This window comes from Saccopteryx leptura, chromosome X (assembly GCF_036850995.1).
Source record: "Saccopteryx leptura isolate mSacLep1 chromosome X, mSacLep1_pri_phased_curated, whole genome shotgun sequence".
NCBI classification, from domain to species: Eukaryota; Metazoa; Chordata; class Mammalia; order Chiroptera; family Emballonuridae; genus Saccopteryx; species Saccopteryx leptura.
In genome coordinates, this window is record NC_089516.1 from 16839418 (window position 1) to 17127775 (window position 288358).

A 288358-nucleotide genomic window follows, 5' to 3' on the forward strand; every position below is an offset into this window, starting at 1 on the left:
TCAGCCTGTAGACTGGTTTCCCTTACATTAGATGCTCTGTGCCCTGGTTCTCCAGCTGGCTGTGGTCTGCAGGGCAAGAGAGGGTCCAGTACTTAACATTTTAAAAACCTGGTGGTTCCCACTTGGGATGGGTTTTGGGTAGAAGAATGATGATGGATACAGCTCATTAGAATTGCTTTGTGACTTAAAAAGGTCACTGAAAAGCAGCACCTCTTTGACTTTGCAGTGCTTTGCGGTCATTTCCATTACCCTGTCCTGGCAGTGGCTTCTTAGACTTAAGCTTCACGGTTTTATGTATCCTGTTAGACCCCAGGTAGGGGACCTTGACACCTTCATGTTTGTTTTTCCAGCACTCACTCAAATTCATCCTTGTCCAGCCTCCTGTAAGATATTTTTAAATGACCAATTATGTGTATTCACCATAGAGGCCAATTTTGATAGCAGAGTTTTATGGTGAATTTGGAAGAGGAAAATTTCTAATAAAAATTAGTAAAATAATCTCTATAATATATTAGATTTTCCTGTGTGCTTTTTCTTAAATTAATTCCTGGATAGGTTGGATCTGTTTGGCTAGTTGCTTGGTGAACCTTTGCCCTATTCTTTATGAACTTGGCTTTTTTTTTTTTTTTTTTTGTATTTTCTGAAGTTAGAAATGGGGAGGCAGTCAGACAGACTCCTGCATGCACCCGACCGGGATCCACCTGGTATGCCCACCAGGGGGCGATGCTCTGCCCATCTGGGACGTTGCTCTGTTGCAACCAGAGCCATTCTAGCGCCTGAGGCAGAGGCCATGGAGCCATCCTCAGCACATGGGCCAACTTTGCTCCAATGGAGCCTTGACTGCGGGAGGGGAAGAGAGAGACAGAGAAGAAAAAGGGGGGGTGGAGAAGCAGATGGGTGCTTCTCCTGTGTGCCCTGGCCGGGAATTGAACCCGGGACTCCTGCACACCAGGCCGACGCTTTACCACTGAGCCAACCAGCCAGGGCCAATGAACTTGGCCTTTTAAAGAAATAGTCTTAGATGTTCACATATTGAGTATTTAGCCTGGGGAAGTACACATGTGCCACACCTACAGTTTTGTTAGTTAATTTATAATCAATATCTTATTGTCCTTGAAAACAGATCCTTAAAACTACAGCATTTATGTTCAGTGGAAGTAATAATCATTTCCTAACATTTCCTTTTATTTTATTTAAGTGAGAGGAGGGGAGATAGAGAGACAGACTCTGGCATGCACCCTGACCGGGATCCACCTGGCAACCCTCATCTAGGGCCCATGCTTGCAACTGAGCTATTTTTAGCACCTGAGACAGAGGCTCTATACTCAGTGCCCAGGGCTGATGCACTCAAATTAATTGAGCTATGACTATGGGAGGGGGAGAGGGAGAGGGAGAGGGAGAGGGTGAGAAGAGGAGAAGCAGATGGTTACTTCTCCTGTGTGCCCTCACCGGGAATTGAACCCAGGACTTCCACATTCTGGGTCGATGTTCTACCATTGAGCCAACTGGCCAAGGCCTCCTAATATTTCCTTTTAAAGATTGGTGGTAAATATTGACTCAGATACATTGCAGATAAAAGTAATTTGGTAAATTATCATATTTATAACTTTTGTTTTCTAATTAAAAATAGAATAGTCTTCCCTAACCAGGTGGTGGCACAGTGGATAGAGCATTGGCCTGGGATTCTGAGGACCCAGGTTCCAAACTTCGAGGTCTCCAGCTTGAGTGCAGGGTTACCAGCTTGAGCATGGAATCACAGACATGACCCCAAGGTTGCTGGCTTGAGCCCAGGGTCACTGGCTTGAGCAAGATGTCACTCACTGGCTTGGCTAGAATCCCTTGGTCAAGGCATGTATGAGAAAGCAATCAGTGACGAACTAAGGTGCCACCACAGAGAATTGGTGCTTCTCTCTCCCTTGCTGTCTTCCTGTTCCTGTCTGTCTCTTGCTAAAAAATAAAATAAAAATAAAGTCTTATTTGAAAGCTTGTGGTAAGCAGAACTTACATTTTACTCTAGAATAAAAGAAATGAAATTATAAGCCAATAGTTGAATTTTGTGATATTTTAAAGCTTTTTAATTTTGATGTTAGCTCACTTAAACAGAAGTGAAGTAGAAGTTTGAGTGTATCTGTGCTGTTCCACACCCTAAGACCCCAGGATTGTCCATGTCCTGGGAGAGACAGTGACAGAATCAGCCTCAACTCTCTGGGCAGGTGCTCTCTAAATCCAGCTTCTCTTCAGAATTACTTAGTTTTTAAAAATGTAGATTCCCAGGCCTCCACACAGACCTACTGTATCAGAATCTCCAGAGGTTCTTTTTGTAATCTGTATTTTTGAAAAAAACCTGGTAGTCGATTCCATATACATCCAGGCTTGGGAACCACACAAGCCCTCTACTTCCCAGTCTGACGAAAAAGAACATCTCTCATCAGTATAATTGATTGCACCTTGAGAACTTTCTCATGGGCAAGAGGATTGTCCTGTTTATCAACTGCTTGCTAGCTGTGTGCCGCATCCGGGGTAATGTGATGTCTTCTGGGAATTAAGAAAAATGCATGTGAATGTAGATTTTACTATTACTGCCCCCAAAATACTTCACTGGCTGATGTGTGTGAGTCTTATGTGGTGTTTTGAGGTTTTCAGGGATCATAATGCATTTCTTTTTTATTTTAGAGAGAGAAGTAAGGAGAGAGAAAGAGAGAGAGAAAGATATATTTGTTCCGTTTGATTATGCACTCATTGGTTGATTCTGTATGTGCCCTGGCCAGGGATGGAACCCACAACCCTGGCATATCTAGATGACACTCTAACCGACTGAGCTACCTGGCCAGGGCCCATAACACAATGTTTAACTACAGCTGATACACCATAATTTGTTATGATGCTTTAAAAATTCTTATTCATGTGTGGTTTTAAGAACTACACTGGGTGTTGAGTCCTGCTGCTTCTACCTGGCTCTACCATCTCTTCCACATGTTACATTTGTGTAATACTTTTTTCTAACAATGCCATTATAATCTCATGCCACTGGGCCAAGCAAATGCCACAAGGAGCTAGCACATTTAGCGGTTTCTTTTCCTTTTATAGTGAATGGAAGAATGATGTCAAAACACCATTAATGGTGTTACATACTTGGAGGAGTTGTTTTGCGGAAATGTATTGACTTTGTATGTAGCTAACAAACGGAGTGTCGTTTTCAGATACCAGGATGTGTTGGTTTAAGTGAAGTGGCCCTGGAAGCTCTTGGCCAGTTTTGCTATTGTGTCACTAGGTGGAGATGTAGCATTGTTTGATGGTGTAGCCAACGCAGGAAGAGTACGCCTTGATCTCTTTTTACAAAAGTTCTTTACAGATATTTGATGAGGTTTATGATACCCTAGGAAAACCCCTGCAAATGTAATAGAATTCTAAATTTTAATTTTCTAGGGTTTAAATTAAGTTCAACTTTAGTGTCGATTTCATACCGATCAACTCGTTTTTTTTCTCTTATTCACATTTCCTCATTATTTCATTTTGTCAGTTATTCTAATGTCTCTGATTTTCTAATAGTGGTTTAATTCTAAAACTTTAATAGGATAATTAGAATTTTTATTCTGAGGTCAAATAGTTATATAAAATTTAAATTTTGTAGCAATATGAGGTCAGTGAACCAAAACTTACAGTCTGAACATATCCAAATCTTATCTTTGTATTATTTTAAGTCGATATGTCAAATTTTAACATATTTAAATTTTATGGGCTTATTTTTTACCTTTTCTTTTTTAAAAAATGTTTATTTTATTGATTTCAGAGAAGAGAGGAAGGGGGAGAGAGAGACAGGACGTTGATCTGTTCCTGTATGTGCCCTGACTGGGGATCAAACTGGCAACCTCTACATTTTAGGACGATGCTCTTAACCGAGCTATCCAGTTAGGGCATTTAAAAAAATTTTTTATTCCTTCTCTCATTCTCTTATATCCGGAGTCTTAAGCATCTGCACAGTACTGTTGTCGGTAACGTGAAAGAAATATGAGCCTGTCTCCGAAGAGATGATATTTGGTTGAGGGCATTGCAAACACGCCATGAATTGTTTGAAAGTCATTTAAGTATCTGACCTTTATAAATTGTAAAGGTGAAACTAAAAAAAAAATAAAAACCTTCTCACTTTGGAAAACAGTCTGGCTTTTTCGCAAATGTCCACATGATCAAGCAGTTTTCCTCTGCTAAGTATATACCCAAGAAAAATGAAAACGTATATTCATAAAAAAAAGTGAATATGGATGTTCATAGCATCATTATTCGTAATAGCCAAAAAGAGGAAACCATCCGAATGTCCATCAGTGGGCGAATGGATAAACAAGATGTGGTGTACTTGTGCAATGGAATGTTATTCAGCAATACAGAAGGGTGCAGTTCTGACATGTGGTACAACATGGATGACCCTTGAAAACGTTGAGTGAAAGAAGCCAGTCTCCAAAGATCACATACCAGGTTCCATTTATACGAACTACCAAGAATAACAAATCTAACGACACAGAGGAACTCCGTGGTTGCTTAGGGCCGGGTGGGGGGGAGTGGCTGTTGGTTGTGGCGTTTCTTTCTGGGACGATGAAAATGGAAGGTTGATCTCAGCGAGGACTGCACAGCTCTGTGAGCACAGAAAAGCCATTGAGTTGTACGTGCACTTAAATGGACGATTTGTGTAGTACTTTCAGAAAGCCATTTTTAAAGAAGTAAATTATCAAAAGGCCTCAATTTTTTCAAACTAAGGAATATTGACCATCTAACAGGCACATACTAAGTTCTATGTGAGTAACAAAACAAGTGTAAGACAAACGCTGACCTCAAATTGTTTATAGTTCAGGAGTAAAGGCATGCGTGCAGTATATGATTATGCATTATTGCTTTCTGAAATTGTTCCCCATCTTTGAGGTGTGACTTTGTGAATTCTCCCTCCCAGCGATCTCTGTAATGGCTCTGATTGTCTTACTGTATGTCTTTCTCTCTCCTTTCAAAAGCAAACTGTTGCTCCTCAGACTTTGATGGAAATCAACCCCAACCTGGTTACCTTTGAGTAACTTAAAGGACTTTTTTTTTTTAACACTGGTTTTAATCTAGTGAAGGCAGAAACCTGCAGGAAGTCTTTTTTTAATGTTTATTTTATTGATCTTAGAGAGAGTGGGAGGTGGGGAGAGAGAGAGAGAGACAGGAGCCTCGATCTGTTCCTATATGTGCCCTGACTGGGGATCGAACTGTCAACCTTTGTATTTCAGGACGATGCTCTAACCAACTGAGCCATCTGGCCAGGACAACTTAAAGGACATTTTATTACTTTTATGTTTTAATTTTTTTGTATTTTTCCGAAGTGAAAAGGTGGGGGGGGGGGCGGCAGACAGATAGACTCCCGCATGCACCCGACTGGGATCCAACCGGCATGCCCACCAGGGGGCGATGCTCAGCCCCTCTGGGGCGTTGCTCTGCTACAGTCGGAACCATTCTAGTGCCTGAGTCAGAGGCCATGAAGCCATTCTCATCACCCAGGCCAACTTTGCTCCAATGGAGCCTTGGCTGCGGGAGGGTAAGAGAGAGATAAAGAGAAAGGAGAGGGGGAAAGGTGGAGAAGCAGATGGGCGCTTCTCCTGTGTGTCCTGGCCAGGAATTGAACCTGGGACTTCCGGATGCCAGACCAGTGCTCTACCGCTGAGCCAACCGGCCAGGGCTTAAAGGACATTTTAAAGCTATGGTAGTACCTTCAATAGTTTAGAGTGTGTGGTTCACAGAAACTCATTCATTCAGCAAACACTTTTTGATGTTTCATTTACAAATAATTGACAGATCTTAAGACTGTTGGCATTAATATCTTTCAATTTACAATAAATATCATTTTGCTATAATTTAGTCAGGCTGCATGGTGTTCAGAAGTCTAGTCTTGAGTTTATAGATTTTCATGAAAAATGCCTTCTAGGAATATTTAAAAGTTAAACAAATAAATGTGTGTTTAGTATAGAGCAAGCCATATTGTCATTAGTGTAGTATTTTGATGTTATTGTGGTCATTAAAACTTTAAAGAAGGAGAAATTTTGGTTCAGTCATAGTATTTCTATGAAAGCCAAAAAGGCTATTTTCTTTAAGTGAGAGATGGGGAAATAGTGAAACAGACTCCCACATGTGCCCTGACTGGGATCCACCTGGCAGCCCCCGTCTGGGGCTGATGCTTGAATCAACCGAGCTGTCCTCAGTGCTTGAGGCCATGCTCAAACTAAAGCCACTGGCTGCGGAGGGGAAAAGAGAGAGAAGGGGGAGAAAAACAAATGTTTATTTCTCATGTGTACCCTGACCGGGGATTGAACCCGGGACGTCTGTACACCAGGTCGATGCTCTATCCAGTGATCCAACCGGCCAGGGCCACTTTTTTTTAAAGGCAGTAGTTGAATTCTAAATCCATCAGTTTATCAGTTGTCCTTGTTTGCTTATATATTATGTCTGTCTTTCTCTGTGCCTGTGTCATTAGTGTAGCAGCTAACCGTTTTTTTCTTTCTTTGCAGATGCATATGAAACCGCCAAGTTGCTCTGTGAACAGTATTATATGGTAGCTCCAGAACTGGAAATTGAAGAATTCAATGGTAAAAGAATAATTTTAAACTTAAATACAAAGATGTTGACTAAAAACTGATTATACCTGAGCTATATTTCTGTGAGATCCCAAAATTGGGCTGATTTAAAAAATCTTTTATGTATTTTTTAAAACCTTCTTTATATCTGTGGTCAACTAGGTATATTGTTATGAGTTTTTATATAGGAATGTGTAATCTATTAGAACTTAAAGTTCTTGGAACAAAAGTAATCCAGTAGAAAATGCACAACGGTATAAAATAGGCTATTCAAAATAGCAAATGCAAACCTATGGAAAATTGTTTAATTTTATTAATCGAAGAAGTACAAACAAAAAGAGAAATGCCATTTTTGTCTTTAAAATGGGAATGAGTAAAACATTTTATTGCTTTGAATTGGTGCGCAGAAATACTTTCTTACAAACACTTAACAGATTTCTAGTATAAGTTTAAATTGGTACAGCCTGTCTCAAAAATTGTTTCCAATATTTTTTTCTTTGACCCAGTAAGTTAATTAGTAATAGTCATATTGTTTGATTCAGGAATTTAAACTCCAGGTAATTTATTATAAGAAATTAGAGATATGCATAATTGTATGTACAAGAATGATGATCTGGTTTTCTTAAGGAGAAAAATTAGAAAATCCAAGTTTTCTACAACAGAGGACATTTAAGTGAATTGTGGTACACTCATAAGGTAGAACACTATGCAGCTCTTTGAAATAACATTTTAAAGCCTTGGCTAGGTAGCTCAGTTGATTAGAGCATCGTCCCAATACACCAAGGTTGTGGGCTTGATCCCTAGTCAGGGCACATACAAGAATCAATCAATGCCTGACCAAGGTGGTGGTGCAGTGGATAGAGCACCAGCCTGGGACACTGAGAACCAGGTTTGAAACCCCAAGGTCGCCGGCTTGAGTGCGGGGTTGCTGGCTTGAGCGTGGGATCATAGACATGACCCCAAGGCTGCCGGCTTGAGCCCAAGGTCGCTGGCTTGAGCTGGCGCTCCCTGGTCAAGGCACGTATAAGCAAGCAATCAATGAACAACTGAGGTGCCACAACAAAGAATTGATGCTTCTCATCTCTTTCCCTTCCTGTCTATCCTCTCTCTCTCTAAAAAAAATGAATCAACGAATGCATAGATAAATGCAAATCAATGTTTCTCTCTTTCTCTCTCTCTAAAATCAATTGATAAAAACCATAAATAAAATCATGCTTTAAAATATAGGCTATAAAAGTGAATTTCTAGCACCTAGATAGAAACAACAGCTGTGTGGATAGCACAGTTATAGCTGACCTTTATATGAATTGTATGAGTCTGTATTTCCATGTTACTTTTTTTATTGTAAGTTACCCCACAAATGACACAGTTGTTGTAAAAATACAAACAATACAGAATTGTAGAGTAAAAAGCGAAAGTCTCCACTGCTGTCTCAGTCCCATAGAGAGCTTTGTTTTTTATGTAAATGGGGTGGAAACTATTCATGTTCTACAATGTATTTTTTACTTTGCTTTGAAGATCTTTTCCTATATTGTCATTTAGAGATTATCCATTAATGTAGATTGCCATAATTTATTTAATCATTTCCCAGTGAAGATGTGTGTGTGTGTGTGTGTGTGTGTGTGTGTGTGTGTGTGTGTGTGTGTGTGTGTTTGGAGGGTGGGAAAATTTGTGAACATGTAAAAGTAGTTCTGTACGTTCGATTCCTAGAAGTAGAATGCCTGAGTCTTAGGGTATGGGCATTTACAATTAAAGATAAACCAAATTCCCTCTCAAAATGTATCAAAACTGTATTCCTCTTATAAAGAGTTCAAAATGCGAAAAAGACTTCAGGCTGTGGTTATAAGACATTTGCCCCTGCGTTCTGCCAGAAGGTATGGGATCAAAGCTGCTTTCAAAGTCTGTTGGGCTCTCTAAGAGTGGTGGCCCTGCTCTGAATCCGGACTTGGCTTGAGTGTCCCTGAGCAGAAGCATCTTATTAATATTCTCTCTTTCTTCCTCTTGGCTAGTAGGGCCTGACCTCACTGTCCAGCCTTCCGTCCTCCCTCTCTGAAGGCCAGAGCAGCGAGCCTGTTCTTGCTGATTCCCAGGTGCCAGCTGTGCCTGCGGGTTCCCTCTTAGCGGGCTGTCCCGCTGGGCACTGCGCCCGGCCTGGGAGGAGAGCTTTATGACCATTTTTGGCACTGTCTTATGCATGATTTTCGAAGCCTTTTTTTCCATCGCTAACATCAGTGAATGCTGGTGGTGACAGGCAGCCTGTAGTTTCCTGTTGCTTTGGGTAATGTATTTATGATTTATATTTTTGATTTCTTGAATGTCAAAGCTCTTTGTGAGCTCAGTGAATGAGTCTTTTCTCTCTGGTGCGCTCCGTTAGAGATGCAGGTCGGAGGTTGGTCTTGAACATCTTAAGTAGCTACTATCGCCTCCTAATGAGAGAAAGTGCACGTGAGTCTTCCCAGCATGACGCTGAGTGTTTTAGGGGAGGGTCGCCAGCCCCAGGCACTTAGGGATTTCTGCGCTGAGATTGCTGCCCTCTGCTCCGCACTCACAAGAGGAAGGCTGCCATTAACCGAAACGAACAATTTGTGCTACCCGAGAATTTAGGTTCTGTTAGTTTGAAATACCACCTTTTTTCTCTGAAAATTTTTTTCTTTTCCATTGTAGACCCCTGAGAAAATGGTAGACAGGGTGACGGAGAGCCTACTGTGAGAACAGCCCAGTGATTTCCAGTCCTCACTAGGGTTCTGAACACTGGGGACCAGTGAGAGTAAACGTGCTTTGTTATCCTCTCCGCAACACATTTAACAGGAGCCTTCAAAATAAGAGAAGTTGCCTTCCTCTCTCTGTCTCTCTCTAAAAAAAAAAAAAAAAAAATTATGAAAGTTAAGCCCTGGCCGAGTAGCTGTTGGTCAAGCGTCAGCCTGGAATGCGGGGTTGCCGGTCTGATCCCCGGTCAGGGCACAGACGGGAGCGGCTCCATGTTCCTGTCTCTCTCTCTCCCCCTGCCTCTGTCTCTCTCAACCCACGTGGGTTCTTCCGAAGACAGGGAGCCATTTCATCCCACCTGCCCTCATTTCTCTTGAGAAATCAGTTGTCAAGACAGTAAGTAAATAAACATTTCTAATTGACCCTTTCTGCATCCGTAAGGCGCGGCAGCGTGGCTTAGGGCAAACGTGAACTGTGTAGCTAGCCAGGCTGCAGGAGTCTGGATTCTGCCCCTTACCCGTGGCTCAGATTCCTCTGCACCTGTCCCGGCTTCCTCAGCCATAGCTCACCCTGTGGGGCAATGAAAGTCATGTTTCTGGGGCCTCAAATGCAGCACCGGACGATACTGGAGAGTTTACAAAGGGTGGCCACCAGAAGTCAGGGCTGACCCGGGAAAGATAAGGCTGTTGGCTACTGCTTGTATCTTATGTCATTTCTAGATTAGGCTTCCTGTGAAGGGGTTGGTTTATAGCTTTAGGTTTGGTGGGAAACCAAAATTTCAATTCATACCGTGTATATTTTGTTAGAAGAGGTTACATAGATAAAGATACGTGTCTCTCCTGGGATCGCTGACCTCTGGCTTCCCAATATTGGATACCTTTATGGATAGTTTCAGAGAAGTGGTTCTATATAAAAATGGAAAAGCCATTACTGTTAGCTCCATTAATACTGTAGAAATTAACTTTTCAGTCATGGTAACAGACTGCATTTACTGACTGCTTACAGTGTGGTAGGCTTGTGTAAACGAATTTATCACTATGATCTTATTTAATCCTTATGTTAACCCAGTGAGGTATGTTCTGTGCCGTTTCAGAAATGGAATGCCGAGCTGCAGATGGGTTAAGTACCTGCTAATATATCTATTAAATGCCTAAGTCAGGACTTGGTCCCAGTGTGACTTTGAACCACACTACATATTATCTCCCATAGCCTTCCTTATACATTGACTTTGGGAATCGATTAACCATCTCTAAGTGTCTAGCTACCTGTTCTCTCTCTTTCCTTTTTTCATCTCCTGTTACAGCTGGTCCTTTTCCCCCTTAGAAATGTTTTTAATTTTTTATTTTCAATTACAGTTTACATTTGGTATTACTTTGTATTGGTTTCAGGTGTTCGTCCTAGTGGTCAGTCATAGACTCTACACAGTGTCCCCCTGGTATTTCCAGTACCCACCTGGCACCGTACAGAGTTATGACAATATTATTGTCTATATTCCCTGCGCTGTGCTCACTTCCCTGTGACTGTTCTGTAACTGCCTACTGTACTTCTCAGTCCCTTCCCCTTTGTGCCCGATCTCCTGAACTCCGCTCCCCTCTGGCAGCCACCAGCCTGCTCTCTGTATCTATGAGTCTGTTTCTGTTTTGTGTGTCTATTTGTATTCTTTATATCCCATATATAAGTGAAATCATATGGTATTTGTCTTTCTTTACTGACTTATTTCACTTATAATAACACTCTCCAGGTCGATTCATGCTGTCACAAATGGTAAGATTTTATTCTTTTTTATGGCCACAGTTGACATACAATATTGTATTAGTTTCAGGTGTACAACCCAGTGATTCGACATTACATAACTTACAAAGTGATCATCTTGATAAATCTTGTACACATATGACACCATACATAGTTATTAGAATATTATTTACTAGGCCCTGGCTGGTGGGTCTGGTTAGAGTGTCAGCCTGGCGTATAAATATCCTGGGTTCAATTCCCAGTCAGGGCACACATGAGAAATGACCATCTGCTTCTTTCCCCTCCCTCTTCCCCTTCTCTCCCTCTTCCCCTCACGCAGCCAGTGTCTCAGTTGGTTCCAGCATGGCCCCAGGCGCTGAGGGTAGCTCCTTCGAGCACGTCAGTGTCAGGTGCTAAAAATAGCTCAGTACTTGAGCATTGGTCCCAGACAGGGTTGCCAGGTGGATCCCGGTCAGGGTGCATGGGGGAGTCTGCCTCACTATCTCCCCTGCTCTCACCTGAAAAGAAAAAGTATTATTTACTATATTCCTTATACTGTAGTTTAGATCCCTGTCACTATTCTGTAACAACCAGTCTGTACTTCTTAATCCTTTCACCTTTTCCACCCAGCTCCCCACGCCCTCTCCCCTCTGGCAACTGTCAAAATGTTCTCTGGATCTGTGAGTCTGTTTCTGTTCTGCTTGTTCACTTATTTTGTTTTATAGATTCAGTCGTTGATTGATATGTACTTATTGCCATTTTACTATTCATATTTTTTATCTTCTTAAAGAAAGCCTTTAACATTTTATGTAATACTGGTTTGGTGGTGATAAACTCCTTTAACTCTTTCTTGTCTGGGAAGCTCTTTATATGACCTTTGATTCTAAATGATAGCTTTGCTAGGTGGAGTGATTTTGGTTGTAGGTTCTTACTTTACATCACTGGTGAATGTTTCTTGACAATTTCTTCTGGCCTGCAAAGTTTCTGCTGAGAAATTAGCTGACAGTCTTATGAGAGCTCTCTTCTTGGTAACTAACTGCTTTTAAGATTCTTTCTTTGTCTTGAACCTTTTGTATTTTAATTATGCTGGGTCTTGGTGTGGGCCTCTTTGGGTTCATCTTGTTTGGGACTCTCTGTGCTTCCTGGACTTGTGTGTCTATTTTTGTTGTTGTTGTTGTATTTTTCTGAAGCTGGAAGTGGGGAGGCAGTCAGACAGACTCCCGCATGCACCCGACCGCGATCCACCCGGCATGCCCACCAGGGGGCGATGCTCTGCCCATCCGGGGCGTCGCTCTGTCGCAACCAGAGCCACTCTAGTGCCTGGGGCAGAGGCCACAGAGCATCCCCAGCGCCCGGGCCATTTTTTGCTCCAATGGAGCCTTGGCTGTGGGAAGGGAAGAGAGAGACAGAGAGGAAGGAGAGGGGGAGGGGTGGAGAAGCAGATGGGCACCTCTCTTGTGTGCCCTGGCCGGGAATTGAACCCGGGACTCCTGCACGCCAGGCCGACGCTCTACCATTGAGCCAACCAGCCAGGGCTGTGTGTCTATTTTTTTCAACAGGTTAGGGAAGTTTTCCTTCATAATTTTTTCACATAAGTTTTCAATTTCTTGCTCTCTCTCTTCTCCTTCTGGCACCCCCATGATGCGAATGTTGGTACATTTGAAGTTGTCTCGGGTTTTTAACCATCCTCATTATCTTGGATTCTTTTTTCTTTTTGCTGTTCTGATTGAGTGTTTTCTGCTTCCTTATCTTCTAAATCTCTGGTTTGATCCTCTGCTTTATCTACTCTACTGTCAATTCCCTGTAATGTATTCTTCATTTCTAACTGGTTCTTTTTTTATGTTTTCTAGTTCTGTTTTTTATGTTTCCTATCTTTTTGCTGAAGTTCTCACTAATTTTATCTACTCTTCCCCTAAGTTCGCTAAGCATATTTATAACCAGTGTCTTTTTAACTCGGCATCTAGTAGATTGCTTGTCTCCATTTTGTTTAGTTCTTTTAATGAAGTTTTGTTTTGTTCTTTCATTTAGGACATGTTTTTTTTCATCTCTTCATTTTGGCAACATCCTGTGTTTGTTTCTATGTATTAGATAGAGCTGCTCCATCTCCTGGGCTTGGTAGGATGTCCTTATGTAGTAGGTGTCCTGTAGGGTCCAGTGGCACAGCCTCCCCCAATCACCTGAGCTGGGCACTCTTTGTGAGCCCCTCATTATGGGCAGTGTACACCCTCCGGTTGTAGTTGAGCCTGGATTATGGCTGGTACTTCAATGGGACGGATTTACCCCCAGGCTGTTTGGCAATAAGGACTGGCTGTGACCACTGTGGAAGACCAGCTGTGCACCCCACAGAGCAGGATTTGCATCAGTGGGGCTTTTGTGCCTGTTGAGTCTGCCCCTTGAGTGTGTCCCTTGTTGAGAAGGTTGAGTGGTGCTTTGACGTGGTCTGAAGCTCTCCACTGGTTGCGCTGGTTCTGGGGCCTGCCAGAGGTGCAGGCCAAAGTCGGCCATTGCATTGTGTTCTTCCCGGGGACCCCCAGCATGAGCTACAAAGTGGTCTGCATATGGTTGCTTCTTGTATTGGGCTTGCAGGTGCCCGGGAGAGGCCAAGCTGCACACCAAGGCCGGCTGCCGTTAGTGTCGGGCCTGGGGCCACCAGTGAGACGTACAGGGTGTGTCTAAGCAGATGCTGCCAGTTTGAGAGATTTTTAAAAGTCTGAAGAATAAACCAAGACGGGCCATTTATACGGAAAGGCCACTGGAAACAGCTTGGGTGGGCCCACAAGTTAGATGGGGCAGGGCCTCGGGGAATCACCAGGGTGGGGGAGCTGGGGGAGCCAGGCTGATGGAGACTCGGGTATGGTGCCCACCTGGCAGCTCTGTTGAAGTAGGGGAGGGTCTCAGATAAGGAACAAGGCCTTCTGTCTGGGAGAAAGCTGCCCTCCAGCTCTCATCTTGCCGTCAGACAATTCACTTCTTCTCTATATATCCCTGGTGACTTTAGAGCTGCTGCCCCAGTGCTGGAGTTCAGAGGGAGTGAGTCTGAGCAAGTCTGTGTGTGGGCCCTTTAAGAGGAACGCCTAGGACTCCAGCAGCCTCTGTCTTACTCAGCCACAGCCCCTACTGGCTTCCACAGCCAGAAGTCATGGGGACTTCTCTTCCTGGCACTGGAGCCCTGGGCTGGGGTGCCTGGTGTGGGGCTGGGACCCCTTGCTCCTCAGGGCAGAACCTCCACAGCTGAGAGACCCCTCCCAGCTTTTATCTGTCACATGTGGTTGTGGGACCAGTCCCTTCTGTGTCTGCTTCTCTGCCCCTCACCAGTCTCAATGTGGCTTCTTTACATTCTCAGTTGTGGGAATTCTGTTCAGCTAGATTTCAGGCAGTCTGAATGAGAGTTGTTCTGTAGTTTAGTTGTAATTTTGATGTGGTTGTGGGAGGATATGAGTACCATGTTTACCAATGCTGCCATCTTGACCAGAAGCCCTGTACCACAGTTTTTTACACACTCATCTACTGATGAGCACTTGGGCTGTTTCCAGATCTTGGCTATTGTAAATACTGCAGTGAACATGGCGGGGGGAGTATATATTCTTTCAAATTAGTGTTTTGGGTTTCTTCAGATCAATTCTCAGAAGTGGAATTGCTGGCTCATAGTTTCATTTTTATTTTTTGAGGAATCTCCATATATCATAGTTCCCCACAGAGGCTGTACAGTCTGCACTCCCACGAGCAGTGCATGAGGGTTCCCTTTTCTCCACATCCTCGCCAGCACTGTGTGTTCATTTATTGATGAGCGCCATTCCGACAGGTGTGAGGCGGTATCTCATTGTGGTTTTAATTTGCATTTCTCTGATGATTAGGGACGTTGAGCATCTTTATATATGTCTATTGACAATCTGTTTGTCCTCTGTGGAGAAGTGTATATTTGGGTCCTCTGCCCTTTTTTTTTTTTTTTTTTGTATTTTTCTGAAGCTGGAAACGGGGAGAGACAGTCAGACAGACTCCCGCATGCGCCCGACCAGGATCCACCCGGCACGCCCACCAGAGGCGACGCTCTGCCCCTCTGGGGCGTCGCTCTGCCACGACCAGAGCCACTCTAGCGCCTGGGGCAGAGGCCAAGGAGCCATCCCCAGTGCCCGGGCCATCTTTGCTCCAGTGGAGCCTCGGCTGCGGGAGGGGAAGAGAGAGACAGAGAGGAAGGAGGGGGGGTGGAGAAGCAAATGGGCGCTTCTCCTATGTGCCCTGGCCGGGAATCGAACCCGGGTCCCCCGCACGCCAGGCCGATGCTCTACCGCTGAGCCAACCGGCCAGGGCCTTCTGCCCATTTTTTTAATTGTTTTTTTTGTTTTGTGTTGTGTTGAGTTTTGTGAGTTGTTAATCAATTTTGGATATTAATCCTTTATCCTTTATTTTTTTTCTCCTAAATGCATTTTTTTCTGCAAAGCCTCCATTTTTTTTATTCTTAGAATTATCTGAAAGTAAAAACTTTTGTATTCTATGTAGAGTTCTGTTGGTACTTACTAGATTTTTTTTTGACAAATGGTATTTGGAGCAATAACTGTTAAAAATGAAGAGTTGAATTTTGAGCATGAAAGACCTGTGACATTTTTTCCATTGACTTTTTAAAATGCACCCTTAGATGGAAATTTTGTATTCCATTTGCGTCTTATTTTAGAAAGTCAACGTCTATTAACAGTACACTACATAAAAGCCACTGGACCGAGGTTTAGGGAAGAGTTATGAATGAAAACATTTCATATGTGTTTAAAAGAAAGGAAAGATGTGTAAACTATAATGTTCCCAAAGAAAAGTGCAAGTAATTGAGCAAGTCTTCAGAAGGCTCCTAGAGAGTTTGATTGAACTGAAGAAAGAAAGAAAAAAAAAACCCAATACACTAAAACTACCAAAGGTACTTTAATTTTCCTGAGATTTAGAGCAAAAAGGTTCAATTCAGAAGGTTGTTTATAAAACTAATCATGCCTTTCGGTACAAGATCGGCTAAAATTTAGTGTACTCCTGGAGCCCCATTAAAATGACAATAATGGAATTCAAAGAAAAACAGCAAAGAAGCCAGGAGGTTCATCAGTGCACCACGGATCTCACCTCCTGCCAGAGGGTAACCAAATGGAAGTGTGCCAATGAAGTGAGCAGAGCAGAAGCCACGGAAGAGGCAGCAGCAGAGATGGCCCCTGTTGCCACGAGGTATCCGGGAGGGACTCTGGGAGCAGAGGCAGGAGGTACGGAGGACTGAAGCGGGAAGCAAGAAGGCAGGGGCTAGCTGTAAGCTGGTGCAGGATAGAGCTGAGGGATGATGGCAGCGTTTAACTCTGCCTGTGCTTCACCAGCAGTCAGTCACAGGCGTTTTTCCCTGGGCAAAAACGAGAACCAGAGTACTTTCTTCAAGAACAACCTCGGGCCTGACCAGGTGGTGGCGCAGTGGATAGAGGTCGGACTGGGATGTGGAGGACCCAGGTTCGAGACCCCGAGGTCACCAGCTTGAGAGCGGGCCTCATCTGGTCTGAGCAAAAAGCTCACCAACTTGGACCCGAGGTCACAGGCTTGAGCAAGGAGTCACTCTGTCTGCTGTAGCCCCATGGTCAAGGCACATATGAGAAAGTAATTGATGAACAACTAAAGAGCCACAATGAAAAAAAAAATATGCTTCTCATCTCTCTCCCTTCCTGTCTTTCTATCCCTAGCTACCCCTCTTTCTGACTCTCTCTCTCTGAAAAAAATAAAGAAAAGGAAAGAAAAAACCTCGGGGGAAAAAACTGGGCTGTTCACATGAGTGTTGTCAGCCCAAAGTAAAACCTTTTCCATTCGGGCATTTGGAGGACCTCCAGTCAGAGGCCAGCTTACTGTCTGCTCCTTCTAAAGCCAGTTGAAAAGTCTTGACCAGGTACACAGAGACCCAGGGAAGCCTTCCCATTTAGAGAAGGGTCCTGGGGCGAAGGGGCCGTGAACACCAGCTACCTTAAATGATTACTCCAGTCCCTCATTCTTCAATGAGAATTTTGTGATCAAGGTGTATCAACCTTGGGTGGAAACCAGCAGCATGAACAAAAATGTGACTGGCATTGAACTTATCAGCTGCATGGTCGTGGCCAGAGGCCACCGCTCCTTCCAGATTCTGAGAGAAAATGATTTGAATCAAGGATTCTGAACCTAAGCAAACCTTCAGTCAAGTGACTCAGGAGTGAGGATTGAGAAATGTAGCTCCCATGTATACCTTTCTGAGGTCGATGATCTGATGAAGTTGATGGTGTGTTTAATAGGGATCGAAGAAATAGCTACACCATTCTAGAACTTCCATCAGAAACGATCTGAGGGTGATGGCTACACCGCTTGTTTGGAAAGCAATTGATTTTCACTTGAAAAGTTTTGAAGAATGGAGTGAGTCCCGTGCAATAGAATAAGAAGCTGGAAGGTCTTAGTGACATGGGGAGAAAAGTCTATGTTTCTTATCCAGTTATCCCAGAGGAAGGTTAAAAACTCCAGGAAATAGATAAAATGATCAGAAAGACATGGTCCAAATATTTGGCGACTTAAAAACAGTAGCCTGGGCCCTGGCCGGTTGGCTCAGCGGTGGAGCGTCGGCCTGGCGAGCAGGGGACCTGGGTTCGATTCCTGGCCAGGGCACATAGGAGAAGCGCCCATTTGCTTCTCCACCCCCCCTTCCTCTCCGTCTCTCTCTTCCCTTCCCGCAGCCGAGGCTCCATTGGAGCGGGGATGGCCTGGGCGCTGGGGATGGCTCCTTGGCCTCTGCCCCAGGCGCTAGAGTGGCTCTGGTCGCGGCAGAGCGACGCCCGGAGGGGCAGAGCGTCGCCCCTGGTTGGCGTGCCGGGTGGATCCCGGTTGGGCACATGCAGGAGTCTGTCTGACTGTCTCTCCCTGTTTCCAGCTTCAGAAAAAAAAACAAAAAAAAAAACAGTAGCCTGATTTTGAGCATTTGGAAGGATGATAAAAAGACTCCATTTCACCTTAAGACAGAACATTCTCCTTCAAGTCAGTGGTCCCCAACCTTTTTTGGGCCACAGACCGGTTTAATGTCAAAAAATATTTTCACAGACCGGCCTTTAGGGTGGGACGGATAAATGTATCACGTGACTGAGAGAAGCGTTAAGAGTGAGTCTTAGACGGATGTAACAGAGGGAATCTGGTTAGTTTTTAAAAATAAAACATCATTCAGACTTAAATATAAATAAAACGGAAATAATGTAAGTTATTTATTCTTTCTCTGCGGACCGGTACCGGTCTGCAGCCCAGGGATTGGGGACCACTGCGTCAGGTGACACATGAGTCATGTCATTGGATCCGTAGGGAAGGAAATGTTGTCCTGGTGTACTGTTGTGGCTGCTCTTGATTGATCAGTGTTTAGTTATGATGTCACCGACACTATCGATTTTCAGCTTTGTAAAAGAGAACCTGTAGGTAAAGTACAGAAGAGTTGATCAGGGTCACAAAATAGAATGTAAATATCATCAACCAAAGGACTAACGCAAAAATATCAATAGTAATGAGTGGTGGCCTCGGGGTGCAGTCTGGGGGTTGAGGTGGGAAAGGGAGGAGGAACTTGTTCTTTCCCTTTTTTTTAAACAAATTTTAAAATCATTTGTATATATTAACTTAATTTAAGAAGCAACTGATCATCAGGGATTCCAGGATTTAGAATCAAACGCTCTTAGTTCATGTGTCCAATTTCAACGCCCTTTCTGTTCCTGTGAGAAAGTCACATAGCCGCTGCAGAGACTGTGTGCTCACCCCTAATAATGCCACCCGCCCTGTGAGCCCCACAGTATTGTCGCGAAGATTCAGTTGGATGGCGTATGTTCAAGCTCTTTGTAAATTGCTAAGAACCAAATGAACCTTCTCTCCGTGCTGTTGAATCTGTACTTTATTAGAGGAAGGATTTGAGTTGAAATTATATGTCTGTGTTCTACTTGAGAAAGTTCACATAGCTGCAGTTGCTTAAGTGATTTCGGGTCATGAAGACTTAAGTTTTCTAGCATCTACTCTATAGCCTGTGCTAGCACGCTTCTTAGTGCTTGATGTGGAATGTGGTACTTCTCAGATTTCCGCCAGAAAACCCCTGATGCAGGAGAAAGGACTGTGGGCCTCAGCGGGCTGTCCGCAGCTGCTAGTAGAAAGAAGTTATGTGAACTTTACCTCTACCCCATAATATGCCTTGTTTGTCATAATTTAACATCGCCATTTAGTCCAGTTCACCAAAAAAAGATGTGCCCCTTTTCCTTTGTGGTTTCACATTCCCCCACTGGCCACTGGGGTCAGTGGTAGAAGTCGGTGTCTCCCAATTTCAAAAACAATGAGCGACACTTGGATGACCTTATGTAATGCTCAGAACATCATGACGTAGGTGGTAATATTCCACTTTTGCTCAGCCGAGTTCCAAAGCAATTGAATCATTTGCCCAGGGTCACATAGCTGGTAAGTAAAGGGAACAGGGTTTGACCCCACATTTGTTGGACTTCAAAAGCATTTGCTCAGTCCTGCCCTAAAGATGGAAACTGTACTCCGAAAATAGAATGCAAACATTCTTGACTTCTTTCTAGTTTGGGTCCTTATTCATTGACAGTTCTGCCTCCATTTTCAGCTAAAGCGCCGGACAAACCTATTCAGGTGGTTTATGTGCCCTCACATCTGTTTCACATGCTGTTTGAGTTGTTCAAGGTAAGTGGAATTTAACGACATAGGAAGAAGTCTTCGCTTTAAATTACTTTGATTCAGGGCATAATGGATTCATTAGATTAGCATAAGAAAAAGGTTTTGCATAACCGTTTTAAAAATTCTATTTCTGATATCCTGTGGGTTTTATAATTTGTACACTGCGCGAGGAAAAATTGCTGTGTACAATATAGTTTTCATGAATATTAGTACATACTGATTCGGAAGCTTAATTGGACTTTAGTGATTTTCTGTAAAATCCATACTGTTTTCCTTCAGTTATGAGGTTAGAGATGCTTTTTAGTTTCCAAACCTGGCAAAGGTTTTATTGATGGTAGCCGGATCAAAATAAAACATGTTTATGCATATTTATGCCTTGAACGTTTACTGTGCTGGTGCATTAGTCGTTTTTCTAGTTCTGAGAGCTACCGTAACACTTTTACAGATTCGGATCCATTCAGAGGCTCTGACAGGCAAAGGAGAAAGATATGGAGAGGCCAGACCAGACAACCTCTCCCACCAAAAAAAGTCTTTAGACTCTTCAGCTTAAACTGTTGCCCTTGTTAACCAGTAGCTAATGGCATTTACAGTAGCAGTATTACAGGCACGACATTTGAACCAACATTTCATTTCTTCCAATATGTGTGAAACCCTAAATAGAACACCTGAAAATCAGATACGCTGATTTGCTTCCCCAAATTACTGTTACTGATGTGACACTCAAAAGTTGAGATGGGCATTCCATTGTAAAATTTCTTCTCAACAGCTGGGGCTTTTTCAGAACTTCTTTTTAGCTGACATTTCTTCCACTTTTATTTATTTATTTTTTTGAGCCAAATGACTAATTTTCATGGGAAGCAGGTTTTCCACCGTCAGAGAGAGGTGCTCTGAACCTGGGGACCTGACAAGCGGGATTTCAGGTGCATCTGAGCCCTGCAGCCTCGCCGCAGACCGTAAAGACAGTCCTCTCCATTGAAAGCGGATAATTTGAATACCCTAAAGCAAAACAAAAAGAACTAAGGAAGGAAAGAAAAATAATTGTGTAGTATGGTAGAGAGAACTCAAGCTAGATCAAAAGCAAAGCATTAGGAAATGTTTCCTTGATCTGAACACATGTTGAGCTTAAGTCCTTTAGAGGGGGGAAAATGCCATATAAATACCGCTGTTTCCCCCACAAAAGAATTGTGTGTAAGTAAACTCGTGTGAGTTACTTTTTAAAAATTGTGGTTTGTGAGTCAGTGGTGTGCTTAAGAAAGGTCTTGTTATTTCAGAACTCAATGAGAGCGACAGTCGAACTCTATGAAGATAAAAAAGAGGCCTACCCTGCTGTTAAAACCCTTGTTACTCTGGGTAAAGAAGACTTGTCCATTAAGGTAACTGCTTGATTTGCACATATACCTTTTTTTTTAAGAGATAGGCAGGGAGAAGGAGACAAAGAAACAGGAAACATTGAGCTGCTCCTCTTTGTTCCCTGACCGGGGATCGTACCAGCAACCTCTGTGCTTTGGATCAACGAACGCTCCAACCAACTGTGCTGTCTGACCAGGGCTTAATCTTTTTCTTTATTGATTTATTTTTAGAGAGACAGAAAGAAGAAGGGAGAGAGAGGGGAGGGGGAAGGGAAGCACTCTTTTGTTGTTCCACTTAGTTATTCATTCATTGGTTGCATCCCGTGTGTGCCCTGACCAGGGATCGAACCCTCAACCTTGTCGTTTCGGGGCAATTTCTAACCGACTGAGCTAACTGGCCAGAAAACTTATTTGCACATGTACTCTAATTATCAGTTCATTTAATAGTATCTAGACATTGAGGAATCGGAGGGAAGGGAAGAAAGCTGACAGTTACTGGATGTCATGTTTGTAAGTAATCTATTGGATCTTTGGCTTGAGTTACCTCATTGCAACTTAGTGCCCTGTTTTTCAGGGAGCCCAACATGGTCTCAAACCCAAGCCTGTGGGATCCCACAGCACTTCCCTGCCTCCTTTGTTTTATACTGTTCACAAAGGAACCGTATTTCATTGGGGGTTCAAAGCCCTTGTACGTTTTAGAGTAATCTCGTATGGACTTTATTTAATAAACTTGTTGCCTCCTTCTAAGTATAGAATGACTTCTCCTCCTCTTATTCCTCCTTCTCCTCCTCCCTGCCTCCTCCCCCCTTCCCCTCCGCCTCCTCCCTCCTCCCTCTCTCCTCCCTCTCTCCTCCCTCCTCCCTCCTCCCTCCTCCCTCCTCCCTCCTCCATCTTCTCCATTACAGATCACTGACCTAGGTGGTGGCGTGCCCCTTCGAAAAATAGATCGCCTTTTTAACTACATGTATTCCACTGCTCCTAGACCAAGCCTGGAGCCATCAAGAGCTGCCCCTCTGGTAAGCATCTCCAACTGCGGCTTAAGTAAAGACCGTTAACATGAGCAGGACTCCAGCAGGGCTGTGCGTGAGCCTCACTGAACTGGGATGTTGCCTGAGTGGTTTGGAGCAGGGTGAATTTTTGCCACTGCTACTTTCTTTGTGAATCCTTTGGACTTGGATTTCTTCTCTAATTTGTGTCTGAGACATATGAAGAGCTCAGGGCCTCCCTTCCAAATGCAGAGAAAAGGCCTCTCCCTGTGGTTAGGAATGCTACGGAAGCATCATTTACCGCCTGGCACTACCCTTGGAAAGGGTGGAAGTTGAATTGCGAGTGAGCAAAGGGACAGCGCAGCAGGCGTGGCTGCATGCGGCATGGTCCTGGCACTCGGGCGCCGTGGGCTGCGGAGGGCCAAGTCACCACCAGCCTTTGAACTTCCCCGCCAAATCTGTTCACACAATTAAGATGTGAAATGATGAACATATTAAACTTTTTATATTAAATAACATAAACAAGAAACATACAGGGTGCATTTGCATTCTCAAAGCCCCTTTCTGTCTCACTCTGCCCTGTTAAGGCATTGAGACAAGTCTGGTTACCATGGCACCATTTAGATCCTGGTAGGGTCACACTTTCTTCCCCTGCTGAGTGTTTCTAATTGACAAACAACAATTGAACCCTTTGTCATTAAACACAGCAACATCTATCAGTCTGCAAAATGACTTGGGGTATAAATTAAGCTTCACTCTCAGCTCCTACCTGACTGGTAAGAACATAAGGTTATATTTTATGCTTGTGAATAAAAGCTAACATTTTGCATTATTTATTAACTCAGCATGTAGAAAACAGAGAAGAAGTCACTTATTCCAGACTAAAGAAAATTCAGAAAAGATAAATTTTGAAAGGTCTTGCCTTGACCAGGCTCTGATATCTACTTATATAAAAGAAAATACCACATGCAAATCTAGAGCCTTCCCCAGTTATTTAAAAGGAATATGTATTGTCTATTCAAAATAGCATCTTGGGGATAGCTGTTATTGTCATACAGTAGTTATTTGTTAATGAAACTGAAGTAAGAGACCTTAAAAAAGTATGTGTGTCCAGCCTGACTAGTGGTGGCACAGTGGATAGTGTGTCAACCTGGGACGCAGAGGATCCAGGTTCAAAACCCCAATGTTGCTGGCTTGAGCGTGGGTTCACCAGCTTGAACACAGGGTCACCTGCTTGAGTGTGGGATCATAGACAGGACCCCATGGGTGCTGGCTTGAGCCCAAGGTCACTGGCTTGAAGCCCAAGGTCGCTGGCTTGGCTGGAGCCCCCCAGTTAAGGCATATATGAGAAAGCAATCTATGAACAACTAAAGTGACGCAACTACAAGTTGATGCTTTTCATCTCTCTCCTTTCCTGCCTGTCTGTCTTTGTCTCTTACTCTGTCTCTCTCACTTAAAAAAAAAAGTATGTCCAACCTTGCATTTCATAGATGAGAAAATAAGCTTAGTGCCTTGCCCAAGGTCAGTGAGCTCATTATGGCACTGGCTACGTCTGCATTCTTTCTAGTGTACCATGTGGCCTCTGCTTTTGAAGAAATGGCTTCCGCTACCATCTCTCCTAGTCAGTAAGCCATCCTCAGCTTTAAACTGGCCTGTAGGTGTGCATTACTAGAAAACGCAATTTCCTCACCAAATACCTTACTGTGTTACAGCTCCCCTGACATATACATTTCATTTTCAGGAATGCCCTCCTAGACAACTCCTATCCATCTTTGACACCCTGAGAAAACTTGCCCGAACCTCACCACATCCCAGTTAGAGGCCCCTTATTCTGCAGCACTCTGGGCTGACCTGTGTCCTTACGTTTGGGACTCTACTGGCCCCAGGCGTTCTCACCTGTCCTCTGGTAGACCTGAGGGTAGAGTCTGGGCCCCGCTGGAAGGGAGGACACTGGTTTCCTTGGTCTCTTCCTGAAAGACACTGATTTCTTTACTGTGGTGATCTCAGTCATCATTTTGGGTATTTCGTCTTTATTACTGTCCATATTTTGCCAGTCTTTTGTTTTTTAATTTTTAAAATCTTTTCTATTGGTTTGAGTCAGGGTGGGGAGAGAAAGCACCAGCCAAGGTTATATTCTGCCAGTCTTTTTTTTTTTCTTTATTGAGAAGAGGGGAGGCAGAGACAGACTCCCACATGCACCCTGACCAGGATCCACCCAGCAAGCCCACGAGGGGGCAATGCTCTGCCCATCTGGGGCCTTTGCTCTTTTGCAACCAGTGCCACTTTTTAGCACATTAGGTGAAACCATGGAGCCATCCTTAGCACTGGAGGCCAACTTGCTCAAGCCAATAGAGCCATAGCTGCAGGAGGAGAAGAGATAGAGATAAGGGGGAAAGGTGGAGAAGCAGATGGTCGCTTCTCTTGTGTGGCCTGACCAGGAATCGAACCTGGGACTTCCGCATACCAGGCTGATGCTCTACCACTGAGCAAAACAGCCAGGGCCTCTGCCAGTCTTAATGTCCTTAAATGATAGGGTGTACTTCTCTGTCACACCCAGCCCTTAGACTTAGAAATCAAGGAAAGATGGTAGCAATCCATGTAACTTGGTAGAATTCCTATTCTGTAGTAGCCATAATAGCAAACTCCATCTACAGTATTTACTTATGTCTTATGAGGTAAGTTTTTTTTCATTACATTTTCCAATGAGAAAACAGTCTCATTGAGTAAATTGCTCAGATTTCCAAAATGTGGGTTTCAGCTTAGGTGTATCTGAGCCTAAAGCCCGTGCGCCTGCCACTGTATGGTGCATGACCCTGCCCCTTCCTTTGTTAGCCTTGGCAGTGGATTTCATCAGAGGGACTGAAGCTTGTGGGTACAGAATCTTCTCCTCTACCCTAGCATTACTGAAGTCAGTCTCAATTATTCTTATTCTTGTCAATGACTGAGACCTTTGTTTTCTTTTTTTTTTTTAAAGAGAGAAACAAAGAGATAGGCAGGAAGGGAGAGAGATGAGAAACATCAATTCTTCATTGTGGCACCTTAGTTGTTCATTGATTGCTTTCTCGTTCATGCCTTGACCGGGGGGCTTCAGACATGCCAGTGACTCCTTGGTTAAGCCAGTGACCTTGGTCACATGCCAGCGACCTTGGGTTCAAGTCAGCAACCGTGGGGTCATGTCTATGATTCAATGCTCAAGACAGCAACCCCGCATTCAAGCTGGTAAGCCTGCGCTCTAGCTGGATGAGCCAGCACTCAAGCTGGTGACCTCAGGGTTTTGAACCTGGGTCCTCTGTGTCCACTGTGCCACTGCCTAGTCAGGCAAGACCTTTCTTTTTTTCAACAACCTGTTACTGACAGGGTTCTATGATGTAGAGATATAGATGGGTACTAACATTTTTTGTGTGTGGCTCAAAATATACAGACTACCACATATCCAAATCTTTTTTTTTTTTTTAAGTGAGAGAAGGGGAGATAGTGAAAGAGACTCTTGCATACTCCCTGACTGGGATCCACCCTGCAATCCCTGTCTGGGGCTGATGCTTGAATCACCCAAGCTATCCTCAGCACCTGAGGCCAACACTTTGACCAACATAGCTATCCTCAGTGCCAGGGCCAACACTTGAACCAATTGAGCCACTGACTGTGGGAGGGGAAGAGGGAGAGAAGGGGGAGAGGGAGGAGGAGAGAAGCAGATGGTTGCTTCCCTGTGTGCTCTTACCGGGAATCAAACCCAGGATATCCACATGCTGGGCTGACACTCTCTATCCATTGAGCCAGGGCCCATATATCCAAATCTTAAAGCATTCCCAGAACCTCAGGAAGCAGCTGCTCAGGAAATTGTTTTCTTTTCAATGTATTAGCCTTTGTACTGGTAGATTTGCCCTCCTCTGCTATTCAATTTAATTTTCGCTTCAAAGAGCAAGGGAATCTGATAATGAAACTTTGGAATGATGCTGTTTAGTTTTGTTGCCCGTTCAAATTCCATTTGATTTGGGATTTGCTTTAAAAGTGCTAAAAAATGTGCTTTCAAGTGCTAAGAAAGCGTCGGTCAAAAATTGCAGTATTTCCATTATTTTCCAAACCTATGAGAAGTGTTTTTGTAGAGTGAAAATAGGTTGTTTGCCATAGATGAGCATATACATCATTGTAAAGGTTGACTCAATCGTTTATTTTCTTTAAATCTGAATCAAGAATTCATTTTAATCCTCTGAATGATCCTCATACCACATGTGTCAGCACGTGTGCCGTCTCACTCTGTTCGTTTTCTTGTCTCCGTAGGCTGGATTTGGTTACGGCTTGCCAATTTCTCGTCTGTATGCTAGATACTTTCAGGGAGATCTAAAACTGTATTCTATGGAAGGAGTGGGCACAGATGCTGTAATTTATTTGAAGGTACTGCATTTGATTTCTGTTTAGTATGAAGGCATCTACGCTTTAAAACTGTGAGTTCCACTAACTAACAGTTAATAGATCGTAGCATCTGTCATCTCATATTCAGCTCAGATTGACTTCACTTTTAAGTGAAAACCATGTTATGTCCCATCGTTGATTTTACACTCAAATAAAACAAAAAATGAAATATGGAGATAAAATAAAAAAGTAAAATACTGATTTTTAAAACCATAATTTAAAGCTTTCAAAAAAAAATTACATATCCATTGAAAGGATTAAGCTAGAAGGAGACAGGTGATCATAAACTGGAGCCTTTTAGTCATTTGCTTTAAAAACCTGCTGGCTTTCCCAAAGTTACAGGAATTCAATAATCATAATATGTTATAGAAGAGGCTGATCTAATAACATACTTCTTTGTACACAGGCTTTCTCATCCATTAGTGCTGTCGGACTCTTATTTATTTCTAAACTCTAGAATATTTGAAGTATTTTTGAGTAGGTAATATAGGCACAACACTATAAAATTTTAATGCTACAAAAGGGAAAACCAAGTCTCCCCCACCACTGGCCCTGTCACCACGTTCCTGCTTCCCAGAGGTGACCACAGGTGCCAATTCCTTGTGGATCCTCCTAGAAAAATTAATTTTTTTTCACACAAAAGGGTATTTCAGCACTCTGCTTTTTTTTTAACTTCCCAGTATATCTTGGAGGTCTTCCCATATCTGTTTACATAGAGCTGGCTCCTTTTTAACAGACGCATAGTGTGTTACATGTTATAACAGATAACATACATCCAATATGTTATATCATAACTTACCCAGTTATTTGGAGTGTTTACCTTAGATGTCAATGCATTTAAATGGCATGATATTTGATAACACTGTGGGTTTATGCTCATCAATCTAGTATGTATGAAGCTTGCTTTCTTTCTGGGCCCTTTGGGGGAGCGATTGCCCAGTGAACGGTAGTATTGGTCTAAGACCATATAGTCAAAAGTATCTCAAAGTGGTATGAACTGGGTGGAAATGCTTTTTGTTCTGGTCACGTGTGTGTCAGCACTGGCTTGGAATGAGCGAATGTTTTAGCTTTCATTTCATCCTGTCAGTCTAAGTAATCTGCTAAAATACTATACTGTACATTTACTATAATTTAAAAATGTATGGTAAGATTTCTAACTTTTTAAATAGTAAAATTTGGGTTAATATTTCAATGTGAGACAAATGACACTGTGGCCCTTTGGTGTATATATTTCCATTAGGCTCTTTCAAGTGAATCGTTCGAGAGGCTTCCGGTATTCAATAAGTCAGCGTGGCGCCATTACAAGACCACGCCTGAAGCCGATGACTGGAGCAACCCAAGCAGTGAGCCCAGAGACGCTTCCAAATACAAGGCAAGACAGTAATATAGTTCTTGGCTTTCTAATCTGTAGTCACCGATTCTGGCCCAGAGTGTACCAGCCAGACAACGGGTGCTCTCAGCCAGATCTTCTTTGTGGTTTTATCACTGGAAAGGCAAAGTGATCCCTAAAGAAATAGTGAAGCAGCTTTCTCAGCCCAGACGGGAAAGAGAGCAACAATTGGGTAGCCAGGGCGAGCCATTCAGACAGACGCGCTGCTGGCCTAGTAGCCCTGCGCTGGGGAGGTCTAAACGGCAGTGGGCGGGGCTTATCCTGCTATGGATTACATTTAAACAGTAATGAGTTGCCAGTTTATCATCATCCATAGAGCTTGACAGAAAAAAAAGCAGAGAAATTCCATGGGCTGAAACTGAAAAAATAAGTGAAAATGATCAGTCAAGATAAACGAGATGGTGTGTAACCATACAATGGGATATTATCCACCCTGTAAAAGGAATGAAGTTCTGACCTAGGCCTCAGCATGGATGAACCCGGAGTCTTATGCTAAATGAAATAAGCCAGACCCAAAAGGGCAAATAGTATGTGATTCCGCTTATATGAGGTACCCAGTGTAGTCAAAGTCGTAGAGATGGGGATTAGAACAGTGGTTGCCAGGAGCTGGGGGAATGGAGAGTCGTTTAATGGGGAGGGAACTTTAGTTGGGGAAGATGAGAAAGTTCTAGAGATAAGTTGCACAACAATGTGAATGCACTTAGCATGACTGAAGTATACACTTAAAAAGAACCAATCATACTCAACTGTTTGATTCAAATTTAACATTAGTGTTTCTCCTTAACATATTTTAGTTGTATATATTTCTTCTTACCCTGAGGACCTCATCTTAACAAAATGCAACAAAATTATTTGCAAATATAGTTTCTATAGCTTTGTAATTTTGTGCCATTATCATAGCATCGGTCTTTGTGATGACTGATATGTAACATAAAGGGTATCTAGACTGATATATTGGTTTTTCCCTATGGAAGTGTTGTGCTAGACTGTGAGCAATATTGCAGCACTGATCACTTCTCTCAGATGATGACGTGTAGGGGAGTTTGGTTTGTGCACCTGAGTGCAAGCATACATGGGGGTATGCATGTGTGCACGCATGCACACACCCTTCATCCCTGGCCAAGATTAAGCTAAATCACCTTGAAACACCTGGATCGAGTTCCCTGTATTGTATTTCCAGTCTGTATGTAAGTCAAGTAGCATGTTGGACATCAGTGTGACCAATTAATTCAACTATTGCTCTGATCGGGGAGTTGTTTGGATAGTACAGAAGCAGTCTTTATAAATAATAAGGTCCATTTGAATTGTAAAAAGATGACTTTGAATATTGTTTTAAATGCATTTTTTAAACTCTAGTTTAGCAGGTTGTATACTAATTAGGTATGAGTCTTACTTTCTAATGTAGTATTAGACAAACATATTTTAGCAGAACACAATTTTTAAAATTCAAAACTAGTTAGCCGGACAATTAAAATTGTGAAGTAATACAAATAGGATAATTGGTGCTAATCTTGGGAAAGTATTTAGTGGGTATGGTGAATTCTCTAGATGAATGAGAAATTCTGAGAAAATTCTCTAATCAGATTTTTAACAACAGTTTTAGTGAAATATATAATTCATATACCATAAAATTCACCCATTTAAACACCACAGTTCAGTGGTGTTTAGCATATTCACAGAGTTGTGTGATCCTCACCACTATCTAATTTTAGAAACTTTCTTCACCCCATAAGGAATTCCTACCTGTTAGCAGTCATTCTTCGTTTCTAGTCAGATTTTTACCTGAGAGTACGAAGCTGTTTTAAAGTATATATTTATATAAGCCACTAAATGGTAATTCTTTTTCTGTAGTAACCATAGAAGATAGTTCTGAGATAAGGCAAGGGTTTTTGACTGATCGCTGTTACAAATGCTTTGAGTGAGTCTTGGTTAAAATAGAGAAGCTCGTACTCACAGACTCACTGTGGATATCCCGGTTATTTTCTTTGTAGAGACAAGATCAAGACTAATAGAACTGTTTAGAGAACTGAGTGCTTTGGGCCTCTCTGTGAAGAAAGCTCATCTTCTGCAAGTCAACCTCTGAGCAACTTTCCTCTACCGACTCTGAGCGTGACAGCACCGTCATTCCAGTGCCGGACCTGCCCAGAGCTCCTCAGTTCCGCCACTAGAGTCATGCCTTGAGAAATGTTCGCAGTATGTCGTTATTTGGTTGGTGCCTGTCCTAAGAGAGCATAGGGCCTTCCTTGTGAGTGCTCTCGTGTCCTCATACCTCTCTCCGCATTGTCAGAGTCGAGTGTCTGCCGTGTCCCCAGTGTTCTAAGCTCCCTCCCCTTTCCAGATACAGCAGAGCTCTACTGTTGCACTTTGTGACCAAATACCATGTTTGTCCCAAACCACCGACTAAGGCCTGGGGAACCTGGAATTGAAGACATCAGCTGAGAGTGGCTGATAGTTCAGTCCCAGGGCCCCTTCCTCTCCCATCTGTGCCCCCCTCACTCTGACTAAGAGTTTTGCCTTCTGCCACCTGATTGTATTCTCATTGTGAGGCGGGTGTACTTCCGCATTAGGACTCATTCTCCAATGCATTGGTTTTATTTTTAAGTTATTTTGTATACTTTCTTCCATTAAAGCATTCCAAAAATGGTCTTGGAATTTTTCACATAACTGCTTGCTTTCAAAGATCTTAAGTGAAGAACTACCTTCTCGTCACTATCAAGTTTGTAAAGAGTGGGAAGTGGAGCTTTTACGCTTATATAAACTTTTTACTAATCTAATACTGTACCTTTGTCATATTATATTCATTTGTACTTTTCTAAGGTATGGGAAGTCCTCGTGTGATGTGTTCCCTGGTTGTAAAATAGACTATCGAAGGGAAAAGTTCTTTCCAGTTTATTTTGGAAACTTCCCTATGCCTTTACAATTTTCCTTTTTGTGCATTTTAGCCGGTTTTAGAATTGACGATCTGATTTGCACAGTCCTTTGCTCTTTTTTTTTTCTAATTGTATAAACTTTTCACTTATTTAACTTGTGGCTGAAAGTTGGGATTGGCAGAGGGCTCGGGGTAAGCAAAGGAGCCGTTTCCCCCAGAGAAACAGAAGCCGTGCAAGTCCTGAGTACAGCCTGCCGCCTACGGAGCTCCGCGGGTGTGCTCCTCGTTTCAGCACGTGGGCCTTCCCGTCATCTTCAGGATCTCGTCTCCGCCATCCTTAGGAGGATCTCATTAGAGAACTCATCGTCAGCCAGGTAAAAGAAAGGCCGCTGTGCTTCCAAGGCAGCGGTGACGAGATGGTCCTTCTGGAGGCCGAGTCCGTGTCTTGGGGACGGGGCTGTTCCCTGGGCCTCTTTGCTTGTGTACAAAATGTAAAAATAGGGGTTCTTTCTATTAAAAACCTGGCTTCCTTATTAACACTGGCTAGGATGTACAGAAGGCCCTTACAGCAAGCTCTGTGTACAGGTGGAAGGTGGGAAATACGGTGTGGGAAAATCCTACCACATTCCTCCCTTTGCGGGTCTTTCTCCAGAGTAAAGCTTTCAAGGTTTCAGTGACTTAGTTGGTAGTCCTTCACGAATGTACGGCCAGGTTTACTTATGTCCATCTGACCCTGGTACAGTCTTGCCTCTTTGTTTTCTGCATTAAGAATTGAACTTGGCTCCCAAAGTGACTGGCAGGAGAGTTCCAGGCGCACCTGGCATTCCCACAGCAAGTGGCCCTGCGCACTCGCTCCTCCCTCTTCTTGCCTGCACATGGTTCGTTGAACTTAGGTGTCTCCCTCTGGCTGTTTGATGGGCTTGTCTCTGAGCAGATGGCCCAGTGTCTACATATAAGTTGTGACATAGACATTGACCCCTTTTCCATGAAATTAATTTAATTCTCTCAGTTCCTCTGCTTGCCTTTAATCGACTTGATTTGAAGTATTTGGAGACCGTGCCTACTATTTGGGACAGTGGTTGGCCCACAGTAGGTGCTTCATAAATATTAGTTAAATGAAGGAATGAAAATTGAGAGACATTTATCTTGGGTGGGGGGCAACATCTTTCTTAAACTATCTTTGTTTCCTAATTCCAAACTTCTCCAGCCAGGAGCTGTGGAAGTACTGACTTCCCTTTCTGTAGTGCTAAGCAGGGACTTTCAGATGGAGAGAAATGAGAGGCAAGATGTAGGCGCGGACCCGCAAGGAGGCTTCTCATCCTTCCTTTGTCTTGAATATTCCTTCTGACCCCTTAGTACAGGGGATTCTTTCCATCCAGCCGAGCGGCATGGTTTCAGAGCCTTGCTTGTAGATTCCAAAGAACTTTCACATACAGCGTCCTTGGATCCTTAGCACGCCATCGGTGGACCGTGCGGGCATTGTCTCCGTTTTTATGAGTCCAAAGCAGTGCCGTGTTTGCCAAGGCGGCATGGTAAGGACATGGAGGAACCAAAGGGAGTAGCTGGGCCTTCGTATTCCTAGGCCTGTGCTCACAACAGTGCACCTGGTGATTAGCATTATCTATTTAAAGGAATTTATGGGTTGTACCAACCTTCAAGGGTAAGATATAAAACACAGTTTTTCTCTAGTGCAAGAGAATTCCTTTCCGGAGAGATTTTCTTTGGTGTGCTTTCATTTTGGCATGGTTAGTTAGAGGAGGTAATCAAATGGACTTGGCAACTTATTATACCTGGGAAGACGGGCAGCTTCGAGTGCATAGCGGTAGGTAATTACTAGAGTTATTTAGATTTAATTCTATGTTTAAATGAACTCAGTGCTCACGGCCAGCCCTTCATGCAAAGACTCCTCACTGGAGAATTGATGCTTTTATTTTTTGAGTGGACTGGTTGCAACTTCAGTTGGATTTTTTTGCATATTTACAAATGTAACCCTATTGCTGCTCCTTATGCTTTGTCACTTGGGTGGCTCTCAGATTCTTGGCTCACATACGTAGTCCCTCGATTCTTTGGACACCTCATTTTATTGTCTTGCTGTGTCTGGTGGTGCTGAGAGGGCGGGTCCGGACAGATCTTTCTTCCCCTTTGGTAGATGACCTGCTTGTTTGCCCTGCGAGCTTATGATTTCTGAGTTATCCCTGAACTCAGTAACTTGATTCGAGCCTATCTCAGAGTTGATGGTTATCTCTTGGCGTTTTCTGCTTCTCGGTGAGCAGCAGATATTGGTATCTGGGCCTTACTGGTCTGTTTGTTCTCTTCTTCAGCAATGTGTCCAAGTTAAGAAGAAATGATTGAGAGAGTGCTTTGGCACACTGCTGTGAACAACCCAGCAACTGTAGCTTGCTTGGCAAGTTCGGGACTCTTCCTTTGATGAGTCATTATATCTGTCAGACGCTCCCCTGGAGTCTTTGGTATGCGGTGGTAGCTGTTTTTAGCTTCCTTGTGGACAGCTTTTTCAGTTTTCGGTCGGCCGTGTATGTGGAAGGCAGGCGCACTTAGATAAACACGCGTTCCTCTGCCATCTTTCCCAGTGGCCCAGGTGTGTAAACGTGAACTTTGAAGACAATGCCCTTTGTAAGCATAACCTGTGTTAGTAAACGGGAGGACTCAATGCCGCTAGCAGGAAAGAACTGGTAGTCACTGAATCAATACAGGATTTTTGTTTATTCTTAGTGGAAGGGTAACTTTTAACTCAGGTTCCTGCTTCATCAAGTAGGGATCTCAGAACCTTCTGGTCTGAAAGGGACATGTGACATTTTAATGAACCTGAAGCATTATCAGCCATTGTATTAGTTGTGCTCACATCCAAAATGAAGAAAATAAAATGACGACAATATTGTGGTCATAAAGTCCTTGAGAAACCTTTGTTTCTGCCTTTCCGTCTGTCTCTAAAACAGGGACATGGATTGTCAATGATCCCAACGACAGGGTCAGTGTGGCCGGGACATGGGCTGCCACTTGTGTTGCGACATGATGGCTCTCCGTGGCGGTCTCGCCCTCTGAGAGGAAACAGCAAAGCCATAGGGGACACTTCCAGTTCTGACACCTGCCTGGCTGGTCGCCCATGGAGGACAGAGCTAAGTGATGGAGAAAGAAATACTAGATGCTAGGATGCCTTTAATTCCCATAAGTAGGGCCAGTGTGTCGTCTTTAAATTGGCTTATTTGTATATAAATAAAAGCACCTTAGGGCATCACTATTGAAAGTCTCCAGACAAATGTCTGATACAGTTTAGTGCCTGCTTAAAAGAAAGCCCGCCCCTTTCTTGAATGAGTATCTTTGCAGTGTTAACAAACCCCTAACAGTATTGGACATCCCAACTGTGCCTCCTTTGTCATCCCGTGCTGGTGACTCCGCAGCGACAGCACACTCACCAGTGTGAAGGGGTGACTTCAGTCTTGTGTGGCGGCTGCATAGCTCTTGAAAATGATAAATGGCAGAGATTGATGTCCAGAATCCTATGACAGCACACTCACCAGTGTGAAGGGGTGACTTCAGTCTTGTGTGGCGGCTGCATAGCTCTTGAAAATGATAAATGGCAGAGATCGATGTCCAGAATCCTATGGTCCACCCAGTTTGGACTATGGGCAATATTTTTTCCATGTGATTTCTAAGAAACGTTAAACATCTGAGTAGTAGATTCAAGGTAATACTAGATCTAGGAATCTTACAGTGAAAAAAGTATGAACGTACCCTGAAAAATATTCCTCTGTTCCACAAATCTCTCAGTGACATTTGGATTAATCAAGCATAATTAAATGTGGTTAGATTTTTGTCAGATTGTAGTTCAAAATAATATTCATCCATGGAGAGGCTAATATATTCTGTAGAAATTTTATTAAGCACATTGGTTAAGCAAACAGTAAGAAGAACAAAATCAGCCTCAGGAAGGTTAATTACTAAAAAAGCACAAAGTATAGTAGAGTATATAAATCATTTAAATTTTGAATAGAATGTCTTGAGCTTTAATTTACATAGAGAGGTGGCTTGGATTTTGTTCACATTATATTTTCCAAAAGTAGAGTTGCCATTGCTTTCTTTAAAAGTTCTAATCATTTTAGGATTTCATCAAGTTTGGTGAACTTATTAATGTTATGCATTCCGAAAGTGAAGACTTACAGTTGTATTCTTTAAGTTCAACTAATCATTTTAGGATTCGTTTCCATTGTAAGAACCGTATCTTTTTTTTTTTTATTTCTGTACCTTTAAGGAAGTAATCTTTTAAGAGAAGTATTAGGAGAGAGAATGTATATAAAAGAGAGAGAATGTGTGTGAAAGCAACCCTCTGTGCCTGGCCTTTCAATAAATGAAGTGAAATTTTTAAATAGAGGCAAAACATAAGAGTTTAGACTATAATCATAAATCTTTTTATTTTTTAACAGTTTCTTTAAAGGGAGAAGTAATGAGATCAAGTTGGTTTTATATGTTATATTTTTTGTATTCCAACAATTACATTTTCACTACCCTTGCATGTCTCAGGGAATAAATAGCCTTTGGTAAGAAAGCCCGTGGAAATTTCTGAAACTCTGTTGTGATGTGTTCAGATTTGATAGTTCTTGTCTACATTTCTAGACATAGAGTTTCAAAAGGATTGTCATCTCAGGAACACGAGATTACCCAAGAAACTTGAGCCTCGCCTTTATCACCACTCAGATTCTATGGGCTTTAGGCTCTTTTCATGATAAATGACACCTAATGTCCTTTGTTCAGTAGATAGAAGTGATCTCTTTCTCATGCGGATCTGAGATTTTCATAGACAGAAAAGACCCTGCAATTTGATTTTTCTTTGGTAATTTTGCTTCTTGGCTTTTCAGTGAGGATTCTGTTTTCCATTGGAGTTGAATCCTTTTGGGATAGTAGCATTTCACTTGAAAGAAGATGCTATTATATAATTCTAACTTTGCCAACCTAAAAGTGGCCTGCTAATTTGAATTCCATACGTAACTTTTGCAAGTGGGCTAAATGGCACGGATGTTGAAAATAATATATACTCTAAGCAATATGTTAGCAAAATAAAGAATGTTTGACTCTGGCATCTTGGGTTCCCAGCTTTTCAATTCATCTTTGCCTTCCAGATTAGTTGACAATGGCCACCTCAGGTTGACATGCATATTAATAGCCACGACTTTGTGTTTTAAAATATTCTATTTCCTTTTTGGCATTTGAACGTTTCTAATCTTGGGAAACATCAATCTGTGTTTATCTAAAAAACTGAGGTTACTATTCTACATGTTTAATTAGGACAAATGTTGCAGACGAATTACAGCGAAAGCCTTGTACCTATAGGAATGTGAAAGTGCTAGAGATTGCCCCCAGCGAGGAGGGCGCAGGCCGAGCCGCAGGCTTGGAAGCCTCCCTTGCCGGGTGGATGCACGTTTTGCCAGGCTGTCTAACCGGCATAAAGGCGCATAGAAAGGGCTTGCTGAGATCCCGTCCCGCCCCCTTTGTCTCTCGCTGCCTGTGCGACTCTTCCTGGGGAAGGCATCACAGAAAACCCTTTCGTTTCTCGCTTCTCGCTTTGCAAAGTTCCTGTTAGAGCTGGTATGTGAATTTGGCCAATAAATTATACATATGCTTAAAATTCTCTTTTTAGACTAGACCAAACTAAATGTATCTTGACTGAGTAGACAGCCAAGGCAGGGTGTACCTAGAAAATGTCAAGTAGGGAGCAGTGAAAAAAATTTAAGTGGATTTGATTCAGTGTGGGAGGGATGGGGCTACAGCGCCTCCGCCCTTGTTGCTGTTCTGGTCCTTGTTACAACGCATGCGCTCTCTGCTCCTGCCGGCCGCCCTAGACCTGAAGGCTGCACGGTGGTTAAAAACCAGAGCTGTGCTCAAGTCCGTTCTGCACAACAGGACCCGGGTTTCAGAAGAATGGAACATACCACTTGAGCACTCTGGCTAAACGCGATCTCTGCAGAGTCCTCAGTGGTAGAGTCATTTGAGGTTGTGATCAGCGCTTCAGGTTTATGTACACATCACACCATCTGTTGCTCTCAGTTCACATCCTCTCAAAAGCACACAAGTGCTGGCAACTTAAATATTTCCCAGATTTAGAATACAAGGTATGAATCCTTAAGAAATGCTTGAACCAAATAAGAAAAGTCAATGTGGAGTAAAATGTACCATTGTGAATATATCTAACACTGCGTTTAAATGTAAAATTACTTGCTTAGACGATTTTTCATCATAGCTCCTTAAATCATAAAAGCAGAGTCTAAACTGGGAACGAAAACAGATTTGACAAGAGAAGAATATTAACTTATATACAGAATACAAGTTCATTACGGTGTTTGTACCCAGAAGTCCAAATCTGACCTGGTTCAGTTTGTGTATCTGTCAGCTCAGTTACAGTGATGAATGTACGCGCGTGTCCAGTGTTCGTTGCCTGTCTTTGTGGTTCATAGAATGAAGCCTGGCCCCTTGCTTTGTGCTGTGTCATGGCTTGGCTGGTCCACACTGTCCTGGATGAAGGATGACTTTGATTGGAGCTCATTGATCACTCCACATTCTGTGGAGAAATGTGTTTTGTTGCTGTGATCATTGGGAAAACATTTCCAGAGAAGTGTGCAGCTCAGATAATGTTCCCCGTAAGTTGCACGACTATCTGTTGTGTGTGTCATAGCCAAACCAGCCCTGGAGCACCTGGACAATTCTGTATCACAGTCATCAAACAATAAAATGGTAGTTGTGATTCACTGTGCTTCAGTGTGGTCTTTTCCCAAGCTCTGGTTTGTAGTCTCACCGCACTCACCTGTAATTTTCGCCTTCTACTCACTTGGCTTCTGAATTCAGTAGGTGAACAACAAGCAACTTTGTAGGTTGCTGGAATGGACAAAGGATACTTATATCCTTATGGTCAGTCGAGGAAAAATAGGTTATTTGGATTCTCTGTGGCAGGAAACATTGAACTGACCTTTTTGGGGAATGTCTTATTGGCAGAATAAATGAGCTGCTTAACAGAAAACTGTTAGTGTTTTGTTGTTGTTGTTCTTTACAAAATATGGCCCATGGTTCAGAGAAAGGGGACCCTATAATATATTGTCCAAGCCAGGACACCTTTGACAGTGAGAAAGAGCACTTTATGATGTAAACAGATGTAATCCCGACTGGCCGGGGCAATATGGGTGACCGCATAGACCAGAATTACCTGAAATGCTGGTTACATGCACATTCCTGGGCTCTGCCTCGGGTCTACTGATTCCGATTCTCTGGGGCAGAGGCCTGGCAATCTACATTTTGACAAATGCCCCAGGGGAATTCTTTTAAAAAGCGTTAAGTTGCGAACTGCTGCCATATGGAATATGAAGAAGATAAACAACTTGAATTTTTTAATTAAAGGGCTGTTGAGTCCATGGTCTCTTCTGAGGAACTGGTGCCGCACTGACACCAGAACCCAGTGTCTCCAAAGACCCTCGGCTGCAGCGATGTGCTTCCTGATTAAGAGATGTAGCCTTCCTGTTATCTTCTGATGCATTATTCTTTTACTAAGCATTCAGTGGTGAATGAGTGTCATCTTTTAGAGCCACATAATCACTGTCTTGTGTACTTTTCACTAAAAAAAACCCCCACCAAAATTTGAGCAAATCTGAGGCAACAAACATGGGTGTATAAGATTCCTGGGGGCTGTTGATGTCAGGAAACTAGCACGTTTGCTTTGGTTCTGCTACCAGCTAAGCGTTAACTGTGTTCGTTTCCCCATTGATAAGATGAGGGAACGGACTGCATGGTTCCGAGACTCTTTGCAGGTCTGGTGTCTTACAGGGCTCTTCAGGCACGCTTTCTCCGGGACGTGCCCACGCCTTTTCCTAGCCCTGGTCCCTCCACGTTACCTTTGTCTTTTTGTCTCTCCTAAGCTCCAAGGGTCCTTCTTTTGCCTCTATAACTTATTTCCTGGGCCCACGCAGCCCACCTGGCTCACCTTTTCAACCTCTGTCACTTTCCAAATAAACTTCCTCTTATAATTGGGGGAAAAACCCTAAAATGGAAAGCAATTACTAATCAACTGCTTTCATGTTGTGATATATTTTGCCCAAAGAATACAAAACCAGTGACTCTTGAAAGAGACAGTGGTTTTAGTTAGAATTTGAAAATTATCCATCTGTATTTTACCGAAAGTCAGCACTGTGCTAACGCAGCATTCACAACTGGGGGCTAGCTTTCTTGTAGCAGCCACTCCTGCCCTGTTTTGAAATTCATAAAATACGATTTAGACTCACAAAGAGACCCTCCGACTCAAGGGTCTGTGGTTCCGAGAAGCTGCCACGGGGCACTGCACTTCAGTGTGTTTTTTACTTCCACGTCCTTTATTTCTTATTCTTTCTAATGACTTAACAAATGCATGTTTATAAGCAATTATCTGCTGATGGTGTCAGCTGTTCGCCTCATAATTATACATAGGTATGCTCTTTGATCATGAGAGTGGATCGTAAGGCATCGTGCAGGAGGCGTTGCCTCTAGGCAGGGTTTCTTAGACCATTGTCCTCCACTAGGACTGACGAGGATGTTCTCTATCTGTGCTGTACCATATGCTTGCCAGTAGCCACCTGAAAACTTAAAATGGGGATAGTTTAACTGAGGGATCAAGTTTTAATATGATTTGTATTCATTTAAATTTAAATAGCCACCGTGGTTAGCGGCTGCCTTATTGGACAGCACAGCTGTATACAGCCATTGCATGCTGGTGAAGCTTTTTAAAATTAACACTGAGCACCCATTTTCACCTGTCACTGGGCTGGGTGCTTAATGGTACCCTTGTCATTTCTATTTTGTTTACTTAGTTAATTATTACACTGAATTTATTGGGGTGACATCGGATGATATAGTTATACAGGTTGCTGGTGCCCAATTCTACAACGTATTTCTGTTCACAGACAGTATTGTGGGTTCACTCCCCCAGTCAAGTCTTCGTCCGTCACCGTTTGCACCCCTGTACCCTCCTTCCCGGCCCCTCCCACTGGCAGTCACCACACTAGTATCTGTGCCCATGAGTTTTCTTTTCCTTTTTTTTCTTCCTTGTCATTTCGAGATGTTGGTCTTAAATCAATTCTTTGCCCTCTGCCTGTTGATGACTATCATCAACAATAAACATAATAATCTCTCTTGGGATAAGAAAATAACAAAATGAACTTTTTCTGTCATAGCTGCATGGCAGACCAGTTCTTACCTTTGCCTTTTTATAAAAGGCATCACTCGTCAACTGTTGTTTTTTTTTAATGTTTATTTATTAATTTTAGCAAGAGAGGAAGGGAGAAAGAGAGATATAGGAACATCAGTCGTTCCTGTCTGTGCCCTGACTGGGGATCGAACTGGCAACCTCTGCGCTTCAGCACAGCGCTCTAACCCACTCAGCTATCCAGCCAGGGCGCTCGTCAGCCTCTTAATGCGGTTCTCGCAGAATCCCACTGTTCCATGAGTTGAAGTACACAGTATACTGCTCACAAAAATTAGGAGATATTTCAAAATGAATATGAAACGTTAAAAAAAGAAGCATTTGATTTTTTTTATTAAACAAGAGACTCAGAAAGCAAACAAGTCAAAGAAAGTTGTTTGATTATGCAAATGACGCAAACCCAACTTTCCTCTCACTGGTGAAAGTGCACTAGACAAAAGGCTGCAAGTACTGGAGTGTCTGCCCCTTCCCTGATCCCCTAAGTTTTGTGAGCAGCATATTAACTATAGCCCAGAGGGTCTTAATCTGGCCACGCTGGCCCCTCTGAGTCCTAGGCTCCATTTCAGATCTGTTCCATCACACTGTCTCTGGGAATTTATTTTTAAGAGTTCCCCAGGCGCTTCTAACATGTGACAGGGTTGAAAACCACTGATAAAAGTCCAAACCACAGACCAGCCTTTGCGAATGCCGTCTTCCTGGCACAGGGAAGGCGCCGGATCCTTGCCGCTTTATTATTGTTCTGTTGAACAGCTCATGGAAAATACTTAAAAGAGAGAAACGGCCTTGTCGATCTGGACTTGAGGTAAGTACACAGCCGTGCTATTTTCTTCTATGCAGGAAGCTCTAGGGCAGGCCAAGCTAATGCTACTCGTACTGTTTGCTGGCATCCCTGTCCAAACAGAATTTGCCAGTCTTCAAACAAAGTAAACATGTTAATGATTTCAACAACAGTGATGGATGCAGACGCTTTTCACGGTTCCTTAGTAACCACTTAATCTAATAGATGTTAAAGATGATTGTTGTCACTTTAGCACAATAATCGGGACAGAACTTTCTATGTGAAAACTGCTCTTTTCCTATTACCGGGCCTTTAACTGGCAACAAAACAACAGTTTATGAAGGCAAATAATGCCCTATTTTTCAGGTATAGAGGCCCGCCAGACACCTTGCAGTCAAAGAATCTCGGGGGAGACCTTGGATGGCCATCTTGCCCATAAAACAGCAGTGCTCAAATGGGAGCGTTTCCGCTATTAGAGGCAAGGCCCCACGCCTGGTGAAGGCCTTCAAAGACAGTGTGTGCCCATGCCGTATGACTTTAGTAGCACCCCCGAGCCTTATTGTTCCTGGGCCTAGCTAAGGGGTGACATCGACAGTCTCCTTCATTCAGCATTCGCAATGGTTTCTAATAGAAAATCTACTTTTAAAAATCGACTTTGCTTCTTTTCCCCCCACTCTGGGTAAGAGTGGGCAATCTTTGTACTTTGGGAAAAGTCAGAGTACGTCACCCCAAAGTGAATAAAATAATGTGAAAGAATTAAGTTACTAAACTCATCACAGAATTCTATTTGGCAGAATCAGAAACATGAACTGTTCATCAATATCTTGGTCAAAGCCCTGGCTGGTTGCCTCTGGATAGAGCATCAGCCTGGTGTGTGGACGTCCCAGGTTCGATCCCCGGTCAGGGCACACAGAAGAAGCAGCCATCTGCTTCTCTTCCCCTCCTTCTCCCCCTTCTCTCTCTCTCCCCCTCTCATGGCCAGAGGCTTGATTGGTCCAAGCGTCATCTGGGCGCTGAGGATAGCTCAGTTGATTCAAAAATTGGCCCCAGATGGGAATTGCCAGGTGGATCCCTGTTGGGGCACATACGGGAGTCTCTCTGTCTCCCCTCCTCTCACTTAAAAAAAAAAAAAAAGGAAAGCAAGAAAAAAAAAATCTCGGTCAAGTCAAAGGTCAGGAGAGGCAGAGTTGAGAGTCAGGCTGCTGTACTGAACTCAAATGTTTAGTGATTGCTTAAGACAGAAATGTGTGCTAGACCTTAAGTTAAAGTGCAGCTCGAAGGCCACAGTGCGAAGTCACTCTAGAAAGGAGCGTGGGGCACCTTGATACTGGCTGGCTGGAGGTGGATCCCAGCTTAAACTGGCTGCAGTCGGCATCCAAGGACCAAGGCAAAGACAAAACCAACCGAACAACAGGGAGAATGGGCAGGAGCCAGATTCTGCCTGCTAGCCAGAAACTGTCTGCCAGAGCTTGTTTCAGCAGGAACATGCCCAGTAATCAGACTTGGTTAGCTACCTGCTCACTGGCTGTGTTCTTGGAGCAACCAGATAGGAATTGGAGGCTATATGCAGAGAACAGGCAGGGGGGAACTCTAAAACTTCCTTGGTTTCATTTCATGAGTTGAAGACACAACACTTCCTCTCCTCATGGACCGATTCTCATGTTCATTTGGGTCAGACGTCTCCCATTACAACTATTCTGTGCTTCTCTTGTTAAGACTGAGAGAAACATTTAAGCAGATTCATCACAAGTAAATGTAGGAATGTTTAAATGAAAAACATGAATCTCTTTATCTGCGTGAGGGTTACTGTTCTTCAAGTCTGTCAGGACCTGGAAAAAGGCTCAAGAGTTTATGACCACTGTGTTCAGTCATCTCATGGTACACAGAGTAATGGCACGCTCCCCACGAATGTCCACACCCCAATCCTCAGAACCTGGGAAAATGTTGTGTTACATGGCAAGAAGGAACTGATGTTGCTGATGCAATTAAACCAGGTATTTTCCTGAATTATCCAGCTGGGCCCAATGTAACTGCAAGGGTCCTTACAAGCAGTGGAGAGACACAGAAGTGTCGAGTATTATGATGTGAGAAACATTGGACTAGCCATTGCTGGTTCTGAAAATGGAACGGGGCCACGAGCCAAGGAATGCAGGCAGCTGCTAGAAGCTAGAAAATGTAAGAAAACGAATTCTCTTCTAGAAATTCCAGACGACAACGCAGCCCTGCCAACCCCTTCATTTCAGCCCAGTGAGGTCTATTTTGGCCTTCTGACCTCCAGAACTGTAAAATAATAAGTCTGTGTTCTTTTAAGATACTAAATTTGCTCCAGCCATAGAAAACTATTATAATACTCACCTATTGAACTTCTTTCATCTATCCTTAACCCCCCCTGGGTATCTGATACGGAAACAAGTAGGGAAAGACTCAGTTGTGTTAATGCTGATTTGTGGTCAGGCTAATAAATGCTATCTTGTGCACATCTGTCCAGTGGAACTTGATTCCAGACAAGAAAGACTGGTTATCTCAAGCTATGGAATGCCTTAGTCCTGCCACGTGCATGCAGAAGATGACGGGTTTACTTTGAACTTGGAAATTTTAGAGTAACAAGTTCATAAATTGAAAAGTTCCCTGTGGAAAGGGTCAAGTATCCCAGTTCTTTCAGGTATGGACTCATTAACCCTTTGAAAATTGAAGGTTCTATATCAAATATTTTAGTTATGTCTAAACTCTGTTTTAATTAATATAGTATCATGACTGCACAAATCAATTCTTTTTCCTGCCCCCCCCCACCAAGAAATATAATGAAGGTAAGGAGAATAAAATTGCTTATAGGAGACAATACAGGCCAGCTCTAATCTGAATATTTCTCCTCGCGTTTCCCAAATCTGGTCAATTACAGCTGAGATTCAGCTAATACAGTGGGTTTTCTGGAATATAAATTATGGCAGTTCAGGAGGGCCTAAAATAAAGATCAATTAGCACCCACAGATATTTATGCTCCAAATGATATTTTCAAACTTTACTGGTTATTGGTTTTTACTTGATGGTTTCTTAAAGAATTTGATCACAGGGTATACTTTGGTGCTTATGAACTGGCACATTTTGTTTGAAAAGCATATCTGTGGGAGATTTATATATATATATATATATATATATAATAACTCCTGCTGGATACCTAGAGAGGTAGCTTAAACATTCAACTTCAATCGCCAATGAAAACTCCAATATGAGAGGACTCTGTGTGTAAACATTTCTGATAGCGTATCTTTGTATCTCAAGTGTTGTATTTATTAACAAAGGCGATTTCTCTTTGGGGCAAATGTCAGAGTTCTTAAACATGAGTTTTGTTATGTCTTACAACTGATTGGTTTGCCCTTGAAAACACTGCTGAGGTCTCATGGAGGTCAAGAAAAAGCCTGTAACTGCTACTCGAAATACAACATGTCAAGACTGTCTTTGATCTGTGTGGCAAAGCCAAGTACTATGGTCCATGAATAACAGGTGTTTTGTTTTTAAATGATTCTTTTGCTGACTACAGGCCTGCCTTTATTTCTTCTAGAGTCTGGGTTAATGTTACAACTGTTGTTATTTCAAAGAGCTAGACCTCACCAGATGGAGTTAATATGATAGAAGGCCCTAGATCTGACATGAACGCAATTGTCAGAACGTGGACAGGGTGTGTGTGGGGGGAGGGCTGCTTTCACTGTTGACATTTGGGATCCTGATTTAGGGCCTCCACTCCCATCTATCAGCTTCCAGCTGTTCAAAGGAGCTTTTCCCCAAAGATGGAAAAGTGGTTGAAATGGCCACGCCCCCACGTTACAGTACAGGTGGAAAACATTCCGCTAGGTAGAGCGGAAATGCTATATCTGTAGCAAAGATAGGTGGAGCCCGCAGTCCTGTAGCGTCTGAGGAGCGAAAGCTACCGCTGGTGTTGGCTGGTGAGGGAAGGCGACCTCTCCAGCTTCCCACTCAGTGAGAGGTAAGCACTTTCTCAGTCATTCAGTGACAGCATCCTAGCTGGAGAAGCTTAGGGACAATGCAGGCTGCCTCATGAATTTAGAGTCCTTTACAGGCAAAGGAGACCTCAAACTATTCCTTCCAACCCCTCATTCTACAGAAGCAGACACTGAGGTCAGAGAAGTGAAGTGGTTTGGCCACGGTCACAAAGCAAGCTAAGTGGGGGAGCCTACAAGCCAGGGTCCGAACTGAATTCCCGCACGCACCCCTCCCCCCCACGCCAGGCCGGTCTGTTCCGAACCAGCTTTTTTTTTTTGTATTTTTCTGAAGCTGGAAACGGGAAGAGACAGTCAGACAGACTCCCGCATGCGCCCGACCGGGATCCACCCAGCATGCCCACCAGGGGGTGTCGCTCTGCCGCGACCAGAGCCACTCTAGCGCCTGGGGAAGAGGCCAAGGAGCCATCCCCAGCACCCGGGCCATCTTTGCTCCAATGGAGCCTTGGCTGCGGGAGGGGAAGAGAGAGAGAGGAAGGAGAGGGGGAGGGGTGGAGAAGCAAATGGGCGCTTCTCTTATGTGCCCTGGCCGGGAATTGAACCCGGGTCCCCCGCACGCCAGGCCGACGCTCTACCGCTGAGCCAACCGCCCAGGGCCGAACCAGCTTTTAGGTCTGGTGTGGGCCCCGTGCTGCACAGCGCAATGTCCCCTCCCTTCTCGAGTGCTGGGGACACAGCTGGGCAGCGCAGGGATGGCTGCTACACCTGTATTTTCGTACTTTTGAGAAACGCAACCAGCAAAAGTGCAATTCGGCATCCTTTATTAATAAAGAGGTTGGAAATGCTGTGTTCCGTTTGGGAGCGGGAGGGGTTTAGAGCAGAGGGCTGCGCTAGGACTGAGGGCTGATTCCAGTAGTTCGCATTATTCAGCACCAGAACCAATGCTTGGACGCGAGATCGTACTTGAACCCAGGTAAGTCATCGTCATCTTGTGTTATATATATACAGACTGCATAGTCCTAAGAATGTATGCTCTGCTTATGGCTTTGTCCGGAACACACTGCAGCGACACAACAGAAAGCTAAAGTCTAAAGAGGAAAGTTGCGAATGCCTTAAGAATTCTGTCTTTTTTTTATCTGGTGGCCACAACTAGTGCTGATCGATTGCCCAAGGCACAGGGCCATCTCCGCTCCCTTCGGGCCCCTCTGATTCAGCTGAGGCTGTGGCGTCATCCTGCTTCTTGACCTGGGGTGCGGCTTTGCAATTAAAGAAGGCCTGAAGGTGGAGAGAAAACAAATCCGCTCTTCCTGTCCCTCCCTCCAGGTGGCCTCACGGTAACTACAGCCTAAGGCGTGGAGCAACAGTGCAGGGCCACAGCCAAGTCTTCCCCACAGGGCGGGTCACAAGGTAGACTTCAGTCTTGGGGTCACTCTTCTTGAGGCTGGTTCCCTTGACCTTTGTAAGGTCCTGGCACACGAGAGCTGGCTTCCCACAAACGGGCCATTCAGTGTGGCCATGACATTACAAGTCCCCCGTGTGTTTAGCTGGTGCAAGGGTGAACATTTGATTTGGGGGTCCCCGGGAGGAAAGAGTGGCAGCTAATGGAGAGAAGTGCTGAAATGGGCAAGCCAGGGGGCAGGGGACCCACATCCCACAGGGTGCCCACTAACTTTGGGTGTCCTTGAAAGGAAGCCTTTTTCACCTGTTAGGGGGCGTGTGGTGCTTGAAAGGACATGGAGACTAACTGCTCCCCACCCCACCCTCCTTCAGCCCTGTTGTCGCCCATCTTCATTTAACCTGCCCCCTTCCAGGACCCTAAATAGTATACTCTCCTCCTCAGTCCGAAGCTTCTTCCCTTCGTGGGGCAAAAGAACCCTTCCTTGCTCTTTGTCATCCCTGCTGACCTCCCCAAGCTCGCCTCATGCTTGTGCGTCGCTCACTACAGCCTCCTCTCCCTCCTGGCCACTCCTGTTGGCCGGCCGGCCGGCCCACAGCGAGAACCCTGTCCCTCATGGGAAGGGGGCCGTGGCCCAGAGAAGCTGCTGGCCACAAAGCATCAGGCTGGTTGGCAGAATCCCCTCCATCCCTTCTCAGTAGTCTCGTGGCCTTAGGAGGTATTTGGTAGAGGTCAGGAGGGGGGGCTGGAGATGAGATTTAGAACCAGCTTATGGGTTGTTTTGGCCCATCTCTGAACAGTTCCAGACATTGGTCATTTGTCATACTTGGCAGCTATGACGGCACTGAATCTGAGTCCCTTAAGCGGCAGTATGTAGTATGAGGCCTGCAAACACACAAGCCTGATACATCAACCCCACACTGTTCACTCCAGAGTAGGATTCGGGTCAAAGTGGACCTGCCTGCCCTGGGCCTCTCTCCAAGCACCTGTTCTCACCGCCTCGCCCCGCCCAGCTGGTCTCCTCATCCTTTCACTGCGATAAGTGTCACCTGACTGCAGAGGTAGGCATACATGCCCAGTTTGCCCTGAGTGCGTGACCGAAGAGAGAGACCAGATGGGCCTTGCTCTCTGCAGAGCAATGCTCTAGGCCTTGACTACAAAAAGCAATTTTCTTCTCACATACTACGTTCCTGCCAGCTCTCTGTCCCACATGAGTGCTGGGCAGAGTCCTGGAGGACGTGCCAGGAACAAGGGGCTTCCAGGCCAGCTGAGCCTCCTGGTGCCGCTTTCCAATAAACACCACTCATCTCTAGGTGGGCAGGGAGGCAGTTCAACCTCAACACAACGGAGAGAGACATGCCACCGTCCTTCACTCGTTGCCACACTTGTCACCCAGAAGGCTGGTTCCCAAGGCCTCTGAAAATGGGTGTTTCTGTCACAAGAGATACTGGGCTCTGCCTACAAGTTGCTGGTTTGGGCCTCTGCCCCTGGCTTTGCAGGGACAGCCAGGCCATGCTAGCTACGCTGTCCCAGTCGAGCTGTGGTTCTACAGCTTGACTACTTCCTTCCTGTGATGAGAGCGCAGTAACTTCAAACAGCTCAGCAGGAATGCTCAGTCGGCATCCCGTTTGGCAAACCCAGGGCCAGGGATAACTAGAAAACTCCCTAGCCTGGACCATTCAGATGTGGAGCTCAGAACTGCAGCTCCCATGGTGCTCTGTGAAGTGCTTCAGAGCCCCCTTCACTCAAAACTATGGTGGGAGGCCGTGAGAACAACACACTAATCTCCTGGTCGGTCTAAGATATTTCTGCAGGAATCCAGGGTGGGCTTTTGACAAAGTGCCCAAGTCATAAGACAACCAGATGGTCCTGGAGACCAAAGATTTTGGCGGGGTTATTAGCAAGAGGGGAGTATGTTGTAAAATATCGCCATTATGTTCTTGGGTTGCACAGGCCTGCACCCTGGATGGCATGTTACGGAACAGACACGTGCAGGTAACACCCCCTATTGGTGTAGTATGTAATTAGGGACCTCACACTGTTACTTGAGGTCTGTGAGACTGTTAACTTGGTGGAAATGGGGAAAGCCATTCCATAATAGCATCCTGGGAATGCTATTACATGGAGAAGCTTCAGGGGATATTTGCCATCTGCTAAACTTGGAGTCAAAGCAAAGAAGCTCCCCTTTCCTTCCGTGTATAGGATGTTTCTCTTCGTTGTTTCCCACAGATTAAAGTAATTTGGGGAAAACAATGGAGGCAAATCGATGATGAGAAAGTACAAGCAGGAGCACATTAGGCCTTACACAGTGCTCTCCTTGACAAAACTATCCTTTGAATGAGAAATCAAGGGTCCTGGTAGACCTTTCGTATATCTGGTCTAAAGCAAGGCTTCGTCTATGGGTCACATTTCTGGAACTAGAAAGAACTGATGCATTACGTCAGCTCTTGGTGGCTAAACTGAGGATGTTGGCGTTTGCCTTTGACTTAATTGTTTCTACTGGGGACAGGTTTTATTCTGACAGAGCTTGGGTGGCAGGAGGCAACGTGCAGGGCCCTTAGGAGCCGGAAGTAGCAGGTTGAGGGGACAGCCACCTCCACTGGTGGTGTGCTTGGTGGCGGTAGGTATCAGGACCAGGGCAGAAGGCATCCCACTTGGTGCAAGTCTCCCGGGGCGCCCGCGTCTTCCCTTAGCAAGGTGAAAGATCTAAATGATGCTGAGAAGGTTTGATAGGTTGTCCGGCTGGAAACCTCCATGCAGAGCCCAGGTGTTGAGCTGAGTGGAGACTGCGGGAGAGCTGGTCCCCAGGCCTTCCTAAGCAGAGCTCAGGGGCTCCCTGCTGAGCCGCAGGTCCTGCGACTGTCACCCTTCAGAACCCCCCAGGCCCCCCAGTGTCCCTGCCCGCCTCCCCAGCCTGTGTGGTGCAGCTCTGATCGGCCGCCAGCAGCCTCTACTTCTCATCCTCATCGCCCTCACTCAGGCTGCTGATGGAGGCCGAGGCCGCTTTGGGGGAGGAAGGGGGTGACGTTTTGATCGGGAGCCATGAGAAGGTGGGCGACGGGGAGCGGGAAGGGGACCGGCTCCTGGTGGGGCTGCTCACAGGGCTCTGCTTCGGGGACAGGGCCTGCAGCATGCGGCTGCTCCGCTCCTGGAACATCTGCTTCTGGAGAGAAAAGTGAGAGAAGGCATCGGTTAGTCAGCCCGCTGAGACGGCCATCCCCGTGTGTCTGCGCCCCCACACGGACTTGTCCTGCAGCCCACGCCGCCGGCCTCTGGGGGGCGCTGCTGCTCCTGGCGCGCGCTCCTGCGGGCCTCCTCGACCTCCATCTACAGAACCTGAGTCAGTTCGCCAGGCAGATAGCAGTGCCCTAGGTAGGGGAGGGTGGCAGGAAAGAAAACAAATCCCCGTCCTCCTGGACAAAAGGAGGAATCACACAAAAAAAATCAACAAAATATGTAGTGTGTCAGATGGCGCTACAGGCTGTGAGCAAAAGAAAAACGAGGGAGGAGAGAAGTAAAAACTGAGGGAGGGGCCCTGGCCGGCTGGCTCAGCGGTAGAGCGTCGGCCTAGCGTGCAGAGGACCCGGGTTCGATTCCTGGCCAGGGCACACAGGAGAAGCGCCCATTTGCTTCTCCACCCCTCCACCGCACTTTCCTCTCTGTCTCTCTCTTCCCCTCCCGCAGCCAAGGCTCCATTGGAGCAAAGATGGCCCGGGCGCAGGGGATGGCTCTGTGGCCTCTGCCTCAGGCGCTAGAGTGGCTCTGGTCGCAACATGGCGACGCCCAAGATGGGCAGAGCATCGCCCCCTGGTGGGCAGAGCATCGCCCCCTGGTGGGCAGAGCGTAGCCCCTGGTGGGCGTGCTGGGTGGATCCCAGTCGGGCGCATGCGGGAGTCTGTCTGACTGTCTCTCCCTGTTTCCAGCTTCAGAAAAAAAAAACAACAAAAACTGAGGGAGGGATGTACCGCATTCCCCCATGTATAAGACGCACCTGATCTGGGGGTCTGAAATTTGAAAAGAATTACATAAAGTTACTGAACTCAATTTTTATTCATCCTAAAATTCATATAACTCATCACTGTCAAAACTCCCATCCATTCGCTTATCCTCATCTGTGTCTGATGACAAATCACTGTCTTCAATAGTGAGCACAAAAACAAGCGCGAAAAAGCGGGAAATGCCAGTAAAAGAACTACAACCACTGCATAAGACGCACCCAGTTTTTAGACCCCAAATTGTTTGGAAAAGAGTGCGTCTTATACATGGAGGAATACGGTAAGTCTTGGGCAAATGGGACAAGGGACCGCAAATGTCGATAGGGTGCTGGGGGGGCTCACGGATAGGTGCTGTTTGAGCAAGGGCCCGGAAGAGATGAGGGACAAGGCCACGGGCAGGAAAGTTAGGGGGGAGCACTCTGCAGACAGAGAACCCCAAGAAGGGAGCATGTAGTTCGGGCCCAAGGAGGGGCAAGGAGGCCATGCTGGCTGGAGTGGAGCCACCTGGGGGGAGGGGCGTGGGGGAGGGGTCACCAGAACCAGCACAGAGAAATGTGTCTGTCATGTAGGGGCTTGGTGGTCATGTGAGAATTTTGGCTTTTATTCTGAGGAGACAAGAAACTTCTGGGGAGTTCCTTTACCAGTGGAGTTCTGAGCAAAAGAGTCACAAACTGACTTTTGGTTTCAAGGGACCACTCGGGCTGCTGTGCTGGGAGCAGACCACAGCGGGCAGGGGCTGGGGAGGGAGGGCAGCTGGGGACCCTCTGCAGTGAAACCCTGTGGTGGTGCCTCGGACCAGGACCAGGTGCTGTGCTGGGAGCAGACCACAGCGGGCAGGGGCTGGGGAGGGAGGGCAGCTGGGGACCCTCTGCAGTGAAACCCTGTGGTGGTGCCTCGGACCAGGACCAGGTGCTGTGCTGGGAGCAGACCACAGCGGGCAGGGGCTGGGGAGGGAGGGCAGCTGGGGACCCTCTGCAGTGAAACCCTGTGATGGTGCCTCGGACCAGGACCAGGTGCTGTGCTGGGAGCAGACCACAGCGGGCAGGGGCTGGGGAGGGAGGGCAGCTGGGGACCCTCTGCAGTGAAACCCTGTGATGGTGCCTCGGACCAGGTGCTGTGCTGGGAGCAGACCACAGCGGGGCAGGGGCAGGGGCTGGGGAGGGAGGGCAGCTGGGGACCCTCTGCAGTGAAACCCTGTGATGGTGCCTCGGACCAGGACCAGGTGCTGTGCTGGGAGCAGGCCACAGCGGGGCAGGGGCAGGGGAGGGAGGGCAGCTGGGGACCCTCTGCAGTGAAACCCTGTGCCTCAGGCCAGGTGCTGTGCTGGGAGCAGACCACAGCGGGGCAGGAGAGGGAGGGCAGCTGGGGACCCTCTGCAGTGAAACCCTGTGATGGTGCCTCGGACCAGGAGACGGCCCTGAGGACGAGGAGAAGTGGTTGGGAGCCTGGGATGTTCTTCTCCATAGTTTTATTAAGGTATTACTTAAGGTACAACTTTTTAGCGTACAGGTCTATGAGTTTATTTATTTTTTATTTTTGTATTTTTCTGAAGCTGGAAACAGGGAGAGACAGTCAGACAGACTCCTGCATGCGCCCGACCAGGATCCACCCGGCACGCCCACCAGGGGCGATGCTCTGCCCACCAGGGGGCGATGCTCTGCCCCTCCGGGGAGTTGCTCTGCCACGACCAGAGCCACTCCAGCGCCTGGGGCAGAGGCCAAGGAGCCATCCCCAGCGCCCGGGCCATCTTTGCTCCAATGGAGCCTTGGCTGCGGGAGGGGAAGAGAGAGACAGAGAGGAAGGAGGGTGGGGTGGAGAAGCAAATGGGCGCCTCTCTTATGTGCCCTGGCCAGGAATCGAACCCGGGTCCCCCGCACGCCAGGCCAACGTTCCACCGCTGAGCCAACCGGCCAGGGCCAGGTCTGTGAGTTTTAATAAATGACTGCAGTTGTGTGATTACCACCACAAACAAATTCCAGGAACGTCCCATCCGCACCCAGCCCCCTTGGGACCCTTCCTACTTGCCCCTCCCTCTGCCTTTGGCAACAGATCTGGTGTCTGTCCTCCAGTTGTGAAGCCTCCTCTAAACGGCATCATCCAGTATGCGGTCAGGCTACACAGTGAGGGCAGAGCGAACAGGACACGTGGACAGATGGGATGCAGGGGGTGGGGGGAGGGGCAGTCCAGTGCCGCCAGTTTCTAGCTTGTGAAACTGGAAAGCTGGTGATGCCCTGGGCTGGTGCAGGAGGTTTGAGTGGTAAGACGGATTTTCCAGGCTCGGACCTCAGGTGACCGTTGCCTGGTGCTTCTGGGACCGAGCCCTTCCCTACACTGCCCTCCTGGGAAGCCGGTCCTGGCCCTGGGCGCATGCGTGCCAGGCCTCCCCAAGCTGCCGGTTCATTGAACCTTCTGCTCTTTGCCTGCAACACGGCCCCACCACACACTCTGTGTTCTGCCCACTCCTGAGCACACCGCCCGTGCTCTCGCCCCTCGTTTCTCCCACTTTGCTCATCACGGAGACCCAGCCCCCAGCCGCTCTGTCCAATCTTTTGGTCCTAAACTCACTCTGAGGACCAATTCTCTTATTACTTGTTTCAGATTCAGCTCGTTGTTTGAGTTACTGGTTTTACAAACCACTGCTGAATGCTGGGGACGAGGTGCTGTACAGGAGGTGACCGTGTCTGAGCTGGGGCTTGGGAGACGGACGGGAAGAGAGGGTAGGCAGGAGGGAGCCGGTGGGCCGGGGAGGCTCGCTGTCCGAGCAGAGGGAGCTTGGACAGAGCTCAGCACGATGGCTTGGCGTGACCGGAAGCCTGAGTGCCTGCCGGGTGGCGTTGCCTGGGACTGGGGCATCAGGAAGAGGTTGGATTCTACCCCCGAAAGTCCCTGGGAGATTTTAGTCAAGGGAGGCGTAAGTAAATATTTATTGTGTACATGGATATTCGGCGCAGTGCCATCACATACAAAGCTGCAAATCCCTAGATAGGTGAGAAATATCTTGCACAATTGAGAAGATATACTAAGCAGCTGATGAAAATCAAGTCCTTAAAGAATATTTAACAACATGACAAAATGTTCATGAGCTATTATAAAGTAAAAATGATTTAGAACAGTATGTTCTGCATGATCCCAATTTTTTTTTTTTTTTTTTTTTGTATTTTTCCGAAGCTGGAAACGGGGAGGCAGTCAGACAGACTCCCGCATGCGCCCGACTGGGATCCACCCGGCACACCCACCAGGGGGCGACGCTCTGCCCACCAGGGGGCGATGCTCTGCCCATCCGGGGCGTCGCTCTGTCGCGACCAGAGCCACTCTAGCGCCTGGGGCAGAGGCCAAGGAGCCATCCCCAGCGCCCGGGCCATCTTTTGCTCCAATGGAGCCTCAGCTGCGGGAGGGGAAGAGAGAGACAGAGAGGAAGGAGAAAGGGAAGGGTGGAGAAGCAGATGGGCGTCTCTCCTGTGTGCCCTGGCCGGGAATCAAACCCGGGACTTCCACACGCCAGGCCGACGCTCCACCACTGAGCCAACTGGCCAGGGCCGATCCCAATTTTTTCAAAGGAAATATATCCATCATGGGCAAAAGGAGGTTTACAGTTGTTTGTATGGAAAATAACACAATAGTTAATAAATAATACAAGAATAAACTCTGTTTCATGTATTCACAACTGTAAACTTTTGCCCAGCCCTGTACATGTAGATGGGCAAAAGATGGGGGCAGTGCCCTCAAATATTGACAACTCTGGGTGATGAGACTGCAGGTGGCTCTTAGTCTCTTTTTACTCTTTATTTTCTAATAGTTCTGTTATAAACGTATATTACATTTAGCATCATAGAAAAGCAATAGTGGGCCAAAGCCGGTTGGCTCATGCATTGGCCTGGCGTGTGGATGTCCCAGGTTTGATTTGTGGTCAGGGCACACAAGAGAAGCGCCATATGTTTCTCTCCTCTTCTCTCTCTCTCTTCCTCTCTCTCTTCCCCTCCTCAGCCATGGCTCAGTTGGAGCAAATTGGCCCCAGGTGCTGAGGATGGCTCCATGGCCTTCACCTCAGGCGCTAAGAAGAGCTCGGTTGCTGAGCAATGGAGCAACGCCCCAGATGGACAGAGCATCACCCCCTAGTGGGCTTGCTGGGTGGATCCCATCAGGGTGCATGCGGGAGTCTGTCTCTCTGCTTCCCCTCCTTTCACTAAAAAATAAAAATAAAATAAAAAAGCAATAGTGGTGCCTGACCTGTGGTGGCACATTGGATAAAACATCAACTCAGAACATGGAGGTCACCAGTTCAAAACCCCAAGCTTGTCCAGTCAAGGCACATATGACAAGCAACCAATGAACGGCTAGGGTGAAACAACTACTTCTCATTCCCACCTCCCTCTCTGTAAAATCAATAAATAAAATCTTTTTTTTTAACAAAAAGCAATAGTGGTAGGGAGAAAGAGAGAAGACCAAGGCAAGGTTGGGCTGGAGGGCATTGCTATGATGTAAGAATGCCGAGGCCCCGGTATGCCATCACCCCCCCCCCCCAGCACTCATTTTCCTTCATACGCTCTGGCCCATTACTCTTAGAACTTCAAGTCTCCTCTAGCAGATCTAATAGAGATGCCTTACTGATTACTAAGATCCTTTCCAGATTTAAAATTTCACAGTTCTACAAACACACCAATTATTCACCTTCCATTAGAGGAATTGATAACCCCGCCAACCCAAAATCAAAATCAAACAAAAACCTGCTCCTGCTGTAAATTAGGCCCATTTATGAGGCAAAGTGCAATGCTGCCTGGCCAGGTAGCTTGGCTGGTTAGAACGGTCTCCGTTCCGAGACATCAAGGCTGCGTTCGACCCCAGTAAGGTCGCACACAAGAATCAACCAGGGAATGCATAAATAAATGAAGCAACAAATCCATGTCCCCCCTCCTCAAATCAATCAAATTTAAAAATTAAAGAAAAATCAAGTGCCAAAAGGATAGGTGGCGCTTTTTTTTTAAACAGAAACACTAAAAAAAAATCCTTCTAGCCTGAAGTTTAAAATATGGATTTTTATCACTGAGATATTTAAGTATATTTTAAGTGGCAGCCATTAGTCCTCCTACTGTTTATAGACTGTCAGCATTTCCATTAGAAGCCCCCTTTCTGAAGAGTCTACAACTGTCTACTGTAGTTGAACTCACACCTGAGAATATTCCGCCTAAGAGGATGAAAACAATGGTATCACACTTCAAAACGCATTTGTGCAAAACAACTCTGGGTCTCAATTTGCAAGCTTTCGGCCTGTTCAAGGGGCATTTTGAGGGGCAGTTCCCCAGCCACGAGGCCGAGTTGAATCAGGTTAAGAGACAGTTGGTAATGAGCTTCCCAGGAAGAAAAGCACTTTAAAAATAGAACAAATAATGAGGGCCCTGGCGTGGCATTTTCCATGAGAAAAGGTATTTAAACTTGGTCTTTTACTGTACTAAGAGGTTTCCATTAAGTTTACTCCCAATAAAATCATCCCATTTATATAGTCCTGTTCATTTGAAAGTATTTTTCTCCACTTATAAGGTTTTCCTTTTAAGAACTACTTAACATCTACTGATGCAGTAAATGTTATGATAAAGAATCTCTCTAAAAGTTCCAGCATTTCAGATATACAGGCCCATAATTAGTTTCATAGTAAGAAGTTTTCCACGTTTATTCCTGTTGTGCTCATTCATTTGTTAGAAGACAAATTGTTGAAAGCACTGTCAAAAAGACTCAAGTGGGACATCAAATTCAAATCCACAAACTGAATTTTATATTTCTTTTCTCAAAATGAAAACAGTCTGAAAAATTAGCAGTGCTATTAGGATGTCTATTATTAAATGTGTGTGCTTATAAGACAAGTACTAGAGAGGATATAGAGAAATCAGAACCTTTGTGCATTACAGTGAGAATATAAACTGGTATAGGCAATATAAACAACAGTATGGCAGTTCCTCAAAAAAAAAAAAAAAAAAGCAAGCCTGACCAGATGGTGGCGCAGTGGATAAAGCGTTGGACTGGGATGCTGAGTACCTAGGTTCGAGACCCCGAGGTTGCCAGCTTGAGTGCGGGCTTATCTGGTTTGAGCAAAGTTCACCAGCTTGGACCCAAGGTTGCTGGCTCGAGCAAGGGGTTACTCGGTTTGCTGAAGGCCCACGGTCAAGGCACATATGACAGAGCAGTCAATGAACAACTAAGGTGTTGCAACAAAAACTGATAATTGATGCTTCTCCTCTCTCTGTCCCTGTCTATCCCTCTCTCTGACTCTATCTCTGTCTCTGTAAAAAACAAACAAAAATAACAAAAATTAAAAAAAAATTTAAAAAGGCCGTGGACATTAAAAAAAAAAAGTACCTGACCAGGCGGTGACGCAGTGAATAGAGCATCGGACTGGGATGCGGAGGACCCAGGTTTGAGACCCCGTGGTCGCCACCTTGAGCACGGGCTCATCTGGTTTGAGCAAAGCTCACCAGCTTGAGCCCAAGGTCGCTGGCCCGAGCAAGGGGTCACTTGCTCTGCTGTAACACCCGGTCAAGGCACATATGAGAAAGCAATCAATGAACAACTAAAGTGCCACAACGAAAAATTGATGATTCTCATCTCTCTCTCTTCCTGTCTGTCTGTCCCTATCTATCCCTCTCTCTGTCTCTCTGTCTCTGTTAAAAAAAATAAAAGCAAAAACTAGAATTCCCATGTGATTTAGCAATTTCACTTTTGGTATATACCCAAAAGAACTGGAAGCAGGGACTTAAACACGTATTTGTATATACATGCTTGTATCGGCACTATTCACTATTTATACAGCCAGAAGGCAGAAACAATCCCAAATCCACCAGTGGGTGAGTGGATAAACAAAATGTGTTAGATAGAAATAATATCCTATTACAGATGTGTGTGTACACACACACACACACACACATATTCAAAAATGGAGTGTGTGTGTGTATATATATATATATATATTTTTTTTTTCTAGCATGGAGTATTTCCATGATAGAAATTGAAAATAGCCCTGGCCAGTTGGCTCAGTGGTAGAGCGTTGGCCTGGTGTGCGGAAGTCCTGGGTTCGATTCCCGGCCAGGGCACACAGGAGAGGCGCCCATCTGCTTCTCCACCCCTCCCCCTCTCCTTCCTCTCTGTTTCTCTCTTCCCCTCCTGCAGCCAAAGCTCTATTGGAGCAAAAGATGGTCCGGGCGCTGGGGATGGCTCCATGGCCTCTGCCCCAGGCGCTAGAGTGGCTCTGGTCACAACACAGCGATGCCCCGATGGGCAGAGCATAGCCCCCTGGTGGGCGTGCCAGGTGGATCCCGGTCGGGCGCATGCAGGAGTCTGTCTGACTGCCTCCCTGTTTCTAGCTTCAGAAAAATACCCCCCCAAAAAACCAAAAAACAAACAAAAAAACCCCCCAAAAAACAAAAAGAAATTGAAAATAAAAACACTTTGTTTATTACAAAGCATTACGGAGGGTTTTCCTGGCATGAAGAGTCTGAAAATTGGCCAGAGTCGATCTTTTCACAAATATTTACTGATAGCACACGATGTATGGTTCAGGCATTAATCTAACCCTTAAGGATACAGGAGTAAACGGTAGAAAAAGAAGCCTATGCTCACATTTCTTTTTTTAATTGGGATATAATTGACATTAGTTTCAGGTATATAACATAATTCACTATTTGTATATATTACAAAATGATCACCATAATAAGGCTAGTTAACATTCATCATGACACATAGTTACAAAATTTCCTGTGATGAGAACTTTTAAGATCTACTCTCAGCAACTTTCAAATGTGTAATCCAGTATTAAATATAGTCACCATAGCTTATTTATTTTATAACTGGAAGTTTGTATCTTTGGACTCTTTTCGCTCATTTTACCTACCCCTCTGCCCCTTTTACCTGGCAACCACCAGGGGACCTCACATCATGTAAATCAGTCAATTCCGGAAAAACAAACACACCATCAAAGTTTTTTTGTTTGGGCCCTGGCCGGTTGGCTCAGCGGTAGAGCCTCGGCCTGGCGTGCAGGGGACCCAGGTTCGATTCCCGGCCAGGGCACATAGGAGAAGTGCCCATTTGCTTCTCCACACCCCCCCCTCCTTCCTCTCTGTCTCTCTCTTCCCCTCCCGCAGCCAAGGCTCCATTGGAGCAAAGATGGCCCGGGCGCTGGGGATGGCTCCTTGGCCTCTGCCCCAGGCGCTAGAGTGGCTCTGGTCACGGCAGAGCGACGCCCCGGAGGGGCAGAGCATCGCCCCCTGGTGGGCGTGCCGGGTGGATCCTGGTGGGGCGCATGCGGGAGTCTGTCTGACTGTCTCTCCCCGTTTCCAGCTTCAGAAAAATACAAAAAAGTTTTTTTGTTTGTTTTAAAAAAGGGTAATCCTGTGACCAAGTGGTGGCACAGTGAATAGGCCATCAGCCTGGGATGCTGATGACCCAGGTTCAAAGCCCCGAGGTTGCCAGCTTGAGCAAGGGGTCATTGGCTCAGCTGTGGCCCCCTGGTCAAGGCACATATGAGAAAGCAATCAATGAACAACTAAAGTGCCACAATGAGGAATTGGTGCTTCTCATCTCTCTCCCTTCCTGTCTGTCTGTCCCTATCTCTCTCTCGCTCGCTAAAAAAGAAAAAAAAAAGAAATGTTTGTTGTTTCTAAGCCACTGAGTTTGAGGCTAGTTTGTTGCACACCTGTAGATAGTAAATACAGCCATGGACTGCACGAGCTTCACTTGCTCAGGCAGAAGGCCCACAGGACAGCCCCTGAATCTAGATGGTCAGGCCTAAAGTACCATTTTGGCAACTGGCTTTGTTACAAAGCCTTAGAGAGGTTTTGGCAAATCCCAGTTTCTCCACAATGCCACACCCTGTGGCATCCCTATCACGAAGGGCACAGTGCTGGCTGAGAGAAAGAGCCTTGCCCCGGGCTCCATCCCAGTAGCTCCAAACTCATGTGAGACCACAGGAGAGTTTCACAATTTTTCTAGGCCTGTGTTTCTTTATAACAGGGGTCGGGAACCTATGACTCGCAAGCCAGATGTGGCTCTTTTGATGGCTACACCTGGCTCGCAGACAAATCTTTAATAAAAAAAATAATAACGTTAAAAATATAAAACATTCTCATGTATTACAATCCATTCATTTCCTACCGCTCATGTTCATGGTTGTGGGTGGCTGGAGCCAATCACAGCTGTCCTCTGGGACAACACCAAATTTTTATTGGATAATGCATAACGTACACGGGTTGTTGTATGGCTCTCACAGAATTACATTTTAAAATATGTGGCGTTCATGGCTCTCTCAGCCAATAAGGTTCCCGACCCCTGCTTTATAACATAGCTGTAATACTACCTGCTTGCATGGTTAAAATGGGTGTAGTGTGCCTGACCAGGTGATAGCGCAGTGGATAGAGCGTCAGACTGGGATGCAGAGGACCCAGGTTCGAGACCCCGAGGTCGCCAGCTTGAGCGTGGGCTCATCTGGTTTGAGCAAAAGTTCACCAGCTTGGACCCAAGGTCGCTGGCTCCAGCAAGGGGTTCCTCGGTCTGCTGAAGGCCCGCGGTCAAGGCACATATGAGAAAGCAATCAATGAACAATTAAGGTGTTGCAACGCGCAATGAAAAACTAATGATTGATGCTTCTCATCTCTCTTCGTTCCTGTCTGTCTGTCCCTGTCTATCCCTCTCTCTGACTCTCTCTCGGTCTCTGTAAAAAAAAAAATAAATAAAAATAAATAAAATGGGTGTAGTGTATATAAAGGACTTTGGAAAAAAAGAGTTTAGCCTGCTATACAACTTCTAGATAGTAACCACATCCACATCATCATCATCATCACCACCACCACCACTTACACCACTTGTACTTTATATTGTGATTTTGAGACCAAACATAAGGCCACCTGGGGAGATGTAAAGACTCTACACCATGAGGAACACACACAAATATTCCCTGAAGACAGGTGAGCAGCATAAATGTGAGTCAGGTTAGAGGAGGTAGCATGGAGGAACAGGGGCAGTGATGTGGACGCTGCACCTTAAGAGTTTGTGCCCTACCGAAAAGAAAATTGAAAATACTGTTGAGGGTCAAGCAAACAAGTCTGCCTGCTGAATTTGATCCTCCGAACACCAAGTTGGAACCAAGCTTTGTATTAGCACCATATTGATTGTATCTATCATCTATCTGTCATCTATCTATCTATCAATCATTATAGAGAGCTATAGATATGAAAGATTCAGGCCTCATCATATCCTTTGCAGATGCTGGAAGGTTCTATGAATAGGTCTTCATTACACATCCATCCATCCATTCAATCCAGAAACATTTATGGAGTACCCCCTATAACAGGCATCCCCAAACTACGGCCCGCGGGCTGCATGTGGCCCCCTGAAACCATTTATACAGCTCCCGCCACACTTCCGGAAAGGGGCACCTCTTTCACTGGTGGTCAGTGAGAGGAGCACTGTATGTGGCGGCCCCCCAACGGTCTGAGGGACAGTGAACTGGCCCCCTGTGTAAAAAGTTTGGGGACCCCTGCTATTGACTATGACTCCTACCAATCCTGTTATACCAAATTTTGTACCTTAAATCCTTCTATTTTCTGCCTTTTCAAGTTTGGGTTATTTGTATCAGTACTATATTTTCAGATAATGCAGATCCTCTATTTTAAGAAATGAGTTCTAGTCCCAAATCCACAAATAAAGAATTATTATAATAATAGCATATTCATGAAAAGCAAATTACTTATCTTGGCGTTTAACATCCTTGTAACTATTTCTGTACTTTTAATGTCAACAGAAAAAAAAAGTAATATCTAAGCCTGGCTGATACGGTAAATTAATGTTAATAACAGTTTTGCCACTAATAGCAAGTTTTAAAAAGAAAAACCTCCAGCCTCTAAGCTGGGTTTAATTTCTTAAAAATCACCTCAGCTCACTGTGACCAGACACCCCCTAGAACAATTCCAGCTACTGTTTCGCCTTCACTGGGAGCCTGAAACGACGAGGGTCTACACGAACTTTCTATGAAATTACATTCCTTGTCTGTCTGCTCTCTCCAGATGAAGAAAACTCCCAGGCCCTCGAGTCACAATTAGCAGAGCTGCTCAGCAGAGACACATTTCTGAGTCCCTATATACAAGTGAATGCCTGCATGGTTTCATTAGAAAACCACTAGCTGGCCCTGGCCGGTTGGCTCAGTGGTAGAGCATTGGCCTGGCGTGCGGGAGTCCTGGGTTCGATTCCCGGCCAGGGCACACAGGAGAAGCGCCCATCTGCTTCCCCACCCCTCCCCCTCTCCTTCCTCTCTGTCTCTCTCTTCCCCTCCCGCAGCCAAGGCTCCATTGGAGCAGCGTTTGCCTGGGCGCTGAGGATGGCTCTGTGGCCTCTGCCTCAGGCGCTAGAATGGCTCTGATTGCGGCAGAGCGATGCCCCAAGATGGGCAGAGCATCGCCCCCTGGTGGGTGTGCCGGGTGGATCCCGGTCAGGCGCATGCGGGAGTCTGTCTGACTGCCTCCCCGTTTCCAACTTCAGAGAAATACAAAAAAGAAAAAAAAAACAACAAAAGCCACTAGCTGTTTCTTCAGAGACTGAAAATTAGTTGTGAAAGTGAGAACTATAAAATTACACACTAGATTGATGGGAAACTTCACGCTGTATGTTATAGAGACCATGGAATACCAGAGAACAGGATATACACGTTACCTTCCTGTTCTTCCCTAGTACTATGCATACACAAAGCCATTAATAATGTCCCATGAATTTAACTGACCTGAGCGAAATTTTTAACATGCCCAGGGACAATGAAAAGGAATCTAGCCCTTGGCTCCTCCACCCTTCCATCTCCTTCTAGAAGTCAACAAGAGTTCAAGCAGCCCCTTACAGACTCAGCCAATAGGACATGGTTGGCCTACAATATCCACTTCTATGATTGCTTAAGAGACCACTAGGCTTTACACAAAGCATCTCTTCCAACTTCTTAAACATTGTTCTTTTTCTATTACTAATTGAGTGTTTTACTTTTAGCTAATCCTATAATGAACCAGCTGAAATGAGCCGAGAGGCAAGAGTGACAACCCATCAATAAAATAATTAAGCCAAAGTGGATTTTGTTAGAAACTTCTCATGTCATAATAGGAAATCTAGGCTACTTAAAATCAGGGAAATCAAATGAAATCATTCTATTTTATTTTAAAAGGAAAGTCGGCTGTCAAAGTATCTCTTTCATAGGACCCTCATTAACTCTGCTGACAATACTGGTTATTTACTCTGGAAGGGCATACACAATGGAAAACACCAATGGAGTACAAGGCGGTTTCCAGAATTTTCTTTCCCCTGCTCATAGTTTTCATGCAAAGTTTTTTGTAAAATTTAGGCCAGAGACCCTCAACATTTTCTCTCTCAGTTGTAAGGTTCAGAATGTGGACTCAGTGTCCCAGACTTCTGTGCCAATGTATACATGCCATGGGGAAATGGGAGACGGTCAGGGCACAGAGGGCAGAGACGAGGGCAAAATCTTCCGTCCTTTCTCTCCCAACCAATGAACGAAGGGAGTTCCTGGCAACCAAAGCTAACCAAGGCAGCTACATTTCTCCTACATCCTCCTCCCCTGGTTGACCCAAGAGCAGGCTAGCCTTGTCTTACAACCCAAGTTCCATGATGCCACTAACCCTGACCACCAAGCTCTGCATCAGCTCCAGCTGGGAGCCCAGGATGAACTGCAGAGCCAACCTCTGCAGTAATAACGGTGAATGGTTACCAAACGGCTTTAAGCTCTGGACAAGAAATCGAAACAGGGACCAGAGCTGGCTTTGAGTACTATTGGGTACCACATTGAGGGGTAAAGCGGAAACTAAATAAGAAAGTAATGTGACCTTGAAGTCACTCAGGCTGATCGATGCCCAGAGTGAAGGCCATATACTGGACTGAGATAAGAGACACCCTTGAGTGGTTATATGAAAAGGAGGATACAATGAAATTGTGTCATTGTGGGGCCAAGTGAAATAATTACATACCCATGCTCCATCTGGCCCAAACAGTTCCAAGAAGTTGCCAATGAATTCTCTTGATTTCTCTTCCCACTTTTGAATTAAATCATGACTCTTTTCTTCCACTCTATTGACAAATTCCTTTGATCTTTCTTCCACAGTCTTGACCTTTTCCTTCATCCGGTCTACCTGGTTTTGAAAGCGGTATTTCTTCTCCTGGTCAAAAATTAAAGGAGGAAAAAATAGGTTTATCTGTGACAGTATGAGTGAGATCAATCATTCACACTAATGGTTATATTTTATTTCAAATTGTGTTCTTAACTTGAAAAGTCAGGATGTTACTATTTCCCATGAGCTGGATTGATGGGAAGGCACATCTCTTACAAGAAAAGTCACTTGTCATTAGTCTTGTTGGTTGTGTAAAGTACAAGTGGTTTTACTATTCCCTCTCTTATAAATGTCTTTGTTTAATTCACTTATATAAGACAAGAATGAAACATACATATGCTTTTTATTATGGGTACATATTGGGCAAATACATCCCCTCAGTTCTGCTGAGACTTATACAAAAATATAAATTGAACATAGAACGGCCACTCAGAGGCTGCGTGAGTCTTCCGTTTTACTGGGACATTGTTAAGACCAGTATCGGTTGAAAAAGTGAGCCACTGGCTGAGCCTTAGAGTCCATATGTTATAATAAAATTTCATTGTAATATTTCCCATTAAGCTAATTGAACTGCATCTATTTCCTTGGTGATGAAGAAAGTTTTTATCCTGATAGCTTCTCCTGACTAGGACTTTGTTTTCTTATAGCCTCTATGCAGCAGTGCTAATATCTATGAGCTGAGAAGGCATCGTATGCTAGGCAAGTGACATGTCACCTCTGAACCTCAGTTTCCTCATCTGTAAAATGGGATGATTATCATCCCTACCCTATAGGGTCACTGCAACAATTAGATAGCATAACACAGGGAATATGCTTTGGCACAGCCTGGCCTTTAGTAAAAGCTCAGTGTGCATTGTCCGTCTCATTACTAATGATACATTTTCTCCTAAATAAGTAATAAGGGTTATCATTTTTCTTCACTACAGGGGACTGAAGTTCATTTCATATTCAAAAATTTTTAATGCACCTGGAATATTGTAAAACTGGGTCAGGATTCCCTGATTTAGACTTTCCAAACTTTATTGCAGCCTCAGGGTACGGTGTGAGCTATATGTGCTGCCATTCAGCTATTTTTTATTATTTTTTTATTTTATTGACTTAATTGGGGTGACATTGGTTCACAAAACCATACAGGTTTCAAGTGCACAGCTCAACAAACTACCATCTTCCCACCACACTGTGTGCCCTCTGCCCCAGTAATATCTGTTTCTGTCCCCGTGGTCCCCACCTCTGCCTGCCTCCACCTAGTCCCCACCCCCTTTTCCCTCTGGCCAGCACCTCACTGTCACCTATGTCTATGCCTTATGTATATGTTTCTTTGGCTAATCCTTTCACCTTTTATCCAACCCTCAGTCACCTCCCCTGTGAGAGCTGTCCATCTGTCCATGTATCCATGCCTCTATTTATATTTTGTTCATCAATTTATTTTGTTCATTAGTGTCCACATATAAGTGAGATCATACAGTATTTGTCTTGCTCTGCCTGGCTTATTTCACTTAGCATAATAATCTCCAGGTGTATCCATGCTGTTGCAAAAGGTAAGATTTCTTTCTTTTTTATGGCTGCATAGTATTCCATTGTGTAAATGTGCCACTGCTTTTTTTTATCCACTCATCTACTGATGGGCACTTGGGCTGGTTCCAGATCTTGGCTATTGTAAATAATGCTGAAATGGACATAGGTGTGCATATATGTTTTCAAATTAATGTTTTGGAATTCTTAGGATATATTCCCAGGAGTGGAATTGCTGGGTCAAAGTGCAGTTCCATTTTTAATTTTTTGAGGAAACTCCACACTGTTTTCTATAGTAGCTGCACCAGTCTGCATCTGTAGTGTCTTTACTGCTTTTGGAATTAGTATAATGCTGGCCTCCTAAAATGAGCTTGGGAGTCTTCACTTCCTTGTTTTTCTCAAATTATCTTTTCTTTCAGAAGTTCTGCTTGAGTGCTTACTGTTTTCTTGTCCTCTAAATTGCTGATTTGATCAAACCTGTTGTTGATTTCTTCTAGAGTATTCTTCATTTCAGATACTGTATTTGTCACTTCTGACTGGTTCTTTTTAATGGTTTCTATGTCCTTTTTAATGCTTACTATCTCTTTAAGTTCTCATTGAGCTTATCCATTCTTCCCCTAAGGGACCTGAGCATCCTTATAACCAGGATTTTAAACTCTGCATCTGGTGTTTTGGTTGCTTCCATTATATTTAATTCTTTTTCTGAAGATTTCTCTTGTTCTTTCATTTGGGGCATATTTCTTTGTCTCCCCATTTTGTCTCTGGGTATCAGGTAAATCTATTATAACTCCCAAACTTGTTATGGTGTCTTTCTGTTGAAGTTTTCTTGTTGGGCTCAGTGACACAATCTTCCAGATCGCCTGAGCTCGGTGCTCCAGGAATGATTTTGTGGTTATACGCACGCTCGTGTTGTAGTCGAGCCTTGAATAGTGTTGGCCCCTCTGTGGGCAGTTAACCCTTCAGGCTGGGTGATTTAAGGGTAAACCTCGATCACAGTGTATGAGACGCTGTGCAGGGGCGGCCGCTGTGGTGGAGTTGTTGCCAGCAGGGTGTGCTGACTGCTGGTATTCCCCTTTGGGTGTGCCACTGGGATGGCTAGTTGGGTTGATCACTGGATTGGTCGGAAGTGCTCCACTGGTTGTGTTGGTTCTGGGTCCACTTGGATGGTGTTTGGATATGGGTCAAAGTCAGACATCATGTGCAACTGGCCTTGGGCTACATGTCTAGCGCTATCATGCTGTTCGCTTTTTGTGGCTGCGTCCACTGGACCTAGATGGACATGGGAGGGGTCACTTTGTGTACAAGGCCGCTTCCTCCAGCCTAGCCCTGGGGGAAGACCTATAAAAGGACTGAGCTGCTGTGAACTCGAGCTGGGGAAGATCGGCCCTCTTGCCAACAACACAGGAGGTCCTGGCTCTGCGCCTCACTCCGATCTCCGTGCACACAGCGAGCCTAGCCGCCCAGGCCAGGCCACGGGACCTACCAGGCAGCAGGGAGGGGACCTTGTTGTGCCCTTAAGCTGGGGGAGCCTGACCCTCTTTTCTAACCCACAGAAGTCCCAGCTCTGTTGCCACTCAGCTATTTTTTATTCTTTTTTTTTTTTTTTTTTGTAGTTTTCCAAAGCTGGAAATGGGGAGAGACAGTCAGACAGACTCCCGCATGCGCCCGACCGGGATCCACCCAGCACGCCCATCAGGGGCGACGCTCTGCCCACCAGGGGGCGATGCTCTGCCCCTCCGGGGCGTCGCTCTGCCGTGACCAGAGCCACTCTAGCGCCTGGGGCAGAGGCCAAGGAGCCATCCCCAGCGCCCGGGCCATCTTTGCTCCAATGGAGCCTTGGCTGCGGGAGGGGAAGAGAGAGACAGTGAGGAAGGAGGAGGGGTGGAGAAGCAAATGGGCGCTTCTCCTGTGTGCCCTGGCCAGGAATCGAACCCGGGTCCCCCGCACGCCAGGCCGACGCTCTACCGCTGAGCCAACCAGCCAGGGCTCTCAGCTATTCTTAATCTATGGTTATTATGTACAGCTCTCACGGGCAGCAGGGGGCAGTCGAATGAGCACTGGATAGGGAGTCACAAGGCTGGACCTCTGCTTTGCTGAAGGGACCCTGGTCAGGACCTCTCTGAGCTCCCCTTTCCTCATTCCTAAATGGAGGGACCTGGACTGGGTGACTGACCATCAATCAGCAGGTTGTTGCCGCCTCTGAGGTTCCGTGATTTCTCTACATATCTATCCGGCACATTTGACTTCCTGTCCGGGTTGCGGCCAGGTTCTTGTCACAGAAAGGCCACGAATGCATCCAACCTGACCACACGGTTCCCTGACCTAAGTGGCTTAGCCAAAGGCCACTCAAAGGGAAAGAGCAAGAACTTTTGCAAGTGGCTCAACATGCTTGGATGGTTGGCTGAATTCAGTTTAAAACAAAACAGTGTAATTTATTGAAATAACCAGGGCTTTATTCTCTATGAGATACCAAATAATATTTTGAATTCTTTTCAGCTACTTGTTCTGGTGCCGCTTGAACCCGACATTTCCCATTTTGTTGCCTGGCTTGCATGAAGCCACAAAGCCTGGACTCTAAGACCCTTAATAACCTCCGATTTACAATTAATGAGGTCCTAATTGTGGAGGTCCCAGTGATCGATTTATGTAAGCTGTTGGATAATTATGACTGCACATAATTATAAGCATCTAGTTTGGTAGAAAAATCCCTCTTTGAAAATATAGTATCTAGCTCCCCATGGGTGGGTTGAAATTCTATATAGATGGAGAGTTATTTTAATCAACTACCTGGGATCTTTAGAGTCTAGGTAAATAGTTGTCCAGACTCGCTAATATCACCTCCAGCAACTGGGCTGCCCTCTTTGCTTTTTAACAGCTTGTTTTGCTTATTTTAAAGATGTTTTAACAGTTGCTCTATTATTAAACTAACAGCAGCTCGGTGGGAACAACACAGCAGAAATACCCAAGGAAACCAAGGCCTTTAGTCTTTATTTAAGCAGCTATAATTCCCCTGGACAATAACAAAACCGGTTGTTAACATGCCTGGGGTGCATCTGTAAGGCCTTAATAAAATGAAAAATTAAAAACATTAGAATAAGAAATGTTCTCTGGTTTTAGCTTGCCATCGCCTCTGTCCTTCTTCCTTCCTTTTGAGCAAAAGAGAACGCTTGCCTTTCGTGAGGGCAGATCTCCCAGAAACCCTTGGCCTGAGCCTGAGCGCTCTGAAGAGGGAGGGTGGGGTGGGGAGACTGGGGGCGGGGAGTCAAGCAGCTCCTTTCTGAAATGTGAAGCTCACTACCTGTGCGCCTTGGTTGACTTATGTTACCCCTTTGGACATTGCTTTCTCCATCTGTAAAATGGGGATAATAATACATCGTTGGGTTGTTATATGGATTGGATAAGATCATAAATGTAAAACATCAAGAATACTGCTTGGCATGTAGTGAGTGTGTAATAAATGGTGGGAGTGCAGTGACGGGGTCCTCAGAGGGTAGAGTTGGCTCACTTACATTTATAAAGCTGACATTCAGTTCCTTCGCTGTGTATCCTCTCTGGAGGTTGCGACGGGCATAAACATCATAGTCCCGGACAATTCTGGTGATGATATCTGATGTTGAGATGCCTTCTGTTCTCTGCGTTGGAACAAACATTCCTGTTCAAATAGGAAAGAGGAAGTAAAGAGAGCAAGTTAAGATGGATTTGATTGACCCATCCTCTTTAATCCTTCCCAGGGCAAAGTTGCAGCTCTTGGGTGTGTCCGTGAGGTTTTCAAGCCTGGCCCCAGCTGACTCTTCTAGGCTCAGTTCTGTATGCTGCTTTTCTGCCATAAACGCTGAAGTTCATCACCCTGGACCTGTTCCCTGGGCACACCACGCACTCACCCAGATCCTGGCGCTGGCTCAAAGCCTTTCTTTCCGCCTTGAATTCTCCTTCCCTGCTCGCACCAGCTGCAGCTTTCTTCCTCACCCTGCAGCACTGGGAAGTCTTTCCTGACACCACCGGACAGAACCCACAACATTTAGGACATACAATGAGATGGATGCCCCTACAGCTATGTAGCACATCTTCCGTTAACGAAAGTATTCTAAATGCCTGTCTCCTCGTAGAAAGAGAACATCTGGAAGCACAGATCATGCCCTGGCTGTTTTTGCATCCCCAGCACCAAGCGCAGTGTCCCTGTCTAGCACGTGGAAGGTGCTCAGTGAATGCAAATGAAATGAATAAGTGAATGGGGAATAACAATTGAGTCAATGAATTAGATCTCCCGCAAGGGCAACTCCTCTCCTTCCCAAGGAAGTGTGTGTCACGTTATTCTGAAGGGAAAGAAGAAAAAGTGTGCTATTTTTGTTGTCTCTGATCTAAAGATATGCTTATGGAGTGCTAGGTGATTTTATCTCCCTAAGACTGTTCTACTCTGGATGGTGGTTTTACCACTCAAGGGCCCTTTTATCTAGAATACAGGGACTGAGTTAAAAGAAAAAGCAGACGGAGCCAAATTCTAATAGAATTACCTTAAAGTCCTCAGATATACTTGGCCATGCCAATACAGGGCTAAAGAAAGGTCACATGTTATCAAAGCCAAGAATCTGCTTTGTGCTTACAGTTGTCAACTGAAACGCTGTGTTGGCAATTGAGGCCTTTCTCCCCAGTGTGATCATGGCTGCTCAGTCAGGGACATCGGGCACGGGTGGCATGGCGGACAGAGCCTGGAGACGAGGGTGCTGGGCTCTTGGTCTGGAGACCTGGGCGAGTTTGTCGAGCCTCAGAAGACAAGTTATTGAACCTGTCTCCAAAGCTGAGAAGTGAGGTGCTAACAAGACGACCTTGGGCTCATGCATACCACTTCCCTCTCCGTCACTCCTTACACCCAGTTCCCTTCCAGTCGCCAGTCCCCTTTGCAAATGTCTCCCCAGTTGACCCACTTTTCTCTGATCTCCATCTAAACCGATCTAACACCATCTTTTTCGAAGATTACAGTGAGAGCCTCACCACCAGGCTCCAATGATGCTGTTTAGTTTTTGGTTTTGGTTTTCTGTCCCCTCAGTTCGCTCCACACAGCAAGTTCACAGAGCAGTCTTTCAAACTGCAAGCCGTTTTGTGGCCCGACATCCTTCTTTGACTTTCTGCTGTCCTCTGTTTTTAGATTCAAGTCCTTAACCTCGATAGCATCATCTCTTCCCTGGGTTTCTCCAGTCTCGTCTCAGACCCTCTTCACCCTCCTTCACTCCCTGAGCCAAGTCCCTGCGCTACACAGCTGCCGGGGCCACCACTGTCATTGTCCCGAAGGGGCTGGCCCCCTCTCCTTCCTCCACCACAAACACCCTCTACCTGGTTCACTCTTGGTCATCGCTGGGTTTCCCCTTTCGTGTCACTTCCTCAAGAAAACCTTTCAACCCCCACCTGGGTCTTCCTGCTTATTATTTCCCTACGGAGGATCAACTGCTCTTTTCCTTCACCGGGTCCAAGGTGTTTGGACAATAACTTGTGCAGTAACTGCCTCTCTGATTGAATATAAGTTACACGAGGGAAGGAACTGCTCGCGTCTCACTCTCTTCTACATTCTCAGCGCAGGGTGACAAGCAGGCACTGTAGGAACGTGTTGAATGAATGCCCAGATGGATATCACTCTCTTAGTGCCTTTCCAAGTCCAGTTTTCTCTGCATCTATCAACATGGGTGACTCTTTAAGTCTCTGGCCCCTCCGAGAGTCTCCCTTAGGCGCTCTCTTTTGATGTTATCTGCACATCCACAGTCTCAGCGGCAGGGTGGCACTGTTGATGTTAGAGACAAAGCATCTAATTTGGAAGATTCTGTGGTTCAGAGGACAGGGCTGGGGTTGCCACTAGACCGAAAACTTCTTTTATCATCTTCTAAAAAGGTGGACTCCAGAAAACCAAGTGGAAAGTGGAAAATGCAAAGATCTAAATGCCTGGCTAGAAATAGCACCCAAGTGACCCAGCTGCAGAGCTGGGGAACTGAGTGGGCCCAAGCTAGGGGGGCCTGAAGTAACAGCCTTCCCCTGGTGGGGGCAGGAGAGAGCTTTCTGGTGAGAAGTATGTCCCATCTTTCAGCAGAGATATTGCCCCCACCCCTGCCTGCTGAAATATTACGGTTCTCTAGCTGTTAATGGACTTTAACAACTCACTTAGACACTGGTGACATGAGCTCACCCTTTCTTTGAAGCCACAGGGTTAAGTCCTGTGGCCGAGGAACTGAAAGTTGGCGAGGGAGCGATCTGCTTTGGCTGGGTAGGAGGTAGGTCTCTGGAAGAAGCCAAGCCCTCTGCTGATATAATGAGGCACCCGGCTTCCTCCACATCCTAATTATTGCTCTGCTAAAAATATTCAGTAATGAGCATGATCAGAGAACCTTCTTTATCATGCTTTTCGGAATTGCAGCGTTTGGTTATGGAGCTATTTTAAGCAGCAGCAAAGCCCATGTTAATGAAGGAAAGTTTCAGCAGTAGTAGGCAGTATTAGAATGATGATGGGTAGTGTGGACCTTCCAGTCTACTTCATCGAAACTCCATCGCTCCATCCAGCTTTGCTGCAGGATTCTGACATTGGCTCTGACAAGCAAAGCAGAGTGCTGTAAGCTTTAATTCATGCCCTTGATATCTCTGGCTTCGGTTAGAGGAATTTCTGACTTTCAAAATACACCTAAAGCCAAATATGGATGCTTAAACCATTTCTGAGCATCTCTCTCCCACAGTGAGTACTCTGGCCTCCTCTCCCTGGTCCCCAAACAGAGCTCTGCTGTGGCTCTTCCTTGGAGGACTTAGCAGAGCAGATCAATGGACCACAGGAAAGGCTCCCTGCGCATGTGAAGTCACACCTAGTCTTATGCCTGTGCTCCCACAGGAAGTCAAATACCACCTGACTGTTCAATTCGGAGATGGGAATTGCAGTGAATTAAACGTGGGCACAATTCCCATCCCCTAGAACAGCAGTTCTCAACCTGTGGGTCGCGACTCTGGCGGGGGTCGAACGACCAAAACACAGGGGTTGCCTAAAGCCATCGGAAATACATATTTTTAAAGTGTTTTTCTTTTTAATTTAATTTATTTATTTTGTGACACAGAGAGTCAGAGAGAGGGACAGGCAGGAAGGGAGAGAGATGAGAAGCATCTATTCCTTGTTGCGGCACCTTAGTTGTTCATTGATTGCCCTCCCACATGTGCCCTGACCAGAGGGCTACAACAGACTGAGTGACCCTTTGCTCGAGTCAGTGACCCTGGGCTCAAGCTGGCGAGCTTTTGCTCAAACCAGATGAACCCGCACTCAAGCTGGTGACCTCGGGGTCTCAAACCTGGGTCCTCCGCACCCCAGTCCAATGCTCTCTCCACTGCGCCACCACCTGGTCAGGCGGAAATACATATTTTATTTAAAAATGTATAATAATTATGTATTGTATAATAAATATGGATTGTATAATAAATATGGATTGTATAATAAATATATATTTTCTGATGGCTTTAGGCAACCCCTGTGTTTTGGTCGTTCAACCCCTGCCAGAGTCGCGACCCACAGGTTGAGAACCACTGCCCTAGAATCTCAGCTGGCCCTAGTGACTTGCTTGTAACAAATCAAATGTGGTATGTGACACCAGGTGACTTTCAAGGCTAGGTCAGAAGTTTGTGGCATCTGTTCAGATAGCCAGCCCCCAGCTGCCTCCTCCTAGAAGCCAGCCATCATGCTGTAAGAAGTGCACGCGCCACGGAGGGGCCATGTGAAGGTGCTCTAGCGTCAAGCCCAGCTGGTCTCCCTGTGGCCAGCCAGCAGGGTCGGCGGCCACAGAACTGCCCCATCCGGGACCTCCAGCCCAGGTGGGCCTTCAGGTAAACTGCAGCCCCAGCCAACGTCTGACAACAACCATTTGGGAGATCCCAAGCAAGTACCACCCAGCCAAGCCCTTGGTGAAATCCCACCCCCCAAAATCATGAGCAAAATAAAGTGGCTCTTTTAAGCTACTAACTGTGGGAGTAATTTCTTATGCAACAACAGGGTGCTGGGTTGCTTAGAGGGAGTTAGAAAACTGTTGGAACTGTTCCTACATGTAGGCAACTGGACTTGAGGTTTGACACCCTAAAATCAGGAAAGTAACTTTTTCTTTTTTTTTTTTATTTATTCATTTTAGAGAGGAAAGGGAGAGACAGAGAGAGAGAGGAGAGACAGAGAAGGGGGGAGGAGCTGGAAGCATCAACTCCCATATGTGCCTTGACCAGGCAAGCCCAGGGTTTTGAACCGGTGACCTCAGCATTTCCAGGTCGACGCTTTATCCACTGCGCCACCACAGGTCAGGCGCAACTTTTTCTTAGCTCACTAATGACCACTCACCCAGAAAGAAAAACACCACTGAATGACTGTATCTACTCCTCCGGGTGGCTAAGGATCTGTCACCCCAGGAAACACTGATTCAGTTAACCCTGGGGGGGTAGCCCTGGGTGAACCAGAAGCCCTGGTCTAGATTCTTGCTACTCTAGGGCAGTGGTCCCCAACCTTTTTTGGGCCATGGTCCGGTTTAATGTCAGAAAATATTTTCACGGACCGGCCTTTAGGGTGGGAAGGATAAATGTATCACGTGACTGAGACAAGCGTCAAGAGTTAGTCTTAGATGGATGTAACAGAGGGAATCTGGTTATTTTTAAAAAAATAAAAGATCATTCAGACTTAAATATATATAAATAAAATGGAAATAATTTAAGTTATTTATTCTTTCTCTGCGGACCGGTACCGGTCCATGGCCCGGGGGTTGGGGACCACTGCTCTAGGTGACTTCTACAGACTCACAGTTTCTAACAACCTGGGAGCTCACCGGAAATGAGGACTTTGGGTCCCACCAGGCCCACTCGATCCAAATCTGCATATTTCCATCTGACAAGCACTGGTGTCTACCAGGCCCTGCTGGCAGTTTTAGAGAAGGGGCAGCCGCTCACAGCTCAGGTCTTCACAGACCTGAACTGATGTAACTGATGCATGAGCTGGTCCCCCGCCCCCAGACCTGTTCCTCAGCGGCTGCAGGCTGAAGTGGGTGGGGCTTCCACTCGGAACTCCTTACAAACAGGACTGGGATTTGGGAATGGCAGGCCTCTTGACCACCAAGGGAGCCCGGAGAGCACAGGACAGAAGGGACCACCAGCCCTGCTGGGGGTGGCATGGAGCCCTCCCACCTCAAGGGAAGGTAGACGGAGCTAAGAATCCAGCAGGCTGCGTTCAGGTTTTGAGTTCCAACACGGACTCTTGTAAAGGCTCATATAATTATGAAACATTAAGGCCTTCACCTGAAAGAGCCAGCGTTTTGAGGAGTAAAAGGGGTTCTCTAAATCCTAGAAGTGTCCCTTTAATTGTTAAGGATCCAAGGCCGAGTGGACTCAGGGCACAGAATGTTTTACTGTCAGCCCTGGAGTGGGAAAGGCAGGAGATGGAAAGGGGGCACTTCCCTGCCTCCAGGGAGAAGAAAGCCCCTCCTGGGGTTGAGGGACAGAGCCCAGACAGGGGCCAGGAGGCAAGCAGTGGAGCCAGAGAACAGGAACAAAGCCTGCCCCCGGGCCAGGGGAGAGCCCCCCCGGGAAGCACAGAGCAGAGGGGCCGACACCCTGTTTGCCCCCAGGAGCGTGGAGAGGGGATGGCCTCACAGACGCGGCTTGACCCTGGAGGACGTTTGTAAGGTTCCTGGTGACTAAGAACACTGAAGGTAGCTGAGATTTTAGATCAGCATGACTGCTGGGTGGCACAGCTGCAGCGCAGGGAAGGGAACCCTACAGGTCAAGGTGGAAAGCTGCTAAGCGTCAGGGGGCTGTGATGGGGTTTCGCTGGCCACTGGCGATGGCTGAGCAGGACTTGGTACCCAAATGCAAGGTCAGCAACAATCAGATCCCTACGCCATGACAGGCCAACACAAAGGCCCCCAAATCACTGATCGCCCCAGGAGGAAAGAAGCCCAAAGTTAACTCCACAAGCTAAGTGCAAACCTAGCCTGACTGGTGGTGGCGCAGTGGATAGAGCGTTTACCTGGGACACTGAGGCCCCAGGTTTGAAACCCTGAGGTCGCCGGCTTGAGTGCGGGCTCATCAACGTGATCCCAAGGTCGCTGGCTTGGCTTGAGTCCCCAGGTCAAGGCACATATGAGAAGCAATCAGTGAACAAGTAAAATGTCACAACTACAAGTTGATGCTTCTCATCTCTCTCCCTTCCTGTCTGTCTGTCTCTCTCTCTCTCTGCCTCAAGAAAAAAGAAACAAATGCAACCCTTGAAAAGTCTGACTTCAAATGTCAAGCATATTTTTTCCTGGAAATGAGGGCTTCTAAGTAAGTTCAGTTAAAAAAATTACCTTTATACCCCATTCGATCCCTCCCCTATAAGAGACCTGCTCATGGTACCCTCTGTGTCAGACTGGCAGCTGGCTCCATATGACATATAGAATTAAGACTAAGCCACCTGTCCCACCAGTTTCCATCTCTGCTGTCCCCGCTACACACCCTATACTACAGAAACATTGTTGATTTTCTCCAATTATGCTGCATTTCTTCATACACTCCCACCATTGGACAGGCCTCCCTGGCCTGCTATATATTAGGCTTATAATATGTTGGTATAATAAACTATTTATGTCTGTTTCTACTCTCTCTCAAAGGTTAGGGGATGTCTTATTCATATTTGCATTCCATTTTCCCTCCAACAATTCGTGGCTTGGGGATGCATTCAGGGGACTCATGGGGTAACCAGTAAAAGTCAAAACCATCCAAGGCAAAAGAGGCCGCAGAGGCAGGGAGCTCCTCATCGCAGGAGACGGACGGTCGTGCCAAGGAAGGGTTAGAAGATCAGGTTCGTGACTCCCAGGAGCCCATCCCAGCTCAAGAGTCTGAAGGTCCACCCGGACCAGGAAAAGACTGGAGTGGCAACAGGCCTGGGGGAGGGATGGTAGGACCAGCATGGGTTCCGGTCCAGTGGCCTCCAGGAACAGGGAAGACGGCTCTGATGGCAAATGTCAGCCATGGGGGCAGATCAAGTATAAATGTGGGGTCTGCTAGACTTCTTGAACTCCTGAAGTAAAGCATATGCTAATTCACTAGAGTATCATGCCAGATAATGGCTCAACGTATGTAGGAAGGTATCTGTGGATGTACCCACAGCGCCTATATCTATAGATGAGAAGTCTGATGGCAAGTGAAATAGAAAGCAAACCCAGACATTAAACATCTACTTCTGCACCTACCTTTAGCTAAAATACCCACCCCCTCCCACCTCTGCCTTACTCTTCCCTGCTCCGAGATCCTCACGGCAGGGGTCTGAGGGGGGGAAGAGGGATGGAGACGCTGAGTGACTGAGGTTAATGTGCTGCCCCTCCATCTCCGGCACCTCCATTTTCAGGGGCAGAAAAGCCATCTGACCCTATGAGAGGATAGAAGTGATTACCTTTTCCCCATCTGTCTTTTTAAGTAATCCAAATGAATATACAGTAATCCAGGGAGGCCAGGTATTTCAGAAATCCCAGCAATGACTATTTTAATTCTTAGGCGATTATTTTAAATTCAGTGACACTGACTAAAAACCTCAGCTCAGAAAAATGACAAATATTGGATAGTGAGTGTACAGCAGAGACTATTTTCCCATTATACATTTGCCAAAAAAAGCACCTATAATTTTTGATTTATGTTCTCTTGCCTGTTATAATTAGAGCAAGAGAAATGCAAATTCCTAGATCCAGTTTCAAAGATCTTTCATTCAGATCACAGTCATTTGTGAAACACGTCAAATGTCAAGCCCTTACCTCTCTCCCGAGACCCTGTGGGGCTGACACCGCGGTTTGGTACTGTACTTGCTGTACTGTGGGGGTCTGGGACCAAACCTGAAATACCCCTGAGGTCTGCCTGTCATGTTTGTGGTCAACATCGCCTTCAATAGAGGGCTGTATGAGGGACTCAGAGCCAAGATACCAGTAAAAAGCAAATAAATTGGATGCAAAAGTCCATATAATTCCAACCAGATTAGCATCCCTATAAATAATATGTACGATCCCACATGAAAGGAGGGTGCCAAATGATGTAAGTGGCTCCATTCCCCATGTGCTAAGAGCTTTGCAGACAGAGGGTTTCTGTCTCAGGCTGACGCACCATCACACTTCACAAAGGCACGCTTGTTCCGCCAGCACAAATGTCACCATAAATGTACAGGCACTGGGCTGGGGATGCAAACATGGATGAGATATGGCCGCGGCCTGCGGCACTCCATTCTAGCCAGGGACACACACCCAGAAAGCATCAGGATGACATGAGAAGGGAGCAGAAAGGGAGGTCCCTGTGCAGTGAGCATCGGGGAGGGCTGGGGGAAGGGCGTGTCGATGCTGGCTCCTCGGCTGGGCCTGCAGCACACAGAAGCACAGAGGAAGGGTGCCCGCAGCCCAGAGACCAGAGGAACAAAGGAGCTGAACAGGGTGTGCTGGGCTGCAGGGCTGCGGAAGGCGGTACAGAGCCCAGGCTGGTGACATGGAGACGCTGGCCAGGGCCGCAGGACAGGAACTGATAACAAAACCCAGGAGGGTTTTTTTTGGTCTCAGAGAGACCGAAGGGAAGTGCGATGTTCCCAGAAGTGGTGGACAAGAGCCTCTGAGAGAGGAGAACGGGCAGCATGGTCCGTTGGCCCAGAGGACTGAGATGAGGCTGCCGGATTCAGTGGGTTGAAAGGCAGCGCAGAGCTGAGGAAGGGTAGACAGGAGTCCGAGTGCAAGCGGGCCGAGGCATGACCCGGCCGAGGCATGACCCGGCCGAGGCATGACCCGGACGAGCGCCAGCAACTTGCCTGGAAGGGGAGAGGGCTGGGCACCCAGGCAGCTAGAGGAGCAGGAAAGAGGGACAGCAGGGGAAGGCTTTGGGTTACTCTGCTTTTGTAGATTTCACCTGATGGCAAGCTAAGACTAAACTCCTGGAGAGTGAGAGCCATGGAGAGCAGAGAGGAAGAAGGAGAGGAAACCGGGTCCGGGGAAGGGAGAGGGTAGGTGCAGATAAAGAGGTCAGCCTGGAACAGAAAACAACCCTTCCTCCTCACGATGCAGGACAGGAGGCAAGAATGCATGAGTTGCGGGTAAATCAGTGGGGGAGGGGAGAAGAGGGGGTAAATGTCACCAGGGAGCCCCGACCGCCCCACTGAGGCTGGAGACGGCAGATCTGGTCGGAAGCCCCAGGAGTAGGGACAGAGACCTCGAAGAAAGAGTTCACTCCAGGGAGTCTGCAGGAGAAGGAGCCCACCTCTCCGTCCCCCTTCCCAACAACTCCGTCACACTGACCAGAGTCTCTGACTAACAGAAATGCTTAGTGACAAATGGGACAACTTCCAAAGCTTGGGCACCATGTCTGTCCTCTATGACGACACTTAACAGTTTCGGGAAGAAAATATTTTACCAGAATCTACAAATCCTTATCCATTCTTTCTTGGCTTCTGCATGTGGTACCTGAGGATATTATTATCATGTGACAAGATGACATATAGCAGGGCTGACTTTGCAGACAAAGAGTCCAGGTCACTCCTTAGACAGCTGTCTGTCTTCTGGAAGGAACTTTCTTGGGTGCATAAAATAATTTCATTGTGATGACTTCATTGTGAACGAGGAAAATGCCTTTTGAACCATAGGGTCCTGTGATTTTAGTCTGAGGGACTCTAACAAGCCTCAAACTGGAAGTTGAGTCCTTTGGGGCTCAGGTTAATTCCTATATAAATACCTAAGTGGTGTCTGCCCCATTCAGCACATGTGAACAGAGGCTTGTAAAGGCTACTTGCGAGACCTCTGAAATGCCAATCTCCTGTATGTCTGCGCTGCAGGTCGAGGGCCGGTGTCTCACTGTGCCCAATCACTGTGCCGCAGTAGACAGGGAAACCCAGAGCTCTCACCTGCTTCTTTTATGTGCTTGTAAACATCATCAGAACCAGCAGAGGAGTAAGGAATATCATCATGGGCCACGAAGTCAATCTGTTGGAGAGAAAGAAGAGTGACGTCGCCACTGAGGTGGATGAACATGTCTGCAATTTGAAAATCACCTTTTTGAAATAAAGCAGTTGTAATACAGCCATTGAAATAAGCAGTTTATAATGTGGACTGAAATCCTGGACTGCAAGACATCTCCGACTGTGTCCATTTCCAGGAGATAATGGGAACTAGATTGGTTTCTCTCCTGTGCTGCCCCCTTCCTCCTCCCTCTGACAGCAGCTTTTCCTGGCCTCTAAACTTTGTCCTTAGAGAATTCATTCATTTTTCAGATTTCAGTCACCCTGCTATGATGAGGAGCCCAAGTCTCCATTTCCTGTCCCGCTGATGGCAACAGGCCCTCACACTTACGTCACAGCTTATATTATGGGAATGCATTTAATTTCTTTTCTCATTTAATTTTCATAGCTACCTTGTAAGGTAGGTAGGCTGCATATTGCTATTTCATTTGGCACATAAGGCGGCTGAAGCAAGAAAACTTGTCACATTGGCCCAGCCACCCTTTTCTCCTTTGCTGCCACTTTAAAATCCACCTGCCTGAAATTTAATTCGTCCATAACACTGATGCCCCTGCCAACGGCATCTCCGTTCTTCCCCTGCTCACCTGGGCCCTAACAGTCTGGAACGGGCTTGGCTTCTCCACTGCTACCCCACTAACACAGGGGCCTGTCACCTGGATGAGTGATGCCACTTTGTACCTGACCTTCCTCACTGCAGGCTCCTCTCCAAGCCATTCCTCTGTCATACGGGGGATCCTCCTTCAACAGAATTTTCTCTTTGTCATCCTTGTGTCTGCTGATCTTCACTAGTTCCCTGTTTGCTACTACATCAAGCAAAATCTCCCTGCCTCGCTTTCAAAGCCCTTTGTAACACAGCTACACTCCACCTTGAGAAGTAGTTCGGAGTAGCAGTTAAATCTGCCCGGGGGGGATTACTGCCCCTCCATCCACTACTTGCTGTGTAATTTCTAAACTGCTGGGAAAGATGAAATCAGGACTTTTCAACCTCAGTACTAGTGATATTTTGACCTGATATTTTCTTTGGGCATGGGAGGGGGTCTGTGTGCATTATATTTTAAATTCATTTTAGAGAGTGAGAGAGAGAGAGAGAAAGAGAGAGAGAGGAGGAGCAGGAAGCATCAACTCCCATATGTGCTTTGACCAGACAGGGTTTCGAACCGGTGACCTCAGCGTTCCAGGCTGACGCTTTATCCACTGCGCCACCACAAGTCAGGCCTAGGATGCTTAGTAGCACTCCTAGCATTTACCCATAAGATGCACGTAGCACCCCTCTAGTTGTGACAGCCAAAACTTTCCATACAATGCCAATTGTCCCTTGGGGGCAAACTTGCCCCCACTTGAGAATCACTGGATTCAGTGACGTAATTATGTGAAGTGTTTAAAAATAATGACTGGTACACAGTGAGTACTCGATAAATGTTAGTTATTATTTTACTCTTAATACTCAAACTCTGTTCCTCATCCTGGCCAATATATAACAATAACAACAACTTCTCAGGGTAGCCATGAGATTGAAGATGATTTGGGTCAGGGCAAAGCACTTGGCACGCGGCTGGGCACATGCTGAATACTCAGAAAGGGGCTGCCGCCATCACCATCGTGAGTAGCCCCATAATGCCTGGCACGGGCTGAATATACAATAGCTGCTTAGTAAAAATGTGTTAGTGATTGCTGGAAGTAAATCATATTGTAGTTCTTCCTTTTCCTTTTTATTCTTGCTGGGAAATTGTCTCTTCTGCTATTACCGATGCACATTTATCAGAGTTCTCTATTCTCTTCTGCATCGTGAATTTAAAAATAGACAAGAAAACTCTTAGAACAGCTTAATCTTATTTTTTTTTTTGTGCTGCTTATAAAAGGGAAGAATAGCTCCTAATGTGGGGCTGGTAGCGAGATACAAAGCACATAATTTGATGCAAATCAAAAGAATTTCTCATGTTTCCAACTAATACAACTCTTATATCAGTAGGAGTCTCAGGGTCACAAAATCACAGATATGAAGTTCTTTCCTTAAAAGCTGACCCCTGCCCTTCTGGGTGCGTGTTTATTCGTTCTGTGAAAAATGATGCCTGTGAATCTATAACACAGATAATGATGGTGGCGGCGATGATGATGATGGCATTTTTGGAGCTCTTGCTATGAGCCAGCCAGTGTTCCAAGCGTTTCACTTAGATGAACTCGTTAGACCCTCAAAACAGTCCCACGGAGAGCACCAATATCACCCCATTTTACAGTTTAGGTAAGTGAGCTCATGTTGCTCAAGGTTATGGAGGGATAGAGACTACACTTGGACTTGGGGGGGTGGCTAGCTCCAGAGCCCACACTGAAAAAGTCAGAGGGTATCAGTCCCCAGGACTGGGCAGGAGAGAGGTGACACCAAATGACAGTTCCTTAAGTTACCTCTCTTAGAAGTTGGAAGTCTTTGGGCTTTATGGGTATTGGTTCCAGAGCCAGACTCCCTCATCCTGCTACTCAGAGAACAGAGAAGAATCAAGTACCTTGTGTTTTTCCAAAAACTCAGGTGTGAGTGTCCATGGAGCATCTCTGATGACTTCGTCTACGTAACGGCAATGTCTGAGAGCCTCGTATCGCTCTGCCTCGTTCATGACGGTGAAACCTTTGAATTTGTGGGTCAGGTCGTCACTGCAGACTGAAACAGGAAAGTGCATTAAATGCTGTTAGCTGGCCCAGGCCCTGCACACAGCCATCCAACTGCAGACATGGGTCTTTAGCAAGACAAAAGGAGCTCAGTCTCCCGAGGTGCTTTGCATAATCGAACTTGGGGCGGGTTTTTTTTTTTTTTTTTTTTTTTTTTTTACAGGAACAAAGGATCAGGAAAGCTAAGCAACCTGAAATCCACCAGCAATCAGAATTTCCTTTTAGTGCTAATTACAACTGCATTCTGCACTGTGGCTTTTATTAAAATTATTCTCCGCGCTACTAATGTGACTTTCATTTTCTTTTTATTTCTCTATCCCACCCTTCAGTGCAAATTACTATTTAGAAATAAAATGATCAAATGATGAGACAGAAGGGAGAAAGAAAAGGAGAGGAACCAAGAGGCCTGAATTACAGAAGATTTGAACAATCAGTTCCAATTCCTTTACTAGATCATTGTACTTAGTAACCCAAGTGTGACTCACGTGCATGCACACGTGCACACATGCACAAGCAGACTTCTGTTCCCTGGATTGAGAACCAGTCACTGCACATCCGGCCACACAATCAAGAGGAGAAAGTTATGAAATACAAAGTCTGCTCTAGCAGAGTTCATCATTCTCATATCTCTTGTCCTGTCTCACATCTGTTTCCTTCTGGACCCTTAAATGGGGATTGTAATAACCTCCACTATCAGCCTTAGAACAGATTTTTAAAAGACTTTATTCATTCATTTTAGAGAGGAGAGAGAGAGAGAAAGAGAAGGGGAGAGGAGCAGGAAGCATCAACTCCCATATGTGCCTTGACCGGGCAAGCCCAGGGTTTCAAACCAGCGACCTCAGCATCCAGGTTGACGCTTTATCCACTACGCCACCACAGGTCAGGCTAGAACAGATGTTCTGAGGATTTACATAAAAGTGCTTTGAAACAAATGCAGCAATAAATATTATTCATTATCCTATCCAGGATATATTTTTGGCTGCATCTTTTATTTTGTCCCACCCCTGGCTTCCTTGCTGTTTCCTGAAGCCACTGGGAAGACCCTTCCATAGCTCAGGGCTTCGCATTTTCTGTTCCCCAAACCTGGAGCAGCTGTGTTCCAGGTATCCATGGGACTCACTCCCCGTCTTCCCTCAAGTCCTCCCCGACCACCCTATTCTAAGTTGCTATCCCACTGCCACCAGTGACAGCCCCCATCCCCTCCCCCAACTTACTTCTTGCCATGGCACTTACCATAAATTGTCTTTAATTTTGTTTATGGCTGGTGTTCCTCTACTAAAATATAAACTCCCTGAGGACAGGGACATTTGTTTCATTTTCTGATGGCCCATAGTAAGCTCTTAACCAATATTTGTTAGATGAATTAACAGTGCCTGATACATATAGATACTCAATAAATGTTTACTCTAACTTAAAATAATAGATGTATATTTATCTGCAGGCACATTTCAACACCATACATGCAAATAAGAGGGTAGTGTATCTATGGAGACATGTGTATGCCTATATATCTCCTATCCATACTTCCTGAGATGCCATGTAAACTTGTATAGAATACAATACAATGGAGAAAACAGTGTAGTGCTGGTCATTACTGCAATACCATCAGTCACATGGTTAGCTTGAAAACTTTGATGAGTATCAGAACCACCTAAGGGGCTTATAAAATATAAAGACGAATGGGTCCCATTCCCCAAGATTTTGACTTGATGCTATAGTCTGAATGTGTTCCCCCAAAATTCGTATGTTGAAATCTTTTTTTTTTTTTTTTTTTTTTTGTATTTTTCTGAAGCTGGAAACGGGGAGAGACAGTCAGACAGACTCCCGCATGCGCCCGACCGGGATCCACCCGGCACGCCCACCAGGGGCGACGCTCTGCCCACCAGGGGGCGATGCTCTGCCCCTCCGAGGTGTCGCTTTGCCGCGACCAGAGCCACTCTAGCGCCTGGGGCAGAGGCCAAGGAGCCATCCCCAGCGCCCGGGCCATCTTTGCTCCAATGGAGCCTTGGCTGTGGGAGGGGAAGAGAGAGACAGAGAGGAAGGAGGGGGTCGGGGGTGGAGAAGCAAATGGGTGCTTCTCCTATGTGCCCTGGCCGGGAATCGAACCCGGGTCCCCCACATGCCAGGCCGACGCTCTGCCGCTGAGCCAACCGGCCAGGGCCTTGTATGTTGAAATCTTAACTCCCAAAGGTAATGATATCAGAGGTGTGCCCTTTGGAGGTATATAGGTCATGAGGGTGAATTAGTGCCTTCTAAAAGACGCTACAGAGGCCCTAGCCAGGTTGGCTCAGTGGATAGAGCATCGGCCCAGCATATGGATGTACCAGGTTCAATTCCTAGTCAGGGCACACAGGAGAAGTGACCATCTGCTTCTCCCCCTCCTCTTCCTCTCCCCCTCCTCTTCCTCTCGCCCTCCTCTCCCTCCTCCCCTCCCACAGCCAATGGCTCAGTTGGTCCGAGCATTGGACCCTGGTGCTGAGGATAGCTAAGCTGGTCCAAGCACATCAACCTCAGGTGCTAAAAATAGCTTGGTTGATTTGAGCATTGGCCACAGATGGGGGTTGCCAGGTGGATCCTAGTCAGAGCATATGCAGGAGTCTGCCTCACTATCTCCCCTCCTCTCACTATAAACACATACATACATACGTACGTACATAAATAAAAAGAGGCTCCAGAGAGCTCTCTAGAACGTTCCACCATGTAAGAAAACAGCAAGGCCTGACCAGGCGGTGGTGCAGTGGATAGAGCATCGGACTGGGAGGCGGAAGGACCCAGGTTCGAGACCCCGAGGTCGCCAGTTTGAGCTCAAAAAGCTCACTAGCTTGGACCCAAGGTCACTGGCTCTAGCAAGGGGTTCCTCGGTCTGCTGAAGGCCCATGGTCAAGGCACATATGAGAAAGCAATCAATGAACTAAGGTGTCGCCACAAAAAACTGATGATTGATGCTTCTCATCTCTCTCCATTCCTGTCTATCTGTCCCTGTCTATCCCTCTCTCTGACTCTGTCTCTGTTAAAAAAAAAAGAAAGAAAAAAAAAAAAGAAAACAGCAAGATGGGGCCTAACCTGTGGTGGCACAGTGGATAAAGCGTCGACCTGGAAATGCTGAGGTCGCCGGTTCAAAACCCTGGGCTTGCCTGGTCAAGGCACATATGGGAGTTGATGCTTCCAGCTCCTCCCCCCTTCTCTCTCTCTGTCTCTCCTCTCTCTCTCTTCCTCTCTCTCTCCCTCTCCTCTCTAAAATGAATAAATAAATAAATAAATAAATAAATAAATAAAAAAGAAAACAGCAAGATGTGTTTGCTATGAGTCAGAATGAAGGCCTCACCTCAAGGAGGCTATGTCAGCGCTTTGATCTTGGGCTTCCCAGACTCCAGAACCATGAGAAATAAACTTCTGTTGTTTTTAAGTTGCCCAGTCCGTGGTATGTTGTTATCGCCCAAATGGACTAAGACAGTGGGGTTTGCAGGAGGGCCTGGACAGCTCTATGTTTGATAAGCTTCAGGGAAGATTCCAGTGTAGAAACCATTTGAAAGCCCCTGAAGCATATTATGAACATCTTTTTTTTTTTTTTTTTGAGAAAGAGAGAGAGTCAGAGAGAAGGATAGACAGGGAGAGACAGACAGGAACGGAGGGATGAGAAGCATCAATAATTAGTTTTTCGTTGCGCGTTGCAACACCTTAGTTGTTCATTGATTGCTTTCTCATATGTGCCTTGACCGCGGGCCTTCGGCAGTCCAAGTAACCCCTTGCTCAAGCCAGTGACCTTGGGTCCAAGCTGGTGAGCTTTGCTCAAACCAGATGAGCCCGTGCTCAAGCTGGCGACCTCGGGGTCTCGAACCTGGGTCCTCTGCATCCCAGTCCAACGGTCTACCACTGCACCACCGCCTGGTCAGGCATGAACATCTTGAGTAAAGAGCCTAGCCTGTTTTTGACTCACCCATCAGGCCCAGCTGTCACAGGGAGGCCGGGAGTAGGCCAATAATGACTATGGTATATATTGATTCACTGACTCTGTAAGATTTTAACTCCATAAATAGGAATAATTTATGGGCTAAGGTATACAATTTTTAAATTGATCTAAGACTTTAAATGTTCTTTGAGGACTTTGCTAAAATACGACCTCAAGAATCATATGGAGCAGAACTGGATTTCTGATCCAACAAATTTATGTTTTAAATAACACAAAACTAGGCCAGGTTATATTCTACCCTCCCCATTTGAAACTGCACCTGAGCAATTTGGTATGACTTCTAGCTGACTGAGATAATGGCTTCCTAACCGAGCAGAGAGAAAACAAACATCCCGGTTCTGCCAATCCAGGGTCCTAGTTTCATATCCTAGCAGTGACCTCAAGAAGCAGCTGAACATGCTGACCAGTTATTGTCTAAACAGTAATTATACCCAGAGCAGCACTGTTGTTCTTGAGTCTTGGCAAAGGCGCTCTGACAACCGGCTGGAGAACTGCGAGCAGTAGTGTTCCATGGGTGAGTTCACTGAGCTATCTGGGAGCTCATGCCCCAGCTAACCTACCCTGGCAGCTCACTGCTCAAAATAAACTATTACCAGTACCCCTAGACTTATCAGGGTGGCCACTTCATAAGTTATGTAGATGTCTAATCACTATGTTGTACCCCTGAAACAAATATAATATGTATGTAATTGAACTGTAATTGAAAACTTTTTTTTTTCTTTGAAAAAAATTTTAAGTAAAATAAATTGGTCCTGGCCAGTTGGCTCAGTGGTAGAGCATCGGCCCAGGGTGTGGATGTCCCAGGGTCGATTCCTGGTCAGGGCACACAGGAGAAACTCTGACCTGCTTCTCCACCCTTCCCCCTCTTCTCTCTCTCTCTCTCTCTCTCTCTCTCTCTCTCTCTCTCTCTCTCTCTTCTTTTCCCCTCCTGCAGCCATGGGTCAATTAGGGCAAGTTGGCCCCAGGCACTGAGGATGGCTCCATGGCCTCTGCCTCAGACACTAAAAAATGACTGTAGTTGCAACAGAGCAAGAGCCCCAGACGGGCAGAGTATCACCCTCTAGTGGGCTTGCTAGGTGGATCCCAGTCAGGGCACATGTGAGAGTCTGTCTCTCTGCCTCCCCTCCTCTCACTAAATTAAAAAAAAAAAATTACCAGTACCCCACAGGAGAAAAAATATAACATGGGGGTTGAACTTTGGATTTGGTTTGGGTTCTAATCCCAGCTTTGCTACTTATACTGGGCAAATTACTCAAACTCTCCAAGCTTCAGTTGTCTTTACAACATGGCAAAGTTTTGAGAATTAAATTTGATCATCCGTATGAGCAGAGAGCAATGCTCAGTAACGTCTGTCCTTTATTAATACAGTAGTAGAAATACAGGACCATTTGCGGCTATATTCATCGGTGGTTTGGGCTCTGTCTTTTCCCGGCCCCACTTCAAGCAGGTACCCAGCCTCTTGGTACAAACTCCCCCACAGAAGCTGTGAAGTTCTGGTTGCTGGCAGACAGCCTGCCCTTCTGGCTGCTGTTTCCCAAAGCTAGAGAGCCTTTGGTGGGGGGGGGGGGGATTCTGTAAGGAAGAAGTCAGAGAGAATATTCCTCCAAATGAGAAAGAGCCTGAAGGTCTGAGGAGCCCGCAAGCAGCAAGCACCAGCAGCGGAGCCTTTGGGGGCGAGGGACACGCAGCCTTGCGCACTGGGGCTGCACCCGGGCACAGACCACAGGTGCCTCACCCTGCACAGTGCGCCTGCTCCCTTCTAGTACTTCTGTGGGCTCCGGTGATGAGGGCAGTGCAAAGTAGCGCGGGGCTGAAGACTGGAAGCTCCTGTCCTGTTTCTATAAACATTCGAAATTCTGTTTGACTCTGGGGAGATGAAGAGAGCCCAACAAGGACTGACATTGAATTCCCTACCAGTCAGGTAAAATGGAGTCTTAGAGGGATAATTTCAATTAAAATACAATAGAACATAAACCCACATTTATGGAGTAATATTTATGTCTACTACAGTAGAAGTAGTATTAGGTTTATTTTTATTTTTTATTTTATTTTATTTTTTTGTATTTTTCTGAAGCTGGAAATGGGGAGAGACAGTCAAACAGACTCCCGCATGCGCCCGACCGGGATCCACCCGGCACGCCCACCAGGGGCAACGCTCTGCCCACCAGGGGGCGATGCTCTGCCCCTCCGGGGCATCGCTCTGTCGCGACCAGAGCCATTCTAGCGCCTGGGGCAGAGGCCAAGGAGCCATCCCCAGCGCCCGGGCCATCTTTGCTCCAATGGAGCCTTGGCTGCGGGAGGGGAAGAGAGAGACAGAGAGGAAGGAGAGGGGGAGGGGTGGAGAAGCAGATGGGCGCTTCTCCTGTGTGCCCTGGCCAGGAATCGAACCCGGGACTTCTGCACGCCAGGCCGACGCTCTACCACTGAGCCATCCGGCCAGGGCCGTATTAGGTTTATTATTGTTGTTGTTTTTTAATTTCCTTCCCGTGAGGCAGAAATGGGATTTGGTGACTCAAATCCTTTATTTTTTAAGGAAAAACAACTCTCTAAAGCAGGGGTCTCAAACTCGCGGCCCACGGGCCGCATGCGGCCCGCCGAACAATTTTGTGCAGCCCGCAGACTAATCCACGAAGTGATTGAGACCCCTGCTCTAAAGCATCAACCTGGGATGCTGAGGTAACCAGTTCAAAACCCTGGGCTTGCCCTGTCAAGGCACATGTGGGAGTTGATGCTTCCTGATGCTTCCTGACCCTCCCCCTTCCCTTCTCTCTCTCTCTCTCTCTCCCTCCCTCTCTCTCCCTCCCTCCCGCTCCCCTATCTAAAATGAATCTTTTTTAAAAAAACTCTCTGACATAAATTTTAATTTTTTTAACAGGGACAGAGAGTCAGAGAGAGGGACAGATAGGGACAGACAGACAGGAACGGAGAGAAGGGAGAAGCATCAATGATCAGTTTTCGTTGCAACACCTTAGTTGCTCATTGATTGCTTTCTCATATGTGTCTTGACCACGGGCCTTCAACAGACCGAGTAACCCCTTGCTCGAGCCAGCGACCTTGGGTCCAAACTGGTGAGCTTTTTCTTGCTTAAGCCAAAAGAGCCAGCGCTCAAGCTGGCGACTTCGGGGTCTTGAACCTGGGTCCTCTGCATCCCAGTCCGATGCTCTATCCACTGCGCCACCACCTGGTCAGGCTGTTTTTTGTTTTTTAAGCGATAGAGACAAGGAGAAAGAGAGGGAGGGACAGACAGGAAGGCAGAGAAATAAGAAGCATCAATTCTTCATTGCGGCACCTTAGTTGTTCATTGATTGCTTTGACCAGGGGACTCCAGCCAAGACAGTGATCCTTTGCTCAAGCCAGCGACCTTTGGGCTCAAGCCAGTGACCAAGGAATCATGTCTATGATCCCATGCTCAAGCTGGATGAGCCCGCATTCAAGTCAGTGACCTCGGAGTTTTGAACCTGGGTCCTCAAAGTCCCAAACCAATGCTCTATTCACTGCATCACCGCCTGATCAGGCTCTTGAGTTGTTTTTAAATGACTTAACGTTTAAACTAAAATGGAGGAAAAAAGAGCTTTACTACTGGATTGTCGTCACTAAAATAATATCAAAAAGGTTTGCTCCCGTAAAAGCATTTTCAAATCATTACTACATGCTTAAAAATTAGAGATGCAGGTATTATAATCATAGTGCAAAATCACAGCAGTCTGTGGGGTCTGTTATCACCTAAGGTTGAGAAGTAGACTGTAGTACTTCCAGTTTCTGATCTTTGAGTCAGTTATTTCTGCCAAATACCAAGCGTTTCAAGCAAGTGTTTGCTCATGCACTTGCCCAGATCAGAGTGGTTCTATTGGCTAAGTCCTTGCTCCACCTAGGAAAATTCCTACAACAAACCTACCTGCAGATGTAAGGGGTCCACAATTAATAGAGCGAGTTCTTTCAACTCACCATAAGTGGATTTTTGGTTTGTTTTGTTTGTTGTTGTTTTAGTGAGAGAGAGACAGGGACAGACAGACAGGAAGGGAGAGATGAGAAGAATCAACTCATAGTTGCGGCACTTAAGTTGTTTATGATTGCTTTCTTTTATGTGCCTTGACTAGGAGGCTCCAACGAGCAAGTGACCCCTTGCTCAAGCCAGTGACCTTGGGCTTCAAGCCAGTGACCATGGGGTCATGTCTGTGATCCCATGCTCAAGCTGGCAACCCCACACGAAGCCAGATGAGTCTGCACTCAAGCCAGTGAGCTCAGGGTTTTGAACCTGAGTCCACAGCATCCCAGGCTGATGTTCTATCCACTGCACCACTGCCTGGTCAGGCCCACCTTAAGTGTTTTATTTGTTAAGTACACACATATTATCAAGAGCCAGCCTTTCAACCAACAACACAATATCTATTCGTAAAGGGCTCCCTACCTGCCCTCACTATAGAATCGTGTACCATTAAGTTGGTTTGTGATACTCAGGAAAGATAGTCTGTCTAAGGCAGTAAATGGTCTTCAAACTAGGGCACACATACCCCTGGGGATACACAAAGATTTTTCAAGAGGTATCCAAGTACAGGTAGCTTTAAAGTAATGAATTTCCAGATCACTTTTATCTACAATCATGAGTCTCTGTTTTATATCTCTCCTATGTGTGAAATCATGTAGTTCTTAGCTTTTTAAAGTTAAGTGATTACCAGGGAGAGGGGAGTAAAGAGGGACAAATATATACCCCACAGAGGTGGGATATAAAACTGAGACTCATGGACACAGATAAAAGTGAAGTGGTTAGGGCCCTGGCTGGTTGGCTCAGCGGTAGAGCGTTGGCCTGGCGTGCAGGGGACCCGGGTTCGATTCCTGGCCAGGGCACATAGGAGAAGCGCCCATTTGCTTCTCCACCCCCCCTCCTTCCTCTCTGTCTCTCTCTTCCCCTCCCGCAGCCGAGGCTCCAGTGGAGCAAAGATGGCCCGGGTGCTGGGGATGGCTCCTTGGCCTCTGCCCCAGGCGCTAGAGTGGCTCTGGTCGCGGCAGAGTGACGCCCCGGAGGGGCAGAGCATCGCCCCCTGGTGGGCAGAGTGAAGCCCCGGAGGGGCAGAGCATCGCCCCCTGGTGGGCAGAGTGTAGCCCCTGGTACACTCAGGGGCAACGTTGGCCCGGGCGCTGAGGATGGCTCTATGGCCTCTGTCTCAGGCGCTTGAATGGCTCTGGTTGCAACAGAGCATCGCCCTGCCGGGTGGATCCCAATCGGGTGCATGCAGGAGTCTGTCTGACTGTCTCTCCCCGTTTCCAGCTTCAGAAAAATACAAAAAAAAAAAAAAAAAGGGAAGTGGTTAGTGGGGGGAGGGGAGTAAAGAGGGACAAATATACGGTGACAGAAAATGATTGGACTTTGGGTGATGGCACACAATACAACGGTTAAAATATTAGAGATGTTCACCTAAAAACCTATGCACTCTCATTGATCAATGTCATTCCATTACATTTATAAATAAAAATAATTCCAGATCAACTTCCAAGGGTATGCTTTCCTAAGATTAATGAGCCCCTAAAAGCCTCAATGTTCCAAACTACCTTTATTCCACTTTACAGAAGAAAGGCACCATCCAAACCTTACTAAGTTGCGTTGCAAGGGAGGGGAATTAAGACTGCGGGCCAAACCAAATGGAAACCTTTAATGATTATTTAAAGCACCATAAACCTATAAAAACGTCCTCTCCTGAACACATTTCTGTTAGAAACAAAATTTGCTAGCGTGAAGAAGAGGGCAAATTTTTGCCTAATAATTTTGCCTCTTCCTTCTCTGAACTATTGTCAAAGGATAAGGATCTTGAGGAATACGACCCAGGAACTTAAAGCAAAAGGAGCATTAGAAAGAAATATTGAATGCTAAAAATGACTTTCTTTTTTTTTTCTTTTTTGTATTTTTCTGAAGTTGGAAACGGGGAGGCAGTCAGACAGACTCCCGCATGCGCCCGACCGGGATCCACTCGGCACGCCCACCAGGGGGCGATGCTCTGTTGCAACCAGAGCCATTCTAGCGCCTGAGACAGAGGCCATAGAGCCATCCTCAGCGCCTGGGCCAACTTTGCTCCAGTGGAGCCTTGGCTGCAGGAGGGGAAGAGAGAGACAGAGAGGAAGGAGAGGGGGAGGGGTGGAGAAGCAGATGGGCACCTCTCCTGTGTGCCCTGGCCGGGAATTGAACCCAGGACTCCTGCACGCCAGGCCGATGCTCTACCGCTGAGCAAACTGGCCAGGGCCTAAAAATGACTTTCTAATGTAGTTAAGGGTAAGCATTTTTCCAGCTCATCTCAATCCTCATATTGAATCTTTTTTAAATCAAATTAATTGGGGTGACATTGGTTAATAAAATTATGTAGGTTTGAGGCATACAGTGCTATAACATATCATCTTTATATATTGTATTGTGTTCACCACCCCAAGTAAAGTCTCCTTCCATCACCCTTGACTTTCCCTCTACCCTCTTCTGCCTTCTGCTACCCCCTTTTCCCTCTGGCTATCACCATACTGTTGTCTTGTCTATGAGATCTTTTCCCCCTTAATCCCTTCACCTTTTTACTCAGCCCCACAACCTCCCTCCTCTCTGACAGGTTGTTCATTAGGTTCCTTTTTTTTTTTTTTAAGTGAGAGGCAAGGAGAAAGAGAGAGACTCCTACATGAGCCCCGACCAGGATTCATCTGGCATTCCCCTATTGGGCGATGCTCTGCACATCTGGGGCCGCTGCTCTGCTGCTTGGCAACTGAGCTATTCCAGCGCCTGAGGAGAGGCCATTGAGCCATCCACAGAGCCCAGGCCAATTTGCTCAAACAGTTTGAGCCATGGATGCAGGAGAGAAAGAGAGAGAGAGAAGGGGAAGCGGTGGAGAAGCAGATGATTGCCTCTCCTGTGGGGCCTGACCAGGAATCAAATCTGGGAATCCTACACACCAGGCCAATGCTCTACTGCTGAGCCAACCGCCTACGGCCCATTAGATTCCAAACATAAGTGAAATCATATGGTACTTGTCTCCTTTGGCTTATTTCAGTTAGTATAATGTTCTCCAGGTCTATCCCTACTATTGTAAAAGTTAAGAGTTCCTTCTTTTTTACTGCCAAGTAGTATTCCACTGTGTAAATGTACCACAGCTTTTTTATCTACTCATCTACTGATGGGCACTTGGGCTGTGGGCTGTTTCCAAATCTTGGCTAATGTAAATAATGATGCAATGAACTAGAATGCACATATTCTTTCAAATTAGTGTTTCAAATTTCTTTGAATTTATTCCCAGAAGTGGAATTGCTGGGTCATAAGGCAGTTCCATTTTTAACTTTTTCAGCTAACTCCATACTGCTTTCCACAGTGGCTACACCAGTCTGCATTCCCACCGACAGGGCACAAGGGTTCCCTTTTCTCCACACCTTTGCCAGCGTTTGTTTGTTGATTTATTGATGATAGCCCTCTGACAGCTGTGAGGTGATATCTGATTGTGGTTTTAATTTGCATTTCTCTGATGATTAGTGACACAGAGCCTCTTTTCATATCTATTGGCCATCTGTATGTCCTCTTTGGAGAAGTGTCTATTCAGGTCCTTTGCCCATTTTTCAATTGGATTGTTTAATTGACCATAAAGGCTTGGGTTTACTTCTGGGCTCTCTATTCTGTTCCATTGAGCTATATGCCTGTTCTTATGCCAGTACCATGCTGTTTTGAGTACAATGGCCTTACAGTGATATCAGGTAGCATAACACCTCCAAGTCTGTTGTTCTTGCTCAAGATCTCTGTGGATATTCGGGGTCTTTTGTGGTTCCATATAAATTACCGAAATATTTGATTTGGTTCTGTGAAATATATACTATTGATATCTTGATAGGAATTATATTGAATCTATAGATTGCTTTGGGTAGTATGGGCATTTTAAGATGTTAATTAATTTTTCCTATCCATAGGTTCAAACTCAGTGCCAGTGCTGGGTCTGAGGCCACTTAGCCAGAGTGTACCAAGTCTCACTGCCTCCCACTGAGCGCTCGCACACCTTTGTGATAGGGCAGTCTCAGGGAGTCACCAGGGTGAGGCCAGCAGAGTTTATCAGATCCAAACGGACCAAGATTTGACCATGTGAAGGGAGAGCTCTGCAGTGCTTGAGTGTGCAAGAGTAAAATGGCCCCCCCATCACAGCCACACAGTCAGCCTGTCCCAGGTTTTGCCTAGCCCTCAGTAGGGCAGAGCCACCATAGTTAGGTAAGTGGGTCCGCTGGGAGCCCCAAGAGTGGGGTTAGCAGATCTCCCATGAGGGGGAAGAGCCAGTCAGGTTCACAGGAAAGTGGGGGGAATGGACCATACTCCAACGTCACACAATTCAGTCACTGATACCCCCAGAATCGGCCCATACCTCTACAGACTGGCCCAGGCAGCTGACTCCTTAGCAGGGCACAAGCTCTACAGGGTGGAGGAGACAGAGTCCAGAGGATGGGGCGATTGCTTTCCTCCAGGCTGATGCCACATGGAGGGAAGTGCTCTAACCAAGAAAAATAGCATCTGAGGTATGGGAGAATGACTCAGCACAGAGATCCTGGCAGCCGTCCCTTCCATCCTGTCCCCAGAGCCACAAACCCCAGACTCTCCTCATATGACTCTAGTTCTCCCTGCCCACCCTCTGCCAGAGCCCAGGGTGAGCAGCTGTGAACAAGATTTTGTGTGTTGGTCCTTTAAGAAGGCCCCTGTGCCTCTAGTGGACTCTTGTCTCACCCTGGCAGCAGAATCCCCACTGATCTTCACAGCCAGATGTTATGTGGGTGCCTCTTTCCGGCTCTAGTGCTCTAGTCTGGGAGCCAGCTTGGGGCTGAGACCCCAGCTGCTCACGGGGAACCTTTGCAACTGAGATATCACTCCAGAATCTGAGCTGCTGTCTGTCAGGGACAGAAAGACCAGCCCTTTTTCTGTCACCGCCCTTCCTACCAGTCTTGATGTGGCTTCTTCTATAAATCTTTGGTTGTAAGACTTCTTCTGCTAGTCTTCAGCTGGTTATTTAGGTTGATTGCTCTATGTTTTAGTTCTAATTCCAGTTTGGTCCCGGGAGGAGGTGAGTGTACTTTCCACCTACTCCTTCGTCTCTTCTCTCATATTGAATCTTTTAAAAAAATATTTTATTGATTGATTTTTAGAGAGGGAAGAAGGGAAAGAAACAGATAGAGAAAGAGAGAAATAAAGATCAATTTGTTGTTCCACTTATTCATGCCGTTATTGGTTGATTCTTGTATGTGCCCTGACCAGCAATCAAACCTGCAACCTCAGCATGTCAGGATGACAGTCTAATCAATTAAACAACCTGGCCAGGGCCTCTGGTATTGAATCTTAAAATACGCCTTTACCCTTTTATTTACAAATAAGCATTTTCCCCAGCTATTTATTCACTTCAAAATCACTTCAATAAGCCAAAGTTGTCTAGAAATAGAACTGGAATATTTTCTGGAATTATCAGATTTTTCCAAATATATTGAAATAAACTTATCTACAGATCCTGCTTATCCCTATTATTTTCTAAAATGTTTATTTTCTACCTCCTCATAACAAAAAAATAAAATACCTACTGCCAGACAAATTATCTTTTAGTAGTATATCTCTTTTTTTTTTTTTTCTGAAGCTGGAAACGGGGAGGCAGTCAGACAGACTCCCACATGCGCCCAACCGGGATCCACCCGGCACGCCCACCAGGGGGCGATGCTCTGCCTATCCAGGCGTCGCTCTGTCGCGACCAGAGCCACTCTAGCGCCTGGGGCAGAGGCCAAGGAGCCATCCCCAGTACCTGGGCCATCTTTTTGCTCCAATGGAGCCTCGGCTGCGGGAGGGGAAGAGAGAGACAGAGAGGAAGGAGGCGGGGGTGGAGAAGCAGATGGGCGCTTCTCCTGTGTGCCCTGGCTGGGAATCGAACCCGGGACTCCTGCACGCCAGGCCGACGCTCTACCACTGAGCCAACCGGCCAGGGCTAGTATATCCCTTTTTTATCCTTAAATATATAGGAAGAGTATGACCATGGTGTCTAATAAAAATAATTATTTCTTGGGTTTTTTATATTTGATTTCATTATTTCCCAAAGCCAAAGACCAGGGTTTCACACACACTTACACACACACACACACCCACACACACACACCAACATTTATTTATTTTTATTCATTTTAGAGAAGAGAGAGAGAAGGGGGGAGGAGCAGGAAGCATCAACTCCCATATGTGCCTTGACCGGGCAAGCCCAGGGTTTCAAACCAGCAACCTCAGCATTCCAGGTTGACGCTTTATCCGCTGCGCCGCCACAGGTCAGGCACACATGAATATTTATAAAAGAAATGACAAGCCTCTTATTTTAATTATACTCCTCTTCTTATATATATCATAATTTTATCTATAAATTACATTGCATTATTATAAATTAAGCATATTGACTTGTTGGATTTATTGTCTTATTTGAAACTTACCGTATATTATTAGCTCTATTTCATTTTAATCTTGACTGACTTTATTTTATACAATACATTCAATAACTTATTTCTCAGTGTATTTTATAAAGTTTCTTGAAATACATTAATATATATATTTGAACCAAAAGGCTTTTTCTTGCTTTCTGGGTTCTGAATTAGACTTGACAATGAGAAGTGGCTTGACCAATTAGTTTAGCACATTTAGCAAGCTAAAACTGCAGCCCCAAGGTTTTGATTTTTTTTTTTTTTTGTATTTTTCTGAAGCTGGAAACGGGGAGAGACAGTCAGACAGACTCCCGCATGCTCCCGACCGGGATCCACCCGGCACGCCCACCAGGGGTGACGCTCTGCCCACCAGGGGGCGATGCTCTGCCCCTCTGGGGCGTCGCTCTGCCGCAAACAGAGCCACTCTAGCGCCTGGGGCAGAGGCTAAGGAGCCATCCCCAGCGCCCGGGCCATCTTTGCTCCAATGGAGCCTTGGCTGTGGGAGGGGAAGAGAGAGACAGAGAGGAAGGAGGGGAGGGGGGTGGAGAAGCAAATGGGCGCTTCTCCTATGTGCCCCGGCCGGGAATCGAACCCGGGTCCCCTGCACGCCAGGCCGACGCTCTACCGCTGAGCCAACCAGCCAGGGCCAGGTTTTGATTTTTTTTAAGTTTTAAACAAATAATAAAAGCATTTATCAAAAATCGTTAGATTGGCAACAGTGTAATAAAATTACCAATATTTCCATTTCCCCAATACTTTCTGAGTGTATCTGGTTGAATAAGTTGCTTCCAAGTAAAGGAGTAAGGGTTATAATTAAGAGTCATTAGCCTGACCAGGCAGTGGCGCAGTGGATAGAGCGTGGGACTGGGATGCCGAGGACCAAGGTTTGAGACCTCGAGGTCACCAGCTTGAGCACAGGCTCATCTGGTTTGAGAAAAAGCTCACCAGCTTGGACCCAAGGTCGCTGGCTCGAGCAAGGAGTTACTTGGTCTGCTGTAGCCCCACGGTCAAGGCACATATGAGAAAGCAATCAATGAACAACTAAGGTGTCGCAACGAAAAACTGATGATTGATACTTCTCATCTCTCTCTGTTCCTGTCTGTCTGTCCCTATCTATCCCTCTCTCTGTCTCTGTAAAAAAAAAAAAAAAGTCATTAAACAAGTCTAGGTAAAGCGTTTTTGTCATGGTTTCCCAGAAAGGGAGAAAGCAAATAATTCTAATAGCTTGGTAATAAATCTTTCCATAGGTCAGGTCATTTCTAATCCATTGCTGTGGGCAAGTTGAAAGGAGATCTCAGTAAACTGGCCCTTGATAGATCACTAAAATTAGTTTCATGACATCTGGAAAATAACTCAGGACTTCAAAGATTGAGTGGTATCACTATAAAAAAAATCCTCCATTCCCATCTAAATAGTTGTGTGAACAAAACTTCTCAGGACTTACATCAATAGCAAGAAAAAACAGGAATAAAATCAATGTTACACTGTCTCATTCTAACAATAATATGTTCATCCACAAACAGTGAGATCCCATTCATCTCATTTAACATCAAAGAGGATAAATGCCAAAGAAAACATCTCAGAAGATGTCCGAGGGAGAAAAACACCTTACCTATGGAAGAGCAAGGTGAGAAGGTACACTGGGCTTCTCCACAGAAACAGCACAAGCCAGAAGAGAACGGAGTGGAATACTTACAGCTTTGAGAGAAAACAATCCACCTACCCACCTAGAATTCTGTACCCCACAAAACTGCCCTTTGTTTATTTTTTAATTTTTTATTTATAGAGAGAGGGATAGACAGGGACAGACAGGAACAGAGAGAGATGAGAAGCATCAATCATCAGTTTTTCGCTGCAACACCTTAGCTGTTCATTGATTGCTTTCTCATATGTGCCTTGACCGCGGGCCTTCAGCAGACCAAGTAACCCCTTGCTCGAGCCAGTGACCTTGGGTCCAAGCTGGTGAGCTTTTTGCTCAAGCCAGATGAGCCCAAGCTCAAGCTGGCGACCTCGGGGTCTCGAACCTGAGTCCTTCCGCATTCCAGTCCGACGCTCCATCCACTACGCCACTGCTTGGTCAGGCCAAAACTGCCTTTTAAAGGAACAGGAGACATAAAGACTTCCTCAGATAAACAAAAAAATTGAGGAAATCTGTTTCCAGTAGACCTGCCTTGCAAAACATGTTTTTAAAAGTTCTTCAGAGGAAAAAAGAACGTCCTTCAAAGAAAAGGAAATGAGAAGTTTGAATTTACATAAAGGAAGAACATTAGAATATATATATATAATTTTAGAGAGAGTGAGAGAGACAGAAAGGGAGAGAGGTGAGAAGCATCAACTCATACTTGCAGCACCTTAGTTGTTTATTGATTGCTTCTCACATGTGCCTTGACTGGGGGGCTCCAGCTGAGTCAGTGACCCCTTGCTCAAGCCAGTGACCTCAGGGCTCAAGCCAGCAACCATGGGCTTCAAGCCAGCAACCTCTGGGTGCAAGCCAGTGACCATAGGGTCATGTCTATTATCCCATGCTCAAGCCAGCAACCCCATGCTCAAGCCAGCAACCCCATGCTCAAGCCGGCAACCCTGCACTAAAGCCATATGAGCCCAGGCTCAAGCTGGTGACCTCAGAGTTTCGAACCTGGGACCTCAGCACCCCAGGTCAACACTCTACCTACTGCAGCACCACCTGTCAGGTTCCCCTGCAGTTTTTAAACATCATTTTAAATTTCAGGCAGTAAACATGTGAGCCAATATAGGCTAAGTAGGGAGTGTTAATAATTTGAGATTTTAACATTGAAACTCTGAAAGGGTCCTTTCAGGAAGTACATTATAAAGGAGTTTTCTGGACAAAGAGAAAATGAATTTCTTACCTCCTACCAACAAGTAGGTGTTAGGAAATAGGGTTTTTGCTTGCATAAGTGCCCTTGCGTGGCCTGAGTGAAAGAGATCAAATATTCCATCTGCGTATATTCTGACAGGTCTGTCAGCTGTGGGAGAAAGAAAACATCATCAACAGAACTGCAGACCAAAGCCCAGTTACCTGGTTCTTCTATCAGGATAGCATTTTAGGAAAGTTTACCTGGATAAGATACAGGTCTACATACCATCGATTTCATATTTGTGCAGGAAATTAACTTTACAAAGATAGTCTCTTGAGGACATCAAAGCAGAGTAAAAACATAACAAAATTAAGACTGACCCAGAATACACATTTTTAGCTAATAGGAAAGACAGACACAAAGCACTGGGGAGTTGTCCTGACCCAGAGTGGAGTCTCAGGTGTCTGAGCTGGCACATCCAGACAGGCCAGGAATTACCAAAGGCTTGGCAGAGTCGGTCCTGTGGGAATATCACGGCAGAAGTAAAGGAGGGGCTCAATGAAAGGGACAAATGACTTGATCCTTGAATCTGCCAGTCCTGAATGAAGACCCCTGTGCTGTTTGCAAAGGCAGTGTTGTGCAGGAGTCGCTCACACTGCTCAAAGAGACAGTTGTGCACTTTTATTCCTAACTCCAAGTTACACTGGTAGCCTGAAATCAGCCTTGGTTGGAATATTTACACCACAGAAATTGGCAAGTGCTACAAATCAGGACTTATGTCGCCCCACTCCTGGAGTGCCAATTGTTAAACATTTGACAGCATACCACAATGTAAGGGTCACTCCTTAACCTCTTGGTATCATGAGAGATGGGGGAGGGGAACCCATGCCCCAAAGAGAGGAGAATCAGGGTACAAAAGTTACATGTGGGGGTGGTACTTAGGGTTGGAGGCAAGCGACCAACACAGGTCAAGAATGAAGTAGCCACAGATGGTGTGCGCGCGTGCGCACGCACACACACACACACACATCTCCTCTTCCTCCCAAACACCACAAGAATTACAAAGAAAGAATTAAAAAAGCATAATACCTCAGGGGCAGAGGAAATAAGAAAGGCAACAAGAGTGGAAGAGAGATGTCTACATTTCAGAAAGCTGATTGCCAAGTGCTGAGTGTGTACTGGGAGCAAGCCTGGGGTGGGGCCGGGAGGGAAAGGGGATGCTGGTTTGTTTGTTTGTTTGTTTGTTTGTTTTTTATAAGGCTAAGAGTCTTACTGACTTTTTAAACTGCACACATGTATTATGTTGATGATATAAAAATAAATTTAGAAAAAGAAATCAATGTGAACCTCAGCTGAGTGATGTTGGAAGACTTAAGACTTAAAATTGTGCTTATTTCTTGATGTAATACAACCTCATTAATTTGGAACATGAATTGAAAGAAATGTTACATTAATAGATTCAGATGGCAAAATGTTTCTAATAAATTAATTTTCTCTAATAAAAAGAAACTTGAGGCTCTATGTCAGGGAATTGCAATGATTTCCAATTACACACCATTTTGAACAAACCGAATTGCCTTCGCAGGATGATCTTGTATTCTAAATAAGGCACCGTAAATAGAAAGTGCTTTGAAATAACAAACTGCCTAATGAGAGATCCTTGGTTTCAATGCTCTTATTCATTTGAATTCAATTGAAGAAAATTTGTTTTAAGTTATAAATCCCAGAGGAGAGCAGATGGCAGTTCTGCAGAACTTTTTTCTTATTGACTCAGAGGTGATCAAGATAAATGGATTCAGGAAGCAGGGAGGAAAGCAACGTAAAGGAAGATGACATAATTACTGAGAAAAGCGACACTTAGTAAATCTTTTAAGAGTATTTGTGGAGTTGATTTTGCAATAAGCTCACTTTTACAACTGTAATGTGTCAGCAAGTTCCAGACTGGGAAAATTTACAGGACTGGAAAAAAAAAAAAAAAAAGGAACCCTCTCACTTTAACAAATAAACTTTAAGAAAAAAAAGAGAGAGATGAAATGTGGGGAGGAACATGAAGATTAAAAGATATATCAGCCTGACCAGGCGGTGGCGCAGTGGATAGAGCGTCGGACTGGGATGCAGAGGACCCAGGTTCGAGACCTCGAGGTCGCCAGCTTGAGCGTGGGCTCATCTGGTTTGAGCAAAAGTCTACCAGCTTGAACCCAAGGTCGCTGGGTCCAACAAGGGGTTACTTGGTCTGCTGAGGGCCCGCGGTCAAGGCACATATGAGAAAGCAATCAATGAACAACTAAGGTGTTGCAAGCGCAATGAAAAACTAATGATTGATGCTTCTCATCTCTCTCCGTTCCTGTCTGTCTGTCCCTGTCTATCCCTCGCTCTGACTCACTCTCTGTCTCTGTAATAAATAAATAAATAAATAAATAAATAAATAAATAAATAAATAAATAAATAAATAAATAATAAAGACTTAAAAATACTTTAATAAAAGATATATCAACATACTGTATAGATCTGGGATCAAACAAACTAAATAATGACATAAGATGATTGAGAATTGTAACACAATATTGGATGATATTAAAGAATTACTGGTAATTTTTCAGGTGAGATAATGGTATAGTGATAATGCTTTAAAAAAATTTTTTTTATTCATTTTAGGGGAGAGTAGGAGCAGGAAGCATCAACTCCCATATGTGCCTTGACCAGGCAAGCCCAGGGTTTTGAACTGGTGACCTCAGTGTTCCAGGTCAATGCTTTATCCATTGCGCCACCACAGGTCAGGCTGATAATGCTTTTAAAAAGTCATTTTACATACACACACAAACAAATATTTATAGGTGAAATGACAGGAAGCCATAGCACTGAAAGAATTCAAGAGGGAAGACCAGATGGGGGCGTGCAGGGGGCAAGGCCCAGTTGCCAAAAAATAAATTCTTCCAACAACCTGAGTGAGCTCAAAAGTAGACCGATCACCAGTTCATCCTCCAGATAAGAACTAGGCCCTGGGTGACACCGTGAGTGCCTTGTGAGACCTTAGCAGGGGCCTCAGCTAAGCCAGGCTCGGACCCGGGGCCATGAAAATGATGGCATAGCAAGTGTGCGTAGTTTTAAGCCACTAGGACTGTGGCAGTGTGTTATGCAGCACAGAAAATGATGGCATTACACACTTTCTGCCCACAGATTATAAAATTTCTTAAGCATTTCAAGTAAATTCCTGTGTATCCTGAAGTTAGAGTAAGTATATTAGATAAATGTGGTGTTCTGGTAAAATGCATGTCTGTACACCACACAGTACTAACCATGCTTTAAATAACTTATACATAACGAACTATGTAGAACGCAAAAATGATGCTGAATACTTGTTTGAGGACTGTGGATACAACTAATGACCAAGGTACAGTACTCTGGGGAAAACGATTGTTTTAACTTTCTGGATCTTACATTCCAAAATTTTATAAATTATTTAACACTTTGAAGTAAATGAAATGATGAAGGGGGCTATGCTTAACTCATATCTGACACCATATACTATAACTATAAAACCTCTAAGCCGTGGTTGGTTGGCTATGTGGTAGAGTGTTGACACAGCATGTGGAAGTCCTGGTTCAATTTCCACTCAGGGCACACAGGAGAAGCAACCATCTGCTTCCCCACCCACCCACTCCCACCCCCACCTCCTCTCTCTCTCTCTCTCTCTCTCTCTTCCTTTCTCATAGCCATGGCTCTATTGATTCAAGCGTGTTGGCCCCAGGCACTGAGGATGGCTCTGTGGAGCCTCTGCCTCAGGCGCTAAAAATAGCTCGGTTGTGAGCTTGGGCCCCAAATCAGCAGAGCATCAGCCCCAGACGGGGGTTACCAGGTGGATCCTGGTAGGGGATAGAGTCTGTCTATCTCCCTCCTCTCACTTAAATAAAAACAAAACAAAAAACGTCTAGAAGAAAACAGGAGAAAATCTCAGTGACTTTGGCAAAAATTTCATAATTGGACCCAAAAGGGTATATTATAAAACCTAAAAAATGATAAATTGGACCTTAGTTAAAACTTATGCTCTTCAAAAGATATTTTTACAAAAATGAAAAGGCAAGTTAGGGAGAAAATATTTGCAAAAAATATATATATCTGATATAGGACTTGTATCTAGACTATATAAAGAACTCCCAAACCTCCATAAGACAACTCATTTTTGAAAGGACAAAAAAAAAATTAACAGATACTTCACCAAAGAAAATAAATATGTGGATAGCAAATAAGCTCATGGAAAGATGCTCAATATGATTAGTCATCATGGAGATGCAAACTAAAGCCAGAATGATATACCACTTCACACCCCTAGAATGGCTAAATTAAAAATATATATATTGACCATATGCCCTGGCCAGATGGCTCGGGTAGTTAGAGCCCTGTCCCAAGGTGCAGAGGTTGCTGGTTCAATCCCCAGTCAGGGCACATACAGGAACACATGTTCCTGTCTCTCTCCTGCTCTCTCTCCCTCTCTCTAAAATCAATAAACACATTTAAAAAAAATAAAAATATTGACAATAGCTATCAAGTATTGGTGAGGATAAGAGACATGGACAGGAGTGGGGTGGTTACAGGGGGTGGGGGGAGAGAAGGAGGGAGAGGGGGAGGGAGAGGGGGAGGGGTACAAGGAAAACTGGATAGAGGGTGACGGAGGACAATCTCTCTTTGGGTGATGGGTATGCAACAGAACTAAATGACAAGATAACCTGGAAATGTTTTCTTTGAATATATGTACCCTGATTTATTGATGTCACCCCCCCATTAAAATAAAAATTTATTTATAAAAAAAAAAAGTATTGGTGAGGATATAGAGCAACTGAAATTCTTACACATTGCTAGTGGGAATGTAAAGCGGTACAATTATTTTGAAAAGCAGTTAAGCCGTTGCTTAAAAAGTTAAACGTATACCTACCATACAGCCAGAAAGGAGGCAATCACCAACTGCATTATACCTGAGTTCACAATTTTGTGTGTTATGATGTTTCTTCATATTGCTTCAGATTCAGGCACTAGCAAAAGCGTGATCTTTCATTTTTTATTATGGCTATTAGCAACCTACACTTAAATAATGCCTTGAAAGTATGTATGATTTACAAAGCCCATATATTTCACTGGATCATCGCATCAACTCTGTGAGGTAGGCAAGGGAGAGAGGACTTCCTATCCTCCTCGCACAGAGGGGCAAAGTGGAAGCTCAGCGAAGTTCAGCTTACCCGACGTCATACAACTAAACACCAGTGACTAGGGCAACTGTATAACTGATGTACAAAAGAAGGTGGCACAAAAATGAACCCTTTAAAATCTAATAGTTATATATTTTATAAAGTATATATAGTTATATATACACTTTATAATTTCCCTCTACTTATAGCCAGTAATACTATTTTTTTTTTTTTTGGTATTTTTCTTTAGTTGGAAACGGGGAGGCTGTCAGACAGACTCCCACATGCGCCCGACCGGGATCCACCCGGCATGCCCACCAGGGGCGATGCTCTGCCCATCTGGGGCGTTACTCTGTTGTAACCAGAGCCATTCTAGCACTTGAGGCAGAGGCCATAGAGCCATCCCCAGCGCCCGGGCCATCTTTGCTGCAGTGGAGCCTCGGCTGCGGGAGGGGAAGAGAGAGACAGAGAGGAAGGAGAGGGGGAGGGGTGCAGAAGCAGATGGGCGCTTCTCCTGTGTGCCCTGGCCAGGGATCAAACCCGGGACTCCCGCACGCCAGGCCAACGCTCTACCACTGAGCCAACCAGCCAGGGCCTATTTTTTATTTTATCTTTTATTTATTGATTTTAGCCAGAGACAAAGGGAGAGAGAGAGAGAGAGAGGAACATCAATCCATTCCTGTATGTGCCCTGACCAGAGATCGAACCAGCAACCTCTACACTTTGGGCCAATGCTCCAACCAACAGAGCTATCTGGTCAGGGCCAGTAATACTATTTTAATAAATGATGATTGATGTTTGCTTTTTAAGTACATTAACATTAAAAAAAGAGCACATTAAAGAAAAATTATAGTACAGGTGGCAATATATATATATATATATATATATATATATATATATATAAATTCATTAGGGTAGCTTTGGAAAATGAATTTGAAAACTACATACAGTGGAAACAGAATAACATATATCCCCTTTCTGAGCAGGAAAATGGGAAATCGGAACTGTTTCTCTCTGAGAAGAAAGTCAGCTTTAATGAAAAGAAACCTAAGATAGAGTCACTTGGACTTTCCCTTTACTGTAAGACACAGGCATGATTCCTTCTGGCTCAGGACACACACCAAACCCTGTAGACCCAAAGCTCCAAAGCCGGACTAGTTGAGTTAAGGTCAAAGGTACTGATTCCGACTGCCCTACCACTTTTCTTGATGTTTCATCATCCTTGTGACCTCATTAATGAGGTCCAGGAGCTAGGAACTATGACCAGCGTTTGGCATTACCTCCTTCAGAAATTATGCGCTAGCCCCTGTTTGGGCAGACTAAGGCTGTGAAACATTGTAGGCAATTGTATTGTCATAAAATAGGGCTAGTTAAGGAAATAGTGAAAGATTTCAGTTATAACTGTAATCTTGAAGCACATTATAAACCCTAAGTGGTAGGTCTGTTTTGTCTTTTTTATGGAATGTTCAAGACAGTGCCACAAAAAGGTAATTGCTTAGCACTCTTGAAAATTACAAAACACTTCAAAAAAAAAAAGTAATGTTTTTCTTATTTTCTTTAAAAAGTAGTCCATTTTGCTTGTTTATTGTGCTCATTAGATTCCACATAGGAGTGGAATCACATGGTACTTGTGTTTCTCTGACTGGCTTATTTCACGTAGCATAATGCTCTCCAGGCCCAAGCTGCAAAAGGTAAGATTTCCTTTTTTTAATGGCCGCATAGTATTCTGTTGAGTAAATAAATGCACTGCTACTTTTTTATCCATTCATCTACTCATGGGCACTTGGGTTGCTTCTAGATCTTGGCTATTGTAAATAATGCTGCAGTGAACATAGGGCTGCATACATTCTCTTGAATTAGTATTTCAGGATTCTTAGGATATATTCCCAGAAGTGGGATGGCTGGGTCATAAAGCAGTTCCATTTTTAACTTTCTGAAATAACTCCATACTGCTCTCCACAGTGGCTGCACCGGTCTGCACTCCCTCATGGACTCGGACACAGTGTGGTGATCGCTGGGAAGTGGGAGGGGGAGGAGGGTGGGAGGGGTAAATGGTGGTGGATGAAGACTTGACTTGGGGGCAGAAACACACAATAGGGTGTGCAGAGATATGTTGTAGAATGGGCTCCTGAAACCTGTATGCTTATGTTAACTAGTATCACCCTAGTAAATCCAATTTAAAAAGTAGTCCAGCAGCAAGTTTTTAAAAAATGCCCGAGCTTTTCTAATAATCGTACAATGCTCCAACAATTAATTAGTATAATCTCCCCATCACTTCCTCCAACCTCTATCAGCACTTACTCTTATTTTTTATTATTAATTTTAGAGAGAAACATTGATTTGCTGTTCCACTTACGCATTCATTGGATGATTTTTGTCTGTGCCCTGACCGGGGATCGTACCCGCAACCTTGGGGTATCGGGACAGGACAATGCTCTGACCAGCTGAGCCACCCTCCAGGGCCCCGACAGTTACTCTTAAGCAGCAGTTCTTGCAATGCAGTCCCACAACAGGCAGCATCAACATCAGCCGGGAACTTGTTAGAAATGTCAATTCTTGAGCATTTCGGCCTCAGACCTACCTCATCAGAAACTCTGAGGCTTCAGCCCAGCACTCTAGTTTAACAAGCCCTCCAAGGGATTCTTAGCACGCTGAAATGTGAGGACCACTGCTCTAATAAACCTATGGTTATTAGAGTGAGGTCTAAGGCTAATATGTGCATTCCGGGTAATCAAATAACTAACGATGTGTCACATCTTAACACTGATGTTAAAAGTTCTTTTTTTTTTTTTTTTGTATTTTTCCGAAGCTGGAAACGGGGAGAGACAGTCAGACAGACTCCCGCATGCGCCCGACCGGGATCCACCCGGCACACCCACCAGGGGGCGACGCTCTGCCCACCAGAGGGCGATGCTCTGCCCCTCTAGGGCATTGCTTTGTTGCGACCAGAGCCACTCTAGCGCCTGGGGCAGAAGCCAAGGAGCCATCCCCAGCGCCCGGGCCATCTTTGCTCCAATGGAGCCTCGGCTGCGGGAGGGGAAGAGAGAGACAGAGAGGAAGGGGAGGGGGAGGGGTGGAGAAGCAGATGGGCGCCTCTCCTGTGTGCCCTGGCCAGGAATCGAACCCGGGACTTCTGCACGCCAGGCCAATGCTCTACCACTGAGCCAACCGGCCAGGGGATGTTAATGAAGTTCCTCAGCCAGGTGTCCCTCAACATCACAAATTCCCTTGCATAACTTCCCAGGGTCATCACCGAAGATAAGAGGGGAGAATTTCTCTTCTAAGACTAGGAGTTCACCTTTCCTCCATCTCACTCCTCCTGTGGTGACCCGTGTTCCACAGAGCCCAGTGCACAGCTAATTAAAAATGTACCACCATCTTATTCCGCTTGGCTCTCTGGGTTTAAACTGCTTGGTGGTTAGAAAAGGTGAGGGTGCCCAATCTCACCCAGTTTGGTTGATGCTGGCTCAAAGCATCAGAGCAGCTCTCTCTCATTCTATTTTGAGAGGACAAGCTCCTTCTCTTGTCCCAAAGTTCCATTCATTCATTCACTCACTCAGGAAACATTTGCTGAGCACACAGTGCTTGACAAGCACACCTGCAGGCGCTGGTGAGACAGCGTTGAGCACGCTGCAGAAGATCAGAGCTACTGTCTCCCTGTCTTGTTAACACACCTTCCACCTCCCGTTCAACATCTGATCATATTTCACTGAGCTCCGTGGTCCGCTGTGGCCCGTGCTACAGGGGAGCCCGATGTGGAGGACAAAGCAGGAGCTTCAGGTAAAAGGGACTTGGGGTCAAACCCTCACTATAACCCATTAAGCAAGGACATTTGACAAGTAACTTTTCAGTTCTCCAAGTCTCATTTACCTCATCTGTACAAAAGACACAATCACACCCATCACACACAATTTTTGCAAGGACTGAATGAGACGGAGCACAAGGAAGAGCACTTGGCAGAGGGCCTTTTCCCTTCCCTAGAAAACAGGGTCCTTTTCTGCTCGGGCCCAAAGCTCATCCTTTCACTGTAGGCCAGATCTGTTCTCTTCATAACTACCTGGACTTTCAGCACATCTTTTGGATTTACCTGAGCTGTTGGTTAAAAATGTGGATGCTGGGGCCTTGTGCCAGATTTAGGGGTGGGAGAGAGAGAGCAGGAAATCTGCTTCTTTAACAAATTTACCAGCTTGTTCCTTGCACCCTGAAGACTGCAAACAACTGGCCTGGCTGCTCTGAACTGCTGCCCCACGCCACTTCTAGCCTCCCTCAAAAGTAACAAAAAGCTCACTCATTCAGCCGCTCTCCGCCTCACTTCACTCTCTCTAAGCTCCAGTAAGTCCTCACTTAGCAATAGGTTCAGTGACTTTAGTGAAACGAGGTATAACAAAACCAATTTTATCATAGGCTAACTGATCTAAACAAGGGTTAGGTTCCTGTGGCACTCATCCACGTTATGACGAAACCACATCGAGCAAAACAACGTTATTCAAGGAGCCACTGAGCTCAGAAAGAGCAGGCAGCGTGTCATAGTTGAGAGATCAAGCTTGAACACAAAGAGTTTGGAGATCAAACACCAGCGTCACTACTTACCAATGGTTCTCACAGTGTGGTCCCTCAGTGACAGCATCACCTGGGAACTTGTTAGGCAGGCAAGTTCTTAGGCCACACCAAGTGGCCTGACTCAGAGACACTGGAGTGAAGCCCAGCTATCTGTGTTTTAACAAGCCCTCCACATGACTTTCTTGCACGCTCAAGTGTGAGAACCGCAGCCACTTACTAGCTGAACAACCCTGTGTAGATTCACAGCTTCTCTAAAGCCTCCATTTCCTCCCCTGAGAAAGACTTGAAGTACTAACCCCATAGAGTTGTGACGGTGAAATGACATGATACATATAAAGAACTTAACAATAGTTAACAGAATATATAGCTATGGTTTTTATTATTAAGAAAACTGTCCTTTGTCCTATGGATTCTATTAAACTTGGGACGTCTGTTTTTGAGTCACCTTGCATGGTTCATAGCTTACCTGTTAACCAGTCTGATTCTCCGTTCCATCCCAACCCCGTGGAACGCCGTTCGTTTACTGCTACCTGGCTCTCCAGCTCTGCGCCTTCACTCCCTGTCCCACTTGCCCAGAACACCTTTGCATTTTCTGCCCACACTGTCCCCACCTTCCTTCTCCCAAAAGGATCAGCTGAGGTCGGCTCCCAGGTCCTGCCTGACCGCTCCAGGCCAAATGAATCCGCCTTTCTTAAAACTGCCCGTTTTCACCTGTGTTGCACACGCACGGACACTACTGGTGGGTTTGACTTCAGATCTAGTTGTCTTGTCTCTTTGATTATAATGCAGCACTTGGGAAACGGAGGCAGTCCCGTGTGGTTCTTTGTAAATCGCTCCCCTAGCCAGCTCTGGTATGCACTGAAGGAGTGAATGAATGAAAAACTCCTAGAACGGAGCCCAGGCTCTTTCATTTAAGGCACACTTGGAGAAACCTTTTTTTTTAAACAGACTTAAGAAAGGTAATAATTATTGTAGCTTAAGTTTGTATAAGCCTTCAGAGTTTAAAAAATGCTTTGGAATTTTTAACTGACCCTACTTATCACAAACACCTTGTGAAGCAGGTGTCATTGTCCCTGTTCACACATGAGGAAACAGACTCAGATCATTTTTTGTGACTTGTCCAAGGCTGTCGAACGTGTAAGTGGCGGAAGCGCAGCTCCGACACAGACATCTCGCTGTATCTTTTCCCTGGCTACTTTGGCTTGTTGAGTTTATTACTGGTGGTGCCATCCTCGCGCTGTGCTATCGTCTCTAAATTCAACTCTCTGACTGAAAGCGAGAGCTGCTCGCATCATGACGGGCCTTTCGGCACTTTGGGTGTCAAGACAGGGCCCGTTGGGAGAAGGACAGTCCGGCCTCACCTGGTGTTCCTAGGCGGGCCTGAGCAATGGTCAGTTTTTCATGGGGTGCTTGGCACTGGCAGCTGATTTCATCTGCAAACTGGGCAGGTGCAGTCAGAGTCTAGAAGGGAAAAAGAGAAAGGGAATAGAGTCTGACAAACTTGCCTTTGGCACTAACTTCTCCTGAAGTTTTACTTCTGTTGGCTACGCCGGTATGATCAAGAATGTGTCGGCTGAGTCTTTCAGAGAAATACTGTACTGTTAGAAATAAAAGCAGGGTCATTGTCACTGAAACCTTCTTCTGACTGCCGCTTCTGAAATAATAAGAGCGCTTTAGTGTCTACTCTAGGCCAGGGACCGGATGAGGTACTCTGAATATGTTAATTCTTTGAGGCCCCACTGCACCCTGGGATGGCTACATCTGCTATCCTTGTACAGAAGAGGGTCAGACCATCTCCATTTCACAGAAAAGAAAACTGAGGCTCAAGAGGATTAAGAGATATGCTAAGTCCTGCCCTTGGAAAGGCACAATGCTCAGTTTTGAACATTTCACACCCAGCAAGGGCAGGCTTCAAGCATTGAGACTTACCCACGCCCTGGGGTACTCAGCTGGAAGGAATGTCATACTCAGCAGTGTGGCCGATATCTGTATTTCACACACACGAGCCTGGCCAGTCACAGATTCTGACGTCTCCTCAGTACAAAGGCCGGAGATGCTATCTGGTCCCAGGCAGGGCCTAAAAGCACAGCATTTCTGGCCGGCTGCAGATAACTGCTCCCATGGTAGCTCCAACAGCCAGCGACGGCTGGATGCCCCGCCCCAGGCAGCTGGGGCTCTGGGAGGCGCTGTGAGGGAGATGTAGTCACTTGGAAGCCTGCCCGGGAAGTGGCTCTGCATTTTTTAGTCAGCCTCTTAAAATGAAAACCTCACTCTCTCCAGACAGAGGAAGACAAAGCAAGCGGTGCTTTCGTAAACAGGGCAGAGTTGTCCGTTTGTAGTCTTTGAAGTGTGCCATTACCATGATCATCACTACATCGACTTTGGTATTTTTAAAGCTGAGGTCATTGTAACTATTACTCATACTGCTGCCTAGATTGTTTCTTAGAGATAGACACAGGTGTTCCTCAACCTCGTATGACTCTACTGAAGAATGATCCATACATTTGCAGAGGGGCTGTGACCCATTTCTGCCATTCATTTATTCGATCGTTTGTGCATTCACCTACTCGCACGCTCATTCACATATACAGTGTGTCCGTAAAGGCATGGTGCACTTTGGACCGGTCACAGGAAAGCAACAAAAGACAATAGAAATGTGAAATCTGCACCAAATAAAAAGAAAACCCTCCCAGTTTCTGTAGGATGATGTGGCAGCATGTGCGCATGCGCAGATGATGACGTAACACCGTGTATACAGCGGAGCAGCCCACGGCCATGCCAATAGAGATGTGGACGGTACAGAGGAAAATTCAGTGTGTTCTGTGGCTCGCTAAATTAGAATCCGTGACCAAAGTGCAATGTGAATATTGGTGCGTTTATAATGAAGCGCCACCACATAGGAATAACATTACTGGGTGGGATAAGCAGTTGAAGGAAACCGGCAATTTGGTGGAGAAACTCCGTTCTGGTAGGCCATCAGTCAGTGACGAGTCTGTAGAGGCTATACGGATAGCTACCTAAGGAGCCCTAAAAAATCTGTGTGTGAGCCCACATCGAACTGCACTGAATAGATATGAAACTGGGAGTTTCCCTTTTATTTGGTGCAGATTTCACATTTCTATCGTCTTTTGTTGCTTTCCTGTGACCGGTCAAAAGTGCACCATGACTTTATGGATACACTGTATGTCAGGCACTATCTCAGAACTGGGGACACAAGTAGGGATAAGATCAGTCTCCGTCCTTCAGGAGTCCCCGTTCTCTTTGGTACTGCCAAGAACCGCCCCAGTCCCATTCCCACGCCCCTCCCCATTGTAGCCCTTCCGCCCTGGAAGCTGGAGTCCTGCCTCCGAGTTGTTTGGAGACCTCCCAGTTGCCTGAGATGCTTAACCCTTGCCATCCCGTTCAGCGTTCTGAGAGCAGACCAACACTTGGGGTGGGGATTCAGGAAACTGGAGTCCTTTATTGGGTCTTTTTCAGATACATTAAGGTGACCTTGTGGGCCACGGAGGGCCAGGCCAGCATGTCTAATGTGCTAAAGGAGCACAGTGACAAGAGCAGAGCTGCATAGCCACAGAACTGGGTTTGAATCCTCTTCCAGCACGTACAGGCTGTGTGTTCTAATTTGGCTCTCCTGCTGGAAAGGACCCAGCACCCACCCGAGTTAGTGCGAGAGATGAAGGGTTGTTTTAGGGCTACCCTGGCACAGAAACTGGGGGTGGCGTGGGGGAAGGGGCAGCGCCTGGCCCCGGAGAGCTCTGCCCCGACCTGGCTGCTCTCTGCGTGTGATTTTCTGTCCCACACCCATTTACCCGACATCTTTCCACCATGTTCAAGTCTCTGCTTGCCTTTCCCCTTATAAACTTCAGTTTGAATGGGGCCCATCTTGGCTTCCTCGGCCTCCCTTTCCAACATTATTCACTCATCAGCTTCTTACTGAATCTTTCACCCCCAGCTCTCGCCCCTAACAACTTACTGCTTCTTCCATGTTTCCCAGTTCAAATGCCTAAGGGGGAAGCGGATTGGCCACACTCATGTGTTCAAACCAGGCCACATTGGCAGCTGTGGCTGGTAAGGGGAGGAGGAGTGATGAGGGAGGTCACAGGCGACCTGTCACTGCACTTGTTTTTTAATTTTTATTTTATTTATTCATTTTAGAGAGGAGAGAGAGAGAGAGGGAGAGAGAGAGAGACAGAGAGAGGGGGGGGGGAGGAGCTGGAAGCATCAACTCCCATATGTGCCTTGCCCAGGCAAGCCCAGGGTTTCGGACCGGCGACCTCAGCATTTCCAGGTCAACGCTTTATCTACTGCACCACCACAGGTCAGGCTCACTGCGCTTTTAACAGGCGCTGACGTCGGGGCAAGAAATGTATTTGACTTTCTGTGCTCTTAAAAGGAAGTTCCTTAACCTAGTTGAGTCTCACTTTCACTTATCAAACGGACATCAATCTGGCAGGGTTGATGTGAAAAATAGAGATAATTATGTCAAGTACCTGGTACTCAATAAATTGTGGCAATTATTATTAATGCTATCAGTATTCATTATTATACTTCATAATATATAATGATTTATATTATGATAATAATAGATAATGCAGTTCCCCATAAAAACAAGCACATTGACTCTGAATGAACTTCTAGAACACAGCCCAAATAGCTGAATGGATTAGCAAATGGCGTTCTTATAGTAATGATTCATTAAGCTTTAAAACGTGTGGACAGTGAATCTTTTCCACATGATCTAAAATTAACTACTTGGGGATGTTTTATGTGCTAGTCACAAAGCTTATTAAAGAGATAAGGTGTTGTCATTTTTCCAAGAAAGGTGTATTCTAGACTAGAGTGTGAAGTCTGGTAATTAAAGCAGAGATAGAGAAAGTTGTAAAGCAACAATAGTTAGTCAAAGGTGAAGAAAAGGTTTCTATGCACTGTGTATGTTGTTCTTAATTATTGTGGCCTAGAAGTTGGAAAAAGGGGGAAGCAAAGAGATGGGAGGCAGAGTCCACGGCGTGCTTGTATGTGCATGTGTGCACATGAGCGTGTGTGCCTAGGAGCGCCTGAGCGTCTGTCCCAGTGGCTAGCATGGAGAAGAAGGGGTATTTCTCGTTGTGTATGAGGTACCGTACTTGGAATGGGAGAATGCAAAAATAGGTGAGCTCCAGCCTTGCTCTCCAGAAGACTGCCTTCCCAAATGAGCCAGAAAACTGCTTGGGTTGAAAGTCCAGCTCTGCCTTCAGTAGGACCTTGGATAAGGGCCCGCCACCACCAACCAGCCCTGGGAGCTGAGGCAGTATTTTGTTTTAGTCTGAGCACCCTAGAACGACTCCTCGGAGACGGAACAAATCATTTGATTTACAAGGAATTCTAAACTACTCAGGGTCTGTATCCTCCAGGTACAAGGGGAGGACCAACCTCAGCACCATGGGATTAAGAGGCTCCAGAGGGGCAGGGACTGGTCCCCTCTGGCCTCCAGGCTCTATACCCGCCTGCAGGGACCCACGCACCATCTGTTCCTCACTGTTTGTCAGAGCTGGAATGGTTCCAGAGAACCTCTGGGCAGGCATAAAACTGAGGCCTAGGAACATAACAGCTAAATCTTTGAGTACTTACTTAGTGCCATGTATATCTATCTATATATATGCTAAGCACTTGAACCATACTAGTTATTTAATTTGTACCACAGCAGGGTGAGGCAAGTACTGTCTCCACTGAATTGTACAGCGACACCAAGCGGCAGAACGAAGCAACAGCCGTGTTTGGTCCCTCAGACTCAGTTACCTTTTTGGCTCCCTTTGAACTGAGGAAACTCTCAGGATTCTTAGACAATTAGGATGGAGGGGCCACAAAAAGGAAATACTGGACTTCTTGATAATTAGATAAGAGGGGGCAAGCAATTAGTTGGAAAAAACAAAAGCACGTGACCATATTTTTACCCAGACTTAGTGAAATAGGTTAGATGACTTGCATATAGTTATTGGCAGGCCTCAGCTTAGAGCCCAAATCACCCATGTCACATTGTCAAGTGTTTATTAGCACATGCTCTGTGTTTCACATGATCTAGATACTTGGAGGGTGAATAAACAGAGGAGATAAATAAGAAAGGAAGGAACAGAATTGGTTCTGGGGCAGCAATCCTCAAAGGTAAAGGGTGGCCGTTTTAGAATGGGAGGGGGTATTAGTTTGAAAAGGCATATATATTTTCAATAATTTTATATTCAGGGGAAAAAGCCCTACCATATTCAACATACAAGTCATAGAAAGTAAGCCTCTGGACAGGTAGAGATCATCAGAGGAGAGACTATGCCCCCCTAGGAGGCCATATTCCAAACTTGGGGTTGGGGAAGCACATAAAATTTTTATGTCTCGCCTGACCTGTGGTGGCACAGTGGATAAAGCGTCGACCTGGAAATGCTGAGGTCGCCGGTTCGAAACCCTGGGCTCGCCTGGTCAAGGCACATATGGGAGTTGATGCTTCCAGCTCTTCCCCCCTTCTCTCTCTCTGTCTCTCTCCTCTCTCTCTCTCTCTCTCCCTCTCCTCTCTAAAATGAATAAATAAAAAAAAATTAATTTTTTTTTTTTTAATTTTTATGTCTGACAGAATAGAGCAAGGATTTTAAAGGGTTAAGAAACCCTAGCCCAGCGCCCTGGACCTCACATGTTCAGGGGCCTTGCCAGACCACGGATGTGAAGCTAGACTACAATAAAACGTCCCTCTACCTAACTGAAAACACTCAGTCATTGCATGTGATATGTTGCCTATTTATCATGCAAGTTCTGCTTATGTAAACTGCACCATAGTAACATATTAACATATTTAAAAAGCCATATTCCCATCAGGCTTTTTAAAGGGGAAGACGTTAGATATTGGGCATTTCATTGGCAGGATGTGTTTAACTGGACATTGTCAAATATTAAAACAAAAGCTATTAGGCACTATATAAAATGTACAGTGCCAATATTACTTGAGTACAAAAAATAGTCAATGGAACCTATACTTAATGCAATCTGCATCACTGACAACTGGACCAATCAGACAGCAAACTAATCATCCAATCAGAACTTAGCATCGTACTGCTGATGGTGCCAGCCAACCACAGAATTGCTTGTTTAAGCTAAGCTGTTCTTAATTACAGTGAGGCAGTCCAGTCAGATAGGCCTGAGTTCAAATCCTAGCTTCACTATTTAATATCCAGTTTCAAAAAATTGAATTTTTAGAAAATTGCTGGTTCTTAACCCCTGTAATCTTCAGTATCCCCATTTTTAATAAATAGTAAAACGATCTACCTCATAAAGCAGTTGTGAGGAGTAAATAAAATGATAGGTGTGTGATTAGTGTCTTCCTTTTGCCTCCCTAGAATCCACTCTTTCCCTACCCTTCTCTGCTCTTCCCCATGGGGCTTCCCATACAGACCGCGCCAATGGGCCCCGCTGCCTTCCTGCTGCCAGTCTGGTTGGGCCCCTGGGAAGCATGCAAAACACCGAAGGGCAGGACAGGGTATTTGTCTCCCTGACTTCCGACCTGTTAGGAGGCAATATATTGGTTGTCTTCTTTTACTGAAACCCACAGCCTTCTGTGAGAGGGGCCCTCTTTCTAGAGCATTCTGCAAAGTACTGGTTATCACAGTCTCCCCTTGTTCCTTCACACTTAAGGATGGCAACTCTCTCCCCCCAGTGTTTCCAGGGCAAGGGTACATACTATCCAATGAAGTTTCTTTAAGCCCTGCCCATGCCTTTGTAAATAGTCCCTTTATTAGACTTCCTTCAAATTTCCTCTTTAGAGTGAGTCATCTTTGTCTTGACAGGGCCTTGACTGAATATGCAACAGCATGATGCCAAATTCAATAAATGTTAACTGGCAAATGTTGAGGAGGCCTGTTAGAAGTGCAAAAGTCAATTGAAAAGTGAATTACCCATAGTTAAGAGTCATAACCATCTAAAGCAGGGGTCCCCAAACTTTTTACACAGGGGGCCAGTTCACTGTCCCTCAGACCGTTGGAGAGCCGGACTATAAAAAAAACTATGAACAAATCCCTATGCACACTGCACATATCTTATTTTAAATTAAAAAATCAAAACGGGAACAAATACAATATTTAAAATAAAGAACAAGTAAATTTAAATCAACAAACTGACCAGTATTTCAATGGGAACTACGGGTTTGCTTTTGGCTAGTGAGATGGTCAATGTGCTCCTCTCACTGACCACCAATGAAAGAGGTGCTTCTTCCAGAAGTGCGGTGGGGGCCGGATAAATGGCCTCAGGGGGCCGCATGCGGCCCACGGGCCGTAGTTTGGGGACCCCTGATCTAAAGAATGCCTTCCAGTAGGACAGGAGTTTACGATGGCAGAACATTCTAATCAAGAGACTTAAGAGAGGCATGAGCAGGACCTCAGAAAGACTACTTCTCCCAGTTGCGCCTTTTGCCGCAGGACTCACCAGCTTCAGAACCCCAAATTCAGAAATTATAAAAAGACATTACAAAGTCTCGTCCCTGAGCCTCACGCTGCTAGGTTTGTATTTACCCGTCTCGGAACATTGAGATTTTATTTGGGATCAGGATATTTTAGTCTTTCAAAGGGAGAGGAAAGAACAAGCAGATCTTATAGTTGACCACCAGCTCAACAGTGAATCACTGGATTCTTAGACATTGTAATATTTATAGCCAGTCTTCCCCAACAACTATAGAAGCACTAAAGAAATGGAGACTTGGTCTGTCCTATTCATTGCTGAATCCCTACTTCCTAGGGCAGTACCTGGTAGATGGACAGTCCTCAATAAGCATTTGTTGAATGGGTGAGGGCAGATTTAAAGTCACTGGAGAGTGAATGATTATTGACAAAGAATGATTATTGATAAAGATTAAACTCAAATGAATACACTGATCAATTTTTCTTATCATAATAATATGTTATAAAAACTCGGAAAAATAGAGACGATAACAGAATTCCTCAAGAATTCTACTTCCCGCCCTGGCCGGTTGGCTCAGCGGTAGAGCGTCGGCCTGGTGTGCAGGAGTCCCAGGTTTGATTCCCGGCCAGGGCACACAGGAGAAGCACCCATCTGCTTCTCCACCCCTACCCCTCTCCTTCCTCTCTGTCTCTCTCTTCCCCTCCCGCAGCCGGGGCTCCATTGGAGCAAAGATGGCCCGGGCGCTGAGGATGGCTCTGTGGCCTCTGCCTCAGGTGCTAGAATGGCTCTGGATGCAACAGAGCGACACCCCAGAGGGGCAGAACATCACCCCCTGGTGGGCATGCCAGGTGGATCCCGGTCGGGCGCATGCGGGAGTCTGTCTGACTGCCTCCCCGTTTCCAGCTTCGGAAAAATGAAAAAAAAAAAAAAAAAAAAAAAAGAATTCTACTTCCCAAATACAACCATCGTGAACACTTTCTATATTTCTGCAGAGGCAGTTTTCTTCACTCAATATGTCATGATCGTTTTATCATGTCAATCAAATAGTCCTCAGCCTCACTACTGTCCCTAATGAACAGGCATTTTCTTGGAGCAGGTTTAGATTCATAGCAAAGAGAACAGAAGGCACAGATATTTCCCTACAACTCTCACTAATTTTGATAGTTATAAAACAGTCCACTGAGTAGAAAAACCATAATGTGTTTAAATATTTCTCTGCTGTTGAATATTAAGTCGTTTATGTTTTACTAATATGAACACCATGCTAAACATGCTAAACATAATTCTAAAGCTCTGATTATTTCCTTAGGGTAGATGCCTAGGAGCTGAATTACTTAGCTCAGGGGTGTGAACATTTTAAATACAAATATTTGAAGAACATTTTAATATATATTGGTAAATCACCTTCTACAAGAGCTGCATAATTTATATCACATTGCAACATATGGAAGCACCTTTCCGGCTGCCAGCTCACTGGTTTTGAGTATTGTCAATTTTATAGACCAAAAAATGGTATTACGCTGTTTTGATCTATATTATTTTGATTAAAAGAAAGATCAAACATATTCCTAATATTTATTGCTCATTTGTTTTCTTCTGAGACTAAGCTGTTCTTTGCTCATTTTTTTATGTTGAGAACATGTATTCTGAAGTTTGTTAAAATCAAAACAATAGCACAGCTAAAAAAAAATCTTCAATCGTTTTTTAAAAGTATGCAACATAATCAAATGTCAAAATAATCTGGAGATGTTTTCTCTGAACATATGTACCCTGATTTATCAATGTCACCGCATTAAAATTAATAAATTAATTTTTTTTTAAAAAAGTGCATTGTTTTGGACCAAACTAAGAGGACTCTTCAACCAAGGAACACTGAAGAAGCCACACCGAGACTGCTTAGTGTATCCCAAGGTTCTCTTTACCAAGCCACAGTCGCAGAGCTCCAGGGAAAAGCAACCTGGTCTCATCTCTCCAGGCAGAGGAGAACAGAAGCTCCATATCCACACATGCTGCAGATGGCTTTTCCAGTCTACCTGAATCATTACCAGCTAGAAGCAGTGGTCATTGGAACTTGGACATGAGCTGCAAAGTATAGAATGGTGACAACAATTCCAGTGCCATGCGGACTTTTCCTGGATGTGGATTTTTCCTGGACTCCTGCTCCCTGTGACAGCTCCTATCAGACTGAACTGTGGTTGGGTTGCATTTTTCAGGGATTTGGCATGGTGATGGGGCCAACTTGGACTTGGTGAACATGTTAAGGACACTACTCTTTTATAGATTCTTGCTGTATTGGCCAAGAGTTTGCTTAAAGGCTTTTAATCACTGTAAAACAAAAAACAAACAAACAAAAAAAACCAAAAAAAAACCAAAAAACAAAAAAACCCAGAAGACTGGATAAAGAAGATGGGGCACATATACACCATGGTATACTATTCAGCTAGAAGAAATGATGACATCAGATCACTTACAGCAGAATGGTGGAATCTTGATAACATTATGTGGAGTGAAATAAGTGAGAGAGAAAAATCAAGAACTGCAGGATTCCATACATTGGTGGGACATAAAAGCTAGACTAAGAGACATGGACAGGAGTGTGGTGGTTACAGGGGGTGGGGGGAGGGAAGGAGGGAGAGGGAGAGGGGGAGGGGGAGGGGTACAAAGAAAACTGGATAGAGGGTGACGGAGGATGATCTCTCTTTGGATGATGGGTATGCAACAGAACTAAATGGCAAGATAACCTGGAAATGTTTTCTCTGAATATATATACCCTGATTTATTGATGTCACCCCATTAAAATAAAAATTTATTCATAAAAAAGTGCATTTTTCCAATTTTACCTAGAGTCTCTCCATAAGTTCATTTTTTAAAACCAATGTGTGAACACCTGCATGTAGGTCAGGCTAGTAATTACTGCCCTTCTAGCGATCAGGGATCAGAATTTTTATTAGGTCTTAGGGATACAGGCCTTCTTAAAACAATGACCACCCACAAGGCTTAACTGTCCCCCTTCCAATGTGGCCATGTTTCAAATCCCACAGCAGACTTCAAGTAGCTAGAAGAGTCTCAGTATTATAAATAATACCACCTTTCATTGATTCTTAAAGGTTCATCTACCCCACACTTTAACAGATGAGATTAGAATGGGGTCTTACAAGAAATGTCTTAAAATCAGTGCTTGCAATTTTCTGACATAAAACACCTCTAAAATGGAAGTTCATCTTGGTCCTGGCCGGTTGGCTCAGTGGAAGAGCATCAGCCTAGCATGTGGATATCCTGGGTTTGATTCCCGGTCAGGGCACACAGGAGAAGCGACCATCTTCTCCACCCCTACCCCTTCTCTCCCCTTTTCCCCTGCAGCCGTGGCTCAATTTGTTCAAGCACATCAGTCCCGGGCCTGAGGATGGCTCCCTGGAGCCTCTGCCTTGGGCACTAAAAATAGCTTGGTTGAGAGCATGGGCCCAGATGGGCAGAGCATCAGCCCCAGATAGGGGTTGCTGGGTGGCTCCCTGTTGGAGTGCATGCAGGAGCCTTTCAACCCTCCTATCACTTGGGAAAGAAAAAAAATAAAAAGGAAAGTCATCTTATAATTAATAGCATCTTAGATTCATGAAATTCATAGATGCTATTAACAACGGAAAATAACCATCCTTACCTAAAGATAAAAAATTCCATATCATAAAATCATTTTTTTTCTTTAGCAATTGAGCACAGGAGTTTAGAATGCATATCAGTAGCAATGTTATATCTTACTCATAGCCCATCTCCTTTCTTGAAGTACTTGAGGTGACTTTAAAATAATAAAATTTGAAAGTTTAAAATAATAGTTGCAAGATATGGGAATCAGGAATGAAATGAGCACTCAGGGAGGCCTGTCACAGTTCTCTACATTCCAGAAAGGTAGCCCACAGGATGACTTTAGGCTCTCAGCAGTCAAAACAAAGAGGAAGACGAAGTTAACATTGTCCTTAAATTGCCTGACCAGGCGGTAGCACAGTGGATTGAGCACTGGCCTAGGCCTAGGACACTGAGAACCCAGGTTCAAAACCCCGAGGTTGCCAGCTTGAACATGAGATCATAGACGTGACCCCATGATTGCTGGCTTGGGCAAGGGGTCACTGGCTCGGCTGAACCCCCAGTCAGGGCACATATGAGAAAGCAACCAATGAACAACTAAGGTGCTGTAACTATGAGCTAATGCTTCTCACCTATCTTCCTTCCTGTCCCTGTCTATCCTACTCTCCTTCTCTCTCTCTCTCATTCTTGACAATATACAATATGTATATTGTCCTTAAGCAAGAAAGAAAACAGCTATTAAGAAGTGCAGCATTTCATTTCCTGATGCCAAATTTTATAGACATTCCTCCCGTGGCGCCTCCATAAGGGGCAGGCCCAGTGATGTGTAGTACCACAACATTTTCAACAACAGCCCCAGATATAGACCATCCCGTTTTTTATGTTTGTCTCAGTAGCGCCCTCCGTGCAAGGCTGAGCCCCAGAACCAAAAAGCAGTGAAGTAAAGCATTTCCACAAAGGGCGCAGACATGCAGGCCGAAAATACAGTTCCTTCTCAGCGCTACATCCAAGGGCAGGATTTAGAATACAGAAAGCAGGGTTATGCAGGGTAGGCAAGGCAGTCCGTTAGAAAGCAATGCTTCAATGTATTTTTCATGTGAAAAAATGAGAAAGAAAGCATTACTAGTATCTAATTTTTTAATTTTTATAGATTTTAGAGAGAGAGTAAGGGAAGACAAAGAGAGAAAGAAGTAAACATCGATTTGTTGTTCCACTTATTTATGCATTCATTGGTTGATTCTTGTATGTGTCCTGACCAAGGAACCAAACCCTCAACCTTGGTATATTGGGACGATGCTCTAACCAATAGCTACCCAGCCAGAGTGCTACTATCTAATTCTAACATATGCACTCACACTAGCACCAGATCTCTGTCAATATAGTCTACAGGTGTCCTCAAGGAAGAAGGCCAGCTGTCCAACAGAAAAGTAGGGACTGGGTCCCCTGACATATCCATTTACTTTCAGTGCACTGCAATATAATGCAGCTCACCTGGCCTGAATAAGTACATTTGTAGATGATGTTACCTACTTATACTATGTACTAAACCAGTACTCACAAGATCAGCAGGTGACTTAAAACATTTCCTGAAATGAAATAGGAAAAGAAAGAACACAAGAACAGGCAAACAGCAGGAAAGTGGCAAGGCTGACCCTTCAACACCCTGCACGAGTTCTGTGTCTGCCACATTACCAGGTGTGAACACTGACAACCTGATCAGAGCCGACAAGAAGACAGCTGAATCGAAAATGATCACAAAGAAAACTATTTGAAATGTGTGCCACTATTAACATTCAACCTCACCTGTAGCAGGTATTGGACCTTGAGATATTAACTAATGATGGCATGAAGCTATTGTCATTACCATGATACTTAAAAAGAAAGCAGGCAGGCCCTGGCTGGTTGGCTCAGTGGTAGAGCGTCAGCCTGGTGTGCAGGAGTCCCAGGTTTGATTCCCAGCCAGGGCACACAGGAGAAGCACCCATCTGCTTCTCCACCCCTCCTCCTCTCCTTCCTCTCTGTCTCTCTCTTCCCCTCCCGCAGCCAAGGCTCCATTGGAACAAAGTTGGCCCAGGTGCTGAGGATGGCTCTATGGCCTCTGCCTCAGGCGCTGGAATGGCTCTGGTTGCAACAGAGCGACGCTCCGGATGGGCAGAGCATCGCCCCCTGGTGGGCATACCGGGTGGATCCTGGTCAGGCACATGTGGGAGTCTGTCTGACTGCCTCCCCGTTTCCAACTTCAGAAAAAATACAAAAAAAGAAAAAAGAAAGAAAAAAAGAAAGCAGGCAAAACATGAAGACAAGCCTCTATGACTTTTACAGCAAGGTTTTAAGACATGTGATACTCAATCCCATAGTTCGCAAAATACTGTACATGTAATGATAAATGTTTGCAAGCCTTTTCCAAGTTTCCATGATTCAATAGAGAAAAACCCACTCTTCACACTACAGTAAAAACTGGCTGTTCTAAGGTATAGGAAAAAAATTGATGTCAAACTAAAATGCATTCCTTTGTCAGCAAATATACTTAGAAGACATAGAAAACATTGTTGAAGATGGGAAGAAACAGCATTAGAATAAATTATGCAGTGTGGGAGGTTTGTTATACAGGTGAATAGAAGTAAAGATATTTATAACATGTCTCAGCTTGAGGTATTTACTAGATGCTATTTCAAGAATAATATTTCTTTCTCAGCCACCAGAGATATTCCAAAGAAGAAAGATTTTCCAAAGAAAGATGGTCCAAAGAAGATTGATTCTGCAAAATGAATGACATTTTAAAAAAGATTTTATTTACTCATTTTTAGAGAGGAGAGAGAAAGAGAAGGGGGGGGGGGAGGAGCAGGAAGCATCAACTTCCTTATGTGCCTTGACCAGGCAAGCCCAGGGTTTCAAATGGTGACCTCAGAGTTCCAGGTTGACACTTTTATCCACTGTGCCACGACAGGTCAGGCATGAATGACTTCTTTAAAAAATATATTTTACAGAAACACTTTGTAAGCCTACTTAAGTAACTGCTCTGCTCTTGGACTCGGCTCTCCCAGCTATCTGAGAAATCCCCATCTTCTTTTCATGACCTTTCCTCCATTGGCTCTCTAAGTGTAGTTCCTTGGGGTTCCATCCTGGAGACTGTAAATGAATTTAACCAGATCTCATAGGCAGACTGGTCCCATAGACGGGTTCTAATACATAGCTTTAAAAACCTGTTAGGACGGCTTGAGGCCAGCTGTTTTTCTAGAATTTGCACTACAGCAGGATTATCCTGAGGCACTCTCGCTAGCTAACCAACTCAATCCACTTCCTTCTGAATCTTGAAAGGGACTTACAGACCAGGCAATTGTGAGAGAAAGCATATAGACAGGGCACCATTAATTCACAGATAACCTGACTAGCACCTGACTGACCCTAGATATAAGGGAAGTTTAGCTCAAGGGCTTCCATATGCTCTCTTTGGGGCTGGATATACTGATTCCTGGAAGGCGTGAGCATGTTGAAGTTCTGTTAATGGCCAAAAGCTGTAATTTTATGTAGGATCTGTCACTATTCCTCAGAGTATTACCTATTAGCTCACCAGAATTATTTGGAAATTAGAAATCTGTTGTAGCGTGCACTCTCTCTCCATTACTATGGTCAGAATATCTTTAAAGTTTGTACTAAAGCATAATATACATACAGAAACGTGCACATAATCAGACTTGTGGTGGCGCAGTGGATGAAGCATTGACCTGGAACGCTGAGGTCACTGGTTCAAAGCCCCGGGCTTGCCCGGTCGAGGCATATGCAAGAAGCAACTATGAGTTGATGCTTCCTAATCCTCCCCCCCCGCCCCGCCTTTCTTTCTCTCTCTCCTCTCTCTAAAATCAATAAATAAAAAAATTTTTTTAAAGAAACGTGCACATATTCTAAGTGTGTGGCTGGATGAACTTTCACAAGCTAAAGACATACAGCAGCCACATCAGTTAACCAACCACTGCCAGCCTCCATCCTGTGCTCCTTCCACTACACTGACTCCTACCATCATAGATTAGCTTGCCCACTTTAAAAATATGTTATTGAAATGGAACCATGTAGTGTCTAGTTTATTGTATCTGGCTTCTTTCATTCAATATTATGATTGTGAGTCATCCATAATTTTGGCAGGTGGTTGTAGATTCTTTATTCCCATTGCTGTGTAACATTACATTGGGTGAATGTACCATGATTTATTTACGCATTCTACTTATGCTAGGCATTTGGGTAGTTTCCAATTTGGGGTTATGATTAATACTGCTAAGAACATCCTAATATTATTTTCTGTTGGCCATATGTACAAATTGCCTAGGAGTGGAAGTGCTGGATCAAAAATATTTACTTTGAATATCTAAATTCACTACAAAAGGCATAGACATCTGATATGTTTACACTCCTCCCCCTGAAAGCAAAGAATGTGACATGGGAGAGCTCAAGACAACATTTCTCAAAGTGCATCCAAGCGCGTCTGGCTCCTGAACCACCTGGGAGCTTGAGCAGGTGGTTCTTGGCTCACTGATGTTGGAGAACTGTGTGTAGGGGAAACAGGGAGCTTTAGCAGTCAGACAAACCTAATTTTAAATCCTGGCTTTGTCAGTTTGTATTCGATCTTCGGGGAATTAGTTAATTGTTGGCTTCCTCACTTATAACAGAGGGAATAGCAATTCCTGTTTCACAGGTTTGCAGCTCGGTTTAATGGGATAACACACATAATGTATTCTGCACAGTGCCCAACACAGTTTGCCCTATAAATAGATGTTCCAGTCCTCTGCTTGCCCACAAAAAAAATAAAGAAAGAAAGGACTGAGACTTCTAGTCCTACACCCAGTATAGAACAATTAACCTGATAACTCAACAGTTTGGACATGAACTAGATTTCAGTGTTACGTGACTATGCGTCCAGTCAATATTGGGCACACTAGAAATGAAGCACAGAAGCCTATGTGTACCAGGAACAGGCTTTCATCATCATTTGGTTGGCAATACGCTGTACCCAACATCCATGATGCTTCTGTTAACCTATTATTGTTGTTGTTACTTTTCTTAAATGCCAGTTTAAATAACCCTCAGCATCTCTTTCCATTGATGTCAGGTTCAATTGGCATGAATTACTGAGTGGAAAACAAAAACACAAGTCAAAGACTTTGGCGGGAGGGAGGAGGTTGTATGAAAATGAATCCTGCTCAATGGGCTGGCCCCATACAGCCCTGCGCATTATCACACTGGCTCACGCTACCAGGGCTCGCTACTTTATTTTCTAATCACTGTGTTTTCAAGTGTGCCTTCAAGATCATTGAAAGCTAAACTGTCTCTTTATCCCCAAGCAGGGTCAGCTTCCCTAGCCTCCCATACAACGTGGTTCATGCTGGGATAGAGAGGAAGCTAGGAATGTTAAAACAATAACGCTATGGTCTGAGGCCAGCAATGGGTAATCAGATCCTAGCAAGGTAGAGGCTGTTACCTGGGAGATTATTGGAAGAAAATAGGCCTAGCTTGCAATGACTTAGTTTGTTCCTATCTTCCTTGCTTTCTCCTTTTCATCCTGCCCCCGGAGATCAGACAGAATAAATCCTTTTCTACATTTATTTCACTAAGGGACACCGAGAAGCTTTGCGTGAGCACCAGTGGAAGATGCCAGGGTCTCAGGACCCTGGCCCCGATTCACTGTTGGACTTAATCCCAAGCTCAGATGGAGAACATCAGTTAGAGAAGCCCCTACAGTTCAATGCTATACTGCCACGTCTCAAAGAAAACCCAGGCATACCTCGTTTTATTGTGCTCCACTTTCCTGCACTCCATAGAGGTTGTATTTTTTACAAATTGAAGGCAAGACCCTCCACCAGCGAAAAGATTACAACTCACTCTATTGCAGTGGTCTGGAACCAAATCTGCCATATCTCCAAGGTATGCCTCCATTTTGAACTTTAGTATTATGAAATAGATAAATTAGGAGGCTATTGTTCATATTAAAGAGAGATTCGACCTAGGGTTTTTTGGACAGTAACTAGAACATTCAATAAATGATTCAGAATACACTCAACCATTTTGAAGAAACATCTGAAGACTAAAGCAGAAGATACCACAAGTGGTTTATACAATAGTAATGTCAAGTTCCAAGGGATTTTGTGATCATTTGTTATTCATATTGAGCCAATGTGTCTTGCCATAAGACCATTCAATCTGTTTATCCCGAATGGATAAATCCAAAAGGATGTGAGGAATGGGGTAGCCCTGCTTTTTGATAGAAACATCAAGTCAGGGTACACTGTGGTAGACAATGTTCCCTGGCTATGGATACTAGATTCAGTCTTGGAACTGGAAAAGTTCATCTATCCAGCCCATTGTAGGTGATAGAATTGAGATCCAAAGAGAAGTGAGTTCCTTAAGCCCATACAATAATTCAATGGCAAAACTCAGGTTGAAATGAGACTGTGGGCTCCAGCGATCAGAGACCAAACCACAGCACAGTTGTCTTGCCAGGCCCCAACGCTTTTGCTGTGGGCCAGTCCAGTTCCCCCTAGAGCTCCAGATCGGGATTTGCCTTGACCTTGGGGTGGAGCCCCAGATGTCAGAACAGATCCATTTCCTCTCATCACTACCGCCTCTCATCAAGAACCACTCAGCCTTTCCACCTTTCCCTACCTTCCAGCCCCCAGCTCCACCCAGCCTGGAGGCCTCTAGAGAGGAAATACCCTGGGGCAGAACCCAACTTCACACGCTGTCCCTACCCCGTAATTCCACTTCGGCACCTGCTGGAAGCAAGCCACCATGACTTTCCCTGCACTTCACAGAGACCAGCTCTTAGGGTCATTCCCTTCACCAGTCTTCCCCATCACTTCATCCTCTCCCACTAGCCCTTTCCCATTTATATTTAAGTACAAGTTGCTACCATCTTAAAAGAATGAGCCAACCAATAGCTTTGGATGAATGGAAAGAAAGAAGTTAGAAAGGAGAAAAGTTAGCCTCTCAACCGCAAACCCTATACACTCTATTTGCTTCCTTGCTCAGTCAGCTTCTACTTTCCTACCTTCTAAAGGCTCCTTAACCTATTGCCATCTGGCCTCTGCTCCCACTACTTCACTGAAACATCACTATTGACATTTTTTGTGTATGTGCGTGACAGAGACAGAGAAAAGGACAGAGAGAGGGACAGATAGGAACAGACAGACAGGAAGGGAGAGAGATGAGAAGCATCAAGTCTTCATTGTGGCAACTTAGTTGTTCATTGATTGCTTTCTCATATGTGCCTTAAACGGGGAGGGGGGGACCAGCAGAGCGAGTAACCCCTTACACAAGCCAGAGACCTTGAGCTCAAGCCAGCAACCTTAAGCTCAAGCCAGTGACCATGACCCCACGCTCAAGCCAGTGAGTGACCCTGCACTCAAGCCAAGGACCTCAGGGTTTCAAACCTAGGTCCTCTGTGTCCCAGTCTGATGCTTTATCCATTGCGCCACTGCCTGGTCAGGCCTATTGACCTCTTTCTAAATCCAAAGAAGACTGTTTCTTATTACCTCATTTGATCTGTCTGCTGCATTTGGTTCTTTAAAAATTTTTTAAATTGAATTTATTAGGGTGACATTGGTTAAGAAAATTATAGAGGTTTCATGTGTACAATTCCATAATACATCATCTGTATATTGTACTGTGTTCACCACCCCAAGTCAAGTCTTCTTCCATCACCATTTAAAACCCTCTGGTAATCCCCATACTGTCGTCTGTCTATGAGTTTTTTTCCTTTGCTTAACCCTTTCATCTTTTCACCCAGCCCTATAACCCGTTTCCTCTGACAGCTGTCAGTCTGTTTTCTGTAACTGTGAAACTGTTTCTATTTTGTTTGTCTATTTTGTTCATTAAATTCTACTGGACAGTCCCTCCATGGAACTTTACCCTGTCCTTAGCCCCCCAATCTCTCAAATATTTGAGAAATAACTCTCTGTCTTCTTTTCATAATCCTTTCTCTATTGACCCTTTAAATGGTGTTCCTCAGGGTTCCATCCTAGGAAGATTCTGGGATAAAATAGGTTAATTTAACCATATTTCATGTACAGATAGGCAGATATAAGGAGACTTCTAATAGCTTTAATTACAGCTCTTCTATTTTCCCTGATAGGATGGCTCAGGTCAGTTATTTTCTGAGGATTATCCTGAGGCACTCTTGCTAACCATTTCTAGTCACTTCCTCTAACTCCAGAAACTGTGTGACTCAATTTCACTCCCATCAATTTCACTCCTTCAATTTCCTTACCCTTTCCTGTGGTGATGCCTCCCAGATCTATATCTCCAGCTCAGAATCCTCTCCCGAGTTCAAAACCAAACGTTAACTAGACACTTCCAAAGGGAAGTCCCCCATGGTATCCCTAACATAACTGTCACATACTGCTGTCACCCGATGCTCCCGTCTCAGTGATGGCACCCATTCCCTGGAGCCAGAAAACTGATTCTTCCTTGATACTGCCCCACCCTCAGACTCAGTTATCAAATCCTGGGTACTTCCCTCCTAATGTCTCCCATATCCATCCAGTTCTCTCCTCCACTGTCCCATCCGTAACTCCAAATAATCCCATCTAGATTACTGCAACAGCCTCCTAACTAAAACAGAAAAGTATAGCATAGAAAATATGAGTACAAAATATGAAGCAAAGTTTTTATTTAGCTAATGGGAAAATACATGCATGTCCTGTGCAACATGAGACATATTTATCATTGTGGCTTCTCAGAGCTCATCCTCCATAGGCCTGGGCAGGTGTCTGAGCTCCGTCTAAAGCCACATGGGGCTACTGCACACCTGAAATTGGCTAGCCTGAATTGAGAAGTGTTGCAAGTGTACTGTATACACCACATTTCAGACTTAGTATAAAGAATATAAAGTACTTTTATATTAAATAAAAAGTAATCATTTTTATATTGATCACATGTGGAAATAATATTTTGGCTATATCAGGTTAAATAAAGTCAAATTTACAAAACAAAACAAAAAAAACCCCGCTCTCTTTAGGGACATCAGCATCCTGGCACGTTTCCACATGCCAAACTACTACCTTCTGTTAAACAGAAACGACCTTCAAGGGCAGGGGCTGTGAGTTACTTCTTTCACTTCTCTCCATAGCACCTGGAGCATTGCTATACATGGAGGTTGATAACCAGCTGGCTAAGTATAGATCCTGTTAGTAAGGGACGGAGTTTTCACTCAGTTATCTTTTAAAGCCATGCATCACTGAGTACTTTAAGTCCCTTTCACTGCCTGAATGAGAACACATGCACCCTGTTCATTTCTATATGCTCAGACACCAAAATAAAACAAAGAAACTACTGGCCCTGGCCAGTTGGCTCAGCGGTAGAGCGTCGGCCTGGCGTGCGGGGGACCCGGGTTCGATTCCCGGCCAGGGCACATAGGAGAAGCGCCCATTTGCTTCTCCACCCCCCCTCCTTCCTCTCTGTCTCTCTCTTCCCCTCCCGCAGCCAAGGCTCCATTGGAGCAAAGATGGCCTGGGCGCTGGGGATGGCTCCTTGGCCTCTGCCCCAGGCACTAGAGTGGCTCTGGTCGCGGCAGAGCGACGCCCCGGAGGGGCAGAGCATCACCCCCTGGTGGGCAGAGCATCGCCCCTGGTAGGCGTGCCGGGTGGATCCCAGTCTGGCGCATGCGGGAGTCTGTCTGACTGTCTCTCCCCGTTTCCAGCTTCAGGAAAATACAAAAAAAAAAAACAAACCCAAAAAAACAAAAAAAAAACAAAGAAACTACCTATCCTCTTATATTTGATTTAGATTTCTTTCCTCCATAAGGAGTTTAGCATTAAGCAAATGGTGGGTTGGTGGAATACTGAAAGAACAAATTTAAAAGAATACAAGAAACAAATTCATTGATTCCATGCTCAATATGCCCGAGCAAGATCAATCTGTAAGAAACGAATGTTGCATTTGGACCAAGACCAGCAGGAAGATGTCTAATAATAACCTTGGGCAAAATTCCAGTTGACCACAGTAAATGCCCAAGGAAGCCCATGCTTGTTTACTTTCAGTAACACGGCACATTAAGTGTCTCGCTTTAAAATATATGCTGCTCTCTGAGTGGCTAAATACATGGTGATACTAGTAAAGGAAGCCTCTGATGTCTCTGGAAATCTGTCAAGTTTTGGAGCACCAGCCCGTGAGCACCCTACCTCCCAGCTGCCATAATGCACCTTCTGCAAGACAGCAGTCTCTTGGCACTGCTCCCCTTTGAAGTAAAGCCCAGAATGAACTCCTGCTAAAGTGGCATGTCGAAGCAGCCTGTTTTTATTTCCACGGCCTTCTCAGTCGATCCGTGGCACATCCATCTTCCTGGAAGTGACTATTGTAGGCTAGAATTACAACTTCCTCTGACAGCAGAAGGCACTCCTAGAAGAACTTCACCAAGGTTGTTAACCAAATCCTTAAACTGACAGCTTTCAGGGTGGCCGGGCCTTGTTTGAAAGGGTTTATGGAACGTCTGCTGAGCTCACAGGATGTGTCTAGCCAAAATCTGAGGGCTGGGGAGATAAGAGGACACAGTCCTTGCCCACAAGGAGTCCTCATCCCTACGAAGTTGGGTCTCCAGGGAGGGCTGTTACATCATGTTGCCTAAGGCTACTCAGTGTGTCTTCTTGTAGTCAAGCTTATGAGTCACCTTGCATCATGTTCAAACAAAACAAAACAAAACAAATACTAAGAACAGGAAACAAACCAAGAAACAAGAATAATCAAAGGAAAAAAAGAAACATCTCAAACCCATGCAGCATGGTTAAGTAGCAACAGTGTTATTTAATTCTACTTACTCCTTTCCTTTCTCACATTTTCTTCCAACAAAATATAAGGCAGGTGGAAACACAGTAGGTATACCTTTCAGAAGAAATTTCCCCTTGAACATGATTCCATTGTATCCTCAATATCCCTATCAATTTGCTACTTACAAGGATCTAAACTATAGATTGCTTTAAAGTCCTCTTTATTCAGGTATGCCAGCTTCCTGCTTCATTTACCTAAAGAACTATGCCAGGCTCTGTAGTGGAGACCAGAGATACGTTGATGACAACACAGGTTTCTATTCAACATCCGGCAGCAAACTTTGACTAACCCTCGAGGGCTCAGAGCTCACAGCACGTAGTAGGTACTCAATCAACCAGGACCGAGTTAAACTGGATCACAATAGATAAGCTTCAGGGTCAATATAGAGACAAACACACGTAGACACAGGAACACTGTACACACCTTCTCGAGTGCCACGCTAAATAGAGAGCCTGGTTCACTACAAAAAGGGCGTTTTACACAATTGCTGAGATTTAAATAAAATTTGTATTTACAGACAACCATTCAGTGACAAAAGTTCACATTCTGGGACTTGCTGTAAAGCTTTATAGCCCTTATATACTCAGAAATGTCCTTTTCCATTATCCCTCAGTAAAGTTAGAGTGAGTTTGAGGAGCCAGTGTGAGCCTCAGCTAACACAAGGAGAACATTTTAGTAATTGTTACTTTTTTTAAACAAGGTGTTCTATTATTAAGCCCTGTTTTCTCTAAACTGTATGAATTCAAGTTTGGTGACAAGTGGGAGAAGGAGCCTGTCCCCTGCAAGGGACTCTCTCAAGTCTTTCATGAACTTTCCAAAGTTAATAAGCAACTCAGCAGCTACATCCTGCTGACAGTTGTGTCGCCAGATACCCACGCCAGTGACCCACATGTAAATTTGGGTGATACGTTTGGGTGCTGGGAGAAACACAGAATTTATATAATTTGAAATATGAAGATACTATTAGCAAAGCTAAAGATCAACAGCAACTACTAACAAACCTTAAAAAGAAATGCGAATTTAGCATTTTCACTTGCCACTGAATCCCTCCATGAACAAACTGTTATTAAGTAATTAACATGTCCCTTAATTATTAACGTAAAATCATTAGCAAAGGAAAGTTGGCCTCCTAAAGTTAAGTGAATATTCAGAATATACCCTTACAGCGATCACAGTTTGCTGGTAAGAGCCCAAGCGTGGAAGCTAAGTGGGCTGGAGCACTGTCCGCTAAGGTCGCAGATTCAATCCCCAGTCAGGGCACATGCAGGAATCAACCAATGAATAAATAAATGAGCGAAACAATAAGAGGATGTTTCTCCCTCCCTCTCGCTCATCAATAAATCATTTTAAGTTTGCTGATAAAAGATGCTTTAAAAATTTAGTCTAGTGATTTAAAATTGGTTGCAGCCCCTGTTTAAATAGAGCCAATTTTCAGTAGACCATAATAATGACGAAGAACATGGAACATTTTTATGAAAAGTAGATCAAAGCAATCACTTTAACAGGGGAACTTCTCTGCACAATCTACACACACACACACACACACACACACACACACACACACACACATTAAGCCAGAACTGCGAAAAGATGGAAAGGGAATGTGAGACACCTCACTTAAGACTGTGCTGTAGGAACAAGATCTCCCACTTTGCAGGCATAGAGCTCTGGGTTCGAATCCCAGATCTACGCCTTTGAAGCAATGGAACTTTGGGAAAGTCGCTTACCCTCTCTGAACCTCAGTTTCCTCATTTCTAAAGCGGCGGGGAGATGGAAGAATAACATTGCCAGCTTTGCATGGTTCTTGTGAGGTAACTCCGGGACGAGCTGTCACAAGTGAAAGTGAAAAGTACTTGAACTTTCTTCCTTCCCTTGATTTCCTCTGCCCACCCTCTCAGGCAGAAGCAAGCAAGGAGCAGAATAGCTAGAAGGCAAAGAGGGAAGGCAAAGCAATTGGCACAAGAGACCAAACAGATAGATAACCCTGGGGGATGCTGCCTGTCTCTCCCCCAGCCTCACCTACCTGTCAGGAAGAAGTGTGATGCAAATGTGAACATGGGGTTTAACTTTTTAAAGTATTTTGGGGTGATCTTATAACAAGTTTTTAGTGGTCAATTTTTTTTTTTCTGTACTGAATCATGGCGTATTTAATGGCTCAAAGGAACCCCTTGGTAACAAACTTATCCGATTGTTTGTATCCCATGAGAACATAGGTACATTGTGTACGCTGTTCAGTAACTGACTTAAAGAGCCGGGGAGCAGTTTATATCAAATTGCCCTATTTTAAAAAACAGAAGCACAGCAAACAAAAGTCCAAAGCGCTCTACTGTCACTTCTTTTGTTTTTATGTATCAGGAAGTTGTTCTAAGCCAGCCTTTGAATCCTTATTAACCCTCAAGAAGAAATAACAGTTCCATGATGGGCTGGCTTCGAATTCTGTGAGCCCTCATTTTGGGAGTTTACAGACAATGCCATGTCACAAAATCCTCAAAAAATAAATAAACAAAAGCCCAACCTCTTCCCAGGTCAAACTCCATAGCCAATCAAAAACATTGCACCTTTTAACTGGAGGGAAATTGCTAGGGCGATGACAGTTCCAGTGAATCGCTGGGATCTGAGGGTTCAGAGAGGTCTCGACAAGTTCCGTGAGACTTCAGACCACGGACAACCCACCACCTATCTGGTGGTTTTGATTCCTTAAAGATCCACGCTGAGGTGCTGAGAACAAGTTACTGAGAAGGAAGGAGGTTGCGAGCGCCCCGTCGGCACGCTTATCTAAGGCAGGCAGCCCCTTATTAAGTGAAATGTACCTTCCCCAGCTCCCCACCTGAAGAGAAACCTTCGCGGCACACCCGGAAATGCTTGCAATTCATTCAAGATACACGTTGTTTAGAAATACATCACCGAAGGACACTTTCACTTAGTTATTTTGAAATTTTCAAACGAATGCGGAAGTTTTGCTTCTATGTCGTTTCCATTTTTCCAAAACTGGCATTAGGCACCAAAATTAGTTGCGGAACGAATCATTCCTTAGCTAATAGAATTGAGAACTTAACGGACTCGTCCGAAGCTTTGGGAAGAGAATACCATTTTTTAAATTGCACTGTAGGGCGTCATTTTTCTTTCTTTTCTTTTTTCTTAATTCTCAGACGAGAACACATTTAAAAGGAAAAAGGCTATCCTGCCCCCCAGCCCCCCCCCCCCCCCAGGCACAAAAACACAGCAGAGCCCAAGCCACCCGTTTCCTACCCAGCCCATACAATAATGCTTTGTAAGCTGAGCGCAGCGTCGGGCAGAGAAGCTAAATATAAACATCTGAGAAGGATTAGGCGGTAGCTCCATTCTCATTTACATGAAAATCCTCTAAGCATCTTTTCCTCGCTGGCTGAGGGCACATAAGGAACTCTTTTATGCCACAGCCACGCATACATTTGCATCCTTTGTCTTTACTTACCAGTCGAGGTTGTGGGCATGTGTGCTCTATTTCCTCCATGGTTTCTGAGGGAGGCTCATTGGAAAGGGATTTTGGGATACCTGTTTCTGACTCAGCATCAGTGGTAAGTACTGGCATGGCCAGCGAATGCTCCCTCCAGCTCTACACCCTCTGTCAGTCTCCTCCCCGGCAGAGAATGTTTTCTTTGTCACGTACTTTTCTCGTCCTTCCCCATCCCCTTTCTCCGTCCCTTCTTTCTGTCTGGTCTGGGGGAAGTAGAGAGGTTGCCCGCACCCCCGCCCCCGCCCCCGCCCCCTGCGTTCTGGGAGAAGCCGAGAAGCAGGGCCTCAGTTTATCACTAGAACAAGCAGACTGCACTGGAGCAGCGGTGCGGGATACAGTACCTTATTTGCATGGAGCGCGCTGGTTGGCTACTGTCATCATAGTACCACTCCGCCAGGGAGCGGCCGGGCCCCATTGGCGGCCAGCCGTGCCCACGGGGCCCGAACTTGCTGCTTTTGTTTCTTTTCATTAATTCTGTTGCAAAGGTCTCTGTCCACTTGGGGCAAGGGACCCGGGCTGTACTACCCAGATAATATAAAACCGCTTCCGGAGGCGGGGACGGGACGCCTCGAGAAAGAACGTTGCAGACCTCCGCTAAAAAAGAACTCTGTCCCTTCCCTGAGCGTTTGATGTGTCCTAGTCAGAATTTTGCCAAGCAGGAGTCACTCTGAAGACAAAGTCACTTTTGAGCCCAAACTCCCCGTGCCCACAATTGTCAGCTGATCTCGGAGGGCCTCGCAGGGTATTTATTGTGCGCACCTGAGCGTGCACCCCCTTGGCTGCAACAAGAGCAGGGCAGATCCCTGCGGCCTGGAGCCTAGCCCTGGGCTGGCTGCCCTCGGACTGCCCTTGGGAGGAACTTGGAAGGCGGTAGGTTGTTTTTGATGACCAGCCTCTCACCTCTGACTGCCCTCTCCCATTGCTTCCTCCCTGAACCCCAGTCCCCCTGGTCCCCTTTCTGTTCCCTCAGTCAAGTCGCTGTTGTTTGCCCTTCCATTGTTCCCCACCCTGGTTTCCTCTGCTCCATTTCCTCAGCACCAGCTCTCAGCAAATGCTCTTGGCAATCACAGAGGCATCCCAGATGGAGCGTTAAAGAGGAAGTGACTTCATGTCTAAAGCCGCCAGAAATATCCCCCACTTTAAGAGACCCACAATCCAGCCCTGGTGGTGTAGCTTAATTGATTAAAGCGTTTTCCCAATATGGTAAGGTTGCGGGTTCAATTCTCAGCTCAGGGCACATGCAAGAATCAACCAATGAATGCATAAATACATGGAACAACAAATAGAAGTTTCTCTCTCTTTCTCCCCCCTCTCTCCCTTCTCTCTCTAAAAATCAATAAATAAAAATTTTTAAAAGAGAGACACACTCAAAAGAACTTATGAAGTTATTCATTCTAGTGAAATATTACACTTAATTGTTTTTTTAATTTGAAAGAGCGAGAAAAGCATAAATTTGTTGTTCCACTTACCCATGCATTCATTGGTTGATTCTTGTATGTGCCCTGACCAGGGATCGAACCCACAACCTTGGCATATTGGGAGGATGCTCTAACCAACTGAGCTACCCTGCCAGGGCCTAAAATATCACACTTTAAATAACATTAATGAAAATCATGGTAATTGCTAGCATTTATTAAGCTCAGGCACAGTGCTAAGTAGTTTACCTAGATCACTGGTAGTCAACCTGGTCCCTACCGCCCACTAGTGGGCATTCCAGCTTTCATGGTGGGCAGTAGCGGAGCAACCGAAGTATAAATTAAAAGATAGATTTAACTATAGTAAGTTTTATAAAGATTTATTCTGCTAAATTTAGCGAAAATCCGACATAAAGTATTTGGTAAGTAATTATTATTATATGTTTGAACTTGCTGTAACTCTGCTTTATAAATTTTATAAAGTAAAGTTATTTCCCTACTTTATAAATCACCATTACTGTGGAACCACTGGGTGGTTAGAAACTTTTACTACTAACAGAGATACAAAAGTGGGTGGTAGGTATAAAAAGGTTGACTACCCCTGACCTAGATCTTGTTTAATCTGACTAAGAACCCAAAGAAGTTGATTCTATTATCCCCATTTTATAGGTGAATAAATTGCAGTTTAGAGTAATTGCTCAGGGCATCAAACTCATAAGCAATACAGCTGGGACTGGAAAAATGAGATGCAGCAGGTGTAGAAAAAGCACCGAGGTCCTCTTAAGACAAGTCCCTGGGCTTCTAGATCTTTCTTTTAATCTATAGCAGTGACTTTCATCCAAATGGGGTCCAGGACCAGCAGCACCAACATCAGCACCACCTGGAAACTTGTTAGAAATGCAAATGATCCTCCCCCCCCCCAAGACTTGATTCAGTAGATCTGGGGAGGGTCCACGATTTACATTTCTAGCAAGTTCCAAGGTGACACTGATACTGCAGGTCCAGGGACGATACTTTGAGAACCAGTAGGACAAAGGATGGGATAAAATACCTGCCCTGCCTTCCTTACAGAATTTGGGAGATCAAATAAAATATCATGTGAAAGCACTTTGTGAATTAGAATGTACTATACTAATAACGCAAGGGAGCGTTATTTTTATTACTCCTCAAATAAGCAAAGAGAGTTAGCCCTAAAAGAAGAAAATGGATTCTGCAGCAGAAATCGAAAGTTATAGATCCTGCCACTTTAAATCAGAATGACGTCACTTGACATATCTTATTACCAATGCTCAAGACAACTCCAGTGATGCAAGAATTCCAGTGAAATTTGAGTCATCTGAAAAGGGGTCTTCCTACCTGTTTCCTACACTTTCCTTTCTCTCCCATCTGCCTTCCTGGAAGCACAAGACACACTGAGATGCAAGTTTAGCCGTACCAAGCCCTTCAATACATTTAGGAGCCCCTTTCCCACCTGTGCCGAGTGATAAAGAAATGAGATTGTTCATCTAATCTCAATATTTTCCTTGCTTTACAGCAGTGGTTCAGTGTGTAGTCCCCAAAGAAGTAGCAGCAGCACCCCTGGGAACTTGTCAGAAATTCTCACTCCCCACCCCAGACCGACTGAATCAGAAACAGGCAGTGAGACCAGGAATTCGTATTTTCATGAAACCTCCGGGTTAGGGAGGCATTTTGCCACATACTAAAATTTGAGAGCCACTGCCTAGAGCCACACGAACTCACTGGAAAGTATCTAACCCCCTACTATGTTCTGGGCCACTGAGCTGCCAGCTTGATTCCTAATTGGTCTTCTAATTCCCTCTCTAGAATGGAGGGCTCACCTGTCCACCTGCCTATTTAGCAGAGTCCTGATATCTAGCAGTGTCCTTGTGAACCCCTCCTGTCCAAGAACCTAGACCATGTCCTTATAAAACCCCACCAGCCCTTTCTGTCTCAAAGTGGGCAGATGTCCGCTTCCTCCCTCCTCATCCTCCCTAGTCCCATCAAACCAAGATGCTGCCTCTGCCTAGAATGAATATCTTTGTTGTGTCACCCAAGTCAGACCCTTAGCTATCAGTGCCACTATGTTAAGTCCAAGTCACATTTGACATATATTCAGCCCAAGTCTTTGAACCTTGTAATTTAGACTTCTGTTTTATTCAGGGGGGTTTTTGTGTGTTTTTTTATACAGACAGAGAGAGAGTCAGAGAGAGGGACAGATGGGGACAGACAGACAGGAACGGAGAAAGATGAGAAGCACCAATCATCAGTTTTTAGTTGCGACACCTTAGTTGTTTACCGATTGCCCTCTCATATGTGCCTTGACTGTGGGCCTTCAGCAGACCGAGTAACCCCTTGCTCAAGCTAGCGACCTTGGGTCCAAGCTGGTGAGCTTTGCTTAAGCCAGATGAGCCCACACTCAAGCTGGTGACCTCAGGGTCTCGAACCTGGGTCCTCCGCATCCCAGTCCAACGCTCCATCCACTGCGCCACTGCCTGGTCAGGCTAGACTTCTGTTTTGAGGGTCAACTCTATAACTACTAGCAATTCCACTCCCACTAATCCTATTCCAGCCTTGTATTCGCTTCCTCATGACCCTTGCCCCCAGCTCAAAGGTTGAATCTCAGTGTGTCTCAGTCCTGATGCATAGAAACAGACTCTTTCAGGCACTACTCTTAGAGGGTCCTTACCGGATCCACTCACTCCGAGGACAGAATCTTGGCTGCTATTGCAATCTGATTCAGGAACTTCTCAATAATAACTGAATGAGTTATTTTAACTTGGGGGCTTCATAATGCAATTAACATGATTAGCTGAGACTGGCCAGTTAATGTCACATTATAGAATTAAATATTCCATAATCCTCTGAGGGTTATGTGGAAGAAAGGGGATGACTACAAAGGGACAGCAGTAGGGAGGTTACTGGGGTGATGGGATTGTTCATATCCTGATGATGGTAATAGCTACACAAATCTATACATGTATTAACATTGTTAAAAACTTCAAGGGGACATTTGTCCGTACCCACTAACAGTCTTTGAAATGCTCATACCCTATGCCTAACCAGGTGGTGGCGCAGTGTACAGAGAGTCAGCCTGGGACACTGAGGACCCAGCTTTGGAACCCCTAGGTCATCAGCTTGAGCTTGGAATCATCTGGTTTGAGCACAGGCTCATCAACTTGAGCATGGGGTTGCCAGTGTGAGCATGGGATCACAGACACGACCCTATGGTCGCTGGTTTGAGCCCAAAGGTCACTGGCTTGAGTCCAAGGTTGCTGGCTTGAGCAAGGGGTCGCTTACTCAGCTGAAGTGCCTGGTCAAGGCACATATGAGAAAGCAATCATTGAACAACTAAGGTGCTGCAACGATGAGTTGATGCTTCTCATCTGTGTCCCTTCCTGTCTGTCCGTCTGTCCTTGTTTTTTTGTATATCACAAAAAAAAAAGAAAAGAAAAGCACATAAATAATCTTGTACAAAGATGCTTAATTCAGAATTACTTATGAAAGGCAAGAAAGATACAATTTGCAACAATTAGAGGAATACTTAAAATATATTCATGTAACATTAAGAGTCAGGCTTTTGAAGAAATTCTAATGCTCTGGGAACATGTTAACATTATGTCAGGTGAGAAAAGCGGACCCCACAATATGATCCCCCAAAATGATCCCAATTATGGTTACATACATGCCTAGAAAAAATACTGTAGGGAAATACACCAAGATGCTAACAGTAGCATCTTGAAATTGTGGAATTAGGGGGGATTTGTTTTCTTCTTTTTATTTTTATGTCTATAACAAGTATTTTAAAAATAAGAGCATATATTGCTTTTATAGTCAGAAAAAAGAACATTACCCCCCCAAAGGTTTGGGGGCTGGGTCTGGGGCAGGGGTGAGGCAGGCAGAGGTAGGTAGTGCGCAAAGGGAACAGTGCGAAGACACAGTGAGAGGAAACAAGAAAGCTGAAGCTGAGGAACGAAGCTATGGGTATGGGGTCCTCTATCCAGTTAACCCAGGGGTCCCCAAACTACGGCCTGCGGGCCGCATGCGGCCCCCTGAGGCCATTTATCCGGCCCTCGCCGCACTTCCAGAAGGGGCACCTCTTTCATTGGTGGTCAGTGAGAGGAGCATAGTTCCCATTGAAATACTGGTTAGCCCTGGCCGGTTGGCTCAGCGGTAGAGCGTCGGCCTGATGTGCGGGGGACCCGGGTTCAATTCCCGGCCAGGGCACACAGGAGAAGCGCCCATCTGCTTCTCCACCCCTCCCCCTCTCCTTCCTCTCTGTCTCTCTCTTCCCCTCCCACAGCCAAGGCTCCATTGGAGCAAAGATGGCCCGGGCTCTGGGGATGGCTCCTTGGCCTCTGCCCCAGGCGTGAGTGGCTCTGGTCGTGGCAGAGCATCGCCCCCTGGTGGGCAGAGCGTTTGCCCCTGGTGGGCGTGCCGGGTGGATCCCGGTCGGGCCCATGCGGGAGTCTGACTGTCTCTCCCCGTTTCCAGCTTCAGAAAAATACAAAAAAAAGAAAAAAAAGAAATACTGGTCAGTTTGTTGATTTAAATTTACTTGTTCTTTAAGTTAAATATTGCATTTGTTCCCATTTTGTTTTTTTTACTTTAAAATAAGATATGTGCAGTGTGCATAGGGATTTGTTCATAGTTTTTTTTATAGTCTGGCCCTCCAACGGTCTGAGGGACAGTGACCTGGCCCCGTGCAAAAAGTTTGGGGACCCCTGAGTTAACCAAAGCAGAGGAAACCCATTGGAGGGGGGCTGTTCAGAAAACCCCCAGGGACTCCTTGGGGACAGGGCTCCTGAGTCTTTGAACCTCTGCAAGCAGGGCATGGCTAGGGTGAGAACTTGTTTGCTCTGCTGCCCTCACAGGGGCTACCATCTTTTTCTCCATCTTTTCCCCAGTACCTCTTATGTTTTGTTTTAGAGAGAGATAGGGAGAGAGATCCAGAGAATCAGGTGCATCTAGCTGTTCCCGTACACCTCCTGACCCCGGATTGAACCCGGCAACCTTTGCGCTTGCAGATGACGGTCCAACCAACCGAGCTATCCGGCCAGGGCTCCTCTTACGCTTTTAGCACCACACAAGGTACTTACCACCATACTGTTAATCCCCACGACACCTAGTCAGATAGTGAGAGTTGCCCCACTTTGCAGACAAGGAAACTAAGCCATAGAGCCCTTTACCTCAGCTTTGAACAGATCTGGAAATGACATCATTCTTCCAACAAGCAGTATTCAGTTCAGCAACATCAAATTGTTGAAAATACCATTCCTACAGAGAAGAACTAAAAGAATCTCTTTGGAGAAGAGGCTGTCTGAGCCCTGCCCGATGCCCGCCCGGCCCCACCTGACACCGCCCGACACTCCCGGCCCCACCTGACACCGCCCGACGCTGCCCGGCCCCACCCGACACCGCCCGACGCCCGCCCGGCCCCACCCGACACCGCCCGACACTCCCGGCCCCACCCGACACCGCCCGACACTCCCGGCCCCACCCGACACCGCCCGATGCCCGCCCGGCCCCACCCGACACCGCCGGATGCCCTCCCGGCCCCACCCGACACCGCCCGACGCCCTCCCGGCCCCACCCGACACCGCCCGACGCCCGCCCGGCCCCACCCGACACCGCCCGACACTCCCGGCCCCACCCGACACCGCCGGATGCCCGCCCGGCCCCACCCGACACCGCCCGACGCCCGCCCGGCCCCACCCGACACCGCCCGATGCCGCCGGAGCCCACCTGATTCCCGCCTGAGCCCATCCAATCCTGACTGATCCCACCCGATTCCCATCCGATGCTACCCGACCCCACCCATCCCTCCCGACGCTGTCCAATCCTGCCCAACGCTGCCGACTACACCCGATCCCGCCCAACACCAACCGAGCCCAACCAATTCCCGCCTAACGCCGCCCGAGGCCACCGGATCCCACCTGACGCCGCTCGACCACGCTCGATTAACATCTGACGCCGCCGGACCCTGCCCGATGCCACCCGACCCCACCCGATCCTGCCCGACGCCGCCCGAACCCACCCGATCCCGCTCGATGCCGGCCGGACTCCACCCGATGCCGCCCGACCCCGCCCGATCCTGCTCGATGCCGGCCGGACTCCACCCGATGCCGCCCGACCCCGCCCGATCCTGCTCGATGCCGGCCGGACTCCACCCGATGCCGCCCGACCCTGCCCGACCCCACCTGATCCCGCTCGGGCCGGACTCCACCTGATGCCACCCGACCCCACCTGATCCTGCCCGACGCTGCCCGAACCCACCCGATCCCGCCCGACCCCACCCGATGCCGCCCGACCCTGCCCGACCCCACCCGATCCTGCCCGACGCCGCCCGAACCCACCCGATCCCGCTCGATGCCGGCCGGACTCCACCCGATGCCGCCCGACCCCGCCCGATCCCGCTCGATGCCGGCCGGACTCCACCCGATGCCGCCCGACCCTGCCCGACCCCACCTGATCCCGCTCGGGCCGGACTCCACCTGATGCCACCCGACCCCAACTGATCCTGCCCGACGCTGCCCGAACCCACCCGATCCCGCCCGACCCCACCCGATGCCGCCCGACCCTGCCCGACCCCACCCGATCCCGCTCGGGCCGGACTCCACCTGATGCCACCCGACCCCCACCCGATCCTGCCCGACGCTGCCCGAACCCACCCGATCCTGCCCGACGCTGCCCGAACCCACCCGATCCCGCCCGACCCTGCCCAACCCCACCCGATCCTGCTCGGGGCCGGACTCCACCCGATGCCACCCGACCCCACCCGATCCTGCCCGATGCCACCCGGCTACGCCCGATTCCTATCCGACGCCACCCGACCCTACCCGATGCAGCCCGATCCTACCCGATCCTGCCCAACGACGCCCGATCTCACCCGATTCCTGCCTGAGCCCACCTGCTCCCACCCGACCATGCCCGATTCCCATCCGATGCCACCTGACCCCACCCAACCCTGCTGGACCCCACTCGATTCTGCCTGATCCCACCTGATCCTTTCTGACCCCACCCGATTCCTACCTGCCGGTCCTGATGCCGCGTCCCCACCCGATCCTGCCCGACCCCAATATGACAGCAGCTGACCCCACCCGGTTCCTGCCCCACACCGCTGTCAACCCTGCCTGACCCCACCCGAAACCACCCAACCCCTCCCAACGCTGCCCTATGCCGCCCGACCCCACCCCATCCTGCCAGACACCACCTGACTCCACCTGATTTCTGCCCAACCCCACCGGACCCCTTCCCGAAGCCACCCGACTCCGCCCTATGACTTCCGATCCTTTCCTATCCCTCCTGACCCCGCCCGACCCGCCTGGTCCCTCGGGCCTTATCATTGTAGTGAACATCTGGCCCACTGCCAACTCCAGCACCTGCATCTCACTGCCTTAAGGGCTGTCTCTGGCCAGGGGAAGCCCCCGTCCACTTTCCCTACACCACCCTCACACCACCGCGAGACTGGGCTGAGGGGCTAGAAAATCAACAGCCGACATCCACCAGAGCTCTAAACCAATGACTGACAGGAACGAATGTACAAAGACCCAAGCCCTCTCTACCTGACTCCAGAGTTGCCCAGTAGCACTAACTTCCAATCACCACGGTGCTAGGTGTCTTGACACTGAACCCTGTAGTGGCTGTCTTCCTTTCCTAGTCTCACTCACCCACCCTCCTATGGGTGTTTCCTGAGCGCACCTCCCAGATAAACGACTTGAACTTTAATCCTTGTCTCAACATCTGCTTCTAGGGGATCTCCAACTAAGGCATTATTTCAGTGTCATGCCATAAAGTTTTAATATGATCTGTTTCCTATGGCAAAACACCTTTCACGTCATTACCTATGGATAAAAGTAAGTCACAACCTGGTATGTGAAAGCCTACATTTAAGCTTTTTCTTTAAAAATACCCTTCCCTTTCATTTTTCAATCATTAGTCATGCTGCTAGAAATTGTATATCCGTTGTAGGAAAATATCAGGTCACTCGTACTGAAAATATTAAATTACTTAGCTGCCGTTTGTATGCCCCGACAAATATTTACTGCTCTTAATATTTACCAAGGCCATATGGAAAGGCTCCTTCCCCCTTACCTTTCGTGTAGTTATGACTACTTCTTTCATGTCTCCTTTCTCTTCTTTACTCATTTTTACTCACTCACTCTGGCTCACCACCAAAGAAAGTTATCAAAGTGAAAGAACAAGTGAGTCAAGAATGGTTGCCTGGCTACCATTATTGCCCTTCTATGAAGTTTTGTTACTTTCAGCATTCTGCTTGAGCCACTTCCCCAGGTTACCACCTGTGGCTTATGGTTTGTGCCTAAAACCTGACATAGTGCCCCCCAAATTCCACTATATTAAAGCAATGAAACCTATGCATTAATCCTTTTCACCAGCTCCCTGGAAATTATGGTAATAATTTTTTTTTTATTGTAAAGCATTTCACCCCTCGCTTGGCGCTTTTACATGTTGAATTATATCATAATAGCACTCTGAGATTAGCGACTATTGTGAATAATTTCAAATAAGTAAACAGATTCACAGAGTTTAAGTGATGTGAGCAAGGCCACATAGTAAGGGGCAGAAGTATTACTTGAACCCAGGTCTCCTGAACCAAAATTCACTGTTTTCCACCAAATTACGCTGCCTCACTCTTTGATATAGTTAAATTTGCTCTGTTAACAATGTTGCTAACTCATGAGTATCTCATCATCCAAAGTAACCCTCTTTACTCTCCTCTTGTACTGGATTCATGTAACATGAAGCACTCTTTTTTTTTTTTTTTTTTTGACAGATACAGAGAGAGTCAGACAGAGGGACAGATAGGGACAGACAGGAAATTGTCCCTTAGTTGCATCTTAGCTGTTCGTTGATTACTTGTTCATTGATTGCTTTCTCGTGTGTGCCTTGACCGAGGGCTACAGCAGAGTGAGTGACCCCTTACTCAAGCCAGCAACCTTGGGCTCAAGCCAGCAACCATGGGGCCATGTCTATGATCCCAAGCTCAAGCCAGCGACTCCGTGCTCAAGCTGAATAAGCCAGGGCTCAAGCCCACGACCTCGGGGTTTCAAACCTAAGTCCTCCATGTCCCAGTCCGACGCTCTATCTACTGCACCACCACCTGGTAAGGCACATGAAGCACTCTTTACTTGTATTTATTCAGTCCATTTCATATCTCTGAAACCATGGACCTGAACTCACTGATGATGCTTGAATTGACTTATGATAGAAAAATAAACACAGATGTGTTGCCAGATTCATCAGTGGGTCAAGAGCCAGACTGATACAGGTCTCTGACTTATAAGGGCTATTAGGGAAAAAAAAGGGAATGGCCTGGCATTGCCCTGGCGGGGTAGCTCTGTTGATTAGACTGCTGTCCCAAAGTGCAGAGGTTGCCGGTTTGATCCTGCTCAGGGCACATATAGGAACAGATCTGTGTTCCTGTCTCTCTCTAAAATTAATAAACAGGAAAAAATATTGTTTAAAAAAACACTAAAAGAGAGAGAGAGAGAACAGTCAGATATAAAAAGTAGTCAGCTTCAAAACTTTTTAAAAAGTTATTTATTTATTTTAGAGAGAGGAGAGAGAGAGGTGGGGGAGGAGTGGGAAACATCACTTCATAGTAGCTGCTTCTCATCTGTGCCTTGACCCGGCAAGCCTGGGGTTTCGAACTGGCAACCTCAGCATTTCAGGTTGGCAGTTCACCCACTGCATCACCGCAGGTCAGGCTCAAAACTTACTTTTTGAAAAACAAAATCAAGAGGGTAGAATGAAAGTGATTTAGTTTATTCTCCACATGGATTCTTTTCTGTTCCCAGCTTGTATAATAGCCAAAAAAGAATTGACATTCACTCATGCATTTGAACAAAACTTACTGAGTTTAAGGATAGTTGTAAGGTGCTGAGGAGCGACTGCACAGACCCAACATGACACACCTATTGTGTGAATGCAAATGCCACCAACGAAATGTCACCTTCCTCTTTGTTTGTCTGTTAGTTTGTTTGTCTTTAGCAAGAGGAAGAGAGAGAGGGAGAGAGAGAGAATGGAATAGACAGAGACAGACAGGAAGAGAGAAAGAGATGAGAGACATCAACTCATAGTTGCAGCACTTCAGTTGTTCATTGATTGCTTTCTCATATGTGCTTTGACCAGGGGCTTCAGCTGAGTCAGTGACCTCTTGCTCAAGCCAGTGACCTTGGGCTTCAAGATGGCGACCTTGGGCTTTAAACCAGTGACCTTGGGCTCAAGTCAGTGACCTTGGGCTTCAAGCCAGTGACCTTTGGGCTTAAGCCAGCGACCATGGGGTCATGTCTGTGAACCTACACTCAAGCCAGTGATCCCGCACTCAAGCTGGTGATCCTGTGCTCAAGCCAGATGAGCCTATGCTTAAGCTGGCGACCTCAGGGTTTCCACCCTGGGTCCTCAACGTCCCAAACGAACACTCTATTCACTATATCACTGCCTGGTCAGGCACCTTACTCTTAAATTTAAAATAAATGAGGTTTTACATGAGTCAGAGAGATGAGCAGTAAAGAGCTTCAGTTCTTAGGACTCAAAGACACCATACTTTAATGGTTATGCCTGTGCTTGAGAAAGTCCTAAAAGAGATAAGTTGTTTTCATCAAATAAGCTATATTTATCTAAATGCTGGTGATAAAAATCTGTTGCAAATATGATATATTTTGTTTTGCTGTAGCAAAATAGATATGATAACAGCTTTTTATTTTGCATAAATTAAAGTTGCCCTTAGCTGGAATAAATCATTTTTATTGACATTAGCAGCTGTGTAGTCAGTAAAGAATTATTGTTGCTATTACTTGGTGGTATTTATAAACACTTTTATTTTCTAAGTACTTTACAATCACTTATTGTCTAATTAATATCTAATCATCTGTTTACAAGTGATAATCACACATGTAGTGCAGTATAATCAAAACTCCAAATGCAGCCGCCATCATACTTAAGAATATTGTGTCAATTTTGGTCCCTCCCTGATTGGGTTTGGGTCCAGATATATGGCTGAAACAGATAATACAAGAGAAAAAAATGAAAAAAGATTCCTCACTTGGATTTGAACATAATTTGGATTCACAACTTTTGCATGCCAAACATATTATCTGAATGTCAGTGGATACATAAGAATATAAGTAATTTTCAACACTTAATGGCTCAATTACACAGACATATAATATTTTTAATTTATTTTAGCCACAAAATTGGATAATAGTTTATAATAAATGTTCAAGGGCAGGCACCGACTTAACATTAAAACTGTTAGTCACAATCACCATTTCAGTGATTTTCATGAAAAAAGGATCAAATGTAGCAAAGGTGGCTTGGGAACCTTCGAGGTTAATCTAACCAGGTTCAAGTCTAGACCAAGCTATGGCCAGTACAAACACCTGCCAGTCTTAATTATCCAATGAAAGTGAATATACTGCTTTCACCCTTCTGTCTCTTTGAGTGCTTTTCTATAAATGATTGTGGGAACCACAAAAGGATTTTTTAAGCAGGTGAACAATATGCATACGAATCCAGATATTTTACCCCTAGGATAACTTTTCCCACAGGTAGAATTGCTGAGTCAGATTGCTTGCATTTTTCAGGTTTTACGTACATGTTTTCGGATACTGTTATCAAATTGTCCTCCAGAATAGTTGACCGAATTTACATGTTTGATATTCCTAAAGAGTTGTCCTTCTTGGTTATTGACCCGCCTGGTCGCTTTCCCACCAGGCTGTTTCCTGGTGCTGTAGCAAATACCGCAGAGTCCCGAGGAGCATGCTTGGGACCTTGTCAATGTGCTACAATACACTTGACTGGCAAGTGAGTAATTAAGACCCTGATGCTGGGATGGATATATTTATTAACAAGTAAACTATTATTACAATCCTTATACTTTATACTTATCGATTATGAATGGCATGGAGTCCAAAGTGAAATCTACATCTTGCAAAATTGGTGCTCAAAATGACTAAATGTTCAAAGAATTTTGGTTTAATCTGTTAGTTTCCTGCTGCTGCTGTAACCATTTACCACAAAAGTAGTGGTTTAAAACAACACAAATTTATTCTTTTAAAGCCCTGGGGATCAGAAGTCTGAAATGGGTCTCAGTGGGCTAAAATCAATGTGTCAGCAAGACTCCGTTCCTTGTGGAGGTTCTAGGGGAAAATCCGTTTCCTTGCCTTTCCACTTTCCTTTTTTTGTGTGTGTGGCACAGAGAGTCAGAGAGGGACAGATAGGGGCAGACAGACAGGAAGGGAGAGAGATAAGAAATATCAATTCTTCGTTGTGGTTCCTTAGTTGTTCATTGATTGACTTCTCATATATGCCTTGATGGGGGGGGGACTATAGCAGACCAAGTGACCCCTTGCTCGAGCCAGCGACCTCGGGCTCAAGCTGGTGAGCCTTGCTCAAACCAGATGTGCCCGCGCTCAAGCTGGCGACCTTGGGGTCTCGAACCTGGGTCCTCCACATCCCAGTCTGACGATCTATCCACTGCGCCACTGCCTGGTCAGGCCTTGCCTTCCCAGTTTCTAGAGCTACCTGCATTACTTGGCTCATGGCTGTCTTCCTTCCATCTTCAAAGCCAGCAACTGCATCACTGCAGCCTCTGTCAGCTTCAGTAATCACATCTTCTCTAACTCTCCTGACTGCCTCTTTTCACCTATGATCTCATTCCAGGATAATCTCTCTCATCTCAATATCTTTAATTTAATCACATCTGTAAAATTCCTTTTACCATGGAAAGTCACATACTCCCAGGTTCTGGGAATTAGAATGTAGACATCTTTAGGGGGCCATTATTCGGCCTACGAAACCTTCCTTAGTATGAGCTGGACCTGGTATCTCATCTCTGGATATTTGAACAATACATTGTCTGTAATTTTAAAGGCTTAGTTTATTTATTTATTTATTCATTTTAGAGAGGAGAGGGAGAGACAGAGAGAGAGAGGAGAGACATAGAGAAGGAGGGAGGAGCAGGAAGCATCAACTCCCGTATGTGCCTTGACCAGGCAAGCCCAGGGTTTTGAACCGGCAACCTCAGCATTTCTAGGTCGACGCTTTATCCACTGCGCCACCACAGGTCAGGCACATTGTCTGTAATTTTAATACTTAGTAATTTATGAAACCCTACTCTGTGTCAGGCACAGGCGCTGTAGTGGGTTTGCAGATAAGAATCAATGCTTAGGTTAGGCCCTGGCCGGTTGGCTCAGCGGTAGAGCGTCGGCCTGGTGTGCGGGGGACCCGGGTTCGATTCCCGGCCAGGGCACACAGGAGAAGCGCCCATTTGCTTCTCCACACCCCCCCTCCTTCCTCTCTGTCTCTCTCTTCCCCTCCCGCAGCCAAGGGTCCATTGGAGCAAAGATGGCCCGGGCGCTGGGGATGGCTCCTTGGCCTCTGCCCCAGGCGCTAGAGTGGCTCTGGTCACGGCAGAACGACGCCACGGAGGGGCAGAGCATCGCCCCCTGGTGGGCAGAGCGTTGCCCCTGGTGGGCGTGCCGGGTGGATCCCGGTCGGGCTAATGCGGGAGTCTGTCTGACTGTCTCTCCGCGTTTCCAGCTTCAGAAAAATACCAAAAAAAAAAAAAAAATGCTTAGGTTAAATGATTCGCCCGAGGTCAGTGGCAGAGCTGAGTTTGAAACTCAGGCCTGTTGGACTTCAAAGCCCCTGCTCATTGTATGCTGCCCTGAAGCTCAACATTTCTCATGTTCTGTTTGGTATGTTCTCTTTGGATAGCCTTCATGTTGAAAGTTTTTAATTTAGCTTAACGTTTAATGATACAACCTAGCTAGATAAAAACCATTCAGCCCCTATAAATCTCATATTTGACTCACTCATAGGTGCTGGTGGACAAAGAATCATGAAATACTCATTCAAGATGATGTCTCCACATCCTCTGATAAATCTTCCAAAAATGTGTTATGGGTTCTCCCTCCATAACACAAACGGAAGTGGATTCACTAGGTATGTTTTCCATGAGTGAAATGTAAATCTCTGAATAATATCCGGTAGTGCCAGTGAGAAATGACCTTTCCAAAGGCCCATAAGTATATCAACTATCTTATTCTTGAAAAGAATAGAGCCTTTACGGGTCTCTCATCATCTCTGCATCATTTCACAAATTTCTTAGCCTTGGTTGTACATTAGAATCACCTGGGGAGCTTTCAAAACCCCTGAGGCCTGGTTCCACTTCCTAGAGATTCAGGACCTTAAAAAATGCTGAACCAAAAATAAATAAATAAATAAATAAATAAATAAATAAATAAATAAATAAATAAATAAATAAAAGTTAAGAACCACCATGGTAAAGCAGAGATGACAGATATTATTATGATAAGGGTTTTGACCCCCAAACTATCAATATTATGCTTTCTTTTCCCCCAAGGATCTCTATTTTGTTTGCACTGAAAGAAATAAACCGTATTAGTGTGTGTGTCCCAAGAAGCTGGCTATGTGAAAACCTTTGATATGTCCAAAAGCAATCACTTTAAACACCTAGTCTACTTAAGTCATAGGTGAGGGACTATGTCTAATGACTGAATAATGGTCCTTGACAGTAACTATATAGAGTCAGGTGCTTCCACAGAAGCCCATCCTTGCTAAAAAAAAGATATTCTTTTGAGTAAGCAAGAAAGCAAGCATGGGATAGCACACTTTCAAATAAAAAAATTAATTCTTTATTTCTGCAAAAATCACCATACCATTCAAGCATAGGAACTCAAAAGAAGCATAACCATGGCAATCCCTTGCACATATAATACCACTATTGCTCAAAACATTTTGGCATAATCCTTTTGGCCTGGCCTGTGGTGGCACAGTGGGTGGGTGTCGACCTGGAATGCTGAGGTTGCTGGTTCGAAACCCCAGGCTTACCTGGTCAAAGCACATATGAGAAGCAACTAGTATGAGTTGATGCTTCCCGCTGCTCCCCTGCTTTTCTCTCTCTCTTTTTCTCCTCTCTAAAAATCAATCAATTATATATATAAAATAATACTTTTGAAATTTTCATCCTGGCAACTTTATAAGACTGTGTATGGGAATCAATTATATAATGAAATAGGAATTTTTTGATCCAAAGAGGTATTAACTAGATTTATCATTCACCTATTAGACTATCAATCGACTTTTGGTTGTTTCAAAAATTTCAGAAATAACCCTCAACAATGACTGTGTTCCCTGAGGATATCCAATAAGAACAGAAGGGTGACTTGCTCTGGGGAGAAATTCCTAAAGGGCTAGAGATCTTAAGTGAGGAAGGCGATCCTCTGAAGTTAATTCTTGTAGAGCAGTGGTCCCCAATCCCCAAGCCGCGGACCGGTACAGGTCCTTGGGCCATTTGGTACCAGTCCGCAGAGAAAGAATAAATAACTTACATTATTTCCATTTTATTTATATTTAAGTCTGAACGATGTTTTATTTTTAAAAAATGACCAGATTCCCTCTGTTACATCCGTCTAAGACTTACTCTTGACGCTTGTCTCGTAAGTTCGACAATTATATTTAAAAATACCAGTTTTTATGCCGGTCGCATAATTTTATTTTGTGCATTTATCCATCCCACCCTAAAAGCCGGTCCATGAAAATATTTTCTGACATTAAACCAGACCATGGCCCAAAAAAGGTTGGGGTCCACTGGTGTAGAGCAAAGGTTCTCAAACTTCAGTTTGCATACGAATCACATGGAGAACTTTTTAAACTTCGTTTCCAAGGAGATTCTAGTTCACTATGCCTGGGAAGGGCCCATCAATCTGATGTTATGTCAAGCTCACAGGTATTGCCTGAGGCCCACCCTTTAAGTAATAGTATTGTTGTAGAGCAAAACTGTGAAGATGAAAATACTCATGTGAATATAGAATTTCTATCATTTTTTCTTTAAAAAAGATCAAAATTATCAAAAGGACTCAGGAACCAACTTGGAGAGACTCCTGTTGGCTAAAGATGGAAAGTTTAAGCATCAATAAGGGTAAGAACTGCAATGGATTGAAATCCATCAGATGTGCTTAAATCCATGAGTTCTTGATACTACAGAAAAAGAAAAAATCCCAAACAAACTAAAAACCTCAGTTGTCCTTTGGAGAATGCAAGGGAACAAATGTATCATCTTGAAAACTGAGAACTAGAGGGAAAGAATCAAGCATTTATCTTACTATTCCCATACAAAAAGTACCTCTGGGTGATCAAAGAGTAAGAAGTATATCATCTCAATATGACCAGTGGTGGCACAGTGAATAGAGCGTCCACCTAGGATGCTTGAGGACCCAGGTTCAAAACCTCAAGCTCCCTGGCTTGTTAGTGGGATCACAGACATGACCTTATGGTCACTGGCTTGAAGCCCAAGGTCACTGCCTTAGGCCCAAGGTCGCTGGCTTGAGCAAGGAGTCACTGGCTCAGCTGAGGCCCCCGGACAAGGCACATGTGAGAAGCAATCAATGAACAGCTAAAGTGTTGCAACTACAAGTTAATACTTCTCATCTCCCTCCCTTCCTGTCTATCTTTCTCTTGCTTAAAAAAAAGTGTCCTATTTTATAATACCTAGTAAATGATTGGATCAAGGCATTGAGCACCAGGAATTGCTAATGTAACAAAACGACAGACACCACCTATAAAATAGTTCGCCAAGGAAATAGAACCTGGCTGTGATCGCACCTCTTGATCCCAGACCAATTTACAGGAAATACGAAAGGGATAAAGGAGTATGTTAACACCACAGGGATACGATCAACAAAATCCAGACTGTAAGAAGCTCGATAGAATAAATCAAGGCTCTACAACCAGAAAATTGCAAGATACATGGATTAAACCAGATGGAAGAGACATAGCAATCAACTGCAATGTATATTATTAAAATTCTAATTCAAAACACTGTAAAAAATACATTCATGAGACAATAAGTAAGTTGAGCAATTTCTGGATGATATAAAAGAATTGTTATTAATTTGTTTTAGGTATGATAATGATAAGTGTGTTAATATCTTTTAAAACTTTATTTTAGAAATATCTACTGGCCCTGGCCGGTTGGCTCAGCGGTAGAGCGTCGGCCTGGCGTGTGGGGGACCCGGGTTCGATTCCCGGCCAGGGCACACAGGAGAAGCGCCCATTTGCTTCTCCACCCCCTCCCCCTCCTTCCTCTCTGTCTCTCTCTTCTCCTCCCGCAGCCAAGGCTCCATTGGAGCAAAGATGGCCCGGGCGCTGGGGATGGCTCCTTGGCCTCTGCCCCAGGTGCTAGAGTGGCTCTGGTAGCGGCAGAGCGACGCCCCCTGGTGGGCAGAGGGTCGCCCCTGGTGGGCGTGCCTGGTGGATCCCGGTCGGGCGCATGCGGGAGTCTGTCTGACTGTCTCTCCCCGTTTCCAGCTTCAGAAAAATACAAAAAAAAGAAAAAGAAAAAGAAGAAATATCTACTGAAGTATTTTCAGATGAAATATAGTGTGTGGGGGTGGAAACTGGATAGGGCTCTATCAGTGGTTGTCAAGTAGGTGCAGTTTTGCCCCCCAAGGTGCATTTAGCATGCTTGGAGGCAGTTTTGGTTGTTACATCTTGGGGGATGGTGCTCCAGGCATCTAATGGGTGGAGGCCCTAGATGCAGCTAAACATCCAGACGTGCGCAGACGCAGCCCTCCGCTAGGAAGCAGTGGCTCTGCCCTGGCCTGCTGACGACCTTGAACGTGTCCACATAGATCACACCAGCAAAGACTTGCACCGAGCGTTGGCAGAGCGCCTGTGACCTTCCTGGAATATGAGAGGTGGGAGGCCTGTCGGGAGCTACTGCAAAGCCGTCTCTTCTCACCTCTCTATCTCTCCTAAGTAGCTGTCCCAAGCCAGTATTTAAAAATGTATCTTCATTATTTAAAATGATTAGAGGAATACAGGATTGTAAAAAGAAAAAACCCAGAAGTCCTTATACCCAGTAATCACCACCACTGTCAACATTGTATGTACTTCCTCCAGGTTTTTTCTATTTTTTTTTTCTGTGCTTAGATTTTTCACCCTCAACTGTGTTTTTCAAATAAACAAAGAAAGCAAAGGGAAAGTCTCTATCATGCCTGACCAGGTGGTGGCGCAGTGGATAGAGCGTCGGACTGGGATGCCAAGGACCCAGGTTCGAGACCCCGAGGTCTCCAGCTTGAGCGCAGGCTCATCTGGTTTGAGCAAAAGCTCACCAGCTTGGACTCGAGCAAGGGGTTACTCGGTCAGCTGAAGGCCCGTGGTCAGGGCACATGTGGGAGAGCAATCAGTGAACAACTAAGGTGTCACAATGTGCAACAAAGAACTGATGATTGATGCTTCTCATTTCTCCATTCCTGTCTGTCTATCCCTCTCTCTGACTCTCTCTCTGTCTCTGTAAAAAAAAAAAAAGTCTCTATCATGAGGTCATTCTTGCTATGTCGTACTGTGCCTCAGGGTACCTGTAATGATGGGGGAGGCTTCGTCCTGTATACTCAAATATATTGATATATTGAGAGAAAAGGAAAATATTTGGTGTGGTGGAAGGGACATCTTGAGGAAAATGATGGGAGGGCAAGGTTGTTTGCTTTAAATCTCAACCAATCAATGAATCCATTAAATATTATTGAGCTCGCCCCTGGCTGGTTGGCTCAGTGGTGGAGCGTCAGCCCAGCGTATGGACGTCCCGGGTTAGATTCCTGGTCAGGGCACACAGGAGAGGCGACCATCTGCTTCTCCACCCCTCCCCCTCTTCCTTCTCCTTTTCTATCTCTCTCTTCCTCTCCTGCAACCATGGCTCAGTTGGAATGGGTTGGCCCTGGGTGCTGAGGATGGCTCCATGGCCTCGCCTCAGGTTCTAAAATAGCTCTTTTGCCAAGCAATGGAACAAAAGCCTCAGATGGGCAGAGCATCGCACGGTGGGGGGCTTGCCGGGTGGATCACGGTCCAGGCGCACATGGGAGTATCATTCTGCCTTCACGCTTCTTACCTAAGAAAAATTAAAGAAAAATAATAAATATTATTGAGCTCCTGTTATGTGCCAGCATTAGGGATATGGTAGTGAACAGAACATATGGTTCTGCTGCATAAGTGGAGTTAACAATCTGAAACAGAAAGGTATCATTGGTAGTAACAATAATAACAGCTAATATTCATGATAAATCTACTATGTGCCAGTTATTGTATTATGGCTTATTTTTGCCATTAACTATTTTTGTTCTTTTTCCTTTTTTTTTTTTTCTGAAACCGGGAGGCAGTCAGACTCCCGCATGCACCCGACCGGGATCCACCTGGCACGCCCACCAGGGGGCGATGCTCTGCCCATCTGGGACGTCGCTCTGTTGCAACCAGAGCCATTCTAACGCCTGAGGCAGAGGCCACAGAGCCATCCTCAGTGCCTGGGCCAACTTTTTGCTCCAATGGAGCCTTGGTTGCGGGAGGGGAAGAGAGAGACAGAGAGGAAGGAGAGGGGGAGGGGTGGAGAAGCAGATGGGTGCTTCTTCTGTGTGCCCTGGTCGGGAATTGAACCCGGGACTTCTGCACGCCAGGCCGACGCTCTACCACTGAGCCAACCGGCCAGGACTCTTTTTCCTTTTTTAAGTATAGTTGATATACAAATACCATTTGATTTCACTTATAGGTGGAATCTAAAACAAAACAAAACATATGAAGAAACAAAACAAAATAGAAACAGGCTCATAGACACAAAGAACAAGCCTATAGTTGCCAGAGGGGTGAAAGTTTCTAAATGTCCCCTTGCTTGTGTGCAGGTACGGGGTGTCCTGCCCTGGCCCCTGAGTATGGAGCTGCGGAATAGAAAACCAGTTCGTTGTGCTCTGCAGCGGGTTCCTCGGCAACCGCAGCTGAGCTCATCCAGCCGCCTTTATTTCTGTGCTGTCCTTTCTGGTGTGTGGAACAAGGACTACAGGAAGCTGGCATCGTTGGCTACTTATCTTTCACTGTCCCGTAAATAGGAAACTGTCTGAATCCAAAGTAACTCAATGTACTTTAGGCAAATTAGTCTGCCCTTGGATTTGGTCTTGCCTTGTCTTGTGTGCGTACTGGACACACGTAACAGATAGTTATCCAGTCCCATACGTCAACAATGCTGAGGTTGAGAAGCTCTAGATGAAACAATATTGGTCCTGAGCTGATCACTGTTGAAGATAGGTGAGGAGTATATGAATAGTCCAAATAGGGAGACAGTGTTTTGTCTAATGTTACACATGGTTGCAATTCTCCATAATAAAAATTGTATTTAAATTTTTTTCCCATTGATTTTAGAAACAGAGGAATATTGATGTGTTCTTCCACTTATTTATGCATTCATTGGTTGGTTCTTTTTTCTTTCTTTTCTTTTCTTTTCCTTTTTTTTTTTTTTTTTTTTGTTTTTTTGGTTTTTTTTGGTTTTTTTGTTTTTGAGAGAGAGAGAGGGAGGAAGGAAGAGAGACAGGAACATCGAGCTGCTCCTGTCTGTGACCTGACGGGGAATTGAACCAGCAACCTTTGTGCTCTGAAGTCCACTCCAACCAACCCAGCTATCAGGCCAGGGCTTAATTTTTATTGATTTTTAGAGAGGGGGGGAGGGAGGGAGGGAGAGAGAGGGGAGTGGGAAGGGAAGCATTCATTTGTTTTTCCACTCAGTCATGCAGTCTCTGGTTGCTTTCCTCCTGACTGGGGATCGAACCTGCAACCCTGTTATTTAAGGATGATGCTCTTAACTGATTGAGCTAACTGGCCAGGACCTCATTGTTTGATTCTTGTATGAGCCTTGACTGGCGATCAAACCTGCAACCTTGGCTTATCGGGATGATGCTCCAACCAACTGAACTAGCCAGCGAGGGCAAAAGTTGTACTTTTAAAAAACATAATAATAAAAATTGGTCACCTTGCTTTATTAAATACCTAGTACTTTAAGTGCATATACTGAGGTAATATGCACAAGTGCCCAAACTTTGTTGTCAGACTTCTTTCTAGCTCCACTACCAAATTAAAACTGTGTATTCTTGAGCAAATGGCTTAGACTCTTTAAGCCTCAGTTTCCTCACCAACAAAATAAGGCTAATAATGCCCTTGAGGATTTCATAGAAATTAAATATAAGGAAAATGTTTAGCTGAGTTCCTTACATAAATACCTTTATTAGACCTTCCTTTGTTCTTTTTGTCTGCTACTTTTCTTTTTTCTTTTTTTAGTGAAAGAGACAGAGAGAGAGAGAGACAGACAGGGACAGATAAGAAGGGAGAGAGGAGAAGCATCAGTTCTTTGTTGCAGCACCTTAGTTGTTCATTGATTGCTTTCTCATATGTGCCTTGACCAGGGGGCTACAGCAGAGCAAGTGACCCCTTGCTCAAGCCAGTGACCTTTGGGCTCAAGCCAGCAACCATGGGGTCCTGTCTATGATCCCATGCTAAAGCCAGCAACCCTGCACTCAAGCTGGTGAGCTTGTGCTCAAGCTGGCGACCTCAGGGTCTCGAACCTGGGTCCTCTGCGTCCCAGTCCGATGCTCTATCCACTGTACCACTGCCTGGTCAGGCTGTCTGCTACTTTTCAATACAGACATGCAAAGAGCCCTTCTTGTTATCTAGATGAGTAACTTTGAGCTATTCAATTTCTTTTCAAATAATTCCCTGGAAAATGTACATGGCCCTGGTATGAAATTTTTGGTTCTCAGGATTAAAATAACAAACCTTGGAGGGATTAGGAGAGATGAGGAAGAGTAAGAAGGAATGTATGTAGTTTTCAATTCAGGGTTATTTCACCCCACAGGGGAAATTTATTAATGTGTGGAGACACTTTTGGTTGTCACGACTTGGGTTAGAATCCAGGGATGCTGTTAGCATCCTACTATATGCACGGGATTGCTCCCCACAAGAAGGAAGAGTCTGGCCCCGAATATCAGTAGTACCAAGGTTGAGACACCCTGGGCTAATATAACCCAAACTCCTTGGCGTTCCTGAATAATTAGCTCTGCCCTTCTTTGTTCTTCTTACCCAACACATACAGGATATTAAAGGCATGCTCAGGAGAAATCATTCAAAATGTGATTACACTAGATCTGTGGCCCTATTTTGTTATTCATTTTAAAAAATTTTATTATTATTGTTTATTTTTCCGAAAGTGAGAAGCGGTGGGGAGGCAGATAGACTCCCGCATGCGCCCAATTGGGACCCACCTGGCATGCCCACCAGGGGACGATGCTCTGCCCATCTGGGGCGTTGCTGCACTGCAACCGGAGCCATTCTAGAGCCTGAGGCAGAGGCCATGGAGCCATCCTCAGTGCCCGGGCCAACTTTGCTCCAATGGAGCCTTGGCTGCAGGAGGGGAAGAGAGAGACAGAGAGGAAGGAGGGGGGGTGGAGAAGCAAATGGGCGCTTCTCCTATGTGCCCTGCCGAGGAATTGAACCCAGGACTTCTACACGCTGGGCCGACACTACCGCTGAGCCAACCAGCTTGGCTTGTTATTCATTTCTTTATGAGAAAAAAAATATGAGCCTGACCTGTGGTGGTGCAGTGGATAGAGCATCGACCTGGAATGCTGAGGTCGCTGGTTCGAAACTCCGGGCTCGTCTAGTCAAGGTACATAGGGAAGTTGATGCTTCTTGCTCCTACCCCCCTTCTGTCTCTCCTTCTCTCTCTATCTTTCTTTCTCTGCCCACCCCTCTCTAAAATGAATAAATAAATAAATAATGAGTTGCCTTCTGATTAAATTGCCTTTGAGTTTCAAATAGTAAATTCCAAGCATGTGCTGATTACCTTTTTAATTGCCAGATGGTGAAGGCTGAGCATGGCTTTATTAACCAGTAGGAAGGGTGTACCATCTCCCAACATCTCAGCTGCTTTCTTCTCAGCTGTTACACCAATGGGAGACAAGTGGGATAAAGGGAATTCAGACAGTACTACCTAAACCAGGGGTTGGGAACCTATGGCTCGCGGGCCAGATGTGACTCTTTTGATAGCTGCATCTGGCTTGCAGATAAATCTTTAATAAAAAATAATAATGTTAAAAATATAAAACATTCTTGCCTGACTAGGCGGTGGGGCAGTGGATTGAGCATCGGACTGGGATGCGGAAGGACCCAGGTTCGAGACCCCAAGGTTGCCAGCTTGAGCGCGGGCTCATCTGGTTTGAGCAAAAAGATCACCAGCTTGGACCCAAGGTCACGAAGGCCCGCGATCATGGCACATATGAGAAAGCAATCGATGAACAACTAAGGTGTCGCAACGAGAAACTGATGATTGATGTTTCTCATCTCTCTCCCTTCCAGTCTGTCTGTCCCTATCTATCCCTCTATCTGATTCTCTCTCTGTCCCTGTAAAAATAAATAAGTAAATAAATGAAATTAAAAATATATATAAAACATTCTCATGTATTACAATCCATTCATTTCCTACCGCTCATGTTCATGGTTGCGGGTGGCTGGAGCCAATCACAGCTGTCCTCCGGGACAACACCAAATTTTTATTGGATAATGCATAATGTACACGGGTCGTTGTATGGCTCTCACGGAATTACATTTTAAAATATGTGGTGTTCATGGTTCTCTCAGCCAAAAGGGTTCCTGACCCCTGCCCTAAACAGATATATTTCTCTTGTTAAAACAGCTCATCTTGCCCTGCCTGGTTGGCTAGGTTGTAGAACGTTGGCTGGGCATGTGGAAGTCCCAGGTTTGATTCCTGGCCAGGGCATGCAGAAAAAGAGCCCATCTGCTTCTCTACCCTTCCCCCTCTCTTTTCTCTCTGTCTCTCTCTTCTCCTCCTGCAGCCAAGGCTCCATTGGAGAAAAAAAAAGTTGGCCCCAGGTGCTGAGGATGGCTCCATGGCCTCTGCCTCAGGCACTAGAATGCCTTCGATTGCAGCAGAGCAATGCCCCAGAGGGGCTGAGCATCACCCCCTTGTGGGCAGGTCGGGTGGATCCCGGTCGGGCACATGAAGGAGTCTGTCCATCTGCTCCCCTCCCCGCTTCTCACTTTGAAAAAATACAAAAAAAAGAATGAATAGCTCATCTCAGTTTATATGACACTTGCCTACCATGTCATTATTAAATAGAAAACATTATGGGTAATTTACCCACCTCACCTCCTATCTTTTTTTTTTAATTTTTTCTTAAGTGAGAAGTGGGGAGGCAGAAAGACTCCTGCATGCGCCTGGACCAGGATCCGCCTGGCAAGGCCCCTATGGGGTGATGCTCTGCCCATAGAGGACCATTGCTATGTTGTTTGGCAACCAAGCTATGTTAGCATCTGAAGAGAGGCCATGGAACCATCCTCAGCATCTGGGGCCAACTTGCTCCAACCAAGCCATGGCTACAGGAGGGGAAGAGAGAGATAGAGGAGTGAAGAAGCAGATGGCTGCTTCTCCTGTGTGCCCTGACCAGGAATTGAACTTAGGACACCACACACCAAGCCGATGCTCTACTGCTGAGCCAACCGGCCAGGGCCACCTCACCCCCTTTCTAAAGTCAGGATACTTTAAGTCAAGACCACAGTGCCATTGGCACTGAAGAAAAGATTGAGGCAAATGGTGGTAACTGTGTATTCAACTGGGAAACATTAGTAAGGTCATTTCTGTGAGATGTGGTATGTGTTTGAGGGGTAGTGAGGTAAAAATGGGTGAGGAGATAAAAAGTGAGGGGAAATGTATATGCGTGGTGAAATGGTTCAAGAATCTATGATGTGTTTCTACTTTTTTAATTTTTATTTATTAATTGATTTTAGAAAGGAAAGGAGAGAGAAAGAAACATCAGTTTGTTGTTCCACTTATCTATGCATTCATTGGTTGATTCTTGTTTGTCAACTCGGGATTGAGCCATTAACCTTGACATATCTGGACGATGCTCTAACCAACTGAGTTACCCAGCCAGGACGTGTTCCTATTTTTTTTAATTTCTCCCTTCCCCTGTCCCAGCAATTCTATGAAAACTTGATTAAGAGAGCCACGTCAGGACCTGTTCAGTGGTTTCTCAGATCCTCAGATTCCCTCCTTCAGAAATGAGAACTAAGAGATGAATACTGAGTAGGTTGGGAGCTGAGATGTGAGCAGAGCATTAGAGTAAATATGTCAGGAAATGGCTCCTTGCAAGGGCTTTTAAGCTGCTCTGGGTCCTGTTCTTGCTGAGCCACACTTTTCAGCTTTCTGTGGATTCTAATAGTCCTTTGCATACCTCTCTCATGAGAAAGCTAACTTAGTGGGTCCTTGCAACCTGACAATCTATCTCTGACACAGGTGTGTGCACATCCACACCAAGGGACAAGACTAACATGAGAAATAAAGCCTAGAGCTGCCTATTGGGCAAGATAAGATCAGTTTACAGTCATTTGTGCTTCCTGCCCAGGAGGGGAAAGGGATGACACTCAAACCCAGAGACCAGCTCACAGTGAATTCCCTTTCTTCAAAATCCTATAGTTCTAGATAAACTAGACCACACTTTTGATACTTTCATATAGTCTTACAACTCCTTCTGTTATTATATTGAATTATGGCTTATCTCATAATGTTACCTAAGTCTTATTTGTAACCATGATATTTATCTCTAATGGCCCTGGCTGGTTGGCTCATTGGTAGAGCATCAGCCCAGCATGTGGATGTCCCAGGTTTGATTCCCGGTCAAGGCACACAGGAGAGGTGACCATCTGCTTCTGCGCTCATTCCCCTTCCCCTTCTTTCTCTCTGTGTTCACCTCCTGCAGCCATGGCTTGATTGGTTTGAGCACGTCACCCCAGGCACTGAGGATGGCTCCGTGGAGCCTCCACCTCAGGTACTAAAAATAGCTCAGTTGGGAGCATGGTCCCAGATAGAGTTTGCTGGATGGATCCTGACCGGGGCACATGCAGGAGTGGAGTCTGTCTCTCTATCTCCCGTTCTCTCACTTGGAAAAGAAGAAGAAAAAAAATACTGGGAAGATTAGTTCACACACCCAGGGTCCATCCACTTTCGTACATCATCCCCAACCCACTCAGATCAGCTTCTGCCTCCAACACTCCACTAAAATTGAGTTATGTTCCCATGTATTTCTTAGCTGCACAGGAGGATATTTAGAGCAGTGGTTCTTGACTAGGGGAGATTTTGTGCACCCCTCTTAAGGGTGATTTTTTAGTGTCTGGACATAGTTTTGATTGTCACAAATTTGAGGGGGAGTACTACTGGCATCTTGTAGATCGAGACCAGGGATGCTGCTAAACACCCTACAATGCACAGGAAAGTCCCCCACAGCAAAGAATTATCCAACCAGAAATGTTAATAATGCCAAGGCTGAGAAACCTTGCTTTAGGGCAAAGATGGGTCTTTGAGACAAATAACACAATTTAAAATGGACAAAGGATTTGAATAGACATTTCTCCAAAGAAGGTATACAAATGGCCAATAAACATAAAAAATGCTCAACATCATTAGTCATTAGGGAAATGCAAATTAAAACCACAATGAGATATAACTTCACACCCACTAGAATAGTTATAATCTTTAAAACTGTAAAATAACAAGTGTTGGTAAGGATATGGAGAAATTGGAATCCCCACACATTGCTGCTGGTAATGTAAAATGGTGTAGCCTCTTTGGAAAACAGTTTGGCAGTTGCTCAAAATGTTTAAAAAAATGGTTACTACTTAACCTAGCAACTCCACTCCTAGGTATATACTTAAGAGACTTGAAAATATATGTCCACAAAATACCTTGTATACGAATGTCATAACAGCATTATTCACAGTAACCAAGAAGTGAAAACAATACAAATGCCCATCAACTGACAAATGGCAAAACAGGTGGTATAGCCTGACTGGGCGGTGGCACAGTGGATAGAGTGTCGGACTGGGATACCGAGGACCCAGGTTCGAGACCCCGAGGTCACCAGCTTGAGCACGGGCTCATCTGGTTTGAGCAAAAGCTCACCAGCGTGGACCCAAGGTCGCTGGCTCAAGCAAGGGGTTACTCAGTCTGCTGAAGGCCCGCGGTCAAGGCACATATGAAAAAGTAATCAATGAACAACTAAGGTGTCGCAATGTGCAACGAAAAACTAATAATTGATGCTTCTCATCTCTCCGTTCCTGTCTGTCTGTCCCTGTCTATCCCTCTCTCTGACTCTCTCTCTGTCTCTGTAAAAAAAAAAAAAAAAAGACAGTTAGTTTAAAAAAAACAGGTGGTATATCCATATAATGGAATATTATTTGGCCATAAAAAGGAAGGAAGTACTGACACATGCTACCACATATATGAACTTTGAAAATGTAAGCCCTGGCCAGTTAGCTCAGTCAGTTCAAGCATCATCCCTGTTGGTCAAATAAGTTTTTCAATATGATATATGTTTGCTTGCTTATAGTTTGCATTGGATGTGGGGGGACAGGCTGTGGGCAGGCATGATCCTTATAGCCTAAGGCTTAGTTTTAAGACTAAGCCTTTCCCACCCTTTTTGATGTAGGGTGGTGCACTCTCATGAGGAATCCCATCATGCCTCAGATAAGTGACTTTGTATCAGAGACTTCCCTATTTGTATATTGGATTAAAGGTTTTGGTTTCTACACTATGAAGTGGGGCAGACTGGGAGCTTGCTCTCTCTTGGTTCCTGAGATTAGTATTAAGCAGAGAGCAGGTTGGAGAGCAGAGTAAGGCCACATGGAGGAGAGGAGAAGCAGCCAAGATGGCGGAGTGCTGAAAGAGAAGCCAGTTAGTATAGAGTTTGTGTAGAGAGAAGGAGATGGGGAACAAAGGAGAATGAGGCTAGTGAGCTAGAAACCTTTGATTCTAGGAAACTTGGATAAGTCAGTAGCTTTGTGAGCACTGAATGAGTGGGTTTTGGAGCCCAGTGTGTGTTTTTACTTGCCCGCCTGGTGCAAGCTAGGATTAAAGATGATGGCCCACCAGTTCTTGGCTCCATTGTTTCATTACCATCTGTCCGAATCTAATGAGAACCTGCATGAGCCAGGCGGCTGTGATGATGGCCGTGGATACTGGCTTCACAATCCCAAAACACCAAGATTGCAGGTTCAACCCTTAGTCAGGGTATATACAGGAAGTGACCAATGAATACACAACTAAGTGGAACAACAAATGAATGCTTTTCTCTGTCTCTGTCTCTCCCTTCCTCTCTCTGTCTCTCTAAAATCATTAAAAAAAAGAGAGAGAGAAAGAAGCCAGACATAAAATGTTGGAGAATGCAAGCTGACAGGGTCCTTGCAGTTTAGGTTTGTGGGGGACAGAGGTGTGGGGGACTGGCAGTGAGCTGACAAGATCCTTGCTGCCCATCCCACCACCTCACTTGCTTAAGTTGCTAAAGGCTAAGCTCTTTCCCTACAACCTCTGACTGATTGTTGAAGTTGGTGAAGGCAATTTACACGCCCTTCCCCACACCTCCATGTCAGCTGTGATGCTGGATTGTTTCTACTGGTCCTATCCCCCATGTCCTTTGGAGAGACTGGAGGCAGTTTGCTTTTTATCCTTTGTTTTGTGAAGTTAAGATGTTATGCAGGGTGGAGGGTTTTCTGCACTTGGGAGAATTCTTGGGTTGCCTTGGAAATGTGACTTTGTATCAGAGATATCTTTCTTTTTTTTTTTTCTTTTTTCTTTTTTTTTTCATTTTTCCGAAGCTGGAAACGGGGAGGCAGTCAGACGGACTCCCGCATGCGCCCGACCGGGATCCACCCGGCATGCCCACCAGGGGGCGATGCTTTGCCCCTCTGGGGGGCCGCTCTGTTGTGTCCAGAGCCATTCTAGCGCCTGAGGCAGAGGCCACAGAGCCATCCCCAGCGCCCGGGCCATCTTTTGCTCCAATGGAGCCTTAGCTGCGGGAAGGGAAGAGAGAGACAGAGAGGAAGAAGAGGGGGAGGGGTGGAGAAGCAAATGGACACCTCTCCTGTGTGCCCTGGCCAGGAATCGAACCCAGGACTCCTGCACGCTGGGCCGACGCTCTACCGCTGAGCCAACCGGCCAGGGCCTATATCAGAGATATCTTTGATTTGTAATGACTTTGCTCTGCCCTATAAATAAAGGGGTTTGTGGGTGGAGACTCGCTCTTGCAAGCTATGGGCTGTGCAGAGACCTCCTGATCCTACCCTTTTTCTCTGAGTTTATTTCTTCATTCTACCCCATTCTCACTCAGGTCCTGGACAATTACTAGCCATGCTGGGCTGCGGCAATAAGAGGCCATATATTGTATGATTCCATTTATATGAAATGTTCAGAATTGGCAACTTCATAAAACAGAAAGCAGATTAGTGGTTGCCAAGCACTGGAGGTGTTGAGGGGAAATGGAAGGCCTTATCTCATCATGAAGATTTTGCAGCAACTGATAAATGGAAAAGAAGAAATGGGAGACAGTTGTCATTTTGATCTGTGATTTCATTGTAGAAAATTGGAGTCCAGCCCTGGATGGATCGCTCCATTGGTTACAGCATTGTCCCACTATACCCCAGTCAGGGCACATATATGAATCAACCAATGAATGCATAAATAAGTAGAACAAGCCTGACCAGTTGGTAGTACAGTGGATAGAACGTTGACCTGGCATGCAGAAGACTCAGGTTCAAAACCTTGAGGTTGTTGGCTTGAGCATGGGGTTGCTGGCTTGAGTGTGTGAACATAGACATGACCCTATGGTCACTGGTTTGAAGCCCAAGGTCACTGGCTTGAAGCCCAAAGTTACTGGCTTGAGCCCAAGGTCTCTGGCTTGATCAAGGGATCACTGTCTCGGCTGGAGTCTCCCAGTCAAGGCACATATTAGAAAGCAATCAATGAACAACTAAGGTGCCGCAACTACAGGTTGATGCTTCTCATCTCTCTCCCTTCCTGTCTGTCTGTCTGTCTCTCTCTCTCTCTCTCACTAAAAATAAATTAATAAGTAGAACAAGAAATCAATGTTTCTCTCTTTCTTCCTTCCTCTCTCTTCCTTCCTCTCTCTCTTCAAAATCAGTTTAAAAAAGAAAGAAAGAGCCTGACCAGGTGGTGGAACAGTGGATAGAGTGTCAGACTGGGATGCCGAGGACCCAGGTTCGAGACTCCGAGGTCGCCAGCTTGAGCGTGAGCTCATCTGGTTTGAGCAAGGCTCACCAGCTTGGACCCAAGGTCGTTGGCTCGAGCAAGGGGTTACTCAGTCTTCTGTAGCCCCATGGTCAAGGCACATATGAGAAAGCAATCAATGAACAACTAAGGTGTCACAATGAAAAACTAATGATTGATGCTTCTCATCTCTCTTTGTTCCTGTCTGTCTGTCCCTATCTATCCCTCTCTCTGACTCTCTCTCTGTCTCCGTAAAAAAAAAAAAAAAAAGGAAAGAAAGAAAGAAAGAAAATTGGAGTCCTCTCCAATAATTGGCATCTTGAAAATGGCTATCTCTATCATTCAATCAACAGTTAACTATCAAACCCCTACTGTGTGCAAGCTCTCTGGGGAGATCACAGAAGCTCTCCTTCTGGGGAATTATGGGAGATAGTTGAAGAAGCAAGCGCCTTGGAATTAGAACTTGAGCTAGTAAAAATTTCAGTGTGAAAGTATTTTATACTACCAAGTTACTTTATGATGCAAAGGAACAGGGGAAGGTAAATCAATAGTATAAAATAGTTTTACATATTATTTAAAAGAGCAGAAGGGTTGCTAGAAAGAAATAGGCTAACTACATTATTTCCTAACAGGGCACCTTAGGGGATCCCTGTTTTAATGAATAAATAAAAATGATGTGTAATTATCATATCAATTGCTTGTATCTAAGTGAGTGCTTCTGAAATTATTTGATGGTGCTTAAAAATCTTTGGTCTCTGAAGTGTGTTTAACGTCTCCTTGTCTCTTATCTATATTATTAATTTGCAGATCAAAGTTAACTTGGCGCCATGCAAATGAGGAGATTTCAAGTGAATGAGATTTTACTGTAAAATTTAAAATCCATATTACTTGTAACAGAACTGTAATATATTTTGAGAACATGTGTCAACATATCTAAAAGAGATATTACAGCTTAAAGCAGTGTTATCCAATAAAATTTTCTTCAATGATGGAATATTCTATATCTGTGCTGTCTAGCTGTCCAACTAAGGTAACCATGTGGCTACTGAGCACTTGAGATATGGCTAGTGTGACCAAGGAACAAAATCTTAAATTTATCTAATTTTAATTTGTTTAAATAGTCATAAGTAGTTAGTGGCCACCTTATATGACAATGTAAGTTTAAAGAAAATGTGGGTCCTGGCTGATGGCTCAGTGCATAGAGCATTGGCACAGCATATGGATGTCCTGGGTTTGATCCCTGGTCAGGGCACACAGGAGAAGCAACCATTGGCTTCTCACCTCATCCCTCTCCCTCTTCTCTCCCTCTTCTCTTTCTCCCCTCTTGCAGCCAGTGGCTCAATTGGTTTGAGCATTGGTCCTGGCCGCTGAAGATAGCTCCATTGGAGAAACTTAGCCTCAGGTGCTAAAAATAGCTTGGTAGTTGAGCATCGGCCCTTGATGGGGGTTGCTGGATGGATCCCAGTCTGAGTGCATGTGGGAGTCTCCCTCATTATCTCCCCTCCTCTCACCTTAAAAAAGTAAAGAAGCCCTGGCTGGATAGCTCCTTGGTTGGAGCATCGGCCCAAAGTGCAGAGGTTGCCAGTTCGATCCCTGGTCAGGGCACATACAGGAACAGATCAAAGTTCCTGTTTCTCTCTCCCTTCCTCTCTGTCTAAAATCAATCAATAAAAATTAATTTAAAAAAAAAGTAAAGAAAGCCTGACCAGGCGGTGGCGCAGTGGATAGAGCGTCGGACTGGGATGCGGAAGACCCAGGTTTGAGACCCCGAGGTCACCAGCTTGAGCGTGGGCTCATCTGGTTTGAGCAAAAGCCCACAGCTTGAACCCAAGGTCTCTGACTCCAGCAAGGGGTTACTTGGTCTGCTGAAGGCCCACGGTCAAGGCACATATGAGAAAGCAATCAATGAACAACCAAGGTGTTGCAGCATGATTGATGCTTCTCATCTCTCTCCGTTCCTATCTGTCTGTCCCTGTCTATCCCTCTCTCTGACTCACTCTCTGTCTCTGTAAAAAAAAAAAAAAGTAAAGAAAGAAAAAATGAAATTTGATTCCAAGAAGTTTACTTAACCTCTGTGAAGTTCAGTTTTCTTATTTAAAAATGATAATATAAATAATATCTTCCTCATAGGAATTGGGGCAAAAGGAATTAAGATATGTTCAGGTATTCTCTTATTTCCAAATAAGTGCCAGTCAAGTACCAAAGTTAAGTATGTGGAAAGTGAATAACCAACTCTATCATTTAAAGGAAGTTTGCAGTTCTCAAGAGATAAAAAATATTATTAAATTTGTAATTATCCTCGGCGTTCAGATACAATATGTAATGACAATACATAAAACTATTGACTGGTAAACAGCACCATTAGCAATAGCCAGGAATGGTCATGTGTCAGCTTGGAGGCATCAATGTATAATGCACATAAGGGCTGACAGTTGGAAAGTTCAATTTATAGAAGTTGAGATCAGAAAAAATGTATGAAAAATATATTGAGAACTGAAAATTGTGATTAAAATGTTAATGCAATCACTTCTTTATTATTGTTAATGATGTAATTCATCTTGATTGCTCAAGAAAGTTAAATGAACCCATTCAATTTAACTGGGAGAAACTGAGGCACCAATTAGCAGAATAGGCTAGTGGTTAGGAGCTTGAGCACTTTTGCTGAAGCAAAGCATGTAACTTAGCACAGGGCATGCCACCTACTAAGGCCTAAAAATGTCAGCTATTATCATGATTATATGTGACAAGTGATGGTATTGGGAGATCCATGAGACTAGCATCCTTTGGCTGTTTTTTCAATTCACAAAAGATATAGGAGTACAGAGTGATATTTGCACGGGATTAATTCTACATGACTGGACCTAGAAAGATTATTTCAATTTTACACATCTGGACCAGTCAAAAACTTAATTTAGTTGTATTGATACCACTTCAAATCTATTTTTAGAATGAGACATGAATGAATAAGTGAATGAATGAATGAATGGATGGCTAAAATGGCTCCTGATTTCCCCATTATCTCAATAAAATGAGCACGTAAAACTTGTGAGTCTTCAACATACACATTTCTCCAAATCTGAGATAATATGGAGGTGAATGGGAAAGGGAACAAGTGGAGTAAATGGTCTACCAATCGCAGCTCAAGTGCTGGGTGGGGGGTATGGACCCATACTATTTTCTGAAGCATGTGGTGCTTTAATCAGCCATCCACAGCCATTGCAAGGGGTGGATGAGTGCTGGGACAGCAAAGAGCAGGACCTGTGTCCTGAGACCTGAGAAACCACTCTCAGGAAAGTGGCATGAAACCAGCTTTCTCGTGAAGCAAAGAAATTACATCATTGCTGAGAAGCTTCCCCTGATCCTGATCTCTTCTTTTTTTGTGTGTGTGTGTATTTTTCTGAAGCTGGAAACGGGGAGAGACAGTCAGACAGACTCCCGCATGTGCCCGACCGGGATCCACCCGGCACGCCCACCAGGGGCAACGCTCTGCCCACCAGGGGGCGACGCTCTGCCCCTCCGGGGCATCGCTCTGCTGAGACCAGAGCCACTCTAGCGCCTGGGGCAGAGGCCAAGGAGCCATTCCCAGTGCCCGGGCCATCTTTGCTCCAATGGAGCCTTGGCTGCGGGAGGGGAAGAGAGAGACAGAGAGGAAGGAGGGGGGGGAGGGGGGGAGAAGCAAATGGGCGCTTCTCCTATGTGCCCTGGCTGGGAATCGAACCCGGGTCCCCTGCACGCCAGGCCGACGCTCTACCGCTGAGCCAACTGGCCAGGGCCCTGATCTCTTCTTCACATCACCTGGAATCCCTAATATTTTTTTCACTGCCTAAACTTTTTCATCCAGAACTCATTTGGTTTAGCAAGGCCTCACTAAAATGCACATTTTCCTAGGCACTCCCCTGCCCCCCCCAAATAAATGAAAGACCACACAAGATGGTCTCACTTATGAGCTAGTTGCGTTGCAGAGAATTCAGAAGCAGGTGTTGTAATCAGGATTTTGTGACCTTTCTATGAGGAGAATTTCTAGTTGTATAGGATAATGAACATTTTGCTAAAACATTCTACTGTATCATTTGTCCGCTTAAACAACCTACATTTCCTCATCCTGATTTGACTTGTGTTTTTTTTTTGTTTGTTTGTTTGTTTTTAGAAAGGGAATTTATTCCTGTCATCTAACTCTACTGGGGAGCTTACATACCCAGTAAGGGAGATAAAGAAATATTAGCTCTAATTTTTCTTTTGTATCATCTCCAGATGGAGAAGGTAACATTTCCATTTTAAGTGTGACTCTATGAATCAGCACAGGTCCAGTACGCTTGCAGATACCCAGGACTTTACTTTGTGAAGCTACTTTGATATTCAAAGAGGCAAAATCCAATAAGAAAGCACGTACAGTACCTTGCGCCAGAATCTGGGAGTATAACTGTCCCTGATGTCCTCATCCATGGTGCATTCCCGGTGGCCCACCATGTCTGTTCCTGGCCGGCTTCCCCTCTTTTCTATTGTCCTTTCTTTGAAGTTCTTTTGAGTCACAGGGTGAAATGTTTCTTTCTCTGGACTTACCAGAACACTTGCCCAAAGGTTAAGCTCAAAGATAAGCTCAGGACTTAGCTGTGTCCCAGTGGTTGGATAAGCAGAGACTCAAGATGCTGGGGGTTCTGGCTGTTTTTTACCACAGCCTTTTCCTGTCTCCTCTGGGCTCTTATTCATTGACAATTGCTGTGCTCCGGACTGACACGATGTGGCCTGTTGTGCGGGGACAGGCAGGTTGTGGTGAAAGCTGCACTCGTGAAAAAGGCCATTGTTCAATGTACCCCGTCCCTCACTGGAGCTATGGCAACAAATTCCGTTGGTGAGTTAACTGTGCCATTGTGTGCCCGCTCAACTGATTATGCTCCCGGAATGACAAACATTTCTCTCTCTTTTTCAAGATTAAAAAGTGGTCAAGACCTTCAAGTATTGAGATACAGCTCAGCACTTTATTTCAATAGCAGAATAAAGATAGAGGACTCAGATCTCTCACACATACTTAGATTCTAATAAACATTTTCTCTTGAACGGAGTTGTTGTAAGCACCACTGATAAGGCATTTATACATTTTAACTGTGTAGAAACTTCTTAGTTTGTGTTGAGGTCATTTCTCCCAGAGAACACCGTGTAGTAGAAGAAGCTTCTATGCATGTGCTTGGCTGCACAGAAACAATCTTTTAAAATCTGGCTGCAGCGAAGGGCGATGGGCACTTTGGCTGCTGACTGTTAACATGAGTGTCGTACTGCAGTTCAGAAGGAAGGCTGCTGTCCAGCTAAATTCACATAGCCATGCAAAGGTTTCCCGTGTCGCCTGCTAGCAGGAAAAGTCACACCACTTTCTCCTGTCTTCCAATCTGCAGGATGGGAAGCCTGCTCTCTGCTCGCTGGAAGGGTCCTTTGCTCCATCCTGCGCTCTCTCTGTACGGGTGCGGCCCAGCTGCCGCAGGAGCTGCGTCAGGGAATTCGCTGCTAGTTTCCTAGCATGCCAGCCTGGTGAGCTCCTTCCAGGGATCCCCTTCCCTTAGGACTCTGGGCAGAGTCGGCCAAGAGGAATCGCCACAAGATCAGGAAGGCGGGAGTGAATCAGCAGTCACTACTTTCCGAAGGTTGTCATGGTTGAGTGTGGTGACGAACAGGGGTTCCCAGCTGGTCCTCACTCTCCTTCACGCTGTGTCCAGATCTTCTTTCCAGCTGCTGACCCTGTTGATCAACAACAGCCTGGGCCCACCGCTGGACACCTGTGCAGCCCCGTGGAGGTAGGAGCAGCTTCCCATAGCGCCCTTCTCTCCAGCTGCTGACCCTGTTGACCAACAGCAGCCCTGGGCCCACCGCTGGACACCTGTGCAGCCCCGTGGAGGTAGGAGCAGCTTCCCATAGCGCCCTTCTCTCCAGCTGCTGACCCTGTTGACCAACAGCAGCCCTGGGCCCACCGCTGGACACCTGTGCAGCCCCGTGGAGGTAGGAGCAGCTTCCCATAGCGCCCTTCTCTCCAGCTGCTGACCCTGTTGACCAACAGCAGCCCTGGGCCCACCGCTGGGCACCTGTGCAGCCCCGTGGAGGTAGGAGCGGCTTCCCATAGCGCCCTTCTTTCCAGCTGCTGACCCTGTTGATCAACAACAGCCTGGGCCCACCGCTGGACACCTGTGCAGCCCCGTGGAGGTAGGAGCAGCTTCCCCTAGTGCCCTGTGTGCTTCCACTTGGGCAGTGGACGAGCTGGTCTCGTCTCCTGACTGCCAGCTGGGTGGATCCCCCACCCTCCAACTCCGCTCTGGATCTCCAGGGCCCAGCCCCTCCCACAGGGCGTTTCCTGTAATAAGTCCCTTCTTCCACAGCGCAGAGTGCTTCTGTTTCCCTGACTGAACTAGGACTGACGCACTTGGTTTTCAAAGGCTACAAGGGCACATTACCCAATTCCGGACACATTATTGCTTCCAGAGAGATTCACTGGATCCACTGAGACGACACCCCAACTTGCCGCAGTATGTATCAACCTGGACAGGAGATTTTTCTAACACCGAACTGAAGCCTGGTTCAGCTGTCAGGAGCACATCAGCCCCAGCTCTGTCCGCACTGGTTTGCTCTTCAAACCACAAAAGTGGAAAATCACTTTTGTGTTATCAAGGCCCAACGGTTCGCAAGGGGCTGGCTTTGAAATTGCCGCTTGTTGACATCTCTTAGGATAACAGTGCATTTGCTTATATTTCCAAGCTCCTGTCACATTCAAAAGAAGAATCACTGCCAACCTATTTGCTCAGCTAATTCCTGTTTAGAGTAGGTGATTCTTGGTCATGAGCACGAGAAAGTTGAGAGGTAGAACTAGGGTTTGGTTAATTTCAACAGTCAAGAAGTAGAACTAAGACAGTGCTACCAACACCATATTCTTATCACAGACCTAGTCAGGTCAATAAATTAAGCCATTTACCCTTAGATTATGAAGGTGTCTATTTTTTGAATACTTATTGGTGGTTTTCTGTGGTCTTTACTTTTGAGAGTCTCATGAGTGAAAATGGTTTCTGGATCCCTCTGAACAATTCCCATGGTCTACCACAAGGGGGCGCTTGGGAGCACTGAGTTGTCAGTGGGTGGGGCCTAGTCAGGCAGGCCCACAGAGTTGGAAATATTGTAGGTAGGCAGCAATCTCAGCTACCCTATATGGCACCGTGTGTGAGTTTGAAAAAGGTGTTCTGGCCCTGGCCAGTTGGCTCAGTGGTAGAGCGTCGGCCTGGCGTGCAGGAGTCCTGGGTTTGATCTCCGGCCAGGGCACACAGGAGAAGCACCCATCTGCTTCTCCACCCCTCCCCCTCTCCTTCCTCTCTGTCTCTCTCTTCCCCTCCGCAGCAGAGGCTCCATTGGAGCAAAGTTGGCCCGGGCACTGGGGATGGCTCTATGGCCTCTGCCTCAGGCGCTAGAATGGCTCTGGTTGCAACAGAGCAATGCCCCAGATGGGCAGAGCATCACCCCCTCGTGGGCATGCCGGGTGGATCCCGGTAGGGCGCATGCGGGAGTCTGTCTGACTGCTTCCCCATTCCCATTTCCAACTTCCGAAAAAGAAAAAGAAAAGAAAAGAAAAAGAAAAAGGTGTTCCTCTGGGCCGAAGCCGCCCCACTTGGTGAGCAGAGGGAGGGCTGAATATCAACCCCTATTCTTTAAGTTTATGGCGAGTCCTTGCAGTCCCTGACCCTCAGAGAAAAAAGCGTTGCTGGAGAAACAAACTGTGATAGTCCCATCACAGGAGTTTGGGGGACAAGTATGCTTATGGCCCAGAAGGCGTTGTACTTCAAGAGGCATGGATGGTCAACGGGCTTCAGCGCCAGAGCTGGTAAAACCACCCTCCTCTTGCACAAATTCCTCAACAGCTTTCTGTTGACCTTCCCATCACCTCACTAGTGGGCAGGCCATACCCTGGATCTTTGCCTTGGCTGCCATGGTTGAGAGAATCCTGCTTTGGCTTTTCTCCTTGAAGGAGTCTATGTGGTCTTGGGTACTCACACATACATTCCCGGCGTTTCTAACCTTCACTTCTAGAACACTGGGGTTTTCTGCCCAAATGTCCTCAGCCTGCTTCCAGAGCCTACACGACCTATTCCTCAGAGCCCTCTTCCTCGTTAACCTTACCGCAGAGATGCATATCCCTGCGTACAGGGGGTGGTTGGCCAGGGGCTTTTTAGCAGGAAAACGTGAACAGAATCTGGATATCTGGGCTGGCCCTATTCTGTGGTGTGGCACGGAGGAGGAGTTCTGGCTTTGGCATATATATGTGTGTATATATATATATGTGTGTGGGGGGGTGCGGTTTTTTCCATGAGAAAAATACTTATTTATGAAAATCTGAAGTGTTACAAAGCACAGAAGCTCCACTTAGGTGCAACAAACATGCTAAGCGACTCTGGTCCTTTCCATACATTGAATATGATTCAGGTTTAGCAGCATAGTAATTCCTAAAGCAGCAATCCTCAAATTTCAACATGGCCCTGTATATTGTTAAATTAGCAAGGCTAGCCTGACCAGGAGGTGGCACAATGGATAGAGCATCAGACTGGGATGCAGAGGAACTGGTTCAAAACGCCCCAGTCACCGGATTAAGGGCAGATTCATATGGCTTGAGTGCAGGCTCACCAGCTTGAGCGCAGGATCGCTAGCTTTGAACGTGAGATCATAGACATGACCCCATGGCTGCTGGCTTGAAGCCCAAGGACGCTGGCTTGAGCAAGGGAACACTCGCTCTGCTGTAGTACCCCCCCCCCGGTCAAGGCACATATTAGAAAGCAATCAATGAACAACCAAGGTGCCACAACGAAGAATTGATGCTTCTCATCTCTCCCTCCCTGCCTGTCTGTCCCTATCTGTCCCTCTCTCTGTCTCTTTCTCTGTCACACACACACACACACAAATATATATATATATATATATATATATATATATATATATATATATATATATATATATATATATATATATTGAGTGAGCCTGACCAGGCAGTGGCACAGTGGATAAAGTGTTGACCTGGAATGTGGAAGGCCCAGTTCAAAACCCCAAGGTCGCTGGCTTGAGTGTGGGGTTGTAGACATGACCCAATGGTTGCTGGCTTGAGCCCAAAGGTCTCTGGCTTGATGCCCAAGGTTGCTGTCTAGAGCAAGGGGTCACTGGACTGGCTTGTCTGAAACCTCCCAGTCAAGGCACATATGAGAAAGCAATCAATGAGCAACTAAGGTGCCGCAACTATCAGTTGATGCCTCTCATCTCTCTCCCTTCCTGTCTGTCTGTCTGTCTGCCTATCTGTCTCTGTCTCTCTCACTAAAAAAGGGAAGAATATATTGAATAAGATGGCAATTACATGAAGTGAACTGAACAAAAATGCATAAACTTAAAAAAAACCCCACTTCCCATGGGTAAAATATTGATGCCAAAACCAACCCACATAGTCCAGTTTCATTAGGAGGATGAAGAGGTGACTTTCTCTACAAATGTTAGAAGCCGGCCCCGACAGAGGTAGTTTAACTGACTGTAGAAATTTGGAATTCGTTAGCATTTTTGGTTATTTTAATTACAGTTAATTATAGATAGTTTGTCATAAGAAGTCTGATCATCTCTGACTGTGTGAACAATATGGTTTTCTGAATCTAAGTGGCTGGGCATTAGATTTTGGACTGTGGTGAAGCAATCTGGTTCACTGCTAGCATAGTTCTTGGTATATAGCCATTGCTTTGAAAATGATTGTTAAATGAATGAACAAATTCCAGAAGCATTTTATAAGTGCCTCTCATCATTGGCTGTGTATATGCCAAATAACTAGGCTTAGAAACTCTTCAACTGATGAATTCACCCAAGGCTGTTTTATTTAGGAGAGTGTTGTCTTAGTCCTGAGATGAAGTCAGAGAACAGATGAGGAGTTGGCAGCCTTTTTGTTCCTGGAGGAAAGTGACTACCTGTGACCTCTTGTTTTTTTGCTTTTTTTTTTTAATCCCCTAGAATTAGCTAGCAACTGTCTGAACAGGGAATGCGAAGTATGTCTAAAGTATGGATTAAAACATAGTCCATCCAAAGAATATGTTCAATTCAAGTGTAAGAATTTAGGTCTTTTGCATATTATTGTGGTCAGTGGGGTTATTGAGCAACTACTTTGTGTCAAGCTCTCAACCACGTGGAAAAATGAGGGCAATTACAGCAGTGCCAGCCTTCGTGGGGTTACAGATCAGGGGATTACAGGAGGTGCTGTTAAATCAACTATTTCCCTGTCTTTAATGATCTACTTTACCACCGCCAACTTATCGTTCACTATTCCCCCTGCCTGCGGTTTGTCTTACCTCCTACCTGTGTTTATTGGTTTATTATCTCTATCTCCTAGGAGAATGAAAGGGTAGGCACCCTGCTTCACTACTGATTTCTCTAATGCCTAGAAGAGCACCTGGCACATATTAAGTGCTCAATAAATGTTTTGTTAATGAAAAAATTCATTTGGTGTCAAAATCGCATGCTTTCCTTCTTGTTCGATTTGGCTTTGGGTGGACAGGAGAACAGCAGGGAGCAAAGCGATCTGATTGCACAGCGAAAGGTCCTCCTGAAAGGACCCGCGCAGGTGAGTAATGCTGAGGATGCAGTCTGGCTCTGGGGAATAGCTGGTGTCAAAGAAAAATAGATGCATTGAGAACATGCAGGAAGCAAGTACCTTTGGAATTTACTAGCTTACTTTCTAGGCACTCGGGAGTTTTAATTTGAAGAAACTTGTTGAGAGATCCAAGCAAAGACACACATTTATTTATCCATTTGGGCCATTAACAAAACTTTTCTAAGATGTTAGAGCGATAAGTCAAGTAACTCAGAAATTGTTTTCTTCCCTCACCCCATAACAATTATTTTAATGGATTGCCAGGGTTTTGCAGACATTTTTCTCCCTAACAGAAAAACTGACATTCTGCCAGATGAATAACTGACTTGGAGAAAAACTGAACATGATATATTTTGCAATTTCCATTACATCTTGCCCGTGGCTTTTTGCTGTTTGCAGAAGTCTTTTCTTGAAACAAAATTTCTGTGCTTGACCAGAGAGCCTGGCTTGTTGTTCGTTCCCCTTCCCCGTTTCCTCTCTCTGTTCTCTCACCAGCCAAGGCCAGAGGGAGGCTTTACCTTCCGCTGTCAATCTTGAAGAAGTGGGAGGGGCTACAAGTTAAAAGAATTTATTTTTTTCTTTTAAACTAAAAGACCTGACAATTTTATTTTTACATCTCACAATACAATACAAATAAAAATTGCTTTTTTTTTTTCTTTTTTGGTCCCACTACTCCCCTTCAAAACTATGCTCTCTTTGATAGGGAGAAGAAGTGAATTTTATTTGTCACTCTGGTGGCAAACAGCTGGAGTCACAGCATCACAATCTCCTGGTGAAGTAGAACAAGTGATATAAAACTGCTATCTGTTTTATCTGTCTGGTCCAGTCATTCCTGGCAGAGTGGGCACCATCATGGGGCACGTGGAAGGTCTTATCATTGCGGGTCCAGGCATCGTTGGCACGTGCTCTCCCATGGGCAGCCTCATTCCAGCAGCTGGTCCCATTGGCATCACCCCAGGAAGAGGAGGGCCCATCAGTAAGTTAAAGGATTTCTAAGAACTTCTCCACCTCCAAACATTTCTGACTGTAGATAAATGTATCTGTATAAATTGGTGATTATAAGAGAAATACACTTAGATGTCCTATCAAAATCTACAGAGAAAAAGAGCAACGTATAATGTTTTCAAACTTTTGATCTGCTTTTTAGAAAAGGTTTTATTTATTGATTGATTTTTAGAGAGAGAAGAGGGGAGAGAGACACATTGATTAGTTGTTATACTTATCTATGCATTCTTTGGTTGATTCCTGTATGTGCTCTGACCGGGGATGGAACCTGTAACCTTGGTGTATAGGGATTGATGCTTGAGCTACCCAGCCAGGGTTCTAATGTTTCCAAACTTTTTATTTAAGGAAATGAAATTTATCCCTGGCCAGATAGCTCAGTAGGTTAGAGTGTCAGCCCAGCATACAGACATCCTGGGTTCAATCCCTGGTCAGGGCACATAGGAGAAGCGACCATCTGCTTCTCTCCCCTCCCTCTTCCCTTTCTCTCCCTCTTTTCCTCCTGCAGCCAGTGGCTGGATTGGTTTGAACAAGGCCCAGGCGCTGAGGATAGCATTGGCCCCAGACGGGTGCTGCTGGGTGGATCCTAGTTGGGGCGCATGAGGTAGTCTGTCTCACTATCTCCCCTCCTCTCACTTAAAAAAAAGAATTTTTATTAGGTTATATAAAAATTCTTATAATTTAATTGTTGGACAAATAACTCAATTCCAAAAATTGGGCAAAATGTATATTATAAACCCTAGGTCAATCACTAAAAAAGTTTTTTAAAAAAGAAGTATAAATGATATGCCAAGAGAAGAGATGACATATAATCATATAAAATGCTCTATTAAGCCTGACCTGTGGTGACGCAGTGGATAAACTGTTGACCTGGAATGCTGAGGTCACTAGTTTGAAAACCCGGGCTTGCCTTGGTCAAGGCACATGTGAGAAGCGACTATGAGCTGATGCTTTCTCTCTCTCTCCTCTCTCTAAAATCAATCAATAAAATCTTTCAAAACTAAACTAAAATAAAATGCTCCATTAAAACCAGAGAAGCAGGCCCTGGCCTGTTGGCTCAGTGGTAGAGCGTCGGCCTGGCGTGCAGAAGTCCCGGGTTCGATTCCCGGCCAGGGCACACAGGAGAAGCACCCATCTGCTTCTCCACCCCTCCCCCTCTCCTTCCTCTCTGTCTCTCTCTTCCCCTCCCGCAGCCGAGGCTCCATTGGAGCAAAGATGGCCCGGGCGCTGGGGATGGCTCCTTGGCCTCTGCCCCAGGCGCTAGAGTGGCTCTGGTCGCAACAGAGCGATGCCCTGGAGGGGCAGAGCATCGCCCCCTGGTGGGAAGAGCATTGCCCCCTGGTGGGTGTGCCGGGTGGATCCCGGTCGGGCGCATGCGGGAGTCTGTCTGACTCTCTCTCCCCGTTTCCAGCTTCAGAAAAATAAATTAAAAAAAAAACAAAAAAAAAACCCAGGCCTGACCTGTGGTGGCGCAGTGGATAAAGCGTCAACCTGGAAACACTGAGGTTGCCGGTTCAAAACCCTGGCTTGCCTGGTCAAGGCACATATGGGAGTTGATGCTTCCTGCTCCTCCCCCTTCTCTCTCTCTTTCTCTCTCTATCTCTCCCCCTCCTCTCTAAAATGAATAAAAAAAACCAAAAAACAAACAAACAAACAAAAAAAACCAGAGAAGCAGAATTGGTAAGTACAACATAGGGAATGTAGTCAATAATATTGTAATAACTCTGTATGGTGCCAGGTGGGTACTGGAAATATCAGGGGGAAACTTTGTAAAGTATAAGATTGTCTAACCACTATGCTGTACAGCCGTAACAAATACAAAATATTATTGAATGTAAACTGTAATTGAAAAAAATAATCAAAGAAGCAGAAAAAGACACAAAGAACAAATGCAGAGAAAACAGTTACAAATGGCCAATAATCACATAAAAGATGCTCAACATCATCAGTCATCGGGGAAGTGCAAGTTAAACTTCACAATGAGATACTAACACGAAACAACTAGACTGAACGTTAAAATAAAACTGATAGCACTGCTGAGGATGCAGAACAGCTGAATCTCTTATTCTTTTCTGGTGGAAAAGTAAAATAGCACAGCCAGTTGGAAAAACAGTTCGGCAGTTTATTTTAAACACACACTTACTTGATGACACAGCAATTCCGCTCCTAAATATCTAAGAGAAACAAAACATATCCATACAAAGACCTAAAGACAAATGAAAGAAATGGAGAACAGATTAATGGTTGCCAGTGGTTATGGGGTGGGGGTGGCGGAGCAGAGCAGGAGAGGAGCAGGTGTGGCTGTCCAAGGGCAACAGAAGGGTTCCTTAGGGATGGAAGTGTTCTGTATCCTGAGAGGTGTCAATGCCAATATCCTGGCTGTGATATGGTACTATAGTTAAAGGGTATGTGGAATTTTTCTGTATCATTTCTCATAACTGCATGTGAATTTACAACTATCTTTGTTTTTGTTTTTTGTTTTTTGTTTTTTAATAGAGAGAGACATATAGACAGACAGGAAGGGAGAGAGATGAGAAGCATCAACTTGTAGTTGCTTTAATTTAGTTGTTCAATGATTGCTTCTCATACATGCCTTGAGGGGGTTGGTGGCTCCAGCCAAGCCAGGGACCCCTTGATCAGGCCAGCGACCTTGGGCTTCAAGCTAGTGACCTTTGGGCTCAAGCCAGTGACCATGGGGTCATGTGTATGATCCCATGCTTAAGCTGGCGACCCTGCACTCAAGCCAGTGACCTCAGCGTTTCAAACCTGGGTCCTCAGCATGCCAGGTTGACACTCTATTCACTGCACTACCACCTACCTGGTTAGGCAATTTACAACTATATCAAAATTAAAAGTTTGATTTAAAAATGTAGTGTGGACAATGATATATATATATATATATATATATATATATATATATACACACACACACACACACACACACACACACACACACACACAAGTAAATATTGACAGGAATTTTTAGAAACATGCCCATTAATTAAAGAGGTATAGCTATAACATAATAAGTCATCAAGTAAGCTAACCATTGATTAACCAATGGAGGCATAAATAAAGATTAAAAAAGATAAACCATGACCCAATCTATTTCTTTTTTTTAAGTGAGGGGAGGGGAGATAGTGAGGTTGACTCCCACATATGCTCCAACTGGGATCCACCTGGCAACCCATCTGGGGCCAATGCTCAAGTACTGAGGTATTTTTAGCACCTAAGGCTGACATGCTCAGACCAACTGAGCAGTCTTCAATACCCGGGGCCGCGATTGAACCAATCAAGTCACTGGCTGTGGGAGGGGGAAAGGGAGAGAAGGGGGAAAAAGAAGGGGGGAGAAAAAGATGGTCGCTTCTTCTATGTGCCCTGTCTGGGAATCAAACCCAGGACGTCCATATGTCTGGCCACTACTCTATTCACTGAGCCACCAGCCAAAGCCTAATCTATGTTTTTGATCTAAGGATAACATATATGAAACTGGAAAGCATCAGATTTATGCACATATGTGTAACTTTTCAGCAGACTTACCTAGCTAGTAACGCCTGTTCTAGAGGACATGCTTCTTTTGAACACTTTGTTTCCAGGATGATCTTCTGAAGTAGTGGTGGCCTTACATAAGAGTTTTTAGGTAACCCAGATAACATTACATTCATAGGAAGCTACAATACTAAACACTATTAGATACTAAAGAGTGAGAGTCTTTAGAACAGGTGGGAGGTAAGCCCTTCTTTCTCACGGAAAGAGGTGGATCCTGGCATATATGACCCCGTATTGTTCAACCTCACATTTATGTCCAGGTGAGCCGTCCTGCAGATGACTCCAACAGGCTTAGCAATTCCGTGTCTAAACCCCTTGTTCCTGACTTTGGCTGCACATGGGAATCTCATCCTAAGAAATCATGATTTAATAGGTTGGGGATAGGGGGCACTGGAACTTTTAAAAACTGTTCATATGATTCTAATTTGCAGCCCAAGTTGATGACTACTGCTCTAAATTTTATAAGCTTTATGGCCATATGTAAATTAAGAAACCTTCATGGTGCCATTCTTGGCTAAAATCCGCCATTTACTGAATATATAATTAGTATTCTAACTCATAATTCTTTCTTTCTTTTTTTTTGTATTTTTCTGAAGTTGGAAGTGGGGAGGCAGTCAGACAGACTCCCGCAAGTGCCTGACCGGGATCCACCCGGCATGTCCACTGGGGGTGATGCTCTGCCCATCTGGGCCGTTGCTCTGTTGCAACCAGAGCCATTCTAGCGCCTGAGGCAGAGGCCATAGAGCCATCCTTAGCGCCTGGGCCAAGTTTGCTCCAATGGAGCCTTGGCTGTGGGAGGGGAAGAGAGAGACAGAGAGGAAGGAGAGGGGGAGGGGTGGAGAAGCAGATGGGTGTTTCTCCTGTGTGCCCTGGCCGGAGATCAAACCCGGGACTCCTGCACGCCAGGCCGACGCTTTACCACTGAGCCAACCGGCCCAGGCCTCATAATTCTTTCTTAACTTTGCTCCAATATTTTTAATAATTCCCAGATTAATTCTGGTTTTCCATTCCCAAATGTGAGTTCATGCTGCTGGTTTAGAAGGTTCTGAAGCATTAGTATAGCTGTTTGTCTTTGGGGCAGGTTTTATTCAGAATGACACTGCTCAGTTATCACAAAAGATTTGCCCATTGGTCAGTAATTCATGTTGAATCACTTGAGGGCATGGATCTAACACTGCTTTCTAGGGGGACGGTGCCAAGGACATTATGCACTACTGGGTTTGAGAAAAGGGTTAAGATACACTGGCCTTGATGGCTAAAATTACTTCTATATAAAATGGTACTCAAAGATGGTTAATTCTCATTCTAAGTTCTTAGCTTACTTAGTGTTCTCTTGGTAAGATATATATGCAGATGTCTCTGTTCATATTGTTAAACAATACATGAGATACATATGTTGCTTTGTACCACACACAAGAATCTAATGCCCTTTTGCCTTTCATAATATTGACATTTTGCAGGACTCCAGGTCAGATGTCTTATAGATTGCCCCATGCTTTGAAAAATCTGATTATTTTGTCATGCATAGATTCAGGTTAAACATTTTTTCCAAAGACTTATATAGGTGATGTTCCTCCTGATCACATCAGGAGACATATGATTGATTACCTCTTATTGGTATACTACTTTTGGTCATTTGGCTAAGGTGGTGCACATACCCTTTATGTGGTGATTTATACACACACATATACACACACACACACGTGTATATATATATATTATATATATATATAATATATATATAATATATATATGTAAATTACACGGCGACTGAGTTCACACTCCGTGAAGCAAAGCATCAGGTCAGACTCGGAGCACAGCAGGAGGCAGTCGTTTTCCCAGGCTCCTGGGAAACCGGTCTAACCACGCCCATCCTACTGCCCGCCCGCGTCTTTTTTCCCAGAAAACCACCTCTGAGAACCAGAAAGCCCCTGCCCCAAAGCACCCATATTTTTCCTATCAGTATGGGTGCGCCTGCGCAGGGAGCCTCCCGGCGGCTCCTTTCCAGCGCCCGACCGCTTGATTTTCCAGCTCTCCTCGGCCTCGGCTCCTCTCGGGCTTTCTCCCCTCAGGGGTCAATTACAGGTTCCGCAAACGCGCGCCCGCGGGAAGACCTGGGGCGGGGCACGGCGCGGCGCGGCGCTGCGCTGCGCGTCAGTGGCCTTCCGGGCGGAAGTCCGCAGCCTCCGGGCCGCTGATTGGCTTTCGGGCTGGCGCCTGTATCTGCCCCCGCTCCAGTTTCGGGCTAGTTGGCGCGGAATCGAGAGACTCTGGGACTATGGCGCCGGTGCACGGTGACGACTGTGAGCTGGGGCCACGCGGGGACCCGGCTTGGGAGTGTGGGGTCTGTGGCATGACTGTGGGTGGTGGAGGCTTGAGGGGGTGGGTCTCCGTTTTATTTTCCTTAGGGGGCGGGCGCCCGGGTTGCCTCGCGTGTCTGTTGGGGCGCGGACCTTGGTCGTCCAGGGCTGGGACGTATCTGGGCGGAGGACGGGGCTTCCCTGCAGGGCTTTTTGTTTGGGAGGCCGCCTCACCTCAGTCCCTGCGGGTCTCCCCACTAACCTGCCTTTGCCTGATTTTTCCTTTGCTGAGTCGTGTCCCACGTGCTGGGCACACCTTTTCTTAAGAATGGCCCCCAGCGGGCACAGTTTTGAGCGGAAATATTTCACTACTGCCACCCCAAGTATGCGCCCGAGGGCTGGGTTGTGCCAACTCCTTAATAGAAACTTTCAGGAAAATTGTTATACATTTTAACCAAAGCACGAAAGAAGGCTTTAACTGCTGTCACCAGAAGACACAGATGCATTTTATCTTTTTAGGTACTGAGTTTCTACTTTATGTGTTAACAAGTTTTCTTTTAGATTCTATGGAAAGTTCTTCAAGTATTGCATAGAAATAGTGTTCACAAGCTAGTCATCTCTGATGAAGCTTGAAAAGAAAAGTATCAATCAGTTCAGCAGCATTTCAGATGCCCTGTGTCTCGCCGTTTTCAGTGGTAATCTTTTATTGCCAAAAATAGAATACAAAAATGCAAATGGCTTTGTCTGATTTCTGATTTTTCTGAACAGTGTTCACCTAAAGTGTGACTTCAGTGAACTTCTAGCTTAAAATCAGGTGCTTCACTTTCTTAGCTGCAGCATCGCATCCGTCACTCTATGCATTGCCATTAATGAAAGCTTGCTTCCTAATCAGCTGCCTTTGCATTCAACTGGTTGTGAATCAGAGATTTCAATTTGTTCTTCTAGCCTTTTGTCTTTTAAGGCAATTTATTTTGGAGAGTAGACCATCCTGGATTACAAATGGGGATGGAGGATGTGAGTGTGTGAACTGTCTTTGCAGCTCTACATCAGTGATTTGCCACTAAGCTATTTCTTCACCCTAAAAACTGTACAACAGCTGTGAACATCAAGAAATCACTCTTTGGAGGCTACTGTGCAATCTTGAGACCCCTCCTAAGTCATGGTATTGATTGTGTTGCTGGAGACTTGTGACTGGAATATTTCCTTTAGAGCAGATGGAAAAGATTGTCACCTTGAAAGACTGTCACAAGCTAGTTTCTGTCTGCTTTGGGGGAGGATGGGGTATTTCAGATGGTAACTTTGAACCAAATACTTAAACTTTTGTAACTGGATTTTTTTCATGCCTATTCTTTTTGGCTCACTTACTACTGAAGCACTGGGGACACAGTCCAAAACGAAAAATCCAAGCCTTCTTTTCCTCCTTAAATATTAGGTAGGGTAGCTTGACAATGGCAGTGAAAAATGGAAAGGTCTATAACTAGCTGTTATCTATGAAAAGGGGTCAGGGAGAATTTAATGATTACATAAAGCATGTACAGTGGCTCATTTATTCATTCAACAAACATTTACTCTGTACCTATTAGGCACAGGCGTTCTGCCAGGTTCTGGGGTTACAGTGGTAATCTAAGCTGGACATGCTTTTTGTCTTCATGGAGTCGAGGTTGGAAACACCTAATCATACGCAGTGCTGTATTGAGACTTCCATGAGAAAAAATGCTTTGCTTTATTTTAGTTTTCTGGATTCTAGCTGTGGTACTGCTAAGTGTTATGATGGAACAGTGAGATAACAGACGTCTTGTTACACAATCATGAAACCAAAATAGGTCATTGGGGAGCCTTTATTAGCTAGCTATGTGCGCAGACCACATGGAGGCCGAAGCCCTTCAAATCAGTGTGGCCCCGACTGCATTTTGGAGGTAGGTCTTATAGGTGGAATTACACTGATTGAGGAATGGGGAAGGGAGAAAGCATAGCAGTAAAACAATGCAGTGAAACAAGCTTTCTTACAACGTTTATCTATACACCTGCAACCTTGCAAAGCTAGCCCAGGGCCACAGTCTGAGAAACCAGCCTCAAGGTCAGGAATAGAGAGTTTTTTTTCAGAAAAAGTAAGTTCTGCTAAAAGTCTCTTTGTTTTAAAGAAAGTAAATTTTTGCCAAAAATTATTCATGTTAAAAGCCTTTTTTCCCACACTTCACTAAGTATGTGTGTGTGTGTCTACCCTGCATCTATACCCACAAACACAAACATTAAATGAGCTTCTCTTGTATTACAGAGTACAAAGCTAAGTACCTTCATTTAATCCTTAATAATTTCATGAAACAGACGTGATTATCCTCATTTCACAGATGAGGACACCGAGGCCCTGCCTTAGTCTGAGTCCTTAGGTGTAAACTACAGGAACCAACTTTAGCTAATTTTTTTTTTTACAATTTTATAATTTTATTGACCATTGAAAAATCAAACAACACAACAAAACAAGCTGTTATTTTCCACTTGTGAGGTCTAGCTAATTTAAACAGAAAAGGAATTTATTAGAACGGTATTGTTGTGCTCACAGAAACTCCAGGAGGACTGGCAAGTCAGCCTGGGGGCTGCTTAGCCAGGAATAGTGATTAATATTGTGTCACAGAACTTGTCCAGTGAGGAGGTCCTTGCAAACCATGGCCAAGTACAGTACTTGAGGTATATAGCTTGTTAACGTTGTAGCCTGATGTTACAGCTATAGTTAACATTGCTGGTGCTGTTGCGCCAGGTACTTAATCCTGCAGCTGTTGCTACTTCCAGACTCTTTCCTTAGCCCACCCCCTTTCCTTTCGACACTGGCTTCTGATTTAAAGTCTGAGCAGGTGTTCCTAATTGGTAGCGCTTATTTTATATGCCTGTGCCCTAGCTGCAAGGGTGTCTGTGAAAGAGCATCTTCCTTTTCAGCTTCTGTAGTGGGACACGGCCTCTGTGTCCCCTCAAGACTTATAAGGGGGAAGTTTCACAAAAGGTTCAGATGCTGGGCAGCTTAAGCAACAGCAAGACGGCTGGCCACTGCGGCTCCGAGAGGTCAGCTGGTGGTCGCATGTTGTCCAAGTGGCGGACCTGGGTTGTGCTGCTCCTTCTCCCTAATCTCCCCTTTCCTGCTCTGCTCTGTCTTACCCTCCACACCTGCACTCTCGGTTTCTGAGTGCCCCTTGCATTTTCAGCCCTTTGGCATTTGGCTCAGGCCTTTGCCTGTGCTTGCGCCACTTTTTACGGTGTCCTCTGAGAGTGAAATTCTCCTCTTTCTGGGTCTGTGTTGGAAAGCTCTTTCTGGGAAGCCTCCCCTGATTTCCCAGGCAAAATGAACAGCTCTCTCTGTTCTGCGTTTCCTCAGCACCGTGTTCTTACCTCTTCTATGGCGGCCTGTTTATATGATGGTGGGAATCTCAGGTCTTTTTGCGTTATTTACTTGGCTGTGAGCCCCTTGAGGACAGGCGACTGCCATATTTGTCACTGCAGCCCAAGCTGCAATGTAGAGCGGCACATTGTTGCTCGTGGAGTAAGTCCATTTGAATGAACACTATAGATTTTGTCAGGTTAATCTAGAGGAGTCAGGAGGGTCCTGAGGGGAGCCCACTGAGGCCTACGCGGTCCGGTTCAGTGATCTCCGGAACTTTCCTGTAGACCTGCTCACGATTTTTTGAAATCATTTGAGTGACACCAAAGACTCTGTAGCTGTCAGCATTAAGTACCTGCATTCCTTAATTTTTACTTAATGCCTTTCTGAAAATGGATTTAAAAGTCAAATGTGAAAGTCAAACAATAGACTGAGATGTTATAAAGAGACTCCATTTCCAGGAAGCTAGAGGAAATAAGATCTCTAATTATGTTACACTTTTGAGATTTAGTTTCCAATATTCTATTGTCAGCATTTGGTACATGTTCTTGAAATTGCATCTTAAATTAATTTCATTCACAGTAAAAAAGAAATGCTAACTAAATTCACTTAGAAATATGATTTCTTCCTGGATGTTGCTGTGTTCCAGTTTGGACTAGAACTGCCTACCGTTTGTCCCATAACCCTTCTCTCTCTCTCTCTCTTTTTTTTTTTTTGTATTTTTCTGAAGCTGGAAACGGGGAGAGACAGACAGACTCCCGCATGCGCCCGACCGGGATCCACCCGGCACGCCCACCAGGGGCGACGCTCTGCCCACCAGGGGGCGATGCTCTGCCCCTCCGGGGCGTCGCTCTGTTGCGACCAGAGCCACTCTAGCACCTGGGGCAGAGGCCAAGGAGCCATCCCCAGCGCCCGGGCCATCTTTGCTCCAATGGAGCCTCGGCTGCGGGAGCGGAAGAGAGAGACAGAGAGGAAGGGGGTGGGGTGGAGAAGCAAATGGGCGCTTCTCCTATGTGCCCTGGTCGGGAATCGAACCCGGGTCCCCCGCACGCCAGGCCGACACTCTACCACTGAGCCAACCGGCCAGGGCCCATAACCCTTCTCTTATACCACAAAGTTAAGCTCTTCCTGGTCCTGACTCTTCTCTTTTCCACTGATTCCAGAAGTGACACACATACACAGTTCACGGTGTAAGAAAGAGAAAAAGAGAAAGAGAATATTGGAAAAGAAGTGAAAAGGGGACAAAGGAGAAGGATGGGAGAGATTTTCAAAAGATCAGGGGTGGGGGGGTGGAGGGGGAGAGAGAGAGAGAAAGAGAGAGAGACTGTGTGTGTGTCTGTCTGGGGAAGACAAATGAAAATAGCTTTGATACGGAAGCATGGATCTTTCCAGAGCTGTGGTGCTCCGGACGGCAGCCACTAGCACGTGTGGCTATTTGCATTGTGTTGTAAGGTAACAAAATACACAGCAGATTTTGAAGGGTTTTTTTTTCATTATTAATAGCTAGCATTAAATATGTGAATACAGTTTTCAGTACTTTTCATATTCCACGAGCTCCTTAAACCCTCACAACAACCCTATGAGATCAATAATCTTGTTTTTCTGAGGGTAAAACTGAGGCTCAAAGATATTAAGTAGCTTGTCTCGCAAATCATATAGGCAGTAAGGAGCCACGCTGCACTTTTATACAGTCTGTATGATTCCAAAAGTTGAGCTCTTTAAACAAAGCTGCACTGCCTCATATTAATTTTTTTGCCTTATTTTTTTTTAAATTTCTATTGATTTAAATTTATTGTGTTTACATAGATTCAAGTGTCCCACCGAATACATCCCCCCACCCTCGTGTTCCCCTCAACATCCCCCTTGTCCCCCTCCCCCCAACACCCTCCCCCCTTCCCTCTAGGATTTTGAAGGTTTTATACCAAAAAAAGGGTTGCAAAGTATCTCATTAATATCTTTATATTGATTACATTTTGGAATGATAATATTTTGGATATATATGGTTAAAATACATTTAAAAAAAATTTTTATTTATTGAGTTTAGCGACAGAGGAAGGGGAGGAGAAAGAGGAGGGAGGGAGGGAGAGAGAGAGAGAGAGAGAGATAGAGAGAGAGAGAGAGAGAAACATCTATCTGTCCCTGTGCCCTGACCAGGGGTCAAACCAGCAACCTCTGTGTTTCAGGACGATGCTCTAACCCACCGGCCAGGGCCCTAAAATACATTTTTTAATGAGAAAGACAGAGGGACAGATAGGGACAGACAGGCAGAAAGGGAGAGAGATGAAAAGCAGCAATTCTTCATTGCGGCACCTTAGTTGTTCATTGATTGCTTTCTCATACGTGTCTTGACTTGGGGGAGGTGGCGCTCCAGCTGAGCCAGGGACCCCTTGCTCAAGCCAGTGACCTTGAGCTTCAAGCCAGCAACTTTTGGGCTCAAGCCAGTGACCATGGGGTCATGTCTGTGATCCCACACTCAAGCTAGTGGCCTGCGCTCAAGCTGGTGACCTCAGGGTTTTGAACCTGGGTCCTCAGCATCCCAGGCCGATGCTCCATCCACTGTGCCACCTCCTGGCCAGGTTTAAAATACATTATTAAAGTTAAAAAAATAAATTGCTGCTTTTATTTCTGTCAAACTGCTTCATGTTAAGAATTTTGCAGTGGGGTTGGAGCTTTAAGGATGCCTCTTATCAATACTTCTCCTTTTCTGTGCTTATTCCTTTTTATAAAATAATTAGCACCAAATACAATAAAATACTCTTGCGCAGGCATAGCCGGCAGTGCTGCTGAGCCTACACTCTTGGGTGGCGAGCAGCGCCATCTCACTTGACTTGGTTATTCATCAGCTCGCCGTGGTCGGCAAACTCATTAGGCAACAGAGACAAATATCAACAGTACAACGATTGAAATTTCTTTTGAGAGCCAGATTTTTTAAACTTAAACTATATAGGTAGGTGCATTGCTATTAACTTAATTAGGGTACTCCTGAGCTGGCCTTTGCTAAACACTCAAGGGGCCAAAGAGCCACATGTGGCTCGTGAGCTGCGGTTTGCCGACCACTGAGCTGTATGGAAGTCTTAATTCCCTGGATGAAATCTTTTCAGTATGTGTGCGAGGTGGTCAGTTTATAATGATCAACAGCATGAATAATTTAAAGGCTGAATGAGCACTGAAGCCCCCTGGTATTTCAGTAATTTTTGACAAAACATTTTAACCTTAGTAATTTTTTATTCTTGTGCTATGATGTCATACCCACTTAAGCGAGGCTTAGAAATCGGTGAAGGAATCAATAATCTTTTTAGAGTCATCTTAGTTAAATTCTCCCAACTCCCAGTTTATCCTGCCTTTGAAATTCCAGGTACTTTATCTGGACCTCCTCTGTGAGGGCATGCATGACTTCTAAAGACTGTGTTAGAGTTACTTGCTTCTTATTTCCCAGTTTAGATTGTGAGATCTCTGAGTATGGGGACTGTATCTTTTTAATCTTTGAGTCTCTCAGAGCACCGAGTACGTTGCAAAGAGCAGGTGCTCCTTAAAGTGTGTCCGATGTTGATTAATAGAATACAGCTCTTTTGGCTCTGGCTAGTTGGCTCAGTGGCTTGTGGATGTCCTGGATTTGATTTCTGGCCAGGGCACACAGGAGGAGCGACCATCTGCTTCTCCACCCCTCCCCTCTTCTCTCTCTCTCCCTCTTTCCCCGCTCCTGCAGCTATGGCTCGATTGGTTCGAGCAAGTTGGCCCAGGGCCCTGAGGATGGCTCCGTGGCCTCGCCTCCAGTGCTGAAATAGCTCAGTTGCCAAGCAACGGCCCTATATGGGCAGAGCATCCCTAGTAGAGGGCTTTGGGGTGGATCCCAGTTGGGGCACATGCGAGAGTCTGTCACTCTGACTCCCTGCTGCTCACTTAAGAAAAAGAATACTGGGCCCCTCATTTCTAATGGAAAAGTTATGGACCAACAGTTCATCTCCTTTCTCTAGTGACTCTAGGAGCTATCAGTTGAATTTGGAATTTTTCTTTTTTTTTTTTTCCTGTATTTTTCTGAAGCCGGAAACGGGGAGAGACAGTCAGACAGACTCCTGCATGTGCCTGACTGGGATCCACCCGGCATGCCCACCAGGGGGCGATGCTCTGCCCTTCGGGGTGTCGCTCTGTTGCGACCAGAGCCACTCTAGCGCCTGGGGCAGAAGCCAAGGAGCCATCCCCAGCGCCCGGGCCATCTTTGCTCCAGTGGAGCCTCGGCTGCGGGAGGAGAAGAGAGAGACAGAGAGGAAGGAGAGGGGGAGGGGTGGAGAAGCAGATGGGCGCTTCTCCTGTGTGCCCTGGCCGGGAATCGAACCCGGGACTTCTGCACGCCAGGCCGACGCTCTATCACAGAGCCAACCAGCCAGGGCTTTTTCTCTTTTTGGAGGAAAAAAATAATGGTGCTTCAGTCGTTTCAACTGTGTATCAGAGAAAATTTCTGAAGAGTTACCGGAGCTGCAGCCTCGGCCATGCTGTTTGTGAACTATTTACATTATAAAAAGTATTCATTTGTATAATACCATAATTGTAGTATTGGCTAGAAGTGTTCCTTTGTTTGTAAGGGAAGATGGCTGACCATTTTGTAATATCTCATGTAAATTTGGCTTTTTTTCCCCCCAGCTGCGTCAGATTTAGGGAGTTTTGTAGCTTCTCGGTCCCGGCGAGAAAAGAAATCAAAGAAAGGGCGCCAGGAAGCTCTGGAAAAACTGAAAAATGCTAAAGCTGGAAAGAAGTGTAAATATGAAGTAAGTAACCATTTTTGTTTTTTTTCCTCCTGTGCCTCATCTAATTCATAGCCTGTAGGTAGTCTTTTGTCACCTTTGCACTGTTTCCAGCTTGTTGTAATACACAGTAATTCCTTAATTGAGCTAGGCTCACAGACCATGGGAACTACTTGACCCTTAAATCTTCTGTAAGGCATTTGACAAGATGCTTTCGCACTTCGGACACAAAAGTAGCCATACAGTGTATACATTTCCCTATTAAGCACGCTGTGTCCCTGCTAAATCCCACGGCTTTGCTGGGGGACCTTAGAAATGCTTGCACTTTACTCTTAAGGTACTGAGCAGTCTAGCGAAGCATTACTTATCCTTGGAGAGAGTTGTTTTCCTAATTTCCTTTGCAAGGGGTGTGGCGGTGGGGACTGGTACCTTACTTCTGCTCTGCCCTGGTGTGAGATCGAATGTCCCGCCATTGTGGCTGTTTGCCTGTGCCCTCTGTTTGTGGCCTGCAGGTAAAAACTGAGCAGCTACTGTCTGCTCAGCATTGTATAGCTTCCCCTTCAACACATCCCGAGTATCTTAACTTCAGGGCCAGAAAGTGACTAAGTAATACTAGCAAAGGACGACTAGTACACTTTTTTTTTTTTGTATTTTTCTGAAGCTGGAAACGGGGAGAGACAGACAGACTCCCGCATGCGCCCGACTGGGATCCACCCGGCACACCCACCAGGGGCGACGCTCTGCCCCTCCGGGGCGTCGCTCTGCCTTGACCAGAGCCACTCTAGCTCCTGAGCCATCCCCAGCGCCCGGGCCATCTTTTGCTCCAATGGAGCCTCGGCTGCGGGAGGGGAAGAAAGAGACAGAGAGGAAAGGGGGGGGGGTGGAGAAGCAAAATGGGCGCTTCTCCTATGTGCCCTGGCCGGGAAACAAACCCGGGTCCCCTGCACGCCAGGCTGATGCTCTACCACTGAGCCAACCGGCCAGGGCCTAGTACACTTTTTTGCTAACACTATTCTAATTGCTTTTACAAATATGTTCGTTTGCTTAATCATTCCAGCAACCATATAAAGTTAGCTACTATGATTAACAGCATTTTGGAGCCGAGATATCTGAGAGCCTTAATTCAAACCCAGGCTTCAGAATAGGCATGTTTAACCACGGCCCGTGCTGCATTGTGCAGTTAAACAAGCAGAGGAGGATTTTTGTCCTTTGGCATCATCCACTCAAGTTAAGTGAGTCAGCCAGATCATAAAGGCTGTTAAAAGGATGGCAGTAAGGCAGGAGTGAAGCGTTTTTACCTGGGCACGTCTTTAAAGGAGATCTATGGGGCATTTCAGATCTTGGCGCAATGTGACTGGTTTCCCTTTAATCACTGGTGTTCATTGTGTGGCTCTAAGAGTTCACGCTGAGCAATAGTAGTGATTTTAGAGATCAAGTCAAAATGACTTGTTGCTCAGAATGATTTTTAAGATTAGTTTTCTGGTAGTTTTTTTTTTTTCTTTTCCATTTTTCCAAAGCTGGAAACGGGGAGGCAGTCAGACAGACTCCCGCATGCGCCCGACTGGGATCCACCTGGCATGCCCACCAGGGGCGATGCTTTGCCCCTCTGGGGCATCGCTCTGTTAGGTCCAGAGCCATTCTAGCGCCTGAGGCAGAGGCCACAGAGCCATCCCCAGCGCCCGGGCCATCTTTGCTCCAATGGAGCCTTGCTGCGGGAGGGGAAGAGAGAGACAGAGGAAGGAGAGGGGGAGGGGTGGAGAAGCAGATGGGCGCCTCTCCTGTGTGCCCTGGTGGGGAATCGAACCCGGGACTCCTGCACACCGGGCCGACGCTCTACCGCTGAGCCAACTGGCCAGGGCTTTCTGGTAGTTTTTTTTTTTTTTAATAAATGGTAAATTTTTTTTTTTATTTATTCATTTTTTAGAGAGGAGAGGGAGAGAAAGAGAGAGAGAGAGGAGAGAAAGAGAGAGAGAAGGGGGAGGAGCTGGAAGCATCAACTCCCATATGTGCCTTGACCAGGCAAGCCCAGGGTTTCGAACCGGCGACCTCAGCATTTCCAGGTCAACGCTTTATCCACTGCGCCACCACAGGTCAGACTCTGGTAGTTTTTTGATAGTATATAAGTGAGTTGCTTACATACGAGGCAAAGTATGCCTCATAGACTTCAACCGACAACAGTTATATTGCCACCCCTGCAAAAAAACTGGTCAGTACAGTAATATCATACTAATTGGACTGGTTTGTGTTTGGGTTGTCAGAAACTGAATTTGGTAGGGCAGACAGTGTGTATTATCAAATGGTGGAAGGCCAGATCAGTATTTGCCAGTGACCCCTGTAGAATAGATTAAATGGGGTGAAAACAAAGCCTAGTCCTGGAACTTTTTTTTTTTTTTAATAATCCAGTGCATCCTTTATTTATTTATTTATTTATTTATTTATTTATTTATTTATTTTTACAGGGACAGAGAGAGTCAGAGAGAGGGATAGATAGGGACAGACAGACAGGAACGGAGTGAGATGAGAAACATCAATCATCAGTTTTTCGTTGGGACTCCTTAGTTGTTCATTGATTGCTTTCTCATATGTGCCTTGACCGTGGGCCTTCAGCAGACCGAGTAACCCCTTGCTCGCCTTGCTCGAGCCAGCGACCTTGGGTCCAAGCTGGTGAGCTTTTTTTTTTTGGCTCAAGCCAGATGAGCCTGCGCTCAAGCTGGCGACCTCGGGGTCTCGAACCTGGGTCCTTCTGCATCCCAGTCCGACGCTCTATTCACTGTGCCACCACCTGGTCAGGCTAGTCCTGGAACTATTATAAGCCTCGTAGGTGTGGCAGAAATCCGGTCAGCTCTGCCTCTTGTGCTCTCAAAGCTCAGTGTCCGGGTGTTCTTTCCTAGGGCCTTAGATCTTCAGCTGGAGTTAGTGGTTTGTGGCTTCCGGTAGTTCAGCGTGTCTCTGCAGTCAGCCTTCTCTACCTGAGAAGGGTAGTGGATCAGTGGTAATTCAAACAGGGATCACTCAAAAACCATTTCTAGTGTGTCTGGAATACAGAGTGTGCTTTGCTAACTTTTGGAGGGGGGAGAGGGTGAGATTTTTCCTTTTGCATTATATTTGGTTGGTTGAACAGTTACTAAAGTTATCGCCTATTCACAGGGCAGCATCGGCTAGTGGGACGGGAGGTGACATGCCGTACAGGTTTGCGAAGTGCAGGAGGAACCAGTCTAGAAATTATAAGTGAATAATCCCCAAAGCAGCTAACGAAGAATTGGCTATAATTCAGTTTGTTTTTTATGAAGTAGATGAGTAATTGATGGTGTGACAAGTGTATTATGCTAATGGAATCATTTAATATCTTATGCTCACACCCACCTAAAAGGAATACTAAGCTAATTGATGTCTATTTAAGGAAAACCCTGCAGTGGTGTTGAATGTCAGAACTCATGATTTGGTTGCCGCTACTCCTTCGGGCTGCCATTCCACTTTCAATTTTGACAATTTTTTTTCATCAGAATTGTTTAACGCTGTCACTCCGTTTGAAGCTTTCTCAAATTTGTATAATGGCAGGTCGAGGACCTAACGAGTGTTTATGAAGAAGTTGATGAAGAACAGTATTCGAAGCTGGTCCAGGCGCGCCAGGATGATGACTGGATCGTGGATGACGGTACGTGGGAAGCAGTCACCTGCCAGGCACTTGTCTTAGTGGCGGTTTGCTTCTTTGCAGGGGCAGATGGAAGGCTCTGTGAAGATAATACCTTTGGTTTGGATTTTCCTCAAATACAGTGTTTGAGGGCGTGGAAGCAGAATGGTAGAAAGTTTAGTTGGGGGCATTTTGGAGAACCCAGGCCCATTCCTCAGCATAGAATGTAAATCCTCCAAGAGATGGCTGTGTAAAAACTGGGAGGAGCCACGTTCTTGTGCGGTATCCCATGATGTGGGGTAAGGCACCCAGCTCACAGAATGTCTGTGAGGATTCCATGAGGCTGTATGTGTAAGGACTGCCGTGGACAGTGGAAAGCACCACGCAGAGGGTGGTCCACGCATCCTTAACGGCCCTGTGGTCAGCTCGAGGTTCTTGCTGGTATGAGGTGACTTCCTGGGCTGGTGAATGCTGACCACAGGGAGGAGATGTTGACTGCACCTGTGACTGTTTATGTTTCTTCTGTAATGGGACTCAGCTATAGTGCCAGTGTCCCCTCATAGACTGAGGTGCTTTTCTGGGCTTGTAATCTACATTCTTTTGTGTTTTATTCTTCGGGTAGAGTAAAAACTACTATACAGTACGCTGTGTGGCAGACTTTGATCCTGTGGGCCGAATCATGTCCATAGCGGACCTAGGTCGATACGGGCGTACATAGAGAGATTGCGGGTCTGGTTTCAGACCATGACAGTGAAGTGAGTATCGCAGTAAATGAGCTGCAATCCTTTTGCTGCTGAAAGGTCTTGTCTCCAGCTGTAAAAAGTGCAGCAGCGGTGAAGCACAGGGAAGCAAAGCACAACGAAGGATGTCTGGTATAGATCCTTTGGTTTTGATTCAGAAAACGTGGGGATGCTGTGTTTTGTCTCACACCTGTTTAAACAGGATTCTGCTGCACTTACAAACGGCACAGGCCAGGAGAGCATCTGAGTCGATATCAAAGGTATTGGGGGTGGGTTTTTTTTTTGGTTTGGTCATGGCTAAAATATTATTGATCACTTTTAGAAACTTGATCCCAATATTGCATTTTGTTCCTGCAGATGGTACTGGCTATGTGGAGGATGGCCGAGAGATTTTTGATGATGACCTTGAAGACGATGCCCTAGACTCCCATGAAATAGGTACCTACATTTTGTTTCCAGAGTGTGCCATTTTGTGATTTAAAGAACTGTTTAAACTTTGAAATGACTTGATGCTTTGATACTGTATCTTTAAGGGAAGGGAACCCACTATAGGTGTTTTTAGATATAGGAAATGTTCTGTTAATTGAGAGGAACATAGTAAAAAATTAAATGTAAAAAGCAAAAACACCACCAGGAAATGAAGTTTGATGTCTTCTTTGGCCAAAGGGTTTGGTCTTTTATTTTTTTTGGAATTTTAGTCTTGGGATTATTTTAGACTTGCGGATTTTGATAAGTGATGTGTTTTAATTCCTGCTGAAGGGATGTACTTATAATTTTAGCTCTTTGCTAATAGTACAATACCAAAATAAAGTTTAGAGCTTAGAGTAATCAACTTGCTTTGCTTAATTGATATTTAATATAACAGTGAATGAATATAGCAGATTTTCTTAGCTACACAATCGTTGGCAACCTTTTTTTTGTTTATTTTTACTTTGAGCAAACAAGCCTGATTTAGTTCCCATCAGATGAGAAGGAAATATTGTATTTTGGTTTAGTTTGTTTATCAGCAAAAATGGCTCAGTCACAGCTGATTTATTTTAAACAGCTTTATTGAGATATAATTCCCGTGCTGTACAATTCACCTATTTAAAGTGTACACACATGACTGGTGTTTAGTATACTCACGGGGTTGTGGAGCCTTCACCACGGTTTCCCATTTTCATTACCGCAGGAGGAGATCATGCCTGTTATTATGTAGCCCTTGAGCTAAGACTGGTTTTTACATTTTTAAAGAATGTTTTAAGAAAAAAGAATGAAAGATGCAAAGAAGAATATGCAACAGCACAAGAGGGCCATTATGTGGTTGCAAAGTCTTAATTTCTCTGCTGTCTTGCCCTTTTTAGAAAGTGTGGACCTTAATTTGTAGATTAACATTTTGCAACATTAGTTTACTTTCTCCCTCTTTCCTGTTCCCGACCACATGCAGAGACTGTATTTTTGATCAGTTTGCTGGAAGTAAGTTGTAGACATCATGACACTTCAGCTGTACATGCTTCAGCAGTGATCTAGGGACGAGGACACTTGACTACTTAGCCACAATAACTTTTTCATAATATTATATATGATATATTGTCCATACTAATATGTCCCCATTTAGGCCAGTAACATCTTTTATGACATTTATTTCTTCCTTTTTATTGAATTTATTGGAGTGACGTTAATAAAGTATATAGGTTTCAGGTGCATAGTTCTATATTACATTTATCTATATACATGTATCCCTTTTTTCTACCTACTTCCACCCAGTGCTTTCAGCATCTATTGATGATCTTTTTTTAAAAATTATTTCAAACTCATGGATTTAAATAAAACTGTTACAGTTCAATATCCGTTATCATCATGTTTTTTGATGGTTAATTTATCCCAAATTTGGCAGTGGGATCCCCCTTGAGCTGGCTCCTGGACCATCCTTTTGACCTGGCCCCATCGTTCTTGGGACATTTCTTTGCTTTCTGGTGAATAAGATGTTTCACATTCTCCTTGTGTCATTCCTCTCTCGGACCTGGCATTACCCATTTCCCCCAAGAATCATGGTTCTTCAGTGGAGAATGGTGTGGAGATCTGGGGGATGGATGTACTCATTGCTACTGGAGTATAATGCTTTCTAGGCCCTTTTAGTGAACAGAACTAGAAAATTTGTTATCTACGTATGTCTTGAGTTCATACTGATACATTCGAGTGAAATGTAAGACACACAGGGTTCTTCTTCATCCTTTCCAATTCTTTGTGTTTGCCTTCACGCTCTGTGAAAGCCCTCGTCTTCTAAAATGCATACAAAATAGTAATGGAAAATTTTGAATCACTAAACCAGTACCTACCAAAAACTTTTTCAAATAAAGTTTATAATTTCTTTGCAGTTTTATTTGTTCTTGGCATATGTCCTACTAAGTTTGTATAGTCAGAGAATTGTGTCCAGAAGGTATATGAAGTAATTTTTTTTGTGTTATATTAGTTTACTATACAGATTCTTTTTTGTTTGTTAGTTTATTTTGTTCGTTAGATTCCACATATGAGTGAAATCGTATGGTACATGGGTTCATTTTGTTTGTATTCAAATTTTGGTTTAACAAAATATCCTTTTGTTTATAATTTTATTTCTTGAATATTGTAAAATCCTTTAATTTAAAAATCAAAGTGATATCAACAGAATAAGTTAAGGTCTTAACTCTCATTCCTATGCTTTCTACTTTTTCTCTATCTCTACAGGTAACCAACTCTTTTAAGTGTTTGATTATCCTTCCTGTGTTTTCCATTTACAGAAAATAAGAATGCATGTTTTCCAATGTGCTATGTTACTTATTTGTTTATTCATGACTTCAGTTAGAATATGTGGACTGTCTTCCTGGTTCCTGCCAACCTGTGTAACTCGACACACTGGTGCCGTTTGGTGGCAGTGTGGCCTGTGGTGCGCACTCCTAGTTCTGGTGCATCCGTGTGAAGAGAATGCAATGAAATGAGCCCGTGTGCTGTTTCATCTCCCCGAGCTGGCGAGGCCTGTGTTTGAGTTCTGGCTGTGTTGTTCATTGTGTCACCTTGAATGAGTCCCGTCACCTCTCAGGACATTAGTTTTGTCAGCTGTAAATTAGGAGGTTGGACTGGACAGGGAATATTTTTCTTATTTGATGTCGATATAGCTGCATAGTATTCCACTGTATGAATGTGCCATAGCTAATTCAAATGGATTTCTTGAATGGACATTTAGATTTTCAATAATTTGTTATTAGAAAGAATACCACATTGGATAACTCTGTACCAGTGGTGTTTTCCTCAGGGAAAATTCCTAGAAGTGGAGTTGCTGGCTCAGGGAGTAAATACGCATGAAGTTTAATGAGATGCTGCCAAATTCTTCTCCATAGGAGTCGTCCCCTTTTACACTCCCGTTAACATGGTTAGACCCCATGGCCTCACCCACAGAGGATGCTGTCAAGCTTTTGATTTTTGCCACTCTGCTATGTGAGAAATGACATCTCATTGTGGTTTTCATTTGCATTTCTTTTACACATGAAGTTGGGCATCTTTTCATAAAACTTAATAGCTGTTTATATAGACAGGCAGACCTCAGAGGCATTGCGGGTTTGGTTCTAGAGCACTGCCCTAAAGCCAGTCGTTATCTTTATACTGGTGGACGGGCTTGCCTTCAGTTTGTAAACAATGCAGCATCTGTTAGGCACTGTAGAGTGAAGTATGCCTGTATCTCTTTGTGAACCATATGCTTGTGTTTATTACCCCCATTCCTTTTGGGGTTTGGGGCTTTTACTAATTTTTTTTTTTGATAATGGTAGAGACAGAGACAGGAACATTAAACTGCTTCTGTATGTACTCTGATCGGGGAATGGAGCTTTTATTTGTAATATCAGGGAAATTGGTCCTTTTTCTATGACACATTGTAAAAATTTTCTCCTGTTTTGCCTTTAAACTTGTTTCTGATGTAATTGAATTTATTAATTTTCTTTTTTTGGCAAATAATAATGCAAATAGATATTGAATCATAGTTAGACTTTTCCCACACCCGGGTTAGAAAGGATTTGTCTTTTTTATTAAAGCACTTGATTAGTTTGATTTTTAAAATTTTGATCTGATCTGTGATCTGTTCTTTTTTGAACATTTAAAAAAATTTTTTATTTATTTATTTTTTTACAGAGACAGAGAGTGAGTCAGAGAGAAGGATAGGCAGGGACAGACAGACAGGAACAGAGAGAGATGAGAAGCATCAATCATTAGTTTTTCATTGCGTGTTGCAACACCTTAGTTGTTCATTGATTGCTTTCTCATATGTGCCTTGACCATGGGCCTTCAGCAGACCGAGTAACCCCTTGCTGGAGCCAGCAACCTTGGGTTCAAGCTGGTGGGCTTTTCCTCAAACCAGATGAGCCCGCACTCAAGCTGGCAACCTTGGGATCTTGAACCCGGGTCCTCTGCATCCCAGTCCGATGCTGTATCCACTGCGCCACCGCCTGGTCAGGCTGTGATCTGTTTATTTATACTGGTTACTTTCTTTACAAATGGGTAGCCAGCACTACTTATTAAGAAATCCATCTTGTCCCCAGTGATAGGAGATGCCATATTTATTATATGCTAAGTTTTGATAAGTAATTGGGTCTTTTTCTGGATTCCCATTTTCTGTTTCACCTGGTCTGTGGATCTGTATCCACTACCAGACTATGGTAACTATTTGTTCAAGGTTTTTTTGAGGTAGGTACTGCTTGGGGATGAATCAGAAAGCGAGAGTAAGATTGACAGTGTGAGGGTTCCTAGGTAATTTACATACCCATGGTCATAAGAAAAAACATGCACAGCTTGTTTTTACTGTGTAAATATCTCTGTTGTTTAGCGTTGCTATTACCTATTGCCTGTGTCTAGTTGCTGATCTTCATAAGATGAAAATTAGGATGCTACAGTATCCTAACTGGTAACTCTGTGTTTTCCCAGTTTAGGCTCCTTTCAGATTCAGTGTAGCACTGAAAAGGTGGTGTCATAAGGGCCGCTAGGCGAGTCCCTGCTTCCAGATGAACTTGATCTTTTTATTTCTATAGGGAAAACAGAACCTCCCCCCACCTTTTAAAAAGCTTTTTATTCACACTAACAATAGCAATTAAACAGTCACACTTAATAACTCATCCAGATATTTTACTGGTAATTTCATCAGTTTTTGCAATAATGTTCAGCCTAAGTTTTCCTGAATTAAGCTCATTTTCAAAGCTTCTTCTCTGTATACCTTGCATAAAATTTCATATTTTTGTGTTTTCAATTCTTCAACATTTTTCTTGTCAAATTCTCACATTCAGAGCGCAGGTGACTGGGCTTGTACTTTCTCATTTTGATTTTTGCCAGTGCATGTTTCTAAATAATGTCTGTTCCAACAGGAAAAGACAAGAAAGCGCACACCAAAGGGAAGAAGAACGTGAAGCGGGCTGCGGTGACCGAACCAAACAGCATCAAGTCAATGTTCATTGCTAGTGCGGGGAAGAAAACTGGCGATGTGAGTTTTGTGTTTTTCTTATATTTTGTCTTTTCCCCTATGAAAAGAATTTAATATTTGATTATGTAGACAATAGGTGCTCACTATATTTGAGTCCCAATTTCAAGCACTAAGTTGAATGTAGATTTCTAGGTAAGTTTAGGCACCTAAGTGGTTGGAACTTGGAGGTTGAAAAGAAAATGGAATCAAGAAGCTGAACTGACTGTTTATTTCAGTGATTCACAGTAGGGTCATGGAATGAAGATAGGAATGGCAGTGATTTTCAACCTCTGTTTCTCACGCACTCATAAACTAATTACTAAAGAAAAAGGGGCCCTGACCTCTTCTCCCTTAGTAACTAATTTATTTGTGCCATGAGATGAAAATGGTTGTATTTAGTCAGGGGCACTGACCTTAGTAATTAGTATGTGTTTGTGCCATGGGAAAAAAGGTTAAAAATCATTGGAATGGAGGATAGGGTGCTAGGCTTGGAAGTTAGTTTACGCAGGATGTTGTTACTACCTGTGACTAGTAGATGAGCACTCAGAGTGAGCACCGAAGAGGCTTGATTCCTCCTTTCATAGACAAGTGGTCCGGGGGAAAATGGAAAGTGCAGGCTGTCTCATTCTACCTTCCTTTATAACTTCCAGAAAGCTGTAGACTTGTCTAAAGATGATCTGCTAGGTGACATTCTGCAAGATCTGACCACTGAGGTAAGTGAATCTCTGGGAGTTCTTAAATATGCAGGGGAGATAGGCTAAAGAAACAGTTCAGTAATTATACAAAACAGACTATTGTCAGAATTTCAAAAAATGCTATGACACCACCACTGTCGCCACCACCACCATTGCCATCACCACCACCACAGTCACCATCACTATCACCACCATCACCACCAACACAATTACCGCCATCACCATCACCACCACCACAATTACCGCCGCCACCATCACCACCACCACCACCACCACTACCACTATCACCATCACTACCACCACCACCACCATCAACATCACCACCACCACTACCACCACTATCACCATCACCATCACAACCATCACCTTCACCACCACCATCATAACCACCATCACCATCACCATCACCTCCACCACCACCATCAGCACCACCACCACCATCACCATCAGCACCACCATCACCATCAGCACTACCACCACCACCACCATCACCATCACCACTACCACCACCATCACCATCAGCACCACCACCATCACCATCAGCACCACCACCATCACCACCACCACCACCACCATCACTACCATCACCTTCACCACCACCACCACTACCATCGCCACCACCACAACCACCACCACCACCACCATAATTACCGCCACTACCACCACCACCATCACCGCCACCACCACCACCATCACCATCACCCTTACCACCATCACCACCACTACAACCGCCACCTCCACTGCCACCACCTCCACCGCCACCACTGCCACTGCCACCATTACCACCACCGCCGCCACCACCACCGCCACCATCACCACCACCATCACTGCCACCACCACCACCACCATCACCACCGCCATCATCACCACCACCGCCACTATCACCGTCACCACCACCACCACTACCACTATCGCCATCACTACCACCACCACCACCATCAACATCACCACCACCAACACTACTACCACTACCACCACTATCACCATCACTATCACAATCATCACCTTCACCACCACCATCATAACCACCATCACCATCACCATCAGCACCACCATCACCATCACCACTACCACCACCATCACCATCAGCACCACCATCACCATCAGCACCATCAGCACCACCACCACCACCACTACCACCACCACCACCACCATCACCACTACCACCACCATCACCATCAGCACCGCCACCATCACCACCACCATTGCTGCCGCCACCACCACCACCACCACCACCACCACCATCACCATCACCACCATCACCACCACCACCACCATCACCACCGCCATCATCATCACCACCGCCACTATCACCGTCACCACCACCACCACCACTGCCGCCATCATCACCACCACCGCCATCATCACCACCACCACCAACAACAATGAAATATTATCCCAAAACCCAAAAATCAGCAACCCTTCAGAGTGTTCTCTTCTGAGCATTTTAGGTGAGGTTGGTCTGCAGCTGATCTGCCTCTGTGGTTGTATAGGCTGAACCATGCGGGCCGTGCTGGGGGCAGCAGTAATGCACACTCGAGGCGGCTCTGGGAGTGCGCTCAGTTGCTGTAGTATATGTTCCCAAAGTAGATTGAAGCCTGTCAGTCTGTCCAGTCAGGCATGAGATCCTTGTCTGGAATTGCAAGTGGCAGTGCAGGAGAAGTCAGTGAGCTGTCCCTGATAGAACTCAGGCTCAGCTGTACTGGGAATGTGCTGATTCACGTGCAAACTTCCCTCTCATTTAGAAGTGTGCATCTTTCTAAATGACCCTTGATTGAAGTGTCTTACTCCAACACCGTGTAGTTTTAGCTTGACAGTTTTTAAAATACGATATTCTGGAGGGGTAAGGGAAAGGTATGTTAAGTTTTGAAAAGAGAAAATTGATCAGGGCTGGATTCAATATCTATTCTGGTTGTCTAGTGAGTCGATGGTTTTGTTGCTATAGTAACCGCAGTGCATGAACATAGACACGGGGGGGGGGGCAGAGACGGGGAAAAATGCTTTGCTCATTGGGCTTCAGCGGGGGAAGAAATGTACTTTTTTTGTCTTGTGGCAAACCAAGCATGGCAGTGCATGTCTGTCTGCCCCCTCCTTTTAGACACCTCAGGTAACTCCAGCACCTGTACTGATTCCGAAGAAGAAAAGATCTACTGGAGCTTCCCTGAACCCTTTCTCTGTGCACACCCCCAAGGTAAAGTGTGAAAGTGCCTTCCGACCGGATTTCTGGAACCCCTTAAAACTTATTTTGTTGCTTTCCTATGCAAGCAAAGTGCCTTTGCATTTGGTTTTTTTTTTTTTTTTTTTTTTTTTTTTTTTTTTTTTTTCATTTTTCTGAAGCTGGAAACAGGGAGAGACAGTCAGACAGACTCCCGCATGCGCCCGACCGGGATCCACCCGGCACGCCCACCATGGGGCGATGCTCTGCCCACCAGGGGGCGATGCTCTGCCCATCCTGGGCGTCGCCATATCGCGACCAGAGCCACTCCAGCGCCTGAGGCAGAGGCCACAGAGCCATCCCCAGCGCCCGGGCCATCCCTGCTCCAATGGAGCCTCGGCTGCGGGAGGGGAAGAGAGAGACAGAGAGGAAGGCGCGGCGGAGGGGTGGAGAAGCAAATGGACGCTTCTCCTATGTGCCCTGGCCGGGAATCGAACCCTGGTCCTCCGCACGCTAGGCCGACGCTCTACCGCTGAGCCAACCGGCCAGGGCCCTTTGCATTTGTTTTTGATTTTTGTTTTAAATTAGGAGTGCCATTTCATTGTATAGTTTCATGAATTTCAAAAATAGCATGTACCTGCCCTTTTCATAGTAAATTCTGTAAGTAGTGTGTCTTCATTATAGGTATTACAACTGTGCTAAACGTAATCATTTTCTGCCTGGAAGCAAGTATTTTTTTGTAAACCTAGGTAACAGTAAAATAATGGAAGCTGTTACATTAATACCACACAAAACCATTTTATAAATGGGAGCTGTCGTTATCTCTGGTCAGGGTAGGACAGCTAGCATATTTTTAGTATGCAGCTCGAACTGATTTAACATTTAAAAACATTTACAGGCAGTTCCTTCAGGAAATGCTGCTGCTCCTGTCTCAAAGAAGGAGCCTCTGTTAACTCCTGTTCCTCTTAAACGTGCTGAAAGTGCTGGTAAGTCTGCTGTCAGGCGGGAACACAGGGATGTGGAGCAGTGGCTAAGGGCTGTCAAAAATGGAGGCCCAGGAAGGAGCAAATGGAAGCTGGTTTGAAGGTATTTATGCTAGCGAGTTCAAGTGGGAAAGATTGGAGTTCGCAGCAGTGAAAGTGACAAGCGTTCAGTTTGAGGATGGAAGAGATGCCCGAGTCTGGTGTGGGGGAAGGGTAGGCCTCTGGGGCAGGCTAGGGGGCCCTTGTGTCCCGTGGCAGCAGTCCGTGATGGGAACGTGCGATGATGCCCGCAGGAGAGCCTGTGCCAGCAGCGTTGTGTGCGCATGACAGGGAGGAGAGCAGGCCAATAGATTTTGAAGATGGCGACTTTGATGAGCCCATGGAAGCCGAGCCGGTGGACATGGAGGCTGTGGACCAGGAGACTGAGCCAGCAGCAGAGGTGGTGAAACAGGAGGCAGAGCTTGGGGAAGAGACCACATCCTGCTTGTAAGAGCATTTTATGACTTTTCTGGCAAGTTGTATTATGATTACTCTGTTGGATTTTGAATGCTTTTTAATTTTTTTTTTGAAAATGTGACTTTTGTAGAGGAGGTTTTCTCCCAGAGGTCTCTTGTTGGGACATCGATCAGGAAGACGACAGCAGTTTCTTGGCGCAGGAAGTTCAAGTGGATTCCAATCACCTGCCACTGGTCAAAGGGCCGGATGAGGAGCAAGTGTTCCAGTTTTACTGGCTGGACGCTTACGAAGATCCGTACAGCCAGCCAGGTAACCGTGCTGTGCGGCTTTACTGCGGACTAGCACCCTGCCCTGTAATGCTGTAGTGATTGTAGTTGGCACAGGCTCTGCGCTCACCCACGTGCATGGTAGGGGCAGCTGTGAGGCGCCCGGGGCCCCTGCTGGAGAGGAGCTGTGTGCTGTGAATAATCCTCAAAGATGCTTTCTCCGGAAACCAGTTATATGTGATTTTGGAATGTGTGCTTGTAGTTTACCTTTGATGTATCGGAAGTTAGAATTATGCATTTAAAAATGGAATCAGTCATTAATTTGTTCATTTATTCAGCAAATTGGTCACAGTATTGTGTGCCGGGCACTGAGCTGGGAGGAGCAAGCTGGACGAGTTCTCTGTCCTAGTGGAACTTACATTCTAGTGGGGGGTAGTGGGCAATAAGTAAGGTAGGTTGATGAGTGGTGGCTGGTGGGGTTGGCCTGGGAAGGCCTGTCTGCGGAGGCTACCCTTGGGCTGAGATTCGAGGCCTGTGCAGATCTGAAGAAAGGGCATTTCAGCCTGACGGACCGGTAACCACGGAGGCCTGGAGAGAGAAAGGAGGTGGCTTGTGTGGCTGTAGCACAGTACTCAGGTGACAAGCCTGGTAGACCGTGAAGTTGGAGATGAAGGCCAAGGCCAGATAATGAAGGACCTTGAAAGCCACATTGAGTTTACATCTTATTTTAAGAGCCATGGGGAGGCGGTGGAAGATTTTAGGTATAGGCAGGGTGAGTGGGGTGGCGGTCTCATGATTGGGCGTGCATTTTAACAGGAACCCTCCAGTGTGCGCGTGTGTGTGCTGGGGCTGGAGCAGGGTAGTGCGGAAGTATCCAGTGTGTGTGTGTGTGTGTGCTGGGGCTGGAGCAGGGTAGTGCGGAAGTATCCAGTGTGTGCGTGTGTGTGCTGGGGCTGGAGCAGGGTAGTGCGGAAGTATCCAGTGTGTGTGTGTGTGTGTGCTGGGGCTGGAGCAGGGTAGTGCGGAAGTATCCAGTGTGTGTGTGTGTGTGTGTGTGCTGGGGCTGGAGCAGGGTAGTGCGGAAGTATCCAGTGTGTGTGCGTGTGTGTGCTGGGGCTGGAGCAGGGTAGTGCGGAAGTATCCAGTGTGTGTGTGTGTGTGTGTGTGCTGGGGCTGGAGCAGGGTAGTGCGGAAGTATCCAGTGTGTGCGTGTGTGTGCTGGGGCTGGAGCAGGGTAGTGCGGAAGTATCCAGTGTGTGTGTGTGTGTGCTGGGGCTGGAGCAGGGTAGTGCGGAAGTATCCAGTGTGTGTGTGTGTGTGCTGGGGCTGGAGCAGGGTAGTGCGGAAGTATCCAGTGTGTGTGTGTGTGTGCTGGGGCTGGAGCAGGGTAGTGCGGAAGTATCCAGTGTGTGTGTGTGTGTGCTGGGGCTGGAGCAGGGTAGTGCGGAAGTATCCAATGTGTGTGTGTGTGTGCTGGGGCTGGAGCAGGGTAGTGCGGAAGTATCCAGTGTGTGTGTGTGTGTGTGTGTGCTGGGGCTGGAGCAGGGTAGTGCGGAAGTATCCAGTGTGTGTGCGTGTGTGTGCTGGGGCTGGAGCAGGGTAGTGCGGAAGTATCCAGTGTGTGTGTGTGTGTGTGTGTGTGTGCTGGGGCTGGAGCAGGGTAGTGCGGAAGTATCCAGTGTGTGCGTGTGTGTGCTGGGGCTGGAGCAGGGTAGTGCGGAAGTATCCAGTGTGTGTGTGTGTGTGCTGGGGCTGGAGCAGGGTAGTGCGGAAGTATCCAGTGTGTGTGTGTGTGTGCTGGGGCTGGAGCAGGGTAGTGCGGAAGTATCCAGTGTGTGTGTGTGTGTGTGTGTGTGTGTGTGTGTGTGCTGGGGCTGGAGCAGGGTAGTGTGGAAGTATCCAGTGTGTGTGTGTGTGTGTGTGTGTGTGTGTGTGCTGGGGCTGGAGCAGGGTAGTGTGGAAGTATCCAGTGTGTGTGTGTGTGTGTGTGTGTGTGTGTGTTGGGGTTGGAGCAGGGTAGTGTGGAAATATGGAAGCCCCAGAGATTCTCCAGGGCAGGCATGCTAGTTACTTGGACTAGTAGTGACTATAGAGAGAATAAATGCATTTAATTTGTATTTGGACATGAAATTGATGGATGGATTGAGGGATGACAGAAAGGAGGAATCAGGAGAGAGTCCCAGCCCTCCTCTGAAAGAACTGGTTCTGTGAATCCTGACTCAGAGCCGGAAGGCTCTCCAGTTTCCTTGTGCTCCTTTGGGCCTTTCTTCACCGCAGGGTGGGCATGACAAGGTCTGTTGGATTAACAGACAATACAGGATACACCCTTAAACAGTTACTTCTGTTCAGATCCACTTCTGCATCTGAGGGTGGATGCAAGCTGTATTTTGCAAAGTGGTTTCCTGGAAGCTCATCTGGTGAAAACCGAGGGAGGGTCTAGACAGCAGTGAAGCAAGTGAATGAGTCAGAGGAGTATTAACCATCAGACTTGGAGGCCAGATTCACCTTTAAGATACTCAGGCATTGACTTTAACTGGAAAGATTTGAATGGTCTCTCGGAGGGGAGGCAGAAGTGTTAATATGTTTCAGCTTATCAGATCCGTAGAATTAGTTTCTTAGGTAAAGTTGTGAGCAATCTTAGAAGTGGAATCTTACCTACTTTACCTAGGGCAAATCAGTTTGGTCAGACCCGCTCGCCTCTGACCGCCTCTTCAGTACTTTCCAGTGGAAGGTAGGCCGGCAGGTCTGATTACACGAGGCTGGGCAAATATTTCCCATCTATGGTTGAAACCCAGGCTGCCCATTGCACAGCTGTGGGGGACACGTTTGTCACACGCACTTCTCAGGACCTCCGGGGGACACCGTTGTCACACGCGCTTCGCGGGACCTCCGGAGCACAGCGGCGTGCGTGGTGCTCACCGGACCTGTGCACCAGGCGGGCCAGCCCCTCCCAGCGCACTGTCTGTGCTTTGCTGTCTGCTTGACGCTGGATTGGATTCCCTGTCTTGCTTAGCGGTCCCCTCAGAAGCAGAAACGCGGCAGCCAGCCTCCATCGCCCCTGTTCCTCGCTTCCTTCGTCAGGTCTTACTCATTTTCTATCCCGAGGTAGGCGGCTGTCTTATCTTGTTCCTCAAGGTTCCCACCCCTGATCCCTTCTTGCCCATGTCACACCAGCCTCCGAAACAGTCCCTCAGCTGCCATCCCCACATTGTGGCTAGAGCGATTGCTCAGAAGGGTAACTTATCATATCATTTCCTCATTAAAAAAAATCCGCAGTGGCTATTGCCTATAACGTTAAGGCCAGGTGCCTTAGCAAGGCTCCTGATGCCTGTCACGCGTGACTTGTGCCCTAGAAGTAGCTTCCTGACTACCTGCTGCTCTTTATATCATGTCCCTTTACTCATTGTGTCTGCTGGTGTGCCCTCACGTGGCCCAGCCCAGGTGTCTGTCGTCTCCGGGCTATTCCCTAACCCTCCCGTCTGGCCTAAGAGCCCTTTCTCTGTGACCCCATCAGGCCCTTTCTCATCGTAGCATTTGTCCTATTATCTTACAAAGATCTGATGCTGTGTTTTTGTTTTCCCCCGAGCCTTTTAGCTCCTGGAGGGCTGGGACCTTTTACTGCCAATATTCACATGCTGCCAGGCAGAGCTGGAATTTCTACCCGCCAGTGCTAGTCTGTGTAGTAATAATAGGTGTTGAAGGTTAAAACTGCGGCATCGAAGCACTGGCATATTTGCAAAGCAGCCACTTTATAATATGTATTGTTGAATTCCTGGTACTAACCGTAGTCACGGATAGGCCTTTTTACCACCGTGGGGAAATATTTTGCAATTGAAAGAGGTACCTGTCTGTTATTGATCTGTCTTCCAAATGCTAAGGTAAAGGACACGTCTAGTGCAGGCTAATGCCTCAGATCACCGGGGGTAGTTCCTCACTTACAGAGTAGGGAGCTGAGCTTCTAAAAATAAAGCGGTCAGCTCTTCAGTGGCCGAGTTCTGGGCTTGTCAGCCTCGGTCCACTCTGCTGTTCTGTGGTGCTGCTCAGGTTGTGTCCTCTGTGATCGATGCCAATGGGTTAAATAAGATGGCTCAGAAAAAAGTCCTTTAATCTCAGAGGGTTGAACAGTTTCATCATGATAGCAGGTAATGATCACTTAGCCTCGGTGAAATCAATGCTGCTAATAAAAACGAAGAACTCCCAAAGACCCTGTTATTGTTTCTCACTTTCTTACAGATTCTCAGTCAGTCAGTTGTCGCTGAATGCTCCGTAATTATGAAAAGAATCTTACTCTTTGCATATGGGAAGATATCTTGTCTTCATTATGAGTTTTTCAAGGTTGAATAATCCTGACTGCACCTGGTTTCAGCTAGTAACTTTGGGGGTGATGTAATCTTTGTTTACCCTGATCTTTTTGTGGCAAATGAGGCGTAAGCAGTGTCAAATGTGTTGCATGAAGTGTGATATTAGTTTGGCTGTAAAATGAGCTATTTGAATTTTTGAATCCAATATTAGGGTCTTTATTTTTCTTTGCTTGGAATTTTATTTTTTCATCTCTAACTGTTGTAAGGATGACTTTTAATTTTCTGTGCTACTGTGATTTTTTTCTTTTTAATCATTATCACAGTCCTCCTTTCCCTCTTCCCTCTCGCCCCCCCCACCTGCTTCTCCCCCTCCCCCAGATGAAAATCATACAACTCTTGTAAGAATTTTACTCATCTGCAGAAATGGAAGTTCTTAGATGATTTTATTTCTGCTAGAATGGATGACAGAAGGAAGCAATGATGAGCCATCTTGTGAAGCTGGAGTAACTGGCCTTTGCATGTGTGAGAATTTTCTTAGTGTCCCTGACGAGTGGCCTCTTGATTGCTGCTGTCTAGTTATTCATGGAGCCCGGGCCTTTGTACAGTGATCACCTGTTAAGTTGACAAACAAATATCTGCAGTCCAGGCCCTGGCTGGTTGGCTCAGTGGTAGAGCGTCGGCCTGGCATGCAGAAGTCCCGGGTTCGATTCCCGGCCAGGGCACACAGGAGAGGCGCCCATCTGCTTCTCCACCCCTCTCCCTCTCCTTCCTCTCTGTCTCTCTCTTCCCCTCCTGCAGCCGAGGCTCCATTGGAGCAAAGATGGCCCGGGCGCTGGGGATGGCTCCTTGGCCTCTGCCCCAGGCGCTGGAGTGGCTCTGGTTGCAACAGAGCGACGCCCCCGAGGGGCAGAGCATCGCCCCCTGGTGGGCAGAGCGTGGCCCCTGGTGGGCGTGCCGGGTGGATCCCGGTTGGGCGCATGCGGGAGTCTGTCTGACGGTCTCTCCCCGTTTCCAGCTTCAGAAAAATACAAAAAAAAAAAAAATATCTGCAGTCCAGCCTTCATAGCCAGTGTTCGTGAGCAGTGACCCGATGCCCAGGAAGCTTGCTTTTCTTTTGTCATGTATGTTTCAGAGGGACCTCAAGGAGTACGTGCGGAGTTGGTTATTGGAGCATTTGTTAAACTGAAAGGGAAGAGAGGAGCGTTATAAACACTGCCGAGCTAGATGCCTTAAGTGAGGTGAGGTAGAAAGGGTGAAATAGGAAATAGTAGTTGAACCCTATCATGAGACATTTTTGTTGTTATATGGAGTGAGATACAGGAGATACATTTTTTCCCAAACATAGTTTTACATGTAAAAAATGCTCGAGTAGCCTGACCTGTGGTGGCGCAGTGGATAAAGCGTCGACCTGGAAATGCTGAGGTCGCCGGTTCGAAACCCTGGGCTTGCCTGGTCAAGGCACATATGGGAGTTTATGCTTCCAGCTCCTTCCCCCTTCTCTCTCTCTGTCTCTCCTCTCTCTCTGTCTCTCCCTCTCCTCTCTAAAATGAATAAATAAATAAATAATTAAAAAAATAAAAATAAAAAATGCTCGGGTACCATGCACAGTTACCTTTGCACATGAATGTTAATTTTTTGGTAAGTACGAGTGCTAAAAAGAAATGTAGTATTCTCAGTTTTCATAATAGCTTTAAATACGAGATATGTTAGAAAATAGTTTACTTTTTTGTGTCTCTTAATCTGGGTGATCCTGGTTTGAGGGAAAATGTGTTTTATACCCAACACTGATTTAGGAAGTTTCCCTGATTCCTGACCTGGGTGTCTACTCAGGCCTGGGATGTTTTCCTAATAACTGAGGTTTGTCACGATTTACCTGGATGTCCCTTAATCTAGGAAAAATGTTTACACCAAGAATCACGCTGTCCCCTGTTTTCCTAGAGGTCACAGGTTATACCAGTGTGGGATTGTCCTGTGGCGAGTACTGAGTAAAGGAACTGGTCTTGCAGACTGGACATCAAATATAAATTCGCTGTCAAAAAGGACATCAAGAAGGCATTAATGTGTGGACACATCCACTGAGTCTTTATAGTGTCCCTTTAATGTGATGTAATTTAAATGTTTTTTTTTCTCTTATTATTTTAGGTGTGGTATTTCTGTTTGGCAAAGTTTGGATCAAATCTGCTAATACCCATGTGAGCTGCTGCGTGATGGTGAAAAACATTGAACGGACGCTCTACTTCCTTCCCCGTGAAACGGTAAATGTCAGTGATGAGCTTCTAATTGCAAGTGTGTTCCGTGTTCTGCCACTGGCCCTCTTCTTCACCAGGGCTGTGAATTACCCACAACCTTGGTGCTTTTTTTCTTGCTGCCTGCCTAGTCACCACTGATGGTTAGCAGCTCCATTAGGGGTTGGGAAAAGTAGAGACATGAAGTAAAACTCTGTTTTTCAACTTGTCAGAGTGTGAAAGAGTGTAAAAGATTCCAAGTTTTAGTATGGGATGCTGTCTTTCCCCCCACCTCTCATTTCTGTAGTAGTGGTAGTTGGCAGTGTATGGCTCTAAAATGTGGCATGCTGGCCCTGGCCGGTTGGCTCAGTGGTAGAGTATCGGCTTGGCATGTGGATGTCTCGGGTTTGATTCCCAGTCAGGGCACACAAGAGAGGCGACCATCTAATTCTCCACCCCTCATTCTTCTCCTTCTCTCTCTCTCTCTCTCTCTTTCTTCTTCTCCCACAGCCATGGCTCGATTGGTTTGAGTGCATCAGCCCTGGGTGTTGAGTATGGCTCTGTGGAGCCTCTGCCTCAGGCACTAAAAATAGCTCTGTTGCGAACATGGCCCCACATGGGCAGAGCATTGGCCCCAAATAGAGGTTGCTGGGTGGATCCTGGTCCCCTCCTCTCACTTGGAAAAGAAGGAAAAGATAAAATAAAATGTGACATGCTGTATGGCCCAGTTTTCCTGCTTTTGCTATATAGACAGCCGTACCGTTTTCTCCGTAGCCATTTCACAGGGTCAGTTCCATTCGCTCCTCTGTTTTTATTGGGACTTAATATCCACACTCCCTTCTCGAACCCAGCCCCTCCCCACCTGAGTTGAACTGTGAAGCTTCTTGGTCAGGCTTTACAACCTTCTTCCATTCTGTAGGATTGCTCACTCATCTTGATCTCTCGTTGGCGTTTATGATACCGATGGGAGGAATTGGGCATTGGGTTGAGTACCTTTTTGGGTCTGTTTGTATCTTGGAACTCAGCTGTCAGACTATTCTGTTATTAAATGTTTACATGGGTGAAGATGAAAACTGAGACCTGGGTTTCTGGTGGTTGAAAAGATTTATGTACAGATACACCCTTTCCTCCCCTCCGCTTCCCTTCGCTCTCGGTGGGAGAGCAGAAGATTGATCCGAACACAGGGGAAGAAACAGGAGTGCCGGTTACAATGAAGGATGTTTACAATGAATTTGATGAGAAAATAGCAACAAAGTATAAAATTATGAAGTTCAAGTCCAAGGTTTGTATTTGGTGATGATTTTTTCCAGCTCTATTAGTTGATTGTTCATTTCCTGATTTAGCAAATAGTTGTTGCATATCTTCTTTGTGCAAAATGCCCTCTGTGTGGCTATAATTTATTGAAATTTCATAGGTATCAGTGTAAAACCAGTATGTTAGAATTGTAAAAATTTTTTTTCTCTTTAAACTGCTCACAAAATAATGTTCATTAATTTGAATAGAAAAATTATTAACACCGAAGTAATTGCTTTCAATACTTGAAGCATATCTTGTGCTCTTATTTCCTAATGGAGAAGAAGTTGTTCTGATCTTGTTTATATTACATATTGCCAAGTTGTCTTAGAAGGTTAAGTGAGGTTCTATCTTTAAAAATTAGGGACTAGGATGCTGTTCTGATAGAATAAAACTCTTCAGTTCCTGTGATACATATTGGTCAATTGTGAGATATTGACTTTGTGAGATACTGATTTTATGAGATAGCGACACCTTTGTCCATCATTGTGGGGACTGTAACTCACTCGACATACTGGCTGTTAACAGTGATTACAATAAAGGGCAGGTTGAGTTGCTGAAGATCAGATTAAGGGTTTTAGGTATTTGAGCTTTAAATTATGGCTGATGGAGCAAGTCTCTAAAATTCTCAAAGCAATGAGGTGTAAAGGTGAAGAGTGTAGGTGCTGGGGCCATCCTTACACCGTAAGTCCTAGTTCTACTGCTTCCAGGTGTGTGTGACCTTGGGCAAGGGCTCAGTGACTTCTGGGCCTGGGTCTTGTCTTGGGAAGTGAGCCCTATGTCAAGAGTTGCTGGAGGGGTTAAGCCAACTAATTCACATTAGGTTATAAAGGACAACCCTGTACATAGCAGGTGCTCAGTAAATATGAGGTCTAATTATAGTGCTAATTATGAATTTTTCTAGCAAGATGGAATTGCTTAATATTAAAGAGTAGTAAATGATTTAATGCATTAACATTGTAAAATTTTAAACTCTTTATTCTTCTTGAAAGCAAATATTTCTTACGTTCTGTAGTGTCTTTTTAGCATTTAGCCACTGGGTGTTTCAGTGTTGATTGAAAGGGGAACCGGCTGCTTCGTTGGCTATCTTTACCTTTGTGTTCCAGAAGGGGCTGCGTTTCTAATGACTAAATGCGGGGCTATGCATTGTACATGTGGTGCTGGGCAATTTGTTTGGGAAACTTTTTGTCTTAATGACTACAATATCTGCTTACCCAGATAGTGGAAAAGAACTATGCTTTTGAAATACCTGATGTTCCAGAAAAATCTGAGTACTTGGAAGTGAGATACTCGGTAAGTCAAACAGAGGAAATGACTGGGTTTTGGTTGCGAATAGCACTCTTCTGTTTATGAATTTCAGTTGGCTTCCAGTTCGGGTGGGCGGGGCTCCCCAAGCCCACAGTTCATTCAGGTGGACTCACAGTAATGAATAATTAAAATGGATAAAAATGTAAATACATAGACTACACATTGTACTGCTTTCTCTGCTTTCAAGTATGCATCTTTAGGTAAGTAAGTAGAACTTGCACGACTTTTTCACATGGAGTGAATGCCACATGATGGAGTTAGCCATCATGAGTCTGTTGAAGTGTCCCTTCTGAGCAATGGCAAGGTGAGCGAGGAGAGTGTCAGTGGTGTTACCATAGTGCTGTTCTTTTTTTTTTTTTTTTTTTTTCTGTATTTTTCTGAAGCCGGAAATGGGGAGAGACAGTCAGACAGCTTCCCGCATGCGCCCGACCGGGATCCACCTGGCATGCCCACCAGGGGGCGATGCTCTGCCCCTCCGGGGCATCGCTCTGTTGCGATCAGAGCCACTCTAGCGCCTGGGGCAGAGGCCGAAGAGCCATCCCCAGTGCCCGGGCCATCTTTGCTCCAGTGGAGCCTCGGCTGCAGGAGGGGAAGAGAGAGACAGAGAGGAAGGAGAAGGGAGGGGTGGAGAAGCAGATGGGCGCTTCTCCTGTGTGCTCTGGCCGGGAATCGAACCCGGGACTTCTACATGCCAGGCCGACGCTCTACCACTGAGCCAACCGCCCAGGGCACATAGTGCTGTTCTTGCTTCTGTGACAGGCATGGTCACGGCTGTGGGATGTCAATTAACTGGACCGTAACCTCTTTTTACCTTTGTTCCAGTGTTTTGATCCCACAGTGTTGGAAAAGAGAAACTTTTAAGAAATGTTTCTGCCAGTGGCGATGTACCCTGGAAGCATTTTGAATGAGTCCATTCTCTTGCCTTTATTCTCCCAGTGCAGTGGTACTTATTTGGCTCTTTATCAGTAAGGCATGTAGGGCTCTGGGCAGAAATCCTCTTTTGGGGAGCTTCTTGGCCTATTTTTCTTCTAATGGGTATCATCAAGATGCATTATTTTGTCATTGTGAATTGTTTTTGTTTCCTACTGTGAATTGTTTTGGATTTCATTTGTGGCAAATTACATTTTATATATATAAAAGAAGTGTCTTCTGGTACTTGATAGAGAGGCTTTTGTTTATTTCAAATATAGACTTTGGAAAATGTGAAGTAATAGTTTTAAACAAAAAAGATTTTTTTTCTTCTTCGCCTTTTTCAGTCTGAAATGCCACAGCTTCCTCAGAATTTGAAAGGAGAATCGTTTTCTCATGTATTTGGGTCGAACACATCCAGCTTGGAACTGTTCTTGATGAACAGGAAGATCAAAGGACCATGTTGGCTCGAAGTGAAAAATCCACGTAAGGAAATTTTTACTTTCAGAATGTTAAGTAAATTGCTGATCGATGTGTTTTGTAAAAGGGAAGCTCGGGAATTGGTCTGTTTATTTCAGTGTTTCCACTTCATGTTTTATGTGTTTTCCCCTAAGCTTTTCCTTGAGTGAGTACAGGGAATATGTTTGGAATCCCTTGATCACTGGCGTGCCTGGCAGTGTAGTCAGAGGGAGGCCTCAGCCCAGGCGGCATTTGGTCGCATCCCTCATTGTGCTGCCGTCAGGGCGGACTTCCGACCTGGCTGCTGCGCCCTGCTCTTCTTCCTGGCTGACTGCTAACCTCCAAAGGAGGGGAGTGTCACTGCCCCGTGTGGATAGTGCTTGATTAGTCTCTTGCCTGATGTTTTTTGATATTTTCATCTGTTTTGTCTTTACGAATCTCTTAAAAATATTTTGTAATTTCTCCAAGGCAGTGTTTTATTTTTTTAAAAAACTTCTTTTGGGTCCTGGATTCTTCAGAAAATCAGATGGGAGCTGTAGACCAGGCAAATGAACCTACCTATGTGTACACACCCGCAAGGATTTGCATACAGTCCAGTAATGTGGCTTATTGTCAGTTAAATGTTATAAGACATTCTTACTGGAAGATGAGATTGAAGACCTCAGCTAATCACAGATGTCATAATTATAGTATTTTTTTTTCAATAAATGGCTATTGGTCTGTTGTATTTGTTCTTATTTAGAGCTCTTAAATCAGCCCATCAGCTGGTGTAAGGTTGAAGCCATGGCTCAGAAACCAGACCTGGTGAATGTCATCAAGGATGTTGGCCCTCCCCCACTCGTGGTGATGTCTTTCAGCATGAAGACAATACAGAATGCGAAGACACACGAAAATGAGGTAAGGAAACAGGGCAGATTTTGTATCTATGTCTTAGATGCAAATAATTGCCTGAACTTACAGTGTTTCTGCAAGAGAGAGTTTTTTTTTAAGGGATAGTTGTTCTTTCTGAAGGGAAAAGAATACTAATTCACTACCAAATTCTTTTAAAAGACTTAAATTGCTGACTAATGTTTTATTTTATTTTGGAGAACTTTAGATGGACATAGAACAATTTAATGAACTCCCACATAATTATAGTCGGCAATTAGCAAAATTTTATCACAGTCGTTTATTCCTCCCGCCTTTTTCCCCCTTCTGTAGTAGTTTAAGGCTAATCTCAGACATTTGTCATTGCATACTTGAGCTTGCATTTCTGAAAGCATGCATGCCTTCTTATGTAATACCATTATCACACCTAACAACATTAACAGTGATTCCTTGATATCTAAAATATCCGTTCTATATTCACATGACTCCTTTTCTTCAAAAATTTTAACAGTTGGTTTATTTGAATCAGGATTCCTAACAAAATTCACAGAATGTGCTTCATTTTTATGTCTTTTGACTCTCTTAAAACGGGAGCAGCTCCTCCACCCCTTAGAGGTTTTTCAGCGGCTCTGATTTATTGAAGGATAACTGTTGGTTGTCTCAGAGAGCGCCCGATTTTCCGTATTTGTTTGCTTCATTGTGGCATTGGACTTACTCCTCTATACCAGGGGTTGGCAAACTATGGCCTGCGGGCCAGATCACCCTACTTGTTTTTGTAAACAGAATTTCATGGACCACAACATTTTTATTCATTTATATCTGATCTGCCGCTGCTTTTGCACTATGGAGGCAGAGTTTGTAGCCATGACAGAGACCATATGGTCTGCAAGGCTTAAAATATTTACCATCTGGCTCTTTACCGAAAAAGCGTGCAGCCCTGCTAGTTAGCGATAAAGGACTGATTGGGTTCAGGTTTCATGGGTTTTTTTGTCCAAAAATACTTTGAATGTGGTGCATTTTGTATCAGATCAGCAGGCATACGCACTGTTTGTGGGGCTGATTGATTAGTTGGTTCACGTTTTTATTTAACGAAGGTTTTTTAACCTTGGTACTACTGATTTTTTGAGCTATGCAATTCTCTATTGCAGAGCCGTCCTCTGTGCTGTGGGGTGTTCGGCAGGATCTCAGGCCTTCACCTACTAGATGCTAGTAGCAGTCCGCCCTGCTAGTATAGCAACCTAAAGTGCCTCCAGCTCTCTCCAAATGTCCCCTGGGGGTGGGGGCGAAGCTCCCCATTGAGAAGCACTGATCCAATGGCTTCATTTGTCAGTGGTTTCTGTCTGAATGATCTCATTGGGAGTTGTAAAATGGTGGTTTTCTAATTTTGTCATCTTTTCCATGTTTATTAGACATTGTTAAATATTAGAATATTTATAAGTTAAATTTTTACAAAAGATTTTTATTTATTGCCCTGGCTAGATAGCTCTGTTGGTTAGAGCATCATCCCAAAGTGCAGAGGTTACCGGTTCCGTCCCTGGTCAGGACACACACAGGAACAGCTTGATGCCCCCCCCCCCCTGCCCTTTCCTTTTTCTCTAAAATCAATAAATTATAAAAAGATTTTATTTACTGATTTTAGACAGAGGAGAGAAAGAGAAAGGCGGGAGTGGGGGAAGGCACGGGAAGCCCGGGGCTTTGAACTGGCGACCAGCATTCCAGGTAGATTTTTATCCATTGCGTCACCACAGGCCAGGCTAAGTTAAATTTTTATAAAATTACACTTCCTCATTAACCAGTACTATTTGGTTGTGCTGCGGTAGTTTATACCGGAAATACAAGATACATATGTACTTTTTCTGTTTCTTTGCTGATTTTGTAGGAGGTTGGGGACCTACAGTCCATGCAGTGCTGACTGGCCATTTATTTATTTGTTTGTTGCTATTTTTGCTTTTGCTTTTGTGGAGGAGTGTCATGAACTCATGGGTGTTATGTTATATATATTGAGTATGTTCAGTCTTTTGCATTTGTTATTATTGTTATTTTTGATGCTGAAATTTGTCTCTCTTTGGTCATTGAGACCTTTTTTATGTTTGCTTTTAAGTCCTTTTTGACATTGCTAGGGATCCTTTTTAACAGAATTTTCGCAGTATTTTTACTCTGATTTATTTTAGTATGTTATTTGATGTTTTAGTAATAGTTAGTACAGTGGATGGCCACAGTTAGTAGTTAAGTGTCTGGGAACGGTTTAATTAGCTAAAAGAAAACACAAGTCTCCATCCCTGGCCTCCAGAGTGAGGCTCCAGTCCCACTGCCTGATAATGTGAGCTGGGCTCCGGGGGGACGGCTCCTTCAGGGCAGGAAATGTCCGAGAGAAGCCTGCAGCATCTTGTTTTACTAGAAGGCGAGGGCGATATCAAAATCTACCAAGATTTGTCAGAAGGACTCAGGAGTCACCTTGGAGAGTTTCCTGCGGGCCCAGGACGGGACAGTTTGAGCATGGATAAGAAGAACGTTAACAGACTGAAACACATGAGTTCATAATGATACCATAAACACTAACACAACAGCATTGGTCACCTGCGAAGGAAGCTCGGGTGTCAACTCCTCATTGTAGAAATGGGTAAATAAAGGGATTGAATCAAGCATTTATCTTGATTTTTTGGAACACATTCTGTACCTTAGCTAACCAAATAATTGATGAGGGTGTTTCTCTTTATGGGTTTCCAGTCAATAAATGATGAAGGAAGAGCTGACTGTTACCACTTTGCAATCCCTAACGAAATAGAGGGTCTAGGCCGTGATCCCCAGTGGCTGCTAATGTCACTAAAGCAGAGATAACCTTACATGATACGCCTGTGCCTTCTGGTAGAAGCGATCAGTAACACCTCTATAGTATTCTTGCCAAAACTTTGCACCTGATTTTGATTGACCGTTCAGATTCAAATGTGAATATACAGACAGTACAGAAACAGAGGAACAAGATAAATGACATTATTGTGATACAAGCAGCCGAATCCAAACGGTGGGGGTACTCTGCAGGACAAACAACCCAGTTTTTCCAACAAATAAATTGTAGGGAAATAATAGGTAGGGTGTTTGTACCTACAGCTTTATATATCAGCCACTTGCAAACTTTGGACCTCATTTGGTAAATGAAATTTGAGATAGTTGGGCAAACCTGAAAAAGGGAATCCTGCCTGGATATTTAATGATTTTAAATATGTTACTGTTAACTCTATTAGCTGAGATGATTGTATTACATTTTTAAAATGTCTTATTTTTTTTAAAGTGATAGTCATTGGGGTGAGATTTTATCCTTAAGGCAACAAACGTTTGGCAGTGTCTGGGGACATTTATGGTTGTCACAACTCGGGGATGGGAGTTGGCGGAGGCAGTGCTCTCGGCAGTTGGGGACGCTGCTTTAAACACCCCACCATGCACAGCACACCCCTCTCCAACAAACAGTTGTTCCGCCTAAGATGTCGAGTGTCAAGGTTGCGGAACGGTTTTAGAGATGCAGGCTGAAATAATTCTGGAGAAAAGGGTAGGTCTGGGCTTTGCTTCGGGATAATCTGGGGGGAGGCAAGGACGTGGCCAGGGCCACAGATGAGTCGATAATTGAAGCTAGATGATGGGTATGGGAGAGGTGATTTTATTTTTGATTTGTTTCAATGCTTTCCTAATAGAAAAGTTAAAATGTTTGTATGAATTAAGATCTGTATCTTTTAATAATCTTGGGGTTTTTGCTGAGAATGCAGAACACACAGTAGGTGTTCGGTAAGCGACGCTGTCCTTCTGTGCTTGCAGGTTGTGGCGGTGGCGGCCCTGGTCCATCACAGCTTCGCGGTCGATAAGGCGCCGCCGCAGCCGCCCTTCCAAACGCACTTCTGTGGTATGTATTTGTTTAGCTGATTTACTAACGTTTTTATTACCGTTTTTCTAATTTTTTTTCTCCAGCTGCTGGATCAGTAGCTTGTTGATTTTTTTTGGTGTTTTTTTTTTAGTAGCTTGTTTTTTTAAATGTTTTCAAGAGTAGTGAGTTTGACTGGATTGGTTGCCTCTTAGCTGGTTTATTTTGTTCTAAGAGAAGTCACGAGACAGTTTGGTATCTTTTGTTCTGTGCTGGCGCTTGCTCTATTGGGATGGGGTAGTTTTTTCCTGGGTCAAACTTATGCTTTAACTATTTTCTCTTTTTTGTGACAGAGACAGAGAGAGGAACAGCTAGGGACAGACAGGAAGGCAGAGAGATGAGAAGCATCAATTCTTCGTTGTGTCACCTTAGTTGTTCATTGATTGCTTTCTCATATGTGCCTTGATGGGGGGGGAGCTACAGCAGAGAGAGTGAACCCCTTGCTCAAGCCAACGACCTTGGGCTCAAGCCAGCGACCATGGGGTTATGTCTATGATCCCACACTCAAGCCAGTGACCCTGCGCTCAAGCCAGATGAACCTGTGCTCTAGCACGTGCATTTTCGAACCCGGGTCCTCAGTGTCCCAGTTCGACACTCTATCTACTGTGCCACCACCTGGTCAGGCTACTTGAACTATTTTATTTTCATGATGCCATTCTAAAAGCCCGCCATAGGAGCCTGGCGGAAGTTTTCTGTAATGAGGGAAGAGGCCACAGAATAAGTGACTGTTTAACCTATTTGGGAGGAGATAGAGTAACAGCAAATTGGTGTAGTGTTGTGCTGTATAAAAAATGCAGTGGGTGAAACAGTCCCACAGATGTGCATTCCTAGAGTCGGTCTCCAAGGAGCATTCTGGCATATGCCATCATAACAGCTTTGCCAGTTTAGTAACCACTTTTTTGCTTAAAAAACAAACAAACAAACAAGAAAGCCCCCAAAGAACCAGGCTAATGCAATTTCTCCATTATGCTTCCTAGATTTTTTCCTGCCAAGAAACTCACGAACGAGGGTAGCATCTCCTGTGTGGTCTCTTGGGTGTTAGGAAAGTGGGACTAGGGAAACAAGCACAGAAGGGAGTAGGTAGTATTATCATTGTAAAGTTTACCCTTGTTTGCTAGTTTGAGAAATAATTGACATACCTGAGTGTGTAAGACTAAGGTATACAGCATGATGGTTTGATTTACATATATTGTAACGTGATTACCCTTTAAGAGGGGTAGAATGCATAGCACAAAAATGATGAGAGTAACCTGGAAGATGTGGAAAAGAGCAGTCGTTAGCTCATTTCAGCAGACGTGTATTTACCTCCTTTGTGTGTCACTGTGTGAATAGCTGTTGTGGATGGTGAGGAACTTAGGGTGTGGTGAGCGAAGCTTTGGGCAGCTTGGCTTTTCCAGCTTTGTGAAGTTGGACCGAGTTTCTCCATTGCATGCTGGTTGAAGCTCTGGTGGTAGGGCATTTCCTTCGTGGAAGACTGCTGACCATCCTCCAGTTTGACTTAGATGGATAGCACATGCTTTATCCAAGCACTTTTAACAATTGTAGGGACTTACGGTTCTGTGTTTGGCTTTTTGTTTTCTTTTTTAGATTTAACCTTTTAAAAATTGAGACAGCCATATTAGTTTCAGGTATACAGCATAACGATTTAATACTTGATATGTGTTGTGAAATGATTGCCACAGTAAGTCTAGTTAACGTCTGTCACCATATAGTTACACCTTTTTCTTGTGATGAGAACTTTTTTTTTTTTTTTTTGTATTTTTCTGAAACTGGAAACAGGGAGAGACAGTCAGACAGACTCCCGCATGCGCCCGACCGGGATCCACCCGGCACGCCCACCAGGGGCGATGCTCTGCCCCTCGGGCGTCGCTCTGCCGCGACCAGAGCCATTCTAGCACCTGGGGCAGAGGCCAAGGAGCCATCCCCAGCGCCCGGGCCATCTTTGCTCCAATGGAGCCTTGGCTGTGGGAGGGGAAGAGAGAGACAGAGAGGAAGGAGGGGGACGGGGGGCAGAGAAGCAAATGGGCACTTCTCCTATGTGCCCTGGCCGGGAATCGAACCCGGGTCCCCCGCACGCCAGGCCGACGCTCTACCGCTGAGCCAACCGGCCAGGGCTTGATGAGAACTTTTAAGATCTAATCTCTCAGCAACTTTCTAATACGCAGTATATAGTAATATTAACTGTAGTCGCCATGCTGCACATTAAATCCCCATGACTTACTTATTTTATAACTGGAAGTTTGTATGTTTTCAGCCCCTTTTGTCATTTCGCCGTCTCCCCCACGCCTGCCTCTGGCAGCCGCCAATCTTTCCCCTGTATCTGTGAACTCCGTTGTTTTTAGATTCCACGTATAAGTGAAATCATATGATATTTCTCCTTCTCTGTCTGACTTATTTCACTTCATGTAATGCCCTCAAGGTCCATCCATATTGTCACAGATGTCAAGATTTCTGTCTCTTTATGACTAAGATTTCATTCATCCTTTTCTTGATCCATTCATCCATCAGTGGGCACTTAGGTTGCTTCCCTGTCTTGGCTGTTGCGAATAATGCTGCCGTGAGCATAGGAGTACATGTGTCCTTTTGAGTTTCTGTTTTCTTCAGATAAATACCCAGAAGTAGAGTTGCTGAAATATAAGGCAGTTCCATTTTTAATTTTTTGAGGAACTTCCATACTGTTTTCCATTGTGGCCGCACCAATTTACATCCCCACCAACAGCACAGGATGGTTACCTTTTTCCCAGGTCCTTGCCAATGCTTGTTACTTCTTATCTTTCTGATAATAGCCGTCCTGACAGGTGTGAAGTGATATCTCATTGTGGTTCTCATCTGCATTTCTCTGCTGATTAGTGATGTCGAGCACCTTTTCATATACCTGTTGGCCATCTGTATGTCTTCTTTGAAAAAAAAACCTATCGATCCTTTGCCCAATTTTTAATCAGATTATTTGGTTTTATTTGATGTGGGGTTGTATTAGTTCTTTATATATTTTTGGATATTAACCCCTTATCAGATACATGATTCACAAATATTTCCTCCCATTCTGTAGATTGCCTATTCGTTTTGTTGATTGTTTCCTTTGCAGAATTTAGTTTGATATAATCCTACTTGTTTATTTTTGCTTCTGATGCCTTTGCTTTTGATGTCAAATCCAAAATGCCATCAACAAGACTGACGTCAGGGAGCTTACCACCTGTATTTTCTTCTAGGGGTTTTTTACTTTCAGTTCGTACATTCACGTCTTTAATCCATTTTGAGTTTTGTATGGTGTATGACAGAGGTCCAGTTTTATTTTTATGCATGTAGCTGTCCAGTGTTTGCAACGCCATTTCTTCTTAATTGCATAGTCAGTTAATTTATGACAACGGAGCCATGTACATACATACATACATGTTTGTTTATTTCGGGACTGTCTATTCTGTTCCATTGATCTATGTGTATGTTTGTTTTTGCCCGTACCATACTGTTTCAGTAACTATAGCTTTGCAATATAGTTGAAACCAGGGAGGGTGTTGCCTCCTGTTTTGTTCTCCTTTCTCAAGATTGCTTTGGCAATTGGGGGGTCTTTTGTGGTTCCATATAAATTTTAGGATTGATTGTTTTGGCTGTTCTTTTGAGGTCCAACAACATGACTAATGGAAATACTTGACTCTCTTTACCCTTTAGAGACTGGAGGGAATTTTTCTTCTTTTATTTTTTTTTGTATTTTTCTGAAATTGGAAACAGGGAAGCAGTCAGACAGACTCCCACATGCGCCCGACCGGCATCCACCCGGCATGCCCACCAGGGGGCGATGCTCTGCCCATCTGGGGCGTCGCTCTGTTGCAACCAGAGCCATTCCAGCGCCTGAGGCAGAGGCCATAGAGCCATCCTCAGCGCCCGGGTCAACTTTGCTCCAATGGAGCCTCAGCTGTGGGAGGGGAAGAGAGAGACAGAGAGAAAGGAGAGCGGGAGGGGTGGAGAAGCAGATGGGCACTTCTCCTGTGTACCCTGGCCGGGAATCGAACCTGGGACTCTTGGACACCAGGCCGACGCTCTACCACTGAGCCAACTGGCCAGGGCCAGAGCCTGGAGGGAATTTGTATTTAAGACAGTTTCCATATGGAAACATGCCATGTATGTGTACTTGAAATTGGCTAAGATGTGTGTTGGAATCTTTTTTTTTTCCTTCTTACAGTTGTGTCTAAACCCAAGGACTGTATTTTCCCATATGCTTTTAGTGAAAACATAAAGAAAAAGGTAAAGAACTCATTATTTATTTCTTTTAAATATGAAGCATCTATTTATTTATATTGAGAAAAGGAAGATGGTATGGATTAGTAGAAACAGGCTATACTGCTCACAAAAATTAGGGGATTTTTTATTGCTACATATGAAGTGATTGTGTTAATTGATTAGATCTATTCTTGTTAGATTGGACTGTGATACTAACCCATTAAAATGTAGTGTATTAGAAAGATAAAACCAGAGACATTCTTTAACAATGTTTGAATGTTTCACTACCTGACAATAGCGGGATTCTACAGTGTATGAGTAGATGGATAGGCCCAAACTCTCCTTTAGATAGCTTAATAGGAAGCTCTTCCAACATGCATGATCATGTGATTACTGTTTTGGGCACTGTAGGGTAGAGCGCCACACATCTCCTTCCCCCATCCAGCTTAAAGGAGGTCAGGTGAAGCTGGGAACGATGCAGATTTTAAAGGGGACACGTATTGGAAAGGTTGATGTGGGCTTGTCCTACTAATCAGTGATCTCTAAACTCCCAGCATACGCCATGGGCCCTTAATAAAATGGGTGGGCGTGGGTTAGGGAATTGAATAACAGTGAGTTTTTTCCAACAGCAAATATACTTATTCAGTGTAAAGGATTTCTTTTTGAGGGAGTGTTTCTTTTATGATGTGACGGTGCTGGTAAATTTGTAGGTTTGTTTTGTTTTTTTAATGTTCTTACTTGACAAAATTAAAAGCAACCTTGTCAGGTTACACTTATTTTGAATTGGCTTGAGAAACCCAGTAGCCCGGTGGCACTGTTAGACCAGGCTGTTATTTGTGAAGTACCCAGAATTACCTACCCAGACAGAAGGACCTAGGAAAATTCATTCCATTACAGTCAAACTGACATTTTTTATCCACTCTAGCTGTAGAAAACATGTAGCCATCAAATTCCATTTCAGGAGAGTGAATAAATGGAATTTTTTGAATACTTGATTTATAGTTAGTAATCCAAGTGGAAGCCTTTTGTGTGAAGATAGGTTTTATTTATATTTAAGACACTGTAATTCTTAAATGTGTGTTTGCTTTTAGTCTGGTCTCTTATTTATAGGTTCTTACATCGCTATTTGATACTAGTTTGTACAGTCCCTAGAACTTTCTTATGTGGTAAATACATAAACAGTGAAGTCTACCAGGGATTATATAAAAAAATAGGTAATGTTTTTGATAGGTACTCTGACTCATGTGCTATAAAATGTGTCCAGATACACAAGCATGTCCCTGTGGAGGGACATTTCTGCACTTGATAGTGCTCATCACTTAAAATTTTTCTTCCTTCATACTCTTATTATTAGTATGAGCTCCTCAGGGACTTTATGCAATTAAGGCAAAACCTAAAATCACTGATTTCATTGCCACATTTTGTTTTGAGCTGGATGGTTTCTTTTAACCCTAAGCAATCTGAGCTTGCTTGAACAAGGAGCCAAGGTATAGTACAGTATAGCACAGTACTTGAGAGTCAAGAGTAAATGACTGGTTTGTTTCTATCTAACAGAAGGTGAAGGTTGAGATTGCTGCTACGGAAAGAACACTGCTAGGTTTTTTCCTTGCAAAAGTTCACAAAATTGATCCTGATATCATTGTGGTAAGTAGATGTTTGATCATGTCGTGGGGAAGCTCTTCATTCCTTAGTTCTTTCCAGTGTGACTTGATTGGTGCTTTTTGAGCAGAAAAGAATCTCTTCAGAGTGAAAGACCCCTCCTGTGGACTGTTGGGAGTTGCTGTACTTGCTAATAGGAAGGGGAGAAATCCCAACCCCTAGGATACTGCTTTTCCTGCAATAGAAAAGCAACTCATGAATTACTGTCAGAGTTTATAGCACTGCAGTCATTCACACTTAGAGCCCACCAGCCTGTATGTTAATACACTTGGGCCAGCTGTTGGTTATCACCAGAAGTTTGGCTTAAGTGACCCATCTATATAGTGATCACAAGAGCTGATTCACTTGGCTTGGTGCCAGTCCTTATAATGTAAGTATTTTAAATTAATGAGCTCAGTAGATCTCTTTGATATATTTCTTTGAGAGCTCAGGGCTAGGAATCTTTTTTTTCTCTTGACGACTAAGTAAGTTCCCACGAGATAGCAAGAGATAATAATTCATTGAGTTGTCTTTGCCCTGATTCCTTTTTTTTTTTTTTTTTTTTTTGTACTTTTCTGAAGCTGGAAACGGGGAGAGACAGTCAGACAGACTACTGCATGCGCCCGACCGGGATCCACCCGGCACGCCCACCAGGGGCGACGCTCTGCCCACCAGGGGGCGATGCTCTGCCCCTCCGGGGTGTCGCTCTTTTGCAACCAGAGCCACTCTAGTGCATGGGGCAGAGGCCAAGGAGCCATCCCCAGCGCCCGGGCCATCCTCGCTCCAATGGAGCCTTGGCTGCGGGAGGGAAAGAGAGAGACAGAGAGGAAGGAGGGGGTGGGAGTGGAGAAGCAAATGGGTGCCTCTCCTATGTGCCCTGGCCGGGAATCGAACCCGGGTCCCACACACGCCAGGCCGACACTCTACCGCTGAGCCAACCGGCCAGGGCCCTGATTCCTTTTTTTAAGTGTTTTTTTTTTTTACTTTTAATTTTTATTTTGTATTGCTTCCAGGTGCACAGCCTAGTGGTCAGACAGTCATATACTTGACAGAGGTTCCCCCTGGTATTTCCAGTGCCCGCCTGGCCCCATACAGAGTTACTGCAGTATTATTGACTGCATTCCCAGTGCTGGACTGACTTCCCTGTGACTGCTCTGTGACTGCCGGTGTGTGCTTCCTAGCCCCTTCACCTGGTTCACCAGCCCCCAGCCGCCCTCCTATACCAGTTTGTTCTGTGTTTTGGAGTCTGTTTCACTATTGTTTGTTTATTTTGTTCTTTAGATTCCACACATAAGTAAAATCGTACGCTATTTGTTTTGCTCTGACTGCCTTATTTCAATGAGCGCACCCCCCCCCCCCCGTCCGTCTGTGCCGTCACATTTGCCCTGATTCCTAAGAGTGATAATACAACATTTTGTTCTGTTTCCTCTGGCCTTCCTCAGTTTGTAGGCTCCCTGCTAGGAGTCCTTCCTTTTGTCTTTTTTCCCCCTGAGTTTGGGAGGAAGGTAGGATATAAAAGCCTGTATTTTAAATGTGCTGTTGATAATTTGGTTACTTTGAAGCCTGGCCAGCATGGTTGCCATACATTTCTCTGCATTCATTTTGTGCTCTTGGCCACCTTTCCTGACAAAGGTGTAGCCAGGGGACGGAGAGCCTTAGGTTGTTCCCAGTGTCTCCGCACCCACTTCTCTTCTGGGATTTCAGGGTCCATCTCGAAAGTGCCAGGGAGATTTTGTTCACAGTGCCCAGCTGTGGTTAGCTCTGACCCTCGCTCAGTCTCCACAGCAGTCTGTCTCGGGTCCCAAGGAGGTGTCCTGGCACCTGGGGTCGCTGGGCTGGCCTAGGGTGTTAGAGCCCGGTCTGTGAGTGGAACCCAAACCAGTGGAAGCGACGGTCCTGACACGGATTTGAGTCCCTATGAGACATCCTCATGTCCTTTGGATGTCTTAGTAGACAAAACTGCTATAAATATAGATATTTATAGTGGTCTATATTTTTAATTAAAAACAAGTAAACCTATTTATTGATCTGACTTATTTTAAACTTTATCTGTTTTTTTAAATAAGCCTAGGCAGTGAACCAGAGTAATCACATGATGGAAATTCTCTAGACATGGAAAATGTGGTTATATTTTTGAGATATTTTCTACTTTGTGTCATTTGTGTGTCCTTTTTGCTTTTTTTTCTTTACAACTTTCTTATTTGAACTATCGAGTGTTATTATTTAGTTACTGTGTTGCACATTGATTAAGAGTCTAAATTAGTAGTGTTTGAATTGAACTCAGTTCTGTGGGAAGAAATTAGATGCAGTTCCTGAGTTTTCTGGAAGCCTATGCAGATGTCACACAGCAGATAGGGTCTCAGTTTTTAAGGAAGTAAATGGAATTGTTTGAATTCAGCTTATACTGGTTACGTAAAATGTGTGGACATTATAATTTGCATTTGTCTCCAACACTGAGGGATGAGCTGCAAATTAAAAGACATTATGTGAACCTTGCATCAATTAGGACGAGGTAAAGTTTATTCCTGCAATCTGCTTAGCAGCTTTGTGAATGTCAGGGCTAATGAATGCTGCTGATGAAGAAATTCCCGAAGAAGAAAGGATTCCAATCGGAGGTGAGCTCATGATGCCTTCAATTAGAGACCAGAAAAAGAAAGGGCAACGGAATTCTATGCATATAAAGAGAAATCTTCTAATTGGTGTTTGATATGTTATTGGCTGCTTTCTTTTTCTGACTAGGGTCATAATATTTACGGGTTTGAGCTGGAAGTGTTACTGCAGAGAATTAATGTGTGCAAAGTTCCTTACTGGTCCAAGATAGGTCGACTGAAGCGATCCAACATGCCAAAGCTTGGGGTAATGATAATTTTCAAAATATTGCTTTTTTTCTTTTTACTTATATATATGCTTTGACTAGGAATTGGTTGTCTTGTGATAGGACATTTTAACTTTGGCACTAAACACCTTTTCCTTTGAATCTAGCATTTTATCGGTAAAAGCCACTGGTCATTTATAAAATGAGCTATTGGACTCTAGTGGCAGCGCATAGATGTTACCTCTGTTTCAGCCTCACCAAGCACTAGCCCATCGAGCAGAGGTGCACGGCTCTGACGTCGTGGAGTGTGATCATTCAGGAAGGCGGCGGGAAGGGAGAGCGGGAGGGAGCTGACATTGTCTAAGAAGGCAGTGGGCTTGGTGCCTTCCATGTTAGCTCCCTCTCACTGGGGTAACGGAGCTCGTTCAGAGTCGGAGCTAGTAAGGGGAACAGCCGAGATGTTTGAACCCAGGACCATTCAGGAAGGCGGCGGGAAGGGAGAGCGGGAGGGAGCTGACATTGTCTAAGAAGGCAGTGGGCTCGGTGCCTTCCATGTTAGCTCCCTCTCACTGGGGTAACGGAGCTCGTTCAGAGTCGGAGCTAGTAAGGGGAACAGCCGAGATGTTTGAACCCAGGACCATCTGACTCTTAAAGCCCGTGCACTTCCATCCTACCTGCTTGCTTCCTTAGGGAGATTTTGGTGGTTTTGTTTGAAGCACCTTTATTTTCCTAAATCTGATAACTGCTCAGTGCTTGAAATCTTATTTTACTTAAGGTCTATTAAAAAAATAGACATGTTGTCTCATCAGACAACTTAGGGATCTGTACCTTTTGTGATGCTTTCCAGAGAATTCTGCAGCTGTAGATTGGAATTGGGGCTGCTGTTCTTGCTTCTTTCCTTATTGATATCTTTGAGGTGGTAGAGTGCTTATTATTACTTTTTTTTTTATTTTTCCAAACTGAGAAGCAGGGGTCGGGGTGGGGGGGGAGGCAGAGAGACAGACTTCCGCATGCGCCTGACCGGGATCCACCGGCATGCCCACCAGGGGGCGATGCTCTGCCCATCTGGGGCGTTGCTCCTCTGTAATCAGAGCCGTTCTAGCACCTGAGGCGGAGGCCATGGAGCCATTCTCAGTGCCCGGGCCAACTTTGCTCCAGTGTAGCCTTGGCTGCAGGAGAAGAAGAGATAGACAGAGAGAAAGAAGCGGGGGAGGGATGGAGAAGCAGATGGGCGCTTCTCCTGTGTGCCCTGGCCAGGAATTGAACCTGGGACTTCCACACGCTGTGCTGACGCTCTACCGCTGAGCCAACTGGCCAGGGCCGGTAGAGTGCTTATTAACACTTCATGAGAACGCTTGCTTAAACTAATCCCTTACCCTCTTCAAGGTTTTCTTTATATAGCATCTTCTTTGTGAGGTTGCCTTGACTACCTCATTTAAGACACAGTTCCCCTAAATTCCTTTTCCCCTCACCCTTCTCTACTTTTTCCCTTTTCCATAGACTTGTTACCCCTAAAACTAGACTTTCTTGTTTATGATATTATTTTTTGTTGTACATTTCAGATGAGATCAGGAATCTTTTCTGTTTTGCTCACTGCTCTGAGTGCCTAGGAAAGTGTCATTCAACGATGTTTGATGACTGAGTGAAGGGAAGAGGGAGAGCTTCATCACTGTAACTTTGGGGCCAGCTCCAAAGCAACTTAGAACGAAACGTTCTCAGTGTCTGCTTTTCCATGGGACTTGCTTTTTGTCCTCCCCTGTAGGGCAGGAGTGGATTTGGTGAAAGAAATGCTACCTGTGGCCGAATGATCTGTGATGTGGAAATTTCGGCAAAGGAATTAATTCGTTGTAAAAGCTACCATTTGTCGGAACTTGTTCAACAGATTCTGAAAACCGAAAGGGTTGTAATCCCAATGGAAAATATACGAAATATGTACAGGTATGATCCTGGATGCTTCAGGGTTTGTCTTAAAATTAGCCAAAGCAAAGACAGCAGGGCCATCCTTAGGAGCATTGGTGTTATGGGGGAGAGCTGTCCGTCAGTTATTCTAATTTCATCGGTGTATCTCTCTGTCCCTCACATAACACCATCTTCATATTTCCTAAGAGCAGTTTGGAAATTGATGTGATGTTTATGTTTCCACACATAAGTCATTAATTTGGGAATTGGTGTAAATATTTTAGAGATATAAAAAGTGAGAAATCATTAAGTTATTTAGAGATATTGTTCAATTCTTCCAGCTTTATTGAGCTAACATGGACATAAAATGTATATATTTAAGATGTACAACTTAATGTTTGTTATACATATATAGTGCGAAATAATCAGCACAGTCAAGCTGATTAACTTGCCCATCACCTCACAGTTACATTTTTTGTGTGTTGAGACCATCTAAGATTTACCCTCTTAGCAAATTTTAAGTGTATGATACAATATTGTTAACCATAGTCATAATGCTGTACATTATATTTCCAGAACTTACTCATTTTGTGTAACTGAAACTTAGTGTTCTTTTTTTTAAAATTAATTTGATCTTAGGGAGAGGAAGGGGGAGAGAGGCAGAGACAGAATCAGAAACATCCACCTGTTTCTGTGTGCCCTGGGCTTGAACGGCAACCTTTGCGTGCCGGGACGACACCCTCACCAGCTGAGCCGTCACCAGGCCGGCCTGATTGTTTCTTAACTAAGTTTTCTTCTACATCGCTGGCTAATTCTTGTTTTCTGCTCACCCCTCCCGAGTTTTTGGACTGCTCATCTCTCTCCTTTTTTTTTCTTTCAAAATAGAGAAAGGGAGAGAGGAAGAGAGAGAGAGAGAGAGAGAGAGAGAGAGAGAGAAGCATTGACTCATAGGTCCACTTAGTTGCACACCCATTGATTGCTTCTCATATGTGCCCTGACCGGGGCTCAAACCACTGAGTGCCCTGGGGTTGAGCCCTAACTGGTGCTTGAACCAGTGACCTCAGGGTCGAGCTGGTGCCCTCGGGCCCCAGAGCTCCAGGACGACACTATCCAGTGTGCCACTGGCCAGGGCACTTTTTTTTCTTTTAATTTTTCCCTTGATGGGAGAGAGGAGAGAGAGAGAGAGAGAGAGAGAGAGAGAGAGAGAAGCATCAACTCATTGTTCCATTTAGTTGTGTACTCATTGATTGCTTCTCGTGTGGCCCTGACGGAGGATTGAACCCACAACCTCGGTATGACAGGTCGATGCAAAGTCAACACTTGGTCCACTGAGCCACGCAGCCGAGGCCTGCTTCTCTTTCTGACTGTGTTGTTTTCTAGCTGATCTCACCAAGTGCCAGAAATCTCAACACCATGTGGGTGCTGATGCTCCCACCTGCAGAGCTTCAGCATAGACCTCTCCCCCAAAGTCCAGACTCATGGCTGCACCTGCCTGTTCTACCTGGTGTCTAATATGACCCTGCAACTCGACCAGCTCCTGATCTTCTCCCTGAGTTCTTCTTGTAGTCTTTCCTTTAGTAATGGTAACTCTTTCTGGTACTGCTGGAAACCTCCTAAGTCACCCTCAGCCCCAGACCTCTGAGTATCTGTGATTCCTCTCTCAGACTTGTCATGTTCAAGCCATCAGGAAATCCTGACAGCTCTGGTTTCAAAACATGTCTGGATCTGACCAGTTCTTTTCCCTTCCGTTGGACCCACCCTGGTCCCAGCCACCAGTCTCTTTCTCCTGGATGACCCGGACTTATATTAGCCTTCTCACTGGTCCTCTTGCTTTTGCCCTTGAACCCTTGCTTTCTGTTCTCGGCCTCAGGACCAGATGGCCCTGCTGAAGTCAAGCCAGACATGGCACTCTGCTCAACATCTTCCAGTGACTTTGTTTCATTCACAGGAAAAACCAAAGTCCTTATTTTGACTTACAAGGTCCTATGCAGTGTGTGTCTCTGCCATTAACTCTGTCTTTATCCTCTGTTCTCTCCATCATTTTCTCTGGCCCAGCCATAGGTCTCCTTCCTGGTCCTAGAACTGCCAGATTTGTACTCAGCTCGGGCAGGACCTTTGAGTGTGCTGTTCTGTCTGCCTGAGCTCTCCCCTCAGATATCCGGTTATGCTCAGTGAACTCTTCCCTGGTTCCCTGACTGAAAATTCAGACTCTGCTCCTGACGCTTAATGTTCCCTTTGCTGCTTAATTTTTTCTCCTTAACTGAGCATTATATAACATACCATACATTTCATTTGTTTCTTATACTCTGTGTCCCCCATGAGGACACAGGCCCCCAGAGGACAGGCTGTCTACACATGGTGGGTATGCGAGACATACTTACCAGCTGGCATCAATGAAAGGATTCAGGTAGTTTTCAGGTTTAGTTAACATGTAACTTCACTTTCTCTTTGTGGGGTATTTTTTGTGTTTTGGAGAAGGGCATTGGGACCAGTGGTTTTATCCCGACCTTACTTTAATTATTTCCAAAGCTGAGGTGTCGTTGCTTGAGTTACTTACACCATATTTTTTTGTAACATTTTATGAAGTTCTGATTATAGTCATTGTCTCTTTTAATTACTTGATTCTGTTTCATTCTTGCTTTTCTGTACAGTGAACCATCTCATTTGCTGAACCTGTTGGAACACACCTGGAAAGATGCCAGGTTCATTTTGCAGATCATGTGTGAGCTGAATGTTCTTCCATTAGCCTTGCAGATTACTAACATCGCCGGGAACATCATGGTACATTTAACTTGGGGGGGCATTTCCTGTCGGAGTCAGTGTTTGCTTCGGGTAGTTGTTACAGGATAATGAGTCTAAATGCATATAAAATATCAAATAAAATACTCATTATGAAATGAGTAACTTGCATTCTGGAAACTGGGCTTCTTTTATGAAATGAAGTGGTTGGGAGGAGGGGAGGAAAGCCAGGTGCAGCATGTTAAAATTCGGGTGAACATAAGGATCATCTCCAGCATCTGGATTTGTCTCATTTGTGGTCCATTTCGGGAGTAAGGAAATAGCCAAAGTCAGTATCTTAAGCTGTCTTTGTGTTCTTTTAACTATAATGCTTAAAGAAAATGCTAGAAATAATTTAGTACCTTTTAAAGAAAAACAGCCCTTGTTATGAGGAATGATTTTGAAGGAAGTGCTATGATTAAATTTACCAAATTGAAGTTGCTGCTGTTTGTTATGATTTTGAGCTCAAATTGAAAAAAGAAATTCTGTTTAATAGTCTAGGACGCTGATGGGTGGACGAGCAGAGCGTAATGAGTTCTTGTTGCTTCATGCATTTTATGAAAACAACTATATTGTGCCTGACAAGCAGATTTTCAGGAAGCCTCAGCAAAAACTGGTGGGTCTGAAATTGTATAATAGTGTTTTGCTTTTTCTCATCCCCCATTTTATTACCTATATAGCTTTTTTTTTTTTTTTGCTGTGATAACATCTTCCAAAATCATCCTCTATATATGTAGAAACTGAGTCAGATTTCTTCTGTTGTGTTTGTTTGGTCATTTCCTTCTCCACTTTTCTCTGAACAGATTAAAATGACAAAATTGGAGGCCTTGGCTGGTTGGCTCAGTGGTAGAGTATCCGCCCAGTGTATGGATGTCCCTGGTTTGATTCCCGGTCAGGGCACACAGGAGAGGCAACCATCTGCTTTTCCACCCTTCCCCCCCTTCTCCTTCTTCTCTCTCTCTCTCTCTCTCTCTCTCTCCGCCCCCCCCCCTCCTTTCCCTCTCCTGCAGCCATGGCTCAATTGGCTCAAATGAGTTGGCCCTGGGTGTTGAGGATGGCTCCCTGGCCTCTGACTCAGGCACTAAAAATAGTTCAGTTGCCAAGCAAAGGAGCAGCGGTCCCAGATAGGCAGAGCATCGCCCCATAGGGGGCTTGCCAGGTGGATTCTGGTTGGTTTGGGTGCATGTGGGAGTCTGTCTCTCTGCTTCCCCTGCTCTCACATAATTACAAAATAAAATAACAAAATCAGAAAATTTTTTTTAATTTACTTAATTTGTTTTATTTTGACATTAAATTTAATGGGGTGACATTGATCAAAAAGAGAACATAGGTTTCAGGTGAACATCTCTATAACATTTGAATTGTTGGTTGCATTGTGTGCCCATCACTCAAAGGAAATAAATTCTTAGAGGGAGGCATTAGGCCTCTCCGATGGGCGGCCATACATGGAAAGTGTTTTTCTACCTTGGCCCTATCCATGGTAACATGCCAGTTAAACTTTTATTTTCTTGAACCAGTGAGCTTTTATTTTTGTGTTGCGTTTTTAGATTTTTCTGTCTGGTAGTGTGAAAGGTCACCACTATTGGGTATCCGGAGTGGTCTCTGTCACATTGGAACAAATATGTAGTTTCTGTTTTATTGGCACTGAAAAACTTCCATTTGTTTCAAATGGGGACTTAATGTTAAAATGATTTGGGTTATTATATTTGCTTGTTTTGTGTACATTATCAAAATTGGTATGGGAATATTAACTTAGAGAAATTTGACTTCTGCTGAGACACTGAATGTAGGCCATTAACAAACTACTTCAGAATACATTTTCAGGATAGGACATACTTATTTTAAGGTGTCCATATTAATGATGAGATAATAGTAATATCCATATGAAATAATCTTGTATTTTTACATCATGAATGTTAGAGTAATGAATTTAAGGAGACTCCTCTACAATCTGAATTTTTACATGCTATTAAAGTGCTGTATTTCTGGTATCTGTTAGTTTAAAAGAGAAGTTCTGTGAAGCAGACCTATTTTAAAGTAAAATTTGCATAGTTACTAGCTCAGAGATCATTTGTTTCAGAGACTAGCATCTTTGACATTCATTTGGATTCATGAACATGTTGCAATTACTGTCTTTCCCCACAAGTAGGAAGGACCACTAACTAAAAGTAAAAAATGTTTGTTAAAACTGGATTGCATTTGGAAAAGGGGGGGATCGTAAAACTTATTAATTTAATTAGTGAATTAGTCACTGGCTGGTGAAGTGACTTTCCGTTTGACTTTAGGGAGATGAAGATGAAGACATTGATGGAGACGCCCATAAATACAAGAAAGGACGGAAGAAGGCAGCTTACGCGGGAGGCTTGGTGTTGGACCCTAAAGTTGGTAAGGCTGGCGGCAAACTGGCTTGCCTTGGAGTAAAGGAATTTCTTAACGCAGAGGGAGCTAGGCTTGAGAAACTAGAAAACCTGAATTATACTTCGTAGCTTAGCAAGTAGGTCTCATAACTATTGGACAGCAAAATTAAAGAAAGTTTAGAAGTAACCACCAAATTGAACTTTAACAGGAGAATAACTTACCTGTTGTCATCAATGGCAAAGATGTTTTGTGGTACACAGAGTACAAATAATCTTTTTTTAGCATCTTGATTAGTTTTAAGTGTACAGATGAATGGTGTAAATTCACATTATTGCACCGGAATTAATATGAATTCTATCCAGTAACTTGGACTCTGAGTAGGAGACAGTTTAAATTAGTTGTAATGAAACAGATCAGTAATCCACTTGTCTCTGGCGTTAGATAGGTCTGGGCCCAAATTCTAGCTGTGTGATCTTGGGTTTCCTGCTTTACCTCTGTAAGCCTCAGTTTCTCTTCTGTACAGTGAGGATAAGTATAACATGTACTCAAGCACAGATATAAGGACTAAAAGCGATTTTTTAGTATAGTGCCTGACACAATAAGGTTTTAATGTTTGCTGCTGTTATGGTTGTCTTATGAGTGGACGTTTACTTTTGTTCGGTTTCTTCCTAAGGTGAAGAAAACTCTTTGTAAATGTCCTAGAGAAATATAGTAGCTTTCTGTTCACCCTTTGCAAGTAAAAAGGGTGGATCGTTCCACTGCTGACATGCATTCTTTTTTCTTGTCTGATTTTAGCATCGTTCGTGTACAAGTAAGTGGGCTGCTCATTTTATTCTTTGAATGTGTGATTGTAAAAAATATATATAACCACTCATTGGTATACATCACTAAATATTTTGAGGGTGGAATGCTTGCTTGAAGAATTTAACAGCCTTTTTTTTTTTTTTTGTATTTTTCTGAAGCTGGAAACGGGGAGAGACAGACAGACTCCCGCATGCGCCCGACTGGGATCCACCCGGCACGCCCACCAGGGGCGACGATCTGCCCACCAGGGGGCGATGCTCTGCCCCTCAGGGGTGTCGCTCTGCCGCGACCAGAGCCACTCTAGTGCCTGGGGCAGAGGCCAAGGAGCCATCCCCAGCTCCCGGGCCATCTTTGCTCCAATGGAGCCTTGGCTGCGGGAGGGGAAGAGAGAGACAGAGAGGAAGGAGGGGGGTGGAGAAGCAAATGGGCGCTTCTCCTATGTGTCCTGGCCGGGAATGGAACCCGGGTCTCCCGCACGCCAGGCCGACACTCTACCGCTGAGCCAACCGGCCAGGGCCTAACAGCCTTTGTTGATATAAAAATGATACCTGTCTATAGTAACTGATACGGGAAAGTGTTTGCCTATCCTAACGATAGTGTGCTTTGGCGGCTTCTGGGGAAAGGACTTGTTAACAGTCTCTGGTTTTAGGGTGAGAGGCGATCTCTTTTGTGACCTGAGTGTTCGCTCTAGTCCAAGTGGTTTTTATAGAGTGGTAGTTGACTCTTTTCCTTTTGTTTACCTTACAGCTCTGGATAGTGCATTGTTCCTAATATCCTTCATAGCACAGTGCTTCTAAAGTGATATTTTGACAAATCTGCTTTTTAAAAAGACTTTCTGGTGCCTGACCTGTGGTGGCGCAGTGGATAAAGCGTCGACCTGGAACACTGAGGTCGCCGGTTCAAAACCCTGGGCTTGCCTGGTCAAGGCACATATGGGAGTTGATGCTCCCTGCTCCTTCCCCTTCTCTCTCTCTCTCTCTCTCTCTCTCTCTCTCTCTCCCCCCCCCCTTTCTCTCTAAAATAAATAAATAAAACAGTTAAAATGTTAAAAATAAATAAATAAAAAGACTTTCTATAACGTGGCTTTTTTATTGCAGGTTTTTATGATAAGTTCATATTGCTTCTGGACTTCAACAGTTTATATCCTTCGATCATTCAGGAATTCAACATTTGTTTTACAACAGTACAGAGAGTTGCTTCAGAGACTCAGAAATTTACAGAGGTTTGTGTTCAACTGGGGGCTCTTGACTTTAAGATTAAAAGTAGTAGTTAAAGAAGAGACCAGTCTTTGCTGGGTAGCTCAGAGCATCATCCCAATACGCTAAGGTTGTGGGTAGGATCCCTGGTCAGGGCACATACGGGAGTCAGTCAATAAATGCATAAGTAAGTGGAGCAGCACTTTGGTGTCCATCTGTCTGTCTCTTTCTCTCTCTCCCTTCCTCTCTAAAATAAATAAGTTGTTTTTAACATTTAGAAAAATATTTTATTTACTGATTTTAGAGAGGAGGGAGAGAGGGAAGGGGGGAAGAGTGTGAAGCATGAACTTGTAGTAGTTACTTCTCATATGTGCCTTGACCAGGCAAGCCTGGGGTTTCGAACCGGCGACCTCAGCATTCCAGGTTGATGCCCCATCCACTGTGCCAACACAAGTCAGGCTATAAATAAATTTTAAAAAAGGAAGAGAACCCAAAGGGTTGGCATTTAGTTTTCCCTTTTAAAAGGTACATTATGTCCTTTCTTAGTGGTCAGAAAAGGAAGGAGACTCAGACTAGTTTTGTGCCTTTTTTATTTAACAGCTTTATTGAGATGTAATTCACATTACCATACAATTCAGACACTTGAAGTGTACAATTTAATGGCTGTTAGTGTATTCACAGAGTTTGTAACCTTCACCACCGTAAATATTAGGACATTTTCATTACTCCCTGAAGACACCTGCCTTTTACTTGAAACTTCCCTCAATCCCTCCACCCCTCCCAGATCTAGGCAACCACTATTCTTTCTGCTGCTATAGATTAGTATTTTGAACATTTCATGTAAATGGTATCATATGTGATCTTTTGTGCCTGGCTTATTTCACTTTGCATAATGTTTTTAAGATTCATCCGTGTTGTAGCGTGTATTAGTACTTTATTCCTTTTTATTGTTGAATATTTCTTTGTATGGCAGTATATCACATTTTATTTTAGAATTATCTTCTTAATTTATGCAAAAATGATTGCTGGGATTTTGATAGGAATTGTATTGGATCTGTAGATCAGTTTGGGAGCGTTGTCATCTTAACAAGGTTGAGTCTTCCAATCCATGAAAATTGGGTCTTTTCATAGGTAATTTCTTTCAATGATGTTTTCTAGTTTTCAGTGAACAAATTTTACACTTACTAAAATGTAATTTATTCTTAAATATTTAGTCCTTTTTGATGCTACTCTAAGTGAAATTGTCTTTAATTTCATTTTTGAATTATTCAGGCTAATGTACAGAAAAACAACTGCTTTTTGTATTTTAATCTTATATCCTGCAGCCTTGCTGAACTCATTTATTCAAATAGTTTTATAGACTCCTTAGGATTTTCTGTATACAGGATCATATCCTCTGCGAATAAAGGTGTTTTAATTCTTTCTTTTCTATCTGGATGCCTTATATTTCTTTTCCTTGCCTAACTGCCCTAACGAGAACCTCCAGTACAATGTTAAGTAGAAGTGCAAGAGCAGCCAGCCATGTCTTGTTCCTGGTCTTTGGACAGCATCTAGTCTTTCACTATTAAGTACGATGTTGCCTATGGGTTTTCCACCAATGTCAAAGTTTTATCCGGTTGAGGTTCCTACTTTATTCTAGTTTATTGAGTGTTTTGTTTTTTTTTTTATCACAAAAGGGTATCTTACCAACCCACATTTCTGGGATGAGGCCCACTGGGTCTTGGTGTATAGCCTTTTTTATATATTGCTGGGTTTGTTAGTATTTTGTTGAATTTTTTTTGGTCTGGATTCATAAGGGCTATAATGCCTTTGGTTTTGGTGTTAGGATAATACTGGCCTGATAGAATGAGTTGGGGAGTGTTCCCTCCTTTTCTGTGTTTTGGGTTGTTTGTGAGGGACTCGTGTTATTTAAATATTTGATAGACTTCACCGGTGAAAATTATCTGCTCTTAACACTTTTCTCTTTTTGATTACTAATTCAATCTCGTTACAGGTCTTTCCAGATTTCCTATTTTTCCTTGAGTCAGTTTTGGGTGTTTGTGTCTGTCTAGGAATTTGTCCATTTCATGTAGGTTATATAATTTGCATAACATTGTTTATAATATTTCCTTATGATCATTGTTATTTCTTTAGAGTCAGTAGTGATGTTTCTTCTTTTATTCCTGATTTTAGTAATTTGAGAGTTTTTTCCTTTGTCAGTATAGTGAAAAGTTAGTCAATTTTATTGGTCTTTCAAAGAAGCACCTATGGTTTCCTTGATTTTTCTGTTGCTTTTTTGTTTTCTATTTCATTTCTTTTTGCTGTACTCTTTATTTTTTCTCTGCTTTCTTCGGTTTAGTTTGCCCTTCCTTTTCTAGGTTCTTTTTTTTTCTTTTCTCATTTCTTAAGGAGGAAGTTTAGTTGATGTCAGATCTTCTCTTGTAATATAAATATTTACAATTATAAATTTTCCTACAAGCACTGCTTTAGCTCCACCCATGAATTCTGGCATGTCACACGTCTTTTCCTAGTCGGTCCCCTCTCCTGTATGTCGGCCATTGATCTGACTTCTGTCACCTAGCTTAATTTTGCCTGTTCTAGAACTTCACATAGGTGGAGTGTGCTTGTTTGTGTCTGAGGTTTTTTTTTTTTTGTTGTTGTTGTTCAACATAATGTTTTTGAGATCCATGTGTTGCATTATTAGTTCTTTCCTTTCTGTCGCTGAGGAATATTCTACACTTTTTTTCTCTTGAGATAAGCATTTGGGTGGTTTTCAGTTTGGGGCTTTTATTATTTGTTTTTAGAGAGAAGATAGAGGGAGAGAAGGTGGGGGGATTGGGAAGCATCAACTCATAGTAGTTGCTTCTTGTTGGTACCTTGACCAGGCAAGCCCAGGGTTTCGAACTGGTGACCTCAGCATTCTAGGTCGACACTACCCACTGTGCCACCACAGGTCAGGCAGTTTTTGGCTATTTTAATAATATAATATGCAGTGAATATTCTTGTACAGACCTTTCTGTGCTTTCTGTGGACGTGGGCTTTCATTTTGGGGGGGGTCTGTACCTAGGGAGTGAACTTGCTGGTTTGTATGGCAAGTATATGTTTAGTTTGATAAGAACCTGTCAGTCTGTCTCCCTAAGTATTCATACCAGTTTATACTCCTACCAGCCATGTGTACGAGTTGTTCCCCTTCTTCTTCAATACTTGATATTTTCAGTCTTTTAAATTTTGTCCTTGGAAGCACTTCTTAATGATCCTACTCACTACACAGCCTTTTAAAATATCTTTTTGAATGCTTTTACATGGACATTAATCTAATCAGTGGCCCTTCAATCAATAGTTTTATGTAGGGCTTAATATTTCTATATAAAGCTGATACAACTGACTTTCAGTAGGAAAATTGGTTAGATTTGACACTCTAGCCATAAAAGATATAAATTAACATACCGTCTTTGTATACTGTTTTCCTCTGCTTCTTTGTACATGTGGCAGAAGATGTCTATTTGCCATCCAGCTCCTGAACTTACATGTCTTTTAGTTCCCCCTTCATGCTTGGGAGCTGTTTTTCAGCCATATTCCTAGAACAGATAATCTTACAGACGTGCCTAGCCCGCCTGGTTCTGTCAGCAGTGACCACAGGAGTGGTTTCACGGTATACAAACATGGCTGCGAAGGAGGGCCTTTCTATGGGACTGGAGGATACTTTTACAGAGAAGGTATTAGGTAGACGTCCCCAAAAGGCAGTGACTGCATTTGATGCATAATGTTCTCTGGGCTCTGTCCTGCGACAGTGTCAGCACTGTGATGATTATTGAGCTTTCCAGTTAGGATTCTGAATATGTAATAGGATCATTTCAGAATTGGAAAGGCACTTAGAGGTCATCTATGAAATACTACCCCTGTAGTGATTTATAGGTTCCGTCTCATTTTCCTGTGTAGTTACTGGTCTTCAGACCAGCTAGTGCTGCACTGCTAGTGGGAGTCGAAGCGGCCATGGATTATACTTTTCCTGACTCCAGATGCCTTCAGTTGACTTTTTATTTGGCCTCCATAGTTGCTGTAAATAAATTGGAATGTATACCGAGATCTCTGTAATAGATCTGTTACTGTCATTTGGTATATTGGAAAACAGTACATCCATGTTACTATTGTAAGATTGTTCATTGGAGGATATTGATTTTTATAAAATTAGATTCTTTGTAAAAGCTGGGTTATCAAGTGGCATTGACTTGACATACTTTAAGAGGTTTATTTTTAATTCTGAATCTTTGAAAGGGCAAATGTGCCTGGATTTTCTTTGCAGTCTGTTAATAGAATTAATGGAGGCTTGAGAAAAATGGTCTAATTTTACTGCTTTTTTTCTGCTGTAAATTTTAATATAAGAAGACTGCTGGTTGCTTTTCTTAAATGTTGCTATTCTACTGATTGCAAAGCAACTTATAGGTAAAAGGTACTACATATAAGCTAAGGAATATATACAGGGGTGAGAAAAAGTAGGTTTACAGTTCATATGGAAAATAATATGAGAATCAATAATAATGCAAGAATATACTGTTTTGCATACTCACAATTATAAACCTACTTTTGCCCACCCTGTATGTATTAATTTTTAGAAATGTCATGACCTATTTAAATGTGTTCCAAATTCCTAAAAGAAATTTGCTGATTTGGTATTTAGACTTTTATTTTTTTAGTCTAAAGCATTTATAGTAATTGCTATGATTTCCCATAGTTTTATAAATTATACAGCATTTTGTTTGGTAGTATGCATGATTTAAAACAGTAGTTTAGTTGGGTTTTTTTTAAGTCCTAGAAGTCTCTTTTAGTGTTTTTATTTTAAAAACAATTTCCTGAAACGTGTTTCTCCCAATCCTTTTTTTTTTTTTTTTTGTAGCGAGAGAGAGAGAGAGAGAGAGAGAGAGAGAGAGACAGGAAGGGAGAGAGATGAGAAGCATCAACTTGTAGTTGCAGCACTTTAGTTGTTCATTGATTGCTTTCTCAATGAACAAGCCGGGGGAGGGAGGTCTAGCCGAGCCAGTGACTCCCTTGCTCAAGCCAATGACCTTGAGCTCAAGCCAGCGATCTTGCACTTCAAGCCAGTGACCATGGGGTCATGTTAATGATCCCATGCTCAAGCTGGCGACCTCGGGGTTTTGAACCTGGAATCTCAGTGTCTCAGGTCGATGGTCTGTCTAGTGCGCCACCACTGGTCAGGCTCTCCCTAATTTTTTTTTTTTGTATTTTTCTGAAGTGAGAAGTGGGGAGGCAGTCAGATGGACTCCCACATGCGCCCAACCGGGATCCATCCAGCATGCCCACCAGGGGGCGATGCTTTGCCCATCTGGGGCGTTGCTCTGTTGTAGCTAGAACCATTCTAGCGCCTGAGGCAGAGGCCATGGAGCCGTCCTCAGTGCCCGAGCCAACTTTGCTCCAGTGGAGCCTTGGCTGCAGGAGGGGAAGTGAGAGACAGAGAGAAAGGAGAGGGGGAGGGGTGGAGAAGCAAATGGGTGCTTCTCCTGAGTGCCCTGACTGGGAATCGAACCTGGGACTTCCACACACCAGGCCGACGCTCTACCACTGAGCCAACCGCCCAAGGCTTCTCCCCAAACTAATTGAAGAGAGGAGAGGAGCATGTGTGAACATTCAGTCCTTTAAATGGGACCTACATTTGTCAGTACCTGGCAGGGAGGAGAAATGACGTGCTGGCTTTTCCTGCAGCCCTCTCGGCTCTCATTGCCCCCGTGCACTGCTGACTTCCACTACAAACAAAAGTTGTTTTTCAAAGTGTGATCAATAGGTAAAGCTCCCACAAAATAATTTAAAAATTCACTAAATGAATGCTTGATTTGTCTGAAATTTCTATTGTGTGTTCATCAGGATGAAGAACAAGAACAGATCCCTGAGCTGCCGGATCCAAGCTTGGAAATGGGCATTTTGCCCAGAGAGATCCGGAAACTGGTAGAGCGGAGAAAACAAGTCAAACAGCTAATGAAGCAGCAAGATTTAAATCCAGACCTTGTTCTTCAGGTACGACTTTTCACTACGGACTCTGAGTGCCAGTCTCAGCGTTAGGAATTTGATTACCTGGGAGTGGGTCACACGTGCTGTGGGCAAACACATATGCCGGTTTTACACTTGTGGGTAGGAAACCGTTCAGGAGTGCTAGAGCGCCTCACGGTGGAAGGTGCCTCTATCTGCAGAGCGGTATCTGAGTGAGCCCCTTCTGACTCTGGGGGCTTGGGGGCCTGTTTACTTGATTCCAGGAGGTCGGAATCACGGCTCTGGGAGGACAGGTTGGGGTGTTAAGAGTTTTTTTTACCCCCAGGGGTTTTGAGGGTTTCTCCTTCTCAGTGGTCATATAGAAAGACAGCTAATGTATAATGCTTAAGCAGCTGCAAATATTATTGTCTGTCTTTTGTCCTTGTGCGGCCCACAGTATGACATTCGACAGAAGGCTTTGAAGCTCACGGCCAACAGTATGTACGGCTGCCTGGGATTTTCCTACAGCAGATTTTACGCCAAACCGCTGGCTGCTTTGGTGACGTACAAAGGAAGGGAGGTAAACAGTGGAACGTTCACACTTGGAAAATGACGAGTGTTTTTAACTGGATATATTATAATGTAGGAGAACCAAGCTTGTTACCTAGTTATACAGCTTCGGGTACCCCTTCTCTATGACAAATTGGAGAGAGAGAGAATTTTAGATAAGGATCCATTTTTATACCCGATAACTGTGTGTGTGTGTGTGTGTGTGTGTGTGTGTGTGTGTGTGTTTATTGAGTATCCACTATGTGGCAGACATTGTTCTAAGCACTAGGGGTAGAGTGTCGGGTGACACATAGAAGGTCCCTGCATCCTGAGGCTCACAGTCTACCAGGGCAGAGGGTGTAGAGGGCAGTGTGGTGGGGACTTGGGGGGGAGAGGATGGTTTGGGAAAACAGACCGTAAAGAAGTGAATAAATACATGCCAAAAGTAACTGAGAGAACATGATAGGAGTACATGCTATGCAGATAATGAGACAGATGGTAGGTTAGAGAATGCTAATCCTTTGAGTAGTGTGAACGTTCATGTACGTCCTCGTGCCTCCTGACCATCCAGAGTACGATTGTGCAAAATTTTTTATATTAAAAATGTGTAAGACAACATTAAAAAAAGGCAAATGGATGTTCTTCTTGTTTCCATAAATTGGTTATCAAACAAACATGATTTTAAGTTCATAAAACTGTAACTGGAACTAATTTCAGTTTTTGAAAAATAACTCACTCCTGGGGGTCAGTGAGCATGAAAAAAAACTCACTACTCAAGGGTTAAGATGGCTAGTGTAGCTCGGTTAGGGAAGGCTTCTTTAGGAAGTGACAAGAACGAGACCTGAGTGACATAAGTTAGCTAGTGCTTTTGCTTGTGTATTAGGTCAGAGCATGGAGGGAAAGAAGAAATCAGGAGGATGTGTCCGTGTTTATGCTGTAGCTCATTAGCTAGTGGCCCCATTTCTGAGGATGGAGACATCTAGCAGAGAGGGTTTGAGAGTTCTGTCTTGACTGTGTTACCATTGAGATTTGTGAATATCTCTAGGCATATTAAGTAGGCAGCTGGATATCGAATTCCACCATTTCAGGAATATATCAAGACCAGAGTTATGGATTGAAAGTTATTGGCTTTAGAAAGATGGGCCAGATTGCAAACAGGTTTGAGGTACTGTCATTTTGTAAACACTGTAAGCTCCATTTACTTTAGCACCATGTGCATGGGTTTGTATTAACTTGTAAAAAAAATAGTCACATTAAGTATTAATTCCTTTTAACTCTAGTAAACTATTGGTTCCTGTCAGTGGATTTAAGACTGTCAGTCTTGGCCTGACCTGTGGTGGCACAGTGGATAAAGCCTCGACCTGGAACACTGAGGTTGCCGGTTTGAAACCTCTGGCTTCCCTAGTCAAGGCACATATGGGAGTTGATGCTTTCTGCTCCTCTCTCCCTCCTCTCTCTCTCTTTCTCTCTTTCTCTCTCTCTCTCTCTCCTCTCTCTAAAATTAATAAATAAAATCTAAAAAAAATAATAAAACAGACTGCAAAAAGTAGTAACAGAAGATCAATGTTAAGGTCAACTAGGGCATAAACAAACAAAAAAAAGACTGTCAGTCTTTTTCGTTTTAGAGAGAGAGAGAGAGATAGGAAGGGAGAGAGATGAGAAGCATCATTCTTCATTGAGGCACCTCAGTTGTTCATTGATTGCTTTCTCATAAATGCCTTGACCAGGGGGCTGCAGCTGAGCCAGTGACCTTGGGCTCAAGCCAGTGACTCCACGCTCAAGCCGGATGAGCTCACCCTCAAGCCAGTGAACTCAGGGTTTCGAACCTGGGTCCTCTGCATCCCAGGCCGATGCTCTATTCACTGCGCCACCGCCTAATCAGGCAAGACTGTCAGTCTTAAGAAGGTAGTTGGTGGCTATGGGCACAATGGTTGCTTTGGGAGTCTGGACTCAGAATACTCTAGAGCAGGGGTTGGCAAACGATGGCCTATGGGCCAAATCGAGCCTGCCATCTAATTCTATAAATAAAATGTTGCGGTATCATCGCCATGCCTGTTTGTTTATGTAGTGTCTTGTGGCTGCTTTAGCCGTATGTCAGCAGACTTGAGTAGTCAAGATGGAGACTTGCATGAAAGCCTAGAATATTTACTCTCTGGCCCTTTTCAGGAAAAAAAGTTTGCTGACTGACCCTGCTTGAGAGTCTAGACCAACACTGTCCCATAGAACTTGGAGGTGATGTTCTCCATCTGAACTGTCCGAGACAGCTGCCAGCCACAAGTGGCCACTGAGCACTTACTGTCGGGCTAGCGCCACCTAGCTGAGGAGCTGGCTTTTGAGTCGTATTTAATTATAATTGTAATTATAATAAATTCAACTTTAAATAGCCACATGTGACTAGTGGCTACTGTAGTGGGTGGCACGGACCCAGCTGGCATGAAACAAACAGTACGTTCAGAGCTGCTCTTCTGTTGGCAGCCCTGTCTCAAAGACTTGGCTTCGGACTGTGGTTTTCAACCTTTTTATACTTTGGGACCAGTGAAAATAGAATTATTTTAGGGACTGCTAGGGCAGAAAGAATTCACCCTGAGCATATGCAAATTCAACTAAGATCATTGGATCTATAGTCTTCATACAACATCAGAGTGGTTAACTCGTGTGCAGACCCGCACGAATTTCTGGCAGACTGGTCCGTGGACCAGCAGTTGAAAAACACTGGCTTAGCACACAGGGAAGAGTGGCAAAGCATGTATTGGTCACCAGCAACATGCGAGAAGTGTTTGGATGCATTATTTCATTCAAACCCACAAAAATCCATTGATCAATACCTAATCATGTTTCCATTTTGTAGAGGAGAAAGATCAAGTCAAAGAGGTGCAGTCTAAGTGACTGTTTTGAATTGGAATCCACGTCTTCCTGATCGTAAGGCTTTTACCACATGAGGATTGCCTGATTTGTCTCAGGATGTCTTCCGTGATTGGGCTTCTACCGTATATTCTACCTCTTATTCCTTGAAGCTCATCTTTTTTGATATTCATCTCAAGACAAAGGTCTTTTTTACATGAGAAGATATAAATGCTTTAGGACTAGGTGAAGTGAGGGAAGGATGTTTTCCATTTCTTAGGCTAAGTTTATTTTTAAAGTATTTAAATTTTATTTCTGTATATGTATCCAGTGGCTTCGGATAGAATACCATCTCATTTTTGTATTAGGAAAGGCACTCGCTATGCCCCAACTGGGTGATAATACATGGGTTGACTATTGAGATTGGATCAAGGTTACTCTTAAGTTTCTCATGAGAGGCAATAGTTGACAATTTACTCCCTTGGAGAGTGCCTCTTGCTGTTGGGAAATTCCTGTTGTTAAATTTTCTGCATTGCCTCAAAATCCGCAAGCTTAAAAGGGCACTGTTGATAATGATAAGCCCCAAATTTGTCCAGCGATCTCCCCCACTCCCCTAATCCATTGTACTTTAAGGGCAATATTTTCATTTAGCTGGATTTTTAATAGGGAGTTTAAACTCAGTTTTTATTTTTCTATTGCATAAAATAGAACAATAACAAATCTTAATAAACTATAAAAAATAACCGTGCTTTTCCCACTAAAAAAGAAAGCAAAGCATTTCAGACGAGTCTAGAAATAAGTGCATGTGATTTAAATTCTTGGTTTCTACTTTCCCCTTATCTCTTTCCCCTTTGCTCCTTCCCACGAGTAATAAACACAACAACTATGGAAAGGGGACCTTTAAAGTAATGTGAGGTTAATGAAAAATTACGGTGGTACAGTTGCTCCCTGGAAATCTGTTCCAGAAGAAGATTCATAGCCACTTATAGAGATTATTTCCTCAAATAAAAATGATTGGCAAAGTGTTGGTGCTAATTATTAGCACTGGCAGAATGGGATCTTCTGTGTGATAATCTGCCTTTGGATTTGTTAGTGTTTTCTATGTATGCTCTCGGGCCTTTGCGATTTCAGGCATCTCTTTTTTTTTTTTTTTTTTTTTGAGAGAGAGAGAGACAGAGGGACAGAGATGAGAAGAATCAAGTCTTTGTTGTGGCACCTTAGTTGTTTATTGATTACTTTCTCATATGTGCCTTGACCAGGGAGCTCCAGCTGAGCCAGTGACCCCTTGCTCAAGCCAGAAACCTTGAGCTCAAGCCAGCGAGCCCAGCTGGGGTTGTGTCTATGATCCCATGCTCAAGCTGGTGACCCCGTGCTCAAACTGGTTGAGCCTGCGCTCAAGCCTACGACCTTGGGGTTTTGAACCTGGGTCCACTGTGTCCCAGTCCAGCGTTCTATCCACTGCTCCATTGCCTGATCAGGCAGGCATCTCTAGATTATTACAGAAGTAGGAAGAGTGATGTGTAAAATGGGAGTCAGTTGGCTGAGATTTTGGGATATCTTTGTAACTTTATCAAATTGCTATTTTTTGTAGTAAGACAGAAGGACAAAATAATACAGTAATTTGAAGAGCCTGTATGTTGTTTCCTTTTAAAGTTTTTGTAGGATAAATTAGATTGCGGTTCTAGTGGAAATTAATGAGAAGGAAAGCTGGTAGCATGCCATCTGAAAAGATTATAAAATTTTGCATTTGAATATGGACAATCTTGAGAGGCCTTGAAGTGTCCCTCCCTTTTTATTTTTAAGTCTATTTTGTGTACTCAGTTTTGTCAGATTCATGCAGCTTTGGCTCTGGTGACCCAGTAATTTCTGTAATCAAATGTATTATGGCTGCTAGAATATTCAGAGTAATTACTAATTTTACTTTTAAAAACAGATTTATAATAAAAATGCTAACAGTTGTGTCAAACGGACATCAATATTGTCTTTTCCCAGGTGTGATCTTTCACACTTAAATTCTTGTGTGATTTTTAATTGTGCAGTGGTAGAAGATTTAGTTAATGATTGATTAATTATACAGGGGACTTCACAGTGTTCAAGTTATTAAAAAAATGAAGTTGATATTTCCAGAGAATATGGAACCTTAGTTTGTAGACTCTGTAAATACCGTCTATATATGTGTGTGTGTTCACAATGTATGTGTAGAGACAAAGGTATCAGGCAAGTCGGTATACTAAGTGGACATGTATTTTGAACCACCAAGAAAATAGGCTCAGTTGTCAAGTGAGTGGTGTGGTAATTGAAGTGATTATTCACTAGATGGCGATAGACACCCTGAGATCATTAATCAATTAAGGGCTTTATTCTGTGAACAATAGTGAAGGCCATGTAGTGACACAAATCTGTCCAAATTTTTGACTTTTACTAATTTTGAAACTCTTAATAAAGGCTAACACAGAACCAAAGGATTATAAAAGTATGATCTAGTTAGTGTTTAAAATAATAATGGTTTTTGAATCGTAAGCTTTATTGGTAAGAGCTATCATTTAATGTATCATAGCAAGCTAATTCTTTTATCAAGTAGCTAAATTCATACTTCTGGCCATGGGGCTACAATTCATGACTCCCTTGGTCACAGTATCAGTCTAATCTAAAGAGAATTGAAATGATATTGATATATAATTTTACCTCTTTGAATTTAATGGGGTTTTTTGAGGGATTTTAAACTTACTCTATACTTACATGCATACTTATTGCATAATCCTTAGTGTAACGGTAATATTTGTCTTTATGGAATAATTAGTACTTATTGACATTGGTATTGTTTTACTTCTGCACTCTGTTATTTCTCTGCCCTTGAGAAAACGGCTTTTGATCTGGGTTTTTGATTGCATTTTAAAGCGAGCGTATGCTCTCATGTTTGGGTGGAGAGGCCACGCGTTTCCATTTTCTCACCCAGTAGGCTGAAATGAGTTTTTTGCCAGCCTGCCTTCCAGCCAGTTGTAGGCTGCCTACCTTGCAGTTGTGTTCGGAGCTGAAATTTTTACATTTAGAAAATGTATCCAAATCATCGCACGAACACATTACAGTCTAGGCGGGCCTTCCTCGGAGTCTGTTGGAGGTGTGCAGGCACCTGTCAGGAAGGAGCCCTTGACAACGGCGCTGGGATGGGGGGCGGGCTTTGGCCTTCGTTGCTAACACTGGCGAAGGAGACTGAAGATGGAGACTTTTACAAATGAGTGGTAAGGGTGTCTTTAATCTTTATCTGGAAATAACCAAGATTTTCACTTTTTCAGTCTTTTTTTTTTTAAAAAAAAGAAAGCATTTTTTAAAGTTGTGATCGTGTTTTTTAAATTAAAAAAAAAAACGGGCTTTAAAAAAAAATTAAATGCAGTAAAATATAGAGACAAGTCAAGACCCTTTCCTCCCCGTCCCCACACCTTTCCCTCGTTTTCCTCAGAGGTGACTGCTCTTAGGGTCAGTTTTGTCCTTCGGCTCCTCTTTTTCTGCTTTTACAGCAAACATATGCCTCTACCTGTGGTGCATTAAACGATTTGACCATTTCTATGTTGCGCTATATACATTGTTAGTGTTTGCACTTTGGGACACCCTACTCTAGGTGCCGCATATTAGGTATCTCCATGTTGATCCATGTTCAGGTGTGATTGACTCGCGTTTCCTGTTGGGTAATACTGCAGTGAACACGTCCAGCCCAGCGTTCTTTTATTCGGCCATGTCCACATTTTTAGGTTTCCGGGCTTCCATTTGTTTGAGGCTTGTGCTGTTACCAACAGAGCTGCAGCAAATGCACATGTGCAGGAGTGTCTCTCGTGTGTTGCTAGGCGAGGAGTTTGCACAGCCACAAGAAATGTATGCCATTGATAAAGCAGTCATCTAATTGATCATAGGCAGCTGATTCTTTCAGATAGCTCAGTTCACATCCCAGGCCGCGGGGCCACCATACAGGACTCCCTCAGTCACAGTGCCAGAGCGCCACTTAGACTACATTGGAGGGGAGAAGACCTGAGGCGGTGGGCGGGTTAGGTGGAAGCCGTACTCACCTCTTCCCACGACCACAGCAAAGTGACAACGAAATCATCTTGAAGTCAGCAATGATCCTGAGAGGTCATTTTGCCTCTTGGAATTTGTTTATTTTTCTGTTGAAAACATACTCATTGCCTAATACTTAGTGTTCCACACTCTTGTTAGCACTTGTTATTATCAGAATTGTTCCTTTTTGCCATTCTCATGAATGTGAAATGGTATCTCATTGTGACTTTAATGGACATTTCCCTAAATGCCAGATAAGTTGAGCATCCTTTCATGTGTTTGAACTCTTCAGTTTTCTTGTGTGAATGGCCTGTATGCACATATATATCTCCTGTTTCGTTGGGTTGTGTGTCTCAGTATTTTTTCTTAGATGTCTGGCGAATATCTTTTGGTCTGTGGCTGATCCTTTTTTTTTTTTTTTTTTTTTTTTTGTATTTTTCTGAAGCTGGAAACGGGGAGAGACAGTCAGACAGACTCCTGCATGTGCCCGACCGGGATCCACCTGGCACGCCCACCAGGGGCAACGATCTGCCCACCAGGGGGCGATGCTCTGCCCCTCTGGGGCGTCGCTCTGTTGCAACCAGAGCCACTCTAGCACCTGGGGCAGAGGCCAAGGAGCCATCCCCAGCGCCCGGGCCATCTTTGCTCCAATGGAGCCTCGGCTGTGGGAGGGGAAGAGAGAGACAGAGAGGAAGGAGAGGGGGAGGGGTGGAGAAGCAGATGGGCACTTCTCCTGTGTCCCTTGACCGGGAATCGAACCCAGGACTTCTGCACGCCAGGCCGACGCTCTACCACTGAGCCAGCCGGCCAGGGCCTGTGGCTGATCCTTTATGTGCGGCCTTTTATTCTGCAGAGTTTTTTTTTTTATTTTAATGCCAAATATTTGATTTCCCCCTGTACACTATATGGTTTTTTTCATTAAGAAATCCTTTCCTCCTCCAATGACAGAGAATTCCCTTTTATTTTCTTCTAAAAGTTGCAACGTTTGGCCTTTCTCATTCTTGAATACGTCTGGAAATTATTTTTAGGGATGGTATAAGTTAGGATTATAATTGTATTTGTCTATTTCCTTCCTTGTGGAGTTGTTAAATCTGTTTCTCGGTTCCAGGGGTCAACAGATTATAACCCATGGGCTAACTCCTATGTACTGCCTGTTTGTTTGTTTTGTTTTTTTTTTCATTTTTCTGAAGCTGGAAACAGGGAGAGACAGTCAGACAGACTCCCGCATGCCCCCGACCGGGATCCACCTGGCACGCCCACCAGGGGGCGACGCTCTGCCTACCAGGGGGCGACGCTCTGCCCATCCTGGGTGTCGCCATGTTGCGACCAGAGCCACTCTAGCGCCTGAGGCAGAGGCCACAGAGCCATCCCCAGCGCCCGGGCCATCCCTGCTCCAATGGAGCCCCGGCTGCGGGAGGAGAAGAGAGAGACAGAAAGGAAGGCGTGGCGGAGGGGTGGAGAAGCAAATGGGCGCTTCTCCTGTGTGCCCTGGCTGGGAATCGAACCCGGGTCCTCCGCACGCCAGGCCGACGCTCTACCGCTGAGCCAACTGGCCAGGGCCTGTACTGCCTGTTTTTTTAAAATAAAATTTTATTGGGAACCAGCCACACCCCGTGATTATGGCTGCATTTGTTCTGTTACAGTGGCGGAGTTTATGAGTGGCCACAGAGACCGAATGAACTGTAAAGAACAAAATATATATTTGCTGGTCCTTCACTGAAGACGTTTGTGGACCTCTGGTCAAAAAGAGAGTCATACCTAATAGAAAAGTCACTCTGGTTTCTAACAGCTGTAGTCATAGAAGTGAACAATAGAGGAAATGACGGCAAAGGAAGGAAAACATCTTTTGGATGTTTAAAAAATATAGATTTTGATGTTTTTCTTGTTTTTTGATTCTCACAACCCAAGTAGAAAAGGGAAGGTCTGAATCCTCTGGAATGGTGTGCAATATTTTATGTGTCTGTGCACGTGTGTACTTTTTGGGGGTGTGTATAGCATTTCAGAGATTCTCAAAGGGGATTATGATGCAAAAATGGTAAGGAACTGCTGGTTCTTATTATTTCATTTCTTCTCCTTTTGTGGTTTGAGGGAAAACTTCAGTCTCAAAAATGTGTGCTTTTGGCCCTGGCCGGTTGGCTCAGCAGTAGAGCGTCAGCCTAGCGTGCGGAGGACCCGGGTTCGATTCCCGGCCAGGGCACACAGGAGAAGCGCCCATTTGCTTCTCCACCCCTCCGCCGCGCTTTCCTCTCTGTCTCTCTCTTCCCCTCCTGCAGCCAAGGCTCCATTGGAGCAAAGATGGCCCGGGCGCTGGGGATGGCTCTGTGGCCTCTGCCTCAGGCGCTAGAGTGGCTCTGGTCGCAACATGGCGACGCCCAGGATGGGCAGAGCATCACCCCTGGTGGGCGTGCCGGGTGGATCCCGGTCGGGCGCATGCGGGAGTCTGTCTGACTGTCTCTCCCCGTTTCCAGATTCAGAAAAATGAAAAAAAAAAAAAAAAAATGTGTGCTTTTGTCACCTAAAGCATGGCAGCATGAAGACTTCTTGCCAGACCAGACCCATGGAAACTGGGTGGGTGGCAGGACGAAAGAGTTCTCATTCTGTCTCCAGCATTTTAACAGCCACCATTAAAACTACTTTTAACTTCAGCTGACCTACTAACATTTTGATTCTTTTTAATATGAGATTTTTTTTAAGGATGAAATGTAGGTCTAATATTTGGCAGAATATATTTGATATTTTTAAAAAAGCAATATCCTTTTTTCAGTGATCACAGATTACTTGTCACTTTTGAAGTTGTTTATATTATAAAATTCTAAGCCAGGGAAACTTTTACCCCCTTTTTATTGTATTTCAGGGGTGTTTGAGTTCTAAATTGTTTTTAGTTCTTCAAGACTGCTAACACACACTATTTGGCTTGATTAATTCACATCTAATTCAGAATTTGTGGTAATTCAGATGGAATGAATTGAAATTATTTATAGTACAAGTTTTTCTCTGTGACTTTTTCTTTTTTTCTTAATGAGTTACAGTTGACATATAACATTCTATTAGTTTTAGGTATACAATATAATGATTTGATATTAGTATATACTGTGAGATGATCACCACAATAATTCTAATTACTACTTATCACCGTACTTCTTAGTACAAATAGTTATTTTTGAGCTTTTACTAAGTAGCATTTACATTTTGTCCATTTGTATTTTTTCTGAAAATTGATGGAAGTAATGTTGGTAAATATAAACATAAGAGGATGTACTAATTTGGAAATAGCCCATGGAAGTCCAGTCAACATTATGATGATGTAGACATTCAATAATTTGAGAGAGATGTGACGAAAAAAATGTCAAATATATAGAATAATTTATATTCTATTAACACAATGTTGTGTCTAGAGAGATAAATAAGTGGGTTACACTTAGGTTACACTTTTCTTTGTATTACTCTGCATACTTGAAAACATTGGCACGTTTAGTCCCAAATAGCCAAAACTTTATTTCCTTTTTATTTTTCTTAGTGAGAAAGAACGAAAGAGAGGGAGGGAGAGAGAGGGGGGCAGGCAAACAGGAAGGGAGAAAGATGAGTTGCCATAGTTGTATCACTTTAGTTGTTTATTGATTGCATTCTCCTCAGTGCCTTGATGGGGGGGGTTCCAGCTCAGCCAGTGACCCCTTGCTCAAACCAGCACCCATGGGGTCATGTCTGTGATCCCACACTCAAGCCAGCAACACTGCACTCAAGCTGGCGACCCTGCACTCAAACCGGCAACCTCGGGGTCTCGAACCTGGGTCCTCAGCGTCCCAGGTCAACGCTCTATCCACTGCACCACCACTAGGTGAGGCTCAAATAGCCGAAACGTTAGCTTTAAAAAAATAAGTTCAGAATGACCTTCACCTTCTTTCTTAATCCTTTGAGTAGTGAGTTTTTTTCATGCTTGATGACCCCTGGGAGTGAGGGTTTTTTTATTTTTATTTTTTCATAAAATGAAATTAGTTTCAGTTCCAGTTTTATTAATTTGTTTGATAACCAACTTATGGAAACAAGAACATACATTTGTCTTTTTTTTTTTAATGTTGCCCTACACATTTTTAAAATAAAATACTTTGTTTTTTGGATGGTCAGGAGGCACGAGGGACGGACATGAACGTTTCTACTACTCAGAGGGTTAAGAGTTGGGATCTGGCACCTCCAAGATGCCTGGACATCTGCCTCGGTGCTCTGTTGTGTTTGGGACAGTGAAAGGTACAGGTTTAGGAGGACACGAGGCGACTGGTAGAGGTGGCTGTGTCCAGCCCTGCTGGTGAAACGAGCTGGGACCTGTGAGTGTTAAGAGAAGAACGCTTCAGCAGGAGATACTTACGTCCTTTCTTGTTGATCCATCCGCGGCTGCGGACGTTTTGGAATGGTTTGCCTTATGCAAGTTTTCATCGAGTAGAGGTACCCTGCACCCTTTCTACACACACATTGTAGCACTGGGTGTCAGCGGTGGAACAGGTGGTCCTGGGGCTGGGGGCTGGCCTCCCCCATCTTCCAGAATCTCCTTTATTTTGTTAAGGAAACTGGGATTGTCTTATTCTCCATCTAAATTATAGCCTTAAACACACACACACACACACACACACACACACACACACACACACACACACACACACGATGGTTTACTCCTAGATTTTGGGACGGGCCTGCATACATTAGTATGACCTCTTAAGAGGTTCTCTCTTTCTTACCAAAAACAAAAGAAAAGCCTACAGCCCTCGAATTGTTTCTCCCTTCTCCACTGTCCACTTCTGTGCAGTTTGTCGGGGACCCCGTGGCATACATGTTGGTGTTCTCCCTCGCACTACGCCTGTGCCACACAGGTGGATGCTTGTTTGCGGAAATCTAGGATCATGCTGGCCTCGTAGTTTCCACAGTTAAAGATGGGTGGGTGCGGAGGAGATGCATTTTTAAAGAGACAATCATGATATTTAAGCCCATTTCGAATTTTTTTTTTTTTTTTTTTAGACAGAGAGAAAGTCGTCAGAGAGAGGGATAGATAGGGAAAGACAGACAGGAATGGAAAGAGATGAGGCGCATCAATCATTAGTTTTTCATTGCGCGTTGCAACACCTTAGTTGTTCATTGATTGCTTTCTCATATGTGCCTTGACCGCGGGCCTTCAGCAGACTGAGTAACCCCTTGCTCGAGCCAGCGACCTTGGGTTCAAGCTGGTGGGCTTTTTTTTTTTTTTCTCAAACCAGATGAGCCTGCGCTCAAGCTGGCGAGCTCGGGGTCTCGAACCTGGGTCCTCTGCATCCCAGTCCAACGCTCTATCCACTGTGCCACTGCCTGGTCAGGCCCATTTCGAATTTTAAAGAATGACCTGGATACTTGGAACAAGAAAAGGATACTTGACACGCTTTTACCAGGCACTCTTATTTGGGAAGAAAGGAGTGGTACCTTTGCCTCGATCTTTTGCCTTACATTTAATTACTGGAACCTCTGGGAATGTGGCTAAGGATGAGGAGATAAATCCCATCAGACTGACCTTGTGTCAGCGCCACGGATCTCTGCCGAGACAGATTAAGTTTCATTACTCTGACTCAGATAACAAACTGAGTCCTGGAAGGCTCTTCCTTTCTGTCCAGCCCTCACCAGAAAGAGGGGCTCTCTGTGAGCCCCCACTCGTGCCTCTTTGTATGTGAACATCCTATATAAACGTGTTTTGGTGTATGTTTCTTCTTCACAAGTCGCGTGTTATTTGACAGGTGTTCTAAAGCTCCTTGTTTTGGCAGTAAACCAAGATGACAGAGCAGTAATGATTTCGAAAGTGCTATTCCCTCCTTGTTAAGAGACAAAAAGAAAAGTGTGAATTTATTAACCACTATTCATCAGTGGTATAGAAATTGGCGTAAGGTTTAATTGTCTGGTTTTACAGTCAGTCTGCATAGGTAATTTTCTGGATAGCACTGTTCTTAAGGAAAGGGGAAAATGTCATATAACTTTATTATTATTATTATTATTACTTTGGACTCCCATGTCTTTTTTCCCTCCCTCTTCACAAATTGCAGCTATCGATGGATTGAAGAGATGACTAGAAAACTCAAATATTTACCTTTTCTTTTTTTTTCTTTCCTCATCTGCCCAGGTGATACATTTATGGGCGGCATGGTTTGCACCTGGCAACCTTGCAGACTTCCCATCCCCCACAGGATCAGCTGCCTCCGCATAAGCTGATGGTGTACGAAATGTCACTGCGCTGTCTCCGCACTTTAGCCATTCTGGGCACATTTATTGCTAATTGGAAGAACCTGCTTTCTGCAGCCTGCACCGTCGGGTGGCTTCAGCCAACTTTTCACAACAGTACAGTCAGGTCCTTTAAATTTAGACACATCCATCTCAAATTTAAAAACAAAACAAGCTGGTGGGGGTTATTATGGCTCTGGACTGGTTAACGGAGGGAAGACTAATAGAATTAGTGCCTTCTGTTTGTATATCGTCATTTCAGTAGGCAGTGTGAGCCTGTGTCAATTTGCCATATCATAAATACTGTGTTAAATTACAGTGAGCCGAGTTTGGTAAGTCGTGGGAGTTTTGGAAGGCGGGGAGAATGGCTTTGTGTATGTGTGTATGTGTTAAGAGGCTGTTTGATTTTAAGCCAGGGATTCCTGAGCCCTGTAGTCATCTTTTTAGACATCTTATACCTGCTTTGAAATTGAGTGCCAGTGTCAGGTTGTACAGCTGTCCTTGTTTCCTTTTATTATTAATAATTTTTGTGGTTGAATTGGCCTGTGTCTCTTTTAAACTCAAATGTATTAGAGTCTCAAAATTTAAAACTTTTCTTTGAAAAGCCAAATGAAATAAAGTCTCACTAAAGTGAATCTACTTGCATTTTTAAAAGAACAACAATGTGAATGATTCCCAGAAATGGTTTATGTGCAGTATTGGGAATTACTGATTCTTCTTTGCAGGTTCGGGTTTAGTTTTCTTTTGCCTATTTTTATTGGCTTTGTTGTTTTATGTTGAACAAAAGATTTGTCATTTTGAGGCCAATGATGAGATTTTTTGCCTCAGGGCCGAGAGTTGAGTGGGGACAGGAGTGGAGCAAAGATATTAGGTTTCTGTCATAATTCGGAGTGTCAGGCATTTGGCTATATTTATTTCAGGGGCTTTTCGCCCCTGCTGACTTAACCACAGACTGTATTTCCAGGCCTGTGCAGGAGGGTGGTGTGCCTTCCGCAGGCGGGGAGGAGTGGGGGTGAGGAGGGGCACTGAGGCAGAGGAATAAGCTCACAGGCTATTAATAATGCGCATTGTTCTTAGACCACATGTGACGTTTGTATGTATGCTCTGGCCAGCAGGCTGGGGTGTAGGTTTTATTTAAATTGGACCGTGTGACATGAAGCGATGGCAGCTGATGATTGAATTGCAGGAAAAATGCGGGTGTTTCTTCTTTAAAGATGTCTTGATGGGGCAGGGGGAAAAAAAAAAACTTGTTTTCCGAAGATTGACTGAGAGCAGATGAGTATATTTAATTCAATTACTGATTCTTGCCCCATAGCCAGAAATTCTTAAAGTACTATTTGCTGAGTATGTACCATGGAGGGAAATAGAGACAAATGACATTGGTTGTGACCTGCAGGCTTGAGACGAAAGCCTTAGGTAACAATTCCAATAAAACTGGTGCTAGAGCTTGGGACACCAAACTCGTGACTGCTTACTAGTAAACAGGGAGGAGCTTTATAGGCGCCCAGAGCACATGGAGGAGTGGGAGGGTGTGCTGGTGAGAGCCCGGTCTGGAAGCCAGGGTGCCACGCTCAGCCATTCGCTTGTTTGCTTTGTGCGGCTCTGAGCAAGCCTGTCATTTCGAGTCCCTGTGTTTTCACTTGTCAGAGGCCGCTGGGTGACAGCGATTTCTGTTCAGCTCCCGTTATGAAGCCCCTTACCATAGGAAAGCCTAGATACTGTCGTTTCTCCTCACAAACCAAAGGAAGCATTTGTGTGAGGTGCCGAGCCGCTAGGAGTGGGGCATGGTGTCGGTGTGTTGGGGAAACGGGTCAGTTGAGGTCTTCAAGGACCTTGTCCTCATGAAGTTTTCAGTCTGCTGGGTGAGAGCCATGAAGCAAATAGTTCAGTGGATGATCATGCCATTCCAAAGGAAAATAAGGACTCGGAAAAGGAATGGGAACTTGTGAGTGCTGATAACAAAATCCCTGTGAAATATCAGAACCCCTAGACTGAAGAATCAGAGGTTTCCCGAGCCAGTGACACTCTTAGAGCTGAGATATGGAAAGCATGCACGGGAGTTAATAACCTAAAGGGCTACAGGGCTAAGTATTGCAAGGTGAGGGAGGACATATGCAAAGGGCCTGTGGTAAGTAGAAGCATTATGTGATCAAGCAACTGCGAGAAGGCTGCTGTGGAGTGTAGAAAGGAAGGGGTGAGGCTGGACAGTGGCCAGGACACCCGTGCAGGTCTTGTGGGCCAAACTGAGCAGGAGAGGACATTCGCGGGTTCTTTGAAGAGGTGGAGGGATTGGCTCCCATTTGCATTTTGAGAAGCTCATTCTGGCTGAGAGAGTTGGAGGGGTCAGAATAGACGAGAGGAGTGAATTAGTAGGCTCTTATTAAAGTATCCCAGGCAAGTGATGGTGGTAGCTTGGCTGGTATGATGGCGGTCAGAGGAGGGAGGACACAGGCGTGAGAGAGATAGGTGAAAAACAATCAGCAAAGCCTGGTAGTAGGTCGGCTGGGGCTTAGACTAGAGAAGGTAGCAAGGAGAGCGCCTGCCTCGTGTTAGTAGCCAGGTGGGTGCCTTTCACTGAGGTAGACAGCAGCGGAAGGTGACCGGGTTGTGGGCTGTGGGAGCGGAAGATGAGCAGTTTGAGCTTGGCCGTGTTCATTTTGAGGTGGCATGGTACACATTTCGGGGTCGTTGGTGTATTGAGGTAGATTAAGCCATGGACTTGGCTGAGATTCCTTTGGGAGAGAGGAGGACGTGGAGAGAGGTGGTGGAGGCCTGATCTGCTGGGTCCCCAGCAGGTGGCTTGGTGGGGGAGGACGAACTGAACAAGTTGTCAGTAGAAGAGCCAGAAGGAGACCAGAAGGAGCACCTGGTGTGGTGGGGAGAGGGCTTCAGAGGGGTGCCGGGTGTGCGGTGGGGAGAGGGCTTCAGAGGGGTGCCGGGTGTGCGGTGGGGAGAGGGCTTCAGAGGGGTGCCGGGTGTGCGGTGGGGAGAGTGCTTCAGAGGGGTGCCGGGTGTGCGGTGGGGAGAGTGCTTCAGAGGGGTGCCGGGTGTGCGGTGGGGAGAGTGCTTCAGAGGGATGCCGGGTGTGCGGTGGGGAGAGTGCTTCAGAGGGGTGCCGGGTGTGCGGTGGGGAGAGGGCTTCAGAGGGGTGCCGGGTGTGCGGTGGGGAGAGGGCTTCAGAGGGGTGCCGGGTGTGCGGTGGGGAGAGTGCTTCAGAGGGATGCCGGGTATGCGGTGGGGAGAGTGCTTCAGAGGGGTGCCGGGTGTGGTGGGGAGAGTGCTTCAGAGGGGTGCCGGGTGTGGTGGGGAGAGTGCTTCAGAGGGGTGCCGGGTGTGCGGTGGGGAGAGGGCTTCAGAGGGGTGCCGGGTGTGCGGTGGGGAGAGGGCTTCAGAGGGGTGCCGGGTGTGTGGTGGATAACGCTCCCCAGTTCATAGATGAGGGATTTGAGGCACAGAGAAGAGTTTGTGAAACACTTCAACTAAGTGGCAGACCTGGACCCAGGCTGGGCCTGGAGTCCGCGTGCTCCCTGCTCTCACCCGTGTCACTGCCACCTCCAGCCCAGTGGTGGGATTCAGATAATTTAACAACCGCTTCTTGCTGTAATGACCATTTTAAGTATAAGAAAGCGATATGCCCAAAGCTAGTTTATTATTTCATGCATTTCATACTTAAATAAGAACAATAAAAGAGGTACACAAAACTAGATTATAAGAAAGAGCTTTAAAATATTAATGAAAAAAAGTTAAATAATACCTGACAAAAACCCCAGTAAGACTGTTATTAACATATTCCCATATTGCTTTTTGATTGGCATCCTCACTTGCAATTTTTTCCCCTATGGATGGAATGAACATCACTACGGACGCTTAGAATCCATCGTTGTGCAGGTGAATGTTAAAAAAGAAAGGCATGTAAATTTGTGATTTCCACATTGAGCAGCCCCCAGAGAGAACCCTGATTACAAGGGCCATTTTAACAACCAGTTTGCCCAACTCAACAAAACATTTGGTACCGGTTCTGCCGAACCGGTGGGAACCTGCTGAATCCCAGCACTGCTGCAGCCCGCGGGCTTCCAGGTGCGTCCCAGGCGGTGCTGCTGCGGGCTCTGCTTTGCCCTGCGCTGCTAGCCGCTGATGGACGAACCGCTCAACAGAGGTGTTGGGGAGAATTAAATGAGATAATGTGTATTAACGTCTTGATAAAATTATAGTAAGCACTTAGTAAATGTTCACTAAAGGTGCACCTCATGTTGTGACCTCCCCCTCTGCAGAGCCGCTCTTTTTTTTTTTTTTTTTGTATTTTTCTGAAGTTGGAAATGGGGAGACAGTCAGACAGACTCCTGCATGCGCCTGACCGGGATCCACCCGGCACGCCCACCAGGGGGCGATGCTCTGCCCATCTGGGGCGTTGCTCTATCGCAACCAGAGCCATTCTAGCGCCTGAGGCAGAGGCCATGGAGCCATTCTCAGCACCCAGGCAAACTTTGCTTCAGTGGAGCCTCGGCTGCGGGAGGGGAAGAGAGAGACAGAGAGGAAGGAGAGGGGGAGGGGTGGAGAAGCAGATGGGCGCTTCTCCTGTGTGCCCTGGCCGGGAATCGAACCTGGGACTCCTGCACACCAGGCTGACGCTCTACCACTGAGCCAACCAGCTCTACCACTCCTGCACACCAGGCTGACGCTCTACCACTGAGCCAACCACTCTTAACTCCATCTACATTTGTCTCTCTCTTGAATGCTTAATAGCCTGCTCTAATAAGGCTGATTTTCATGCTGTTTGCGAAATATTTCCTACTTTACGTTTCACTTCACCATTTCTTCTGCCTTTCCTGCCTTTGTCCACCTACACTAATTTTTGTGCTGTCTTTCGCCTTCCTTAAAACTCACTTTCCCTGACTTATTTAACCTGGCCTTCCTTATGCTTTCACATAGTGACCTCAGCTTGTACTTACATTCATTTACTCTCCAGTTTGGTAAGCTTGTTTGTTCAATTTTACTAAATAGATTTGGGGGCCTGGGCTGTATTTTCATGTCCTTCAGCAGCATGTAGTAGTGGGCACAAAGTGGCAAACACCCAAGTATTTTTATAATATTTAAACTTATTTAGCATTTGTCTTAGCATTTTCTAAGCCGGTCCTAAGGTCCCGTTGTTCGTGAGCCTTGCCAACCTTACCACCCTTACCTTCAAAATAGTCAGACTTGCCTGTCCAGGCGGTGGCGCAGTGGATAGAGCGTCGGACTGGGGTGCAGAGGACCCAGGTTCGAGACCCTGAGGTCACCAGCTTGAGCGCGGACTCATCTGGTTTGAGCAAAAAGCCCACCAGCTTGAACCTAAGGTCGCTGGCTTGAGCAAGGGGTTACCTGGTCTGCTGAAGGCCCACGGTCAAGGCACATATGAGAAAGCAATCAATGAACAACTAAGGTGTTGCAACACGCAATGAAAAACTAATGATTGATGCTTCTCATCTCTCTCCGTTCTTGTCTGTCTGTCCCTGTCTATCCCTCTCTCTGACTCACTCTCTGTCTCTGTAAAAAATAAATAAATAAAAAAATTAAAAAAAAATAGACTCATCCCTTTTTCTCCAATGCCATGGCCACCGCCTACTTAGTTCAGGGCACCGTTGTGTCTGACAGCAGCTGCTTTCGTGTCTCCTTCTGATGCCTTCTCTACAAAGCAGGGAATCGTATTTTCCCTGTGACTGCATCATGTCATTTCCAGTGCCCCCCAGTTCGTTTCGGCCTCCAAGGCCCTCCACTGACCTCCCTGTGCCCCTGCTTTGATCCAGCCTCACGGGCCACCGTTTTCTTTGAGTTCCACACGCACGTTGCGCTCTGTCCTTCTCTTGGGCCCCTGTGCCGGCCCCCTGCCTGGAACACTCTTTCCCAGGCCTGGCGCAGAGGTGCATTTTTCTTTCTGGGTCTCAGCTTATATGACACTTTGGTGAAGTCTTCCCTGACTCTGCTGAAATAGGTTTATCCACCCTACCTCCACCTCTCATTTTTAAATTAAATTTTTTTCTCCATTACTTTTATAGAGTAAAATAATGTATCCATGTAGCTACCTCTCAGGTCTAATACATACATGTTAAGATTTTGTCATAACTGCTTCAGTGTGCCTTTTTTATGATTTTATTTATTGATTTTTCTGGGGAGGGGAGTGAGAAGCGTTAACTTCTAGTTGTTTCACTTTAGTTGTTCATTGGTTGCTTATCATTGTGTGCCTTTACCAGGCAAGCCCAGAGTTTCGAACCGGTGACCTCAGCATTCCAGGTCAACTATCTAGCCACTCCGCCACCACAGGCCAGGCCTGCTTCAGATTTTCTTTAAATCAGAGAAAGCCTTACAGATGTCTCCGTGTGCCCTTCCCCAGTCTCCCCATTCCCTCTGAGGCAATGCCTGTTGTGAAGTTGATAATGCATCTTTCCTTTTTGTATGCTTTTTAAATCTGTGAATAGGCCCATTTAATTTATGTAAATGATACTTCCTATTTGAGTTTACAACTTGTTTTTCTCCCAGCGTTATATTTTTTACCTATAGCTGTGTTGATACATACAGATCTGATCGTTCCATTTCAGCTGGTCTATTGTATTCCGTTATGTGGATGTTCTGCAGTTTATTCCTCCATTTCTCTGGGGATGGTCATTGAGGTTGTTGTCAGTTGTCCCCTAGAATGAAAAGTATACGTTCCTGTATCTGTCTTTTTGTGCACACGTGTGAGAGTGTCTCTGTTACATTTTCTTGCTCAGCGTCCTGTTTGGTTCCCACTGTGGACTCACTGACTTATTTCCCTGTGCTTGTATTCCTCTTCCTTCTTAGACTGTGAACTCCATTCGGGTAGAGGCTATTTTACCCACCCCCAAACACACAGCGCATCGCTCAGACCTTGGCACATAGTACGTACTTGGTTGACACTTGTGTGAATTCAACCACCTGCTTTCCATTTGGCTTGTATCCTTCATCCCGTTGGTTTTTGAACTTCAGTTTTCAGAGTTTTGGAGAAAGGTGGAGATTGGTGAAATGGGTTGCCAATTCCTGTGGGAGGCGAGTGCAGGTGATGGGGTGAATCTGGCACAGAAAGGAGCTAACGAGAAACAAAGCTTTAAATAACTTGCTTTGGCCCTGGCCGGTTGGCTCAGCGGTAGAGCATCGGCCTAGCGTGCGGAGGACCCGGGTTCGATTCCGGCCAGGGCACACAGGAGAAGCGCCCATTTGCTTCTCCACCCCTCCGCCACGCTTTCTTCTCTGTCTCTCTCTTCCCCTCCCACAGCCAAGGCTCCATTGGAGCAAGGATGGCCCGGGCGCTGGGGATGGCTCTGTGGCCTCTGCCCCAGGCGCTAGAGTGGCTCTGGTCGCAACATGGCGACGCCCAGGATGGGCAGAGCATCGCCCCCTGGGGGGCAGAGCGTCGCCCCTGGTGGGCGTGCCGGGTGGATCCCGGTCGAGTGCATGCGGGATTCTGTCTGACTGTCTCTCCCTGTTTCCAGCTTCAGAAAAATGAAAAGAAAAAAAAATAATAATAAAAATAAATAAATAACTTGCTTTGGATTAAACCCTTTCCCATCTCAAAACATGGAGGTGAAGGATGACGTGGAGGCACACAGACTAGTTTTGGTTATTAAAGGAGCTGGTTGATCAACTATGGTCTCCTATATGTGTAGCATTGTTGATTAGTGTAGAATTTTGGAAGGGTAAGGGGATTTTTTTATTTATTTCCTAAAACCATTTTATTTAAAACTTAGGTGTAAGAAACTACACTTTTATCTGTCTTTTTTATTTTGGAATAGGACTTGTGGTAGGCAGAGGAGACATAGGCCATAGATAAAAGAGGCACAAGAGGAAATTGGACTGTTGATCTTTGAAGTATGATTAGTTAAATCAATTACTTTTTTAAAATTCTCATTTTTATTAGGGTTCAATGAGTAAGTGCATGTGTTCTGTGCTTCGTTTGGTTTTGGGAACTGTTGAATGTGTCTGGACTGCCAGAGTTCAGATTGAACTCTTCGATGCTCACATACTGAATTCACATATAGAGAGGCCTAGCACGCCAGAGGAACGGACATTTATCCGCACCCCTCTGCTAGCTTTAAAACAGATGCTGCTTTAGCCACAGCTTTGGCCTTGTTTCTAGTGCCAGCTATCTCACTTGGTCCTCTGGGAGCCTGGCAAACCAGTTGGTGATAAATTGAGTCACTGTGAACTGTATTTGGAGATATTTATTAGAAGAGGAAAATACAGCTATGGTTAAGTCCTCTGCTAATGCCTCTAATTTATTCTTTTTCACTCGAGCATATATTGGTTCTGTCCTCCCCCATGCAATTCATTGTGGCACACTTGACTAGTTCTCAACTCAGGTTGGGTAACAGTTATTATGAACTTCCAAAGAGAATTAGGAGCTGGTCTCACTTTCCCTTCTGTGTGTCCATAGTAAAGAGTTTCAACACATGATTCAGTTAGGGATAATAATGATAACTAAGATGTATCAAGCATTTAATGCTTTCTAGACACTGTTCTAAGCACTTTATACTAACAGTAAACCCTACTACAACATATAAGCTGAGTTTGAAAATATTTTTGCATTTGCATAAAATGTAGGAGTCGTGTGAGGTTTATGAAAAAGAATGTTTTCCAATTTGTTTTCTACTGGCTGTGTGTATGGGGGGGTGGCATGTAGGAGAAAGTGTTTTCATTTATTCGATGAATAGAAATGTCCTGAACTGAGGAAATCTAAATGGTCACGAGCCTAGCTCTTTCCTAACATCCTGCCCGCTCCTCTTCCACCCCTCCATAAAAGCTGTAGCTTGTTCCTGTAAATGGGGGCTGGGTGGGGGATGGGAGCCAGTGCTCTCAGTCGAGTCAGATCTGAATTTTCCTGATTGTGAGGCAAGTTAACCTGGGGTTTTATGCTATGATCTCCATTTTCTAGATGAGAGAACTGAAGTACGGCCTGCCCAAGGGCCAATTACAGAGCCGTGATTCAAATACAGGGAGCCCGAGTGTTCTTAACTGCCCCCAGTGTACATTGCCTGTGTTTTTTTTTTTAGGGTTTGTCTATGCAGCAGGCATCATGAAATGCAAGAAAATAGTGTTATATCTTCACCGTGCTTGGAGCCATTTTTGTTTGAAAGGCTGTGTGCTGGTTAGCATGTATTGTTTAGGATTGGGTAGTATTTGGTGCCACTTAATAGATGTCCGTAGAGTGTCAGTTCTCTTTTTGCGTCCTTTTTTAAGTCTGCAGCCTTTTGACACCAGCCATAAGGCAATTGGCCGTAATTAACATGGCCCTTGGAGTGGGATTCTTAAGGACGAGAATGGGATGATGCGACAAGGACAGAAAGACTGAGATGAGGAGTGCTTCCTCCTGCCCGACGTGTTTTGTGGAAAGGGACGTGGCGGTGCCGTCCACTGCAGCTGAACCAGGTGGTTCTGGAGCGTGGCTTTGTGCAGCTCGTCTGGGGCGCTCGCACTCCCTGTTGTAATGGTGAAGGTCTTAACGTTTGCCGTAAGCACAATAAACAAACAGATCCAGAAAACGTAGTCAGTAATCTGTGCTTGATGAGCAGAAGCTAGCGGTTGTTTAAAACAAATGAAGGGGGTAAAAATTTCCCTTTTATTTACCAATCGGATTGCAAAGGGGGAAAAATAGTCTATTTTTAGACTGAGGCTCCAATTATGCTAAGCCTTAAAGATAATGAAACAGTCTGACGCAAAAGAGTGTGGTGACGCAAATTTGTGTGGTGCAATTCCAAGACATTCACTGACTTTTTAGGGTTCTGCACAGTGAATATTAAGCTCCCAAAGTGTTTGCTGCCCAGAAACAGTGCTTTATCCTTTATATGCAGTGCAATGAAGTGAACCTGTGTTGAAATTTGTTTCTTGCAAGGGAAAAGGAGAATTCGCGCATATCACCATCTATCCCTGCGTCCTATCTTTGGCTTCTTGTATGTCCCTTTTATTTGCTGAAGCCACCAAGTGATGCTATTTCTAACACTGCATATTACCTACTGTTAGTCACTCTAATTTTTCTGCATGTTGCACGCAATGAGGGTTTCCAGATTTTGAAATAACTTCATATTGTAGCTATAAAACTGGAGGCTTTTTAAAATCCTGCCACTCTTAGCTTTCCTGCTCCTATTATTTCTTAATCATGTCAGGGGACATCTCTCGTTGGAACTAACTAGTTTGGAGGTTTGAAGTGAAACGTGTGCTAGCACAGGGCCTTGTGGGCTGGGTTAGTGGACGTTGGCTGTTGGCGCTGTCCCTCTGACGTTGCCGTTCCATTCACGGGTTCGGTAATGGGCTTCCAGGTTTTCTGCCGCTTGTAGTTGTCTTCCTGAAAATAACGCTCGGGTGCTCAGTGTTCATGTAATGGAAGGTATGGAAGGTGTAAAAGCTTCCTCCGAGGCAGCTTGCGTGCTTACTTGCTGAATGTGGCTATAACTTGAGTCCTAAGGCATCTACTTCCTGGAGTCAGGAGCTGTGCCATCTTGCATTTAGCCTCAGAGTTTTCTTGGTCAGAGAGGTCACCAGAAGAACTAAATGCACGAAGGCAGAAGGAAAGACCTGCCAACCCCAAGAAACCAGAGTTGCAAGCTTCTGCCACTGGTAGTTTATGGAAGGGCTTGATGAAGCGGGGAGGGAGTGGCTTGTGAAGGCGGTGAGAGAGCCTCATTAGACTCAGACTGAAGTGTGTTGGCATGACCTGCAGAATAGCAGAAAACATAAGTGAGCACTCAGGTGATTGATAAAGGCCGCCTGGTTGCAGGAATTGGAAGCTCGGAAATGCCTCTGACTGGATGCCTCTATCCACACACACTTCTTACTGTTTCAGTTAATGTCCTGCAACCCTGCCAGTAGGATGTTACCATTTTTACAAATGAGGAAACAGTCTCAAAGGGAATAAGTAAGTTAGTTGCCAAGGACTCTACTTGTAAGTGGCTCAAGTGAATATGACTTCTTACATCCGTGCCACTTTTCTGAAAGACAGGAAACACAGATACCAACAGTATTTGTCTTACGCTTGGTAAGTAAAATACTGGGTGGTCCAAGTGTTGAAAAGGCTGGAATAGCTTTTTTGTCACTATACTTCAGTATAAGGCTCTTTTTAAAATTGTAGATGGGCCAAATCCAGTTCAGTGTCTGGCCTGCTATGTGCCAGGTGCAGTAGGATCCTAGGGCTGCCAGGAGGAGAAGACCATAGTCCCAGATCTTAGTTGTGAACTGAAAATGGGGTGGAGGAAAAGACATTGACCTGTAAGTGAACTCTGTACCGTATGAATAAGATATATTTAAAGAAAGGAGGAAAGAGCCTGACCAGGCGGTGGCGCAGTGGATAGAGCATCGGACTGGGATGCAGAGGACCCAGGTTCGAAACTCTGAGGTTGCCAGCTTGAGTGCGGGCTCATCCGGTTTGAGCAATGCTCACCAGCTTGAGCCCAAGGTTGCTGGCTTGAGCAAGGGGTCAGTCTGCTGTAGCCCCCCCCCCCCCCCCCCCCGTCAAGGCACATGAGAAAGCAATCCATGAACAACTAAGGTGTCGCAACAAAGAATTGACACTTCTCATCCCTCTCCCTTCCTGACTATCTGTCCCTTTCTGTCTTTCACAAAACACACACACACACACACACACACACACGAACAGAAATGAGGAAAGAGGAACACCACTTGGGTGTTAGAGAATGATGTGAACCCTGGCCAGAAAGCTTGGTTGGTTAGAATGTCGTCTTGGTATGCAAAGGTTGCCTGTTTGATCCCTGGTCAGGGAATATACAGAAATAGAGTGCTGTTTTTCTCTCTCTCTCTCTCCCCCCCCTCTCTTCCACTCCCCCCTTCCTCTTTATCTAAAATCATTAAAAAGAATGATGTCAACGTTCAAAGAATGATTCTTACTATTGATTCCATTGACTCTGGTCATGCCAGTATTTGCCAGGAGAGATATGGGAAGCTGTTTTTTGCAGGGATGAAGTCCAAGAGGAGCCATATGATATTGTAACAACCTTGGGATCTTTTCTTTTCTAGCTAGAGTTTTAAATTCATGAGGATAACAAAGTTTTTTATTTATAGTGAATGAAGAATCTTCTATTTCTACAGCCATTAAACTCTTCCTTTTCTTAACTTGACTGTCTCTTCAGCTGCACCTCTCCTCACCCCCTTGTCAGACTGAGGAGTGCAGAGGGTTTTCTAATTCCAGCTCAGCACATAATCGGCACTCAGTGTTTTGTCATGGAGCAGCAGAACTTGAAATCTTCCTGGGATTATTTCATAGTGATCTTTTGGGAAGGAATTAGAAGGGGATTAGTTTTTGTTGGGTAAAAAGCTGCCTTTTCACACTCAACAGTAATTAACAAAAATTATGGATAAATTTAAGTGTAAATCAAAGCCCAAGGTAAGAGAAAAAAGGATTAAAAACTTAAGCATTCTTTTATAAATTCCCTATCCCAGCCAGTTGCATTACGTCTCAGCTTAGAATGCTGAAGGTACTTAGGATTACTAGCAGTGGGCCTTACCCGTGATAGACGCCTGGTGAAGAATAAGTAATGTGGTGAGGAACTTGCTCTTGGTCACCTCTAAAGAATCCTGGATCATAGTTGCTCTGGAGTCTGCCATACTTTTAGAGCACCTCCCCTTCCTGGAACAGATTGATCTTCAGGTCTTTGTGATCACAATTAGATGGGATTGTAGGAAGATGGTGCGAGTCAAAGATAAGTCAGAGCGCTTTGCACACTCCCAGTGCTCTAGTAAACACAGTATAAGGCAGGGGTCCCCAAACTACGGCCCGCGGGCCGCTTGCGGCCCCCTGAAGCCATTTATCTGGCCCCCTCCACACTTCCGGAAGCAGTCACTCTTTCATTGGTGGTCAGTGAGAGGACCGCAAAGCGCGGCGTCGCTCACATACAGTACTACCAGTACTACTTCTGGTGACACGGGACGCACTCGTCACGGCTCCGGAAGTGCGTCATATCACTTGTTACGGCTAGCAGTGACAAATATGGAACTGGACATTGACCATCTCATTAGCCAAAAGCAGGCCCATAGTTCCCATTGAAATACTGGTCAGTTTATTGATTTAAATGTACTTGTTCTTTATTTTAAATATTGTATTTGTTCCCGTTTTATTTTTTTACTTTAAAATAAGATATGTGCAGTGTGCATAGGGATTTGTTCATAGTTTTTTTTTATAGTCCGGCCCTCCAACGGTCTGAGGGACAGTGAACTGGCCCCCTGTGTAAAAAGTTTAGGGACCCCTGGTATAAGGTGTCCTTGGACCTTGCCCGTGGCCTGATGGTAGGATTCTTTAGCACCTTGTACAATGAAAGGGGACAAATCTTTTAGTGCTTTTTTTTCAGGGCAGAAATAGCAGGGTCATCCAGTCATAACTTTTGTTTGTTGAGATGCAAATTACATATAACCATGTCAGGATTTTCTTGAGGGTTTCAGTCTAGAAGATTGAAAACAATAGCAAATAGCATGTGTTGATTTTGTTTTTTGTTTGTTTTTAGAGAGAGACAGACAGACACAGACAAGAAGGGAGAGAGATGAGAAGCATCAATTCTTCATTACGGCTCCTTAGTTGTTCATGATTGCTTTCTCATATGTGCCTTGATGGGGGTTGGGGGGGGCTCTAGCCAAGCCAGCGACCTTGGGCTCAAGTCAGCAACCTTGGGCTTCAAGACAGTGACCTTTGGGCTCAAGCTGGTGAGCCCGTGCTCAAGCCAGTGACCTTGAGTTTCAAACCCGGGTCCTCTGTGTCCTGGGCCGATGCTGTATCCACTGTGCCACTGCCTGGTCAGGCTGATTTTGTTTTCTAAAAGGTGAACTCTAGAAAATTATAAACTAGTGAGCTATATAATACAATTCTAGAAAAAATTGCTAGGCTGTCTTCTTTTTTTTAAAGCATTTTATGGCACTCATCAGGGATCAGTATTGGTTCACCAAGAACAGGCAATGTTGTTAATTTTGTTTTTCTTTTTAGGCTTAATATCAGTTTGAACCACATGAACGTGCTAGTTTTGCAAGTCAGAGCAGTTGAATATCAATTTCATATGCTTCATTCTAATAGTCTTTATTGTGTTTTTTGATAATAAAATTAATGCATGTTTATTGTAGCATACTTAGAAAATATGGGAAAATGGAAGAAAAAATTTACTCATAATCTGACAACCCATTTTTATGCATTTCTTTCCATCTTTATATGATGATCACAAGAATACTTTTTTAAAAAACATTTTAGATTATAGTTTATTTTATTTATGATTTTAATTTGTGTTTACATAGATTCAAGTGTTCCACCGAATATATCTCCCCCCACCCCCTTACTCCCCTCAGCCCCCCCATAGATTATATTTTATTTTTATAGAATATCTAGCTATTTATATTGAATGTATTTAAAGCATTTCCCTGTAATCTGATATTTATAGAAACTGAATTTTTACTATTAGGATTGCAGCAGGTAGATGTTGCATAATTTATTTATCCATCCCACTATTTCAGCACATTCATGTTGTGTCTGGTGTTTTATAATGATGAATGGTACTATAATACACATGAATCTGCATCCACAGCTCTGTTTATTTTCTTAGGATAAATGACTAAAAGTGGGATTTGGATTCTAGGTTAAAAGATATGAAATCTTAAAACATATGTCCAAATTGCTTATCATAGATGTGCTATTATGCTCCTGCCAACAGTGTACAGAAAGTATTTACTACAACATTGCCACAGTTGGCTATTCTAGGCAGCAGAAGAAACACGATAGGCCTATTTTTGTTTTTCCCTCTTTAATAGTTTCATTTTTTTTAACTAAACAAGATCATATCTGATTTTATCAGAGGACCTCACAGAGTTCCTGTAGTGTCGTTATGGTCCAGTCAAACCAATGTGAACTGAATGCAAATACAACTAGGGGATATCTAGTTTGCCAAACAACTGTATCCTAGAAATGTCTTATTAGTGTGTTATTGTCAACTGCTAGGGATGCCTCTGTTATTATGTAGTGAGGCTCAGTGACCCCGTGCTGGCCGGGCATTCTTTATAGAGGTTTTGATGAAAATGGAGCATGCGCTCAGCAGATTTGTGGCTTTGTCCCAAAGCTGAGAGGGGTGGCTCTTAGTTCTCTCCTACCAGACAATGGCTCTTTAAGCAAAGGAGCCATAGTCCTGGGACTATTCCTTCTGGAATCAGCAGTGTGGCCCTAGGCAATGTGACCTAACCTCTCTATGCTTTAGTTTCCCCATCTGTAAAATAAATCAAAAGAATGCTTACTTCATTTGTTTGTTTGAAAGATTAAATGAGTTGTTAAATGTAAAACACTGAGAATGGTTCCTGGCCCTTTAGTAAATCATCAGTAAAGGCTAGCTGTTGTTATTGTTGCTTATGTTTCTCTCAAGTTGTAGATAACATATACTTAAATGAATGAATGACTGAATCAGCATCGTAAAGACCTTGTGAGGAGGTAGAATGGCCCATATCACAAACGAAATATAATGGGTAAGTCTTGCATTCATGTTTTATGGTATTAGACTGCCATGTAGAAAAAGGTTGAGGTTTATACTGACTGTGTCGCTCCAGAAAAGATAGATATGCTTAATTGATGGAAATTAGCAATAAGGGACTTCCTGCCAATTAGCTCGACTAAGCAGCTGAGTTGCTCTTGTAGGTAGTGAAAGAACTCAAACAAGCTCCCAGATCATTATAGAATAGAAAAGAGAAGCCTTCTTTGGATCAGAGGTTAGACTAGATGACCTCTAAAGTCCCTTCCAGCTCTAGGCTGGTTCTGTGATTCTGAGTGGAATATGCAGGATTATCACAAAACGTAGTAAGGCCCCATGAGTGCATCTTTGGAAGGGCTAAGGCTGCTAATCCGTGCCCACCCCGCCCTCCCGCTTCGGTTTCTTTCACCTGTTGCCTGGCAGCCTGGCAGCGGCCCATTCCTCAGCTTGAGGTCTCCCAGCCTGGTCTGGCGTCCCCAGCTGCCCCTCCTCAGCGGCAGTGCCTAGGGGGCGAGCGAAGATTTGAAATAAGGGCACATTTTTCTAAACACAAGAAAATTGAAAGAAAATTGTTGCTTGCAAAGGATCTTTCATAGCTGTTTAAAGAAATAAGCAGAAGTTTTTGTCTCTCCTGGTTGCTTTACAAGGGAGGTAGGGTGGGCGCACTCTGTCTTTTGTTCAGGAGCTCTGGGCTTCGGGCTTCTGCACTTGTGTGGTGTCTCCCTGAAGTGGAGCGGCAACATTCTGGTCCCCGGGAGGGTCACTGAGCCCACACTGTTGTATGTGTACTATTGGGCTCACTTACCTTGGACTGAGATGATTTTTCTCTCATATGCACTCTGGTTCCTTGCCCTTAAGATGTTTAAAGGTAGCTTCAAAATCAAGTTAGGAAGCTGACTTGAGAGCCCAAGCAGTTGCTTGCTGTTTTAAGGTGCTTTGCTGAATGATATTTCTGACACATCTTGTCATTGTTGTGTGCTGCTCTCCCCATTTATAATATTTAGAGCATTGGCTTTTTGCCACACTTGTCAAGGATTTATAGGCGTTAAAGACATGTAGTGTATAAAGTGCTTTGAGATTCGTTCATACAACTTGGTATTATCTTGAAAGCAAGAGGTTTAACTGTTCATTTGTTAGATAACTAGTGAGATTTTAAACAGATATAACCACACCATGTCTTTTATTTAATGTATTATGTGATAACGCGCAAACTTTTAGTGCTCAAATTTTAAACAAAGTGGTGTTTTCTTTTTTCTGTTTATGAAACCCATTTTTAGGGAATGCCTTGGGAAAAATTGGGAGTCAAGATTCTGAAAAAATATTCCAGTGCATGTTTTTTAATGTTCTGGCTTGTCCTTAGTTTTGCTGTCTGGTAATCCATAGCTGAAGCGAGCTAAAGTGAAGAACTCAGGACATCACCATCTTTTGCTGTTGATACCAGCGTATGTTTGTGGCTTGTGTTACAGAGACGCTGAGGCCCTCGCCGTGCAGTGCGTGGCCCATAGGGTTGTTGCTCTGTGCGCCAGGTGGGTTAATACGTTTTCGTGAAAGCGTCTATGAAATTTGACAGTGGATACTCTTTTGTAGCTATGGCCGTTTTCCCGCTTTTTCACAGTATTGGCTGAGCAGAACCCAGCACACGCAAATGCATTATCGGAGTGATGAGAAAGAATGGTGTACAGGGACTGAACTTTGTGGGGATGGCGCTGACGCTTTCAAGGCCTGGGTTCTTGTGGCGTGTATTTTGAGCTAGAGTGTTAAGCCTGGTACCTTAAAAAGGCTTTGCTTCTCCTTTTAAGCTTTAGAATTTATAAAACCAACAGCTTTGTAGCCTTCAGTAAGAGGATTGTATGTAGAGCCTTGAAATATAGAAGCTGTAGAGAGAATAGATCTGTTTACTCTTGTCCTTGTTGTTATGTGCACCGTGTAGAGCTCTGCAAAACAGTGACGAGAGAACAATAGACACTGAATAGCTGGATGATGTTTTAAAAGATTACTAATCATTAGATTTTTAGACTCATCTCATGTAGACCCAAAGGGACCTTGCTCTAATCCCCTCATTTTACGAATGAAAAAAGTGGAAGTCCGTAGGGTCCTGCCGAACCAGCCAGGACTGAAAAAGAACCCAGTGTCTTCCTTTCCAAGCCGGAGCTGGAATGGACCTCACCATTGAGCAATCTGCCATAGAAAACTGCTGTAGCATTTCGAAGATACCGAATCGTAAGAAAGTGACTGTCACTAAAACGATGCAGTTTCTGAGTTCATTGTCCAGGCAGGTTTTATTATTTGTATTAAGTAACTCTCAGCTGTTCCATGGTCTTCGGAAAGTATGAGCTCACTATATTTATTTTGTCCACCTTTTACCCAGTTAACGGAACCCTTACTCTCTTATTGCCACTTAAAAGTCATCTGAAAGACTCATGCTGACAATGTAATGCACAGTGAAGGAAGGGGGTAAAGTAGGAAAACATAATTATTGCAGGCAAAGTCTTTTAAAGGCTCTTTTCTCTTCCCTCCTCTATCTTTCCCCCAGCCTAGTTGGGTGGATCTGATTTGTGTCGTCGTATTTTCTTTTCTTTTTCCTAAATCGGGTAAGAACTACAAAACTATTCAGGAGAAACTGTAAACTATAGCAAAGCATATGAAAAGACAGTACTTTGTGCCTTTCTGAACCTTGTTATAGATCTGTGGATAGGATAGTCTGGAGCTTACAAAACTATACTTAAATATTTTCTATAATATAGGTTGAGGACAGATTTCTACTTGCTGTTGATGACTGTCAAAACAACTTCCCGAGAGAGCGATTGTCAGAGTGTCAGGCCTCATTTTCTGATGGAGAAACTGCTTTGGTTTATCCTCACTATGTCTTTACAGGATTATTTCTTCTTTTCTCAAGTACTATGACATTTAATAAATTTGCAGTTGAGAATTGTGGCAGCCAGTAATGTGAGAAAGGGAAATTGGGTACCTGGAAACTATTTGAATATAAGTAAATGCCACCAGAATTTAACCAGGAATAATGTGATTTTGAAATTGTGAATGAAAGTGATCCAGGCCTAAGACAAGCTGAACCTGTATTTCCTCATTCATTCCTTTTTTAACCAAAGTTACTTTTCCTTCAAGCACAAGCACATCTTTTGTTTAATCCTTTGGAACAGATCATTCACAGTTCTTTGTTATTGATGGACAGTATTCTTAGGAGTTGGTGCTCAAGACCTGTCTTTTTTCAGTTATGTTCTACTGAATCCCAAGCTTTTTCAAAGCATATTTTAAAGCCTGAACTAGTACAGTGATAAGTAGACTTATGTACAGTATAGTTTATGTTTGCTATTTTTTTGTTGTTGTTTTTGCTTTTGGCTTCAGATAAGTTGGGTATCTACTCTGAAGCATGAAAGACAAAACAGGTTTGGTGAAAATAACTCTCTAAGTCTCCTTGCTGTATGTATATTTAGGAAATATTTTTCTCATAGGGAAAATGTCCTAGTAAGTTTTGGTTACACCAACAGCATTTTGAGCAACTCACTTTGATATATGGGGCTAAAATTACTTGAATGCTGGGATTGTATTGTTTTGGAAAGAACTTTAATAATCAGCATTCTGTTTGTGTCATATGTTCTTATTAAGGTGATGGAAAAAAAGAAATTAGGTAACTATATTTTTTTAAAGAATCAACTTTTAAAACCTTTGTTTTTTATTATTTATTTATTTATTTATTTTTACTTTTTTTAAATTTTTTCTTTTGTATTTTTCTGAAGCTGGAAACGGGGAGGCAGTCAGACAGACTCCCGCATGCGCCCAACCGGGGATCCACCCGGCACGTCCACCACAGGCGATGCTCTGCCCACCAGGGGGCGATGCTCTGCCCCTCCAGGGCGTCGCTCTGTCGCGACTAGAGCCACTCTAGCGCCTGGGGCAGAGGCCAAGGAGCCATCCCCAGTGCCCGGGCCATCTTTGTTCCAATGGAGCCTTGGCTGTGGGAGGGGAAGAGAGAGACAGAGAGGAAGGAGAGGGGGAGGGGTGGAGAAGCAGATGGGCGCTTCTCCTGTGTGCCCTGGCCCGGAATCGAACCCCGGACCTCCGCTCGCCAGGCTGACGCTCTACCACCAAGCCAACCGGCCAGGGCCTGTTTTTTATTTTTAAAAGCTTATTTGTGTGATCTTTTTTATTATGGTAAGAAAAACAACAACATTTGCTATCCACCCTAATCATTTTTAAATCTGCAGTTCAGTAGTGTTAAGTATATTTACATTGCTGTGAGACAGATCTCCCGAAGTTTTTCTTCTTGCATATCTGAAACTGTGCTCAGTAAACAACAACGCCCCCACCCAACCACCACTCTACTTTCTGTTTCTATGACTTTGGCTACTTAATATACCCCATATAAGTGGAATCATTGTCTTTTTGTGACTTGTGTATTTCACATGGCACAATAGCATGTGACAAGATTTCCTGCCTTTTAAAGGATGAGTAATATTTCATTATGTGTGTATATAACTTTGTTTTTATCCATTCATTCATCAGTGGACACTGGGTTTTTTCACCTCTTGACTTTTGTGTTCTTTCATTTTATTTGTGTCTTGAATAATACACTTTTGCTAGGTTAAAATCACACAATTTCTTATGGATATGCATGTGTTACTGAGTATAACAATAAACGGAAGTATGTAAAATACCTATGGATTTGAAGACTAAATGTATATATCTCTTAAAATTCTGTAGTATTAACAGTGATTAAATATACCTAAGCATTTTATGAGTATTCTATTTTGGTTTTTGGTATATGCATAAAATATTTTCAAAATTATCAACCAGTTGACCCTAGAAACTACAGGTAGAGTCACCTGTGGTGGCGCAGTGAATAAAGTGTCAGCCTGGAACGCTGAGGTTGCCGGTTCAAGTCCCTGGGCTTGCCTGGTCAAGGCATGTATGGGAGTTGATGCTTCCTGCTCCTCCCTCCTTTCCTCTCTCTCTAAAAATGAATAAAATTAAAAGAGTAGTTGAAAATATAGTCTTTGAGGTTATGCAATATTAATAAAAGAAGAGTTTATCTCAGGCACGTCCAGCCTTGCATTTTCTTGAAGGTGAAGTAGCCTCTGTGGTCTTCCAGATGCTCATGAGATTTACTGTCAGCTATAAAAACACATACTTGCAGTTTTGTGGGGCGTTGTGTAAGCAGCCTGCCCGTAGAGGCACAGTATGCCGTTCACCGCCAGCTGCAGCGGAGTAAGAAGTGGATCTTTGCCTTTGGAATCATGGGAAGAGGACCATGTCCTTTGACTGACCCACATGGAATCATTAAATGTGAAGAGAATGTTGAGCCTGCTTCTCTGTAAGACATTTCCTTAAGTTTCTTGTTACCTTACTATTAATTGCTTCTGTGGGCCAAAGGAAATGAAAGTGTGGGCAGGCAGTCAATTGGCTACTGATGTAAAGAGGAAGTAAAACGTGGGACTGGCTTAATAGTCCAAGGTTGAAAGTACAGACAATTAACAGTAATTTTATATGGTTTTGGAAATAGTGTCCACATACCTGATGTGAATAAAAGTAGTAATGCCAGGTGATAAGGAAAGCATTATGCTGATTTAAAGAACAAAAAGCTAAAGATGTTCCAGGGCTGGTAGGGAAAGTTATTCGATGTGATTTGTTACTAGATTTTTCCCTTAGAGTGGTCAGATATTCTTAATAGTTTCTTTTTATTATACAAGGTAAGAGCAACTAGGCCTCTAAGTTTTAAAGAATATGTTACTACTTGATTTTGAGTCTTAAACATGTTGGATGGTCTGTGCTTATTTTCTGAATTGAAATACACTAAAATTAATTTAGTTTCAAGAGCTCTTGAGATGAGCTGATACTGTCCATTTCCTTAATCTGGTTGTATCCTTAGCTCCTGACACACAGTACTTTATTTATTAGTCCTCGTGACCATCATGAGATTATTATTCCTGTTTTACACAAAAGGAAAGCTACAGAGAGGCTAAATAACTTGCTTAAAGTCATACATCCAGAGCTGGAGCTGAGATTTGACCCCAGCAGGTGACTCTAGGCCTACATTTATCATTTTAATGACTGTGCTCTGTGGAAGTTCTTGACACTCGGCATACTCTAGGGCAGGGGTCCCCAAACTTTTTACACAGGGGGCCAGTTCACTGTCCCTCAGACCATTGGAGGGCCAGACTATAAAAAAAACTATGAACAAATCCCTATGCACACTGCACATATCTTTAAAGTAAAAAAACAAAACAGGAGAAAATACAATATTTAAAGTATAAAGAACAAGTAAATTTAAATCAATAAACTGACCAGTATTTCAATGGGAACTACGGGCCTGCTTTTGGCTAATGAGATGGTCAATGTCCGGTTCCATATTTGTCACTGCTAGATGTAACAAGTGATGTGACGTGCTTCCGGAGCCGTGAGGCGTGCATCCCACGTCACTGGAAGTAGTACTGTATGTGAGCGATGCCATGCTTTGCGTCTCTCACTGACCACCAATGAAAGTGGTACCCCTTCCGGAAGTGCGGCGGGGGCCGGATAAATGGCCTCAGGGGGCTGCATGTGGCCCGCGGGCCGTAGTTTGGGGACCCCTGCTCTAGGGTGTGAGCAAATATTGATTATACCTGTTGAACTTCTTTGGGTGACAGGAGATGTTATAAAAGTTTGCTATGAAAGTCTGATGGGAAGCCATTGGTCTGAAGATTACTGATTTACCTAAATGATTTCAGTCCAGGATTCTGATTTCTAACATTGGGGCTGTCAGTTCTAAAAGAAACTGAAGAATTACTTCAAGTAGTCCTTAGGCAGATGGTATTGTTTTGTTTGTTGTGGTGATAGAAAGCTTTTTTCCTTTGCTTTCATAATTGTAGAAAAATAGAATTTAACAGCTGGTCTTGATTCAACCTCCCCATTTTACCAGTTGAGGAAGCGGGTGAGAGAACCTTCTCATAGAGAGAGTGCCAGAGCCGAGATTGCTGGTATAATTGCTTACACTGGTTTTACCATGTGCCAGGCACTGTTCTAGGTGCTTTGTGTATGTAAACCCATTATCTCTTCAGAGCAAACCTATGAAGATTACATACCCATTTTAAAGGTGAGGAAACCAAGGTTATGTAACCTATCCAAAGTCATGCAGCCAGTAAGTAGTTGAGCTAGGATTGGAAGCTAGGCAGTTTGGCTCCAGAGTTGCAGCTCCTAACCACCCTCCTCATGGTTGTTAACATAATGCAATTGCCATCTTTTTTTAAAGGAAGGGCAAAATCGTTGACTGTTGGCCATTTCATATGGTTTATTCTGATATAAGTTGAGATCCTTCCACAGCATGTTACCACCTCACCACACAAGGGTATTTGTGTTTTTTTGCAACATTTGCTCATCCAGAGATGGTTTCACTGGCCCCAGCAAGCTGGAAAGAGATACTGTTGTTCTTTTGTCCCTGTTCGCAGCTATCGGCATCGTGCTTTTTTCTTTTTTTTTTTTTTTTTTTTTTTTTTTTTCTGAAGCTGGAAACAGGGAGAGACAGCCAGCCAGACTCCCGCATGCGCCCGACCAGGATCCACCCGGCACGCCCACCATGGGGCGACGCTCTGCCCACCAGGGGGCGATGCTCTGCCCATCCTGGGCGTCGCCATGTTGCGACGAGAGCCACTCTAGCGCCTGGGGCAGAGGCCACAGAGCCATCCCCAGCGCCCGGGCCATCTTTGCTCCAATGGAGCCTTGGCTGCGGGAGGGGAAGAGAGAGACAGAGAGGAAAGCGCGGCGGAGGGGTGGAGAAGCAAATGGGCGCTTCTCCTGTGTGCCCTGGCCGGGAATCGAACCCGGGTCCTCCGCACGCTAGGCCGACGCTCTACCGCTGAGCCAACCGGCCAGGGCTGCTTTTTTCTAACACTCGTATTCACTTTTCCTAATTGGCGTTGTGAAACTTATATTTGAAAACCAGGCAGGATGAGGTGGACAGTGCCTGTTCCAGTACCATGCTGAATAGAAGTACTGAGAGTGGGAATTCCTGTTCCTGACATTAGGGGAAAGCGTTCAGTCTGGTGGCATTAAATATGTTGTCAGCTATATAGGCTTTTCTTAGGTACTTTGTTTTCAAGTTGAAATTTCTTTCTTGAGAGTTTTTTGAATCAGGAATGGATATTGGATTTTTTCAAATGCCTTTTCTTTGTTTATTGAGATCATCATAGGATTTTTTTGTTGTTTTGTTCTATCTTTTAGTTTGTTACTATGGTAACATAACGGTGATTGATTTTCAAATGTTAAACATTGTTTTTCGAGGGAAAACCCCACTTGGTCGTGATATACTGTCTTTTTATGTATTTTGAAAAGAATTTGATTTGCTTAAACATTTAGAATTTTTACTTTTATGTTCACAAGGGATATTTGTCTTGTCTTTTTCTGTGAAAACTTTGTCAGTCTAGTCCAGGGGTCGGGAACCTATGGCTCGCGAGCCAGATGTGGCTCTTTTGATGGCTGCATCTGGCTTGCAGACAAATCTTTAATAAAAAAATAATATTAAAAATATATAAAATTCTCATGTATTACAATCCATTCATTTCCTACTGCTCATGTTCATGGTTGCGGGTGGCTGGAGCCAATTACAGCTGTCCTCCGGGACAACACCAAATTTTTATTGGATAATTGGTAATGTACACGTGTCATTGTATGGCTCTCACGGAATTACATTTTAGAATATGTGGCGTTCATGGCTCTCTCAGCCAAAAAGGTTCCCGACACCTGGTCTAGTCAAACCAGAGTAATATTAGCATAGAATGCCTTTGAAAGCCTTCCCTCTTCTTTAGGTTTTGGGGAAAGTTTGTGTAGGATTAGTATTTTTATTTATTTATTTATATTTTTTAGTGAGAGGAGGAGAAGCAGAGACAGACTCCCACATGTGCCCTGACTGGGATCCACCGGGCATGCCCATCAGGGGGTGATGCTCTGCCCGTCTGGTGCCCTTACTCTGTTGCAACCAGAGCCATTTCTTAGCTAGCACTTGAGGCCTAGGCCATGGAGCCATCCTCAGCGACCCAACCAACTGTCTAATCGAGCCAGGGCTGCAGGAGGGGAGTAGGTGGGGGAGGGGGAAAGAGAGAGAAATGTGAGAGGGGGAGTGGGAGGGGCGGAGAAGCAGATGGGCACTTCTCCTGTGTGCTCTGACCAGGAATCGAACCCGGGACATCCACACGCCAGGATAATGCTCTACCACTGAGCCAACCAGCCAGGACCTAGGACTGGTATTATTTCTTCCTTAAATGTTCAAAGTAATTCACCACTGAAGTCATTTGGGTCTGGACTTTATTTGTGTAAAAGTTGTAAACTACAAATTCAGTTTCTTCAACAGGTATAATGTTGTTCAGGTTATCTGTTTCTTTTTGAGTAAGCTTTGGTAGTGTGTGTCTTTTAAGGAATTTGTCCAGTGTATTGGTATGAAGTTGTCCCTTTTTGTCTTGTTACTAGCTGTAAAATGGGTAGTGGTGCCATCTCTCATTCTTGATATCGGTCGTTTGTGCAGCCACTGTGTCTGTCTTCTGGCTCTTCAGTCCAGTTAAGCTGCTGGTCCCCACAGTGTCTACGGTGACTGCCCTCAGGCAAAAAGTTAGAGCAATGGGCCACTGGGCCCAGAGTTTCCCTGTCTCCAGTTACAATTGGCTTCCCTCCAGTTTGAGGCTGCTTTGGTTACTCTCTAGTACTTTCAAGTAGTTTTTTGTTTTGTTTTGTCATCCAGAGACTGTAGTTGATTTCTGTGGGAGGGTTTGTCAAGTGGTCTGGGGTTTTGGCTTTGTGACATTCTTGCGAAGAGAGCCATGCTTTCCTAGCTGTGATCACAGTGCGGACTGGGTAACTTAGCAGCGCTTTCTAGTCATTGTTGCCTTTATTGGATTTGACATGGAACAGCTCAGCTGGATATTTAGACTAAATTATGGAGTTCGAGAAAGGAGAAAGGAGACATATTGGCTTGACTCTTCCAAATACTAGTTTCAGTGGGAAAAACCATTATCACTTTAAAAAGTGAGCATTCCTGAGTGTTGGGTATGTCAAGCTTTTGAGTGATTTCAAGGGCTTTTGCTTGTCATGGGGAAGTTTTTCAAAAGTAAAAGGTTAGAGGAAAACATATCTTAGGCCTGAAACAAAGCATTTCTGATTTTTTTAATGTTTATTATAGCAAATAAATTTGTTTTAGTTATATTAATGCTGTGATATTTCAATATTTTATTTGCATTGGACTTTATTTTCTAGTCATTTCACATTGAACATTTATGCCCTTTTAGTATATATTGCAATTTGAATTGAAAGGCACTAGAAGTCATCTTAGGTCTCTGGGCCTCAGCCGGGTATTTTACCGAGCAGTGTCATGAGCTGTGCACTGTTCTAGGCACAGAGGGTTCAGCGATGAACAAGGAGCTTATATTCTTAGAGGCTCAGAAACCTGACTCTTGGCCCACAGCGGCTGCTCAGCTCACATGTACACGCCCTAGTGCCAATTTGTTCATTTGACGTGAGAACTACAGCTGTTAATTAGACTGGTGAGGTTGAACTAAGAGATTAGTGCATTTTCTCTTTATAGACAAGCCACATGGGAAGCCAAATTACAATCACAAGGTTGCTTGGTGAGAATGGAATCAAAACAAAGGGACTTGGTTAGATAATCTGTGATTAGGATACACCTGCCACACGGACTATTTGGGTTTCCCCTGAATAACGCTGAGCAGTAAAGCTTGACAGTGTCTGATTCTTTGGGCTTATTTCTATGGTGACCATTTTCCTTTGTTCACACAATTTTTTTTTTTTTGAACCAAACTATAATCCAATTTACTAAATGACAGGCCACATTCTAGGCCCACTTCCTAAGATTATACACTGAGATTACCTTTAGAAACATTTACGTATTTTCAAATTCTCAGGCCAGGCATACACATAGACACTCTCTTGATTAATTTCAACAGAGTGCTGCCATAACCATTGGGCAGGTGGGTTCTACCCTTGGAGGGTGGCTCCCCCCTGCCTTAAATTCATGTTCTGGAAGGGATGTGTGAATTTCTTCTGATTGTCCTCATGTATTGCCAGTAATTGAGTTTTACTCTTTTTAAATTTATAGGCAGTTACACTTTCATGTGACACATGGATGCCAAACCCTTGCTCTTAAAATCAATTGCCGCTTATAACATTGCTTTCATAGGAAAGGCTAATCTGTCCTAATGGAGGTAAAATAAATTTATTTGAAAATGTAGGAAAGGCTCTGGGCAGTTGGCTCTGTGGTAGAGCGTTGGCACGGTGTGTGCAAGTCCCAGATTCGATTCTGGCCAGGGCACACAGGAGAAGTGCCCATCAGCCTCTCCACCCCCCCCCTTGCTTCTCTCTTTCTCTCTCTGTCTCTCTCTCTCTCTCTCTTTCTCTCTCTCTCTCCCTCCTGCAGCCAGGGCTCCATTGGAGCAAATTGGCCCTGGGCACTGAGGATGGCTCCATGGCCTCTGTCTCAGGTGCTAAAAAAATGGCTCTGGTTGCAGTGGAGCAAGGGCCCGGTCAGGGCGCATACGGGAGTCTGTCTCTACTTTTCTCACTTAAAAAAATAAATGTAGGAAATATTGAAATTTAACCCTAGAATGTCCTGGGACCCAAACATACATGTTTGAGTTCTTAAAAATATTTAAAAAATTTTTATTTTGAAATTAAATTTAACAGGGTGACGTTGATCAGTAAGAGTACATAGGTTTCCAGTTATAGAGCATTTGAACTATTGTGTTATGTGCCCATTTCCCAAAGGCAAATCATTTTCCATCCTCATATATTTGTCTCTCCTTTTCCCCTTTCCCTCCCCACCCTCTCCCCCGGGTAACCATTAAAATTACGGAATATACTAGAATTCCCTGTAAAAGATCCAGGGAACATGAAAAGTAGTTGTCTTCAAGGAGGAATGGCATGACTTGAGGTATAACGGAGACTCAGACTTTGGAATTGTGAGCTGGTTTCACTTACTAGATTCTTATATTGTTCCCTCAAGTATTGTCTGTGTATCAACTAGCCACCGTCAGGGTTAAAGGACTACCCAGTTTACTAGTAAAAACAAATAAACTATAGTAAGATCTAGTGACCACCACATTTGTCCACATCAGTTTCATGTTTTCACTAATCCAGATGAAGTTTTTCCACTGTCTACGTCCACCAAAACCTGTGAGCAACAAGCGGAGCCTTGGTGGGCACCAGTTTGCAAGTTCCTTGAATACAAGAACTGTAACAAGAACAGTAGTGGTAGCAGCAGTCATGATGTATGTGTGTAGGGCTTGGTAGTTTTCAGAGAGCCTATTCGCCTAAATTCTCTCATTTGAATTTCACAGGTAGAATATATAATGTTTATGTATGTTGGTAACTTTCTGCTTTCTGGCCAACCACTCTTTTTTTTAAACTTTTATTTTTTTAGATTTATTCATTTTTAGAGAGAGAGAAAGAGAGAAAGGGGGAGGAGCAGGAAGTATCAACTCCCATATGTGCCTTGACCAGGCAAGCCTGGGGTTTTGACCTGGCGACCTCAGTGTTCCAGGTTGACACTTTATCCACTGTGCCACCACAGGTCAGGCCAAACCACTCTTTACTATTGTAATTTTATGGCCTGAAAAATGGGAAAATGTGTTTGTTGCCTTTAAACTGTCACAGTGCCGCCTTTTATAGACGAATTTAGTTGTTTTTTGAAATTTTAGATTATGCCTAAAAGGATTCTTTAACACCAAGTTGATCTTTTCAGATGAAAAGCAAAACCAAGATTTAGCAGCGGTTCTCAATCTGTGGGTCGCGACCCCGGCGGGGGTCGAGTGACCAAAACACAGGGGTCGCCTAAAGCCATCGGAAAATACATATTTATTATACAATACATTTTTAAATAAAATATTTATTTCCGATGGCTTTAGGCGACCCCTGTGTTTTGGTCATTCGACCCCCGCCAGGGTCGCGACCCACAGGTTGAGAACCGCTGATTTAGAGTCTGACTCTTTCAGGTGGGATTGTCCTTTAAAAGCCTTTTAATTATTTTTTTAGTTAATAAAAATACAAGGCCACTCTATCTTTTTCAGTCTCCACACCACTTATTCTTAAAATGCATTCCAATTAATAACAGCTTCTTTTGTTACTTTTTGTGTTATGTTTTATTTCAAATTTTTAATTTTTATTTTTTTTGTATTTTTCTGAAGCTGGAAACAGGGAGGCAGTCAGACAGACTCCTGCTTGTGCCCGACTGGGATCCACCCGGCACGCCCACCAGGGGGCGATGCTCTGCCCATCCGGGGCGTTGCTCTGTCTCGACCAGAGCCACTCTAGCGCCTGGGGCAGAGGCCAAGGAGCCATCCCCAGCGCCTGGGCCATCTGTTTTGCTCCAGTCGAGCCTTGGCTGCGGGAGGGGAAGAGAGAGACAGAGAAGAAGGAGAGGGGGAGGGGTGGAGAAGCAGATGGGCGCCTCTCCTGTGTGCCCTGGCCGGGAATCGAACCCGGGACTTCCGCACGACAGGCCGACGCTCTACCACTGAGCCAACCGGCCAGGGCCCAAATTTTTTATTTTTAATTACAGTTGACGTTCAGTATTATTTTATGTCAGTTTCAGGTGTACAGCATAGTGGTTAGACAATTACACAATTTACAAAGTGATTCCCTCAGTGATTCAAGTACCCACCTGCCGCCATACATAGTCATTTCAGTGTTAACTGACTCTGTTGCCTATGCCGAACTCTACATTCCCGTGACCATTTGGTATTAACAGTATGAAATGCTTCATGAATTTGCATGGCAAGGTTGCATGTCAGCCTTGCCACAGGAGCACGCTAATCTCTGCATTGTTCCAATTGCAGTATATATGCGGCCGAAGCGAGCATGTGAGAGCTTTATGCACATTACTTCTGTAGATACCAGTGTTCTAGGTATGAACTGGACAGTATGGTAGCCATTAGCCACAGGTGGCTATTTAAATCTAAATTTTAATTAATTGAAATAAAATCAAAATTTCAGTTGGCCACAATCGCCACATTTAAAGTGCTCGGTGGCACGGTCGTCACTAGCCACATTGGTACTGGAGAACATGGTTCTAGAGCAGTTTTTTGAGGGGAAGTCTATCAAATAATTCTGCCATTGTTTATAATTGTATCAGCAACATTTATGTTTCTAAATACATTTACTGAGCCTGTCTGTATGATGTAAAATATCTATTTTAAGTATGCTTTTTAAAAATATACATGTACTTTTAATTTTCTTAGCACTTACTAAGTAAGAGATCTTAGAGGTAAGCAGTAGTGAGAATTGAAGTAGAAACTCATGTAATAATACAATTTCCAATTTCTCTTCCCTTCTCTGTACATGTGCTGCAGCTCAGCGGAAAAATTGGAAT

The 288358-nt window shown here is 44.7% G+C and overlaps 3 protein-coding genes, 1 long non-coding RNA gene and 3 other non-coding genes across 12 annotated transcripts in view; 5 read left to right on the forward strand and 2 right to left on the reverse strand.

Annotated features, from left to right (window-relative positions):
• The window catches only part of PDK3 (pyruvate dehydrogenase kinase 3), a 52261-nt gene extending 15495 nt beyond the window's left edge, over positions 1–36766 (forward strand). The window contains exons 3-9 of the mRNA XM_066357717.1: positions 6525–6602; positions 19633–19709; positions 20975–21076; positions 21958–22068; positions 26317–26430; positions 27689–27820; positions 29830–36766. Coding sequence (XP_066213814.1) covers positions 6525–6602; positions 19633–19709; positions 20975–21076; positions 21958–22068; positions 26317–26430; positions 27689–27820; positions 29830–29847 — 632 coding nt within the window. The 3' untranslated portion in view covers positions 29848–36766. The remainder of the gene's footprint in view (positions 1–6524; positions 6603–19632; positions 19710–20974; positions 21077–21957; positions 22069–26316; positions 26431–27688; positions 27821–29829) is intronic.
• Positions 36767–45470: 8704 nt separating this feature from the next.
• Positions 45471–134828, reverse strand: PCYT1B (phosphate cytidylyltransferase 1B, choline). Of its 5 annotated transcripts, XM_066356665.1 has the most exons (10): positions 134566–134828; positions 131655–131667; positions 110250–110506; positions 109682–109781; positions 98632–98748; positions 81204–81355; positions 78592–78670; positions 68219–68361; positions 63057–63245; positions 45815–49229 (listed from the first exon to the last, which is right to left on the reverse strand). In XM_066356665.1, the coding sequence occupies exons 1-10, from the start codon at positions 134680–134682 to the stop codon at positions 49017–49019; spliced, it is 1380 nt and encodes a 459-aa protein (XP_066212762.1). In that variant the 5' UTR covers positions 134683–134828; the 3' UTR covers positions 45815–49016. The 5 variants fall into 5 exon arrangements, with proteins under 5 accessions (XP_066212759.1, XP_066212762.1, XP_066212758.1 ...); XM_066356662.1 differs by lacking the exons at positions 110250–110506; positions 131655–131667 and having other exon boundaries at positions 45471–45945; positions 49167–49229; XM_066356661.1 differs by lacking the exons at positions 110250–110506; positions 131655–131667.
• Positions 134607–172543, forward strand: LOC136385588 (uncharacterized). Of its 2 annotated transcripts, none has more exons than XR_010747846.1 (3): positions 134607–134668; positions 171336–172134; positions 172308–172543. It is a non-coding gene; the product is annotated as an uncharacterized lncRNA (long non-coding RNA). The 2 variants fall into 2 exon arrangements; XR_010747847.1 differs by lacking the exon at positions 134607–134668 and adding an exon at positions 144954–145143.
• Positions 140171–140246, forward strand: TRNAI-GAU (transfer RNA isoleucine (anticodon GAU)). Its single transcript has one exon. It is a non-coding gene; the product is annotated as a tRNA-Ile (tRNA).
• Positions 172544–183372: 10829 nt separating the features above from the next.
• Positions 183373–288358, forward strand: part of POLA1 (DNA polymerase alpha 1, catalytic subunit) — a 340212-nt gene continuing 235226 nt past the window's right edge. The window contains exons 1-26 of the mRNA XM_066356660.1: positions 183373–183435; positions 191438–191562; positions 195097–195193; positions 196267–196347; positions 201273–201388; positions 202018–202080; positions 204161–204253; positions 205116–205203; positions 205494–205686; positions 205787–205965; positions 212366–212478; positions 213614–213730; positions 214960–215034; positions 216306–216444; positions 217160–217314; positions 221092–221176; positions 225372–225433; positions 226964–227053; positions 229787–229903; positions 231625–231800; positions 234413–234542; positions 235036–235155; positions 236825–236924; positions 238799–238923; positions 244754–244903; positions 245313–245435. Coding sequence (XP_066212757.1) covers positions 183411–183435; positions 191438–191562; positions 195097–195193; positions 196267–196347; positions 201273–201388; positions 202018–202080; positions 204161–204253; positions 205116–205203; positions 205494–205686; positions 205787–205965; positions 212366–212478; positions 213614–213730; positions 214960–215034; positions 216306–216444; positions 217160–217314; positions 221092–221176; positions 225372–225433; positions 226964–227053; positions 229787–229903; positions 231625–231800; positions 234413–234542; positions 235036–235155; positions 236825–236924; positions 238799–238923; positions 244754–244903; positions 245313–245435 — 2937 coding nt within the window. The 5' untranslated portion in view covers positions 183373–183410. The remainder of the gene's footprint in view (positions 183436–191437; positions 191563–195096; positions 195194–196266; positions 196348–201272; positions 201389–202017; positions 202081–204160; positions 204254–205115; positions 205204–205493; positions 205687–205786; positions 205966–212365; positions 212479–213613; positions 213731–214959; positions 215035–216305; positions 216445–217159; positions 217315–221091; positions 221177–225371; positions 225434–226963; positions 227054–229786; positions 229904–231624; positions 231801–234412; positions 234543–235035; positions 235156–236824; positions 236925–238798; positions 238924–244753; positions 244904–245312; positions 245436–288358) is intronic.
• LOC136386652 (small Cajal body-specific RNA 24) lies at positions 237538–237667 on the forward strand. Its single transcript, XR_010748009.1, has one exon. It is a non-coding gene; the product is annotated as a small Cajal body-specific RNA 24 (non-coding RNA).
• TRNAD-GUC (transfer RNA aspartic acid (anticodon GUC)) lies at positions 287448–287523 on the reverse strand. Its single transcript has one exon. It is a non-coding gene; the product is annotated as a tRNA-Asp (tRNA).

What these genes read in the sequence shown, in the direction of transcription:
- PCYT1B (XM_066356665.1), bottom strand. Translation starts at nt 134,682, where the DNA reads ATGCCAGTACTTACCACTGATGCTGAGTCAGAAACAGGTATCCCAAAA. An exon ending in GGCCCGCCTAGGAACACCAG is followed by an intron (nt 98,749 to 109,681) that starts GTGAGGCCGGAC and finishes TTTCTCCCACAG; the next exon opens with CTGACAGACCTGTCAGAATA. An exon ending in TTGGGCCAGATGGAGCATGG is followed by an intron (nt 49,230 to 63,056) that starts GTATGTAATTAT and finishes TTTTCTCTCCAG; the next exon opens with AAGCAGATGTTCCAGGAGCG.